Below are 288,358 nucleotides of genomic sequence, written 5' to 3' on the forward strand. Positions count from 1 at the left end.
CGCATGCTGCGGTATGCGGAGACACTAAAAGCACCATAGTAGAACACAGAAGAAGCTTCTAAGTTGAAGTAATAGCCTGTAAGAAGTAGTACAATTCAAGTTTTAATTATAGATTATTCACATTTTAGCCGGCTTTGGTGGCTTGGATATGACCTAGGACCTTAAGAATTTGCATGAAAGGCGGACTAGCAGCCGCGTTGCACGGGAGAATGTGAAAAGTGTTCATATGTAGTAAAAACCTGAGATATCCGTCGGTTTTCGTCATTTGTTATCGAATCGACTTAAATTCAGATCGACACATTGGCCGCTTTTCTCTCTGAGACGGTTACATTAATCGTCTGCAAAGCTATGTCGCATGCTGCGGTATGCGGAGACACTAAAAGCACCATAGTAGAACACAGAAGAAGCTTCTAAGTTGAAGTAATAGCCAGTAAGAAGTAGTACAATTCAAGTTTTAGTTGTCGTTTAATCACTTTTTAGCCGGCTTTGGTGGCTTGGACATGAGGTGGAACCTTAAGATTTTGCATGAAACGAAGACTAGCAGCCGCGTTTTACGGGAGAATGTGAAAAGTGTTCATATGTAGTAAAAACCTGAGAAATCCGTCCGTTTTCGTCATTTGTTATCGAATCGATTTAAAGCCAGATCGTCACAATGGCCGCTCTTCTCTCTGAAACGGTTACATTTATCGTCTCCAAAGCTATGTCGCGTGTTGCGGTATACGGAAACACTAAAAGCACCACAGTAGAACTCAGAAGAAGCTTCTAAGTTGAAGTAATAGCCAGTTAGAAGTAGTACAATTCAAGTTTTAATTATAGATTATTCATATTTTATCCGGCTTTGGTGGCTTGGATATGACCTAGGACCTTACGAATTTGCTTGAAAGGAGGACTAGCAGCCACGTTGCAACGGGAGAATGTGAAAAGTGTTCATACGTAGTAAAAACCTGAGAATCCGTCCGTTTTCGTCATTTGTTATAGCATCGACTTAAATTCAGATCGACACATTGGCCGCTTTTTCCTCTGAGACGGTTACATTTATCGTCTGCAAAGCTATGTCCCGTGCTGCGGTATGCGGAGACACTAAAAGCACCATAGTAGAACACAGAAGAAGCTTCTAAGTTGAAGTAATAGCCAGTAAGAAGTAGTACAATTCATGTTTTAGTTGTCGATTATTCACTTTTTAGCCGGCTTTGGTGGCTTGGACATGACCTAGGACCTTAAGATTTTGCATGAAAGGAAGACTAGCAGCCGCGTTGCACGGGAGAATGTGAAAAGTGTTCATATGTAGTAAAAACCTGAGAAATCCGTCCGTTTTCGTCATTTGTTATCGAATCGATTTAAAGCCAGATCGTCACAATGGCCGCTCTTCTCTCTGAAACGGTTACATTTATCGTCTGCAAAGTTATGTCGCGTGCTGCGGTATACGGAAACACTAAAAGCACCACAGTAGAACTCAGAATAAGCTTCTAAGTTGAAGTAATAGCCAGTAAGAAGTAGTACAATTCAAGTTTTAATTATAGATTATTCACATTTTAGCCGGCTTTGGTGGCTTGGATATGACCTAGTACCTTACGAATTTGCTTGAAAGGAGGAATAGCAACCGCGTTGCACGGGAGAATGTGAAAAGTTTTCATATGTAGTAAAAACCTGAGAAATCCGTGGGTTTTCGTCATTTGTTATCATATCGACTTAAAGCCAGATCGCCACATTGGCCGCTTTTCTCTCTGAGACGGTTACATTTATCGTCTGCAAAGCTATGTCGCGTGCTGCGGTATGCGGAGACACTAAAAGCACCATATTAGAACACAGAAGAAGCTTCTAAGTTGAAGTAATAGCCAGTAAGAAGTAGTACAATTCAAGTTGTAGTTATCGATTATTCACTTTTTAGCCGGCTATGGTGGCTTGGACATGAGGTGGAACCTTAGGATTTTGCATGAAAGGAAGACTAGCAGCCGCGTTGCACGGGAGAATGTGAAAAGTGTTCATATGTAGTAACAACCTGAGAAATCCGTCCGGTTTCGTCATTGTTATCGAATCGACTTAAAGCCAGATCGTCACATTGGCCGCTTTTCTCTCTGAGACGGTTACATTTATCGTCTGCAAAGCTATGTCGCGCGCTGCGGTATGCGGAGACAATAAAACACCATAGTAGAACACAGAAGAAGCTTCTAAGTTGAAGTAATAGCCAGTAAGAAGTAGTACAATTCAAGTTTTAGTTGTCGATTATTCACTTTTTAGCCGGCTTTGGTGGCTTTGACATGACCTAGGACCTTAAGATTTTGCATGAAAGGAGGACTAGCAGCCGCGTTGCACAGGAGAATGTGAAAAGTGTTCATATGTAGTAAAAACCTGAGAAATCTGTCCATTTTCGCCAATTGTTATCGAATCGACTTAAAGCCAGATCGTCACATTGGACGCTTTTCTCTCTGAGACGGTTACATTTTTCGTCTGCAAAGCTATGTCGCGTGCTGCGGTATGCGGAGACACTTAAAGCACCATAGTAGAACATAGAAGGAGCTTTTAAGTTGAAATAATAGCCAGTAAGAAGTAGTACAATTCAAGTTTTAGTTATCGAATATTCACTTTTTTGCCGGCTTTGGTGGCTTGGACATGAGGTGGAACCTTAAGATTTTGCATGAAAGGAGGACTAGCAGCCGCGTTGCACGGGAGAATGTGAAAAGTGTTCATATGTAGTAAAAACCTGAGAAATCCGTGGGTTTTCGTCATTTGTTATCGTATCGACTTAAAGCCAGATAGTCACATTGGCCGCTTTTCTCTCTGAGGCGGTTACATTTATCGTCTGCAAAGCTATGTCGCGTGCTGCGGTATACGGAAACACTAAAAGCACCATTGTAGAACTCAGAATAAGCTTCTAAGTTGAAGTAATAGCCAGTAAGAAGTAGTACAATTCAAGTTTTAATTATAGATTATTCACATTTTAGCCGGCTTTGGTGGCTTGGATATGACCTAGGACCTTAAGAATTTGCATGAAAGGAGGACTGGCAGCCGCGTTGCACGGGAGAATGTGAAAAGTGCTCATATGTAGTAAAAACCTGAGAAATCCGTCGGTTTTCGTCATTTGTTATCGAATCGACTTAAATTCAGATCGACACATTGGCCGCTTTTCTCTCTGAGACGGTTACATTAATCGTCTGCAAAGCTATGTCGCATGCTGCGGTATGCGGAGACACTAAAAGCACCATAGTTGAACACAGAAGAAGCTTCTAAGTTGAAGTAATAGCCAGTAAGAAGTAGTACAATTCAAGTTTTAGTTATCGATTATTCACTTTTTAGCCGGCTTTGGTGGCTTGGACATGAGGTGGAACCTTAAGATTTTGCATGAAAGGAGGACTAGCAGCCGCGTTGCACGGGAGAATGTGAAAAGTGTTCATATGTAGTAAAAACCTGAGAAATCCGTGGGTTTTCGTCATTTGTTATCGTATCGACTTACAGCCAGATCGTCACATTGGCCGCTTTTCTCTCTGAGGCGGTTACATTTATCGTCTGCAAAGGTATGTCGCGTGCTGCGGTATGCGGAAACACTAAAAGCATCATATTAGAACACAGAAGAAGCTTCTAAGTTGAAGTAATAGCCAGTAAGAAGTAGTACTATTTAAGTTTTAGTTGTCGATTAATCACGTTTTAACCGGCTTTGGTGGCTTGGACATGTCCTAGGACATTAAGATTTTGCATGAAATGAAGACTAGCATCCGCGTTGCACGGGAGAATATGAAAAGTGTTCATATGTAGTAAAAACCTGAGAAATCCGTCCGTTTTCGTCATTTGTTATCGAATCGACTTAAAGCCAGATCGTCATATTGGCCGCATTCTCTCTGAGACGGTTACATTAATCGTCTGCAAAGCTATGTCGCGTGCTGCGGTATGCGGAGACACCAAAAGCACCATAGTAGAAAAGAGAAGAAGCTTCTAAGTTGAAGTAATAGCCAGTAATAAGTAGTACTATTTAAGTTTTAGTTGTCGTTTAATCACTTTTTAGCCGGCTTTGGTGGCTTGGACATGAGGTGGAACCTTAAGATTTTGCATGAAACGAAGACTAGCAGCCGCGTTGCACGGGAGAATGTGAAAAGTGTTCATATGTAGTAAAAACCTGAGAAATCCGTCCGTTTTCGTCATTTGTTATCGAATCGATTTAAAGCCAGATCGTCACAATGGCCGCGCTTCCCTCTGAAACGGTTACATTTATCGTCTCCAAAGCTATGTCGCGTGTTGCGGTATACGGAAACACTAAAAGCACCACAGTAGAACTCAGAATAAGCTTCTAAGTTGAAGTAATAGCCAGTTAGAAGTAGTACAATTCAAGTTTTAATTATAGATTATTCATATTTTAGCCGGCTTTGGTGGCTTGGATATGACCTAGGACCTTACGAATTTGCTTGAAAGGAGGACTAGCAGCCACGTTGCAACGGGAGAATGTGAAAAGTGTTCATATGTAGTAAAAACCTGAGAATCCGTCCGTTTTCGTCATTTGTTATAGCATCGACTTAAATTCAGATCGACACATTGGCCGCTTTTTCCTCTGAGACGGTTACATTTATCGTCTGCAAAGCTATGTCCCGTGCTGCGGTATGCGGGGACACTAAAAGCACCATAGTAGAACACAGAAGAAGCTTCTAAGTTGAAGTAATAGCCAGTAAGAAGTAGTACAATTCATGTTTTAGTTGTCGATTATTCACTTTTTAGCCGGCTTTGGTGGCTTGGACATGACCTAGGACCTTAAGATTTTGCATGAAAGGAAGACTAGCAGCCGCGTTGCACGGGAGAATGTGAAAAGTGTTCATATGTAGTAAAAACCTGAGAAATCCGTCCGTTTTCGTCATTTGTTATCGAATCGATTTAAAGCCAGATCGTCACAATGGCCGCTCTTCTCTCTGAACGGTTACATTTATCGTCTGCAAAGCTATGTCGCGTGCTGCGGTATACGGAAACACTAAAAGCACCACAGTAGAACTCAGAATAAGCTTCTAAGTTGAAGTAATAGCCAGTAAGAAGTAGTACAATTCAAGTTTTAATTATAGATTATTCACATTTTAGCCGGCTTTGGTGGCTTGGATATGACCTAGGACCTTACGAATTTGCTTGAAAGGAGGAATAGCAGCCACGTTGCACGGGAGAATGTGAAAAGTGTTCATATGTAGTAAAAACCTGAGAATCCGTCCGTTTTCGTCATTTGTTATCGTATCGACTTAAATTCAGATCGACACATTGGCCGCTTTTCCCTCTGAGACGGTTACATTTATCGTCTGCAAAGCTATGTCGCGTGCTGCGGTATGCGGAGACACTAAAAGCACCATATTAGAACACAGAAGAAGCTAATAAGTTGAAGTAATAGCCAGTAAGAAGTAGTACAATTCAAGTTTTAGTTATCGATTAATCACTTTTTAGCTGGCTTTGGTGGGTTGGACATGACCTAGGACCTTAAGATTTTGCATGAAAGGAAGACTAGCGCCGCGTTGCACGGGAGCATGTGAAAAGTGTTCATATGTAGTAGAAACCTGAGAAATCCGTCCGTTTTCGTCATTTGTTATCGAATCGATTTAAAGCCAGATCGTCACATTGGCCACTATTCTCTCTGAAACGGTTACATTTATCGTCTGCAAAGCTATGTCGCGTGCTGCGGTATGCGGAAACACTAAAAGCACCATAGTAGAACACAGAAGAAGCTTCTAAGTTGAAGTAATAGCCAGTAAGAAGTAGTACAATTCAAGTTTTAGTTGTCGATTTTTCACTTTTTAGCCGGCTTTGGTGGCTTGGACATGACCTAGGACCTTACGATTTTGCATGAAAGGAGGACTAGTAGCCGCGTTGCACGGGAGAATGTGAAAAGTGTTCATATGTAGTAAAAACCTGAGAAATCCGTCCGTTTTCGTCATTTGTTATCGAATCGCCTTAAAGCCAGATCGTCATATTGGCCGATTTTTTCTCTCTGAGACGGTTACATTAATCGTCTGCAAAGCTATGTCGCGTGCTGCGGCATGCTGAGACACTAAATGCACCATAGTAGAACACAGAAGAAGCTTCTAAGTTGAAGTAATAGCCAGTAAGAAGTAGTACTATTTAAGTTTTAGTTGTCGATTAATCACTTTTTAACCGGCTTTGGTGGCTTGGACATGTCCTAGGACATTAAGATTTTGCATGAAAGGAGGACTAGCAGCCGCGTTGCACGGGAGAATGTGAAAAGTGTTCATATGTAGTAAATACCTGAGAAATCCGTCCGTTTTCGTCATTTGTTATCGAATCGACTTAAAGCCAGATCGTCATATTGGCCGCTTTTCTCTCTGAGACTGTTACATTAATCGTCTGCAAAGCTATGTCGCGTGCTGCGGTATGCGGAAACACTAAAAGCACCATAGTAGAACAGAGAAGAAGCTTCTAAGTTGAAGTAATAGCCAGTAAGAAGTAGTACTATTTAAGTTTTAGTTGTCGTTTAATCACTTTTTAACCAGCTTTGGTGGCTTGGACATGTCCTAGGACCTTAAGATTTTGCATGAAAGGAAAACTAGCAGCCGCGTTGCCCGGGAGAATGTGAAAAGTGTTCATATGTAGTAAAAACCTGAGTAATCCGTCCGTTTTCGTCATTTGTTATCGAATCGACTTAAAGCCAGATCGTCATATTGGCCGCTTTTCTCTCTGAGACGGTTACATTAATCGTCTGCAAAGCTATGTCGCGTGCTGCGGTATGCGGAGACACTAAAAGCACCATAGTAGAACAGAGAAGAAGCTTCTAAGTTGAAGTAATAGCCAGTAAGAAGTAGTACAATTCAAGTTTTAGTTATCGATTATTCACTTTTTAGCCGGCTTTGGTGGCTTGGACATGAGGTGGAACCTTAAGATTTTGCATGAAAGGAGGACTAGCAGCCGCGTTGCACGGGAGAATGTGAAAAGTGTTCATATGTAGTAAAAACCTGAGAAATCCGTGGGTTTTCGTCATTTGTTATCGTATCGACTTACAGCCAGATCGTCACATTGGCCGCTTTTCTCTCTGAGGCGGTTACATTTATCGTCTGCAAAGGTATGTCGCGTGCTGCGGTATGCGGAAACACTAAAAGCATCATATTAGAACACAGAAGAAGCTTCTAAGTTGAAGTAATAGCCAGTAAGAAGTAGTACTATTTAAGTTTTAGTTGTCGATTAATCACGTTTTAACCGGCTTTGGTGGCTTGGACATGTCCTAGGACATTAAGATTTTGCATGAAATGAAGACTAGCATCCGCGTTGCACGGGAGAATATGAAAAGTGTTCATATGTAGTAAAAACCTGAGAAATCCGTCCGTTTTCGTCATTTGTTATCGAATCGACTTAAAGCCAGATCGTCATATTGGCCGCATTCTCTCTGAGACGGTTACATTAATCGTCTGCAAAGCTATGTCGCGTGCTGCGGTATGCGGAGACACCAAAAGCACCATAGTAGAAAAGAGAAGAAGCTTCTAAGTTGAAGTAATAGCCAGTAATAAGTAGTACTATTTAAGTTTTAGTTGTCGTTTAATCACTTTTTAGCCGGCTTTGGTGGCTTGGACATGAGGTGGAACCTTAAGATTTTGCATGAAACGAAGACTAGCAGCCGCGTTGCACGGGAGAATGTGAAAAGTGTTCATATGTAGTAAAAACCTGAGAAATCCGTCCGTTTTCGTCATTTGTTATCGAATCGATTTAAAGCCAGATCGTCACAATGGCCGCGCTTCCCTCTGAAACGGTTACATTTATCGTCTCCAAAGCTATGTCGCGTGTTGCGGTATACGGAAACACTAAAAGCACCACAGTAGAACTCAGAATAAGCTTCTAAGTTGAAGTAATAGCCAGTTAGAAGTAGTACAATTCAAGTTTTAATTATAGATTATTCATATTTTAGCCGGCTTTGGTGGCTTGGATATGACCTAGGACCTTACGAATTTGCTTGAAAGGAGGACTAGCAGCCACGTTGCAACGGGAGAATGTGAAAAGTGTTCATATGTAGTAAAAACCTGAGAATCCGTCCGTTTTCGTCATTTGTTATAGCATCGACTTAAATTCAGATCGACACATTGGCCGCTTTTTCCTCTGAGACGGTTACATTTATCGTCTGCAAAGCTATGTCCCGTGCTGCGGTATGCGGGGACACTAAAAGCACCATAGTAGAACACAGAAGAAGCTTCTAAGTTGAAGTAATAGCCAGTAAGAAGTAGTACAATTCATGTTTTAGTTGTCGATTATTCACTTTTTAGCCGGCTTTGGTGGCTTGGACATGACCTAGGACCTTAAGATTTTGCATGAAAGGAAGACTAGCAGCCGCGTTGCACGGGAGAATGTGAAAAGTGTTCATATGTAGTAAAAACCTGAGAAATCCGTCCGTTTTCGTCATTTGTTATCGAATCGATTTAAAGCCAGATCGTCACAATGGCCGCTCTTCTCTCTGAACGGTTACATTTATCGTCTGCAAAGCTATGTCGCGTGCTGCGGTATACGGAAACACTAAAAGCACCACAGTAGAACTCAGAATAAGCTTCTAAGTTGAAGTAATAGCCAGTAAGAAGTAGTACAATTCAAGTTTTAATTATAGATTATTCACATTTTAGCCGGCTTTGGTGGCTTGGATATGACCTAGGACCTTACGAATTTGCTTGAAAGGAGGAATAGCAGCCACGTTGCACGGGAGAATGTGAAAAGTGTTCATATGTAGTAAAAACCTGAGAATCCGTCCGTTTTCGTCATTTGTTATCGCATCGACTTAAATTCAGATCGACACATTGGCCGCTTTTCCCTCTGAGACGGTTACATTTATCGTCTGCAAAGCTATGTCGCGTGCTGCGGTATGCGGAGACACTAAAAGCACCATATTAGAACACAGAAGAAGCTAATAAGTTGAAGTAATAGCCAGTAAGAAGTAGTACAATTCAAGTTTTAGTTATCGATTAATCACTTTTTAGCTGGCTTTGGTGGGTTGGACATGACCTAGGACCTTAAGATTTTGCATGAAAGGAAGACTAGCGCCGCGTTGCACGGGAGCATGTGAAAAGTGTTCATATGTAGTAGAAACCTGAGAAATCCGTCCGTTTTCGTCATTTGTTATCGAATCGATTTAAAGCCAGATCGTCACATTGGCCACTATTCTCTCTGAAACGGTTACATTTATCGTCTGCAAAGCTATGTCGCGTGCTGCGGTATGCGGAAACACTAAAAGCACCATAGTAGAACACAGAAGAAGCTTCTAAGTTGAAGTAATAGCCAGTAAGAAGTAGTACAATTCAAGTTTTAGTTGTCGATTTTTCACTTTTTAGCCGGCTTTGGTGGCTTGGACATGACCTAGGACCTTACGATTTTGCATGAAAGGAGGACTAGTAGCCGCGTTGCACGGGAGAATGTGAAAAGTGTTCATATGTAGTAAAAACCTGAGAAATCCGTCCGTTTTCGTCATTTGTTATCGAATCGCCTTAAAGCCAGATCGTCATATTGGCCGATTTTTTCTCTCTGAGACGGTTACATTAATCGTCTGCAAAGCTATGTCGCGTGCTGCGGCATGCTGAGACACTAAATGCACCATAGTAGAACACAGAAGAAGCTTCTAAGTTGAAGTAATAGCCAGTAAGAAGTAGTACTATTTAAGTTTTAGTTGTCGATTAATCACTTTTTAACCGGCTTTGGTGGCTTGGACATGTCCTAGGACATTAAGATTTTGCATGAAAGGAGGACTAGCAGCCGCGTTGCACGGGAGAATGTGAAAAGTGTTCATATGTAGTAAATACCTGAGAAATCCGTCCGTTTTCGTCATTTGTTATCGAATCGACTTAAAGCCAGATCGTCATATTGGCCGCTTTTCTCTCTGAGACTGTTACATTAATCGTCTGCAAAGCTATGTCGCGTGCTGCGGTATGCGGAAACACTAAAAGCACCATAGTAGAACAGAGAAGAAGCTTCTAAGTTGAAGTAATAGCCAGTAAGAAGTAGTACTATTTAAGTTTTAGTTGTCGTTTAATCACTTTTTAACCAGCTTTGGTGGCTTGGACATGTCCTAGGACCTTAAGATTTTGCATGAAAGGAAAACTAGCAGCCGCGTTGCCCGGGAGAATGTGAAAAGTGTTCATATGTAGTAAAAACCTGAGTAATCCGTCCGTTTTCGTCATTTGTTATCGAATCGACTTAAAGCCAGATCGTCATATTGGCCGCTTTTCTCTCTGAGACGGTTACATTAATCGTCTGCAAAGCTATGTCGCGTGCTGCGGTATGCGGAGACACTAAAAGCACCATAGTAGAACAGAGAAGAAGCTTCTAAGTTGAAGTAATAGCCAGTAAGAAGTAGTAATATTTAAGTTTTAGTTGTCGTTTAATCACTTTTTAACCGGCTTTGGTGGCTTTGACATGTCCTAGGACCTTAAGATTTTGCATGAAAATAAGACTAGCAGCCGCTTTGCACGGGAGAATGTGAAAAGGTTTCATATGTAGTAAAAACCTGAGAAATCCGTCCGTTTTCGTCATTTGTTATCGAATCGACTTAAAGCCAGATCGTCATATTGGCCGCATTCTCTCTGAGACGGTTACATTAATCGTCTGCAAAGCTATGTCGCGTGCTGCGGTATGCGGAGACACCAAAAGCACCATAGTAGAAAAGAGAAGAAGCTTCTAAGTTGAAGTAATAGCCAGTAATAAGTAGTACTATTTAAGTTTTAGTTGTCGTTTAATCACTTTTTAGCCGGCTTTGGTGGCTTGGACATGAGGTGGAACCTTAAGATTTTGCATGAAACGAAGACTAGCAGCCGCGTTGCACGGGAGAATGTGAAAAGTGTTCATATGTAGTAAAAACCTGAGAAATCCGTCCGTTTTCGTCATTTGTTATCGAATCGATTTAAAGCCAGATCGTCACAATGGCCGCGCTTCCCTCTGAAACGGTTACATTTATCGTCTCCAAAGCTATGTCGCGTGTTGCGGTATACGGAAACACTAAAAGCACCACAGTAGAACTCAGAATAAGCTTCTAAGTTGAAGTAATAGCCAGTTAGAAGTAGTACAATTCAAGTTTTAATTATAGATTATTCATATTTTAGCCGGCTTTGGTGGCTTGGATATGACCTAGGACCTTACGAATTTGCTTGAAAGGAGGACTAGCAGCCACGTTGCAACGGGAGAATGTGAAAAGTGTTCATATGTAGTAAAAACCTGAGAATCCGTCCGTTTTCGTCATTTGTTATAGCATCGACTTAAATTCAGATCGACACATTGGCCGCTTTTTCCTCTGAGACGGTTACATTTATCGTCTGCAAAGCTAAGTCCCGTGCTGCGGTATGCGGGGACACTAAAAGCACCATAGTAGAACACAGAAGAAGCTTCTAAGTTGAAGTAATAGCCACTAAGAAGTAGTACAATTCATGTTTTAGTTGTCGATTATTCACTTTTTAGCCGGCTTTGGTGGCTTGGACATGACCTAGGACCTTAAGATTTTGCATGAAAGGAAGACTAGCAGCCGCGTTGCACGGGAGAATGTGAAAAGTGTTCATATGTAGTAAAAACCTGAGAAATCCGTCCGTTTTCGTCATTTGTTATCGAATCGATTTAAAGCCAGATCGTCACAATGGCCGCTCTTCTCTCTGAACGGTTACATTTATCGTCTGCAAAGCTATGTCGCGTGCTGCGGTATACGGAAACACTAAAAGCACCACAGTAGAACTCAGAATAAGCTTCTAAGTTGAAGTAATAGCCAGTAAGAAGTAGTACAATTCAAGTTTTAATTATAGATTATTCACATTTTAGCCGGCTTTGGTGGCTTGGATATGACCTAGGACCTTACGAATTTGCTTGAAAGGAGGAATAGCAGCCACGTTGCACGGGAGAATGTGAAAAGTGTTCATATGTAGTAAAAACCTGAGAATCCGTCCGTTTTCGTCATTTGTTATCGCATCGACTTAAATTCAGATCGACACATTGGCCGCTTTTCCCTCTGAGACGGTTACATTTATCGTCTGCAAAGCTATGTCGCGTGCTGCGGTATGCGGAGACACTAAAAGCACCATATTAGAACACAGAAGAAGCTAATAAGTTGAAGTAATAGCCAGTAAGAAGTAGTACAATTCAAGTTTTAGTTATCGATTAATCACTTTTTAGCTGGCTTTGGTGGGTTGGACATGACCTAGGACCTTAAGATTTTGCATGAAAGGAAGACTAGCGCCGCGTTGCACGGGAGCATGTGAAAAGTGTTCATATGTAGTAAAAACCTGAGAAATCCGTCCGTTTTCGTCATTTGTTATCGAATCGATTTAAAGCCAGATCGTCACATTGGCCGCTATTCTCTCTGAAACGGTTACATTTATCGTCTGCAAAGCTATGTCGCGTGCTGCGGTATGCGGAAACACTAAAAGCACCATAGTAGAACACAGAAGAAGCTTCTAAGTTGAAGTAATAGCCAGTAAGAAGTAGTACAATTCAAGTTTTAGTTGTCGATTTTTCACTTTTTAGCCGGCTTTGGTGGCTTGGACATGACCTAGGACCTTACGATTTTGCATGAAAGGAGGACTAGTAGCCGCGTTGCACGGGAGAATGTGAAAAGTGTTCATATGTAGTAAAAACCTGAGAAATCCGTCCGTTTTCGTCATTTGTTATCGAATCGCCTTAAAGCCAGATCGTCATATTGGCCGATTTTTTCTCTCTGAGACGGTTACATTAATCGTCTGCAAAGCTATGTCGCGTGCTGCGGCATGCTGAGACACTAAATGCACCATAGTAGAACACAGAAGAAGCTTCTAAGTTGAAGTAATAGCCAGTAAGAAGTAGTACTATTTAAGTTTTAGTTGTCGATTAATCACTTTTTAACCGGCTTTGGTGGCTTGGACATGTCCTAGGACATTAAGATTTTGCATGAAAGGAGGACTAGCAGCCGCGTTGCACGGGAGAATGTGAAAAGTGTTCATATGTAGTAAATACCTGAGAAATCCGTCCGTTTTCGTCATTTGTTATCGAATCGACTTAAAGCCAGATCGTCATATTGGCCGCTTTTCTCTCTGAGACTGTTACATTAATCGTCTGCAAAGCTATGTCGCGTGCTGCGGTATGCGGAAACACTAAAAGCACCATAGTAGAACAGAGAAGAAGCTTCTAAGTTGAAGTAATAGCCAGTAAGAAGTAGTACTATTTAAGTTTTAGTTGTCGTTTAATCACTTTTTAACCAGCTTTGGTGGCTTGGACATGTCCTAGGACCTTAAGATTTTGCATGAAAGGAAAACTAGCAGCCGCGTTGCCCGGGAGAATGTGAAAAGTGTTCATATGTAGTAAAAACCTGAGTAATCCGTCCGTTTTCGTCATTTGTTATCGAATCGACTTAAAGCCAGATCGTCATATTGGCCGCTTTTCTCTCTGAGACGGTTACATTAATCGTCTGCAAAGCTATGTCGCGTGCTGCGGTATGCGGAGACACTAAAAGCACCATAGTAGAACAGAGAAGAAGCTTCTAAGTTGAAGTAATAGCCAGTAAGAAGTAGTAATATTTAAGTTTTAGTTGTCGTTTAATCACTTTTTAACCGGCTTTGGTGGCTTTGACATGTCCTAGGACCTTAAGATTTTGCATGAAAATAAGACTAGCAGCCGCTTTGCACGGGAGAATGTGAAAAGTGTTCATATGTAGTAAAAACCTTAGAAATCTGTCCATTTTCGCCATTTGTTATCGAATCGACTTAAAGCCAGATCGTCACATTGGCCGCTTTTCTCTCTGAGACGGTTACATTTTTCGTCTGCAAAGCTATGTCGCGTGCTGCGGTATGCGGAGACACTTAAAGCACCATAGTAGAACACAGAAGGAGCTTTTAAGTTGAAGTAATAGCCAGTAAGACGTAGTACAATTCAAGTTTTAGTTGTCGATTATTCACTTTTTAGCCGTCTTTGGTGGCTTGGACATGACCTAGGCCCTTAAGATTTTGCATGAAAGGAGGACTAGCAGTCGCGTTGCACGGGAGAATGTGAAAAGTGTTCATATGTAGTAAAAACCTGAGAAATCCGTCCGTTTTCGGCATTTGTTATCGAATCGACTTAAAGCCAGATCGTCATATTGGCCGCTTTTCTCTCTGAGACGGTTACATTAATCGTCTGCAAAGCTATGTCGCGTGCTGCGGTATGCGGAGACACTAAAAGCACCATAGCTGAACACACTAGAAGCTTCTAAGTTGAAGTAATAGCCAGTAAGAAGTAGTACAATTCAAGTTTTAGTTATCGATTATTCACTTTTTAGCCGGCTTTGGTGGCTTGGACATGAGGTGGAATCTTAAGATTTGGCATGAAAGGAGGACTAGCAGCCGCGTTGCACGGGAGAATGTGAAAAGTGTTCATATGTAGTAAAAACCTGAGAAATCCGTGGGTTTTCGTCATTTGTTATCGTATCGACTTAAAGCCAGATCGTCACATTGGCCGCTTTACTCTCTGAGACGGTTACGTTTATCGTCTGCAAAGCTATGTCGCGTGCTGCGGTATGCGGAGACACTAAAAGCACCATATTAGAACACAGAAGAAGCTTCTAAGTTGAAGTAATAGCCAGTAAGAAGTAGTACAATTCAAGTTGTAGTTGTCGATTAATCATTTTTTAGCTGGCTTTGGTGGGTTGGACATGACGTAGGACCTTAAGATTTTGCATGAAAGGAAGACTAGCAGCCGCGTTGCACGGGAGAATGTGAAAAGTGTTCATATGTAGTAACAACCTGAGAAATCCGTCCGGTTTCGTCTTTGTTATCGAATCGACTTAAAGCCAGATCGTCACATTGGCCGCTTTTCTCTCTGAGACGGTTACATTTATCGTCTGCAAAGCTATGTCGCGCGCTGCGGTATGCGGAGACAATAAAAGCACCATATTAGAACACAGAAGAAGCTTCTAAGTTGAAGTAATAGCCAGTAAGAAGTAGTACAATTCAAGTTGTAGTTGTCGATTAATCACGTTTTAGCTGGCTTTGGTGGGTTGGACATGACGTAGGACCTTAAGATTTTGCATGAAAGGAAGACTAGCAGCCGTGTTGCACGGGAGAATGTGAAAAGTGTTCATATGTAGTAACAACCTGAGAAATCCGTCCGGTTTCGTCTTTGTTATCGAATCGACTTAAAGCCAGATCGTCACATTGGCCGCTTTTCTCTCTGAGACGGTTACATTTATCGTCTGCAAAGCTATGTCGCGCGCTGCGGTATGCGGAGACAAAAAAACACCATAGCAGAACACAGAAGAAGCTTCTAAGTTGAAGTAATAGCCAGTAAGAAGTAGTACAATTCAAGTTGTAGTTGTCGATTATTCACTTTTTAGCCGGCTTTGTTGGCTTTGACATGACCTAGGACCTTAAGATTTTGCATGAAAGGAGGACTAGCAGCCGCGTTGCACGGGAGAATGTGAAAAGTGTTCATATGTAGTAAAAACCTGAGAAATCTGTCCATTTTCGCCATTTGTTATCGAATCGACTTAAAGCCAGATCGTCACATTGGACGCTTTTCTCTCTGAAACGGTTACATTAATCGTCTACAAAGCTATGTCGCATGCTGCGGTATGCGGAGACACTAAAAGCACCATAGTAGAACGCAGAAGAAGCTTCTAAGTTGAAGTAATAGCCAGTAAGAAGTAGTACAATTCAAGATTTAGTTATCGATTATTCACTTTTTAGCGGGCTTTGGTGGCTTGGACATGAGGTGGAAGCTTAAGATTTTGCATGAAAGGAGGACTAGTAACCGCGTAGCACGGGAGAATGTGAAAAGTGTTCATATGTAGTAAAAACTTGAGAAATCCGTCCGTTTTCGTCATTTGTTATCGAATCGACTTAAAGCCAGATCGTCATATTGGCCGCTTTTCTCTCTGAGACGGTTACATTAATCGTCTGCAAAGCTATGTCGCGTGCTGCGGTATGCGGAGACACTAAAAGCACCATAGTAGAACAGAGAAGAAGCTTCTAAGTTGAAGTAATAGCCAGTAAGAAGTAGTAATATTTAAGTTTTAGTTGTCGTTTAATCACTTTTTAACCGGCTTTGGTGGCTTTGACATGTCCTAGGACCTTAAGATTTTGCATGAAAATAAGACTAGCAGCCGCTTTGCACGGGAGAATGTGAAAAGTTTTCATATGTAGTAAAAACCTGAGAAATCCGTCCGTTTTCGTCATTTGTTATCGAATCGATTTAAAGCCAGATCGTGACAATGGCCGCTCTTCTCTCTGAAACGGTTACATTTATCGTCTGCAAAGCTATGTCGCGTGCTGCGGTATACGGAAACACTAAAAGCACCACAGTAGAACTCAGAATAAGCTTCTAAGTTGAAGTAATAGCCAGTAAGAAGTAGTACAATTCAAGTTTTAATTATAGATTATTCACATTTTAGCCGGGTTTGGTGGCTTGGATATGACCTAGGACCTTAAGAACTTGCATGAAAGGCGGACTAGCAGCCGCGTTGCACGGGATAATGTGAAAAGTGTTCATATGTATTAAAAACCTGAGAAATCCGTCCGTTTTCGTCATTTGTTATCGAATCGACTTAAATTCAGATCGACACATTGGCCGCTTTTCTCTCTGAGACGGTTACATTAATCGTCTGCAAAGCTATGTCGCATGCTGCGGTATGCGGAGACACTAAAAGCACCATAGTAGAACACAGAAGAAGCTTCTAAGTTGAAGTAATAGCCAGTAAGAAGTAGTACAATTCAAGTTTTAGTTATCGATTATTCACTTTTTAGCCGGCTTTGGTGGCTTGAACATGAGGTGGGTCCTTAAGATTTTGCATGAAAGGAGGACTAGCAACCGCGTTGCACGGGAGAATGTGAAAAGTGTTCATATGTAGTAAAAACCTGAGAAATCCGTGGGTTTTCGTCATTTGTTATCGTATCGACTTAAAGCCAGATCGTCACATTGGCCGCTTTTCTCTCTGAGACGGTTACATTTATCGTCTGCAAAGCTATGTCGCGTGCTGCGGTATGCGGAGACACTAAAAGCACCATATTAGAACACAGAAGGAGCTTCTAAGTTGAAGTAATAGCCAGTAAGAAGTAGTACAATTCAAGTTGTAGTTGTCGATTAATCACTTTTTAGCTGGCTTTGGTGGGTTGGACATGACATAGGACCTTAAGATTTTGCATGAAAGGAAGACTAGCAGCCGCGTTGCACGGGAGAATGTGAAAAGTGTTCATATGTAGTAACAACCTGAGAAATCCGTCCGGTTTCGTCTTTGTTATCGAATAGACTTAAAGCCAGATCGTCACATTGGCCGCTTTTCTCTCTGAGACGGATACATTTATCGTCTGCAAAGCTATGTCGCGCGCTGCGGTATGCGGAGACACTAAAAGCACCATAGTAGAACACAGAAGAAGCTTCTAAGTTGAAGTAATAGCCAGTAAGAAGTAGTACAATTCAAGTTTTAGTTGTCGATTATTCACTTTTTAGCCAGCTTTGGTGGCTATGACATGACCTAGGACCTTAAGATTTTGCATGAAAGGAGGACTAGCAGCCGCGTTGCACGGGAGAATGTGAAAAGTGTTCATATGTAGTAAAAACCTTAGAAATCTGTCCATTTTCGCCATTTGTTATCGAATCGACTTAAAGCCAGATCGTCACATTGGCCGCTTTTCTCTCTGAGACGGTTACATTTTTCGTCTGCAAAGCTATGTCGCGTGCTGCGGTATGCGGAGACACTTAAAGCACCATAGTAGAACACAGAAGGAGCTTTTAAGTTGAAGTAATAGCCAGTAAGACGTAGTACAATTCAAGTTTTAGTTGTCGATTATTCACTTTTTAGCCGTCTTTGGTGGCTTGGACATGACCTAGGCCCTTACGATTTTGCATGAAAGGAGGACTAGCAGTCGCGTTGCACGGGAGAATGTGAAAAGTGTTCATATGTAGTAAAAACCTGAGAAATCCGTCCGTTTTCGGCATTTGTTATCGAATCGACTTAAAGCCAGATCGTCATATTGGCCGCTTTTCTCTCTGAGACGGTTACATTAATCGTCTGCAAAGCTATGTCGCGTGCTGCGGTATGCGGAGACACTAAAAGCACCATAGCTGAACACACTAGAAGCTTCTAAGTTGAAGTAATAGCCAGTAAGAAGTAGTACAATTCAAGTTTTAGTTATCGATTATTCACTTTTTAGCCGGCTTTGGTGGCTTGGACATGAGGTGGAATCTTAAGATTTGGCATGAAAGGAGGACTAGCAGCCGCGTTGCACGGGAGAATGTGAAAAGTGTTCATATGTAGTAAAAACCTGAGAAATCCGTGGGTTTTCGTCATTTGTTATCGTATCGACTTAAAGCCAGATCGTCACATTGGCCGCTTTACTCTCTGAGACGGTTACGTTTATCGTCTGCAAAGCTATGTCGCGTGCTGCGGTATGCGGAGACACTAAAAGCACCATATTAGAACACAGAAGAAGCTTCTAAGTTGAAGTAATAGCCAGTAAGAAGTAGTACAATTCAAGTTGTAGTTGTCGATTAATCACTTTTTAGCTGGCTTTGGTGGGTTGGACATGACGTAGGACCTTAAGATTTTGCATGAAAGGAAGACTAGCAGCCGCGTTGCACGGGAGAATGTGAAAAGTGTTCATATGTAGTAACAATCTGAGAAATCCGTCCGGTTTCGTCTTTGTTATCGAATCGACTTAAAGCCAGATCGTCACATTGGCCGCTTTTTTTTCTGAGACTGTTACATTTATCGTCTGCAAAGCTATGTCGCGCGCTGCGGTATGCGGAGACAATAAAAGCACCATATTAGAACACAGAAGAAGCTTCTAAGTTGAAGTAATAGCCAGTAAGAAGTAGTACAATTCAAGTTGTAGTTGTCGATTAATCACGTTTTAGCTGGCTTTGGTGGGTTGGACATGACGTAGGACCTTAAGATTTTGCATGAAAGGAAGACTAGCAGCCGTGTTGCACGGGAGAATGTGAAAAGTGTTCATATGTAGTAACAACCTGAGAAATCCGTCCGGTTTCGTCTTTGTTATCGAATCGACTTAAAGCCAGATCGTCACATTGGCCGCTTTTCTCTCTGAGACGGTTACATTTATCGTCTGCAAAGCTATGTCGCGCGCTGCGGTATGCGGAGACAAAAAAACACCATAGCAGAACACAGAAGAAGCTTCTAAGTTGAAGTAATAGCCAGTAAGAAGTAGTACAATTCAAGTTGTAGTTGTCGATTATTCACTTTTTAGCCGGCTTTGTTGGCTTTGACATGACCTAGGACCTTAAGATTTTGCATGAAAGGAGGACTAGCAGCCGCGTTGCACGGGAGAATGTGAAAAGTGTTCATATGTAGTAAAAACCTGAGAAATCTGTCCATTTTCGCCATTTGTTATCGAATCGACTTAAAGCCAGATCGTCACATTGGCCGCTTTTCTCTCTGAAACGGTTACATTAATCGTCTGCAAAGCTATGTCGCATGCTGCGGTATGCGGAGACACTAAAAGCACCATAGTAGAACGCAGAAGAAGCTTCTAAGTTGAAGTAATAGCCAGTAAGAAGTAGTACAATTCAAGTTGTAGTTGTCGATTAATCACTTTTTAGCTGGCTTTGGTGGGTTGGACATGACGTAGGACCTTAAGATTTTGCATGAAAGGAAGACTAGCAGCCGCGTTGCACGGGAGAATGTGAAAAGTGTTCATATGTAGTAACAACCTGAGAAATCCGTCCGGTTTCGTCTTTGTTATCGAAAAGACTTAAAGCCAGATCGTCACATTGGCCGCTTTTCTCTCTGAGACGGATACATTTATCGTCTGCAAAGCCATGTCGCGCGCTGCGGTATGCGGAGACACTAAAAGCACCATTGTAGAACACAGAAGAAGCTTCTAAGTTGAAGTAATAGCCAGTAAGAAGTAGTACAATTCAAGTTTTAGTTGTCGATTATTCACTTTTTAGCCAGCTTTGGTGGCTATGACATGACCTAGGACCTTAAGATTTTGCATGAAAGGAGGACTAGCAGCCGCGTTGCATGGGAGAATGTGAAAAGTGTTCATATGTAGTAAAAACCTTAGAAATCTGTCCATTTTCGCCATTTGTTATCGAATCGACTTAAAGCCAGATCGTCACATTGGCCGCTTTTCTCTCTGAGACGGTTACATTTTTCGTCTGCAAAGCTATGTCGCGTGCTGCGGTATGCGGAGACACTTAAAGCACCATAGTAGAACACAGAAGGAGCTTTTAAGTTGAAGTAATAGCCAGTAAGACGTAGTACAATTCAAGTTTTAGTTGTCGATTATTCACTTTTTAGCCGTCTTTGGTGGCTTGGATATGACCTAGGCCCTTAAGATTTTGCATGAAAGGAGGACTAGCAGTCGCGTTGCACGGGAGAATGTGAAAAGTGTTCATATGTCGTAAAAACCTGAGAAATCCGTCCGTTTTCGGCATTTGTTATCGAATCGACTTAAAGCCAGATTGTCACATTGGCCGCTCTTCTATCTGAAACGGTTACATTTATCGTCTGCAAAGCTATGTCGCGTGCTGCGGTATGCGGAAACACTAAAAGCACCACAGTAGAACTCAGAATAAGCTTCTAAGTTGAAGTAATAGCCAGTAAGGAGTAGTACAATTCAAGTTTTAATTATAGATTATTCACATTTTAGCCGGGTTTGGTGGCTTGGATATGACCTAGGACCTTAAGAATTTGCATGAAAGGAGGACTAGCAGCCGCGTTGCACGGGAGAATGTGAAAAGTGTTCATATGTAGTAAAAACCTGAGAAATCCGTCCGTTTTCGTCATTTGTTATCGAATCGATTTAAAGTCAGATCGTCACATTGGCCGCTTTTCTCTCTGAAACGGTTACATTTATCGTCTGCAAAGCTACGTCGCGTGCTGCGGTATGCGGAGACACTAAAAGCACCATATTAGAACACAGAAGAAGCTTATATGTTGAAGTAATAGCCAGTAAGAAGTAGTACAATACAAGTTGTAGTTGTCGATTAATCACTTTTTAGCTGGCTTTGGTGGGTTGGACATGACCTAGGACCTTAAGATTTTGCATGAAAGGAAGACTAGTAGCCGCGTTGCACGGGAGAATGTGAAAAGTGTTCATATGTAGTAAAAACTTGAGAAATGCGTCCGTTTTCGTCATTTGTTATCGAATCGACTTAAAGCCAGATCGTCATATTGGCCGCTTTTCTCTCTGAGACGGTTACATTAATCGTCTGCAAAGCTATGTCGCGTGCTGCGGTATGCGGAGACACTAAAAGCACCATAGTAGAACAGAGAAGAAGCTTCTAAGTTGAAGTAATAGCCAGTAAGAAGTAGTAATATTTAAGTTTTAGTTGTCGTTTAATCACTTTTTAACCGGCTTTGGTGGCTTTGACATGTCCTAGGACCTTAAGATTTTGCATGAAAATAAGACTAGCAGCCGCTTTGCACGGGAGAATGTGAAAAGTTTTCATATGTAGTAAAAACCTGAGAAATCCGTCCGTTTTCGTCATTTGTTATCGAATCGATTTAAAGCCAGATCGTGACAATGGCCGCTCTTCTCTCTGAAACGGTTACATTTATCGTCTGCAAAGCTATGTCGCGTGCTGCGGTATACGGAAACACTAAAAGCACCACAGTAGAACTCAGAATAAGCTTCTAAGTTGAAGTAATAGCCAGTAAGAAGTAGTACAATTCAAGTTTTAATTATAGATTATTCACATTTTAGCCGGGTTTGGTGGCTTGGATATGACCTAGGACCTTAAGAACTTGCATGAAAGGCGGACTAGCAGCCGCGTTGCACGGGATAATGTGAAAAGTGTTCATATGTATTAAAAACCTGAGAAATCCGTCCGTTTTCGTCATTTGTTATCGAATCGACTTAAATTCAGATCGACACATTGGCCGCTTTTCTCTCTTAGACGGTTACATTAATCGTCTGCAAAGCTATGTCGCATGCTGCGGTATGCGGAAACACTAAAAGCACCATAGTAGAACACAGAAGAAGCTTCTAAGTTGAAGTAATAGCCAGTAAGAAGTAGTACAATTCAAGTTTTAGTTATCGATTATTTACTTTTTAGCCGGCTTTGGTGGCTTGTACATGAGGTGGGTCCTTAAGATTTTGCATGAAAGGAGGACTAGCAACCGCGTTGCACGGGAGAATGTGAAAAGTGTTCATATGTAGTAAAAACCTGAGAAATCCGTGGGTTTTCGTCATTTCTTATCGTATCGACTTAAAGCCAGATCGTCACATTGGCCGCTTTTCTCTCTGAGACGGTTACATTTATCGTCTGCAAAGCTATGTCGCGCGCTGCGGTATGCGGAGACACTAAAAGCACCATAGTAGAACACAGAAGAAGCTTCTAAGTTGAAGTAATAGCCAGTAAGAAGTAGTACAATTCAAGTTTTAGTTGTCGATTATTCACTTTTTAGCCAGCTTTGGTGGCTATGACATGACCTAGGACCTTAAGATTTTGCATGAAAGGAGGACTAGCAGCCGCGTTGCACGGGAGAATGTGAAAAGTGTTCATATGTAGTAAAAACCTTAGAAATCTGTCCATTTTCGCCATTTGTTATCGAATCGACTTAAAGCCAGATCGTCACATTGGCCGCTTTTCTCTCTGAGACGGTTACATTTATCGTCTGCAAAGCTATGTCGCGCGCTGCGGTATGCGGAGACACTAAAAGCACCATAGTAGAACACAGAAGAAGCTTCTAAGTTGAAGTAATAGCCAGTAAGAAGTAGTACAATTCAAGTTTTAGTTGTCGATTATTCACTTTTTAGCCAGCTTTGGTGGCTATGACATGACCTAGGACCTTAAGATTTTGCATGAAAGGAGGACTAGCAGCCGCGTTGCACGGGAGAATGTGAAAAGTGTTCATATGTAGTAAAAACCTTAGAAATCTGTCCATTTTCGCCATTTGTTATCGAATCGACTTAAAGCCAGATCGTCACATTGGCCGCTTTTCTCTCTGAGACGGTTACATTTTTCGTCTGCAAAGCTATGTCGCGTGCTGCGGTATGCGGAGACACTTAAAGCACCATAGTAGAACACAGAAGGAGCTTTTAAGTTGAAGTAATAGCCAGTAAGACGTAGTACAATTCAAGTTTTAGTTGTCGATTATTCACTTTTTAGCCGTCTTTGGTGGCTTGGACATGACCTAGGCCCTTAAGATTTTGCATGAAAGGAGGACTAGCAGTCGCGTTGCACGGGAGAATGTGAAAAGTGTTCATATGTCGTAAAAACCTGAGAAATCCGTCCGTTTTCGGCATTTGTTATCGAATCGACTTAAAGCCAGATCGTCATATTGGCCGCTTTTCTCTCTGAGACGGTTACATTAATCGTCTGCAAAGCTATGTCGCGTGCTGCGGTATGCGGAGACACTAAAAGCACCATAGCTGAAAACACTAGAAGCTTCTAAGTTGAAGTAATAGCCAGTAAGAAGTAGTACAATTCAAGTTTTAGTTATCGATTATTCACTTTTTAGCCGGCTTTGGTGGCTTGGACATGAGGTGGAATCTTAAGATTTGGCATGAAAGGAGGACTAGCAGTCGCGTTGCACGGGAGAATGTGAAAAGTGTTCATATGTAGTAACAACCTGAGAAATCCGTCCGGTTTCGTCTTTGTTATCGAATCGACTTAAAGCCAGATCGTCACATTGGCCGCTTTTCTCTCTGAGACTGTTACATTTATCGTCTGCAAAGCTATGTCGCGCGCTGCGGTATGCGGAGACAATAAAAGCACCATATTAGAACACAGAAGAAGCTTCTAAGTTGAAGTAATAGCCAGTAAGAAGTAGTACAATTCAAGTTGTAGTTGTCGATTAATCACGGTTTAGCTGGCTTTGGTGGGTTGGACATGACGTAGGACCTTAAGATTTTGCATGAAAGGAAGACTAGCAGCCGCGTTGCACGGGAGAATGTGAAAAGTGTTCATATGTAGTAACAACCTGAGAAATCCGTCCGGTTTCGTCTTTGTTATCGAATCGACTTAAAGCCAGATCGTCACATTGGCCGCTTTTCTCTCTGAGACGGTTACATTTATCGTCTGCAAAGCTATGTCGCGCGCTGCGGTATGCGGAGACAAAAAAACACCATAGCAGAACACAGAAGAAGCTTCTAAGTTGAAGTAATAGCCAGTAAGAAGTAGTACAATTCAAGTTGTAGTTGTCGATTATTCACTTTTTAGCCGGCTTTTGTGGCTTTGACATGACATAGGACCTTAAGATTTTGCATGAAAGGAGGACTAGCAGCCGCGTTGCACGGGAGAATGTGAAAAGTGTTCATATGTAGTAAAAACCTGAGAAATCTGTCCATTTTCGCCATTTGTTATCGAATCGACTTAAAGCCAGATCGTCACATTGGACGCTTTTCTCTCTGAGACGGTTACATTTTTCGTCTGCAAAGCTATGTCGCGTGCTGCGGTATGCGGAGACACTAACAGTACCATATTAGAACACAGAAGAAGCTTCTAAGTTGAAGTAATAGCCAGTATGAAGTAGTACAATTCAAGTTGTAGTTGTCGATTAATCACTTTTTAGCTGGCTTTGGTGGCTTGGACATGAGGTGGAACCTTAAGATTTTGCATGAAAAGAGGACTAGCAGCCGCGTTGCACGGGAGAATGTGAAAAGTGTTCATATGTAGTAAAAACCTGAGAAATCCGTGGGTTTTCGTCATTTGTTATCGTATCGACTTAAAGCCAGATCGTCACATTAGCCGCTTTTCTCTCTGAGGCGGTTACATTTATCGTCTGCAAAGCTATGTCGCGTGCTGCGGTATGCGGAGACACTAAAAGCACCATAGTAGAACACAGAAGAAGCTTCTAAGTTGAAGTAATAGCCAGTAAGAAGTAGTACAATTCAAGTTTTAGTTATCGATTATTCACTTTTTAGCCGGCTATGGTGGCTTGGACATGAGGTGGAACCTTAAGATTTTGCATGAAAGGAGGACTAGCAACCGCGTTGCACGGGAGAATGTGAAAAGTGTTCATATGTAGTAAAAACCTGAGAAATCCGTGGGTATTCGTCATTTGTTATCATATCGACTTAAAGCCAGATCGTCACATTGGCCGCTATTCTCTCTGAGACGGTTACATTTATCGTCTGCAAAGCTATGTCGCGTGCTGCGGTATGCGGAGACACTAAAAGCACCATATTAGAACACAGAAGAAGCTTCTAAGTTGAAGTAATAGCCAGTAAGAAGTAGTACAATTCAAGTTGTAGTTGTCGATTAATCACGTTTTAGCTGGCTTTGGTGGGTTGGACATGACGTAGGACCTTAGGATTTTGCATGAAAGGAAGACTAGCAGCCGCGTTGCACGGGAGAATGTGAAAAGTGTTCATATGTAGTAACAACCTGAGAAATCCGTCCGGTTTCGTCATTGTTATCGAATCGACTTAAAGCCAGATCGTCACATTGGCCGCTTTTCTCTCTGAGACGGTTACATTTATCGTCTGCAAAGCTATGTCGCGCGCTGCGGTATGCGGAGACAATAAAACACCATAGTAGAACACAGAAGAAGCTTCTAAGTTGAAATAATAGCCAGTAAGAAGTAGTACAATTCAAGTTTTAGTTGTCGATTATTCACTTTTTAGCCGGCTTTGGTGGCTTTGACATGACCTAGGACCTTAAGATTTTGCATGAAAGGAGGACTAGCAGCCGCGTTGCACGGGAGAATGTGAAAAGTGTTCATATGTAGTAAAAACCTGAGAAATCTGTCCATTTTCGCCATTTGTTATCGAATCGACTTAAAGCCAGATCGTCACATTGGACGCTTTTCTCTCTGAGACGGTTACATTTTTCGTCTGCAAAGCTATGTCGCGTGCTGCGGCATGCGGAGACACTTAAAGCACCATAGTAGAACACAGAAGGAGCTTTTAAGTTGAAGTAATAGCCAGTAAGAAGTAGTACAATTCAATTTTTAGTTGTCGATTATTCACTTTTTAGCCGTCTTTAGTGGCTTGGACATGACCTAGGACCTTAAGATTTTGCATGAAAGGAGGACTAGCAGCCGCGTTGCACGGGATAATGTGAAAAGTGTTCATATGTAGTAAAAACCTGAGAAATCGTCCATTTTCGGCATTTGTTATCGAATCGACTTAAAGCCAGATCGTCATATTGGCCGCTTTTCTCTCTGAGACGGTTACATTAATCGTCTGCAAAGCTATGTCGCGTGCTGCGGTGTGCGGAGACACTAAAAGCACCATAGTTGAACCCAGAAGAAGCTTCTAAGTTGAAGTAATAGCCAGTAAGAAGTAGTACAATTCAAGTTTTAGTTATCGATTATTCACTTTTTAGCCGTCTTTGGTGGCTTGGACATGAGGTGGAACCTTAAGATTTTGCATGAAAAGAGGACTAGCAGCCGCGTTGCACGGGAGAATGTGAAAAGTGTTCATATGTAGTAAAAACCTGAGAAATCCGTGGGTTTTCGTCATTTGTTATCGTATCGACTTAAAGCCATATCGTCACATTGGCCGCTTTTCTCTCTGAGGCGGTTACATTTATCGTCTGCAAAGGTATGTCGCGTGCTGCGGTATACGGAAACACTAAAAGCACCATTGTAGAACTCAGAATAAGCTTCTAAGTTGAAGTAATAGCCAGTAAGAAGTAGTACAATTCAAGTTTTAATTATAGATTATTCACATTTTAGCCGGCTTTGGTGGCTTGGATATGACCTAGGACCTTAAGAATTTGCATGAAAGGAGGACTAGCAGCCGCGTTGCACGGGAGAATGTGAAAAGTGTTCATATGTAGTAAAAACCTGAGAAATCCGTCGGTTTTCGTCATTTGTTATCAAATCGACTTAAATTCAGATCGACACATTGGCCGCTTTTCTCTCTGAGACGGTTACATTAATCGTCTGCAAAGCTATGTCGCATGCTGCGGTATGCGGAGACACTAAAAGCACCATAGTAGAACACAGAAGAAGCTTCTAAGTTGAAGTAATAGCCTGTAAGAAGTAGTACAATTCAAGTTTTAATTATAGATTATTCACATTTTAGCCGGCTTTGGTGGCTTGGATATGACCTAGGACCTTAAGAATTTGCATGAAAGGCGGACTAGCATCCGCGTTGCACGGGAGAATGTGAAAAGTGTTCATATGTATTAAAAACCTGAGAAATCCGTCCGTTTTCGTCATTTGTTATCGAATCGACTTAAAGCCAGATCGTCACATTGGCCGCTTTTCTCTCTGAGACGGTTACATTTATCGTCTGCAAAGCTATGTCGCGCGCTGCGGTATGCGGAGACAATAAAAGCACCATAGTAGAGCACAGAGGAAGCTTCTAAGTTGAAGTAATAGCCAGTAAGAAGTAGTACAATTCAAGTTTTAGCTGTCGATTATTCACTTTTTAGCCGGCTTTGGTGGCTATGACATGACCTAGGACCTTAAGATGTTGCATGAAAGGAGGACTAGCAGCCGCGTTGCACGGGAGAATGTGAAAAGTGTTCATATGTAGTAAAAACCTGAGAAATCTGTCCATTTTCGCCATTTGTTATCGAATCGATTTAAAGCCAGATCGACACATTGGCCGCTTTTCTCTCTGAGACGGTTACATTTTTTGTCTGCAAAGCTATGTCGCGTGCTGCGGTATGCGGAGACACTAAAAGCACCATAGTTGAACACACAAGAAGCTTCTAAGTTGAAGTAACAGCCAGTAAGAAGTAGTACAATTCAAGTTTTAGTTATCGATTATTCACTTTTTAGCCGGCTTTGGTGGCTTGGACATGAGGTGGAACCTCAAGATTTTGCATGAAAGGAGGACTAGCAGCCGCGTTGCACGGGAGAATGTGAAAAGTGTTCATATGTAGTAAAAACCTGAGAAATCCGTGGGTTTTCGTCATTTGTTATCGTATCGACTTACAGCCAGATCGTCACATTGGCCGCTTTTCTCTCTGAGGCGGTTACATTTATCGTCTGCAAAGGTATGTCGCGTGCTGCGGTATGCGGAAACACTAAAAGCATCATATTAGAACACAGAAGAAGCTTCGAAGTTGAAGTAATAGCCAGTAAGAAGTAGTACTATTTAAGTTTTAGTTGTCGATTAATCACTTTTTAACCGGCTTTGGTGGCTTGGACATGTCCTAGGACATTAAGATTTTGCATGAAATGAAGACTAGCATCCGAGTTGCACGGGAGAATATGAAAAGTGTTCATATGTAGTAAAAACGTGAGAAATCCGTCCGTTTTCGTCATTTGTTATCGAATCGACTTAAAGCCAGATCGTCATACTGGCCGCATTTTCTCTGAGACGGTTACATTAATCGTCTGCAAAGCTATGTCGCGTGCTGCGGTATGCGGAGACACCAAAAGCACCATAGTAGAAAAGAGAAAAAGCTTCTAAGTTGAAGTAATAGCCAGTATGAAGTAGTACTATTTAAGTTTTAGTTGTCGATTAATCACTTTTTAACCTGCTTTTGTGGCTTGAACATGTCCTAGGAAATACGATTTTGCATGAAAGGAAGACTAGCAGCCGCGTTGCACGGGAGAATGTGAAAAGTGTTCATATGTAGTAAAAACCTGAGAAATCTGTCCGTTTTCGTCATTTGTTATCGAATCGATTTAAAGCCAGATCGTCACATTGGCCGCTCTTCTCTCCGAAACGGTTACATTTATCGTCTGCAAAGCTATGTCGCGTGCTGCGGTATGCGGAGACACTAAAAGCACCATAGTAGAACACAGAAGAAGCTTCTAAGTTGAAGTAATAGCCAGTAAGAAGTAGTACAATTCAAGTTTTAGTTGTCGTTTAATCACTTTTTAGCCGGCTTTGGTGGCTTGGACATGAGGTGGAACCTTAAGATTTTGCATGAAACGAAGACTAGCAGCCGCGTTTTACGGGAGAATGTGAAAAGTGTTCATATGTAGTAAAAACCTGAGAATCCGTCCGTTTTCGTCATTTGTTATAGCATCGACTTAAATTCAGATCGACACATTGGCCGCTTTTTCCTCTGAGACGGTTACATTTATCGTCTGCAAAGCTATGTCCCGTGCTGCGGTATGCGGAGACACTAAAAGCACCATAGTAGAACACAGAAGAAGCTTCTAAGTTGAAGTAATAGCCAGTAAGAAGTAGTAAAATTCATGTTTTAGTTGTCGATTATTCACTTTTTAGCCGGCTTTGGTGGCTTGGACATGACCTAGGACCTTAAGATTTTACATGAAAGGAAGACTAGCAGCCGCGTTGCACGGGAGAATGTGAAAAGTGTTCATATGTAGTAAAAACCTGAGAAATCCGTCCGTTTTCGTCATTTGTTATCGAATCGATTTAAAGCCAGATCGTCACAATGGCCGCTCTTCTCTCTGAAACGGTTACATTTATCGTCTGCAAAGCTATGTCGCGTGCTGCGGTATACGGAAACACTAAAACCACCACAGTAGAACTCAGAATAAGCTTCTAAGTTGAAGTAATAGCCAGTAAGAAGTAGTACAATTCAAGTTTTAATTATAGATTATTCACATTTTAGCCGGCTTTGGTGGCTTGGATATGACCTAGGACCTTAAGAATTTGCATGAAAGGAGGACTTGCAGCCGCGTTGCACGGGAGAATGTGAAAAGTGCTCATATGTAGTAAAAACCTGAGAAATCCGTCGGTTTTCGTCATTTGTTATCGAATCGACTTAAATTCAGATCGACACATTGGCCGCTTTTCTCTCTGAGACGGTTACATTAATCGTCTGCAAAGCTATGTCGCATGCTGCGGTATGCGGAGACACTAAAAGCACCATAGCAGAACACAGAAGAAGCTTCTAAGTTGAAGTAATAGCCTGTAAGAAGTAGTACAATTCAAGTTTTAATTATAGATTATTCACATTTTAGCCGGCTTTGGTGGCTTGGATATGACCTAGGACCTTAAGAATTTGCATGAAAGGCGGACTAGCAGCCGCGTTGCACGGGAGAATGTGAAAAGTGTTCATATGTATTAAAAACCTGAGAAATCCGTGGGTTTTCGTCATTTGTGATCATATCGACTTAAAGCCAGATCGCCACATTGGCCGCTTTTCTCTCTGAGACGGTTACATTTATCGTCTGCAAAGCTATGTCGCGCGCTGCGGTATGCGGAGACAATAAAACACCATAGTAGAACACAGAAGAAGCTTCTAAGTTGAAGTAATAGCCAGTAAGAAGTAGTACAATTCAAGTTTTAGTTGTCGATTATTCACTTTTTAGCCGGCTTTGGTGGCTTTGACATGACCTAGGACCTTAAGATTTTGCATGAAAGGAGGACTAGCAGCCGCGTTGCACAGGAGAATGTGAAAAGTGTTCATATGTAGTAAAAACCTGAGAAATCTGTCCATTTTCGCCATTTGTTATCGAATCGACTTAAAGCCAGATCGTCACATTGGACGCTTTTCTCTCTGAGACGGTTACATTTTTCGTCTGCAAAGCTATGTCGCGTGCTGCGGTATGCGGAGACACTTAAAGCACCATAGTAGAACACAGAAGGAGCTTTTAAGTTGAAATAATAGCCAGTAAGAAGTAGTACAATTCAAGTTTTAGTTATCGATTATTCACTTTTTAGCCGGCTTTGGTGGCTTGGACATGAGGTGGAACCTTAAGATTTTGCATGAAAGGAGGACTAGCAGCCGCGTTGCACGGGAGAATGTGAAAAGTGTTCATATGTAGTAAAAACCTGAGAAATCCGTGGGTTTTCGTCATTTGTTATCGTATCGACTTAAAGCCAGATCGTCACATGGGCCGCTTTTCTCTCTGAGGCGGTTACATTTATCGTCTGCAAAGCTATGTCGCGTGCTGCGGTATACGGAAACACTAAAAGCACCATTGTAGAACTCAGAATAAGCTTCTAAGTTGAAGTAATAGCCAGTAAGAAGTAGTACAATTCAAGTTTTAATTATAGATTATTCACATTTTAGCCGGCTTTGGTGGCTTGGATATGACCTAGGACCTTAAGAATTTGCATGAAAGGAGGACTTGCAGCCGCGTTGCACGGGAGAATGTGAAAAGTGCTCATATGTAGTAAAAACCTGAGAAATCCGTCGGTTTTCGTCATTTGTTATCGAATCGACTTAAATTCAGATCGACACATTGGCCGCTTTTCTCTCTGAGACGGTTACATTAATCGTCCGCAAAGCTATGTCGCATGCTGCGGTATGCGGAGACACTAAAAGCACCATAGCAGAACACAGAAGAAGCTTCTAAGTTGAAGTAATAGCCTGTAAGAAGTAGTACAATTCAAGTTTTAATTATAGATTATTCACATTTTAGCCGGCTTTGGTGGCTTGGATATGACCTAGGACCTTAAGAATTTGCATGAAAGGCGGACTAGCAGCCGCGTTGCACGGGAGAATGTGAAAAGTGTTCATTTGTATTAAAAACCTGAGAAATCCGTGGGTTTTCGTCATTTGTTATCATATCGACTTAAAGCCAGATCGCCACATTGGCCGCTTTTCTCTCTGAGACGGTTACATTTATCGTCTGCAAAGCTATGTCGCGTGCTGCGGTATGCGGAGACACTAAAAGCACCATATTAGAACACAGAAGAAGCTTCTAAGTTGAAGTAATAGCCAGTAAGAAGTAGTACAATTCAAGTTGTAGTTATCGATTATTCACTTTTTAGCCGGCTATGGTGGCTTGGACATGAGGTGGAACCTTAGGATTTTGCATGAAAGGAAGACTAGCAGCCGTGTTGCACGGGAGAAGGTGAAAAGTGTTCATATGTAGTAACAACCTGAGAAATCCGTCCGGTTTCGTCATTGTTATCGAATCGACTTAAAGCCAGATCGTCACATTGGCCGCTTTTCTCTCTGAGACGGTTACATTTATCGTCTGCAAAGCTATGTCGCGCGCTGCGGTATGCGGAGACAATAAAACACCATAGTAGAACACAGAAGAAGCTTCTAAGTTGAAGTAATAGCCAGTAAGAAGTAGTACAATTCAAGTTTTAGTTGTCGATTATTCACTTTTTAGCCGGCTTTGGTGGCTTGGACATGAGGTGGAACCTTAAGATTTTGCATGAAAGGAGGACTAGCAGCCGCGTTGCACGGGAGAATGTGAAAAGTGCTCATATGTAGTAAAAACCTGAGAAATCCGTCGGTTTTCGTCATTTGTTATCGAATCGACTTAAATTCAGATCGACACATTGGCCGCTTTTCTCTCTGAGACGGTTACATTAATCGTCTGCAAAGCTATGTCGCATGCTGCGGTATGCGGAGACACTAAAAGCACCATAGTTGAACACAGAAGAAGCTTCTAAGTTGAAGTAATAGCCAGTAAGAAGTAGTACAATTCAAGTTTTAGTTATCGATTATTCACTTTTTAGCCGGCTTTGGTGGCTTGGACATGAGGTGGAACCTTAAGATTTTGCATGAAAGGAGGACTAGCAGCCGCGTTGCACGGGAGAATGTGAAAAGTGTTCATATGTAGTAAAAACCTGAGAAATCCGTGGGTTTTCGTCATTTGTTATCGTATCGACTTACAGCCAGATCGTCACATTGGCCGCTTTTCTCTCTGAGGCGGTTACATTTATCGTCTGCAAAGGTATGTCGCGTGCTGCGGTATGCGGAAACACTAAAAGCATCATATTAGAACACAGAAGAAGCTTCTAAGTTGAAGTAATAGCCAGTAAGAAGTAGTACTATTTAAGTTTTAGTTGTCGATTAATCACGTTTTAACCGGCTTTGGTGGCTTGGACATGTCCTAGGACATTAAGATTTTGCATGAAATGAAGACCAGCATCCGCGTTGCACGGGAGAATATGAAGAGTGTTCATATGTAGTAAAAACCTGAGAAATCCGTCTGTTTTCGTCATTTGTTATCGAATCGACTTAAAGCCAGATCGTCATATTGGCCGCATTCCCTCTGAGACGGTTACATTAATCGTCTGCAAAGCTATGTCGCGTGCTGCGGTATGCGGAGACACCAAAAGCACCATAGTAGAAAAGAGAAGAAGCTTCTAAGTTGAAGTAATAGCCAGTATGAAGTAGTACTATTTAAGTTTTAGTTGTCGATTAATCACTTTTTAACCTGCTTATGTGGCTTGAACATGTCCTAGGAAATACGATTTTGCATGAAAGGAAGACTAGCAGCCGCGTTGCACGGGAGAATGTGAAAAGTGTTCATATGTAGTAAAAACCTGAGAAATACGTCCGTTTTCGTCATTTGTTATCGAATCGATTTAAAGCCAGATCGTCACATTGGCCGCTCTTCTCTCCGAAACGGTTACATTTATCGTCTGCAAAGCTATGTCGCGTGCTGCGGTATGCGGAGACACTAAAAGCACCATAGTTGAACACAGAAGAAGCTTCTAAGTTGAAGTAATAGCCAGTAAGAAGTAGTACTATTTAAGTTTTAGTTGTCGTTTAATCACTTTTTAGCCGGCTTTGGTGGCTTGGACATGAGGTGGAACCTTAAGATTTTGCATGAAACGAAGACTAGCAGCCGCGTTGCACGGGAGAATGTGAAAAGTGTTCATATGTAGTAAAAACCTGAGAAATCCGTCCGTTTTCGTCATTTGTTATCGAATCGATTTAAAGCCAGATCGTCACAATGGCCGCTCTTCTCTCTGAAACGGTTACATTTATCGTCTGCAAAGCTATGTCGCGTGCTGCGGTATACGGAAACACTAAAAGCACCACAGTAGAACTCAGAATAAGCTTCTAAGTTGAAGTAATAGCCAGTAAGAAGTAGTACAATTCAAGTTTTAGTTATCGATTAATCACTTTTTAGCTGGCTTTGGTGGGTTGGACATGACCTAGGACCTCAAGATTTTGCATGAAAGGAAGACTAGCGCTGCGTTGCACGGGAGCATGTGAAAAGTGTTCATATGTAGTAAAAACCTGAGAAATCCGTCCGTTTTCGTCATTTGTTATCGAATCGATTTAAAGCCAGATCGTCACATTGGCCGCTATTCTCTCTGAAACGGTTACATTTGTCGTCTGCAAAGCTATGTCGCGTGCTGCGGTATGCGGAAACACTAAAAGCACCATAGTAGAACACAGAAGAAGCTTCTAAGTTGAAGTAATAGCCAGTAAGAAGTAGTACAATTCAAGTTTTAGTTGTCGATTATTCACTTTTTAGCCGGCTTTGGTGGCTTGGACATGACCTAGGACCTTACGATTTTGCATGAAAGGAGGACTAGTAGCCGCGTTGCACGGGAGAATTTGAAAAGTGTTCATATGTAGTAAAAACCTGAGAAATCCGTCCGTTTTCGTCATTTGTTATCGAATCGCCTTAAAGCCAGATCGTCATATTGGCCGATTTTTTCTCTCTGAGACGGTTACATTAATCGTCTGCAAAGCTATGTCGCGTGCTGCGGTATGCTGAGACACTAAATGCACCATAGTAGAACACAGAAGAAGCTTCTAAGTTGAAGTAATAGCCAGTAAGAAGTAGTACTATTTAAGTTTTAGTTGTCGATTAATCACTTTTTAACCGGCTTTGGTGGCTTGGACATGTCCTAGAACATTAAGATTTTGCATGAAAGGAGGACTAGCAGCCGCGTTGCACGGGAGAATGTGAAAAGTGTTCATATGTAGTAAATACCTGAGAAATCCGTCCGTTTTCGTCATTTGTTATCGAATCGACTTAAAGCCAGATCGTCATATTGGCCGCTTTTCTCTCTGAGACTGTTACATTAATCGTCTGCAAAGCTATGTCGCGTGCTGCGGTATGCGGAAACACTAAAAGCACCATAGTAGAACAGAGAAGAAGCTTCTAAGTTGAAGTAATAGCCAGTAAGAAGTAGTACTATTTAAGTTTTAGTTGTCGTTTAATCACTTTTTAACCAGCTTTGGTGGCTTGGACATGTCCTAGGACCTTAAGATTTTGCATGAAAGGAAAACTAGCAGCCGCGTTGCCCGGGAGAATGTGAAAAGTGTTCATATGTAGTAAAAACCTGAGTAATCCGTCCGTTTTCGTCATTTGTTATCGAATCGATTAAAAGCCAGATCGTCACATTGGCCGCTCTTCTCTCCGAAACGGTTACATTTATCGCCTGCAAAGCTATGTCGCGTGCTGCGGTATGCGGAGACACTAAAAGCACCATAGTAGAACACAGAAGAAGCTTCTAAGTTGAAGTAATAGCCAGTAAGATGTAGTACAATTCAAGTTTTAGTTGTCGATTATTCACTTTGTAGCCGGCTTTGATGGCTTGGAAATGAGGTGGAACCTTAAGATTTTGCATGAAAGGAAGACTAGCAGCCGCGTTGCACGAGAGGGTGTGAAAAGTGTTCATATGTAGTAAAAACCTGAGAAATCCGTCCGTTTTCGTCATTTGTTATCGAATCGATTTAAAGCCAGATCGTCAAAATGGCCGCTCTTCTCTCTGAAACGGTTACATTTATCGTCTGCAAAGCTATGTCGCGTGCTGCGGTATGCGGAGACACTAAAAGCACCATAGTAGAACACAGAAGAAGCTTCTAAGTTGAAGTAATAGCTAGTAAGAAGTAGTACAATTCAAGTTGTAGTTGTCGATTAATCACTTTTTAGCTGGCTTTGGTGGGTTGGACATGACCTAGGACCTTAAGACTTTGCATGAAAGGAAGAGTAGCGCCGCGTTGTTCGGGAGAATGTGACAAGTGTTCATATGTAGTAAAAACCTGAGAAATCCGTCCGTTTTCGTCATTTGTTATCGAATCGATTTAAAGCCAGATCGTCACATTGGCCGCTCTTCTCTCTGAAACGGTTACATTTATCGTCTGCAAAGCAATGTCGCGTGCTGCGGTATGCGGAAACACTAAAAGCACCATAGTAGAACAGAGAAGAAGCTTCTAAGTTGAAGTAATAGCCAGTAAGAAGCAGTAATATTTAAGATTTAGTTGTCGATTAATCACTTTTTAACTGGCTTTGGTGGCTTGGACATGTCCTAGGACCTTAAGATTTTGCATGAAAGGAAGACTAGCAGCCGCGTTGCACGGGAGAATGTGAAAAGTGTTCATATGTAGTAAAAACCTGAGAAATCCGTCCGTTTTCGTCATTTGTTATCGAATCGACTTAAATTCAGATCGACACATTGGCCGCTTTTCTCTCTGAGACTGTTACATTTATCGTCTGCAAAGCTATGTCGCGTGCTGCGGTATGCGGAGACACTAAAAGCACCATATTAGAACACAGAAGAAGCTTCTAAGTTGAAGTAATAGCCAGTAAAATGTAGTACTATTTAAGTTTTAGTTGTCGTTGAATCACTTTTTAACCGGCTTTGGTGGCTTGGACATGTCCTAGGACCTTAAGATTTTGCAAGAAATAAGACTAGCAGCCGCGTTGCACGGGAGAATGTGAAAAGTGTTCATATGTAGTAAAAACCTGAGAAATCCGTCCGTTTTCGTCATTTGTTATCGAATCGATTTAAAGCCAGATCGTCACAATGGCCGCTCTTCTCTCTGAAACGTTACATTTATCGTCTGCAAAGCTATGTCGAATGCTGCGGTATACGGAAACACTAAAAGCACCACAGCAGAACTCAGCATAAGTTTCTAAGTTGAAGTAATAGCCAGTAAGAAGTAGTACAATTCAAGTTTTAATTATAGATTATTCACATTTTAGACGGCTTTGGTGGCTTGGATATGACCTAGGACCTTAAGGATTTGCATGAAAGGAGGACTAGCAGCCGCGTTGCACGGGAGAATGTGAAAAGTGTTCATATGTAGTAAAAACCTGAGAAATCCGTCCGTTTTCGTCATTTGTTATCGAATCGACTTACATTCAGATCGACACATTGGCCGCTTTTCTCTCTGAGACGGTTACATTTATCGTCTGCAAAGCTATGTCGCGTGCTGCGGTATGCGGAGACACTAAAAGCACCATACTAGAACACAGAAGAAGCTTCTAAGTTGAAGTAATAGCCAGTAGGAAGTATAAAAATTCAAGTTTAAGTTGTCGATTATTCACTTTTTAGCCGGCTTTGGTGGCTTGGACATGACCTAGGACATTAAGATTTTGCATGAGAGGAAGACTAGCAGCCGCGTTGCACTGGAGAATGTGAAAAGTGTTCATATGTAGTAAAAACCTGAGAAATCCGTCCGTTTTCGTCATTTGTTATCGAATCGATTTAAAGCCACATCGTCACATTGGCCGCTCTTCTCTCTGAAACGGTTACATTTATCGTCTGCAAAGCTATGTCGCGTGCTGCGGTATGCGGAGACACTAAAAGCACCATAGTAGAAAAGAGAAGAAGCTTCTAAGTTGAAGTAATAGCCAGTATGAAGTAGTACTATTTAAGTGTTAATTGTCGATTAATCACTTTTTAACCTGCTTTTGTGGCTTGAACATGTCCTAGGAAATACGATTTTGCATGAAAGGAAGACTAGCAGCCGCGTTGCACGAGAGAATGTGAAAAGTGTTCATATGTAGTAAAATCCTGAGAAATCCGTCCGTTTTCGTCATTTGTTATCGAATCGATTTAAACCCAGATCGTCACATTGGCCGCTCTTCTCTCCGAAACGGTTACATTTATCGTCTGCAAAGCTATGTCGCGTGCTGCGGTATGCGGAGACACTAAAAGCACCATAGTAGAACACAGAAGAAGCTTCTAAGTTGAAGTAATAGCCAGTAAGATGTAGTACAATTCAAGTTTTAGTTGTCGATTATTCACTTTGTAGCCGGCTTTGATGGCTTGGAAATGAGGTGGAACCTTAAGATTTTGCATGAAAGGAAGACTACCAGCCGCGTTGCACGAGAGGGTGTGAAAAGTGTTCATATGTAGTAAAAACCTGAGAAATCCGTCCGTTTTCGTCATTTGTTATCGAATCGATTTAAAGCCAGATCGTCAAAATGGCCGCTCTTATCTCTGAAACGGTTACATTTATCGTCTGCAAAGCTATGTCGCGTGCTGCGGTATACGGAAACACTAAAAGCACCACAGTAGAACTCAGAATAAGCTTCTAAGTTGAAGTAATAGCCAGTAAGAAGTAGTACAATTCAAGTTTTAATTATAGATTATTCACATATTAGCCGGCTTTGGTGGCTTGGATATGACCTAGGACCTTATGAATTCGCATGAAAGGAGGACTAGCAGCCGCGTTGCACGGGAGAATGTGAAAAGTGTTCATATGTAGTAAAAACCTGAGAATCCGTCCGTTTTCATCATTTGTTATCGAATCGATTTAAAGCCAGATCGTCACATTGGCCGCTATTCTCTCTGAAACGGTTACATTTATCGTCTGCAAAGCAATGTCGCGTGCTGCGGTATGCGGAAACACTAAAAGCACCATAGTAGAACAGAGAAGAAGCTTCTAAGTTGAAGTAATAGCCAGTAAGAAGTAGTAATATTTAAGATTTAGTTGTCGATTAATCACTTTTCAACTGGCTTTGGTGGCTTGGACATGTCCTAGGACCTTAAGATTTTGCATGAAAGGAAGACTAGCAGCCGCGTTGCACGGGAGAATGTGAAAAGTGTTCATATGTAGTAAAAACCTGAGAAATCCGTCCGTTTTCGTCATTTGTTATCGAATCGACTTAAATTCAGATCGACACATTGGCCGCTTTTCTCTCTGAGAGTGTTACATTTATCGTCTGCAAAGCTATGTCGCGTGCTGCGGTATGCGGAGACACTAAAAGCACCATATTAGAACACAGAAGAAGCTTCAAAGTTGAAGTAATAGCCAGTAAAAAGTAGTACTATTTAAGTTTTAGTTGTCGTTGAATCACTTTTTAACCGGCTTTGGTGGCTTGGACATGTCCTAGGACCTTAAGATTTTGCAAGAAAGGAAGACTAGCAGCCGCGTTGCACGGGAGAATGTGAAAAGTGTTCATATGTAGTAAAAACCTGAGAAATCCGTCCGTTTTCGTCATTTGTTATCGAATCGATTTAAAGCCAGATCGTCACAATGGCCGCTCTTCTCTCTGAAACGGTTACATTTATCGTCTGCAAAGCTATGTCGAATGCTGCGGTATACGGAAACACTAAAAGCACCACAGCAGAACTCAGAATAAGTTTCTAAGTTGAAGTAATAGCCAGTAAGAAGTAGTACAATTCAAGTTTTAATTATAGATTATTCACATTTTAGACGGCTTTGGTGGCTTGGATATGACCTAGGACCTTAAGGATTTGCATGAAAGGAGGACTAGCAGCCGCGTTGCACGGGAGAATGTGAAAAGTGTTCATATGTAGTAAAAACCTGAGAAATCCGTCCGTTTTCGTCATTTGTTATCGAATCGACTTACATTCAGATCGACACATTGGCCGCTTTTCTCTCTGAGACGGTTACATTTATCGTCTGCAAAGCTATGTCGCGTGCTGCGGTATGCGGAGACACTAAAAGCACCATAGTAGAACACAGAAGAAGCTTCTAAGTTGAAGTAATAGCCAGTAAGAAGTATAAAAATTCAAGTTTAAGTTGTCGATTATTCACTTTTTAGCCGGCTTTGGTGGCTTGGACATGACCTAGGACCTTAAGATTTTGCATGAGAGGAAGAATAGCAGCCGCGTTGCACGGGAGAATGTGACAAGTGTTCATATGTAGTAAAAACCTGAGAAATCCGTCCGTTTTCGTCATTTGTTATCGAATCGATTTAAAGCCAGATCGTCACATTGGCCACTCTTCTCTCTGAAACGGTTACATTTATCGTCTGCAAAGCTATGTCGCGTGCTGCGGTATGCGGAGACACTAAAAGCACCATAGTAGAAAAGAGTAGAAGCTTCTAAGTTGAAGTAATAGCCAGTATGAAGTAGTACTATTTAAGTGTTAGTTGTCGATTAATCACTTTTTAACCTGCTTTTGCGGCTTGAACATGTCCTAGGAAATACGATTTTGCATGAAAGGAAGACTAGCAGCCGCGTTGCACGAGAGAATGTGAAAAGTGTTCATATGTAGTAAAAACGTGAGAAATCCGTCCGTTTTCGTCATTTGTTATCGAATCGATTTAAAGCCAGATCGTCACATTGGCCGCTCTTCTCTCCGAAACGGTTACATTTATCGTCTGCAAAGCTATGTCGCGTGCTGCGGTATGCGGAGACACTAAAAGCACCATAGTAGAACACAGAAGAAGCTTCTAAGTTGAAGTAATAGCCATTAAGAAGTAGTACTATTTAAGTTTTAGTTGTCGTTTAATCACTTTTTAGCTGGCTTTGGTGGCTTGGACATGAGGTGGAACCTTAAGATTTTGCATGAAACGAAGACTAACAGCCGCGTTGCACGGGAGAATGTGAAAAGTGTTCATATGTAGTAAAAACCTGAGAAATCCGTCCGTTTTCGTCATTTGTTATCGAATCGATTTAAAGCCAGATCGTCACAATGGCCGCTCTTCTCTCTGAAACGGTTACATTTATCGTCTGCAAAGCTATGTCGCGTGTTGCGGTATACGGAAACACTAAAAGCACCACAGTAGAACTCAGAATAAGCTTCTAAGTTGAAGTAATAGCCAGTTAGAAGTAGTACAATTCAAGTTTTAATTATAGATTATTCATATTTTAGCCGGCTTTGGTGGCTTGGATATGACCTAGGACCTTTCGAATTTGCTTGAAAGGAGGACTAGCAGCCACGTTGCAACGGGAGAATGTGAAAAGTGTTCATATGTAGTAAAAACCTGAGAATCCGTCCGTTTTCGTCATTTGTTATAGCATCGACTTAAATTCAGATCGACACATTGGCCGCTTTTTCCTCTGAGACGGTTACATTTATCGTCTGCAAAGCTATGTCCCGTGCTGCGGTATGCGGAGACACTAAAAGCACCATAGTAGAACACAGAAGAAGCTTCTAAGTTGAAGTAATAGCCAGTAAGAAGTAGTACAATTCATGTTTTAGTTGTCGATTATTCACTTTTTAGCCGGCTTTGGTGGCTTGGACATGACCTAGGACCTTAAGATTTTGCATGAAAGGAAGACTAGCAGCCGCGTTGCACGGGAGAATGTGAAAAGTGTTCATATGTAGTAAAAACCTGAGAAATCCGTCCGTTTTCGTCATTTGTTATCGAATCGATTTAAAGCCAGATCGTCACAATGGCCGCTCTTCTCTCTGAAACGGTTACATTTATCGTCTGCAAAGCTATGTCGCGTGCTGCGGTATACGGAAACACTAAAAGCACCACAGTAGAACTCAGAATAAGCTTCTAAGTTGAAGTAATAGCCAGTAAGACGTAGTACAATTCAAGTTTTAATTATAGATTATTCACATTTTAGCCGGCTTTGGTGCCTTGGATATGACCTAAGACATTACGAATTTGCTTGAAAGGAGGAATAGCAGCCACGTTGCACGGGAGAATGTGAAAAGTGTTCATATGTAGTAAAAACCTGAGAATCCGTCCGTTTTTATCATTTGTTATCGCATCGACTTAAATTCAGATCGACACATTGGCCGCTTTTCCCTCTGAGACGGTTACATTTATCGTCTGCAAAGCTATGTCGCGTGCTGCGGTATGCGGAGACACTAAAAGCACCATAGTAGAACACAGAAGAAGCTTCTAAGTTGAAGTAATAGCCAGTAAGAAGTAGTACAATTCAAGTTTTAGTTGTCGATTATTCACTTTTCAGCCGGCTTTGGTGGCTTGGACATGACCTAGGACCTTAATATTTTGCATGAAAGGAAGACTAGCAGCCGCGTTGCACGGGAGAATGTGAAAAGTGTTCATATGTAGTAAAAACCTGAGAAATCCGTCCGTTTCCGTCATTTGTTATCGAATCGATTTAAAGCCAGATCTTCACATTGGCCGCTCTTCTCTCTGAATCGGTTACATTTATCGTCTGCAAACCTATGTAGCGTGCTGCGGTATGCGGAGACACTAAAAGCACCATATTAGAACACAGAAGAAGCTAATAAGTTGAAGTAATGGCCAGTAAGAAGTAGTACAATTCAAGATTTAGTTATCGATTAATCACTTTTTAGCTGTCTTTGGTGGGTTGGACATGACCTAGGACCTTAAGATTTTGCATGAAAGGAAGACTAGCGCCGCGTTGCACGGGAGAATGTGAAAAGTGTTCATATGTAGTAAAAACCTGAGAAATCCGTCCGTTTTCGTCATTTGTTATCGAATCGACTTACATTCAGATCGACACATTGGCCGCTTTTCTCTCTGAGACGGTTACATTTATCGTCTGCAAAGCTATGTCGCGTGCTGCGGTATGCGGAGACACTAAAAGCACCATAGTAGAACACAGAAGAAGCTTCTAAGTTGAAGTAATAGCCAGTAAGAAGTATAAAAATTCAAGTTTAAGTTGTCGATTATTCACTTTTTAGCCGGCTTTGGTGGCTTGGACATGACCTAGGACCTTAAGATTTTGCATGAGAGGAAGACTAGCAGCCGCGTTGCACGGGAGAATGTGACAAGTGTTCATATGTAGTAAAAACCTGAGAAATCCGTCCGTTTTCGTCATTTGTTATCGAATCGATTTAAAGCCAGATCGTCACATTGGCCACTCTTCTCTCTGAAACGGTTACATTTATCGTCTGCAAAGCTATGTCGCGTGCTGCGGTATGCGGAGACACTAAAAGCACCATAGTAGAAAAGAGAAGAAGCTTCTAAGTTGAAGTAATAGCCAGTATGAAGTAGTACTATTTAAGTGTTAGTTGTCGATTAATCACTTTTTAACCTGCTTTTGTGGCTTGAACATGTCCTAGGAAATACGATTTTGCATGAAAGGAAGACTAGCAGCCGCGTTGCACGAGAGAATGTGAAAAGTGTTCATATGTAGTAAAAACCTGAGAAATCCGTCCGTTTTCGTCATTTGTTATCGAATCGATTTAAAGCCAGATCGTCACATTGGCCGCTCTTCTCTCCGAAACGGTTACATTTATCGTCTGCAAAGCTATGTCGCGTGCTGCGGTATGCGGAGACACTAAAAGCACCATAGTAGAACACAGAAGAAGCTTCTAAGTTGAAGTAATAGCCATTAAGAAGTAGTACTATTTAAGTTTTAGTTGTCGTTTAATCACTTTTTAGCCGGCTTTGGTGGCTTGGACATGAGGTGGAACCTTAAGATTTTGCATGAATTGAAGACTAGCAGCCGCGTTGCACGGGAGAATGTGAAAAGTGTTCATATGTAGTAAAAACCTGAGAAATCCGTCCGTTTTCGTCATTTGTTATCGAATCGATTTAAAGCCAGATCGTCACAATGGCCGCTCTTCTCTCTGAAACGGTTACATTTATCGTCTGCAAAGCTATGTCGCGTGTTGCGGTATACGGAAACACTAAAAGCACCACAGTAGAACTCAGAATAAGCTTCTAAGTTGAAGTAATAGCCAGTTAGAAGTAGTACAATTCAAGTTTTAATTATAGATTATTCATATTTTAGCCGGCTTTGGTGGCTTGGATATGACCTAGGACCTTACGAATTTGCTTGAAAGGAGGACTAGCAGCCACGTTGCAACGGGAGAATGTGAAAAGTGTTCATATGTAGTAAAAACCTGAGAATCCGTCCGTTTTCGTCATTTGTTGTAGCATCGACTTAAATTCAGATCGACACATTGGCCGCTTTTTCCTCTGAGACGGTTACATTTATCGTTTGCAAAGCTATGTCCCGTGCTGCGGTATGCGGAGACACTAAAAGCACCATAGTAGAACACAGAAGAAGCTTCTAAGTTGAAGTAATAGCCAGTAAGAAGTAGTACAATTCATGTTTTAGTTGTCGATTATTCACTTTTTAGCCGGCTTTGGTGGCTTGGACATGACCTAGGACCTTAAGATTTTGCATGAAAGGAAGACTAGCAGCCGCGTTGCACGGGAGAATGTGAAAAGTGTTCATATGTAGTAAAAACCTGAGAAATCCGTCCGTTTTCGTCATTTGTTATCGAATCGATTTAAAGCCAGATCGTCACAATGGCCGCTCTTCTCTCTGAAACGGTTACATTTATCGTCTGCAAAGCTATGTCGCGTGCTGCGGTATACGGAAACACTAAAAGCACCACAGTAGAACTCAGAATAAGCTTCTAAGTTGAAGTAATAGCCAGTAAGACGTAGTACAATTCAAGTTTTAATTATAGATTATTCACATTTTAGCCGGCTTTGGTGGCTTGGATATGACCTAAGACCTTACGAATTTGCTTGAAAGGAGGAATAGCAGCCACGTTGCACGGGAGAATGTGAAAAGTGTTCATATGTAGTAAAAACCTGAGAATCCGTCCGTTTTTATCATTTGTTATCGCATCGACTTAAATTCAGATCGACACATTGGCCGCTTTTCCCTCTGAGACGGTTACATTTATCGTCTGCAAAGCTATGTCGCGTGCTGCGGTATGCGGAGACACTAAAAGCACCATAGGAGAACACAGAAGAAGCTTCTAAGTTGAAGTAATAGCCAGTAAGAAATAGTACAATTCAAGTTTTAGTTGTCGATTATTCACTTTTTAGCCGGCTTTGGTGGCTTGGACATGACTTAGGACCTTACGATTTTGCATGAAAGGAGGACTAGTAGCCGCGTTGCATGGGAGAACGTGAAAAGTGTTCATATGTAGTAAAAACCAGAGAAATCCGTCCGTTTTCGTCATTTGTTATCGAATCGCCTTAAAGCCAGATCGTCATATTGGCCGATTTGTTCTCTCTGAGACGGTTACATTAATCGTCTGCAAAGCTATGTCGCGTGCTGCGGTATGCTGAGACACTAAATGCACCATAGTAGAACACAGAAGAAGCTTCTAAGTTGAAGTAATAGCCAATAAGAAGTAGTACTATTTAAGTTTTAGTTGTCGATTAATCACTTTTTAACCGGCTTTGGTGGCTTGGACATGTCCTAGGACATTAAGATTTTGCATGAAAGGAGGACTAGCAGCCGCGTTGCACGGGAGAATGTGAAAAGTGTTCATATGTAGTAAATACCTGAGAAATCCGTGGGTTTTCGTCATTTGTTATCGTATCAAAGCCAGATCGTCATATTGGCCGCTTTTCACTCTGAGACTGTTACATAAATCGTCTGCAAAGCTATGTCGCGTGCTGCGGTATGCGGAAACACTAAAAGCACCATATTAGAACAGAGAAGCTTCTAAGTTGAAGTAATAGCCAGTAAGAAGTAGTACTATTTAAGTTTTAGTTGTCGTTTAATCACTTTTTAACCAGCTTTGGTGGCTTGGACATGTCCTAGGACCTTAAGATTTTGCATGAAAGGAAAACTAGCAGCCGCGTTGCCCGGGAGAATGTGAAAAGTGTTCATATGTAGTAAAAACCTGAGTAATCAGTCCGTTTTCGTCATTTGTTATCGAATCGATTAAAAGCCAGATCGTCACATTGGCCGCTCTTCTCTCCGAAACGGTTACATTTATCGCCTGCAAAGCTATGTCGCGTGCTGCGGTATGCGGAGACACTATAAGCACCATAGTAGAACACAGAAAAAGCTTCTAAGTTGAAGTAATAGCCAGTAAGAAGTAGTACAATTCAAGTTTTAATTATAGATTATTCACATATTAGCCGGCTTTGGTGGCTTGGATATGACCTAGGACCTTATGAATTCGCATGAAAGGAGGACTAGCAGCCGCGTTGCACGGGAGAATGTGAAAAGTGTTCATATGTAGTAAAAACCTGAGAATCCGTCCGTTTTCATCATTTGTTATCGAATCGATTTAAAGCCAGATCGTCACATTGGCCGCTATTCTCTCTGAATCGGTTACATTTATCGTCTGCAAAGCTATGTCGCGTGCTGCGGTATGCGGAGACACTAAAAGCACCATATTAGAACACAGAAGAAGCTTATAAGTTGAAGTAATAGCCAGTAAGAAGTAGTACAATTCAAGTTGTAGTTGTCGATTAATCACTTTTTAGCTGGCTTTGGTGGGTTGGACATGACCTAGGACCTTAAGACTTTGCATGAAAGGAAGAGTAGCGCCGCGTTGCACGGGAGAATGTGAAAAGTGTTCATATGTAGTAAAAACCTGAGAAATCCGTCCGTTTTCGTCATTTGTTATCGAATCGATGTAAAGCCAGATCGTCACATTGGCCGCTCTTCTCTCTGAAACGGTTACATTTATCGTCTGCAAAGCAATGTCGCGTGCTGCGGTATGCGGAGACACTAAAAGCACCATAGTAGAACAGAGAAGAAGCTTCTAAGTTGAAGTAATAGCCAGTAAGAAGTAGTAATATTTAAGATTTAGTTGTCGATTAATCACTTTTTAACTGGCTTTGGTGGCTTGGACATGTCCTAGGACCTTAAGATTTTGCATGAAAGGAAGACTAGCAGCCGCGTTGCACGGGAGAATGTGAAAAGTGTTCATATGTAGTAAAAACCTGAGAAATCCGTCCGTTTTCGTCATTTGTTATCGAATCGACTTAAATTCAGATCGACACATTGGCCGCTTTTCTCTCTGAGACTGTTACATTTATCGTCTGCAAAGCTATGTCGCGTGCTGCGGTATGCGGAGACACTAAAAGCACCATATTAGAACACAGAAGAAGCTTCTAAGTTGAAGTAATAGCCAGTAAAAAGTAGTACTATTTAAGTTTTAGTTGTCGTTGAATCACTTTTTAACCGGCTTTGGTGGCTTGGACATGTCCTAGGACCTTAAGATTTTGCAAGAAATAAGACTAGCAGCCGCGTTGCACGGGAGAATGTGAAAAGTGTTCATATGTAGTAAAAACCTGAGAAATCCGTCCGTTTACGTCATTTGTTATCGAATCGATTTAAAGCCAGATCGTCACAATGGCCGCTCTTCTCTCTGAAACGGTTACATTAATCGTCTGCAAAGCTATGTCGAATGCTGCGGTATACGGAAACACTAAAAGCACCACAGCAGAACTCAGAATAAGTTTCTAAGTTGAAGTAATAGCCAGTAAGAAGTAGTACAATTCAAGTTTTAATTATAGATTATTCACATTTTAGACGGCTTTGGTGGCTTGGATATGACCTATTACCTTAAGGATTTGCATGAAAGGAGGACTAGCAGCCGCGTTGCACGGGAGAATGTGAAAAGTGTTCATATGTAGTAAAAACCTGAGAAATCCGTCCGTTTTCGTCATTTGTTATCGAATCGACTTACATTCAGATCGACACATTGGCCGCTTTTCTCTCTGAGACGGTTACATTTATCGTCTGCAAAGCTATGTCGCGTGCTGCGGTATGCGGAGACACTAAAAGCACCATAGTAGAACACAGAAGAAGCTTCTAAGTTGAAGTAATAGCCAGTAAGAAGTATAAAAATTCAAGTTTAAGTTGTCGATTATTCACTTTTTAGCCGGCTTTGGTGGCTTGGACATGACCTAGGACCTTAAGATTTTGCATGAGAGGAAGACTAGCAGCCGCGTTGCACTGGAGAATGTGAAAAGTGTTCATATGTAGTAAAAACCTGAGAAATCCGTCCGTTTTCGTCATTTGTTATCGAATCGATTTAAAGCCAGATCGTCACATTGGCCGTTCTTCTCTCTGAAACTGTTACATTTATCGTCTGCAAAGCTATGTCGCGTGCTGCGGTATGCGGAGACACTAAAAGCACCATATTAGAACACAGAAGAAGCTTATAAGTTGAAGTAATAGCAAGTAAGAAGTCGTACAATTCAAGTTATAGTTGTCGATTAATCACTTTTTAGCTGGCTTTGGTGGGTTGGACATGACCTAGGACCTTAAGATTTTGCATGAAGGGAAGACTAGCGCCGCGTTGCACGGGAGAATGTGAAAAGTGTTCATATGTAGTAAAAACCTGAGAAATCCGTCCGTTTTCGTCATTTGTTATCGAATCGATTTAAAGCCAGATCGTCACATTGGCCGCTCTTCTCTCTGAAACGGTTTCATTTATCGTCTGCAAAGCTATGTCGCGTGCTGCGTTATGCGGAAACACTAAAAGCACCATAGTAGAACACAGAAGAAACTTCTAAGTTGAAGTATGAGCCAGTAAGAAGTAGTACAATTCAAGTTTTAGTTGTCGATTATTCACTTTTTAGCCGGCTTTGGTGGCTTGGACATGACCTAGGACCTTACGATTTTGCATGAAAGGAGGACTAGTAGCCGCGTTGCACGGGAGAATGTGAAAAGTGTTCATATGTAATAAAAACCTGAGAAATCCGTCCGTTTTCGTCATTTGTTATCGAATCGATTTAAAGCCAGATCGTCACAATGGCCGCTCTTCTCTCTGAAACGGTTACATTTATCGTCTGCAAAGCTATGTCGAATGCTGCGGTATACGGAAACACTAAAAGCACCACAGTAGAACTCAGAATAAGTTTCTAAGTTGAAGTAATAGCCAGTAAGAAGTAGTACAATTCAAGTTTTAATTATAGATTATTCACATTTTAGACGGCTTTGGTGGCTTCGATAAGACCTAGGACCATAAGGATTTGCATGAAAGGAAGACTAGCAGCCGCGTTGCACGGGAGAATGTGAAAAGTGTTCATATGTAGTAAAAACCTGAGAAATCCGTCCGTTTTCGTCATTTGTTATCGAATCGACTTAAATTCAGATCGACACATTGGCCGCTTTTCTCTCTGAGACGGTTACATTAATCGTCTGCAAAGCTATGTCGCGTGCTGCGGTATGCGGAGACACTAAAAGCACCATAGTAGAACACAGAAGAAGCTTCTAAGTTGAAGTAATAGCCAGTAAGAAGTAGAAAAATTCAAGTTTAAGTTGTCGATTATTCACTTTTTAGCCGGCTTTGGTGGCTTGGACATGACCTAGGACCTTAAGATTTTGCATGAGAGGAAGACTAGCAGCCGTGTTGCACGGGAGAATGTGAAAAGTGTTCATATGTAGTAAAAACCTGAGAAATCCGTCCGTTTTCGTCATTTGTTATCGAATCGATTTAAAGCCAGATCGTCACATTGGCCGCTCTTCTCTCTGAAACGGTTACATTTATCGTCTGCAAAGCTATGTCGCGTGCTGCGGTATGCGGAAACACTAAAAGCACCATAGTAGAACACAGAAGAAGCTTATAAGTTGAAGTATGAGCCAGTAAGAAGTAGTACAATTCAAGTTTTAGTTGTCGATTATTCACTTTTTAGCCGGCTTTGGTGGCTTGGACATGACCCAGGACCTTAAGATTTTGCATGAAAGGAGGACTAGCAGCCGCGTTGCACGGGAGAATGTGAAAAGTGTTCATATGTAGTAAAAACCTGAGAAATCCGTCCGTTTTCGTCATTTGTTATCGAATCGATTTAAAGCCAGATCGTCACAATGGCCGCTCTTCTCTCTGAAACGGTTACATTTATCGTCTGCAAAGCTATGTCGAATGCTGCGGTATACGGAAACACTAAAAGCACCACAGTAGAACTCAGAATAAGTTTCTAAGTTGAAGTAATAGCCAGTAAGAGGTAGTACAATTCAAGTTTTAATTATAGATTATTCACATTTTAGACGGCTTTGGTGGCTTGGATATGACCTAGGACCATAACGATTTGCATGAAAGGAGGACTAGCAGCCGCGTTGCACGGGAGAATGTGAAAAGTGTTCATATGTAGTAAAAACCTGAGAAATCCGTCCGTTTTCGTCATTTGTTATCGAATCGACTTAAATTCAGATCGACACATTGGCCGCTTTTCTCTCTGAGACAGTTACATTTATCGTCTGCAAAGCTATGTCGCGTGCTGCGGTATGCGGAGACACTAAAAGCACCATAGTAGAACACAGAAGAAGCTTCTAAGTTGAAGTAATAGCCAGTAAGAAGTAGAAAAATTCAAGTTTAAGTTGTCGATTATTCACTTTTTAGCCGGCTTTGGTGGCTTGGACATGACCTAGGACCTTAAGATTTTGCATGTGAGGAAGACTAGCAGCCGTGTTGCACGGGAGAATGTGAAAAGTGTTCATATGTAGTAAAAACCTGAGTAATCCGTCCGTTTTCGTCATTTGTTATCGAATCGATTTAAAGCCAGATCGTCACATTGGCCGCTCTTCTCTCTGAAACGGTTACATTTATCGTCTGCAAAGCTATGTCGCGTGCTGCGGTATGCGGAAACACTAAAAGCACCATAGTAGAACACAGAAGAAGCTTATAAGTTGAAGTATGAGCCAGTAAGAAGTAGTACAATTCAAGTTTTAGTTGTCGATTATTCACTTTTTAGCCGGCTTTGGTGGCTTGGACATGACCCAGGACCTTAAGATTTTGCATGAAAGGAGGACTAGCAGCCGCGTTGCACGGGAGAATGTGAAAAGTGTTCATATTTAGTAAAAACCTGAGTAATCCGTCCGTTTTCGTCATTTGTTATCGAATCGATTAAAAGCCAGATCGTCACATTGTCCGCTCTTCTCTCCGAAACGGTTACATTTATCGTCTGCAAAGCTATGTCGCGTGCTGCGGTATGCGGAGACACTAAAAGCACCATATTAGAACACAGAAGAAGCTGATAAGTTGAAGTAATAGCCAGTAAGAAGTAGTACAATTCAAGTTGTAGTTGTCGATTAATCACTTTTTAGCTGGCTTTGGTGGGTTGGACATGACCAAGGACCTTAAGACTTTGCACGAAAGGAAGAGTAGCGCCGCGTTGCACGGGAGAATGTGAAAAGTGTTCATATGTAGTAAAAACCTGAGAAATCCGTCCGTTTTCGTCATTTGTTATCGAATCGACTTAAATTCAGATCGACACATTGGCCGCTTTTCTCTCTGAGACTGTTACATTTATCGTCTGCAAAGCAATGTCGCGTGCTGCGGTATGCGGAGACACTAAAAGCACCATATTAGAACACAGAAGAAGCTTATAAGTTGAAGTAATAGCAAGTAAGAAGTAGTACAATTCAAGTTGTAGTTGTCGATTAATCACTTTCTAGCTGGCTTTGGTGGGTTGGACATGACCTAGGACCTTAAAATTTTGCATGAAAGGAAGACTAGCGCCGCGTTGCACGGGACAATGTGAAAAGTGTTCATATGTAGTAAAAACCTGAGAAATCCGTCCGTTTTCGTCATTTGTTATCGAATCGATTTAAAGCCAGAACGTCACATTGGCCGCTCTTAACTCTGAACGGTTACATTTATCGTCTGCAAAGCTATGTCGCGTGCTGCGGTATGCGGAAACACTAAAAGCACCATATTAGAACACATAAGACGGTTATAAGTTGAAGTAATAGCTAGTAAAAAGTAGTACAATTGAAGTTTAGTTGTCGATTAATCACTTTTTAGCCGGCTTTGGTGGCTTGGACATGACCTAGGACCTTAAGATTTTGCATGAATGGAGGACTAGCTGCCGCGTTGCATGGGAGAATGTGAAAAGTGTTCATATGTAGTAAAAACCTGAGAAATCTGTCCATTTTCGTCATTTGTTATCGAATCGACTTAAAGCCAGATCGTCACATTGGCCGCTTTTCTCTCTGAGACGGTTACATTTTTCGTCTGCAAAGCTATGTCGCGTGCTGCGGTATGCGGAAACACTAAAAGCATCATAGTAGAACACAGAAGGAGCTTTTAAGTTGAAGTAATAGCCAGTAAGAAGTAGTACAATTCAAGTTTTAGTTGTCGATTATTCACTTTTTAGCCGGCTTTGGTGGCTTGGACATGACCTAGGACCTTAAGATTTTGCATGAAAGGAGGACTAGCAGCCGCGTTGCACGGGAGAATGTGAAAAGTGTTCATATGTAGTAAAAACCTGAGAAATCCGTCCGTTTTCGTTATTTGTTATCGAATCGATTTAAAGCCAGATCGTCACATTGGCGGCTCTTCTCTCTGAAACGGTTACAATTGTCGTCTGCAAAGCTATGTCGCGTGCTGCGGTATGAGGAAACACTAAAAAGACCATAGTAGAACACAGATGAAGCTTCTAAGTTGAAGTAATAGCCAGTAAGAAGTAGTGCAATTCAAGTTTTAGTTGTCGATTATTCACTTCTTAGCCGGCTTTGGTGGCTTGGACATGACCTAGGACCTTTAGATTTTGCATGAAAGGAGGACTAGCAGCCGCGTTGCACGGTAGAATGTGAAAAGTGTTCATATGTAGTAAAAACCTGAGAAATCCGTCCGTTTTCGTCATTTGTTATCGAATCGACTTAAAGCCCGATCGTCATATTGGCCGCTTTTCTCTCTGAGACGGTTACATTAATCGTCTGCAAAGCTATGTCGCGTGCTGCGGTATGCGGAGACACTAAAAGGACCATAGTAGAACACAGAAGAAGCACTAAGTTGAAGTAATAGCCAGTAAGAAGTAGTACAATTCAAGTTTTAGTTATCGATTATTCACTTTTTAGCCGGCTTTGGTGGATTGGACATGAGGTGGAACCTTACGATTTTACATGAAAGGAGGACTAGGAGCCGCGTTGCACGGGAGAATGTGAAAAGTGTTCATATGTAGTAAAAACCTGAGAAATCCGTCCGTTTTCGTCATTTGTTATCGAATCGATTTAAAGCCAGATCGTCACAATGGCTGCTCTTCTCTCTGAAACGGTTACATTTATCGTCTGCAAAGCTATGTCGCGTGCTGCGGTATACGGAAACACTAAAAGCACCACAGTAGAACTCAGAATAAGTTTCTAAGTTGAAGTAATAGCCAGTAAGAAGTAGTACAATTCAAGTTTTAATTATAGATTATTCACATTTTAGCCGACTTTGGTGGCTTGGACATGACCTAGGACCTTATGATTTTGCATGAAAGGAGGACTAGCAGCCGCGTTGCACGGGAGAATGTGAAGAGTGTTCATATGTAGTAAAAACCTGAGAAATCCGTCCGTTTTCGTCATTTGTTATCGAATCGATTTAAAGCCAGATCGTCACAGTGGGCGCTTTTCTCTCCGAAACGGTTGCACTTATCGTCTGCAAAGCAATGTCGCGTGCTGCGGTATGCGGAAACACTAAAAGCACCATAGTAGAACAGAGAAGAAGCTTCTAAGTTGAAGTAATAGCCAGTAAAAAGTAGTACTATTTAAGTTTTAGTTGTCGTTTAATCACTTTTTAACCGGCTTTGGTGGCTTGGACATGTCCTAGGAGCTCATACTTTTGCAGGAAAGGAAGACTAGCAGCCGCGTTGCACGGGAGAATGTGAAAAGTGTTCATATGTAGTAAAAACCTGAGAAATCCGTCCGTTTTCGTCATTTGTTATCGAATCGATTTAAAGCCAGATCGTCACATTGGCCGCTCTTCTCTCTGAAACGGTTACATTCATCGTCTGCAAAGCTATGTCGCGTGCTGCGGTATGCGGAGACACTAAAAGGACCATATTAGAACACAGAAGAAGCTTATAAGTTGAAGTAATAGCAAGTAAGAAGTAGTACAATTCAAGTTGTAGTTGTCGATTAATCACTTTCTAGCTGGCTTTGGTGGGTTGGACATGACCTAGGACCTTAAAATTTTGCATGAAAGGAAGACTAGCGCCGCGTTGCACGGGACAATGTGAAAAGTGTTCATATGTAGTAAAAACCTGAGAAATCCGTCCGTTTTCGTCATTTGTTATCGAATCGATTTAAAGCCAGAACGTCACATTGGCCGCTCTTAACTCTGAACGGTTACATTTATCGTCTGCAAAGCTATGTCGCGTGCTGCGGTATGCGGAAACACTAAAAGCACCATATTAGAACACATAAGAAGCTTATAAGTTGAAGTAATAGCTAGTAAAAAGTAGTACAATTGAAGTTTAGTTGTCGATTAATCACTTTTTAGCCGGCTTTGGTGGCTTGGACATGACCTAGGACCTTAAGATTTTGCATGAATGGAGGACTAGCTGCCGCGTTGCATGGGAGAATGTGAAAAGTGTTCATATGTAGTAAAAACCTGAGAAATCTGTCCATTTTCGTCATTTGTTATCGAATCGACTTAAAGCCAGATCGTCACATTGGCCGCTTTTCTCTCTGAGACGGTTACATTTTTCGTCTGCAAAGCTATGTCGCGTGCTGCGGTATGCGGAAACACTAAAAGCATCATAGTAGAACACAGAAGGAGCTTTTAAGTTGAAGTAATAGCCAGTAAGAAGTAGTACAATTCAAGTTTTAGTTGTCGATTATTCACTTTTTAGCCGGCTTTGGTGGCTTGGACATGACCTAGGACCTTAAGATTTTGCATGAAAGGAGGACTAGCAGCCGCGTTGCACGGGAGAATGTGAAAAGTGTTCATATGTAGTAAAAACCTGAGAAATCCGTCCGTTTTCGTCATTTGTTATCGAATCGATTTAAAGCCAGATCGTCACATTGGCGGCTCTTCTCTCTGAAACGGTTACAATTGTCGTCTGCAAAGCTATGTCGCGTGCTGCGGTATGAGGAAACACTAAAAAGACCATAGTAGAACACAGATGAAGCTTCTAAGTTGAAGTAATAGCCAGTAAGAAGTAGTGCAATTCAAGTTTTAGTTGTCGATTATTCACTTCTTAGCCGGCTTTGGTGGCTTGGACATGACCTAGGACCTTTAGATTTTGCATGAAAGGAGGACTAGCAGCCGCGTTGCACGGTAGAATGTGAAAAGTGTTCATATGTAGTAAAAACCTGAGAAATCCGTCCGTTTTCGTCATTTGTTATCGAATCGACTTAAAGCCAGATCGTCATATTGGCGCTTTTCTCTCTGAGACGGTTACATTAATCGTCTGCAAAGCTATGTCGCGTGCTGCGGTATGCGGAGACACTAAAAGCACCATAGTAGAACACAGAAAAAACTTCTAAGTTGAAGTAATAGCCATTAAGAAGTAGTACAATTCAAGTTTTAGTTATCGATTATTCACTTTTTAGCCGGCTTTGGTGGCTTGGACATGAGGTGGAACCTTAAGATTTTACATGAAAGGAGGACTAGCAGCCGCGTTGCACGGGAGAATGTGAAAAGTGTTCATATGTAGTGAAAACCTGAGAAATCCGTGGGTTTTCGTCATTTGTTATCGTATCGACTTAAAGCCAGATCGTCACATTGGCCGCTTTTCTCTCTGAGACGATTTATCGTCTGCAATGCTATGTCGCGTGCTGCGGTATACGGAGACACTAAAAGCACCATATTAGAACACAGAAGAAGCTTCTAAGTTGAAGTAATAGCCAGTAAGAAGTAGTACTATTTAAGTTTTAGTTGTCGATTAATCACTTTTTAACCGGCTTTGGTGGCTTGGACATGACCTAGGACCTTAAGATTTTGCATGAAAGGAAGACTAGCAGCCGCGTTGCACGGGAGAATGTGAAAAGTGTTCATATGTAGTAAAAACCTGAGAAATCCATCCGTTTTCGTCATTTGTTATCGAATCGATTTAAAGCAAGATCGTCACATTGGCCGCTCTTCTCTCTGAAACGGTTGTACTTATCGTCTGCAAAGCTATGTCGCGTGCTGCGGTATGTGGTGACCCTAAAAGCACCATAGTAGAACACGGATGAAGTTTCTAAGTTGATGTAATAGCCAGTAAGAAGTAATACAATTCAAGTTTTGGGTATCGATTATTGACTTTTTACCCTTCTTTTGTGCCTTGGACATGAGTTAGGATATTAAGATTTTGCATGAAAGGAGGACTAGCAGCCGCGTGTGCACGGGAGAATGTGAAAAGTGTTCATATGTAGTAAAAACCTGAGAAATCCGTCCGTTTTCGTCATTTGTTATCGAATCGACTTAAAGCCAGATCGTCACATTTGCCGCTGTTCTCTCTGGAACGGTTGTACTTATCGTCTGCAAAGCTATGTCGCGTGCTGCGGTATACGGAGACGCTAAAAGCACCATAGTAAAACACTGATGAAGCTTCCAAGTTGATGTAATAGTCAGTATGAAGTAGTACAATTCAAGTTTTTGTTATCGATTATTGACTTTTTCTCTTCTTTGGTGCCTTGGACATGAGCTAGGACCTTAAGATTCTGCATGAAAGGAGGATTAGCAGCCGAGTTGCACAGGAGAATGTGAAAAGTGTTCATATGTAGTAAAAACCTGAGAATCCGTCCGTTTTCGTCATTTGTTATCGAATCGACTTAAAGCCAGATCGCCACATTGACCGCTCTTCTCTCTGAAACGGTTGTACTTATCGTCTGCAAAGCTATGTCGCGTGCTGCGGTATGTGGAGACCCTAAAAGCACCATAGTAGAACACGGATGAAGTTTCTAAGTTGATGTAATAGCCAGTAAGAAGTAGTACAATTCAAGTTTTAGGTATCGATTATTGACTTTTTACCCTTCTTTGGTGCCTTGGACATGAGTTAGGATATTAAGATTTTGCATGAAAGGAGGACTAGCAGCCACGTGTGCATGGGAGAATGTAAAAAGTGTTCATATGTAGTAAAAACCTGAGAAATCCGTCCGTTTTCGTCATTTGTTATCGAATCGACTTAAAGCCAGATCGTCACATTTGCCGCTCTTCTCTCTGAAACGATTGTACTTATCGTCTGCAAAGCTATGACACATGCTGCGGTATGCGGAGACATTAAAAGCACCATAGTAGAACACAGATGAAGCTTCTAAGTTGATGTAATAGTCAGTAAGAAGTAGTACAATTCAAGTTTTAGTTGTCGATTATTCACTTTTTAGCCGGCTTTGGTGGCTTGGACATGACCTAGGACCTTAAGATTTTGCATGAAAGGAAGACTAGCAGCCGCGTTGCACGGGAGAATGTGAAAAGTGTTCATATGTAGTAAAAACCTGAAAAAATCCGTCCGTTTTCGTCATTTGTTATCGAATCGACTTAAAGCCAGATCGTCACATTTGCCGCTCTTCTCTCTGAAACGGTTGTACTTATCGTCTGCAAAGCTATGTCGCGTGCTGCGGTACGCGGAGACACTAAAAGCACCATAGTAGAACACAGATGAAGCTTCTAAGTTGATATAATAGTTAGTATGAAGTAGTATAATTCAAGTTCTGTTATCGATTGTTGACTTTTTACCCATCTTTGGTGCCTTGGACATGAGCTAGAAACTAAAGATTTTGCATGAAAGGAGGACTAGCAGCCGCGTTGCATGGGACAATGTGAAAAGTGATCATATGTAGTAAAAACCTGAGAAATCCGTCCGTTTTCGTCATTTGTTTTCGAATCGACTTAAAGCCAGATCGTCACATTGGCCGCTCTTCTCTCTGAAACGGTTGTACTTATCATCTGCAAAAGTATGTCGCGTGCTGCGGTATGGGGAGACACTAAAAGCACCATAGTAGAACACAGATGACGTTCTAAGTTGATGTAATAGCCAGTAAGAAGTAGTACAATTCAAGTTTTAGGTATCGATTATTGACTTTTTACCCTTCTTTGGTGCCTTGGACATGAGCTAGGAACTTAAGATTGTGCATGAAAGGAGGACTAGCAGCCGAGTTGCACAGGAGAATGTGAAAAGTGTTCATACGTAGTAAAAACCTGAGAAATCCGTCCGTTATCGTCATTTCTTATCGAATCGACTTAAAGCCAGATCGTCACATTGGCTGCTCTTCTCTCTGAAACGGTTGTACTTATAGTCCGCAAAGCTATGTTGCGTGCTGCGGTATGCGGAGACACTAAAAGCACCATAGTAGAACACAGATGAAGCTTCTAATTTGAAGTAATAGCCATTAAGAAGTAGTACAATTCAAGTTTTAGGTATCGATTATTGACTTTTTAGCTGGCTTTGGTGCCTTGGACATGAGCTAGGACCTTCAGATTCTGCATGAAAGGAGGACTAGCAGCCGAGTTGCACGGGAGCATGTTAAAAGTGTTCATATGTAGTAAAAACCTGAGAAATCCGTCCGATTTCGTCATTTGTTATCGAATCGACTTAAATCCAGATCGTCACATTGGCCGCTCTTCTCTCTGAAACGGTTTTACTTATCGTCTGCAAAGCTATGTCGCGTGCTGCGGTATGCGGAGACACTAAAAGCACCATAGTAGAACACAGATGAAGCTTCTAAGTTGATGTAATAGTAAGTATGAAGTAGTACAATTCAAGTTTTAGTTATCGATTATTGACTTTTTCCCTTCTTTGGTGCCTTGGACATGAGCTAGGACCTTAAGATTCTGCATGAAAGGAGGATTAGTAGCCGAGTTGCACAGGAGAATGTGAAAAGTGTTCATATGTAGTAAAAACCTGAGAATCCGTCCGTTTTCGTCATTTGTTATCGAATCGACTTAAAGCCAGATCGCCACATAGGCCGCTCTTCTCTCTGGAACGGTTGTACTTATCGTCTGCAAAGCTATGTCGCGTGCTGCGGTATGTGGAGACCCTAAAAGCACCATAGTAGAACACGGATGAAGTTTCTAAGTTGATGTAATAGCCAGTAAGAAGTAGTACAATTCAAGTTTTAGGTATCGATTATTGACTTTTTACCCTTCTTTGGTGCCTTGGACATGAGTTAGGATATTAAGATTTTTCATGAAAGGAGGACTAGCAGCCACGTGTGCATGGGAGAATGTAAAAAGTGTTCATATGTAGTAAAAACCTGAGAAATCCGTCCGTTTTCGTCATTTGTTATCGAATCGACTTAAAGCCAGATCGTCACATTTGCCGCTCTTCTCTCTGAAACGATTGTACTTATCGTCTGCAAAGCTATGACACGTGCTGCGGTATGCGGAGACATTAAAAGCACCATAGTAGAACACAGATGAAGCATCTAAGTTGATGTAATAGCTAGTAAGAAATAGTAGAATTCAAGTTTTAGGTATCGATTATTGACTTTTTAGCTGGCTTTGGTGCTTTGGACATGAGCTAGGAACATAAGTTTCTTCATGAAAGGAGGACTAGCAGCCGAGTTGCACGGGAGAATGTGAAAAGTGTTCATATGTAGTACAAACCTGAGAAATCCGTCCGTTTTCGTCATTAGTTATCAAATCAACTTAAAGCCAGATCGTCACATTGGCCACTCTTCTCTCTGAAACGGTTTTACTTATCGTCTGCAAAGCTATGTCGCGTGCTGCGGTATGCGGAGACACTAAAAGCACCATAGTAGAACACAGATGAAGCTTCTAAGTTGATGTAATAGTCAGTAAGAAGTAGTACAATTCAAGTTTTAGTTGTCGATTATTCACTTTTTAGCCGGCTTTGGTGGCTTGGACATGACCTAGGACCCTAAGATTTTGCATGAAAGGAAGACTAGCAGCCGCGTTGCACGGGAGAATGTGAAAAGTGTTCATATGTAGTAAAAACCTGAGAAATCCGTCCGTTTTCGTCATTTGTTATCGAATCAACTTAAAGCCAGATCGTCACATTTGCCGCTCTTCTCTCTGAAACGGTTGTACTTATCGTCTGCAAAGCTATGTCGCGTGCTGCGGTATGCGGAGACACTAAAAGCACCATAGTAGAATACAGATGAAGCTTCTAAGTTGATATAATAGTTAGTATGAAGTAGTATAATTCAAGTTCAGTTATCGATTATTGACTTTTTACCCATCTTTGTTGCCTTGGACATGAGCTAGAAACTAAAGATTTTGCATGAAAGGAGGACTAGCAGCCGCGTTGCATGGGACAATATGAAAAGTGATCATATGTAGTAAAAACCTGAGAAATCCGTCCGTTTTCGTCATTTGTTATCGAATCGACTTAAACCCAGATCGTCACATTGGCCGCTCTTCTGACTGAAACGGTTACATTTATCGTCTGCAAAGCTATGTCGCGTGGTGCGGTACGCGGAGACACCAAAAGCACCATAGTAGAACACAGATGAAGCATCTAAGTTGATGTAATAGCTAGAAAGAAGTAGTAAAATTCAAGTTTTAGGTATCGATTATTGACGTTTTAGCTGGCTTTGGTGCCTTGGACATGAGCTAGGAACTTAAGATTCTGCATGAAAGGAGGACTAGCAAGAGAGTTGCATGGGAGAATGTGAAAAGTGTTCATATGTAGTAAAATCATGAGAAATCCTGTCCGTTTTCGTCATTTGTTATCGAATCGACTTAAAGCCAGATCGTCACATTGGCCGCTCTTCTCTCTGAAACGGTTGTACTTATCGTCCGCAATGCTATGTCGCGTGCTGCGGTTTGCGGAGACACTAAAAGCACCATAGTAGAACACAGATGAAGCTTCTAAGTTGATGTAATAGCCATTAAGTAGTAGTACAATTCAAGTTTTAGGTATCGATTATTGACTTTTTAGATGGCTTTGGTGCCTTGGACATGAGCTAGGGCCTTTAGATTCTGCATCAAAGGAGGACTACAGCCGAGTTGCTCGGGAGAATGTGAAAAGTGTTCATATGTAGTAAAAACCTGAGAAATCCTTCCGTTTTCGTCATTTGTTATGAAATCGACTTAAATTCAGATCGTCACATTGGCTGCTCTTCTCTCTGAAACGGTTGTCCTTATCGTCCGCAAGGCTGTGTCGCGTGCTGCGGAATGCGGAGACACTAAAAGCACCATAGTAGAACACAGATGAAGCTTCTAATTTGAAGTAATAGCCATTAAGAAGTAGTACAATTCAAGTTTTAGGTATCGATTATTGACTTTTTAGCTGGCTTTGGTGCCTTGGCCATGAGCTAGGACCTTAAGATTCTGCATGAAAGGAGGACTAGCAGCCGAGTTGCACGGGAGAATGAGAAAAGTGTTCATATGTAGTAAACACATGAGAAATATGTCCGTTTTCGTAATTTGTTATCGAATCGACTTAAAGCCAGATCGTCACATTCGCCGCTCTTCTCCTGAAACGGTTGTACTTATCGTCCGCAAAGCTATGTCCGTGCTGCGATATGCGGAGACACTAAAAGCACCATAGTAGAACACAGATGAAGCTTCTAAGTTGATGTAATAGCCATTAAGAAGTAGAACAATTCAAGTTATAGGTATCGATTATTGACTTCTTAGCTGGCTTTGGTGCCTTGGACATGAGCTAGGACCTTCAGATTCTGCATCAAAGGAGGACTAGCAGCCGAGTTGCACGGGAGAATGAGAAAAGTGTTCATATGTAGTAAAAACATGAGAAATCCTGTCCGTTTTCGTCATTTGTTATCGAATCGACTTAAAGCCAGATCGTCACATTGGCCGCTCTTCTCTCTGAAACGGTTGTACTTATCGTCCGCATAGCTATGTCGCGTGCTGCGGTTTGCGGAGACACTAAAAGCACCATAGTAGAACACAGATGAAGCTTCTAATTTGAAGTAATAGCCATTAAGAAGTAGTACAATTCAAGTTTTAGGTATCGATTATTGACTTTTTAGGTGGCTTTGGTGCCTTGGACATGAGCTAGGACCTTAAGATTCTGCATGAAAGGAGGACTAGCAGCCGAGTTGCACGGGAGATTGTGAAAAGTGTTCATATGTAGTAAAAACCTGAGAAATTCTTCCGTTTTCGTCATTTGTTATGAAATCGACTTAAATCGAGATCGTCACATTGGCTGCTCTTCTCTCTGAAACGGTTGTCCTTATCGTCCGCAAGGCTATGTCGCGTGCTGCGGTATGCGGAGACACTAAAAGCACCATAGTAGAACACAGATGAAGCTTCTAAGTTGATGTAATAGCCAGTAAGAAGTAGTACAATTCAAGTTTTAGGTATCGATTATTGACTTTTTACCCTTCTTTGGTGCCTTGGACATGAGCTAGGAACTTAAGATTGTGCATGAAAGGAAGACTAGCAGCCGAGTTGCACAGGAGAATGTGAAAAGTGTTCATACGTAGTAAAAACCTGAGAAGTCCGTCCGTTTTCGTCACTTCTTATCGAATCGACCTAAAGCCAGATCGTCACATTGGCCGCTCTTCTGACTGAAACGGTTACATTTATCGTCTGCAAAGCTATGTCGCGTGGTGCGGTACGCGGAGACACCAAAAGCACCATAGTAGAACACAGATGTAGCATCTAAGTTGATGTAATAGCTAGAAAGAAGTAGTAAAATTCAAGTTTTAGGTATCGATTATTGACGTTTTAGCTGGCTTTGGTGACTTGGACATGAGCTAGGAACTTAAAATTCTGCATGAAAGGAGGACTAGCAAGAGAGTTGCATGGGAGAATGTGAAAAGTGTTCATATGTAATAAAAACATGAGAAATCCTGTCCGTTTTCGTCATTTGTTATCGAATCGACTTAAAGCCAGATCGTCACATTGGCCGCTCTTCTCTCTGAAACGGTTGTACTTATCATCCGCAAGGCTATGTCGCGTGCTGCGGTTTGCGGAGACACTAAAAGCACCATAGTAGAACACAGATGAAGCTTCTAAGTTGATGTAATAGCCAGTAAGAAGTAGTAAAATTGAAGTTTTAGCTATCGATTATTGAACTTTTACCCGTTTTTGGTGCCTTGGACATGAGCTAGGAACTTAAGATTCTGCATGAACGGAGGACTAGCAGCCGAGTTGCACGGGAGAATGAGAAAAGTGTTCATATGTAGTAAAAACATGAGAAATCCTGTAAGTTTTCGTCATTTGTTATCGAATCGACTTAAAGCCAGATCGTCACATTGGCCGCTCTTCTCTCAGAAACGGTTGTACTTATCGTCCGCAAAGCTATGTCGCGTGCTGCGGTTTGCGGAGACACTAAAAGCACCATAGTAGAACACAGATGAAGCTTCTAATTTGAAGTAATAGCCATTAAGAAGTAGTACAATTCAAGTTTTAGGTATCGATTATTGACTTTTTAGCTGGCTTTGGTGCCTTGGACATGAGCTAGGACCTTAAGATTCTGCATGAAAGGAGGACTAGCAGCCGAGTTGCACGGGAGAATGTGAAAAGTGTTCATATGTAGTAAAAACATGAGAAATCCTGTCCGTTTTCGTCATTTGTTATCGAATCGACTTAAAGCCAGATCGTCACATTGGCCGCTCTTCTCTCTGAAACGGTTGTACTTATCGTCCGCAAAGCTATGTCGCGTGCTGCGGTTTGCGGAGACACTAAAAGCACCATAGTAGAACACAGATGAAGCTTCTAATTTGAAGTAATAGCCATTAAGAAGTAGTACAATTCAAGTTTTAGGTATCGATTATTGACTTTTTAGGTGGCTTTGGTGCCTTGGACATGAGCTAGGACCTTAAGATTCTGCATGAAAGGAGGACTAGCAGCCGAGTTGCACGGGAGAATGTGAAAAGTGTTCATATGTAGTAAAAACATGAGAAATCCTCTCCGTTTTCGTCATTTGTTATCGAATCGACTTAAAGCCAGATCGTCACATTGGCCGCTCTTCTCTCTGAAACGGTTGTACTTATCGTCCGCAAAGCTATGTCGCGTGCTGCGGTTTGCGGAGACACTAAAAGCATCATAGTAGAACACAGATGAAGCTTCTAATTTGAAGTAATAGCCCTTAAGAAGTAGTACAATTCAAGTTTTAGGTATCGATTATTGACTTTTTAGCTGGCTTTGGTGCCTTGGACATGAGCTAGGACCTTAAGATTCTGCATGAAAGGAGGACTAGCAGCCGAGTTGCACGGGAGAATGAGAAAAGTGTTCATATGTAGTAAAAACCTGAGAAATCTGTCCGTTTTCGTAATTTGTTATCGAATCGACTTAAAGCCAGATCGTCACATTCGCCGCTCTTCTCCTGAAACGGTTGTACTTATCGTCCGCAAACTTATGTCGCGTGCTGCGATGTACGGAGACACTAAAAGCACCATAGTAGAACACAGATGAAGCTTTTAAGTTGATGTAATAGCCAGTAAGAAGTACTACAATTCAACTTTTAGGTATCGATTATTGACTTTTTAGCTGGCTTTGGTGCCTTGGACATGAGCTAGGACCTTCAGATTCTGCATGAAAGGAGGACTAGCAGCCGAGTTGCACGGGAGAATGTGAAAAGTGTTCATATGTAGTAAAAACCTGAGAAATCCGTCCGTTTTCGTCATTTGTTATGAAATCGGCTTAAATCCAGATCGTCACATTGGCCGCTCTTCTTTCTGAAACGGTTGTCCTTATCGTCCGCAAGGCTATGTCGCGTGCTGCGGTATGCGGAGACACTAAAAGCACCATAGTAGAACACAGATGAAGCTTCTAAGTTGATGTAATAGCCAGTAAGAAGTAGTAAAATTGAAGTTTTAGCTATCGATTATTGACTTTTTACCCTTTTTTGGTGCCTTGGACATGAGCTAGGAACTTAAGATTCTGCATGAACGGAGGACTAGCAGCCGCGCTGCACGGGAGAATGTGAAAAGTGTTCATGTGTAGTAAAAACCTGAGAAATCCGTCCGTGTTCGTCATTTGATATCGAATCGACTTAAAGCCCGATCGTCTATTTGGCTACTGTTCTGTCTGAAACGGTTACATTTATCGTCTGCAAACCTAAGTCGCGTGCTGCGGTATGCGGAGACACTAAACGCACCATAGCAGAACACAGATGAAGCATCTAAGTTGATGTAATAGCTAGTAAAAAATAGTACAATTCAAGTTTTAGGTATCGATTATTGACTTTTTAGCTGGCTTTGGTGCCTTGGACATGAGCTAGGAACTTAAGATTCTTCATGAAAGGAGGACTAGCAGCTGTGTTTCACGGGAGAATGTGAAAAGTGTTCATATGTAGTAAAAACCTGAGAAATCCGACCGTTTTCGTCATTTGTTATCGAATCGACTTAAAGCCAGATCGTCACATTTGCCGCTCTTCTCTCTGAAACGATTGTACTTATCGTCTGCAAAGCTATGACACGTGCTGCGGTATGCGGAGACATTAAAAGCACCATAGTAGAACACAGATGAAGCATCTAAGTTGATGTAATAGCCATTAAGTAGTAGTACAATTCAAGTTATAGGTATCGATTAATGACTTTTTAGCTGGCTTTTGTGCCTTGGACATGAGCTAGGACCTTCAGATTCTGCATCAAACGAGGACTACAGCCGAGTTGCTCGGGAGAATGTGAAAAGTGTTCATATGTAGTAAAAACATAGAAATCCTTCCGTTTTCGTCATTTGTTATGAAATCGACTTAAAGCCAGATCGTCACATTGGCCACTCTTCTCTCTGAAACGGTTTTACTTATCGTCTGCAAAGCTATGTCGCGTGCTGCGGTATGCGGAGACACTAAAAGCACCATAGTAGAACACAGATGAAGCTTCTAAGTTGATGTAATAGTCAGTAAGAAGTAGTACAATTCAAGTTTTAGTTGTCGATTATTCACTTTTTAGCCGGCTTTGGTGGCTTGGACATGACCTAGGACCCTAAGATTTTGCATGAAAGGAAGACTAGCAGCCGCGTTGCACGGGAGAATGTGAAAAGTGTTCATATGTAGTAAAAACCTGAGAAATCCGTCCGTTTTCGTCATTTGTTATCGAATCAACTTAAAGCCAGATCGTCACATTTGCCGCTCTTCTCTCTGAAACGGTTGTACTTATCGTCTGCAAAGCTATGTCGCGTGCTGCGGTATGCGGAGACACTAAAAGCACCATAGTAGAATACAGATGAAGCTTCTAAGTTGATATAATAGTTAGTATGAAGTAGTATAATTCAAGTTCTGTTATCGATTATTGACTTTTTACCCATCTTTGTTGCCTTGGACATGAGCTAGAAACTAAAGATTTTGCATGAAAGGAGGACTAGCAGCCGCGTTGCATGGGACAATATGAAAAGTGATCATATGTAGTAAAAACCTGAGAAATCCGTCCGTTTTCGTCATTTGTTATCGAATCGACTTAAACCCAGATCGTCACATTGGCCGCTCTTCTGACTGAAACGGTTACATTTATCGTCTGCAAAGCTATGTCGCGTGGTGCGGTACGCGGAGACACCAAAAGCACCATAGTAGAACACAGATGAAGCATCTAAGTTGATGTAATAGCTAGAAAGAAGTAGTAAAATTCAAGTTTTAGGTATCGATTAAAGACGTTTTAGCTGGCTTTGGTGCCTTGGACATGAGCTAGGAACTTAAGATTCTGCATGAAAGGAGGACTAGCAAGAGAGTTGCATGGGAGAATGTGAAAAGTGTTCATATGTAGTAAAAACATGAGAAATCCTGTCCGTTTTCGTCATTTGTTATCGAATCGACTTAAAGCCAGATCGTCACATTGGCCGCTCTTCTCTCTGAAACGGTTGTACTTATCGTCCGCAATGCTATGTCGCGTGCTGCGGTTTGCGGAGACACTAAAAGCATCATAGTAGAACACAGATGAAGCTTCTAATTTGAAGTAATAGCCCTTAAGAAGTAGTACAATTCAAGTTTTAGGTATCGATTATTGACTTTTTAGCTGGCTTTGGTGCCTTGGACATGAGCTAGGACCTTAAGATTCTGCATGAAAGGAGGACTAGCAGCCGAGTTGCACGGGAGAATGAGAAAAGTGTTCATATGTAGTAAAAACCTGAGAAATCTGTCCGTTTTCGTAATTTGTTATCGAATCGACTTAAAGCCAGATCGTCACATTCGCCGCTCTTCTCCTGAAACGGTTGTACTTATCGTCCGCAAACTTATGTCGCGTGCTGCGATGTACGGAGACACTAAAAGCACCATAGTAGAACACAGATGAAGCTTTTAAGTTGATGTAATAGCCAGTAAGAAGTACTACAATTCAACTTTTAGGTATCGATTATTGACTTTTTAGCTGGCTTTGGTGCCTTGGACATGAGCTAGGACCTTCAGATTCTGCATGAAAGGAGGACTAGCAGCCGAGTTGCACGGGAGAATGTGAAAAGTGTTCATATGTAGTAAAAACCTGAGAAATCCGTCCGTTTTCGTCATTTGTTATGAAATCGGCTTAAATCCAGATCGTCACATTGGCCGCTCTTCTTTCTGAAACGGTTGTCCTTATCGTCCGCAAGGCTATGTCGCGTGCTGCGGTATGCGGAGACACTAAAAGCACCATAGTAGAACACAGATGAAGCTTCTAAGTTGATGTAATAGCCAGTAAGAAGTAGTAAAATTGAAGTTTTAGCTATCGATTATTGACTTTTTACCCTTTTTTGGTGCCTTGGACATGAGCTAGGAACTTAAGATTCTGCATGAACGGAGGACTAGCAGCCGCGCTGCACGGGAGAATGTGAAAAGTGTTCATGTGTAGTAAAAACCTGAGAAATCCGTCCGTGTTCGTCATTTGATATCGAATCGACTTAAAGCCCGATCGTCTATTTGGCTACTGTTCTGTCTGAAACGGTTACATTTATCGTCTGCAAACCTAAGTCGCGTGCTGCGGTATGCGGAGACACTAAACGCACCATAGCAGAACACAGATGAAGCATCTAAGTTGATGTAATAGCTAGTAAAAAATAGTACAATTCAAGTTTTAGGTATCGATTATTGACTTTTTAGCTGGCTTTGGTGCCTTGGACATGAGCTAGGAACTTAAGATTCTTCATGAAAGGAGGACTAGCAGCTGTGTTTCACGGGAGAATGTGAAAAGTGTTCATATGTAGTAAAAACCTGAGAAATCCGACCGTTTTCGTCATTTGTTATCGAATCGACTTAAAGCCAGATCGTCACATTTGCCGCTCTTCTCTCTGAAACGATTGTACTTATCGTCTGCAAAGCTATGACACGTGCTGCGGTATGCGGAGACATTAAAAGCACCATAGTAGAACACAGATGAAGCATCTAAGTTGATGTAATAGCCATTAAGTAGTAGTACAATTCAAGTTATAGGTATCGATTAATGACTTTTTAGCTGGCTTTTGTGCCTTGGACATGAGCTAGGACCTTCAGATTCTGCATCAAACGAGGACTACAGCCGAGTTGCTCGGGAGAATGTGAAAAGTGTTCATATGTAGTAAAAACATAGAAATCCTTCCGTTTTCGTCATTTGTTATGAAATCGACTTAAAGCCAGATCGTCACATTGGCCACTCTTCTCTCTGAAACGGTTTTACTTATCGTCTGCAAAGCTATGTCGCGTGCTGCGGTATGCGGAGACACTAAAAGCACCATAGTAGAACACAGATGAAGCTTCTAAGTTGATGTAATAGTCAGTAAGAAGTAGTACAATTCAAGTTTTAGTTGTCGATTATTCACTTTTTAGCCGGCTTTGGTGGCTTGGACATGACCTAGGACCCTAAGATTTTGCATGAAAGGAAGACTAGCAGCCGCGTTGCACGGGAGAATGTGAAAAGTGTTCATATGTAGTAAAAACCTGAGAAATCCGTCCGTTTTCGTCATTTGTTATCGAATCAACTTAAAGCCAGATCGTCACATTTGCCGCTCTTCTCTCTGAAACGGTTGTACTTATCGTCTGCAAAGCTATGTCGCGTGCTGCGGTATGCGGAGACACTAAAAGCACCATAGTAGAATACAGATGAAGCTTCTAAGTTGATATAATAGTTAGTATGAAGTAGTATAATTCAAGTTCTGTTATCGATTATTGACTTTTTACCCATCTTTGTTGCCTTGGACATGAGCTAGAAACTAAAGATTTTGCATGAAAGGAGGACTAGCAGCCGCGTTGCATGGGACAATATGAAAAGTGATCATATGTAGTAAAAACCTGAGAAATCCGTCCGTTTTCGTCATTTGTTATCGAATCGACTTAAACCCAGATCGTCACATTGGCCGCTCTTCTGACTGAAACGGTTACATTTATCGTCTGCAAAGCTATGTCGCGTGGTGCGGTACGCGGAGACACCAAAAGCACCATAGTAGAACACAGATGAAGCATCTAAGTTGATGTAATAGCTAGAAAGAAGTAGTAAAATTCAAGTTTTAGGTATCGATTAAAGACGTTTTAGCTGGCTTTGGTGCCTTGGACATGAGCTAGGAACTTAAGATTCTGCATGAAAGGAGGACTAGCAAGAGAGTTGCATGGGAGAATGTGAAAAGTGTTCATATGTAGTAAAAACATGAGAAATCCTGTCCGTTTTCGTCATTTGTTATCGAATCGACTTAAAGCCAGATCGTCACATTGGCCGCTCTTCTCTCTGAAACGGTTGTACTTATCGTCCGCAATGCTATGTCGCGTGCTGCGGTTTGCGGAGACACTAAAAGCACCATAGTAGAACACAGATGAAGCTTCTAAGTTGATGTAATAGCCATTAAGTAGTAGTACAATTCAAGTTTTAGGTATCGATTATTGACTTTTTAGCTGGCTTTGGTGCCTTGGACATGAGCTAGGACCTTTAGATTCTGCATCAAAGGAGGACTACAGCCGAGTTGCTCGGGAGAATGTGAAAAGTGTTCATATGTAGTAAAAACCTGAGAAATCCTTCCGTTTTCGTCATTTGTTATGAAATCGACTTAAATTCAGATCGTCACATTGGCTGCTCTTCTCTCTGAAACAGATGTCCTTATCGTCCGCAAGGCTATGTCGCGTGCTGCGGAATGCGGAGACACTAAAAGCACCATAGTAGAACACAGATGAAGCTTCTAATTTGAAGTAATAGCCATTAAGAAGTAGTACAATTCAAGTTTTAGGTATCGATTATTGACTTTTTAGCTGGCTTTGGTGCCTTGGCCATGAGCTAGGACCTTAAGATTCTGCATGAAAGGAGGACTAGCAGCCGAGTTGCACGGGAGAATGAGAAAAGTGTTCATATGTAGTAAAAACCTGAGAAATTCTTCCGTTTTCGTCATTTGTTATGAAATCGACTTAAATCGAGATCGTCACATTGGCTGCTCTTCTCTCTGAAACGGTTGTCCTTATCGTCCGCAAGGCTATGTCGCGTGCTGCGGTATGCGGAGACACTAAAAGTACCATAGTAGAACACAGATGAAGCTTCTAAGTTGATGTAATAGCCAGTAAGAAGTAGTACAATTCAAGTTTTAGGTATCGATTATTGACTTTTTACCCTTCTTTGGTGCCTTGGACATGAGCTAGGAACTTAAGATTGTGCATGAAAGGAAGACTAGCAGCCGAGTTGCACAGGAGAATGTGAAAAGTGTTCATACGTAGTAAAAACCTGAGAAGTCCGTCCGTTTTCGTCACTTCTTATCGAATCGACCTAAAGCCAGATCGTCACATTGGCCGCTCTTCTGACTGAAACGGTTACATTTATCGTCTGCAAAGCTATGTCGCGTGGTGCGGTACGCGGAGACACCAAAATCACCATAGTAGAACACAGATGAAGCATCTAAGTTGATGTAATAGCTAGAAAGAAGTAGTAAAATTCAAGTTTTAGGTATCGATTATTGACTTTTTAGCTGGCTTTGGTGCCTTGGACATGAGCTAGGAACTTAAGATTCTGCATGAAAGGAGGACTAGCAAGAGAGTTGCATGGGAGAATGTGAAAAGTGTTCATATGTAATAAAAACATGAGAAATCCTGTCCGTTTTCGTCATTTGTTATCGAATCGACTTAAAGCCAGATCGTCACATTGGCCGCTCTTCTCTCTGAAACGGTTGTACTTATCGTCCGCAATGCTATGTCGCGTGCTGCGGTTTGCGGAGACACTAAAAGCACCATAGTAGAACACAGATGAAGCTTCTAATTTGAAGTAATAGCCATTAAGAAGTAGTACAATTCAAGTTTTAAGTATCGATTATTGACTATTTAGCTGGCTTTGGTGCCTTGGACATGAGCTAGGACCTTAAGATTCTGCATGAAAGGAGGACTAGCAGCCGAGTTGCACGGGAGAATGAGAAAAGTGTTCATATGTAGTAAAAAAATGAGAAATCTGTTTGTTTTCGTAATTTGTTATCGAATCGACTTAAATCCAGATCGTCACATTGGCCGCTCTTCTTTCTGAAACGGTTGTCCTTATCATCCGCAAGGCTATGTCGCATGCTGCGGTATGCGGAGACACTAAAAGCACCATAGTAGAACACAGATGAAGCTTCTAAGTTGATGTAATAGCCAGTAAGAAGTAGTAAAATTGAAGTTTTAGCTATCGATTATTGAACTTTTACCCTTTTTTGGTGCCTTGGACATGAGCTAGGAACTTAAGATTCTGCATGAACGGAGGACTAGCAGCCGAGTTGCACGGGAGAATGAGAAAAGTGTTCATATGTAGTACAAACCTGAGAAATCCGTCCGTTTTCGTCATTAGTTATCAAATCAACTTAAAGCCAGATCGTCACATTGGCCACTCTTCTCTCTGAAACGGTTTTACTTATCGTCTGCAAAGCTATGTCGCGTGCTGCGGTATGCGGAGACACTAAAAGCACCATAGTAGAACACAGATGAAGCTTCTAAGTTGATGTAATAGTCAGTAAGAAGTAGTACAATTCAAGTTTTAGTTGTCGATTATTTACTTTTTAGCCGGCTTTGGGGGCTTGGACATGACCTAGGACCCTAAGATTTTGCATGAAAGGAAGACTAGCAGCCGCGTTGCACGGGAGAATGTGAAAAGTGTTCATATGTAGTAAAAACCTGAGAAATCCGTCCGTTTTCGTCATTTGTTATCGAATCAACTTAAAGCCAGATCGTCACATTTGCCGCTCTTCTCTCTGACACGGTTGTACTTATCGTCTGCAAAGCTATGTCGCGTGCTGCGGTATGCGGAGACACTAAAAGCACCATAGTAGAATACAGATGAAGCTTCTAAGTTGATATAATAGTTAGTATGAAGTAGTATAATTCAAGTTCTGTTATCGATTATTGACTTTTTATCCATCTTTGTTGCCTTGGACATGAGCTAGAAACTAAAGATTTTGCATGAAAGGAGGACTAGCAGCCGCGTTGCATGGGACAATATGAAAAGTGATCATATGTAGTAAAAACCTGAGAAATCCGTCCGTTTTCGTCATTTGTTATCGAATCGACTTAAACCCAGATCGTCACATTGGCCGCTCTTCTGACTGAAACGGTTACATTTATCGTCTGCAAAGCTATGTCGCGTGGTGCGGTACGCGGAGACACCAAAAGCACCATAGTAGAACACAGATGAAGCATCTAAGTTGATGTAATAGCTAGAAAGAAGTAGTAAAATTCAAGTTTTAGGTATCGATTAAAGACGTTTTAGCTGGCTTTGGTGCCTTGGACATGAGCTAGGAACTTAAGATTCTGCATGAAAGGAGGACTAGCAAGAGAGTTGCATGGGAGAATGTGAAAAGTGTTCATATGTAGTAAAAACATGAGAAATCCTGTCCGTTTTCGTCATTTGTTATCGAATCGACTTAAAGCCAGATCGTCACATTGGCCGCTCTTCTCTCTGAAACGGTTGTACTTATCGTCCGCAATGCTATGTCGCGTGCTGCGGTTTGCGGAGACACTAAAAGCACCATAGTAGAACACAGATGAAGCTTCTAAGTTGATGTAATAGCCATTAAGTAGTAGTACAATTCAAGTTTTAGGTATCGATTATTGACTTTTTAGCTGGCTTTGGTGCCTTGGACATGAGCTAGGACCTTTAGATTCTGCATCAAAGGAGGACTACAGCCGAGTTGCTCGGGAGAATGTGAAAAGTGTTCATATGTAGTAAAAACCTGAGAAATCCTTCCGTTTTCGTCATTTGTTATGAAATCGACTTAAATTCAGATCGTCACATTGGCTGCTCTTCTCTCTGAAACGGTTGTCCTTATCGTCCGCAAGGCTATGTCGCGTGCTGCGGAATGCGGAGACACTAAAAGCACCATAGTAGAACACAGATGAAGCTTCTAATTTGAAGTAATAGCCATTAAGAAGTAGTACAATTCAAGTTTTAGGTATCGATTATTGACTTTTTAGCTGGCTTTGGTGCCTTGGCCATGAGCTAGGACCTTAAGATTCTGCATGAAAGGAGGACTAGCAGCCGAGTTGCACGGGAGAATGAGAAAAGTGTTCATATGTAGTAAACACATGAGAAATATGTCCGTTTTCGTAATTTGTTATCGAATCGACTTAAAGCCAGATCGTCACATTCGCCGCTCTTCTCCTGAAACGGTTGTACTTATCGTCCGCAAAGCTATGTCCGTGCTGCGATATGCGGAGACACTAAAAGCACCATAGTAGAACACAGATGAAGCTTCTAAGTTGATGTAATAGCCATTAAGAAGTAGAACAATTCAAGTTATAGGTATCGATTATTGACTTCTTAGCTGGCTTTGGTGCCTTGGACATGAGCTAGGCCCTTCAGATTCTGCATCAAAGGAGGACTAGCAGCCGAGTTGCTCGGGAGAATGTGAAAAGTGTTCATATGTAGTAAAAACCTGAGAAATTCTTCCGTTTTCGTCATTTGTTATGAAATCGACTTAAATCGAGATCGTCACATTGGCTGCTCTTCTCTCTGAAACGGTTGTCCTTATCGTCCGCAAGGCTATGTCGCGTGCTGCGGTATGCGGAGACACTAAAAGCACCATAGTAGAACACAGATGAAGCTTCTAAGTTGATGTAATAGCCAGTAAGAAGTAGTACAATTCAAGTTTTAGGTATCGATTATTGACTTTTTACCCTTCTTTGGTGCCTTGGACATGAGCTAGGAACTTAAGATTGTGCATGAAAGGAAGACTAGCAGCCGAGTTGCACAGGAGAATGTGAAAAGTGTTCATACGTAGTAAAAACCTGAGAAGTCCGTCCGTTTTCGTCACTTCTTATCGAATCGACCTAAAGCCAGATCGTCACATTGGCCGCTCTTCTGACTGAAACGGTTACATTTATCGTCTGCAAAGCTATGTCGCGTGGTGCGGTACGCGGAGACACCAAAAGCACCATAGTAGAACACAGATGAAGCATCTAAGTTGATGTAATAGCTAGAAAGAAGTAGTAAAATTCAAGTTTTAGGTATCGATTATTGACGTTTTAGCTGGCTTTGGTGCCTTGGACATGAGCTAGGAACTTAAGATTCTGCATGAAAGGAGGACTAGCAAGAGAGTTGCATGGGAGAATGTGAAAAGTGTTCATATGTAATAAAAACATGAGAAATCCTGTCCGTTTTCGTCATTTGTTATCGAATCGACTTAAAGCCAGATCGTCACATTGGCCGCTCTTCTCTCTGAAACGGTTGTACTTATCGTCCGCAATGCTATGTCGCGTGCTGCGGTTTGCGGAGACACTAAAAGCACCATAGTAGAACACAGATGAAGCTTCTAATTTGAAGTAATAGCCATTAAGAAGTAGTACAATTCAAGTTTTAAGTATCGATTATTGACTATTTAGCTGGCTTTGGTGCCTTGGACATGAGCTAGGACCTTAAGATTCTGCATGAAAGGAGGACTAGCAGCCGAGTTGCACGGGAGAATGAGAAAAGTGTTCATATGTAGTAAAAAAATGAGAAATCTGTTTGTTTTCGTAATTTGTTATCGAATCGACTTAAATCCAGATCGTCACATTGGCCGCTCTTCTTTCTGAAACGGTTGTCCTTATCATCCGCAAGGCTATGTCGCGTGCTGCGGTATGCGGAGACACTAAAAGCACCATAGTAGAACACAGATGAAGCTTCTAAGTTGATGTAATAGGCAGTAAGAAGTAGTAAAATTGAAGTTTTAGCTATCGATTATTGAACTTTTACCCTTTTTTGGTGCCTTGGACATGAGCTAGGAACTTAAGATTCTGCATGAACGGAGGACTAGCAGCCGAGTTGCACGGGAGAATGAGAAAAGTGTTCATATGTAGTAAAAACATGAGAAATCCTGTAAGTTTTCGTCATTTGTTATCGAATCGACTTAAAGCCAGATCGTCACATTGGCCGCTCTTCTCTCTGAAACGGTTGTACTTATCGTCCGCAAAGCTATGTCGCGTGCTGCGGTTTGCGGAGACACTAAAAGCACCATAGTAGAACACAGATGAAGCTTCTAATTTGAAGTAATAGCCATTAAGAAGTAGTACAATTCAAGTTTTAGGTATCGATTATTGACTTTTTAGCTGGCTTTGGTGCCTTGGACATGAGCTAGGAACTTAAGATTCTGCATGAAAGGAGGACTAGCAGCTGTGTTTCACGGGAGAATGTGAAAAGTGTTCATATGTAGTAAAAACCTGAGAAATCCTTCCGTTTTCGTCATTTGTTATGAAATCGACTTAAATTCAGATCGTGACATTGGCTGCTCTTCTCTCTGAAACGGTTGTCCTTATCGTCCGCAAGGCTATGTCGCGTGCTGCGGAATGCGGAGACACTAAAAGCACCATAGTAGAACACAGATGAAGCATCTAATTTGAAGTAATAGCCATTAAGAAGTAGTACAATTCAAGTTTTAGGTATCGATTATTGACTTTTTAGCTGGCTTTGGTGCCTTGGCCATGAGCTAGGACCTTAAGATTCTGCATGAAAGGAGGACTAGCAGCCGAGTTGCACGGGAGAATGAGAAAAGTGTTCATATGTAGTAAACACATGAGAAATATGTCCGTTTTCGTAATTTGTTATCGAATCGACTTAAAGCCAGATCGTCACATTCGCCGCTCTTCTCCTGAAACGGTTGTACTTATCGTCCGCAAAGCTATGTCGCGTGCTGCGATATGCGGAGACACTAAAAGCACCATAGTAGAACACAGATGAAGCTTCTAAGTTGATGTAATAGCCATTAAGAAGTAGAACAATTCAACTTTTAGGTATCGATTATTGACTTCTTAGCTGGCTTTGGTGCCTTGGACATGAGCTAGGACCTTCAGATTCTGCATCAAAGGAGGACTAGCAGCCGAGTTGCTCGGGAGAATGTGAAAAGTGTTCATATGTAGTAAAAACCTGAGAAATTCTTCCGTTTTCGTCATTTGTTATGAAATCGACTTAAATCGAGATCGTCACATTGGCTGCTCTTCTCTCTGAAACGGTTGTCCTTATCGTCCGCAAGGCTATGTCGCGTGCTGCGGTATGCGGAGACACTAAAAGCACCATAGTAGAACACAGATGAAGCTTCTAAGTTGATGTAATAGCCAGTAAGAAGTAGTACAATTCAAGTTTTAGGTATCGATTATTGACTTTTTACCCTTCTTTTGTGCCTTGGACATGAGCTAGGAACTTAAGATTGTGCATGAAAGGAAGACTAGCAGCCGAGTTGCACAGGAGAATGTGAAAAGTGTTCATACGTAGTAAAAACCTGAGAAGTCCGTCCGTTTTCGTCACTTCTTATCGAATCGACCTAAAGCCAGATCGTCACATTGGCCGCTCTTCTGACTGAAACGGTTACATTTATCGTCTGCAAAGCTATGTCGTGTGGTGCGGTATGCGGAGACACCAAAAGCACCATAGTAGAACACAGATGAAGCATCTAAGTTGATGTAATAGCTAGAAAGAAGTAGTAAAATTCAAGTTTTAGGTATCGATTATTGACGTTTAAGCTGGCTTTGGTGCCTTGGACATGAGCTAGGAACTTAAGATTCTGCATGAAAGGAGGACTAGCAAGAGAGTTGCATGGGAGAATGTGAAAAGTGTTCATATGTAGTAAAAACATGAGAAATCCTGTCCGTTTTCGTCATTTGTTATCGAATCGACTTAAAGCCAGATCGTCACATTGGCCGCTCTTCTCTCTGAAACGGTTGTACTTATCGTCCGCAATGCTATGTCGCGTGCTGCGGTTTGCGGAGACACTAAAAGCACCAAAGTATAACACAGAAGAAGCTTCTATGTTGATGTAATAGCCAGTAAGAAGTAGTACAATTCAAGTTTTAGTTGGCGATTATTCACTTTTTAGCCGACTTTGGTGGCTTGGACATGACCTAGGACCTTACTATTTTGCATGAAAAGAGGACTAGCAGCCGCGTTGCACGGGAGAGTGTGAAAAGTGTTCATGTGTAGTAAAAACCTGAGAAATCCGTCCGTTTTCGTCATTTGTTATCGAATCGACTTAAAGCCAGATCATCACATTGGCCGCTTTTCTCTCTGAGACGGTTACATTTATCGTCTGCAAAGCTATGTCGCGTGCTACGGTATGCGAAGACACTATAATAGTAGAACACAGAAGAAGCTTCTAAGTTGAAGTAATAGCCAGTAAGAAGTAGTACAATTCTACTTTTAGTTGTCGATTATTCACATTTTAGCCGCCTTTGGTGGCTTGGACATGACATAGGACCTTAAGATTTTGCATGAAAGGAGGACTAGCAGCCGCGTTGCATGGGAGAATGTGACAAGTGCTCATATGTAGTAAAAACCTGAGAAAGCCGTCCGGTATCGTCATTTGTCATCGAATCGACTTAAAGCCAGATTGTCACATTGGCCGCTCTTCTCTCTGAAACAGTTACATTTATCGTCTGCAAAACTATTTCGCGTGGTGCGGTCTGCGGAGAGACTAAAAGCACCATAGTAGAACACAGAATAAGCTTCTAAGTTGAAGTAATAGCCAGTAAGAAGTAGTACAATTCAAGTTTCAGTTGTCGATTATTCACCTTTTAGCCGGCTTTGGTGGCTTGGACATGACCTAGGACCTTAAGATTTTGCATGAAATGAGGACTAGCAGCCGCGTTGCACGGGAGAATGTGAAAAGTGTTCATATGTAGTAAGAACCTTAGAAATCCGTCCGTTTTCGTCATTTGTTATCAAATCGACTTAAAGCCAGATCGTCACATTGGAAGCTCTTCTGTCTGAAACGGTTACATTTATCGTCTGCAAAGCTATGTCGCGTGCTGCGGTATGCGGAGACACTAAAAGCACCATAGTAGAAGACAGATGAAGCTTCTAAGTTGATGTAATAGCCAGTAAGAAGTAGTACAATTCAAGTTTCAGTTGTCGATTATTCACTTTTTAGCCGGCTTTGGTGGCTTGGACATGACCTAGGACCTTAACATTTTGCATGAAAGGAGGACCAGCAGCCGCGTTGTACGGAAGAATGTAAAAAGTGTTCATATGTAGTAAACACCTGAGAAATCCGTCCGTTTTCGTCATTTGATATCGAAACGACTTAAAGCCAGATCGTCACATTGGCCGCACTTCTGTCTGAAACGGTTACATTTATCGTCTGCAAAGCTATGTCGCGTGCTGCGGTATGCGCAGACACTAAAAGCACAAAGTATAACACAGAAGAAGCTTCTAAGTTGAAGTAATAGCCAGTAAGAAGTAGTACAATTCAAGTTTTAGTTGTCGATTATTCACTTTTTAGCCGACTTTGGTGGCTTGGACATGACCTAGGACCTTACGATTTTGCATGAAAAGAGGACTAGCAGCCGCGTTGCACGGGAGAATGTGAAAAGTGTTCATATGTAGTAAAAACCTGAGAAATCCGTCCGTTTTCGTCATTTGTTACCGAATCGACTTAAAGCCAGATCATCACATTGGCTGCTTTTCTCTCTGAGACGGTTACATTTATCGTATGCAAAGCTATGTCGCGTGCTGCGGTATGCGAAGACACTATAAGCACCATAGTAGAACACAGAAGAAGCTTCTAAGTTGAAGTAATAGCCAGTAAGAAGTAGTAAAATTCAAGTTTTAGGTATCGAAACTGGCTATTTAGCTTGCTTTGGTGCCTTGGACATGAGCTAGGACCTTAAGATCCTGCATGAACGGAGGACTAGCAGCCAAGTTGCAAGGGAGAATGTTAAAAGTATTCATATGTAGTAAAAACCTGAGAAATCCGTCCGTTTTCGTCATTTGTTATCGAATCGACCTAAAGCCAATTCGTCACATTGGGCGCACGTCTGTCTGAAACGGTTACATTTATCGTCTGCAAAGCTATGTCGCGTGCTGTGGTATGCGGAGACACTAAAAGCACCATAGTAGAAGACAGATGAAGCTTCTAAGTTGATGTAATAACCAGTAAGAAGTAGTACAATTCAAGTTTTATTTATCAACTATTGACTTTTTAGCTGGTTTTGGTGCCTTGGACATGAGCTGGGACCTTAATATTTTGCATGAAAGGAGGACTAGCAGCCGCGTTGTACGGGAGAATGTGAAAAGTGTTCATATGTAGTAAAAACCTGAGAAATCCATCCGTTTTCGTCATTTGTTACCGAATCGACTTAAAGCCAGATCATCACATTGGCCGCTTTTCTCTCTGAGACGGTTACATTTATCGTCTGCAAAGCTATGTCGCTTGCTGCGGTATGCGAAGACACTATAATAGTAGAACACAGAAGAAGCTGCTAAGTTGAAGTAATAGCCAGTAAGAAGTAGTACAATTCTACTTTTAGTTGTCGATTATTCACTTTTTAGCCGACTTTGGTGGCTTGGACATGACCTAGGACCTTAAGATTTTGCATGAAAGGAGGACTAGCAGCCGCGTTGCACGGGAGAATGTGAAAAGTGTTCATATGTAGTAAAAACCTGAGAAAGCCGTCCGGTATTGTCATTTGTCATCGAATCGACTTAAAGCCAGATTGTCACATTGGCCGCTCTTCTCTCTGAAACAGTTACATTTATCGTCTGCAAAGCTATTTCGCGTGCTGCGGTCTGCGGAGAGACTAAAAGCACCATAGTAGAACACAGAATAAGCTTCTAAGTTGAAGTAATAGCCAGTAAGAAGTAGTACAATTCAAGTTTCAGTTGTCGATTATTCACTTTTTAGCCGGCTTTGGTGGCTTGGACATGACCTAGGACCTTAAGATTTTGCATGAAACGACGACTAGCAGCCGCGTTGCACGGGAGAATGTGAAAAGTGTTCATATGTAGTAAAAACCTGAGAAATCCGTCTGTTTTCGTCATTTGTTATCGAATCGACTTAAAGCCAGATCGTCACATTGGCCATCTCCTCTCTGAAACAGTAGTACTTATCGTCTGCAAAGCTATTTCACGTGCTGCGGTATGCGGAGACAATAAAAGCACCATAGTAGAACACAGATGAAGCTTCTAAGTTGATGTAATAGCCAGTAAGAAGTAGTACAATTCAAGTTTTAGTTATCGATTATTCACTTTTTAGCCGGTTTTGGTGGATTGGACATGAGGTGGAACCTTAAGATTTTACATGAAAGGAGGACTAGCAGCCGCGTTGCACGGGAGAATGTGAAAAGTGTTCATATGTAGTAAAAACCTGAGAAATCCGTCCGTTTTCGTCATTTGTTATCGAATCGATTTAAAGCCAGATCGTCACAATGGCTGCTCTTCTCTCTGAATCGGTTACATTTATCGTCTGCAAAGCTATGTCGCGTGCTGCGGTATACGGAAACACTAAAAGCACCACAGTAGAGTTCAGAATAAGTTTCTAAGTTGAAGTAATAGCCAGTAAGAAGTAGTACAATTCAAGTTTTAATTATAGATTATTCACATTTTAGCCGACTTTGGTGGCTTGGATATGACCTAGGACCTTAAGGATTTGCATGAAAGGAGGACTAGCAGCCGCGTTGCACGGGAGAATGTGAAAAGTGTTCATATGTAGTAAAAACCTGAGAAATCAGTCCGTTTTTGTCATTTGTTATCGTATCGACTTAAAGCCAGATCGTCACATTGGCCGCTTTTCTCTCTGAGACGGTTACATTTATCGTCTGCAAAGCTATGTCGCGTGCTGCGGTATGCGGAGACACTAAAAGCACCATATTAGAACACAGTAGAAGCTTCTATGTTGAAGTAATAGCCAGTAAGAAGTAGTTCAAGTTTTAGTTGTCGATTATTCACTTTTTAGCCGGCTTTGGTGGCTTGGACATGACCTAGGACCTTAAGATTTTGCATGAATGGAGGACTAGCTGCCGCGTTGCATGGGAGAATGTGAAAAGTGTTCATATGTAGTAAAAACCTGAGAAATCTGTCCATTTTCGTCATTTGTTATCGAATCGACTTAAAGCCAGATTGTCACGTTGGCAGCTTTTCTCTCTGAGACGGTTACATTTTTCGTCTGCAAAGCTATGTCGCGTGCTGCGGTATGCGGAGACACTTAAAGCATCATAGTAGAACACAGAAGGAGCTTTTAAGTTGAAGTAATAGCCAGTAAGAAGTAGTAAAATTCAAGTTTTAGTTGTCGATTATTCACTTTTTAGCCGGCTTTGGTGGCTTGGACATGACCTAGGACCTTAAGATTTTGCATGAAAGGAGGACTAGCAGCCGCGTTGCACGGGAGAATGTGAAAAGTGTTCATATGTAGTAAAAACTTGAGTAATCCTTGGGTTTTCATCATAATGTTATCGTATCGACTTAAAGCCAGATAGTCACATAGGCCGCTTTTCTCTCTGATACGGTTACATTTATCGTCTGCAAAGCTATGTCGCGTGCTGCGGTATGCAGAGACACTAAAAGCACCATATTAGAACACAGAAGAAGCTTCTAAGTTGAAGTAATAGCCAGTAAGAAGTAGTACTATTTAAGTTTTAGTTGTCGATTAATCACTTTTTAACCGACTTTGGTGGCTTGTACATGTCGTAGGACCTTAAGATTTTGCATGAAAGGAAGACTAGCAGCCGCGTTGCACGGGAGAATGTGCAGAGTGTTCATATGTAGTAAAAACCTGAGAAATCCGTCCGTTTTCGTCATTTGTTATCGAATCGATTTAAAGCCAGATCGTCACAGTGGCCGCTTTTCTCTCCGAAACGGTTGCACTTATCGTCTGCAAAGCTATGTCGCGTGCTGCGGTATGCGGAAACACTAAAAGCACCATAGTAGAACAGAGAAGAAGCTTCTAAGTTGAAGTAATAGCCAGTAAAAAGTAGTACTATTTAAGTTTTAGTTGTCGTTTAATCACTTTTTTACCGGCTTTGGTGGCTTGGACATGTCCTAGGACCTCATACTTTTGCAGGAAAGGAAGACTAGCAGCCGCGTTGCACGGGAGAATGTGAAAAGTGTTCATATGTAGTAAAAACCTGAGAAATCCGTCCGTTTTCGTCATTTGTTATCGAATCGATTTAAAGCCAGATCGTCACATTGGCCGCTCTTCTCTCTGAAACGGTTACATTTATCGTCTGCAAAGCTATGTCGCGTGCTGCGGTATGCGGAGACACTAAAAGCACCATAATAGAACACAGAAGAAGCTTATAAGTTGAAGTAATAGCAAGTAAGAAGTAGTACAATTCAAGTTGTAGTTGTCGATTAATCACTTTTTAGCTGGCTTTGGTGGGTTGGACATGACCTAGGACCTTAAACTTTTGCATGAAAGGAAGACTAGCGCCGCGTTGCACGGGACAATGTGAAAAGTGTTCATATGTAGTAAAAACCTGAGAAATCCGTCCGTTTTCGTCATTTGTTATCGAATCGATTTAAAGCCAGAACGTCACATTGGCCGCTCTTATCTCTGAACGGTTACATTTATCGTCTGCAAAGCTATGTCGCGTGCTGCGGTATGCGGAAACACTAAAAGCACCATATTAGAACACATAAGAAGCTTATAAGTTGAAGTAATAGCTAGTAAAAAGTAGTACAATTGAAGTTTAGTTGTCGATTAATCACTTTTTAGCCGGCTTTGGTGGCTTGGACATGACCTAGGACCTTAAGATTTTGCATGAATGGAGGACTAGCTGCCGCGTTGCATGGGAGAATGTGAAAAGTGTTCATATATAGTGAAAACCTGAGAAATCTGTCCATTTTCGTCATTTGTTATCGAATCGACTTAAAACCAGATCGTCACATTGGCCGCTTTTCTCTCTGAGACGGTTACATTTTTCGTCTGCAAAGCTATGTCGCGTGCTGCGGTATGCGGAAACACTAAAAGCATCATAGTAGAACACAGAAGGAGCTTTTAAGTTGAAGTAATAGCCAGTAAGAAGTAGTACAATTCAAGTTTTAGTTGTCGATTATTCACTTTTTAGCCGGCTTTGGTGGCTTGGACATGACCTAGGACCTTAAGATTTTGCATGAAAGGAGGACTAGCAGCCGCGTTGCACGGGAGAATGTGAAAAGTGTTCATATGTAGTAAAAACCTGAGAAATCCGTCCGTTTTCGTCATTTGTTATCGAATCGATTTAAAGCCAGATCGTCACATTGGCCGCTCTTCTCTCTGAAACGGTTACAATTGTCGTCTGCAAAGCTATGTCGCGTGCTGCGGTATGCGGAAACACTAAAAAGACCATAGTAGAACACAGATGAAGCTTCTAAGTTGAAGTAATAGCCAGTAAGAAGTAGTACAATTCAAGTTTTAGTTGTCGATTATTCACTTCTTAGCCGGCTTTGGTGGCTTGGACATGACCTAGGACCTTACGATTTTGCATGAAAGGAGGACTAGCAGCCGCGTTGCACGGTAGAATGTGAAAAGTGTTCATATGTAGTAAAAACCTGAGAAATCCGTCCGTTTTCGTCATTTGTTATCGAATCGACTTAAAGCCAGATCGTCATATTGGCGCTTTTCTCTCTGAGACGGTTACATTAATCGGCTGCAAAGCTATGTCGCGTGCTGCGGTATGCGGAGACACTAAAAGCACCATAGTAGAACACAGAAGAAGCTTCTAAGTTGAAGTAATAGCCAGTAAGAAGTAGTACAATTCAAGTTTTAGTTATCGATTATTCACTTTTTAGCCGGCTTTGGTGGCTTGGACATGAGGTGGAACCTTAAGATTTTACATGAAAGGAGGACTAGCAGCCGCGTTGCACGGGAGAATGTGAAAAGTGCTCATATGTAGTAAAAACCTGAGAAATCCGTGGGTTTTCGTCATTTGTTATCGTATCGACTTAAAGCCAGATCGTCACATTGGCCGCTTTTCTCTCTGAGACGATTTATCGTCTGCAAAGCTATGTCGCGTGCTGCGGTATACGGAGACACTAAAAGCACCATATTAGAACACAGAAGAAGCTTCTAAGTTGAAGTAATAGCCAGTAAGAAGTAGTACTATTTAAGTTTTAGTTGTCGATTAATCACTTTTTAACCGGCTTTGCTGGCTTGGACATGTCCTAGGACATTAGGATTTTGCATGAAAGGAAGTCTAGCAGCCGCGTTGCACGGGAGAATGTGAAAAGTGTTCATATGTAGTAAAAACCTGAGAAATCCGTCCGTTTTCGTCATTTTTTGTGGAATCGATTTAAAGCCAGATCGTCACATTGGCCGCTCTTCTCTCTGAAACGGTTACATTTATCGTCTGCAAAGCTATGTCGCGTGCTGCGGTATGCGGAGACACTATAAGCACCATAGTAGAACAGAGAAGAAGCTTCTAAGTTGAAGTAATAGCCAGTAAGAAGTAGTACAATTCAAGTTTTAGTTATCGATTATTCACTTTTTAGCCGGCTTTGGTGGCTTGGACATGAGGTGGAACCTTAAGATTTTACATGAAAGGAGGACTAGCAGCCGCGTTGCACGGGAGAATGTGAAAAGTATTCATATGTAGTAAAAACCTGAGAAATCCGTGGGTTTTCGTCATTTGTTATCGTATCGACATAAAGCCAGATCGTCACATTGGCCGGTTTTCTCTCTGAGACGATTTATCGTCTGCAAAGCTATGTCGCGTGCTGCGGTATGCGGAGACACTAAAAGCACCATATTAGAACACAGAAGAAGCTTCTAAGTTGAAGTAATAGCCAGTAAGAGGTAGTACTATTTAAGTTTTAGTTGTCGATTATCAACTTTTTAGCCGGCTTTGGTGGCTTGGACATGACCTAGGACCTTAAGATTTTGCATGAAAGGAAGACTAGCAGCCGCGTTGCACGGGAGAATGTGAAAAGTGTTCATATGTAGTAAAAACCTGAGAAATCCGTCCGTTTTCGTCATTTGTTATCGAATCGACTTAAAGCCAGATCGTCAAATTTGCCGCTCTTCTCTCTGAAACGGTTTTACTTATCGTCTGCAAAGCTATGTCGCGTGCTGCGGTATGCGGAGACACTAAAAGCACCATAGTAGAACACAGATGAAGCTTCTAAGTTGATATAATAGTTAGTATGAAGTAGTATAATTCAAGTTCTGTTATCGATTGTTGACTTTTTACCCATCTTTGGTGCCTTGGACATGAGCTAGAAACTAAAGATTTTGCATGAAAGGAGGACTAGCAGCCGCGTTGCATGGGACAATGTGAAAAGTGATCATATGTAGTAAAAACCTGAGAAATCCGTCCGTTTTCGTCATTTGTTATCGAATCGACTTAAACCCAGATCGTCACATTGGCCGCTCTTCTGACTGAAACGGTTACATTTATCGTCTGCAAAGCTATGTCGCGTGGTGCGGTACGGGGAGACACTAAAAGCACCATAGTAGAACACAGATGAAGCATCTAAGTTGATGTAATAGCTAGAAAGAAGTAGTAAAATTCAAGTTTTAGGTATTGATTATTGACGTTTTAGCTGGCTTTGGTGTCTTGGACATGAGCTAGGAGCTTAAGATTCTGCATGAAAGGAGGACTAGCAGCAGAGTTGCATGGGAGAATGTGAAAAGTCTTCATATGTAGTAAAATCCTGAGAAATCCGTCCGTTTTCGTTATTTGTTATCGAATCGACTTAAACCCAGATCGTCACATTGGCCGCTCTTCTCTCTGAAACGGTTGTACTTATCGTCCGCAAAGCTATGTCGCGTGCTGCGGTATGCGGAGACACTAAAAGCACCATAGTAGAACACAGATGAAGCTTCTAATTTGAAGTAATAGCCATTAAGAAGTAGTACAATTCAAGTTTTAGGTATCGATTATTGATTTTTTAGCTGGCTTTGGTGCCTTGGATATGAGCTAGGACCTTAAGATTCTGCATGAAAGGAGGACTAGCAGCCGAGTTGCACGGTAGAATGAGAAAAGTGTTCATATGTAGTAAACACCTGAGAAATCTGTCCGTTTTCGTAATTTGTTATCGAATCGACTTAAAGCCAGATCGTCACATTCGCCGCTCTCCTCCTGAAACGGTTGTACTTATCGTCCGCAAAGCTATGTCGCGTGCTGCGATATGCGGAGACACTAAAAGCACCATAGTAGAACACAGATGAAGCTTCTAAGTTGATGTAATAGCCATTAAGTAGTAGTACAATTCAAGTTTTAGGTATCGATTATTGACTTTTTAGCTGGCTTTGGTGCCTTGGACATGAGCTAGGAACTTAAGTTTCTTCATGAAAGGAGGACTAGCAGCCGAGTTGCACGGGAGAATGTGAAGAGTGTTGATATGTAGTAAAAACCTGAGAAATCCGTCAGTTTTCGTCATTTGTTATAGAATCGACTTAAAGCCAGATCGTCACATTTGCCGCTCTTCTCTCTGAAACGGTTGTACTTATCGTCTGCAAAGCTATGTCGCGTGCTGCGGTATGCGGAGACACTAAAAGCACCATAGTAAAACACAGATGAAGCTTCTAAGTTGATGTAATAGTCAGTATGAAGTAGTATAATTCAAGTTATGTTATCGATTATTGACTTTTTACCCATCTTTGTTGCCTTGGACATGAGCTAGAAACTAAAGATTTTGCATGAAAGGAGGACTAGCAGCCGCGTTGCATGGGACAATGTGAAAAGTGATCATATGTGGTAAAAACCTGAGAAATCCGTCCGTTTTCGTCATTTGTTATCGAATCGACTTAAAGCCAGATCGTCACATTGGCCGCTCTTCTCTCTGAAACGATTGTACTTAGCATCTGCAAAAGTATGTCGCGTGCTGCGGTATGGGGAGACACTAAAAGCACCATAGTAGAAAACAGATGAAGTTCTAAGTTGATGTAATAGCCAGTAAGAAGTAGTACAATTCAAGTTTTAGGTATCGATTATTGACTTTTTACCCTTCTTTGGTGCCTTGGACATGAGCTAGGAACTTAAGATTGTGTATGAAAGGAGGACTAGCAGCCGAGTTGCACAGGAGAATGTGAACAGTGTTCATACGTAGTAAAAACCTGAGAAATCCGTCCGTTTTCGTCATTTCTTATCGAATCGACTTAAAGCCAGATCGTCAAATTGGCCGCTCTTCTCTCTGAAACGGTTGTACTTATAGTCCGCAAAGCTATGTTGCGTGCTGCGGTATGCGGAGACACTAAAAGCACCATAGTAGAACACAGATGAAGCTTCTAATTTGAAGTAATAGCCATTAAGAAGTAGTACAATTCAAGTTTTAGGTATCGATTATTCACTTTTTAGCTGGCTTTGGTGCCTTGGACATGAGCTAGGACCTTCAGATTCTGCATGAAAGGAGGAATAGCAGCCGAGTTGCACGGGAGCATGTGAAAAGTGTTCATATGTAGTAAAAACCTGAGAAATCCGAGGGATTTCGTCATTTGTTATCGAATCGACTTAAAGCCAGATCGTCACATTGGCCGCTCTTCTCTCTGAAACGGTTTTACTTATCGTCTGCAATGCTATGTCGCGTGCTGCGGTATGCGGAGACACTAAAAGCACCATAGTAGAACACAGGTGAAGCTTCTAAGTTGATGTAATAGTCAGTATGAAGTAGTACAATTCAAGTTTTAGTTATCGATTATTGACTTTTTCCCTTCTTTGGTGCCTTGGACATGAGCTAGGACCTTAAGATTCTGCATGAAAGGAGGATTAGTAGCCGAGTTGCACAGGAGAATGTGAAAAGTGTTCATATGTAGTAAAAACCTGAGAAATCCGTCCGTTTTCGTCATTTGTTATCGAATCGATTTAAAGCCAGATCGTCACATTGGCCGCTCTTCTCTCTGAAACGGTTACATTTATCGTCTGCAAAGCTATGTCGCGTGCTGCGGTATGCGGAGACACTAAAAGCACCATATTAGAACACAGAAGAAGCTTATAAGTTGAAGTAATAGCAAGTAAGAAGTAGTACAATTCAAGTTGTAGTTGTCGATTAATCACTTTTTAGCTGGCTTTGGTGGGTTGGACATGACCTAGGACCTTAAAATTTTGCATGAAAGGAAGACTAGCGCCGCGTTGCACGGGACAATGTGAAAAGTGTTCATATGTAGTAAAAACCTGAGAAATCCGTCCGTTTTCGTCATTTGTTATCGAATCGATTTAAAGCCAGATCGTCACATTGGCCGCTCTTATCTCTGAACGGTTACATTTATCGTCTGCAAAGCTATGTCGCGTGCTGCGGTATGCGGAAACACTAAAAGCACCATATTAGAACACATAAGAAGCTTATAAGTTGAAGTAATAGCTAGTAAAAAGTAGTACAATTGAAGTTTAGTTGTCGATTAATCACTTTTTAGCCGGCTTTGGTGGCTTGGACATGACCTAGGACCTTAAGATTTTGCATGAAAGGAGGACTAGCAGCCGCGTTGCACGGGAGAATGTGAAAAGTGTTCATATGTAGTAAAAACCTGAGAAATCCGTCCGTTTTCGTCATTTGTTATCGAATCGATTTAAAGCCAGATCGTCACATTGGCCGCTCTTCTCTCTGAAACGGTTACAATTGTCGTCTGCAAAGCTATGTCGCGTGCTGCGGTATGCGGAAACACTAAAAAGACCATAGTAGAACACAGATGAAGCTTCTAAGTTGAAGTAATAGCCAGTAAGAAGTAGTACAATTCAAGTTTTAGTTGTCGATTATTCACTTCTTAGCCGGCTTTGGTGGCTTGGACATGACCTAGGACCTTACGATTTTGCATGAAAGGAGGACTAGCAGCCGCGTTGCACGGTAGAATGTGAAAAGTGTTCATATGTAGTAAAAACCTGAGAAATCCGTCCGTTTTCGTCATTTGTTATCGAATCGACTTAAAGCCAGATCGTCATATTGGCGCTTTTCTCTCTGAGACGGTTACATTAATCGGCTGCAAAGCTATGTCGCGTGCTGCGGTATGCGGAGACACTAAAAGCACCATAGTAGAACACAGAAGAAGCTTCTAAGTTGAAGTAATAGCCAGTAAGAAGTAGTACAATTCAAGTTTTAGTTATCGATTATTCACTTTTTAGCCGGCTTTGGTGGCTTGGATATGAGGTGGAACCTTAAGATTTTACATGAAAGGAGGACTAGCAGCCGCGTTGCACGGGAGAATGTGAAAAGTGTTCATATGTAGTACAAACCTGAGAAATCCGTGGGTTTTCGTCATTTGTTATCGTATCGACTTAAAGCCAGATCGTCACATTGGCCGCTTTTCTCTCTGAGACGATTTATCGTCTGCAAAGCTATGTCGCGTGCTGCGGTATACGGAGACACTAAAAGCACCATATTAGAACACAGAAGAAACTTCTAAGTTGAAGTAATAGCCAGTAAGAAGTAGTACTATTTAAGTTTTAGTTGTCGATTAATCACTTTTTAACCGGCTTTGCTGGCTTGGACATGTCCTAGGACATTAGGATTATGCATGAAAGGAAGTCTAGCAGCCGCGTTGCACGGGAGAATGTGAAAAGTGTTCATATGTAGTAAAAACCTGAGAAATCCGTCCGTTTTCGTCATTTTTTGTGGAATCGATTTAAAGCCAGATCGTCACATTGGCCGCTCTTCTCTCTGAAACGGTTACATTTATCGTCTGCAAAGCTATGTCGCGTGCTGCGGTATGCGGAGACACTAAAAGCACCATAGTAGAACAGAGAAGAAGCTTCTAAGTTGAAGTAATAGCCAGTAAGAAGTAGTACAATTCAAGTTTTAGTTATCGATTATTCACTTTTTAGCCGGCTTTGGTGGCTTGGACATGAGGTGGAACCTTAAGATTTTACATGAAAGGAGGACTAGCAGCCGCGTTGCACGGGAGAATGTGAAAAGTATTCATATGTAGTAAAAACCTGAGAAATCCGTGGGTTTTCGTCATTTGTTATCGTATCGACATAAAGCCAGATCGTCACATTGGCCGCTTTTCTCTCTGAGACGATTTATCGTCTGCAAAGCTATGTCGCGTGCTGCGGTATACGGAGACACTAAAAGCACCATATTAGAACACAGAAGAAACTTCTAAGTTGAAGTAATAGCCAGTAAGAAGTAGTACTATTTAAGTTTTAGTTGTCGATTAATCACTTTTTAACCGGCTTTGGTGGCTTGGACATGGCCTAGGACCTTAAGATTTTGCATGAAAGGAAGACTAGCAGCCGCGTTGCACGGGAGAATGTGAAAAGTGTTCATATGTAGTAAAAACCTGAGAAATCCGTCCGTTTTCGTCATTTGTTATCGAATCGACTTAAAGCCAGATCGTCACATTTGCCGCTCTTCTCTCTGAAACGGTTGTACTTATCGTCTGCAAAGCTATGTCGCGTGCTGCGGTATGCGGAGACACTAAAAGCACCATAGTAGAACATAGATGAAGCTTCTAAGTTGATATAATAGTTAGTATGAAGTAGTATAATTCAAGTTCTGTTATCGATTGTTGACTTTTTACCCATCTTTGGTGCCTTGGACATGAGCTAGAAACTAAAGATTTTGCATGAAAGGAGGACTAGCAGCCGCGTTGCATGGGACAATGTGAAAAGTGATCATATGTAGTAAAAACCTGAGAAATCCGTCCGTTTTCGTCATTTGTTATCGAATCGACTTAAACCCAGATCGTCACATTGGCCGCTCTTCTGACTGAAACGGTTACATTTATCGTCTGCAAAGCTATGTCGCGTGGTGCGGTACGCGGAGACACTAAAAGCACCATAGTAGAACACAGATGAAGCATCTAAGTTGATGTAATAGCTAGAAAGAAGTAGTAAAATTCAAGTTTTAGGTATTGATTATTGACGTTTTAGCTGGCTTTGGTGTCTTGGACATGAGCTAGGAGCTTAAGATTCTGCATGAAAGGAGGACTAGCAGCAGAGTTGCATGGGAGAATGTGAAAAGTGTTCATATGTAGTAAAAACCTGAGAAATCCGTCCGTTTTCGTCATTTTTTGTGGAATCGATTTAAAGCCAGATCGTCACATTGGCCGCTCTTCTCTCTGAAACGGTTACATTTATCGTCTGCAAAGCTATGTCGCGTGCTGCGGTATGCGGAGACACTAAAAGCACCATAGTAGAACAGAGAAGAAGCTTCTAAGTTGAAGTAATAGCCAGTAAGAAGTAGTACAATTCAAGTTTTAGTTATCGATTATTCACTTTTTAGCCGGCTTTGGTGGCTTGGACATGAGGTGGAACCTTAAGATTTTACATGAAAGGAGGACTAGCAGCCGCGTTGCACGGGAGAATGTGAAAAGTATTCATATGTAGTAAAAACCTGAGAAATCCGTGGGTTTTCGTCATTTGTTATCGTATCGACATAAAGCCAGATCGTCACATTTGCCGGTTTTCTCTCTGAGACGATTTATCGTCTGCAAAGCTATGTCGCGTGCTGCGGTATGCGGAGACACTAAAAGCACCATATTAGAACACAGAAGAAGCTTCTAAGTTGAAGTAATAGCCAGTAAGAGGTAGTACTATTTAAGTTTTAGTTGTCGATTATCAACTTTTTAGCCGGCTTTGGTGGCTTGGACATGACCTAGGACCTTAAGATTTTGCATGAAAGGAAGACTAGCAGCCGCGTTGCACGGGAGAATGTGAAAAGTGTTCATATGTAGTAAAAACCTGAGAAATCCGTCCGTTTTCGTCATTTGTTATCGAATCGACTTAAAGCCAGATCGTCACATTTGCCGCTCTTCTCTCTGAAACGGTTGTACTTATCGTCTGCAAAGCTATGTCGCGTGCTGCGGTATGCGGAGACACTAAAAGCACCATAGTAGAACACAGATGAAGCTACTAAGTTGATATAATAGTTAGTATGAAGTAGTATAATTCAAGTTCTGTTATCGATTGTTGACTTTTTACCCATCTTTGGTGCCTTGGACATGAGCTAGAAACTAAAGATTTTGCATGAAAGGAGGACTAGCAGCCGCGTTGCATGGGACAATGTGAAAAGTGATCATATGTAGTAAAAACCTGAGAAATCCGTCCGTTTTCGTCATTTGTTATCGAATCGACTTAAACCCAGATCGTCACATTGGCCGCTCTTCTGACTGAAACGGTTACATTTATCGTCTGCAAAGCTATGTCGCGTGGTGCGGTACGCGGAGACACTAAAAGCACCATAGTAGAACACAGATGAAGCATCTAAGTTGATGTAATAGCTAGAATGAAGTAGTAAAATTCAAGTTTTAGGTATTGATTATTGACGTTTTAGCTGGCTTTGGTGTCTTGGACATGAGCTAGGAGCTTAAGATTCTGCATGAAAGGAGGACTAGCAGCCGAGTTGCATGGGAGAATGTGAAAAGTCTTCATATGTAGTAAAATCCTGAGAAATCCGTCCGTTTTCGTTATTTGTTATCGAATCGACTTAAACCCAGATCGTCACATTGGCCGCTCTTCTCTCTGAAACGGTTGTACTTATCGTCCGCAAAGCTATGTCGCGTGCTGCGGTATGCGGAGACACTAAAAGCACCATAGTAGAACACAGATGAAGCTTCTAATTTGAAGTAATAGCCATTAAGAAGTAGTACAATTCAAGTTTTAGGTATCGATTATTGATTTTTTAGCTGGCTTTGGTGCCTTGGACATGAGCTAGGACCTTAAGATTCTGCATGAAAGGAGGACTAGCAGCCGAGTTGCACGGTAGAATGAGAAAAGTGTTCATATGTAGTAAACACCTGAGAAATCTGTCCGTTTTCGTAATTTGTTATCGAATCGACTTAAAGCCAGATCGTCACATTCGCCGCTCTCCTCCTGAAACGGTTGTACTTATCGTCCGCAAAGCTATGTCGCGTGCTGCGATATGCGGAGACACTAAAAGCACCATAGTAGAACACAGATGAAGCTTCTAAGTTGATGTAATAGCCATTAAGTAGTAGTACATTTCAAGTTTTAGGTATCGATTATTGACTTTTTAGCTGGCTTTGGTGCCTTGGACATGAGCTAGGAACTTAAGTTTCTTCATGAAAGGAGGACTAGCAGCCGAGTTGCACGGGAGAATGTGAAGAGTGTTGATATGTAGTAAAAACCTGAGAAATCCGTCCGTTTTCGTCATTTGTTATAGAATCGACTTAAAGCCAGATCGTCACATTTGCCGCTCTTCTCTCTGAAACGGTTGTACTTATCGTCTGCAAAGCTATGTTGCGTGCTGCGGTATGCGGAGACACTAAAAGCACCATAGTAGAACACAGATGAAGCTTCTAATTTGAAGTAATAGCCATTAAGAAGTAGTACAATTCAAGTTTTAGGTATCGATTATTCACTTTTTAGCTGGCTTTGGTGCCTTGGACATGAGCTATGACCTTCAGATTCTGCATGAAAGGAGGACTAGCAGCCGAGTTGCACGGGAGCATGTGAAAAGTGTTCATATGTAGTAAAAACCTGAGAAATCCGAGGGATTTCGTCATTTGTTATCGAATCGACTTAAAGCCAGATCGTCACATTGGTCGCTCTTCTCTCTGAAACGGTTTTACTTATCGTCTGCAATGCTATGTCGCGTGCTGCGGTATGCGGAGACACTAAAAGCACCATAGTAGAACACAGGTGAAGCTTCTAAGTTGATGTAATAGTCAGTATGAAGTTGTACAATTCAAGTTTTAGTTATCGATTATTGACTTTTTCCCTTCTTTGGTGCCTTGGACATGAGCTAGGACCTTAAGATTCTGCATGAAAGGAGGATTAGTAGCCGAGTTGCACAGGAGAATGTGAAAAGTGTTCATATGTAGCAAAAACCTGAGAATCCGTCCGTTTTCGGCATTTGTTATCGAATCGACTTAAAGCCAGATCGCCACATTGGCCGCTCTTCTCTCTGGAACGGTTGTACTTATCGTCTGCAAAGCTATGTCGCGTGCTGCGGTATGTGGAGACCCTAAAAGCACCATAGTAGAACACGGCTATGTAATAGCCAGTAAGAAGTAGTACAATTCAAGTTTTAGGTATCGATTATTGACTTTTTACCCTTCTTTGGTGCCTTGGACATGAGTTAGGATATTAAGATTTTTCATGAAAGGAGGACTAGCAGCCACGTGTGCATGGGAGAATGTAAAAATTGTTCATATGTAGTAAAAACCTGAGAAATCCGTCCGTTTTCGTCATTTGTGATCGAATCGACTTAAAGCCAGATCGTCACATTTGCCGCTCTTCTCTCTGAAACGATTGTACTTATCGTCTGCAAAACTATGACGCGTGCTGCGGTATGCGGAGACATTAAAAGCAACATAGTAGAACACAGATGAAGCATCTAAGTTGATGTAATAGCTAGTAAGAAATAGTACAATTCAAGTTTTAGGTACCGATTATTGACTTTTTAGCTGGCTTTGGTGCTTTGGACATGAGCTAGGAACTTAAGTTTCTCCATGAAAGGAGGACTAGCAGCCGAGTTGCACGGGAGAATGTGAAAAGTGTTCATATGTAGTACAAACCTGAGAAATCCGTCCGTTTTCGTCATTAGTTATCAAATCAACTTAAAGCCAGATCGTCACATTGGCCACTTTTCTCTCTGAAACGGTTTTACTTATCGTCTGCAAAGCTATGTCGCGTGCTACGGTATGCGGAGACACTAAAAGCACCATAGTAGAACACAGATGAAGCTTCTAAGTTGATGTAATAGTCAGTAAGATGTAGTACAATTCAAGTTTTAGTTGTCGATTATTCACTTTTTAGACGGCTTTGGTGGCTTGGACATGACCTAGGACCTTACGATTTTGCATGAAAGGAAGACTAGCAGCCGCGTTGCACGGGAGAATGTGAAAAGTGTTCATATGTAGTAAAAACCTGAGAAATCCGTCCGTTTTCGTCATTTGTTATCGAATCGACTTAAAGCCAGATCGTCACATTTGCCGCTCTTCTCTCTGAAACGGTTGTACTTATCGTCTGCAAGCTATGTCGCGTGCTGCGGTATGCGGAGACAGTAAAAGCACCGTAGTAGAACACAGATGAAGCTTCTAAGTTGATGTAATAGCCATTAAGTAGTAGTACAATTCAAGTTATAGGTATCGATTAATGACTTTTTAGCTGGCTTTTGCGCCTTGGACATGAGCTAGGACCTTCAGATTCTGCATCAAAGGAGGACTACAGCCGAGTTGCTCGGGAGAATGTGAAAAGTGTTCATATGTAGTAAAAACCTGAGAAATCCTTCCGTTTTCGTCATTTGTTATGAAATCGACTTAAAGCCAGATCGTCACATTGGCCACTCTTCTCTCTGAAACGGTTTTACTTATCGTCTGCAAAGCTATGTCGCGTGCTGCGGTATGCGGAGACACTAAAAGCACCATAGTAGAACACAGATGAAGCTTCTAAGTTGATGTAATAGCCAGTAAGAAGTAGTACAATTCAAGTTTTAGTTGTCGATTATTCACTTTTTATCCGGCTTTGGTGGCTTGGACATGACCTAGGACCCTAAGATTTTGCATGAAAGGAAGACTAGCAGCCGCGTTGCACGGGAGAATGTGAAAAGTGTTCATATGTAGTAAAAACCTGAGAAATTCTTCCGTTTTCGTCATTTGTTATGAAATCGACTTAAATCGAGATCGTCACATTGGCTGCTCTTCTCTCTGAAACGGTTGTCCTTATTGTCCGCAAGGCTATGTCGCGTGCTGCGGTATGCGAAGACACTAAAAGCACCATAGTAGAACACAGATGAAGCTTCTAAGTTGATGTAATAGCCAGTAAGAAGTAGTACAATTCAAGTTTTAGGTATCGATTATTGACTTTTTACCCTTCTTTGGTGCCTTGGACATGAGCTAGGAACTTAAGATTGTGCATGAAAGGAAGACTAGCAGCCGAGTTGCACAGGAGAATGTGAAAAGTGTTCATACGTAGTAAAAACCTGAGAAATCCGTCCGTTTTCGTCACTTCTTATCGAATCGACCTAAAGCCAGATCGTCACATTGGCCGCTCTTCTGACTGAAACGGTTACATTTATCGTCTGCAAAGCTATGTCGCGTGGTGCGGTACGCGGAGACACTAAAAGCACCATAGTAGAACACAGATGAAGCATCTAAGTTGATGTAATAGCTAGAAAGAAGTAGTAAAATTCAAGTTTTAGGAATCGATTATTGACGTTTTAGCTGGCTTTGGTGCCTTGGACATGAGCTAGGAACTTAAGATTCTGCATGAAAGGAGGACTAGCAAGAGAGTTGCATGGGAGAATGTGAAAAGTGTTCATATGTAGTAAAAACATGAGAAATCCTGTCCGTTTTCGTCATTTGTTATCGAATCGACTTAAAGCCAGATCGTCACATTGGCCGCTCTTCTCTCTGAAACGGTTGTACTTATCGTCCGCAATGCTATGTCGCGTGCTGCGGTTTGCGGAGACACTAAAAGCACCATAGTAGAACACAGATGAAGCTTCTTATTTGAAGTAATAGCCATTAAGAAGTAGTACAATTCAAGTTTTAAGTATCGATTATTGACTTTTTAGCTGGCTTTGGTGCCTTGGACATGAGCTAGGACCTTAATATTCTGCATGAAAGGAGGACTAGCAGCCGAGTTGCACGGGAGAATGAGAAAAGTATTCATATGTAGTAAAAAAATGAGAAATCTGTTTGTTTTCGTAATTTGTTATCGAATCGACTTAAATCCAGATCGTCACATTGGCCGCTCTTCTTTCTGAAACGGTTGTCCTTATCATCCACAAGACTATGTCGCGTGCTGCGGTATGCGGAGACACTAAAAGCACCATAGTAGAACACAGATGAAGCTTCTAAGTTGATGTAATAGCCAGTAAGAAGTAGTAAAATTGAAGTTTTAGCTATCGATTATTGAAGTTTTACCCTTTTTTGGTGCCTTGGACATGAGCTAGGAACTTAAGATTCAGCATGAACGGAGGTCTAGCAGCCGAGTTGCACGGGAGAATGAGAAAAGTGTTCATATGTAGTAAAAACATGAGAAATCCTGTATGTTTTCGTCATTTGTTATCGAATCGACTTAAAGCCAGATCGTCACATTGGCCGCTCTTCTCTCTGAAACGGTTGTACTTATCGTCCGCAAAGCTATGTCGCGTGCTGCGGTTTGCGGAGACACTAAAAGCACCATAGTAGAACACAGATGAAGCTTCTAATTTGAAGTAATAGCCATTAAGAAGTAGTACAATTCAAGTTTTAGGTATCGATTATTGACTTTTTAGCTGGCTTTGGTGCCTTGGACATGAGCTAGGAACTTAAGATTCTGCATTAAAGGAGGACTAGCAGCCGAGTTGCACGGGAGAAAGAGAAATGTGTTCATATGTAGTACAAACATGAGAAATCCTGTCCGTTTTCGTCATTTGTTATCGAATCGACTTAAAGCCAGATCGTCACATTGGCCGCTCTTCTCTCTGAAACTGTTGTACTTATCGTCCGCAAAGCTATGTCGCGTGCTGCGGTTTGCGGAGACACTAAAAGCACCATAGTAGAACACAGATGAAGCTTCTAATTTGAAGTAATAGCCATTAAGAAGTAGTACAATTCAAGTTTTAGGTATCGATTATTGACTTTTTAGGTGGCTTTGGTGCCTTGGACATGAGCTAGGACCTTAAGATTCTGCATGAAAGGAGGACTAGCAGCCGAGTTGCACGGGAGAATGTGAAAAGTGTTCATATGTAGTAAAAACATGAGAAATCCTCTCCGTTTTCGTCATTTGTTATCGAATCGACTTAACGCCAGATCGTCACATTGGCCGCTCTTCTCTCTGAAACGGTTGTACTTATCGTCCGCAAAGCTATGTCGCGTGCTGCGGTTTGCGGAGACACTAAAAGCACCATAGTAGAACACCGATGAAGCTTCTAATTTGAAGTAATAGCCTTTAAGAAGTAGTACAATTCAAGTTTTAGGTATCGATTATTGACTTTTTAGCTGGCTTTGGTGCCTTGGACATGAGCTAGGACCTTAAGATTCTGCATAAAAGGAGTACTAGCAGCCGAGTTGCACGGGAGAATGAGAAAAGTGTTCATATGTAGTAAAAACCTGAGAAATCTGTCCGTTTTCGTAATTTGTTATCGAATCGACTTAAAGCCAGATCGTCACATTCGCCGCTCTTCTCCTGAAACGGTTGTACTTATCGTCCGCAAACCTATGTCGCGTGCTGCGATGTACGGAGACACTAAAAGCACCATAGTAGAACACAGATGAAGCTTTTAAGTTGATGTAATAGCCTGTAAGAAGTACTACAATTCAACTTTTAGGTATCGATTATTGACTTTTTAGCTGGCTTTGGTGCCTTGGACATGAGCTAGGACCTTCAGATTCTGCATGAAAGGAGGACTAGCAGCCGCGTTGCACGGGAGAATGTGAAAATGTTCATATGTAGTAAAAACCTGAGAAATCCGTCCGTTTTCGTCATTTGTTATGAAATCGACTTACATCCAGATCGTCACATTGGCCGCTCTTCTTTCTGAAACGGTTGTCCTTATCGTCCGCAAGGCTATGTCGCGTGCTGCGGTATGCGGAGACACTAAAAGCACCATAGTAGAACACAGATGAAGCTTCTAAGTTGATGTAATAGCCAGTAAGAAGTAGTAAAATTTAAGTTTTAGCTATCGATTATTGACTTTTTACCCTTTTTTGGTGCCTTGGACATGAGCTAGGAACTTAAGATTCTGCATGAACGGAGGACTAGCAGCCGCGCTGCACGGGAGAATGTGAAAAGTGTTCATGTGTAGTAAAAACCTGAGAAATCCGTCCGTGTTCGTCATTTGATATCGAATCGACTTAAAGCCCGATCGTCTATTTGGCTACTGTTCTGTCTGAAACGGTTACATTTATCGTCTGCAAACCTAAGTCGCGTGCTGCGGTATGCGGAGACACTAAACGCACCATAGCAGAACACAGATGAAGCATCTAAGTTGATGTAATAGCTAGTAAAAAATAGTACAATTCAAGTTTTAGGTATCGATTATTGACTTTTTGGCTGGCTTTGGTGCCTTGGACATGAGCTAGGAACTTAAGATTCTTCATGAAAGGAGGACTAGCAGCCGAGTTGCACGGGAGAATGTAAAAAGTGTTCATATGTAGTAAAAACCTGAGAAATCCGTCCGTTTTCGTCATTTGTTATCGAATCGACTTAAGGCCAGATCGTCACATTGGCCGCTTTTCTCTCTGAGACGGTTGTACTTATCGTCTGCAAAGCTATGTCGCATGCTGCGGTATCCGGAGACACTAAAAGCCCCATAGTAGAACACAGAAGAAGCTTCTATGTTGAAGTAATAGCCAGTAAGAAGTAGTATAATTGAAGTTTTAGTTGTCGATTATTCACTTTTTAGCCGGCTTTGGTGGCTTGGACATGACCTAGGACCTTAAGATTTTGCATGAAATGAGGACTAGCAGACGCGTTGCACAGGAGAATGTGAAAAGTGTTCATATGTAGTAAGAACCTTAGAAATCCGTCCGTTTTCGTCATTTGTTATCAAATCGACTTAAAGCCAGATCGTCACATTGGAAGCTCTTCCGTCTGAAACGGTTACATTTATCGTCTGCAAAGCTATGTCGCGTGCTGCGGTATGCGGAGACACTAAAAGCACCATAGTAGAAGACAGATGAAGCTTCTAAGTTGATGTAATAGCCAGTAAGAAGTAGTACAATTCAAGTTTCAGTTGTCGATTATTCACTTTTTAGCCGGCTTTGGTGGCTTGGACATGACCTAGGACCTTAACATTTTGCATGAAAGGAGGACTAGCAGCCGCGTTGTACGGGAGAATGTAAAATGTGTTCATATGTAGTAAACACCTGAGAAATCCGTCCGTTTTCGTCATTTGATATCGAAACGACTTAAAGCCAGATCGTCACATTGGCCGCACTTCTGTCTGAAACGGTTACATTTATCGTCTGCAAAGCTATGTCGCGTGCTGCGGTATGCGCAGACACTAAAAGCACAAAGTATAACACAGAAGAAGCTTCTAAGTTGAAGTAATAGCCAGTAAGAAGTAGTACAATTCAAGTTTTAGTTGTCGATTATTCACTTTTTAGCCGACTTTGGTGGCTTGGACATGACCTAGGACCTTACGATTTAGCATGAAAAGAGGACTAGCAGCCGCGTTGCACGGGAGAATGTGAAAAGTGTTCATATGTAGTAAGAACCTGAGAAATCCGTCCGTTTTCGTCATTTGTTACCGAATCGATTTAAAGCCAGATCATCACATTGGCCGCTTTTCTCTCTGAGACGGTTACATTTATCGTCTGCAAAGCTATGTCGCGTGCTGTGGTATGCGAAGACACTATAAGCACCATAGTAGAACACAGATGAAGCTTCTAAGTTGAAGTAATAGCCAGTAAGAAGTAGTACAATTCAAGTTTTAGGTATCGATTATTGGCTATTTAGCTTGCTTTGGTGCCTTGGACATGAGCTAGGACCTTAAGATTTTGCATGAAAGGAAGACTAGCAGCCAAGTTGCAAGGGAGAATGTTAAAAGTATTCATATGTAGTAAAAACGTGAGAAATCCGTCCGTTTTCGTCATTTGTTATCGAATCGACCTAAAGCCAATTCGTCACATTGGGCGCACGTCTGTCTGAAACGGTTACATTTATCGTCTGCAAAGCTATGTCGCGTGCTGCGGTATGCGGAGACACTAAAAGCACCATAGTAGAAGACAGATGAAGCTTCTAAGTTGATGTAATAGCCAGTAAGAAGTAGTACAATTCAAGTTTTAGTTATCAACTATTGACTTTTTAGCTGGTTTTGGTGCCTTGGACATGAGCTGGGACCTTAACATTTTGCATGAAAGGAGGACTAGCAGCCGCGTTGTACGGGAGAATGTGAAAAGTGTTCATATGTAGTAAAAACCTGAGAAATCCATCCGTTTTCGTCATTTGTTACCGAATCGACTTAAAGCCAGATCATCACATTGGCCGCTTTTCTCTCTGAGACGGTTACATTTATCGTCTGCAAAGCTATGTCGCGTGCTGCGGTATGCAAAGACACTATAAGCACCATAGTAGAACACAGAAGAAGCTTCTAAGTTGAAGTAATAGCCAGTAAGAAGTAGTACAATTCAAGTTTTAGGTATCGATTATTGACTTTTTACCCTTTTTTGGTGTCTTGGACATGCGCTAGGAACTTAAGATTTTGCATGGAAGGAGGACTAGCAGCTGCGTTGCACGGGAGAATGTGAAAAGTGTTCATATGTAGTAAACACCTGAGAAATCCGTCCGTTTTCGTCATTTGTTATCGAATCGACTTAAAGCCAGATCGTCACATTGGCCGCTCTTCTCTCTGAGACGGTTACATTTATCGTCTGCAAGGCTATGTCGCGTACTGCGGTATGCGAAGACACTATAAGCACCATAGTAGAACACAGAAGAAGCTTCTAAGTTGATGTAATAGCCAGTAAGAAGTAGTACAATTCAAGTTTCAGTTGTCGATTATTCACTTTTTAGCCGGCTTTGGTGACTTGGACATGACCTAGGACCTTAAGATTTTGCATGGAAGGAGGACTAGCATCCGCGTTGCACGGGAGAATGTGAAAAGTGTTCATATGTAGTAAGAACCTTAGAAATCCGTCCGTTTTCGTCATTTGTTATCAAATCGACTTAAAGCCAGATCGTCACATTGGAAGCTCTTCTGTCTGAAACGGTTACATTTATCGTCTGCAAAGCTATGTCGCGTGCTGCGGTATGCGGAGACACTAAAAGCACCATAGTAGAAGACAGATGAAGCTTCTAAGTTGATGTAATAGCCAGTAAGAAGTAGTACAATTCAAGTTTCAGTTGTCGATTATTCACTTTTTAGCCGGCTTTGGTGGCTTGGATATGACCTAGGACCTTAAGATTTTGCATGAAAGGAGGACTAGCAGCCGCGTTGTACGGGAGAATGTAAAAAGTGTTCACATGTGGTAAACACCTGAGAAATCCGTCCGTTTTCGTCATTTGATATCGAAACGACTTAAAGCCAGATCGTCACATTGGACGCACCTCTGTCTGAAACGGTTTCATTTATCGTCTGCAAAGCTATGTCGCGTGCTGCGGTATGCGAAGACACTATAAGCACCATAGTAGAACACAGAAGAAGCTTCTATGTTGATGTAATAGCCAGTAAGAAGTAGTACAATTCAAGTTTTAGTTGGCGATTATTCACTTTTTAGCCGACTTTGGTGGCTTGGACATGACCTAGGACCTTACGATTTTGCATGAAAAGAGGACTAGCAGCCGCGTTGCACGGGAGAATGTGAAAAGTGTTCATATGTAGTAAAAACCTGAGAAATCCGTCCGTTTTCGTCATTTGATATCGAATCGACATAAAGCCAGATCATCACATTGGCCGCTTTTCTCTCTGAGACGGTTACATTTATCGTCTGCAAAGATATGTCGCGTGCTGCGGTATGCGAAGACACTAAAAGCACCATAGTAGAACACAGAAGAAGCTTCTAAGTTGAAGTAATAGCCAGTAAGAAGTAGTACAATTCAAGTTTTAGTTGTCGATTATTCACTTTTTAGCCGACTTTAGTGGCTTGGACATGACCTAGGACCTTACGATTTTGCATGAAAAGAGGACTAACAATAGCGTTGCACTGGAGAATGTGAAAAGAGTTCATATGTAGTAAAAACCTGAGAAATCCGTCTGTTTTCGTCATTTGTTATCGAATCGACTTAAAGCCAGATCATCATATTGGCCGCTTTTCTCTCTGAGACGGTTACATTTATCGTCTGCAAAGCTATGTCGCCTGCTGCGATATGCGAAGACACTATAATAGTAGAACACAGAAGAAGCTGCTAAGTTGAAGCAATAGCCAGTAAGAAGTAGTACAATTCTACTTTTAGTTGTCGATTATTCACATTTTAGCCGCCTTTGGTGGCTTGGACATGACCTAGGACCTTAAGATTTTGCATGAAAGGAGAACTAGCAGCCGCGTTGCACGGGAGAATGTGAAAAGTGTTCATATGTAGTAAAAACCTGAGAAAGCCGTCCGGTATCGTCATTTGTCATCGAATCGACTTAAAGCCAGATTGTCACATTGGCCGCTCTTCTCTCTGAAACAGTTACATTTATCGTCTGCAAAGCTATGTCGCGTGCTGCGGTATGCGGAGACACTAAAAGCACCATAGTAGAAGACAGATGAAGCTTCTAATTTGATGTAATAGCCAGTAAGAAGTAGTACAATTCAAGTTTTAGTTATCAATTATTGACTTTTCAGCTGGTTTTGATGCCTTGGACATGAGCTAGGACCTTAACATTTTGCATGAAGGGAGGACTAGCAGCCGCGTTGTACGGGAGAATGTAAAAAGTGTTCATATGTAGTAAACACCTGAGAAATCCGTCCGTTTTCGTCATTTGATATCGAAACGACTTAAAGCCAGATTGTCACATTGGCCGCTCTTCTCTCTGAAACAGTTACATTTATCGTCTGCAAAACTATTTCGCGTGCTGCGGTCTGCGGAGAGACTAAAAGCACCATAGTAGAACACAGAATAAGCTTCTAAGTTGAAGTAATGGCCAGTAAGAAGTAGTACAATTCAAGTTTCAGTTGTCGATTATTCACTTTTTAGCCGGTTTTGGTGGCTTGGACATGACCTAGGACCTTAAGATTTTGCATGAAATGAGGACTAGCAGCCGCGTTGCACGGGAGAATGTGAAAAGTGTTCATATGTTGTAAGAACCTTAGAAATCCGTCCGTTTTCGTCTTTTGTTATCAAATCGACTTAAAGCCAGATCGTCACATTGGAAGCTCTTCTGTCTGAAACGGTTACATTTGTCGTCTGCAAAGCTATGTCGCGTGCTGCGGTATGCGGAGACACTAAAAGCACCATAGTAGAAGACAGATGAAGCTTCTAAGTTGATGTAATAGCCAGTAAGAAGTAGTACAATTCAAGTTTTAGTTATCAATTATTGACTTTTCAGCTGGTTTTGGTGCCTTGGACATGAGCTAGGACCTTAACATTTTGCATGAAAGGAGGACTAGCAGCCGCGTTGTACGGGAGAATGTAAAAAGTGTTCATATGTAGTAAACACCTGTGAAATCCGTCCGTTTTCGTCATTTGATATCGAAACGACTTAAAGCCAGATCGTCACATTTGCCGCACTTCTGTCTGAAACGGTTACATTTATCGTCTGCAAAGCTATGTCACGTGCTGCGGTATGCAAAGACACTATAAGCACCATAGTAGAACACAGAAGAAGCTTCTAAGTTGAAGTAATAGCCAGTAAGAAGTAGTACAATTCAAGTTTTAGGTATCGATTATTGACTTTTTACCCTTTTTTGGTGTCTTGGACATGAGCTAGGAACTTAAGATTTTGCATGGAAGGAGGACTAGCAGCTGCGTTGCACGGGAGAATGTGAAAAGTGTTCATATGTAGTAAACACCTGAAAATCCGTCCGTTTTCGTCATTTGTTATCGAATCGACTTAAAGCCAGATCGCCACATTGGCCGCTCTTCTCTCTGAGACGGTTAAATTTATCGTCTGCAAGGCTATGTCGCGTGCTGCGGTATGCGAAGACACTATAAGCACCACAGTAGAACACAGAAGAAGCTTCTAAGTTGATGTAATAGCCAGTAAGAAGTGGTACAATTCAAGTTTCAGTTGTCGATTATTCACTTTTTAGCCGGCTATGGTGGCTTGGACATGACCTAGGACCTTAAGATTTTGCATGAAATGAGGACTAGCATCCGCGTTGCACGGGAGAATGTGAAAAGTGTTCATATGTAGTAAGAACCTTAGAAATCCGTCCGTTTTCGTCATTTGTTATCAAATAGACTTAAAGCCAGATCGTCACATTGGAAGCTCTTCTGTCCGAAACGGTTACATTTATCGTCTGCAACGCTATGTCGCGTGCTGCGGTATGCGAAGACACTATAAGCACCATAGTAGAACACAGAAGAAGCTTCTATGTTGATGTAATAGCCAGTAAGAAGTAGTACAATTCAAGTTTTAGTTGGCGATTATTCACTTTTTAGCCGACTTTGGTGGCTTGGACATGACCTAGGACCTTACGATTTTGCATGAAAAGAGGACTAGCAGCCGCGTTGCACGGGAGAATGTGAAAAGTGTTCATATGTAGTAAAAACCTGAGAAATCCGTCCGTTTTCGTCATTTGTTATCGAACGACTTAAAGCCAGATCATCACATTGGCCGCTTTTCTCTCTAAGACGGTTACATTTATCGTCTGCAAAGATATGTCGCGTGCTGCGGTATGCGAAGACACTAAAAGCACCATAGCAGAACACAGAAGAAGCTTCTAAGTTGAAGTAATAGTCAGTAAGAAGTAGTACAATTCAAGTTTTAGTTGTCGATTATTCACTTTTTAGCCGACTTTGGTGGCTTGGACATGACCTAGGACCTTACGATTTTGCATGAAAAGAGGACTAACAATAGCGTTGCACTTGAGAGTGTGAAAAGAGTTCATATGTAGTAAAAACCTGAGAAATCCGTCTGTTTTCGTCATTTGTTATCGAATCGACTTAAAGCCAGATCATCACATTGGCCGCTTTTCTTTCTGAGACGGTTACATTTATCGTCTGCGAAGCTATGTCGCATTCTGCGGTATGCAAAGACACTATAAGCACCATAGTAGAACACAGAAGAAGCTTCTAAGTTGAAGTAATAGCCAGTAAGAAGTAGTACAATTCTACTTTTAGTTGTCGATTATTCACATTTTAGCCGCCTTTGGTGGCTTGGACATGACCTAGGACCTTAAGATTTTGCATGAAAGGAGGACTAGCAGCCGCGTTGCACGGGAGAATGTGAAAAGTGTTCATATGTAGTAAGAACCTTAGAAATTCGTCCGTTTTCGTCTTTTGTTATCAAATCGGCTTAAAGCCAGATCGTCACATTGGAAGCTCTTCTGTCTGAAACGGTTACATTTATCGTCTGCAAAGCTATGTCGCGTGCTGCGGTATGCGGAGACACTAAAAGCACCATAGTAGAAGATAGATGAAGCTTCTAAGTTGATGTAATAGCCAGTAAGAAGTAGTAAAATTCAAGTTTTAGTTATCAATTATTGACTTTTCAGCGGGTTTTGGTGCCTTGGACATGAGCTAGGACCTTAACACTTTGCATGAAAGGAGGACGAGCAGCCGCGTTGTACGGGAGAATGTAAAAAGTGTTCATATGTAGTAAACACCTGAGAAATCAGTCCGTTTTCGTCATTTGATATCGAAACGACTTAAAGCCAGATCGTCACATTGGCCGCACTTCTGTCTGAAACGGTTACATTTATCGTCTGCAAGGCTATGTCGCGTGCTGCGGTATGCAAAGACACTATAAGCACCATAGTAGAACACAGAAGAAGCTTCTAAGTTGAAGTAATAGCCAGTAAGAAGTAGTACAATTCAAGTTTTAGTTGTCGATTATTCACTTTTTAGCCGACTTTGGTGGCTTGGACATGTACTAGGACCTTACGATTTTGCATGAAAAGAGGACTAACAATAGCGTTGTACTGGAGAATGTGAAAAGAGTTCATATGTAGTAAAAACCTGAGAAATCCGTCTGTTTTCGTCATTTGTTATCGAATCGACTTAAAGCCAGATCATCACATTGGCCGCTTTTCTCTCTAAGACGGTTACATTTATCGTCTGCAAAGCTATGTCGCGTGCTGCGGTATGCGAAGACACAATAAGCACCAGAGTAGAACACAGAAGAAGCTTCTAAGTTGAAGTAATAGCCAGTAAGAAGTAGTACAATTCTACTTTTAGTTGTCGATTATTCACATTTTAGCCGCCTTTGGTGGCTTGGACATGACCTAGGACCTTACGATTTTGCATGAAAAGAGGACTAACAATAGCGTTGTACTGGAGAATGTGAAAAGAGTTCATATGTAGTAAAAACCTGAGAAATCCGTCTGTTTTCGTCATTTGTTACAGAATCGACTTAAAGCCAGATCATCACATTGGTCGCTTTTCTCTCTGAGACGGTTACATTTATCGTCTGCAAAGATATGTCGCGTGCTGCGGTATGCGAAGACACTATAAGCACCATAGTGGAACACAGAAGAAGCTTATAAGTTGAAGTAATAGCCAGTAAGAAGTAGTACAATTCAAGTTTTAGGTATCGATTATTGACTATTTAGCTTCCTTTGGTGAGTTGGACATGAGCTAGGACTTTAAGATTCTGCATGAAAATAGGACTAGCAGCCGAGTTGCAAGGGAGAATCTTAAAAGTATTCATATGTAGTAAAAACCTGAGAAATCCGTACTTTATTGTCATTTGTTATCGAATCGACCTAAAGCCAATTCGTCACATTGGCCGCACGTCTGTCTGAAACGGTTACATTTATCGTCTGCAAAGCTATGTCACGTGCTGCGGTATGCGGAGACACTAAAAGCACCATAGTAGAAGACAGATGAAGCTTCTAAGTTGATGTAATAGCCAGTAAGAAGTAGTACAATTCAAGTTTTAGTTGTCGATTATTCACTTTTTAGCCGCCTTTGTTGGCTTGGACATGACCTAGGACCTTAAGATTTTGCATGTAAGGAGGACTAGCAGCCGCGTTGCACGGGAGAATGTGAAAAGTGTTCATATTTAGAAAAACCTGAGAAATCCGTCCGATTTCGTCATTTGTTATCGAATCGGCTTAAAGCCAGATCGTCACATTGGCCGCTCTTCTCTCTGAAACGGTTTCATTTATCGTCAGCAAAGCTATGTCGCGTGCTGCGGTATGCGGAAACACTAAAATCACCATAGTAGAACACAGAAGAAGCTTCTAAGTTGAAGTAATAGCCAGTAAGATGTAGTACAATTCAAGTTTTAGGTATCGATTATTGACTTTTTACCGTTTTTTGGTGCCTTGGACATGAGCTAGGAACTTAAGATATTGCATGGAAGGAGGACTAGCAGCTGCGTTGCACGCGATTATGTGAAAAGTGTTCATATGTAGTAAACACCTGAGAAATCCGTCCGTTTTCGTCATTTGTTATCGAATCGACTTAAAGCCAGATCGTCACATTGGCCGCTTTTCTCTCTGAGACGGTTGTACTTATCGTCAGCAAAGCTATGTCGCGTGCTGCGGTATCCGGAGACACTAAAAGCTCCATAGTAGAACACAGATGAAACTTCTAAGTTGATGTAATAGCCAGTAAGAAGTAGTACAATTCAAGTTTTAGGTATCAATTATTGACTTTTTACCCTTTTTTGGTGCCTTGGACATAAGCTAGGAACTTAAGATTTTGCATGGAAGGAGGACTAGCAGCTGCGTTCCACGGGAGAATGTGAAAAGTGTTCATATGTAGTAAACACCTGAGAAATCCGTCCGTTTTCGTCATTTGTTATCGAATCGGCTTAAAGCCAGATCGTCACATTGACCGCTTTTCTCTCTGAGACGGTTGTACTTATCGTCTGCAAAGCTATGTCGCGTGCTGCGGTATCCGGAGACACTAAACGCTCCATAGTAGAACATAGATGAAACTTCTAAGTTGATGTAATAGGAAGTAAGAAGTAGTACAATTCAAGTTTTAGGTGTCGATTATTGACTTTTTACCCTTTTTTGGTGCCTTGGACATGAGCTAGGACCTTAACATTTTGCATGAAAGGAGGACTAGCAGCCGCGTTGTACGGGAGAATGTGAAAAGTGTTCATATGTAGTAAAAACCTGAGAAATCCGTCCGTTTTCGTCATTTGTTATCGAATCGACTTAAAGCCAGATCGTCACATTGGCCACTCTTTTCTCTGAAACTGTTACATTTATCGTCCGCAAAGCTATGTCGCGTACTGCGGTATGCGGAGAGAGTAAAAGCACCATAGTAGAACACAGAAGAAGGTTCTAAGTTGAAGTAATAGCCAGTAAGAAGTAGTACAATTCATATTTTAGTTATCAATTATTCACTTTTTAGCCGACTTTGGTGGCTTGGACATGACCTAGGACCTTAAGATTTTGCATGAAAGGAGGACTAGCAGCCGCGTTGCACGGGAGAATGTGAAAAGTGTTCATATGTAGTAAAAACCTGAGAAATCCGTCCGTTTTCGTCATTTGTTATCGAATCGGCTTCAAGCCAGATCGTCACATTGGCCGCTCTTCTCTCTGAATCGGTTACATTTATCGTCAGCAAAGCCATGTCGCGTGCTGCGGTATGCGGAAACACTAAAATCACCATAGTAGAACACAGAAGAAGCTTCTAAGTTGAAGTAATAGCCAGTAAGAAGTAGTACAATTCAAGTTTTAGGTATCGATTATTGACTTTTTACCCTTTTTTGGTGCCTTGGACATGAGCTAGGAACTTAAGATATTGCATGGAAGGAGGACTAGCAGCTGCATTGCACGGGAGAATGTGAAAAGTGTTCATATGTAGTAAACACCTGAGAAATCCGTCCGTTCTCGTCATTTGTTATCGAATCGACTTAAAGCCAGATCGTCACATTGGCCGCTTTTCTCTCTGAGACGGTTGTACTTATCGTCTGCAAAGCTATGTCGCGTGCTGCGGTATCCGGAGACACTAAAAGCTCCATAGTACAACACAGATGAAACTTCTAAGTTGATGTAATAGCCAGTAAGAAGTAGTACAATTCAAGTTTTAGGTATCGATTATTGACTTTTTACCCTTTTTTATTGCCTTGGACATGAGCTAGGAACTTAAGATTTTGCATGGAAGGAGGACTAGCAGCTGCGTTCCACGGGAGAATGTAAAAAGTGTTCATATGTAGTAAACACCTGAGAAATCCGTCCGTTTTCGTCAGTTGTTATCGAATCGGCTTAAATCCAGATCGTCACATTGGCCGCTCTTCTCTCTGAAACGGTTACATTTATCGACTGCAAAGCTATGTCGCGTGCTGCGGTATGCGGAAACACTAAAATCTCCATAGTAGAACACAGAAGAAGCTTCTAAGTTGATGTAATAGCCAGTAAGAACTAGTACAATTCAAGTTTTAGTTGTCGATTATTCACTTTTTAGCCGACTTTGGTGGCTTGGACATGACCTAGGACCTTACGACTTTGCATTAAAAGAGGACTAGCAGCCGCGTTGCACGGGAGAATGTGAAAAGTGTTCGTATGTAGTAAGAACCTTAGAAATCAGTCCGTTTTCGTCATTTGTTATCGAATCGACTTAAAGCCAATTCGTCACATTGGCCGCACTTCTGTCTGAAACGGTTGCATTTATCGTCTGCAAAGCCATGTCGCGTGCTGCTGTATGCGGAGACACTAGAAGCACCATAGTATAACACAGATGAAGCTTCTAAGTTGAAGTAATAGCCAGTAAGAAGTAGTACAATTCAAGTTTTAGTTGCCGATTATTCACTTTTTAGCCGGCTTTGGTGGCTTGGACGTGACATAGGACCTTAAGATTTTGCATGAAAGGAGGACTAGCAGCCGCGTTGCACGGGAGAATGTGAAAATGTTCATATGTAGTAAAAACCTGAGAAATCCGTCCGTTTTCGTCATTTGTTATCAAATCGACTTAAAGCCAGATCGTCACATTGGGCGCTCTTCTGTCTGAAACGATTACATTTATCGTCTGCAAAGCTATGTCGCGTGCTGCGGTATGCGGAGACACTAAAAGCACGATAGTAGAAGACAGATGAAGCTTCTAAGTTGATGTAATAGCCAGTAAGAAGTAGTACTATTCAAGTTTTAGTTATCAATTATTGATTTTTTAGCTGGCTTTGGTGCCTTGGACATGAGCTAGGACCTTAACATATTGCATGAAAGAAGGACTAGCAGCTGCGTTGTACGGGAGAATGTGAAAAGTGTTCATATGTAGTAAAAATCTGAGAAATCCGTCCGTTTTCGTCATTTGTTATCGAATCGACTTAAAGCCAGATCGTCACATTGGCCGCTCTTCTCTCTGAAACGGTTACATTTATCGTCTGCAAAGCTATGTCGCGTACTGCGGTATGCGGAGAGACTAAAAGCACCATAGTAGAACACAGAAGAAGCTTCTAAGTTGAAGTAATAGCCAGTAAGAAGTAGTACAATTCATATTTTAGTTGTCAATTATTCACTTTTTAGCCGACTTTGGTGGCTTGGACATGACCTAGGACCTTAAGATTTTGCATGAAAGCAGGACTAGCAGCCACGTTGCACGGGAGAATGTGAAAAGTGTTCATATGTAGTAAAAACCTGAGAAATCCGTCCGTTTTCGTCATTTGTTATCGAATCGACTTAAAGCCAGATCGTCACATTGGCCGCACTTCTCTCTGAAACGGTTACATTTATCGTCTGCAAAGCTATGTCCCGTGCTGCGGTGTGCGGAGAGAATAAAAGCACCATAGTAGAACACAGAAGTAGCTTCTAAGTTGAAGTAATAGCCAGTAAGAAGTAGTACAATTCAAGTTTTAGCTGTCGATTATTCACTTTTTAGCCGGCTTTGGTGGCTTGGACATGACCTAGGACCTTAAGATTTTGCACGAAAGGAGGACTAGCAGCCGCGTTGCACGGGAGAATGTGAAAAGTGTTCATATGTAGTAAAAACCTGAGAAATTCGTCCGTTTTCGTCATTTGTTATCGAATCGACTTAAAGCCAGATCGTCACATTGGCCGCTCTTCTCTCTGAAACGGTTACATTTATCGTCTGCAAAGCTATGTCGCATGCTGCGGTATGCGGAAACACTAAAATCACCATAGTAGAACACAGAAGAAGTTTCTAAGTTGAAGTAATAGCCAGTAAGAAGTAGTACAATTCAAGTTTTAGTTGTCGATTATTCACTTTTTAGCCGGCTTTGGTGGCTTGGACGTGACCTAGGACCTTAAGATTTTGCATGAAAGGAGGACTAGCAGCCGCGTTGCACGGGAGAATGTGAAAAGTGTTCATATATAGTAAAAACCTGAGAAATCCGTCCGTTTTCGTCATTTGTTATCGAATCGACTTAAAGCCAGATCGTCACATTTCCCGCATTTCTCTCTGAGACGGTTATATTTATCGTCTGCAAAGCTATGTCGCGTGCTGCGGTATGCGGAGACACTAAAAGCACCATAGTAGAACACAGAAGAAGCTTATAAGTTGAAACAATAGCCAGTAAGAAGCAGTACAATTCAAGTTTTGGTTATCGATTATTGATTTTTAGCCGGCTTTGGTGCCTTGGACAAGAGGTGGAACCATAAGATTTTGCATGAAAGGAGGAGTAGCAGCCGCGTTGCACGAGAGAATGTGAAAAGGGTTCATATGTAGTATAAACGTGAGAATTCCGTCCGTTTTCGTCATTTCTTATCCAATCGAGTTAAAGGCAGATCGTCACATTGGCCGCTCTTCTCTATGAAATGGTTGTAAATTATCGTCTGCAAAGCTATATCGCGTGCTGCGGTATGCGGAGACATTAAAAGCACCATAGTTGATCAGAGATGAAGCTTCTAAGTTGATGTAATAGCCAGTAAGTAGTAGTACAATTCAAGTTTTAGGTACCGATTATTGACTTTTTACCCTTTTTTGGTGCCTTGGACATGCGCTAGGAACTTATGATTTAGCATGGAAGGAGGACTAGCAGCTGCGTTGCACGGGAGAATGTGAAAAGTGTTCATATGTAGTAAGAACCTTAGAAATCCGTCCGTTTTCGTCATTTGTTATCAAATCGACTTAAAGCCAGATCGTCACATTGGGCGCTCTTCTGTTTGAAACGGTTACATTTATCGTCTGCAAAGCTATGTCGCGTGCTGCGGTATGCGGAAACACTAAAAGCACCTTAGTAGAAGACAGATGAAGCTTCTAAGTTGATGTAATAGCCAGTAAGAAGTAGTACAATTCAAGTTTTAGTTATCAATTATTGACTTCTTAGCTGGCTTTGGTGCCTTGGACATGAGCTAGGACCTTAACATTTTGCATGAAAGGAGGACTAGTAGCCGCGTTGTACGGGAGAATGTGAAAAGTGTTCATATGTAGTAAAAACCTGAGAAATCAGTCCGTTTTCGTCATTTGTTATCAAATCGACTCAAAGCCAGATCGTCACATTGGCCGCTCTTCTCTCTGAATCGTTTACATTTATAATCTGCAAAGCTATGTCGCGTGCTGCGGTATGCGGAGAGAATAAAAGCAGCATAGTAGAACACAGAAGTAGCTTCTAAGTTGAAGTAATAGCCAGTAAGAAGTAGTACAATTCAAGTTTTAGCTGTTGATTATTCACTTTTAGCCGGCTGTGGTGGCTTGGACATGACCTAGGACCTTAAGATTTTGCATGAAAGGAGGATTAGCAGCCGCGTTGTACGGGAGAATGTGAAAAGTGTTCATATGTAGTAAAAACCTGAGAAAACAGTCCGTTTTCGTCATTTGTTATCGAATCGATTTAAAGCCAGATCGTCACATTGGCCGCTCTTCTCTCTGAAACGGTTACATTTATCGTCTGCAAAGTTATGTCGCGTGCTGCGGTATGCGGAGAGACTAAAAGCACCATAGTAGAACACAGAAGTAGCTTCTAAGTTGAAGTAATAGCCAGTAAGAAGTAGTACAATTCAAGTTTTAGCTGTCGATTATTCACTTTTTAGCCGGCTTTGGTGGCTTGGACATGACCTAGGACCTTAAGATTTTGCATGAAAGGAGGACTAGCAGCCGCGTTGCACGGGAGAATGTGAAAAGTGTTCATATGTAGTAAAAACCTGAGAAATCCGTCCGTTTTCGTCATTTGTTATCGAATCGACTTAAAGCCAGATCGTCACATTTTCCGCATTTCTCTGTGAGACGGTTATATTTATCGTCTGCAAAGCTATGTCGCATGCTGCGGTATGCGGAAACACTAAAATCACCATAGTAGAACACAGAAGAAGCTTCTAAGTTGAAGTAATAGCCAGTAATAAGTAGTACAATTCAAGTTTTAGTTATCAATTATTGACTTCTTAGCTGGCTTTGGTGCCTTGGACATGAGCTAGGACCTTAACATTTTGCATGAAAGGAGGACTAGTAGCCGCGTTGTACGGGAGAATGTGAAAAGTGTTCATATGTAGTAAAAACCTGAGAAATCAGTCCGTTTTCGTCATTTGTTATCAAATCGACTCAAAGCCAGATCGTCACATTGGCCGCTCTTCTCTCTGAATCGTTTACATTTATAATCTGCAAAGCTATGTCGCGTGCTGCGGTATGCGGAGAGAATAAAAGCAGCATAGTAGAACACAGAAGTAGCTTCTAAGTTGAAGTAATAGCCAGTAAGAAGTAGTACAATTCAAGTTTTAGCTGTTGATTATTCACTTTTAGCCGGCTGTGGTGGCTTGGACATGACCTAGGACCTTAAGATTTTGCATGAAAGGAGGATTAGCAGCCGCGTTGTACGGGAGAATGTGAAAAGTGTTCATATGTAGTAAAAACCTGAGAAAACAGTCCGTTTTCGTCATTTGTTATCGAATCGATTTAAAGCCAGATCGTCACATTGGCCGCTCTTCTCTCTGAAACGGTTACATTTATCGTCTGCAAAGTTATGTCGCGTGCTGCGGTATGCGGAGAGACTAAAGGCACCATAGTAGAACACAGAAGTAGCTTCTAAGTTGAAGTAATAGCCAGTAAGAAGTAGTACAATTCAAGTTTTAGCTGTCGATCATTCACTTTTTAGCCGGCTTTGGTGGCTTGGACATGACCTAGGACCTTAAGATTTTGCATGAAAGGAGGACTAGCAGCCGCGTTGCACGGGAGAATGTGAAAAGTGTTCATATGTAGTAAAAACCTGAGAAATCCGTCCGTTTTCGTCATTTGTTATCGAATCGACTTAAAGCCAGATCGTCACATTTTCCGCATTTCTCTGTGAGACGGTTATATTTATCGTCTGCAAAGCTATGTCGCATGCTGCGGTATGCGGAAACACTAAAATCACCATAGTAGAACACAGAAGAAGCTTCTAAGTTGAAGTAATAGCCAGTAATAAGTAGTACAATTCAAGTTTTAGTTGTCGATTATTCACTTTTTAGCCGGCTTTGGTGGCTTGGACCTGACCTAGGACCTTAAGATTTTGCATGAAAGGAGGACTAGCAGCCGCGTTGCACGGGAGAATGTGAAAAGTGTTCATATGTAGTAAAAACCTGAGAAATCCGTCCGTTTCGGTCATTTGTTATCGAATCGACTTAAAGCCAGATCGTCACATTTTCCGCATTTCTCTGTGAGACGGTTATATTTATCGTCTGCAAAGCTATGTCGCGTGCTGCGGTATGCGGAGACACTAAAAGCACCATAGTAGAACACAGAAGAAGCTTATAAGTTGAAACAATAGCCAGTAAGAAGCAGTACAATTCAAGTTTTGGTTATCGATTATTGATTTTTAGCCGGCTTTGGTGCATTGGACAAGAGGTGGAACCATAAGATTTTGCATGAAAGGAGGACTAGCAGCCGCGTTGCACGGGAGAATGTGAAAAGTGTTCATATGTAGTAAAAACCTGAGAAATCCGTCCGTTTTCGTCATTTGTTATCGAATCGACTTAAAGCCAGATCGTCACATTTTCCGCATTTCTCTGTGAGACGGTTATATTTATCGTCTGCAAAGCTATGTCGCGTGCTGCGGTATGCGGAGACACTAAAAGCACCATAGTAGAACACAGAAGAAGCTTATAAGTTGAAACAATAGCCAGTAAGAAGCAGTAAAATTCAAGTTTTGGTTATCGATTATTGATTTTTAGCCGGCTTTGGTGCATTGGACAAGAGGTGGAACCATAAGATTTTGCATGAAAGGAGGAGTGGCAGCCGCGTTGCACGAGAGAATGTGAAAAGGGTTCATATGTAGTATAAACGTAAGAATTCCGTCCGTTTTCGTCATTTCTTATCCAATCGAGTTAAAGGCAGATCGTCACATTGGCCGCTCTTCTCTATGAAATGGTTGTAAATTATCGTCTGCAAAGCTATATCGCGTGCTGCGGTATGCGGAGACATTAAAAGCACCATAGTTGATCAGAGATGAAGCTTCTAAGTTGATGTAATAGCCAGTAAGTAATAGTGAAATTCAAGTTTTAGGTACCGATTATTGACTTTTTACCCTTTTTTGGTGCCTTGGACATGCGCTAGGAACTTATGATTTAGCATGGAAGGAGGACTAGCAGCTGCGTTGCACGGGAGAATGTGAAAAGTGTTCATATGTAGTAAGAACCTTAGAAATCCGTCCGTTTTCGTCATTTGTTATCAAATCGACTTAAAGCCAGATCGTCACATTGGGCGCTCTTCTGTTTGAAACGGTTACATTTATCGTCTGCAAAGCTATGTCGCGTGCTGCGGTATGCGGAAACACTAAAAGCACCATAGTAGAAGACAGATGAAGCTTCTAAGTTGATGTAATAGCCAGTAAGAAGTAGTACAATTCAAGTTTTAGTTATCAATTATTGACTTCTTAGCTGGCTTTGGTGCCTTGGACATGAGCTAGGACCTTAACATTTTGCATGAAAGGAGGACTAGTAGCCGCGTTGTACGGGAGAATGTGAAAAGTGTTCATATGTAGTAAAAACCTGAGAAATCAGTCCGTTTTCGTCATTTGTTATCAAATCGACTCAAAGCCAGATCGTCACATTGGCCGCTCTTCTCTCTGAATCGTTTACATTTATAATCTGCAAAGCTATGTCGCGTGCTGCGGTATGCGGAGAGAATAAAAGCACCATAGTAGAACACAGAAGTAGCTTCTAAGTTGAAGTAATAGCCAGTAAGAAGTAGTACAATTCAAGTTTTAGCTGTCGATTATTCACTTTTAGCCGGCTGTGGTGGCTTGGACATGACCTAGGACCTTAAGATTTTGCATGAAAGGAGGATTAGCAGCCGCGTTGTACGGGAGAATGTGAAAAGTGTTCATATGTAGTAAAAACCTGAGAAAACAGTCCGTTTTCGTCATTTGTTATCGAATCGATTTAAAGCCAGATCGTCACATTGGCCGCTCTTCTCTCTGAAACGGTTACATTTATCGTCTGCAAAGTTATGTCGCGTGCTGCGGTATGCGGAGAGACTAAAAGCACCATAGTAGAACACAGAAGTAGCTTCTAAGTTGAAGTAATAGCCAGTAAGAAGTAGTACAATTCAAGTTTTAGCTGTCGATTATTCACTTTTTAGCCGGCTTTGGTGGCTTGGACATGACCTAGGACCTTAAGATTTTGCATGAAAGGAGGACTAGCATTCGCGTTGCACGGGAGAATGTGAAAAGTGTTCATATGTAGTAAAAACCTGAGAAATCCGTCCGTTTTCGTCATTTGTTATCGAATCGACTTAAAGCCAGATCGTCACATTTTCCGCATTTCTCTGTGAGACGGTTATATTTATCGCCTGCAAAGCTATGTCGCATGCTGCGGTATGCGGAGACATTAAAAGCACCATAGTTGATCAGAGATGAAGCTTCTAAGTTGATGTAATAGCCAGTAAGTAGTAGTACAATTCAAGTTTTAGGTACCGATTATTGACTTTTTACCCTTTTTTGGTGCCTTGGACATGCTCTAGGAACTTATGATTTTTCATGGAAGGAGGACTAGCAGCTGCGTTGCACGGGAGAATGTGAAAAGTGTTCATATGTAGTAAGAACCTTAGAAATCCGTCCGTTTTCGTCATTTGTTATCAAATCGACTTAAAGCCAGATCGTCACATTGGGCGCTCTTCTGTTTGAAACGGTTACATTTATCGTCTGCAAAGCTATGTCGCGTGCTGCGGTATGCGGAAACACTAAAGCACCATAGTAGAAGACAGATGAAGCTTCTAAGTTGATGTAATAGCCAGTAAGAAGTAGTACAATTCAAGTTTTAGTTATCAATTATTGACTTCTTAGCTGGCTTTGGTGTCTTGGACATGAGCTAGGACCTTAACATTTTGCATGAAAGGAGGACTAGTAGCCGCGTTGTACGGGAGAATGTGAAAAGTGTTCATATGTAGTAAAAACCTGAGAAATCAGTCCGTTTTCATCATTTGTTATCAAATCGACTTAAAGCCAGATCGTCACATTGGCCGCTCTTCTCTCTGAATCGTTTACATTTATCGTCTGCAAAGCTATGTCGCGTGCTGCGGTATGCGGAGAGAGTAAAAGCACCATAGTAGAACACAGAAGTAGCTTCTAAGTTGAAGTAATAGCCAGTAAGAAGTAGTACAATTCAAGTTTTAGCTGTCGATTATTCACTTTTTAGCCGGCTGTGGTGGCTTGGACATGACCTAGGACCTTAAGATTTTGCATGAAGGGAGGACTAGCAGCCGCGTTGTATGGGAGAATGTGAAAAGTGTTCATATGTAGTAAAAACCTGAGAAATCCGTCCGTTTTCGTCATTTGTTATCGAATCGATTTAAAGCCAGATCGTCACATTGGCCGCTCTTCTCTCTGAAACGGTTACATTTATCGTCTGCAAAGCTATGTCGCGTGCTGCGGTATGCGGGGACACTAAAAGCACCATAGTAGAACACCGATGAAGCGTCTAAGTTGAGGTAATGGCCAGTAAGAAGTAGTACAATTCAAGTTTTAGGTATCGGTTATTGACTTTTTACCCTTCTGTGGTGCATTGGACATGTGCTAGGAACATAAGATTTTGCATGAAAGGAGGACTAGCAGCCGCGTTGCACGGGAGAATGTGAGAAGTGTTCATATGTAGTAAAAACCTGGGAAATCTGTCCGTTTTCGTCATTTGTTATCGAAGCGACTTAAATCCAGATCGTCATATTGGCCGTTCTTCTCTCTGAAACGGTTGTACTTATCGTCTGCAAAGCTATGTCGCATGCTGCGGTATGCGGAGACACTAAAAGCACCATAGTAGAACACAGATGAAGCTTTTATGTTGATGCAATAGCCAGTAAGAAGTAGTACTATTCAAGTTTTAGCTATCGATTATTGACATTTTTCCCTTCTTTGGTGCCTTAACATGAGCTAGGAACTTAAGATTTTGCATGAAAGGAGGACTAGCAGCCGCTTAGCACGGTAGAATGTGAAAAGTGTTCATATGTAGTAAAAACCTGAGAAATCCGTCCGTTTTCGTCATATGGTTATCAAATCGACTTAAAGCCAGATCGTCACGTTGGCCGCTCTTCTGTCTGAAACGGTTACATTTATCGTCTGCAAAGCTATGTCGCATGCTGCGGTATGCGGAGACACAAAAAGCACCGTAGTAGAACACAGGTGAAGCTTCTAAGTTGATGTAATAACTAGTAAGAAGTAGTACAATTCAAGTTTTAGGTATCGATTGTTGACTTTTTACCCTTCTTTGGTGCCTTGGACATGAGCTAGGAACATAATATTTTGCATGAAAGGAGGACTAGCAGCCGCGTTGCACGGGAGAATGTGGAAAGTGTTCATATGTAGTAAAAACCTGAGAAATATGTCTGTTTTCGTCACTTGTTATCGAATCGACTTAAAGCCAGATCGTCACATTGTCCCCTCTCCTCTCTGAAACGGTTGTACTTATAGTCTGCAAAGCTATGTCGCGTGCTGCGGTATGCAGAGACACTAAAAGCACCATAGTAGAACACAGATGAAGCTTCTATGTTGATGTAATAGAGAGTAAGAAGTAGTACAATTCAAGTATTAGGTATCGATTATTGACTACTTAGTAGCTTTGGTGCCTTGAACATGAGCTAGGAACTTAAGATTTTGCATGAAAGGAGGACTAGCAGCCGCGTTTTATGGGTGAATGTGAAAAGTGTTCATATGTAGTAAAAACCTGAGAAATCCGTCCGTTTTCGTCATATGTTATCGAATCGACTTAAAGCCAGGTCGTCACATTGGCCGCTCTTCTCTCTGAAACGGTTGTACTTACCGTCTGCAAAGCTATGTCGCGTGCTGCGGTATGTGGAGACACTAAAAGCACCATAGTGGATCACAGATGAAGCATCTAAGTTGATGTAATAGCCAGTATGAAGTAGTATAACTCAAGTTTTATCTATCGACTATTGACTTCTAGCTAGCTTTGGTGCCTTGGACATGTGGTAGGATCTTCAGATTCTGCATGAAAGGTGGACTAGCAGCCGCGTTGCACGCGAGAATGTGAAAATGGTTCATATGTAGTAAAAACCTGAGAAATCCGTCCGTTTTCGTAATTTGTTATCGAATCGACTTTAAGCCAGATCGTCACATTGGCCGCTCTTCTCTCTGAAACGGTTGTACTTATCGTTTGCAAAGCTATGTCGCGTGCTGCGGTATGTGGAGACACTAAAACCACCATAGTAGAACACAGATGAAGCTTCTAAGTTGATGTAATAGCCAGTAATAAGTAGTACAATTCAAGTTTTAGGTATCGATTATTGACATTTTAGCTGGCTTTGGTGCCAGTAATAAGTAGTACAATTCAAGTTTTAGGTATCGATTATTGACTTTTTAACTGGCTTTGGTGCCTCGGACATGAGCTAGGACCTTAAGATTCTGCATGAAAGGAGGACTAGCAGCCGAGTTGCACGGGAGAATGTGAAAATTGTTCATATGTAGTAAAAACATGAGAAATCCGTCCGTTTTCGTCATTTGTTATCGAATCGACTTAAAGCCAGATCGTCACATTGGCCGCTCGTCTGTCTGAAACGGTTACATTTATCGTCTGCAAAGCTATGTGGCGTGCTGCGGTATGCGGAGACACAAAAAGCACCATAGTGTAACATAGATGAAGCATCTAAGTTGATGTAATAGCCAGTAAGAAGTAGTATAATACAAGTTTTATCTATCGATTATTGAATTTTTAGCTGGATTTGGTGCCTTGGACACGAGGTAGGATCTTCAGATTCTGCATGAAGGGAGGACTAGCAGCCGCGTTGCATGGGAGAATGTGAAAACTTTTCACATGTAGTAAAAATCTGAGAAATCCGAAAGTTTTCGTCACTTGTTATCAAATCGACTTAAAGCCAGATCGTCACATTGGCCGCCCTACTCTCTGAAACGGTTGTACTTATCGTCTGCAAAGCTATGTCGCGTGCTGCGGTATGCGGAGACACTAAAAGCACCATAGTAGAACACAGATGATGCTTCTAAGTTGATGTAGTACAATTCTAGTTTTAGTTGTGGATTTTTGACTTTTTACCCTTCTTTGGTGCCTTGGACATGAGCTGGGAACTTAAGGTTTTGCATGAAAGGAGGACTAGCAGACGCGTTGCACGGGAGAATGTGAGAAGTGTTCATATGTAGTAAAAACCTGAGAAACCCGTCCGGGTTCGTCATTTGTATTCGAATCGACTTAAAGCCAGATAGTCACATTGGCCGCTCTTCTCCCTGAAACGGTTGTACTTATCGCCTGCAAACTATGTCGCGTGCTGCGGTATGCGGAGACACTAAATGCACCATAGTTGAACACAGATGAAACTTCTAAGGTGATGTAATAGCCAGTAAGAAGTAGTACAATTCAAGTTTTACGTATCGATTATTGACATTTTACCCTTCTTTGGTGCCTTGGACATGAGCTAGGAACTTGAGATTTTGCATGAAAGGAGGACTAGCAGCCGCGTTAAAAGGGAGAGTATGAAAAGTGTTCATATGTAGTAAAAACCTGAGAAATCTGTCCGTTTTCGTCATTTGTTATCGAATCGACTTAAAGCCAGATCGTCACATTGGCCACAGTTCTGTCTGAAAACGTTACATTTATCGTCTGCAAAGCTATGTCGCGTGCTGCGGTATGCGGAGACACTAAATGCACCATTGTAGAACACAGATGAAGCTTCTAAGTTGATGTAATAGCCAGTAAGAAGTAGTACAATTCAAGTTTTACGTATCGATTATTGACTTTTTACCCTTCTTTGGTGCCTTGGACATGAGCTAGGAACATAAGATTCTGCATGATAGGAGGACTAGCAGCCGCTTTGCACGGGAGAATGTGAAAAGTGTTCATATGTAGTAAAAACCTGAGAAATATGTCTGTTTTCGTCATTTGTTATCGAATCGACTTAAAGCCAGATCGTCACATTGCCCCCTCTCCTCTCTGAAACGGTTGTACTTATCGTCTGCAAAGTTATGTCGCGTGCTGCGTTATGCAGAGACACTAAAAGCACCATAGTAGAACACAGATGAAGCTTCTAAGTTGATGTAATAGAGAGTAAGAAGTAGTACAATTCAAGTATTAGGTATCGATCATTGACTTTTTAGTTGGCTTTGGTGCCTTGAACATGAGCTAGGAACTTAATTTTTTGCATGAAAGGGGGACTAGCAGCCGCATTGCACGGGAGAATGTGAAAAGTGTTCATATGTAGTAAAAACCTGCGTAATCCGTCCGTATTCGTCATTTGTTATCGAGTCGACTTAAAGCCAGGTCGTCACATTGGCCGCTCTTCTCTCTGAAACGGTTGTACTTATCGTTTGCAAAGCTATGTCGCGTGCTGCGGTATGCGGAGACACTAAAACCACCATAGTAGAACACAGATGAAGCTTCTAAGTTGATGTAATACCTAGTAAGATGTAGTACAATTCAAGTTTCAGTTATCGATTATTGACTTTTTTGCTGGCTTTGGTGCCTTCGACATGAGCTACGACTTTAAGATTTTGCATGAAAGGAGGACTAGCAGCCGAGTTGCACGGGAGAATGTGAAAAGTGTTCATATGTAGTAAAAACCTGAGAAATCCGTCCGTTTTCGTCATTTGTTATTGAATCGGCTTAAAGCCAAATCGTCACATTCGCCGCTCTTCTCTCTGAAACGGTTGTACTTATCGTTTGCAAAGCTATGTCGCGTGCTGCGGTATGCGGAGACACTAAAACCACCATAGTAGAACACAGATGAAGCTTCTAAGTTGATGTAATAGCCAGTAAGAAGTAGTACAATTCAAGTTTTAGGTATCGATTACTGACTTTTTAGCTGGCTTTGGTGCCTTGGATATGAGCTAGGACCTTAAGATTCTGCATGAAAGGAGGACTAGCAACAGAGTTGCACGGGAGAATGTGAAAATTGTTCATATGTAGTAAAAACATGAGAAATCCGTCCGTTTTCGTCATTTGTTATCGAATGGACTTAAAGCCAGATCGCCACGTTGGCCGCTCTTCTGTCTGAAACGGATACATTTATCGTCTGCAAAACTATGTCTCGTGCTGCGGTATGTGGAGACACTAAAAGCACCATAGTGGAACACAGATGAAGCATCTAAGTTGATGTAATAGCCAGTAAGAAGTAGTATAATTCAAGTTTTATCTATCGATTATTGACTTTTTAGCCGGCTTTGGTGCCTTGGACATGAGGTAGGATCTTCAGATTCTGCATGAAGGGAGGACTAGCAGCCGCGTTGCACGGGAGAATGTGAAAAGTGTTCATATGTAGTAAAAACCTGAGAAATCCGAACGTAGTCGTCATTTTCTATCGAATCGACTTAAAGCGAGATCGTCATATTGGCCGCTCTTCACTCTGAAACGGTTGTACTTATCGTCTGCAAAGCTATGTCGCTTGCCGCGGTATGTGGAGACACTAAAAGCACCATAGAAGAACACAGATGAAGCTTCTAAGTTGATGTAATAGCCAGTAATAAGTAGTACAATTCAAGTTTTAGGTATCGATTATTGACTTTTTAGCTGGCTTTGGTGCCAGTAATAAGTAGTACAATTCAAGTTTTAGGTATCGATTATTGACTTTTTAACTGGCTTTGGTGCCTCGGACATGAGCTAGGACCTTAAGATTCTGCATGAAAGGAGGACTAGCAGCCGAGTTGCACGGGAGAATGTGAAAATTGTTCATATGTAGTAAAAACATGAGAAATCCGTCCGTTTTCGTCATTTGTTATCGAATCGACTTAAAGCCAGATCGTCACATTGGCCGCTCTTCTGTCTGAAACGGTTACATTTATCGTCTGCAAAGCTATGTGGCGTGCTGCGGTATGCGGAGACACAAAAAGCACCATAGTGGAACATAGATGAAGCATCTAAGTTGATGTAATAGCCAGTAAGAAGTAGTATAATACAAGTTTTATCTATCGATTATTGAATTTTTAGCTGGATTTGGTGCCTTGGACACGAGGTAGGATCTTCAGATTCTGCATGAAGGGAGGACTAGCAGCCGCGTTGCATGGGAGAATGTGAAAAGTTTTCATATGTAGTAAAAACCTGAGAAATCCGAACGTTTTCGTCACTTGTTATCAAATCGACTTAAAGCCAGATCGTCACATTGGCCGCCCTACTCTCTGAAACGGTTGTACTTATCGTCTGCAAAGCTATGTCGCGTGCTGCGGTATGCGGAGACACTAAAAGCACCATAGTAGAACACAGATGAAGCTTCTAAGTTGATGTAATACCTAGTAAGATGTAGTACAATTCAAGTTTCAGTTATCGATTATTGACTTTTTTGCTGGCTTTGGTGCCTTCGACATGAGCTACGACTTTAAGATTTTGCATGAAAGGAGGACTAGCACCCGAGTTGCACGGGAGAATGTAAAAAATGTTCATATGTAGTAAAAACCTGAGTTATCCGTCCGTATTCGTCATTTGTTATCGAATCGACTTAAAGCCAGATCGTCACATTGGCCGCTCTTCTCTCTGAAACGGTTGTACTTATCGTCTGCAAAGCTATGTCGCGTGCTGCGGTGTGCGGAGACACTAAAAGCACCATAGTAGAACACAGATAAAGCTTCTAAGTTGTAGTAATAGCCAGTAAGAATCATTACAATACAAGTTTTAGGTATCGATTATTGACTTTTTACCCTTTTTTGGTGCCTTGGACATGAGGTAGGAACTTAAGATTTTGCATGAAAGGAGGACTAGCAGCCGAGTTGCACGGGAGAATGTGAAAAGTGTTCATATGTAGTAAAAACCTGAGAAATCCGTCCGTTTTCGTCATTTGTTATTGAATCGGCTTAAAGCCAAATCGTCACATTCGCCGCTCTTCTCTCTGAAACGGTTGTACTTACCGTTTGCAAAGCTATGTCGCGTGCTGCGGTATGCGGAGACACTAAAAGCACCATAGTAGAACACAGATGAAGCTTCTAAGTTGATGTAGTACAATTCTAGTTTTAGTTGTGGATTTTTGACTTTTTACCCTTCTTTGGTGCCTTGGACATGAGCTGGGAACTTAAGGTTTTGCATGAAAGGAGGACTAGCAGACGCGTTGCACGGGAGAATGTGAGAAGTGTTCATATGTAGTAAAAACCTGAGAAACCCGTCCGGGTTCGTCATTTGTATTCGAATCGACTTAAAGCCAGATAGTCACATTGGCCGCTCTTCTCCCTGAAACGGTTGTACTTATCGCCTGCAAACTATGTCGCGTGCTGCGGTATGCGGAGACACTAAATGCACCATAGTTGAACACAGATGAAACTTCTAATGTGATGTAATAGCCAGTAAGAAGTAGTACAATTCAAGTTTTACGTATCGATTATTGACATTTTACCCTTCTTTGGTGCCTTGGACATGAGCTAGGAACTTAAGATTTTGCATGAAAGGAGGACTAGCAGCCGCGTTAAAAGGGAGAGTATGAAAAGTGTTCATATGTAGTAAAAACCTGAGAAATCTGTCCGTTTTCGTCATTTGTTATCGAATCGACTTAAAGCCAGATCGTCACATTGGCCGCAGTTCTGTCTGAAAACGTTACATTTATCGTCTGCAAAGCTATGTCGCGTGCTGCGGTATGCGGAGACACTAAATGCACCATTGTAGAACACAGATGAAGCTTCTAAGTTGATGTAATAGCCAGTAAGAAGTAGTACAATTCAAGTTTTACGTATCGATTATTGACTTTTTACCCTTCTTTGGTGCCTTGGACATGAGCTAGGAACATAAGATTCTGCATGATAGGAGGACTAGCAGCCGCTTTGCACGGGAGAATGTGAAATGTGTTCATATGTAGTAAAAACCTGAGAAATATGTCTGTTTTCGTCATTTGTTATCGAATCGACTTAAAGCCAGATCGTCACATTGCCCCCTCTCCTCTCTGAAACGGTTGTACTTATCGTCTGCAAAGTTATATCGCGTGCTGCGTTATGCAGAGACACTAAAAGCACCATAGTAGAACACAGATGAAGCTTCTAAGTTGATGTAATAGAGAGTAAGAAGTAGTACAATTCAAGTATTAGGTATCGATTATTGACTTTTAGTTGGCTTTGGTGCCTTGAACATGAGCTAGGAACTTAAGATTTTGCATGAAAGGGGGACTAGCAGCCGCGTTGCACGGGAGAATGTGAAAAGTGTTCATATGTAGTAAAAACCTGCGTAATCCGTCCGTATTCGTCATTTGTTATCGATTCGACTTAAAAACAGGTCGTCACATTGGCCGCTCTTCTCTCTGAAACGGTTGTACTTACCGTCTGCAAAGCTATGTCGCGTGCTGCGGTATGTGGAGACACTAAAAGCACCATAGTGGATCACAGATGAAGCATCTAAGTTGTGTAATAGCCAGTATGAAGCAGTATAACTCAAGTCTTATCTATCGACTATTGACTTTTAGCTGGCCTTGGTGCCTTGGACATGAGGTAGGATCTTCAGATTCTGCATGAAAGGTGGACTAGCAGCCGCGTTGCACGCGAGAATGTGAAAATGGTTCATATGTAGTAAAAACCTGAGAAATCCGTCCGTTTTCGTCATTTGTTATCGAATCGACTTAAAGCCACATCGTCACATTGGCCGCTCTTCTGTCTGAAAACGGTTACATTTATCGTCTGCAAAGCTATGTGGCGTGCTGCGGTATGCGGAGACACTAAAAGCACCATAGTGGAACATAGATGAAGCATCTAAGTTGATGTAATAGCCAGTAAGAAGTAGTATAATACAAGTTTTATCTATCGATTATTGACTTCTTAGCTGGATTTGGTGCCCTTTTACATGAGGTAGGATCTTCAGATTCTGCATGAAGGGTTGACTAGCAGCCGCGTTGCATGGGAGAATGTGAAAAGTTTTCATATGTAGTAAAAACCTGAGAAATCCGAACGTTTTCGTCACTTGTTATCAAATCGACTTAAAGCCAGATCGTCACATTTGCCGCCCTTCTCTCTGAAACGGTTGTACTTATCGTCTGCAAAGCTATGTCGCGTGCTGCGGTATGCGGAGACACTAAAAGCACCATAGTAGAACACAGATGAAGCTTCTAAGTTGATGTAATACCTAGTAAGATGTAGTACAATTCAAGTTTCAGTTATCGATTATTGACCTTTTTGCTGGCTTTGGTGCCTTCGACATGAGCTACGACTTTAAGATTTTGCATGAAAGGAGGACTAGCAGCCGAGTTGCACGGGAGAATGTGAAAAGTGTTCATATGTAGTAAAAACCTGAGAAATCCGTCCGTTTTCGTCATTTGTTATTGAATCGGCTTAAAGCCAAATCGTCACATTCGCCGCTCTTCTCTCTGAAACGGCTGTACTTATCGTTTGCAAAGCTATGTCGCGTGCTGCGGTATGCGGAGACACTAAAACCACCATAGTAGAACACAGATGAAGCTTCTAAGTTGATGTAATAGCCAGTAAGAAGTAGTACAATTCAAGTTTTAGGTATCGATTACTGACTTTTTAGCTGGCTTTGGTGCCTTGGACATGAGCTAGGACCTTAAGATTCTGCATGAAAGGAGGACTAGCAACAGAGTTGCACGGGAGAAAGTGAAAAGTGTTCATATGTAGTAAAAACCTTAGAAATCCGTCCGTTTTCGTCATTTGTTATCGAATGGACTTAAAGCCAGATCGCCACGTTGGCCGCTCTTCTGTCTGAAACGGATACATTTATCGTCTGCAAAACTATGTCTCGTGCTGCGGTATGTGGAGACACTAAAAGCTCCATAGTGGAACACAGATGAAGCATCTAAGTTGATGTAATAGCCAGTAAGAAGTAGTATAATTCAAGTTTTATCTATCGATTATTGACTTTTTAGCCGGCTTTGGTGCCTTGGACATGAGGTAGGATCTTCAGATTCTGCATGAAGGGAGGACTAGCAGCCGCGTTGCACGGGAGAATGTGAAAAGTGTTCATATGTAGTAAAAACCTGAGAAATCCGAACGTTTTCGTCATTTTCTATCGAATCGACTTAAAGCGAGATCGTCATATTGGCCGCTCTTCACTCTGAAACGGTTGTACTTATCGTCTGCAAAGCTATGTCGCTTGCTGCGGTATGTGGAGACACTAAAAGCACCATAGAAGAACACAGATGAAGCTTCTAAGTTGATGTAATAGCCAGTAAGAAGTAGTACAATTCAAGTTTTAGGTATCTATTATTGACTTTGTAGCTGGCTTTGGTGCATTGGACATGAGCTAGGAATTAAGATTTTGCATGAAAGGGGGACTAGCAGCCGCGTTGCACGGGAGAATGTGAAAAGTGTTCATATGTAGTAAAAACCTGAGTAAACCGTAAGTTTTCGTAATTTGTTGTCGAATCGACTTAAAGCCAGATCGTCACATTGGCCGCTCTTCTTTCTGAAACGGTTACATTTATCGTCTGCAAAGCTATGTCGCGTGCTGCGGTATGTGGAGACACTAAAAGTACCATAGTAGAACACAGGTGAAGCTTCTAAGTTGATGTAATAGCTAGTAAGATGTAGTACAATTCAAGTTTCAGTTATCGATTATTAACTTTTTTGCTAGCTTTGGTGCCTTGGACATGAGCTAGGACCTTAAGATTCTGCATGAAAGGAGGACTAGCAGCCGCGTTGCACGGGAGAATGTGAAAAGTGTTCATATGTAGTAAAAACCTGAGAAATCCGTCCGTTTTCGTCATTTGTTATCGAATCGACTTAAAGCCAGATCGTCACATTGGCCGCTCTTCTCCCTGAAACGGTTGTACTTATCGTCTGCAAAGCTATGTCGCGTGCTGCGGTATGTGGAGACACTAAAAGCACCATAGTAGAACACAGATGAAGCTTCTAAGTTGATGTAATAGCCAGTAATAAGTAGTACAATTCAAGTTTTAGGTATCGATTATTGACTTTTTGCTGGCTTTGGCGCCAGTAATAAGTAGTACAATTCAATTTTTAGGTATCGATTATTGACTTTTTATCTGGCTTTGGTGCCTCGGACATGAGCTAGGACCTTAACATTCTGCATGAAAGGAGGACTAGCAGCCGAGTTGCACGGGAGAATGTGAAAATTGTTCATATGTAGTAAAAACATGAGAAATCCGTCCGTTTTCGTCATTTGTTATCGAATCGACTTAAAGCCAGATCGTCACATTGGCCGCTCTTCTCTCTGAAACGGTTGTACTTATCGTCTGCAAAGCTATGTCGCGTGCTGCGGTATGCGGAGACACTAAAAGCACCATAGTAGAACACAGATGTAGCTTCTAAGTTGTTGTAATAGCCAGCAAGAAGTAGTACAATTCAAGTTTGAGGTATCGATTATTGACTTTTTACCCCTCTTTGGTGCCTTGGACATGAGCTAGAAACTTAAGATTTTGCATGAAAGGAGGACTAGCAGCCGAATTGCACGGGAGAATGTGAAAAGTGTTCATATGTAGTAAAACCCTGAGAAATCCGTCCGTTTTCGTCATTTGTTATCAAATCGACTTAAAGCCAGATCGCCACATTGGCCTCTCTTCTGTCTGAAACGGTTACATTTATCGTCTGCAAAGCTATGTGGCGTGCTGCGGTATGCGGAGACACTAAAAGCACCATAGTGGAACATAGATGAAGCATCTAAGTTGATGTAATAGCCAGTAAGAAGTAGTATAATTCAAGTTTTATCTATCGATTATTGACTTTTTAGCTGGCTTTGGTGCCTTGGACATGAGGTAAGATCTTCAGATTCTGCATGAATCGAGGACTAGCAGCCGCGTTGCATGGGAGAATGTGAAAAGTGTACATATGCAGTAAAAACCTGAGAAATCCGAACGTTTTCGTCACTTGTTATCGAATCGACTTAAACCCAGATCGTCACATTGGCCGCCCTTCTCTCTGAAACGGTTGTACTTATCGTCTGCAAAGCTATGTCGTGTGCTGCGGTATGCGGAGACACTAAAAGCACCAAAGTAGAACACAGATGAAGCTTCTAAGTTGATGTAATACCTAGTAAGATGTAGTACAATTCAAGTTTCAGTTATCGATTATTGACTTTTTAGCTGGCTTTGGTGATTTGGACATGAAGTAGGATCTTCAGATTCTGCATGAAGGGAGGACTAGCAGCCGCGTTGCATGGGAGAATGTGAAAAGTGTTCATATGTAGTAAAAACCTGAGAAATCCGAACGTTTTCGTCATTTGTTATCGAATCGACTTAAAGCCAGATCGTCACATTGGCTGCTCTTCTCCCTGAAACGGTTGTACTTATCGTCTGCAAAGGTATGTCGCGGGCTGTGGTATGCGGAGACACTAAAAGCAACATAGTAGAACACAGATGAAGCTTCTAAGTTGAAGTAATAGCCAGTAAGAAGTAGTACAATTCAAGTTTTAGGTATCGATTATTGACTTTTTAGCTGGCTTTGGTGCCTTGGACATGAGCTAGGATCTTAAGATTTTGCATGAAAGGAGGACTAGCAGCCGCGTTGCACGGGAGAATGTGAAAAATGTTCATATGTAGTAAAAACCTGAGTTATCCGTCCGTATTCGTCATTTGTTATCGAATCGACTTAAAGCCAGATCGTCACATTGGCCGCTCTTCTCTCTGAAACGGATGTACTTATCGTCTGCAAAGCTATGTCGCGGGCTGCGGTGTGCGGAGACACTAAAAGCACCATAGTAGAACACAGATGAAGCTTCTAAGTTGATGCAATAGCCAGTAATAAGTAGTACAATTCAAGTTTTAGGCATCGATTATTGACTTTTTAGCTGGCTTTGGTGCCAGTAATAAGTAGTACAATTCAAGTTTTAGGTATCGATTATTGACTTTTTAACTGGCTTTGGTGCCTCGGACATGAGCTAGGACCTAAAGATTCTGCATGAAAGGAGGACTAGCAGCCGAGTTGCACGGGAGAATGTGAAAATTGTTCATATGTAGTAAAAACATGAGAAATCCGTCCGTTTTCGGCATTTGTTATCGAATCGACTTAAAGCCAGATCGTCACATTGGCCGCTCTTCTCTCTGAAACGGTTGTACTTATCGTCTGCAAAGCTATGTCGCGTGCTGCGGTACGCGGAAACACTAAAAGCACCATAGTAGAACACAGATGAAGCTTCTAAGTTGTTGTAATAGCCAGCAAGAAATAGTACAATTCAAGTTCTAGGTATCGATTATTGACTTTTTAGCTGGCTTTGGTGCCTTGGACATGAGCTAGGAACATAAGATTTTGCATGAAAGGAAGACTAGCAGCCGCGTGGCACGGGAGAATGTGAAAAGTGTTCGTATGTAGTAAGAACCTGAGAAATCCGTCCGTTTTCGTCATTTGTTATCGAATCGACTTAAAGCCAGATCGCCACATTGGCCGCTCTTCTGTCTGAAACGGTTACATTTATCGTCTGCAAAGCTATGTGGCGTGCTGCGGTATGCGGATACACTAAACGCACCATAGTGGAACACAGATGAAGCATGTAAGTTGATGTAATAGCCAGTAAGAAATAGTATAATTCAAGTTTTATGTATCGATTATTGACTTTTTAGCTGGCTTTGGTGCCTTGGACATGAGGTAGGATCTTCCGATTTAGCATGAAGGGAGGACTAGCAGCCGCGTTGCACGGGAGAATGTGAAAAGTGTTCATATGTAGTAAAAACCTGAGAAATCCGAACGTTTTCGTCATTTGTTATCGAATCGACTTAAAGCCAGATCGTCACATTGGCCGCTCTTCTCCCTGAAACGGTTGTACTTATCGTCTGCAAAGCAATGTCGCGTGCTGCGGTATACGGAGGCACTAAAACCGCCATAGTAGAACACAGATGAAGCTTCTAAGTTGATGTAACAGCCAGTAAGAAGTAGTACAATTCAAGTTTTAGGTATCGATTATTGACTTTTTTGCTGGCTTTGGTGCCTTGGACATGAGCTAGGATCTTAAGATTTTGCATGAAACTAGGACTAGCAGTCGCGTTGCACGGGAGAATGTGAAAAATGTTCATATGTAGTAAAAACCTGAGTTATCCGTCCGTATTCGTCATTTGTTATCGAATCGACTTAAAGCCAGATCGTCACATTGGCCGCTCTTCTCTCTGAAACGGTTGTACTTATCGTCTGCAAAGCTATGTCGCGTGCTGCGGTGTGCGGAGACACTAAAAGCACCATATTGGAAAACAGATGAAGCATCTAAGTTGATGTAATAGCCAGTAAGAAGTAGTATAATTCAAGTTTTATCTATCGATTATTGACTTTCTGGCTTTGGTGCCTTGGACATGAGCTAGGACCTTAAGTTTCTGCATCAAAGGAGCACTAGCAGCCAAGCTGCACGGGAGAAAGTGTAAAGTGTTCATACGTAGTAAAAACCCTAGAAATCCGTCCGTTTTCGTCATTTGTTATCGAATCGACTTAAAGCCAGATTGTCACATTGGCCGCGCTTCTCTCTGAAACGGTTGTACTTATCGTCTGCAGAGCTATGTCGCGTGCTGCGGTACGCGGAAACACTAAAATCACCATAGTAGAACACAGATGAAGCTTCTAAGTTGTTGTAATAGCCAGCAAGAAATAGTACAATTCAAGTTCTAGGTATCGATTATTGACTTTTTAGCTGGCTTTGGTGCCTTGGACATGAGCTAGGAACTTAAGATTTTGCATGAAAGGGGGACTAGCAGCCGCGTGGCACGGGAGAATGTGAAAAGTGTTCATATGGAGTAAAAACCTGAGTAAACCGTAGGCTTTCGTAATTTGTTGTCGAATCGACTTAAAGCCAGATCGTCACATTGGCCGCTCTTCTTTCTGAAACGGTTACATTTATCGTCTGCAAAGCTATGTCGCGTGCTGCGGTATGTGGAGACACTAAAAGTAATATAGTAGAACACAGATGAAGCTTCTAAGTTGATGTAATAGCTAGTAAGATGTAGTACAATTCAAGTTTCAGTTATCGATTATTGATTTTTTTGCTAGCTTTGGTGCCTTGGACATGAGCTAGGACCTTAAGATACTGCATGAAAGGAGGATTAGCAGCCGCGTTGCAAGGGAGAAAATGAAAAGTGTTCATATGTAGTAAGAACCTGAGAAATCCGTCCGTTTTCGTCATTTGTTATCGAATCGACTTAAAGCCAGATCGCCACATTGGCCGCTCTTCTGTCTGAAACGGTTACATTTATCGTCTGCAAAGCTATGTGGCGTGCTGCGGTATGCGGATACACTAAACGCACCATAGTGGAACACAGATGAAGCATGTAAGTTGATGTAATAGCCAGTAAGAAGTAGTATAATTCAAGTTTTATGTATCGATTATTGACTTTTTAGCTGGCTTTGGTGCCTTGGACATGAGGTAGGATCTTCCGATTTAGCATGAAGGGAGGACTAGCAGCCGCGTTGCACGGGAGAATGTGAAAAGTGTTCATATGTAGTAAAAACCTGAGAAATCCGAACGTTTTCGTCATTTGTTATCGAATCGACCTAAAGCCAGATCGTCACAGTGGCCGCTCTTCTCCCTGAAACGGTTGTACTTATCGTCTGCAAAGCAATGTCGCGTGCTGCGGTATGCGGAGACACTAAAACCGCCATAGTAGAACACAGATGAAGCTTCTAAGTTGATGTAACAGCCAGTAAGAAGTAGTACAATTCAAGTTTTAGGTATCGATTATTGACTTTTTAGCTGGCTTTGGTGCCTTGGACATGAGCTAGGATCTTAAGATTTTGCATGAAACTAGGACTAGCAGCCGCGTTGCACGGGAGAATGTGAAAAATGTTCATATGTAGTAAAAACCTGAGTTATCCGTCCGTATTCGTCATTTGTTATCGAATCGACTTAAAGCCAGATCGTCACATTGGCCGCTCTTCTCTCTGAAACGGTTGTACTTATCGTCTGCAAAGCTATGTCGCGTGCTGCGGTGTGCGGAGACACTAAAAGCACCATAGTAGAACACAGATAAAGCTTCTAAGTTGTTGTAACAGCCAGTAAGGAACAGTACAATACAAGTTTTAGGTATCGATTATTGACTTTTTACCCCTCTTTGGTGCCTTGGACATGAGGTAGGAACTTAAGATTTTGCATGAAAGGAGGACTAGCAGCCGAGTTGCACAGGAGAATGTGAAAAGTGTTCATATGTAGTAAAAACCTGAGAAATACGTCCGTTTTCGTCATTTGTTATTGAATCGGCTTAAAGCCAAATCGTCACATTCGCCGCTCTTCTCTCTGAAACGGATGTACTTATCGTTCGCAAAGCTATGTCGCGTGCTGCGGTATGCGGAGACACTAAAACCACCATAGTAGAACACAGATGAAGCATCTAAGTTGATGTAATAGCCAGTAAGCAGTAGTATAATTCAAGTTTTATCTATCGATTATTGACTTTTTAGCCGGCTTTGGTGCCTTGGACATGAGGTAGGATCTTCAGATTCTACATGAAGGGAGGACTGGCAGTCGCGTTGCACGGGAGAATGTGAAAAGTGTTCATATGTAGTAAAAACCTGAGAAATCCGAACGTTTTCGTCATTTTCTATCGAATCGACTTAAAGCCAGATCGTCATATTGGCCGCTCTTCTCTCTGAAACGGTTGTACTTATCGTCTGCAAAGCTATGTCGCTTGCTGCGGTATGCAAAGACACTATAAGCACCATAGTAGAACACAGAAGAAGCTTCTAAGTTGAAGTAATAGCCAGTAAGAAGTAGTACAATTCAAGTTTTAGTTGTCGATTATTCACTTTTTAGCCGACTTTGGTGGCTTGGACATGTACTAGGACCTTACGATTTTGCATGAAAAGAGGACTAACAATAGCGTTGTACTGGAGAATGTGAAAAGAGTTCATATGTAGTAAAAACCTGAGAAATCCGTCTGTTTTCGTCATTTGTTATCGAATCGACTTAAAGCCAGATCATCACATTGGCCGCTTTTCTCTCTAAGACGGTTACATTTATCGTCTGCAAAGCTATGTCGCGTGCTGCGGTATGCGAAGACACAATAAGCACCAGAGTAGAACACAGAAGAAGCTTCTAAGTTGAAGTAATAGCCAGTAAGAAGTAGTACAATTCTACTTTTAGTTGTCGATTATTCACATTTTAGCCGCCTTTGGTGGCTTGGACATGACCTAGGACCTTACGATTTTGCATGAAAAGAGGACTAACAATAGCGTTGTACTGGAGAATGTGAAAAGAGTTCATATGTAGTAAAAACCTGAGAAATCCGTCTGTTTTCGTCATTTGTTACAGAATCGACTTAAAGCCAGATCATCACATTGGTCGCTTTTCTCTCTGAGACGGTTACATTTATCGTCTGCAAAGATATGTCGCGTGCTGCGGTATGCGAAGACACTATAAGCACCATAGTGGAACACAGAAGAAGCTTATAAGTTGAAGTAATAGCCAGTAAGAAGTAGTACAATTCAAGTTTTAGGTATCGATTATTGACTATTTAGCTTGCTTTGGTGAGTTGGACATGAGCTAGGACTTTAAGATTCTGCATGAAAATAGGACTAGCAGCCGAGTTGCAAGGGAGAATCTTAAAAGTATTCATATGTAGTAAAAACCTGAGAAATCCGTACGTTTTCGTCATTTGTTATCGAATCGACCTAAAGCCAATTCGTCACATTGGCCGCACGTCTGTCTGAAACGGTTACATTTATCGTCTGCAAAGCTATGTCACGTGCTGCGGTATGCGGAGACACTAAAAGCACCATAGTAGAAGACAGATGAAGCTTCTAAGTTGATGTAATAGCCAGTAAGAAGTAGTACAATTCAAGTTTTAGTTGTCGATTATTCACTTTTTAGCCGCCTTTGTTGGCTTGGACATGACCTAGGACCTTAAGATTTTGCATGTAAGGAGGACTAGCAGCCGCGTTGCACGGGAGAATGTGAAAAGTGTTCATATTTAGAAAAACCTGAGAAATCCGTCCGATTTCGTCATTTGTTATCGAATCGGCTTAAAGCCAGATCGTCACATTGGCCGCTCTTCTCTCTGAAACGGTTACATTTATCGTCAGCAAAGCTATGTCGCGTGCTGCGGTATGCGGAAACACTAAAATCACCATAGTAGAACACAGAAGAAGCTTCTAAGTTGAAGTAATAGCCAGTAAGATGTAGTACAATTCAAGTTTTAGGTATCGATTATTGACTTTTTACCGTTTTTTGGTGCCTTGGACATGAGCTAGGAACTTAAGATTTTGCATGAAAGGAGGACTAGCAGCCGAGTTGCACGGGAGAATGTGAAAAGTGTTCATATGTAGTAAACACCTGAGAAATCCGTCCGTTTTCGTCATTTGTTATCGAATCGGCTTAAAGCCAGATCGTCACATTGACCGCTTTTCTCTCTGAGACGGTTGTACTTATCGTCTGCAAAGCTATGTCGCGTGCTGCGGTATCCGGAGACACTAAACGCTCCATAGTAGAACATAGATGAAACTTCTAAGTTGATGTAATAGGAAGTAAGAAGTAGTACAATTCAAGTTTTAGGTGTCGATTATTGACTTTTTACCCTTTTTTGGTGCCTTGGACATGAGCTAGGAACTTAAGATTTTGCATGGAAGGAGGACTAGCAGCTGCGTTCCACGGGAGAATGTGAAAAGTGTTCATATGTAGTAAACACCTGAGAAATCCGTCCGTTTTCGTCATTTGTTATCGAAACGGCTTAAAGCCAGATCGTCACATTGGCCGCTCTTCTCTCTGAAACGGTTACATTTATCGTCTGCAAAGCTATGTCCGTGCTGCGGTATGCGGAAACACTAAAATCACCATAGTAGAACACAGAAGAAGCTTCTAAGTTGATGTAATAGCCAGTAAGAACTAGTACAATTCAAGTTTTGTTGTCGATTATTCACTTTTTAGCCGACTTTGGTGGCTTGGACATGACCTAGGACCTTACGATTTTGCATGAAAAGAGGACTAGCAGTCGCGTTGCACGGGAGAATGTGAAAAGTGTTCATATGTAGTAAGAACCTTTAGAATTCCGTCCGTTTTCGTCATTTGTTATCGAATCGACTTAAAGCGAGATCGTCACATTGGCCGCTTTTCTCTCTGAGACGGTTACATTTATCGTCTGCAATGCTATGTCGCGTGCTGCGGTATGCGGAGACACAAAAAGCACCATATTAGAACACAGAAGAAACTTCTAAGTTGAAGTAATAGCCAGTAAGAAGTAGTACAATTCAAGTTTTAGTTGTCGATTATTCACTTTTTAGCCGGCTTTGGTGGCTTGGACATGACCTAGGACCTTAAGATTTTGCATGAAAGGAGGACTAGCAGCTGCGTTCCACGGGAGAATGTGAAAAGTGTTCATATGTAGTAAACACCTGAGAAATCCGTCCGTTTTCGTCATTTGTTATCGAATCGACTTAAAGCCAGATCGTCACATTGGCCACTCTTTTCTCTGAAACTGTTACATTTATCGTCTGCAAAGCTATGTCGCGTACTGCGGTATGCGGAGAGACTAAAAGCACCATAGTAGAACACAGAAGAAGGTTCTAAGTTGAAGTAATAGCCAGTAAGAAGTAGTACAATTCATATTTTAGTTATCAATTATTCACTTTTTAGCCGACTTTGGTGGCTTGGACATGACCTAGGACCTTAAGATTTTGCATGAAAGGAGGACTAGCAGCCGCGTTGCACGGGAGAATGTGAAAAGTGTTCATATGTAGTAAAAACCTGAGAAATCCGTCCGTTTTCGTCATTTGTTATCGAATCGGCTTCAAGCCAGATCGTCACATTGGCCGCTCTTCTCTCTGAATCGGTTACATTTATCGTCAGCAAAGCCATGTCGCGTGCTGCGGTATGCGGAAACACTAAAATCACCATAGTAGAACACAGAAGAAGCTTCTAAGTTGAAGTAATAGCCAGTAAGAAGTAGTACAATTCAAGTTTTAGGTATCGATTATTGACTTTTTACCCTTTTTTGGTGCCTTGGACATGAGCTAGGAACTTAAGATATTGCATGGAAGGAGGACTAGCAGCTGCATTGCACGGGAGAATGTGAAAAGTGTTCATATGTAGTAAACACCTGAGAAATCCGTCCGTTCTCGTCATTTGTTATCGAATCGACTTAAAGCCAGATCGTCACATTGGCCGCTTTTCTCTCTGAGACGGTTGTACTTATCGTCTGCAAAGCTATGTCGCGTGCTGCGGTATCCGGAGACACTAAAAGCTCCATAGTACAACACAGATGAAACTTCTAAGTTGATGTAATAGCCAGTAAGAAGTAGTACAATTCAAGTTTTAGGTATCGATTATTGACTTTTTACCCTTTTTTGGTGCCTTGGACATAAGCTAGGAACTTAAGATTTTGCATGGAAGGAGGACTAGCAGCTGCGTTCCACGGGAGAATGTGAAAAGTGTTCATATGTAGTAAACACCTGTGAAATCCGTCCGTTTTCGTCATTTGTTATCGAATCGGCTTAAATCCAGATCGTCACATTGGCCGCTCTTCTCTCTGAAACGGTTACATTTATCGACTGCAAAGCTATGTCGCGTGCTGCGGTATGCGGAAACACTAAAATCACCATAGTAGAACACAGAAGAAGCTTCTAAGTTGATGTAATAGCCAGTAAGAACTAGTACAATTCAAGTTTTAGTTGTCGATTATTCACTTTTTAGCCGACTTTGGTGGCTTGGACATGACCTAGGACCTTACGACTTTGCATTAAAAGAGGACTAGCAGCCGCGTTGCACGGGAGAATGTGAAAAGTGTTCGTATGTAGTAAGAACCTTAGAAATCAGTCCGTTTTCGTCATTTGTTATCGAATCGACTTAAAGCCAATTCGTCACATTGGCCGCACTTCTGTCTGAAACGGTTGCATTTATCGTCTGCAAAGCCATGTCGCGTGCTGCTGTATGCGGAGACACTAGAAGCACCATAGTATAACACAGATGAAGCTTCTAAGTTGAAGTAATAGCCAGTAAGAAGTAGTACAATTCAAGTTTTAGTTGCCGATTATTCACTTTTTAGCCGGCTTTGGTGGCTTGGACGTGACCTAGGACCTTAAGATTTTGCATGAAAGGAGGACTAGCAGCCGCGTTGCACGGGAGAATGTGAAAATGTTCATATGTAGTAAAAACCTGAGAAATCCGTCCGTTTTCGTCATTTGTTATCAAATCGACTTAAAGCCAGATCGTCACATTGGGCGCTCTTCTGTCTGAAACGATTACATTTATCGTCTGCAAAGCTATGTCGCGTGCTGCGGTATGCGGAGACACTAAAAGCACGATAGTAGAAGACAGATGAAGCTTCTAAGTTGATGTAATAGCCAGTAAGAAGTAGTACTATTCAAGTTTTAGTTATCAATTATTGATTTTTTAGCTGGCTTTGGTGCCTTGGACATGAGCTAGGACCTTAACATATTGCATGAAAGAAGGACTAGCAGCTGCGTTGTACGGGAGAATGTGAAAAGTGTTCATATGTAGTAAAAATCTGAGAAATCCGTCCGTTTTCGTCATTTGTTATCGAATCGACTTAAAGCCAGATCGTCACATTGGCCGCTCTTCTCTCTGAAACGGTTACATTTATCGTCTGCAAAGCTATGTCGCGTACTGCGGTATGCGGAGAGACTAAAAGCACCATAGTAGAACACAGAAGAAGCTTCTAAGTTGAAGTAATAGCCAGTAAGAAGTAGTACAATTCATATTTTAGTTGTCAATTATTCACTTTTTAGCCGACTTTGGTGGCTTGGACATGACCTAGGACCTTAAGATTTTGCATGAAAGCAGGACTAGCAGCCACGTTGCACGGGAGAATGTGAAAAGTGTTCATATGTAGTAAAAACCTGAGAAATCCGTCCGTTTTCGTCATTTGTTATCGAATCGACTTAAAGCCAGATCGTCACATTGGCCGCACTTCTCTCTGAAACGGTTACATTTATCGTCTGCAAAGCTATGTCCCGTGCTGCGGTGTGCGGAGAGAATAAAAGCACCATAGTAGAACACAGAAGTAGCTTCTAAGTTGAAGTAATAGCCAGTAAGAAGTAGTACAATTCAAGTTTTAGCTGTCGATTATTCACTTTTTAGCCGGCTTTGGTGGCTTGGACATGACCTAGGACCTTAAGATTTTGCACGAAAGGAGGACTAGCAGCCGCGTTGCACGGGAGAATGTGAAAAGTGTTCATATGTAGTAAAAACCTGAGAAATTCGTCCGTTTTCGTCATTTGTTATCGAATCGACTTAAAGCCAGATCGTCTCATTGGCCGCTCTTCTCTCTGAAACGGTTACATTTATCGTCTGCAAAGCTATGTCGCATGCTGCGGTATGCGGAAACACTAAAATCACCATAGTAGAACACAGAAGAAGTTTCTAAGTTGAAGTAATAGCCAGTAAGAAGTAGTACAATTCAAGTTTTAGTTGTCGATTATTCACTTTTTAGCCGGCTTTGGTGGCTTGGACGTGACCTAGGACCTTAAGATTTTGCATGAAAGGAGGACTAGCAGCCGCGTTGCACGGGAGAATGTGAAAAGTGTTCATATGTAGTAAAAACCTGAGAAATCCGTCCGTTTTCGTCATTTGTTATCGAATCGACTTAAAGCCAGATCGTCACATTTCCCGCATTTCTCTCTGAGACGGTTATATTTATCGTCTGCAAAGCTATGTCGCGTGCTGCGGTATGCGGGGACACTAAAAGCACCATAGTAGAACACAGAAGAAGCTTATAAGTTGAAACAATAGCCAGTAAGAAGCAGTACAATTCAAGTTTTGGTTATCGATTATTGATTTTTAGCCGGCTTTGGTGCCTTGGACAAGAGGTGGAACCATAAGATTTTGCATGAAAGGAGGAGTAGCAGCCGCGTTGCACGAGAGAATGTGAAAAGGGTTCATATGTAGTATAAACGTGAGAATTCCGTCCGTTTTCGTCATTTCTTATCCAATCGAGTTAAAGGCAGATCGTCACATTGGCCGCTCTTCTCTATGAAATGGTTGTAAATTATCGTCTGCAAAGCTATATTGCGTGCTGCGGTATGCGGAGACATTAAAAGCACCATAGTTGATCAGAGATGAAGCTTCTAAGTTGATGTAATAGCCAGTAAGTAGTAGTACAATTCAAGTTTTAGGTACCGATTATTGACTTTTTACCCTTTTTTGGTGCCTTGGACATGCGCTAGGAACTTATGATTTAGCATGGAAGGAGGACTAGCAGCTGCGTTGCACGGGAGAATGTGAAAAGTGTTCATATGTAGTAAGAACCTTAGAAATCCGTCCGTTTTCGTCATTTGTTATCAAATCGACTTAAAGCCAGATCGTCACATTGGGCGCTCTTCTGTTTGAAACGGTTACATTTATCGTCTGCAAAGCTATGTCGCGTGCTGCGGTATGCGGAAACACTAAAAGCACCATAGTAGAAGACAGATGAAGCTTCTAAGTTGATGTAATAGCCAGTAAGAAGTAGTACAATTCAAGTTTTAGTTATCAATTATTGACTTCTTAGCTGGCTTTGGTGCCTTGGACATGAGCTAGGACCTTAACATTTTGCATGAAAGGAGGACTAGTAGCCGCGTTGTACGGGAGAATGTGAAAAGTGTTCATATGTAGTAAAAACCTGAGAAATCAGTCCGTTTTCGTCATTTGTTATCAAATCGACTCAAAGCCAGATCGTCACATTGGCCGCTCTTCTCTCTGAATCGTTTACATTTATAATCTGCAAAGCTATGTCGCGTGCTGCGGTATGCGGAGAGAATAAAAGCAGCATAGTAGAACACAGAAGTAGCTTCTAAGTTGAAGTAATAGCCAGTAAGAAGTAGTACAATTCAAGTTTTAGCTGTTGATTATTCACTTTTAGCCGGCTGTGGTGGCTTGGACATGACCTAGGACCTTAAGATTTTGCATGAAAGGAGGATTAGCAGCCGCGTTGTACGGGAGAATGTGAAAAGTGTTCATATGTGGTAAAAACCTGAGAAAACAGTCCGTTTTCGTCATTTGTTATCGAATCGATTTAAAGCCAGATCGTCACATTGGCCGCTCTTCTCTCTGAAACGGTTACATTTATCGTCTGCAAAGTTATGTCGCGTGCTGCGGTATGCGGAGAGACTAAAAGCACCATAGTAGAACACAGAAGTAGCTTCTAAGTTGAAGTAATAGCCAGTAAGAAGTAGTACAATTCAAGTATTAGCTGTCGATTATTCACTTTTTAGCCGGCTTTGGTGGCTTGGACATGACCTAGGACCTTAAGATTTTGCATGAAAGGAGGACTAGCAGCCGCGTTGCACGGGAGAATGTGAAAAGTGTTCATATGTAGTAAAAACCTGAGAAATCCGTCCGTTTTCGTCATTTGTTATCGAATCGACTTAAAGCCAGATCGTCACATTTTCCGCATTTCTCTGTGAGACGGTTATATTTATCGTCTGCAAAGCTATGTCGCATGCTGCGGTATGCGGAAACACTAAAATCACCATAGTAGAACACAGAAGAAGCTTCTAAGTTGAAGTAATAGCCAGTAATAAGTAGTACAATTCAAGTTTTAGTTGTCGATTATTCACTTTTTAGCCGGCTTTGGTGGCTTGGACGTGACCTAGGACCTTAAGATTTTGCATGAAAGGAGGACTAGCAGCCGCGTTGCACGGGAGAATGTGAAAAGTGTTCATATGTAGTAAAAACCTGAGAAATCCGTCGGTTTTCGTCATTTGTTATCGAATCGACTTAAAGCCAGATCGTCACATTTTCCGCATGTCTCTGTGAGACGGTTATATTTATCGTCTGCAAAGCTATGTCGCGTGCTGCGGTATGCGGAGACACTAAAAGCACCATAGTAGAACACAGAAGAAGCTTGTAAGTTGAAACAATAGCCAGTAAGAAGCAGTACAATTCAAGTTTTGGTTATCGATTATTGATTTTTAGCCGGCTTTGGTGCATTGGACAAGAGGTGGAACCATAAGATTTTGCATGAAAGGAGGAGTGGCAGCCGCGTTGCACGAGAGAATGTGAAAAGGGTTCATATGTAGTATAAACGTGAGAATTCCGTCCGTTTTCGTCATTTCTTATCCAATCGAGTTAAAGGCAGATCGTCACATTGGCCGCTCTTCTCTATGAAATGGTTGTAAATTATCGTCTGCAAAGCTATATCGCGTGCTGCGGTATGCGGAGACATTAAAAGCACCATAGTTGATCAGAGATGAAGCTTCTAAGTTGATGTAATAGCCAGTAAGTAGTAGTACAATTCAAGTTTTAGGTACCGATTATTGACTTTTTACCCTTTTTTGGTGCCTTGGACATGCGCTAGGAACTTATGATTTAGCATGGAAGGAGGACTAGCAGCTGCGTTGCACGGGAGAATGTGAAAAGTGTTCATATGTAGTAAGAACCTTAGAAATCCGTCCGTTTTCGTCATTTGTTATCAAATCGACTTAAAGCCAGATCGTCACATTGGGCGCTCTTCTGTTTGAAACGGTTACATTTATCGTCTGCAAAGCTATGTCGCGTGCTGCGGTATGCGGAAACACTAAAAGCACCATAGTAGAAGACAGATGAAGCTTCTAAGTTGATGTAATAGCCAGTAAGAAGTAGTACAATTCAAGTTTTAGTTATCAATTATTGACTTCTTAGCTGGCTTTGGTGCCTTGGACATGAGCTAGGACCATAACATTTTGCATGAAAGGAGGACTAGTAGCCGCGTTGTACGGGAGAATGTGAAAAGTGTTCATATGTAGTAAAAACCTGAGAAATCAGTCCGTTTTCGTCATTTGTTATCAAATCGACTCAAAGCCAGATCGTCACATTGGCCGCTCTTCTCTCTGAATCGTTTACATTTATAATCTGCAAAGCTATGTCGCGTGCTGCGGTATGCGGAGAGAATAAAAGCAGCATAGTAGAACACAGAAGTAGCTTCTAAGTTGAAGTAATAGCCAGTAAGAAGTAGTACAATTCAAGTTTTAGCTGTTGAAAATTCACTTTTAGCCGGCTGTGGTGGCTTGGACATGACCTAGGACCTTAAGATTTTGCATGAAAGGAGGATTAGCAGCCGCGTTGTACGGGAGAATGTGAAAAGTGTTCATATGTAGTAAAAACCTGAGAAAACAGTCCGTTTTCGTCATTTGTTATCGAATCGATTTAAAGCCAGATCGTCACATTGGCCGCTCTTCTCTCTGAAACGGTTACATTTATCGTCTGCAAAGTTATGTCGCGTGCTGCGGTATGCGGAGAGACTAAAAGCACCATAGTAGAACACAGAAGTAGCTTCTAAGTTGAAGTAATAGCCAGTAAGAAGTAGTACAATTCAAGTTTTAGCTGTCGATTATTCACTTTTTAGCCGGCTTTGGTGGCTTGGACATGACCTAGGACCTTAAGATTTTGCATGAAAGGAGGACTAGCAGCCGCGTTGCACGGGAGAATGTGAAAAGTGTTCATATGTAGTAAAAACCTGAGAAATCCGTCCGTTTTCGTCATTTGTTATCGAATCGACTTAAAGCCAGATCGTCACATTTTCCGCATTTCTCTGTGAGACGGTTATATTTATCGCCTGCAAAGCTATGTCGCATGCTGCGGTATGCGGAGACATTAAAAGCACCATAGTTGATCAGAGATGAAGCTTCTAAGTTGATGTAATAGCCAGTAAGTAGTAGTACAATTCAAGTTTTAGGTACCGATTATTGACTTTTTACCCTTTTTTGGTGCCTTGGACATGCGCTAGGAACTTATGATTTTGCATGGAAGGAGGACTAGCAGCTGCGTTGCACGGGAGAATGTGAAAAGTGTTCATATGTAGTAAGAACCTTAGAAATCCGTCCGTTTTCGTCATTTGTTATCAAATCGACTTAAAGCCAGATCGTCACATTGGGCGCACTTCTGTTTGAAACGGTTACATTTATCGTCTGCAAAGCTATGTCGCGTGCTGCGGTATGCGGAAACACTAAAGCACCATAGTAGAAGACAGATGAAGCTTCTAAGTTGATGTAATAGCCAGTAAGAAGTAGTACAATTCAAGTTTTAGTTATCAATTATTGACTTCTTAGCTGGCTTTGGTGTCTTGGACATGAGCTAGGACCTTAACATTTTGCATGAAAGGAGGACTAGTAGCCGCGTTGTACGGGAGAATGTGAAAAGTGTTCATATGTAGTAAAAACCTGAGAAATCAGTCCGTTTTCGTCATTTGTTATCAAATCGACTTAAAGCCAGATCGTCACATTGGCCGCTCTTCTCTCTGAATCGTTTACATTTATCGTCTGCAAAGCTATGTCGCGTGCTGCGGTATGCGGAGAGAGTAAAAGCACCATAGTAGAACACAGAAGTAGCTTCTAAGTTGAAGTAATAGCCAGTAAGAAGTAGTACAATTCAAGTTTTAGCTGTCGATTATTCACTTTTTAGCCGGCTGTGGTGGCTTGGACATGACCTAGGACCTTAAGATTTTGCATGAAGGGAGGACTAGCAGCCGCGTTGTATGGGAGAATGTGAAAAGTGTTCATATGTAGTAAAAACCTGAGAAATCCGTCCGTTTTCGTCATTTGTTATCGAATCGATTTAAAGCCAGATCGTCACATTGGCCGCTCTTCTCTCTGAAACGGTTACATTTATCGTCTGCAAAGCTATGTCGCGTGCTGCGGTATGCGGGGACACTAAAAGCACCATAGTAGAACACCGATGAAGCGTCTAAGTTGAGGTAATGGCCAGTAAGAAGTAGTACAATTCAAGTTTTAGGTATCGGTTATTGACTTTTTACCCTTCTGTGGTGCATTGGACATGTGCTAGGAACATAAGATTTTGCATGAAAGGAGGACTAGCAGCCGCGTTGCACGGGAGAATGTGAGAAGTGTTCATATGTAGTAAAAACCTGGGAAATCTGTCCGTTTTCGTCATTTGTTATCGAAGCGACTTAAATCCAGATCGTCATATTGGCCGTTCTTCTCTCTGAAACGGTTGTACTTATCGTCTGCAAAGCTATGTCGCATGCTGCGGTATGCGGAGACACTAAAAGCACCATAGTAGAACACAGATGAAGCTTTTATGTTGATGCAATAGCCAGTAAGAAGTAGTACTATTCAAGTTTTAGCTATCGATTATTGACATTTTTCCCTTCTTTGGTGCCTTAACATGAGCTAGGAACTTAAGATTTTGCATGAAAGGAGGACTAGCAGCCGCGTTGCACGGGAGAATGTGAAAAGTGTTCATATGTAGTAAAAACCTGAGAAATCCGTCCGTTTTCGTCATTTGTTATCGAATCGGCTTCAAGCCAGATCGTCACATTGGCCGCTCTTCTCTCTGAATCGGTTACATTTATCGTCAGCAAAGCCATGTCGCGTGCTGCGGTATGCGGAAACACTAAAATCACCATAGTAGAACACAGAAGAAGCTTCTAAGTTGAAGTAATAGCCAGTAAGAAGTAGTACAATTCAAGTTTTAGGTATCGATTATTGACTTTTTACCCTTTTTTGGTGCCTTGGACATGAGCTAGGAACTTAAGATATTGCATGGAAGGAGGACTAGCAGCTGCATTGCACGGGAGAATGTGAAAAGTGTTCATATGTAGTAAACACCTGAGAAATCCGTCCGTTCTCGTCATTTGTTATCGAATCGACTTAAAGCCAGATCGTCACATTGGCCGCTTTTCTCTCTGAGACGGTTGTACTTATCGTCTGCAAAGCTATGTCGCGTGCTGCGGTATCCGGAGACACTAAAAGCTCCATAGTACAACACAGATGAAACTTCTAAGTTGATGTAATAGCCAGTAAGAAGTAGTACAATTCAAGTTTTAGGTATCGATTATTGACTTTTTACCCTTTTTTGGTGCCTTGGACATAAGCTAGGAACTTAAGATTTTGCATGGAAGGAGGACTAGCAGCTGCGTTCCACGGGAGAATGTGAAAAGTGTTCATATGTAGTAAACACCTGTGAAATCCGTCCGTTTTCGTCATTTGTTATCGAATCGGCTTAAATCCAGATCGTCACATTGGCCGCTCTTCTCTCTGAAACGGTTACATTTATCGACTGCAAAGCTATGTCGCGTGCTGCGGTATGCGGAAACACTAAAATCACCATAGTAGAACACAGAAGAAGCTTCTAAGTTGATGTAATAGCCAGTAAGAACTAGTACAATTCAAGTTTTAGTTGTCGATTATTCACTTTTTAGCCGACTTTGGTGGCTTGGACATGACCTAGGACCTTACGACTTTGCATTAAAAGAGGACTAGCAGCCGCGTTGCACGGGAGAATGTGAAAAGTGTTCGTATGTAGTAAGAACCTTAGAAATCAGTCCGTTTTCGTCATTTGTTATCGAATCGACTTAAAGCCAATTCGTCACATTGGCCGCACTTCTGTCTGAAACGGTTGCATTTATCGTCTGCAAAGCCATGTCGCGTGCTGCTGTATGCGGAGACACTAGAAGCACCATAGTATAACACAGATGAAGCTTCTAAGTTGAAGTAATAGCCAGTAAGAAGTAGTACAATTCAAGTTTTAGTTGCCGATTATTCACTTTTTAGCCGGCTTTGGTGGCTTGGACGTGACCTAGGACCTTAAGATTTTGCATGAAAGGAGGACTAGCAGCCGCGTTGCACGGGAGAATGTGAAAATGTTCATATGTAGTAAAAACCTGAGAAATCCGTCCGTTTTCGTCATTTGTTATCAAATCGACTTAAAGCCAGATCGTCACATTGGGCGCTCTTCTGTCTGAAACGATTACATTTATCGTCTGCAAAGCTATGTCGCGTGCTGCGGTATGCGGAGACACTAAAAGCACGATAGTAGAAGACAGATGAAGCTTCTAAGTTGATGTAATAGCCAGTAAGAAGTAGTACTATTCAAGTTTTAGTTATCAATTATTGATTTTTTAGCTGGCTTTGGTGCCTTGGACATGAGCTAGGACCTTAACATATTGCATGAAAGAAGGACTAGCAGCTGCGTTGTACGGGAGAATGTGAAAAGTGTTCATATGTAGTAAAAATCTGAGAAATCCGTCCGTTTTCGTCATTTGTTATCGAATCGACTTAAAGCCAGATCGTCACATTGGCCGCTCTTCTCTCTGAAACGGTTACATTTATCGTCTGCAAAGCTATGTCGCGTACTGCGGTATGCGGAGAGACTAAAAGCACCATAGTAGAACACAGAAGAAGCTTCTAAGTTGAAGTAATAGCCAGTAAGAAGTAGTACAATTCATATTTTAGTTGTCAATTATTCACTTTTTAGCCGACTTTGGTGGCTTGGACATGACCTAGGACCTTAAGATTTTGCATGAAAGCAGGACTAGCAGCCACGTTGCACGGGAGAATGTGAAAAGTGTTCATATGTAGTAAAAACCTGAGAAATCCGTCCGTTTTCGTCATTTGTTATCGAATCGACTTAAAGCCAGATCGTCACATTGGCCGCACTTCTCTCTGAAACGGTTACATTTATCGTCTGCAAAGCTATGTCCCGTGCTGCGGTGTGCGGAGAGAATAAAAGCACCATAGTAGAACACAGAAGTAGCTTCTAAGTTGAAGTAATAGCCAGTAAGAAGTAGTACAATTCCAGTTTTAGCTGTCGATTATTCACTTTTTAGCCGGCTTTGGTGGCTTGGACATGACCTAGGACCTTAAGATTTTGCACGAAAGGAGGACTAGCAGCCGCGTTGCACGGGAGAATGTGAAAAGTGTTCATATGTAGTAAAAACCTGAGAAATTCGTCCGTTTTCGTCATTTGTTATCGAATCGACTTAAAGCCAGATCGTCTCATTGGCCGCTCTTCTCTCTGAAACGGTTACATTTATCGTCTGCAAAGCTATGTCGCATGCTGCGGTATGCGGAAACACTAAAATCACCATAGTAGAACACAGAAGAAGTTTCTAAGTTGAAGTAATAGCCAGTAAGAAGTAGTACAATTCAAGTTTTAGTTGTCGATTATTCACTTTTTAGCCGGCTTTGGTGGCTTGGACGTGACCTAGGACCTTAAGATTTTGCATGAAAGGAGGACTAGCAGCCGCGTTGCACGGGAGAATGTGAAAAGTGTTCATATGTAGTAAAAACCTGAGAAATCCGTCCGTTTTCGTCATTTGTTATCGAATCGACTTAAAGCCAGATCGTCACATTTCCCGCATTTCTCTCTGAGACGGTTATATTTATCGTCTGCAAAGCTATGTCGCGTGCTGCGGTATGCGGAGACACTAAAAGCACCATAGTAGAACACAGAAGAAGCTTATAAGTTGAAACAATAGCCAGTAAGAAGCAGTACAATTCAAGTTTTGGTTATCGATTATTGATTTTTAGCCGGCTTTGGTGCCTTGGACAAGAGGTGGAACCATAAGATTTTGCATGAAAGGAGGAGTAGCAGCCGCGTTGCACGAGAGAATGTGAAAAGGGTTCATATGTAGTATAAACGTGAGAATTCCGTCCGTTTTCGTCATTTCTTATCCAATCGAGTTAAAGGCAGATCGTCACATTGGCCGCTCTTCTCTATGAAATGGTTGTAAATTATCGTCTGCAAAGCTATATTGCGTGCTGCGGTATGCGGAGACATTAAAAGCACCATAGTTGATCAGAGATGAAGCTTCTAAGTTGATGTAATAGCCAGTAAGTAGTAGTACAATTCAAGTTTTAGGTACCGATTATTGACTTTTTACCCTTTTTTGGTGCCTTGGACATGCGCTAGGAACTTATGATTTAGCATGGAAGGAGGACTAGCAGCTGCGTTGCACGGGAGAATGTGAAAAGTGTTCATATGTAGTAAGAACCTTAGAAATCCGTCCGTTTTCGTCATTTGTTATCAAATCGACTTAAAGCCAGATCGTCACATTGGGCGCTCTTCTGTTTGAAACGGTTACATTTATCGTCTGCAAAGCTATGTCGCGTGCTGCGGTATGCGGAAACACTAAAAGCACCATAGTAGAAGACAGATGAAGCTTCTAAGTTGATGTAATAGCCAGTAAGAAGTAGTACAATTCAAGTTTTAGTTATCAATTATTGACTTCTTAGCTGGCTTTGGTGCCTTGGACATGAGCTAGGACCTTAACATTTTGCATGAAAGGAGGACTAGTAGCCGCGTTGTACGGGAGAATGTGAAAAGTGTTCATATGTAGTAAAAACCTGAGAAATCAGTCCGTTTTCGTCATTTGTTATCAAATCGACTCAAAGCCAGATCGTCACATTGGCCGCTCTTCTCTCTGAATCGTTTACATTTATAATCTGCAAAGCTATGTCGCGTGCTGCGGTATGCGGAGAGAATAAAAGCAGCATAGTAGAACACAGAAGTAGCTTCTAAGTTGAAGTAATAGCCAGTAAGAAGTAGTACAATTCAAGTTTTAGCTGTTGATTATTCACTTTTAGCCGGCTGTGGTGGCTTGGACATGACCTAGGACCTTAAGATTTTGCATGAAAGGAGGATTAGCAGCCGCGTTGTACGGGAGAATGTGAAAAGTGTTCATATGTAGTAAAAACCTGAGAAAACAGTCCGTTTTCGTCATTTGTTATCGAATCGATTTAAAGCCAGATCGTCACATTGGCCGCTCTTCTCTCTGAAACGGTTACATTTATCGTCTGCAAAGTTATGTCGCGTGCTGCGGTATGCGGAGAGACTAAAAGCACCATAGTAGAACACAGAAGTAGCTTCTAAGTTGAAGTAATAGCCAGTAAGAAGTAGTACAATTCAAGTATTAGCTGTCGATTATTCACTTTTTAGCCGGCTTTGGTGGCTTGGACATGACCTAGGACCTTAAGATTTTGCATGAAAGGAGGACTAGCAGCCGCGTTGCACGGGAGAATGTGAAAAGTGTTCATATGTAGTAAAAACCTGAGAAATCCGTCCGTTTTCGTCATTTGTTATCGAATCGACTTAAAGCCAGATCGTCACATTTTCCGCATTTCTCTGTGAGACGGTTATATTTATCGTCTGCAAAGCTATGTCGCATGCTGCGGTATGCGGAAACACTAAAATCACCATAGTAGAACACAGAAGAAGCTTCTAAGTTGAAGTAATAGCCAGTAATAAGTAGTACAATTCAAGTTTTAGTTGTCGATTATTCACTTTTTAGCCGGCTTTGGTGGCTTGGACGTGACCTAGGACCTTAAGATTTTGCATGAAAGGAGGACTAGCAGCCGCGTTGCACGGGAGAATGTGAAAAGTGTTCATATGTAGTAAAAACCTGAGAAATCCGTCGGTTTTCGTCATTTGTTATCGAATCGACTTAAAGCCAGATCGTCACATTTTCCGCATGTCTCTGTGAGACGGTTATATTTATCGTCTGCAAAGCTATGTCGCGTGCTGCGGTATGCGGAGACACTAAAAGCACCATAGTAGAACACAGAAGAAGCTTGTAAGTTGAAACAATAGCCAGTAAGAAGCAGTACAATTCAAGTTTTGGTTATCGATTATTGATTTTTAGCCGGCTTTGGTGCATTGGACAAGAGGTGGAACCATAAGATTTTGCATGAAAGGAGGAGTGGCAGCCGCGTTGCACGAGAGAATGTGAAAAGGGTTCATATGTAGTATAAACGTGAGAATTCCGTCCGTTTTCGTCATTTCTTATCCAATCGAGTTAAAGGCAGATCGTCACATTGGCCGCTCTTCTCTATGAAATGGTTGTAAATTATCGTCTGCAAAGCTATATCGCGTGCTGCGGTATGCGGAGACATTAAAAGCACCATAGTTGATCAGAGATGAAGCTTCTAAGTTGATGTAATAGCCAGTAAGTAGTAGTACAATTCAAGTTTTAGGTACCGATTATTGACTTTTTACCCTTTTTTGGTGCCTTGGACATGCGCTAGGAACTTATGATTTAGCATGGAAGGAGGACTAGCAGCTGCGTTGCACGGGAGAATGTGAAAAGTGTTCATATGTAGTAAGAACCTTAGAAATCCGTCCGTTTTCGTCATTTGTTATCAAATCGACTTAAAGCCAGATCGTCACATTGGGCGCTCTTCTGTTTGAAACGGTTACATTTATCGTCTGCAAAGCTATGTCGCGTGCTGCGGTATGCGGAAACACTAAAAGCACCATAGTAGAAGACAGATGAAGCTTCTAAGTTGATGTAATAGCCAGTAAGAAGTAGTACAATTCAAGTTTTAGTTATCAATTATTGACTTCTTAGCTGGCTTTGGTGCCTTGGACATGAGCTAGGACCATAACATTTTGCATGAAAGGAGGACTAGTAGCCGCGTTGTACGGGAGAATGTGAAAAGTGTTCATATGTAGTAAAAACCTGAGAAATCAGTCCGTTTTCGTCATTTGTTATCAAATCGACTCAAAGCCAGATCGTCACATTGGCCGCTCTTCTCTCTGAATCGTTTACATTTATAATCTGCAAAGCTATGTCGCGTGCTGCGGTATGCGGAGAGAATAAAAGCAGCATAGTAGAACACAGAAGTAGCTTCTAAGTTGAAGTAATAGCCAGTAAGAAGTAGTACAATTAAAGTTTTAGCTGTTGAAAATTCACTTTTAGCCGGCTGTGGTGGCTTGGACATGACCTAGGACCTTAAGATTTTGCATGAAAGGAGGATTAGCAGCCGCGTTGTACGGGAGAATGTGAAAAGTGTTCATATGTAGTAAAAACCTGAGAAAACAGTCCGTTTTCGTCATTTGTTATCGAATCGATTTAAAGCCAGATCGTCACATTGGCCGCTCTTCTCTCTGAAACGGTTACATTTATCGTCTGCAAAGTTATGTCGCGTGCTGCGGTATGCGGAGAGACTAAAAGCACCATAGTAGAACACAGAAGTAGCTTCTAAGTTGAAGTAATAGCCAGTAAGAAGTAGTACAATTCAAGTTTTAGCTGTCGATTATTCACTTTTTAGCCGGCTTTGGTGGCTTGGACATGACCTAGGACCTTAAGATTTTGCATGAAAGGAGGACTAGCAGCCGCGTTGCACGGGAGAATGTGAAAAGTGTTCATATGTAGTAAAAACCTGAGAAATCCGTTCGTTTTCGTCATTTGTTATCGAATCGACTTAAAGCCAGATCGTCACATTTTCCGCATTTCTCTGTGAGACGGTTATATTTATCGCCTGCAAAGCTATGTCGCATGCTGCGGTATGCGGAGACATTAAAAGCACCATAGTTGATCAGAGATGAAGCTTCTAAGTTGATGTAATAGCCAGTAAGTAGTAGTACAATTCAAGTTTTAGGTACCGATTATTGACTTTTTACCCTTTTTTGGTGCCTTGGACATGCGCTAGGAACTTATGATTTTGCATGGAAGGAGGACTAGCAGCTGCGTTGCACGGGAGAATGTGAAAAGTGTTCATATGTAGTAAGAACCTTAGAAATCCGTCCGTTTTCGTCATTTGTTATCAAATCGACTTAAAGCCAGATCGTCACATTGGGCGCACTTCTGTTTGAAACGGTTACATTTATCGTCTGCAAAGCTATGTCGCGTGCTGCGGTATGCGGAAACACTAAAGCACCATAGTAGAAGACAGATGAAGCTTCTAAGTTGATGTAATAGCCAGTAAGAAGTAGTACAATTCAAGTTTTAGTTATCAATTATTGACTTCTTAGCTGGCTTTGGTGTCTTGGACATGAGCTAGGACCTTAACATTTTGCATGAAAGGAGGACTAGTAGCCGCGTTGTACGGGAGAATGTGAAAAGTGTTCATATGTAGTAAAAACCTGAGAAATCAGTCCGTTTTCGTCATTTGTTATCAAATCGACTTAAAGCCAGATCGTCACATTGGCCGCTCTTCTCTCTGAATCGTTTACATTTATCGTCTGCAAAGCTATGTCGCGTGCTGCGGTATGCGGAGAGAGTAAAAGCACCATAGTAGAACACAGAAGTAGCTTCTAAGTTGAAGTAATAGCCAGTAAGAAGTAGTACAATTCAAGTTTTAGCTGTCGATTATTCACTTTTTAGCCGGCTGTGGTGGCTTGGACATGACCTAGGACCTTAAGATTTTGCATGAAGGGAGGACTAGCAGCCGCGTTGTATGGGAGAATGTGAAAAGTGTTCATATGTAGTAAAAACCTGAGAAATCCGTCCGTTTTCGTCATTTGTTATCGAATCGATTTAAAGCCAGATCGTCACATTGGCCGCTCTTCTCTCTGAAACGGTTACATTTATCGTCTGCAAAGCTATGTCGCGTGCTGCGGTATGCGGGGACACTAAAAGCACCATAGTAGAACACCGATGAAGCGTCTAAGTTGAGGTAATGGCCAGTAAGAAGTAGTACAATTCAAGTTTTAGGTATCGGTTATTGACTTTTTACCCTTCTGTGGTGCATTGGACATGTGCTAGGAACATAAGATTTTGCATGAAAGGAGGACTAGCAGCCGCGTTGCACGGGAGAATGTGAGAAGTGTTCATATGTAGTAAAAACCTGGGAAATCTGTCCGTTTTCGTCATTTGTTATCGAAGCGACTTAAATCCAGATCGTCATATTGGCCGTTCTTCTCTCTGAAACGGTTGTACTTATCGTCTGCAAAGCTATGTCGCATGCTGCGGTATGCGGAGACACTAAAAGCACCATAGTAGAACACAGATGAAGCTTTTATGTTGATGCAATAGCCAGTAAGAAGTAGTACTATTCAAGTTTTAGCTATCGATTATTGACATTTTTCCCTTCTTTGGTGCCTTAACATGAGCTAGGAACTTAAGATTTTGCATGAAAGGAGGACTAGCAGCCGCTTAGCACGGTAGAATGTGAAAAGTGTTCATATGTAGTAAAAACCTGAGAAATCCGTCCGTTTTCGTCATATGGTTATCAAATCGACTTAAAGCCAGATCGTCACGTTGGCCGCTCTTCTGTCTGAAACGGTTACATTTATCGTCTGCAAAGCTATGTCGCATGCTGCGGTATGCGGAGACACAAAAAGCACCGTAGTAGAACACAGGTGAAGCTTCTAAGTTGATGTAATAACTAGTAAGAAGTAGTACAATTCAAGTTTTAGGTATCGATTGTTGACTTTTTACCCTTCTTTGGTGCCTTGGACATGAGCTAGGAACATAATATTTTGCATGAAAGGAGGACTAGCAGCCGCGTTGCACGGGAGAATGTGGAAAGTGTTCATATGTAGTAAAAACCTGAGAAATATGTCTGTTTTCGTCACTTGTTATCGAATCGACTTAAAGCCAGATCGTCACATTGTCCCCTCTCCTCTCTGAAACGGTTGTACTTATAGTCTGCAAAGCTATGTCGCGTGCTGCGGTATGCAGAGACACTAAAAGCACCATAGTAGAACACAGATGAAGCTTCTATGTTGATGTAATAGAGAGTAAGAAGTAGTACAATTCAAGTATTAGGTATCGATTATTGACTACTTAGTAGCTTTGGTGCCTTGAACATGAGCTAGGAACTTAAGATTTTGCATGAAAGGAGGACTAGCAGCCGCGTTTTATGGGTGAATGTGAAAAGTGTTCATATGTAGTAAAAACCTGAGAAATCCGTCCGTTTTCGTCATATGTTATCGAATCGACTTAAAGCCAGGTCGTCACATTGGCCGCTCTTCTCTCTGAAACGGTTGTACTTACCGTCTGCAAAGCTATGTCGCGTGCTGCGGTATGTGGAGACACTAAAAGCACCATAGTGGATCACAGATGAAGCATCTAAGTTGATGTAATAGCCAGCAAGAAGTAGTATAATTCAAGTTTTATCTACGGATTATTGACTTTCTGGATTTGGTGCCTTGGACATGAGCTAGTACCTTAAGTTTCTGCATCAAAGGAGCACTAGCAGCCAAGTTGCACGGGAGAAAGTGAAAAGTGTTCATACGTAGTAAAAACCTGAGAAATCCGTCCGTTTTCGTAATTTGTTATCGAATCGACTTTAAGCCAGATCGTCACATTGGCCGCTCTTCTCTCTGAAACGGTTGTACTTATCGTTTGCAAAGCTATGTCGCGTGCTGCGGTATGTGGAGACACTAAAACCACCATAGTAGAACACAGATGAAGCTTCTAAGTTGATGTAATAGCCAGTAATAAGTAGTACAACTCAAGTTTTAGGTATCGATTATTGACTTTTTAGCTGGCTTTGGTGCCAGTAATAAGTAGCACAATTCAAGTTTTAGGTATCGATTTTTGACTTTTTAGCTGGCTTTGGTGCCTTGGACATGAGCTAGGACCTTAAGATTCTGCATGAAAGGAGGACTAGCAGCCGAGTTGCACGGGAGAAAGTGAAAAGTTTTCATACATAGTAAAAACCTGAGAAATCCGTCCATTTTCGTCATTTGTTATTGAATCGGCTTAAAACCAAATCGTCACATTCGCCGCTCTTCTCACTGAAAGGGTTGTACTTATCGTTTGCAAAGCTATGTCGCGTGCTGCGGTATGTGGAGACACTAAAACCACCATAGTAGAACACAGATGAAGCTTCTAAGTTGATGTAATAGCCAGTAATAAGTAGTACAATTCAAGTTTTAGGTATCGATTATTGACTTTTTAGCTGGCTTTGGTGCCAGTAATAAGTAGTACAATTCAAGTTTTAGGTATCGATTATTGATTTTTTAACTGGCTTTGGTGCCTCGGACATGAGCTAGGACCTTAAGATTCTGCATGAAAGGAGGACTAGCAGCCGAGTTGCACGGGAGAATGTGAAAATTGTTCATATGTAGTAAAAACATGAGAAATCCGTCCGTTTTCGTCATTTGTTATCGAATCGACTTAAAGCCAGATCGTCACATTGGCCGCTCGTCTGTCTGAAACGGTTACATTTATCGTCTGCAAAGCTATGTGGCGTGCTGCGGTATGCGGAGACACAAAAAGCACCATAGTGTAACATAGATGAAGCATCTAAGTTGATGTAATAGCCAGTAAGAAGTAGTATAATACAAGTTTTATCTATCGATTATTGAATTTTTAGCTGGATTTGGTGCCTTGGACACGAGGTAGGATCTTCAGATTCTGCATGAAGGGAGGACTAGCAGCTGCGTTGCATGGGAGAATGTGAAAAGTTTTCACATGTAGTAAAAATCTGAGAAATCCGAAAGTTTTCGTCACTTGTTATCAAATCGACTTAAAGCCAGATCGTCACATTGGCCGCCCTACTCTCTGAAACGGTTGTACTTATCGTCTGCAAAGCTATGTCGCGTGCTGCGGTATGCGGAGACACTAAAAGCACCATAGTAGAACACAGATGAAGCTTCTAAGTTGATGTAATACCTAGTAAGATGTAGTACAATTCAAGTTTCAGTTATCGATTATTGACTTTTTTGCTGGCTTTGGTGCCTTCGACATGAGCTACGACTTTAAGATTTTGCATGAAAGGAGGACTAGCACCCGAGTTGCACGGGAGAATGTAAAAAATGTTCATATGTAGTAAAAACCTGAGTTATCCGTCCGTATTCGTCATTTGTTATCGAATCGACTTAAAGCCAGATCGTCACATTGGCCGCTCTTCTCTCTGAAACGGTTGTACTTATCGTCTGCAAAGCTATGTCGCGTGCTGCGGTGTGCGGAGACACTAAAAGCACCATAGTAGAACACAGATGATGCTTCTAAGTTGATGTAGTACAATTCTAGTTTTAGTTGTGGATTTTTGACTTTTTACCCTTCTTTGGTGCCTTGGACATGAGCTGGGAACTTAAGGTTTTGCATGAAACGAGGACTAGCAGACGCGTTGCACGGGAGAATGTGAGAAGTGTTCATATGTAGTAAAAACCTGAGAAACCCGTCCGGGTTCGTCATTTGTATTCGAATCGACTTAAAGCCAGATAGTCACATTGGCCGCTCTTCTCCCTGAAACGGTTGTACTTATCGCCTGCAAACTATGTCGCGTGCTGCGGTATGCGGAGACACTAAATGCACCATAGTTGAACACAGATGAAACTTCTAAGGTGATGTAATAGCCAGTAAGAAGTAGTACAATTCAAGTTTTACGTATCGATTATTGACATTTTACCCTTCTTTGGTGCCTTGGACATGAGCTAGGAACTTGAGATTTTGCATGAAAGGAGGACTAGCAGCCGCGTTAAAAGGGAGAGTATGAAAAGTGTTCATATGTAGTAAAAACCTGAGAAATCTGTCCGTTTTCGTCATTTGTTATCGAATCGACTTAAAGCCAGATCGTCACATTGGCCACAGTTCTGTCTGAAAACGTTACATTTATCGTCTGCAAAGCTATGTCGCGTGCTGCGGTATGCGGAGACACTAAATGCACCATTGTAGAACACAGATGAAGCTTCTAAGTTGATGTAATAGCCAGTAAGAAGTAGTACAATTCAAGTTTTACGTATCGATTATTGACTTTTTACCCTTCTTTGGTGCCTTGGACATGAGCTAGGAACATAAGATTCTGCATGATAGGAGGACTAGCAGCCGCTTTGCACGGGAGAATGTGAAAAGTGTTCATATGTAGTAAAAACCTGAGAAATATGTCTGTTTTCGTCATTTTTATCGAATCGACTTAAAGCCAGATCGTCACATTGCCCCCTCTCCTCTCTGAAACGGTTGTACTTATCGTCTGCAAAGTTATGTCGCGTGCTGCGTTATGCAGAGACACTAAAAGCACCATAGTTGAACACAGATGAAGCTTCTAAGTTGATGTAATAGAGAGTAAGAAGTAGTACAATTCAAGTATTAGGTATCGATTATTGAATTTTTAGTTGGCTTTGGTGCCTTGAACATGAGCTAGGAACTTAATTTTTTGCATGAAAGGGGGACTAGCAGCCGCATTGCACGGGAGAATGTGAAAAGTGTTCATATGTAGTAAAAACCTGCGTAATCCGTCCGTATTCGTCATTTGTTATCGAGTCGACTTAAAGCCAGATCGTCACATTTGCCGCCCTTCTCTCTGAAACGGTTGTACTTATCGTCTGCAAAGCTATGTCGCGTGCTGCGGTATGCGGAGACACTAAAAGCACCATAGTAGAACACAGATGAAGCTTCTAAGTTGATGTAATACCTAGTAAGATGTAGTACAATTCAAGTTTCAGTTATCGATTATTGACTTTTTTGCTGGCTTTGGTGCCTTGGACATGAGCTACGACTTTAAGATTTTGCATGAAAGGAGGACTAGCAGCCGAGTTGCACGGGAGAATGTGAAAAGTGTTCATATGTAGTAAAAACCTGAGAAATCCGTCCGTTTTCGTCATTTGTTATTGAATCGGCTTAAAGCCAAATCGTCACATTCGCCGCTCTTCTCTCTGAAACGGTTGTACTTATCGTTTGCAAAGCTATGTCGCGTGCTGCGGTATGCGGAGACACTGAAACCACCATAGTAGAACACAGATGAAGCTTCTAAGTTGATGTAATAGCCAGTAAGAAGTAGTACAATTCAAGTTTTAAGTATCGATTACTGACTTTTTAGCTGGCTTTGGTGCCTTGGACATGAGCTAGGACCTTAAGATTCTGCATGAAAGGAGGACTAGCAACAGAGTTGCACGGGAGAAAGTGAAAAGTGTTCATATGTAGTAAAAACCTTAGAAATCCGTCCGTTTTCGTCATTTGTTATCGAATGGACTTAAAGGCAGATCGCCACGTTGGCCGCTCTTCTGTCTGAAACGGATACATTTATCGTCTGCAAAACTATGTCTCGTGCTGCGGTATGTGGAGACACTAAAAGCTCCATAGTGGAACACAGATGAAGCATCTAAGTTGATGTAATAGCCAGTAAGAAGTAGTATAATTCAAGTTTTATCTATCGATTATTGACTTTTTAGCCGGCTTTGGTGCCTTGGACATGAGGTAGGATCTTCAGATTCTGCATGAAGGGAGGACTAGCAGCCGCGTTGCACGGGAGAATGTGAAAAGTGTTCATATGTAGTAAAAACCTGAGAAATCCGAACGTTTTCGTCATTTTCTATCGAATCGACTTAAAGCGAGATCGTCATATTGGCCGCTCTTCACTCTGAAACGTTTGTACTTATCGTCTGCAAAGCTATGTCGCTTGCTGCGGTATGTGGAGACACTAAAAGCACCATAGAAGAACACAGATGAAGCTTCTAAGTTGATGTAATAGCCAGTAAGAAGTAGTGCAATTCAAGTTTTAGGTATCTATTATTGACTTTGTAGCTGGCTTTGGTGCATTGGACATGAGCTAGGAATTAAGATTTTGCATGAAAGGGGGACTAGCAGCCGCGTTGCACGGGAGAATGTGAAAAGTGTTCGTATGTAGTAAGAACCTGAGAAATCCGTCCGTTTTCGTAATTTGTTATCGAATCGACTTAAAGCCAGATCGCCACATTGGCCGCTCTTCTGTCTGAAACGGTTACATTTATCGTCTGCAAAGCTATGTGGCGTGCTGCGGTATGCGGATACACTAAACGCACCATAGTGGAACACAGATGAAGCATGTAAGTTGATGTAATAGCCAGTAAGAAGTAGTATAATTCAAGTTTTATGTATCGATTATTGACTTTTTAGCTGGCTTTGGTGCCTTGGACATGAGGTAGGATCTTCCGATTTAGCATGAAGGGAGGACTAGCAGCCGCGTTGCACGGGAGAATGTGAAAAGTGTTCATATGTAGTAAAAACCTGAGAAATCCGAACGTTTTCGTCATTTGTTATCGAATCGACTTAAAGCCAGATCGTCACATTGGCCGCTCTTCTCCCTGAAACGGTTGTACTTATCGTCTGCAAAGCAATGTCGCGTGCTGCGGTATACGGAGACACTAAAACCGCCATAGTAGAACACAGATGAAGCTTCTAAGATGATGTAACAGCCAGTAAGAAGTAGTACAATTCAAGTTTTAGGTATCGATTATTGACTTTTTAGCTGGCTTTGGTGCCTTGGACATGAGCTAGGATCTTAAGATTTTGCATGAAACTAGGACTAGCAGCCGCGTTGCACGGGAGAATGTGAAAAATGTTCATATGTAGTAAAAACCTGAGTTATCCGTCCGTATTCGTCATTTGTTATCGAATCGACTTAAAGCCAGATCGTCACATTGGCCGCTCTTCTCTCTGAAACGGTTGTACTTATCGTCTGCAAAGCTATGTCGCGTGCTGCGGTGTGCGGAGACACTAAAAGCACCATATTGGAAAACAGATGAAGCATCTAAGTTGATGTAATAGCCAGTAAGAAGTAGTATAATTCAAGTTTTATCTATCGATTATTGACTTTCTGGCTTTGGTGCCTTGGACATGAGCTAGGACCTTAAGTTTCTGCATGAAAGGAGCACTAGCAGCCAAGCTGCACGGGAGAAAGTGTAAAGTGTTCATACGTAGTAAAAACCTGAGAAATCCGTCCGTTTTCGTCATTTGTTATCGAATCGACTTAAAGCCAGATTGTCACATTGGCCGCGCTTCTCTCTGAAACGGTTGTACTTATCGTCTGCAAAGCTATGTCGCGTGCTGCGGTACGCGGAAACACTAAAATCACCATAGTAGAACACAGATGAAGCTTCTAAGTTGTTGTAATAGCCAGCAAGAAATAGTACAATTCAAGTTCTAGGTATCGATTACTGACTTTTTAGCTGGCTTTGGTGCCTTGGACATGAGCTAGGAACTTAAGATTTTGCATGAAAGGGGGACTAGCAGCCGCGTGGCACGGGAGAATGTGAAAAGTGTTCATATGGAGTAAAAACCTGAGTAAACCGTAGGCTTTCGTAATTTGTTGTCGAATCGACTTAAAGCCAGATCGTCACATTGGCCGCTCTTCTTTCTGAAACGGTTACATTTATCGTCTGCAAAGCTATGTCGCGTGCTGCGGTATGTGGAGACACTAAAAGTAATATAGTAGAACACAGATGAAGCTTCTAAGTTGATGTAATAGCTAGTAAGATGTAGTACAATTCAAGTTTCAGTTATCGATTATTGATTTTTTTGCTAGCTTTGGTGCCTTGGACATGAGCTAGGACCTTAAGATACTGCATGAAAGGAGGATTAGCAGCCGCGTTGCAAGGGAGAAAATGAAAAGTGTTCATATGTAGTAAGAACCTGAGAAATCCGTCCGTTTTCGTCATTTGTTATCGAATCGACTTAAAGCCAGATCGCCACATTGGCCGCTCTTCTGTCTGAAACGGTTACATTTATCGTCTGCAAAGCTATGTGGCGTGCTGCGGTATGCGGATACACTAAACGCACCATAGTGGAACACAGATGAAGCATGTAAGTTGATGTAATAGCCAGTAAGAAGTAGTATAATTCAAGTTTTATGTATCGATTATTGACTTTTTAGCTGGCTTTGGTGCCTTGGACATGAGCTAGGAACTTAAGATTTTGCATGAAAGGGGGACTAGCAGCCGCGTTGCACGGGAGAATGTGAAAAGTGTTCATATGTAGTAAAAACCTGAGTAAACCGTAGGTTTTCGTAATTTGTTGTCGAATCGACTTAAAGCCAGATCGTCACATTGGCCGCTCTTCTTTCTGAAACGGTTACATTTATCGTCTGCAAAGCTATGTCACGTGCTGCGGTATGTGGAGACACTAAAAGTACCATAGTAGAATACAGATGAAGCTTCTAAGTTGATGTAATAGCTAGTAAGATGTAGTACAATTCAAGTTTCAGTTATCGATTATTGACTTTTTTGCTAGCTTTGGTGCCTTGGTCATGAGCTAGGACCTTAAGATACTGCATGAAAGGAGGATTAGCAGCCGCGTTGCAAGGGAGAAAATGAAAAGTGTTCATATGTAGTAAAAACCTGAGAAATCCGTCCGTTTTCGTCATTTGTTATCGAATGGACTTAAAGCCAGATCGCCACATTGGCCGCTCTTCTGTCTGAAACGGTTACATTTATCGTCTGCAAAGCTATGTGGCTTGCTGCGGTATGCGGAGCCACTAAAAGCACCATAGTGGAACACAGATGAAGCATCTAAGTTGATGTAATAGCCAGTAAGCAGTAGTATAATTCAAGTTTTATCTATCGATTATTGACTTTTTAGCTGGCTTTCGTGCCTTGGACATGAGGTAGGATCTTCAGATTCTGCATGAAGGGAGGACTAGCAGCCGCGTTGCACGGGAGAATGCGAAAAGTGTTCATATGTAGTAAAAACCTGAGAAATCCGTCCGTTTTCGTCAGTTTCTATCGAATCGACTTAAAGCCAGATCGTCACATTGGCCGCTCTTCTTTCTGAAACAGTTACATTTATCGTCTGTAAAGCTATGTCGCGTGCTGCGGTATGTGGAGACACTAAAAGTACCACAGTAGAACACAGATGAAGCTTCTAAGTTGATGTAATAGCCAGTAAGAAGTACTACAATTCAAGTTTTAGGTATCGATTATTGACTTTTTACCCTTCTCTGGTGCCTTGGACATGGGCTAGGAACTTAGGATTTTGAATGAAAGGAGGACTAGCAGCCGCGTTGCAAGGGAGAATATGAAAAGTGTTCATATGTAGTAAAAACCTGAGAAATCCGTCCGTTTTCGTCATTTGTTACCGAATGGACTTAAAGCCAGATCGCAACATTGGCCGCTCTTCTGTCTGAAACGGTTACATTTATCGTCTGCAAAGCTATGTGGCGTGCTGCGGTATGCGGAGACACTAAAAGCACCATAATGGAACACAGATGAAGCATCTAAGTTGATGTAATAGCCTGTAAGAAGTAGTATAATTCAAGTTTTATCTATCGATTATTGACTTTTTAGCCGGCTTTGGTGCCTTGGACATGAGGTAGGATCTTCAGATTCTACATGAAGGGAGGACTGGCAGTCGCGTTGCACGGGAGAATGTGAAAAGTGTTCATATGTAGTAAAAACCTGAGAAATCCGAACGTTTTCGTCATTTTCTATCGAATCGACTTAAAGCCAGATCGTCATATTGGCCGCTCTTCTCTCTGAAACGGTTGTACTTATCGTCTGCAAAGCTATGTCGCTTGCTGCGGTATGTGGAGACACTAAAAGCACCATAGTAGAACACAGATGAAGCTTCTAAGTTGATGTAATTGCCAGTAAGAAGTAGTACAATTCAAGTTTTAGGTATCGATTATTGACTTTTTAGGTGGCTTTGGTGCCTTGGACATGAGCTAGGAACTTGAGATTTTGCATGAAAGGGGGACTATCAGCCGCGTTGCATGGGAGAATGTGAAAAGTGTTCATATGTAGTAAAAACCTGAGTAAACCGTACGTTTTCGTAATTTGTTGTCGAATCGTCTTAAAGCCAGATCGTCACATTGGCCGCTCTTCTTTCTGAAACGGTTACATTTATCGTCTGCAAAGCTATGTCGCGTGCTGCGGTATGTGGAGACATTAAAAGTACCATAGTAGAACACAGACGAAGCTTCTAAGTTGATGTAATAGCTAGTAAGATGTAGTACAATTCAAGTTTCAGTTATCGATTATTGACTTTTTTGCAAGCTTTGGTGCCTTGGACATGAGCTAGGACCTTAAGATTTTGCATGAAAGGAGGACTAGCAGCCGCGTTGCAAGGGAGAAAATGAAAAGTGTTCATATGTAGTAAAAACCTGAGAAATCCGTCCGTTTTCGTCAGTTGTTATCAAATGGACTTAAAGCCAGATCGCCACATTGGCCGCTCTTCTGTCTGAAACGGTTACATTTATCGTCCGCAAAGCTATGTGGCGTGCTGCGGTATGCGGAGACACTAAAAGCACCATAGTGGAACACAGATGAAGCATCTAAGTTGATGTACTAGCCAGTAAGAAGTAGTATAATTCAAGTTTTATCTAGCGATTATTGACTTTTTAGCTGGCTTTGGTGCCTTGGACATGAGGTAGGATCTTCAGATTCTGCATGAAGGGAGGACTAGCAGCCGCGTTGCACGGGAGAATGTGAAAAGTGTTCATATGTAGTAGAAACCTGAAAAAACCGTCCGTTGAAGTCATTTGTTATCGAATTGACTTGAAGACAGATCGTCACATTGGCCGCACTTCTCTCTGAAACGGTTGTACTTATCGTCTACAAGGCTATGTCACGTGCTGCGGTATGCGGAGACACTAAAAGCACCATAGTAGAACACAGATGAAGCTTCTAAGTTGATGTAATAGCCAGTATGAAGTAGTATAATTCAAGTTTTAGGTATCGATTATTGACTTTTTACCCTTCTTTGGTGCCTTGAGCTAGGAACTTAAGATTTTGCATGAAAGGAAAACTCGCAGCCGCATTGCACGGGGGAATGTGAAAAGTGTTCATATGTAGTAGAAACCTGAGAAAACCGTCCGTTGTCGTCATTTGTTATCGAATTGACTTGAAGACAGATCGTCACATTGGCCGCTCTTCTCTCTGAAACGGTTGTACTTATCGTCTGCAAGGCTATGTCGCGTGCAATGGTATGCGGAGACACTAAAAGCACCATAGTAGAACACAGATGAAGCTACTAAGTTGATGTAATAGCCAGAAGAAGTAGTACAATTCGAGTTTTAGGTATCGATTATTGACCTTTAGCTGGCTTTGGTGCCATGGACATGAGCTAGGACCTTAAGATTCTGCATGAAAGGAAGACAAGCAGCCGAGTTGCACGGGAGAATTGTAAAAAGTGTTCATATGTAGTAAAAACCTGATAAATCCGTCAGTTTTCGTCATTTGTTATCAAATCGACTTAAAACCAGATCCTCACATTGGCCGCTCTTCTCTCTGAAACGGTTGTACTTTTCGTGTGCAAAGCTATGTCGCGTGCTGCGGTATGCGGAGACACTAAAAGCACCATCGTAGAACACAGATGAAGCTTCTAAGTTGTTGTAATAGCCAGTATGAAGTAGTACAATTCAAGTTTTAGGTATCGATTATTGACTTTTTACCCTTCTTTGGTGCCTTGGACATGAGCTAGGAACTTAAGATTTTGCATGAAAGGAGGACTAGCAGCCGAGTTGCACGGGAGAATGTGATAAGTGTTCATATGTAAAAAAAACCCTAAGAAATCCAACCGTTTTCGTCATTTGTTATCGAATCGACATAATGCCAGAACGTCACATTAGCCGCTCTTCTCTCTGAAACGGTTGTATTTATTGTCTGCATTGCTATGTCGCGAGCTGCGGTATGCGGAGACACTAAAAGCACCATAGTAGAACACAGATGAAGCTTCTATGTTGCTGTAATATCCTCTAAGAAGTAGTACAATTCGAGTTTTATATATCGATTATAGACTTTTTAGCTGGCTTTGCTGTCTTGGACATGAGCTAGGACCTTAAGATTCTGCATGAAAGGAAGACTAGCAGCCCAGTTGCATGGGAGAATGTGAATAGTGTTCATATGTAGTAAAAACCTGAGAAATCGGTCCGTTTTCGTCGTTTGTTATCGAATCGACGTAAAGCCAGATCATCATATTTGCTGCTCTTCTCTCTGAAACGGTTGTACTTATCGTGTGCAAAGCTATGTCGCGAGCTGCGGTATGCGGAGACACTAAAAGCACCATAGTAGAACACAGATGAAGCTCATAAGTTGATATAATATCCAGTAAGAAGTAGTACAATTCAAGTTTTATATATCGATTATAGACTTTTTAGCTGGCTTTGGTGCATTGGACATGAGCTAGGACCTTGAGATTCTGCATGAAAGGAGGACTAGCAGCCGCGTTGCACGGGAGAATGTGAAAAGTGTTCATATGTAGTAAAAACCTGAGGAATCCGTCCGTTTTCGTCATTTGTTATCGAATCGACTTAAAGCCAGATCGTCACATTGGCCGCCCTTCTCTCTGAAACAGTTGTACTTATCGTCTGCAAAGCTATGTCGTGTGCTGCGGTTAGCAGAGACACTAAAAGCACCATAGTAGAACACAGATGAAGCTTCCAAGTTGATGTAATAGCCAGTATGAAGTAGTACAGTTCAAGTTTTACTTATCGATTATTGACTTTGTACCCTCCTTTGGTGCCTTGGACATGAACTAGGGACTTAAGATTTTGCATGAAAGGAGGACTAGCAGCCGCGTTGCACGGGAGAATGTGAAAAGTGTCCATGTGTAGCAAAATACTGAGAAATCCGTCCGATTTCGTCATTTGTTATCGAATCGACTTAAAGCCAGATCGTCACATTGGCCGCCCTTCTCTCTGAAACAGTTGTACTTATGGTCTGCAAAGCTATGTCGTGTGCTGCGGTATGCGGAGACACTAAAAGCGTCATAGTAGAACACAGATGAAGATTCTAAGTTGATGTAATAGCCAGGAAGATGTAGTACAATACAAGTTTTGGGTATCAATTATTGACTTTTTACCCTTCTTTGGTGCCTTGGACATGAGCTAGGAACTTAAAATTTTGCATGAAAGGAGGACAATCAGCCGCGTTGCACGTGAGAATGTGAAAAGTGTTCATATGTAGTAAAAACCTGAGCCAGATCGTCACATTGGCCGCACTTCTGTCTGAAACGGTTGTACTAATCGTCTGCAAAGCTATGTCGCGTGCTGCGGTATGCGGAGACACTAAAAGCACCATAGTAGAACACAGATGAAGCTCATAAGTTGATATAATATCCAGTAAGAAGTAGTACAATTCAAGTTTTATATATCGATTATAGACTTTTTAGCTGGCTTTGGTGCCTTGGACATGAGCTAGGACCTTGAGATTCTGCATGAAAGGAGGACTAGCAGCCGCGTTGCACGGGAGAATGTGAAAAGTGTTCATATGTAGTAAAAACCTGAGAAATCCGTCCGTTTTCGTCATTTGTTATCGAATCGACTTAAAGCCAGATCGTCACATTGGCCGCCCTTTTCTCTGAAACAGTTGTACTTATCGTCTGCAAAGCTATGTCGTGTGCTGCGGTATGCGGAGACACTAAAAGCATCATAGTAGAACACAGATGAAGCTTTAAGTTGATGTAATAGCCAGTAAGATGTAGTACAATACAAGTTTTAGGTATCGAATATTGACTTTTTACCCTTCTTTGGTGCCTTGGACATGAGCTAGGAACATAAAATTTTGCATGAAAGGAGGACAAGCAGCCGCGTTGCACGTGAGAATGTAAAAAGTGTTCATATGTAGTAAAAACCTGAGAAATCCGTCCGTTTTCTTCATTTGTTATCGAATCGACTTAAAGCCAGATCGTCACATTGGCTGCACTTCTGTCTGAAACGGTTGTACTAATCGTCTGCAAAGCTATGTCGCGTGCTGCGGTATGCGGAGACACTAAAAGCACCATAGTAGAACACAGATGAAGCTCCTAAGTTGATATAATATCCAGTAAGAAGTAGTACAATTCAAGATTTATATATCGGTTATAGACTTTTTAGCTGGCTTTGGTGTCTTGGACATGAGGTAGGACCATAAGATTCTGCATGAAAGGAGGACTAACAGCCCAGTTGCACGGGAGAATGTGAAAAGTGTTCATATGTAGTAAAAACCTGAGAAATCCGTCCGTTTTCGTCATTTGTTATCGAATCGACTTAAAGCCAGATCGTCAAATTGGCCGCTCTTCTGTCTGAAACGGTTACATTTATTGTCTGCAAAGCTATGTCGCGTGCTGCGGTATGCGGAGACACTAAAAGCACCATAGTAGAACACAGATGAAGCTTCTAAGTTGATGTAATAGCCAGTAAGAAGTAGTACAATTCAAGTTTCAGTTATCGATTATTCACTTTTTAGCTGGCTTTGGTGCCTTGGACATGAGCTAGGACCTTAAGATTCTGCATGAAAGGAGGACTAGCAGCCGCGTTGCACGGGGGAATGTGAAAAATGTTCATATGTAGTAGAAACCTGAGAAAACCGTCCGTTGTCGTCATTTGTTATCGAATTGACTTGAAGACAGATCGTCACATTGGCCGCTCTTCTCTCTGAAACGGTTTTACTTCATCGTCTACAAGGCTATGTCGCGTGCAGCGGTATGCGGAGACACTAAAAGCACCATAGTAGAACACAGATGAAGCTTCTAAGTTGATGTAATAGCCCGTAAGAAGTAGTACAATTCGAGTTTTAGGTATCGATTATTGACTTTTTTGCTGGCTTTGGTGCCTTGGACATGAGCTAGGACCTTAAGATTCTGCATGAAAGGAGGACAAGCAGCCGAGTTGCACGGGAGAATGTAAAAAGTGTTCATATTTAGTAAAAACCTGAGAAATCCGTCAGTTTTCGTCATTTGTTATCAAATCGACTTAAAGCCAGATCCTCACATTGGCCGCTCTTCTCTCTGAAAAAGTTGTACCTATCGTGTGCAAAGCTATGTCGCGTGCTGCGGTATGCGGAGACACTAAAAGCACCATAGTAGAACACAGATCAAGCTTCTAAGTTGATGTAATAGCCAGTATGAAGTAGTACAATTCAAGTTTTAGGTATCGATTATTGACTTTTTACCCTTCTTTGGTGCCTTGGATATGAGCTAGGAACTTAAGATTTTGCATGAAAGGAGGACTAGCAGCCGAGTGGCACGGGAGAATGTGAAAAGTGTTCATATGTAAAAAAAAGTCCTAAGAAATCCGTCCGTTTTCGGCATTTGTTATCGAATCGACATAAAGCAGAAACGTCACATTAGCCGCTCTTCCCTATGAAACGGATGTATTTATCGTCTGCATTGCTATGTCGCGAGCTGCGGTATGCGGAGACACTAAAAGCACCATAGTAGAACACAGATGAAGCTAATAAGTTGATATTATATCCAGTAAGAAGTAGTACAATTCAAGTTTTATATATCGGATATAGACTTTTTAGCTGGCTTTGCTGTCTTGGACATGAGCTAGGATCTTAAGATTCTGCATGAAAGGAGGACAAGCAGCCGAGTTGCACGGGAGAATGTGAAAAGTGTTCATATGTAAAAAAAAACCTAAGAAATCCGTCCGTTATCGTCGTTTGTTATCGAATCGACTTAAAGCCAGATCATCAAATTTGCTGCTCTTCTCTCTGAAACGGTTGTACTTATCGTGTGCAAAGCTATGTCGCGAGCTTCGGTATGCGGAGACACTAAAAGCACCATAGTAGAACACAGATGAAGCTTCCAAGTTGATGTAATAGCCAGTATGAAATAGTACAGTTCAAGTTTTACTTATCGATTATTGACTTTTTACCCTCCTTTCGTGCCTTGGACCTGAGCTAGGAACTTAAGATTTTGCATGAAAGGAGGACTAGCAGCCGCGTTGCACGGGAGAATGTGAAAAGTGTCCATATGTAGTAAAAAACTGAGAAATCCGTCCGATTTCGTCATTTGTTATCGAATCGACTTAAAGCCAGATCGTCACATTGGCCGCACTTCTCTCTGAAACGGTTGTACTTATCGTCTGCATAGTTATGTCGCGTGCTGCGTTATGCGGAGACACTAAAAGCACCATAGTAGAACACAGATGAAGCTTCTATGTTGCTGTAATATCCTCTAAGAAGTAGTACAATTCGAGTTTTATATATCGATTATAGACTTTTTAGCTGGCTTTGGTGCCTTGGACATGAGCTAGGACCTTGAGATTCTGCATGAAAGGAGAACTAGCAGCCGCGTTGCACGGGAGAATGTGAAAAGTGTTCATATGTAGTAAAAACCTGAGAAATCCGTCCGTTTTCGTCATTTGTTATCGAATCGACTTAAAGCCAGATCGTCACATTGGCCGCCCTTTTCTCTGAAACAGTTGTACTTATCGTCTGCAAAGCTATGTCGTGTGCTGCGGTATGCGGAGACACTAAAAGCATCATAGTAGAACACAGATGAAGCTTTAAGTTGATGTAATAGCCAGTAAGATGTAGTACAATACAAGTTTTAGGTATCGAAAATTGACTTTTTACCCTTCTTTGGTGCCTTGGACATGAGCTAGGAACATAAAATTTTGCATGAAAGGAGGACAAGCAGCCGCGTTGCACGTGAGAATGTGAAAAGTGTTCATATGTAGTAAAAACCTGAGAAATCCGTCCGTTTTCGTCATTTGTTATCGAATCGACTTAAAGCCAGATCGTCACATTGGCTGCACTTCTGTCTGAAACGGTTGTACTAATCGTCTGCAAAGCTATGTCGCGTGCTGCGGTATGCGGAGACACTAAAAGCACCATAGTAGAACACAGATGAAGCTCCTAAGTTGATATAATATCCAGTAAGAAGTAGTACAATTCAAGATTTATATATCGGTTATAGACTTTTTAGCTGGCTTTGGTGTCTTGGACATGAGGTAGGACCATAAGATTCTGCATGAAAGGAGGACTAACAGCCCAGTTGCACGGGAGAATGTGAAAAGTGTTCATATGTAGTAAAAACCTGAGAAATCCGTCCGTTTTCGTCATTTGTTATCGAATAGACTTAAAGCCAGTTCGTCACATTGGCCGCTCTTCTGTCTGAAACGGTTACATTTATTGTCTGCAAAGCTATGTCGCGTGCTGCGGTATGCGGAGACACTAAAAGCACCATAGTAGAACACAGATGAAGCTTCTAAGTTGATGTAATAGCCAGTAAGAAGTAGTACAATTCAAGTTTCAGTTATCGATTATTCACTTTTTAGCTGGCTTTGGTGCCTTGGACATGAGCTAGGACCTTAAGATTCTGCATGAAAGGAGGACTAGCAGCCGCGTTGCACGAGGGAATGTGAAAAATGTTCATATGTAGTAGAAACCTGAGAAAACCGTCCGTTGTCGTCTTTTGTTATCGAACTGACTTGAAGACAGATCGTCACATTGGCCGCTCTTCTCTCTGAAACGGTTTTACTTCATCGTCTACAAGGCTATGTCGCGTGCAGCGGTATGCGGAGACACTAAAAGCACCATAGTAGAACACAGATGAAGCTTCTAAGTTGATGTAATAGCCAGTAAGAAGTAGTACAATTCGAGTTTTAGGTATCGATTATTGACTTTTTAGCTGGCTTTGGTGCCTTGGACATGAGCTAGGACCTCAAGATTCTGCATGAAAGGAGGACAAGCAGCCGAGTTGCACGGGAGAATGTAAAAAGTGTTCATATTTAGTAAAAACCTGAGAAATCCGTCAGTTCTCGTCATTTGTTTTCAAATCGACTTAAAGCCAGATCCTCACATTGGCCGCTCTTCTCTCTGAAAAAGTTGTACTTATCGTGTGCAAAGCTATGTCGCGTGCTGCGGTATGCGGAGACACTAAAAGCACCATAGTAGAACACAGATCAAGCTTCTAAGTTGATGTAATAGCCAGTATGAAGTAGTACAATTCAAGTTTTAGGTATCGATTATTGACTTTTTACCATTCTTTGGTGCCTTGGATATGAGCTAGGAACTTAAGATTTTGCATGAAAGGAGGACTAGCAGCCGAGTGGCACGGGAGAATGTGAAAAGTGTTCATATGTAAAAAAAAAATCCTAAGAAATCCGTCTATTTTCGGCATTTGTTGTCGAATCGACATAAAGCAGAAACGTCACATTAGCCGCTCTTCCCTATGAAACGTATGTATTTATCGTCTGCATTGCTATGTCGCGAGCTGCGGTATGCAGAGACACTAAAAGCACCATAGTAGAACACAGATGAAGCTCCTAAGTTGATATAATGTCCAGTAAGACGGAGTACAATTCAAGTTTTATATATCGGTTATAGACTTTTTAGCTGGCTTTGGTGTCTTGGACATGAGCTAGGACCTTAAGATTCTGCATGAAAGGTGGACTAGCAGCCCAGTTGCATGGGAGAATGTGAAAAGTCTTCATAAGTAGTAAAAACCTGAGAAATCCGTCCGTTTTTGTCGTTTGTTATCGAATCGACTTAAAGCCAGATCGTCACATTGGCCGGCCTTCTCTCTGAAACAGTTGTACTTATCGTCTGCAAAGCTATGTCGTGTGCTGCGGTATGCGGAGACACTAAAAGCATCATAGTAGAACACAGATGAAGATTCTAAGTTGATGTAATAGCCAGGAAGATGTGGTACAATTCAAGTTTTAGGTATCGATTATTGATTTCTTACCCTCCTTTCGTGTCTTGGACATGAGCTAGGAACTTAAGATTTTGCATGAAAGGAGGACTAGCAGCCGAGTTGCACAGGAGAATGTGAAAAGTGTCCATATGTAGTAAAAAACTGAGAAATCGGTCCAATTTCGTCATTTGTTATCGAATCGACTTAAGCCAGATCGTCACATTGGCCGCTCTTCTGTCTGAAACGGTTACATTTATCGTCTGCAAAGCTATGTGGCGTGCTACGGTATGCGGAGACACTAAAAGCACCACAGTAGAACACTGATGAAGCGTCTAAGTTGATGCAATAGTCAGTAAGAAGTAGTACAATTCAAGTTTTATATATCGATTATAGACTTTTTAGCTGGCTTTGGTGTCTTGGACTTGAGCTAGGACCTTAAGATTCTGCATGAAAGGAGGACTAGCAGCCGCGTTGCACGGGAGAATGTGAAAAGTGTTCATAAGTAGTAAAAACCTGAGAAATCCGTCCGTTTTCGTCATTTGTTACCGAATCGACTTAAAGCCAGATCGTCATATTTGCTGCTCTTCTCTCTGAAACGGTTGTACTTATCGTCTGCAAAGCTATGTCGTGTGCTGCGGTATGCAGAGACACTAAAAGCATCATAGTAGAACACAGATGAAGCTTCTAAGTTGATATAATAGCCAGTAAGATGTAGTACAATACAAGTTATAGGTACCGATTATTGACTTTTTACCCTTCATTGGTGCCTTGGACATGAGCCAGGAACTTAAAATTTTGCATGAAAGGAGGACTAGCAGCCGCGTTGCACGTGAGAATGTGAAAAGTGTTCATATGTAGTAAAAACCTGAGAAATCCATCCGTTTTCATCATTTGTTATCGAATCGACTTAAAGCCAGATCGTAACATTGGCCGCACTTCTGTCTGAAACGGTTACATTTATCGTGTGCAAAGCTATGTCGAGTGCTGCGGTATGCGGAGACACTAAAAGCACCATATTAGATTTTAGATGAAGCATCTAAGTTGATGTAATAGCTAGTAAGATGTAGTACAGTTCAAGTTTTAGGTATCGATTATTGACTTCTTACCCTCCTTTCGTCACTTGGACATGAGCTAGGAACTTAAGATTTTGCATGAAAGGAGGACTAGCACTCGAGGTGCACGGGAGAATGTGAAAAGTGGCCATATGTAGTAAAAAACTGAGATATCCGTCCGATTTCGACATTTGTTATCGAATCGACTTAAGCCGGATCGTCACATTGGCCGCTCTTCTGTCTGAAACGGTTACATTTATCGTCTGCAAAGCTATGTAGTGTGCTGCGGTATGTGGAGACACTAAAAGCATCATAGTGGAACACAGATGAAGCTTCTAAGTTGATGTAATAGTCAGTAAGATGTAGTACAATACAAGTTTTAGGTATCGATTATTGACTTTTTAGATGGCTTTGGTGCCTTGGACATGAGCTAGGACCTAAACATTCTGCATGAAAGGAAGACTAGCAGCCGAGTTGCACGGGAGAATGTGAAAAGTGTTCATATGTAGTAAAAACCTAAGAAATCCGTCCGTTTTCGGCATTTGTTATCGCATCGACTTAAAGCCAGAACGTCACATTGGCCGCTCTTCTTTCTGAAACGGTTGCACTTATCGTCTGCATAGCTATGTCGCGTGCTGCGGTATGCGGAGACACTAAAACCACAATAATAGAACACAGATAAAGCTTCTAAGTTGATGTAATATCCACTAAGAAGTAGTACAATTCAAGTTTTATATATCGATTATAGACTTTTTAGCTGGCTTTGGTGCCTTGGACATGAGTTAGGACCTTAAGATTCTGCATGAAAGGATGACTAGCACCCGCGTTGCACGGGAGAATGTCAAAAGTGTTCATATGTAGTAAAAACTTAGAAATCCGTCCGTTTTCGTCATTTGTTATCGAATCGACTTAAAACCAGATCGTCACATTGGCCGCCCTTCTCTCTGAAACGGTTGTACTAATCGTCTGCAAAGCTATGTCGCGTGCTGCGGTATGTGGAGACACTAAAAGCATCATAGTGGAACACAGATGAAGCTTCTAAGTTGATGTAATAGTCAGTAACATGTAGTACAATACAAGTTTTAGGTATCGATTATTGACTTTTTAGATGGCTTTGGTGCCTTGGACATGAGCTAGGACCTAAACATTCTGCATGAAAGGAAGACTAGCAGCCGAGTTGCACGGGAGAATGTGAAAAGTGTTCATATGTAGTAAAAACCTAAGAAATCCGTCCGTTTTCGGCATTTGTTATCGCATCGACTTAAAGCCCGATCGTAACATTGGCCGCACTTCTGTCTGAAACGGTTACATTTATCGTGTGCAAAGCTATGTCGAGTGCTGCGGTATGCGGAGACACTAAAAGCACCATATTAGATTTTAGATGAAGCATCTAAGTTGATGTAATAGCTAGTAAGATGTAGTACAATTCAAGTTTTAGGTATCGATTATTGACTTCTTACCCTCCTTTCGTCACTTGGACATGAGCTAGGAACTTAAGATTTTGCATGAAAGGAGGATTAGCAGCCGCGTTGCACGGGAGAATGTGAAAAGTGTCCATATTTATTAAAAAACTGAGAAATCCGTCCGATTTCGTCATTTGTTATCGAATCCACTTAAAGCCAGATCGTCACATTGGCCGCCCTTCTCTCTGAAACGGTTGTACTTGTCGTCTGCAAAGCTATGTCGTGTGCTGCGGTATGTGGAGACACTAAAAGCATCATAGTGGAACACAGATGAAGCTTCTAAGTTGATGTAATAGTCAGTAAGATGTAGTACAATACAAGTTTTAGGTACCGATTATTGACTTTTTACCCTTCTTTGGTGCCTTGGACATGAGCTAGGAACTTAAAATTTTGCATGAAAGGAGGACTAGCAGCCGCGTTGCACGTGAGAATGTGAAAAGTGTTCATATGTAGTAAAAACCTGAGAAATCCGTCCGTTTTCGTCATTTGTTATTGAATCGACTTATAGCCAGATCGTCACATTGGCCGCACTTCTGTCTGAAACGGATACATTTATCGTGTGCAAAGCTGTCGCGGGCTGCGGTATGCGGAGACATTAAAAGCACCATCTTAGAACTTAGATGAAGCATCTAAGTTGATGTAATAGCCAGTAAGATGTAGTACAATACAAGTTTTAGGTATCGATTATTGACTTTTTACCCTTCTTTGGTGCCTTGGACATGAGCTAGGAAATTAAGATATTGCATGAAAGGAGGACTAGCAGCCGCGTTGCACGGGAGAATGTGATAAGTTTTCATATGTAGTAAAAACCTGAGAAATCCGTCCGTTTTCGTCGTTTGTTATCGAATCGACCTAAAGCCAGATCGACATATTGGCCGCTCTTCTCTCTGAAACGGTTGTACTTATCGTCTGCAAAGCTATGTCGTGAGCTGCGGTATGCGGAGACACTAAAAGCACCATAGTGGAACACAGATGAAGCATCCAAGTTGATGTAATAGCCAGTATGAAGTAGTACAGTTCAAGTTTTGGTTATCGATTATTGACTTTTTACCCTTCTTTGGTGCCTTGGACATGAGCTAGGAAATTAAGATATTGCATGAAACGAGGACTAGCAGCCGCGTTGCACGGGAGAATGTGATAAGTTTTCATATGTAGTAAAAACCTGAGAAATCCGTCCGTTTTCGTCATTTGTTATCGAATCGACTTAAAGCCAGATCGTCACATTGGCCGCACTTCTTTCTGAAACGGTTACATTTATCGTCTGCAAAGCTATGTCGCGTGCTGGGTATGCGGAGACACTAAAAGCACCATATTAGATTTTAGATGAAGCATCTAAGTTGATGTAATAGCTAGTAAGATGTTGTACAATTCAAGTTTTAGGTATCGATTATTGACTTCTTACCCTCCTTTCGACACATGGACATGAGCTAGGAACTTAAGATTTTGCATGAAAGGAGGACTAGCACTCGAGGTGCACGGGAGAATGTGAAAAGTGGCCATATGTAGTAAAAAACTGAGATATCCGTCCGATTTCGATATTTGTTATCGAATCGACTTAAGCCAGATCGTCACATTGGCCGCTCTTCTGTCTGAAACGGTTACATTTATCGTCTGCAAAGCTATGTAGTGTGCTGCGGTATGTGGAGACACTAAAAGCATCATAGTGGAACACAGATGAAGCTTCTAAGTTGATGTAATAGTCAGTAAGATGTAGTACAATACAAGTTTTAGGTATCGATTATTGACTTTTTAGATGGCTTTGGTGCCTTGGACATGAGCTAGGACCTAAACATTCTGCATGAAAGGAAGACTAGCAGCCGAGTTTCACGGGAGAATGTGAAAAGTGTTCATATGTAGTAAAAACCTAAGAAATCCGTCCGTTTTCGGCATTTGTTATCGCATCGACTTAAAGCCAGAACGTCACATTGGCCGCTCTTCTTTCTGAAACGGTTGCACTTATCGTCTGCATAGCTATGTCGCGTGCTGCGGTATGCGGAGACACTAAAACCACCATAATAGAACACAGATAAAGCTTCTAAGTTGATGTAATATCCACTAAGAAGTAGTACAATTCAAGTTTTATATATCGATTATAGACTTTTTAGCTGGCTTTGGTGCCTTGGACATGAGTTAGGACCTTCAGATTCTGCATGAAAGGATGACTAGCACCCGCGTTGCACGGGAGAATGTCAAAAGTGTTCATATGTAGTAAAAACTTAGAAATCCGTCCGTTTTCGTCATTTGTTATCGAATCGACTTAAAACCAGATCGTCACATTGGCCGCCCTTCTCTCTGAAACGGTTGTACTAATCGTCTGCAAAGCTATGTCGCGTGCTGCGGTATGCGGAGGCACTAAAAGCATCATAGTGCAACACAGATGAAGCTTCTATGTTGCTGTAATATCCTCTAAGAAGTAGTACAATTCAAGTTTTATATATCGATGATAGACTTTTCAGCTGGCTTTGGTGCCTTGGACATCAGCTAAGACCTTGAGATTCTGCATGAAAGGAGGATTAGCAGCCGCGTTGCACGGGAGAATGTGAAAAGTGTCCATATTTATTAAAAAACTGAGAAATCCGTCCGATTTCGTCATTTGTTATCGAATCCACTTAAAGCCAGATCGTCACATTGGCCGCCCTTCTCTCTGAAACGGTTGTACTTGTCGTCTGCAAAGCTATGTCGTGTGCTGCGGTATGTGGAGACACTAAAAGCATCATAGTGGAACACAGATGAAGCTTCTAAGTTGATGTAATAGTCAGTAAGATGTAGTACAATACAAGTTTTAGGTACCGATTATTGACTTTTTACCCTTCTTTGGTGCCTTGGACATGAGCTAGGAACTTAAAATTTTGCATGAAAGGAGGACTAGCAGCCGCGTTGCACGTGAGAATGTGAAAAGTGTTCATATGTAGTAAAAACCTGAGAAATCCGTCCGTTTTCGTCATTTGTTATTGAATCGACTTAAAGCCAGATCGTCACATTGGCCGCACTTCTGTCTGAAACGGATACATTTATCGTGTGCAAAGCTGTCGCGGGCTGCGGTATGCGGAGACATTAAAAGCACCATCTTAGAACTTAGATGAAGCATCTAAGTTGATGTAATAGCCAGTAAGATGTAGTACAATACAAGTTTTAGGTATCGATTATTGACTTTTTACCCTTCTTTGGTGCCTTGGACATGAGCTAGGAAATTAAGATATTGCATGAAAGGAGGACTAGCAGCCGCGTTGCACGGGAGAATGTGATAAGTTTTCATATGTAGTAAAAACCTGAGAAATCCGTCCGTTTTCGTCGTTTGTTATCGAATCGACCAAAAGCCAGATCGACATATTGGCCGCTCTTCTCTCTGAAACGGTTGTACTTATCGTCTGCAAAGCTATGTCGTGAGCTGCGGTATGCGGAGACACTAAAAGCACCATAGTGGAACACAGATGAAGCATCCAAGTTGATGTAATAGCCAGTATGAAGTAGTACAGTTCAAGTTTTGGTTATCGATTATTGACTTTTTACCCTTCTTTGGTGCCTTGGACATGAGCTAGGAAATTAAGATATTGCATGAAAGGAGGACTAGCAGCCGCGTTGCACGGGAGAATGTGATAAGTTTTCATATGTAGTAAAAACCTGAGAAATCCGTCCGTTTTCGTCATTTGTTATCGAATCGACTTAAAGCCAGATCGTCACATTGGCCGCACTTCTTTCTGAAACGGTTACATTTATCGTCTGCAAAGCTATGTCGCGTGCTGCGGTATGCGGAGACACTAAAAGCACCATATTAGATTTTAGATGAAGCATCTAAGTTGATGTAATAGCTAGTAAGATGTAGTACAATTCAAGTTTTAGGTATCGATTATTGACTTCTTACCCTCCTTTCGTCACATGGACATGAGCTAGGAACTTAAGATTTTGCATGAAAGGAGGACTAGCACTCGAGGTGCACGGGAGAATGTGAAAAGTGGCCATATGTAGTAAAAAACTGAGATATCCGTCCGATTTCGATATTTGTTATCGAATCGACTTAAGCCAGATCGTCACATTGGCCGCTCTTCTGTCTGAAACGGTTACATTTATCGTCTGCAAAGCTATGTGGCGTGCTGCGGTATGCGGAGACACTAAAAGCACCATAGTAGAACACAGATGAAGCTTCTAAGTTGATGTAATATCCACTAAGAAGTAGTACAATTCAAGTTTTATATATCGATTATAGAGTTTTTAGCTGGCTTTGGATCCTTGGACATGAGCTAGGACCTTAAGATTCTGCATGAAAGGAGGACTAGCAGCCGCGTTGCACGGGAGAATGTGAAAAGTGTTCATATGTAGTAAAAACCTGAGAAATCGGTCCGTTTTCGTCATTTGTTATCGAATCGACTTAAAGCCAGATAGTCACATTGGCCGCCCTTCTCTCAGAAACGGTTGTACTAATCGTCTGCAAAGCTATGTCGCGTGCTGCGGCATGCGGAGACACTAAAAGCACCATAGCAGAACACAGATGAAGCTCCTAAGTTAATATAATATCCAGTAAGAAGTTGTACAATTCAAGTTTTATATATCGGTTATAGACTTTTTAGCTGGCTTTGGTGTCTTGTACATGAGCTAGGACCTTAAGATTCTGCATGAAAGGAGGACTAGCAGCCCAGTTGGACGGGAGAATGTGAAAAGTGTCCATATGTAGTAAAAAAATGAGAAATCCGTCCGATTTCGTCATTTGTTATCGAATCGACTTAAAGCCAGATCGTCACATTGGCCGCTATTCTCTCTGAAACGGTTGTACTTATCGTCTGAAAAGCTATGTCGTGTGCTGCGGTATGCGGAGACACTAAAAGCATCATAGTGGAACACAGATGAAGCTTCTAAGTTGATGTAATAGCCAGTAAGATGTAGTACAATGCAAGTTTTAGGTATCGATTATTTTTTTACCCTTCTTTGATGCCTTGGACATGAGCTAGGAACTTAAAATTTTGCATGAAAGGAGGACTAGCAGCCGCGTTGCACGGGAGAATGTGAAAAGTGTTCATATGTAGTAAAAACCTGAGAAATCCGTCCGTTTTCGTCATTTGTTATCGAATCGACTTAAAGCCAGATCGTCACATTGGCCGCACTTCTTTCTGAAACGGTTACATTTATCGTCTGCAAAGCTATGTCGCGTGCTGCGGTATGCGCAGACACTAAAAGCACCATATTAGATTTTAGATGAAGCATCTAAGTTGATGTAATAGCTAGTAAGATGTAGTACAATTCAAGTTTTAGGTATCGATTATTGACTTTTTATCCTTCTTTGGTGCCTTGGACATGAGCTAGGAACTTAAGATTTTGCATGAAAGGAGGACTAGCACTCGAGGTGCACGGGAGAATAAGAAAAGTGTCCATATGTAGTAAAAAACTGAGAAATCCGTCCGATTTCGACATTTGTTATCGAAAGGCTTAAGCCGGATTGTCACATTGGCCGCTCTTCTGTCTGAAACGGTTACATTTATCGTCTGCAAAGCTATGTGGCGTGCTGCGGTATGCGGAGACACTAAATGCACCATATCAGAACACAGATGAAGCTTCTAAGTTGATGTAATATCCACTAAGAAGTAGTACAATTCAAGTTTTATATATCGATTATAGACTTTTTAGCTGGCTTTGGTGCCTTGGACATGAGCTAGGGACTTAAGATTCTGCATGAAAGGAAGACTAGCAGCCGCGTTGCACGGGAGAATGTGAAAAGTGTTCAGATGTAGTAAAAACCTGAGAAATCCGTCCGTTTTCGTCATTTGTTATCGAATCGACTTAAAGCCAGATCGTCACATTGGCCGCACTTCTTTCTGAAACGGTTACATTTATCGTCTGCAAAGCTATGTCGCGTGCTGCGGTATGCGGAGACACTAAAAGCACCATATTAGATTTTAGATGAAGCATCTAAGTTGATGTAATAGCTAGTAAGATGTTGTACAATTCAAGTTTTAGGTATCGATTATTGACTTCTTACCCTCCTTTCGACACATGGACATGAGCTAGGAACTTAAGATTTTGCATGAAAGGAGGACTAGCACTCGAGGTGCACGGGAGAATGTGAAAAGTGGCCATATGTAGTAAAAAACTGAGATATCCGTCCGATTTCGATATTTGTTATCGAATCGACTTAAGCCAGATCGTCACATTGGCCGCTCTTCTGTCTGAAACGGTTACATTTATCGTCTGCAAAGCTATGTAGTGTGCTGCGGTATGTGGAGACACTAAAAGCATCATAGTGGAACACAGATGAAGCTTATAAGTTGATGTAATAGTCAGTAAGATGTAGTACAATACAAGTTTTAGGTATCGATTATTGACTTTTTAGATGGCTTTGGTGCCTTGGACATGAGCTAGGACCTAAACATTCTGCATGAAAGGAAGACTAGCAGCCGAGTTTCACGGGAGAATGTGAAAAGTGTTCATATGTAGTAAAAACCTAAGAAATCCGTCCGTTTTCGGCATTTGTTATCGCATCGACTTAAAGCCAGAACGTCACATTGGCCGCTCTTCTTTCTGAAACGGTTGCACTTATCGTCTGCATAGCTATGTCGCGTGCTGCGGTATGCGGAGACACTAAAACCACCATAATAGAACACAGATAAAGCTTCTAAGTTGATGTAATATCCACTAAGAAGTAGTACAATTCAAGTTTTATATATCGATTATAGACTTTTTAGCTGGCTTTGGTGCCTTGGACATTAGTTAGGACCTTCAGATTCTGCATGAAAGGATGACTAGCACCCGCGTTGCACGGGAGAATGTCAAAAGTGTTCATATGTATTAAAAACTTAGAAATCCGTCCGTTTTCGTCATTTGTTATCGAATCGACTTAAAACCAGATCGTCACATTGGCCGCCCTTCTCTCTGAAACGGTTGTACTAATCGTCTGCAAAGCTATGTCGCGTGCTGCGGTATGCGGAGGCACTAAAAGCATCATAGTGCAACACAGATGAAGCTTCTATGTTGCTGTAATATCCTCTAAGAAGTAGTACAATTCAAGTTTTATATATCGATGATAGACTTTTCAGCTGGCTTTGGTGCCTTGGACATCAGCTAAGACCTTGAGATTCTGCATGAAAGGAGGATTAGCAGCCGCGTTGCACGGGAGAATGTGAAAAGTGTCCATATTTATTAAAAAACTGAGAAATCCGTCCGATTTCGTCATTTGTTATCGAATCCACTTAAAGCCAGATCGTCACATTGGCCGCCCTTCTCTCTGAAACGGTTGTACTTGTCGTCTGCAAAGCTATGTCGTGTGCTGCGGTATGTGGAGACACTAAAAGCATCATAGTGGAACACAGATGAAGCTTCTAAGTTGATGTAATAGTCAGTAAGATGTAGTACAATACAAGTTTTAGGTACCGATTATTGACTTTTTACCCTTCTTTGGTGCCTTGGACATGAGCTAGGAAATTAAGATATTGCATGAAAGGAGGACTAGCAGCCGCGTTGCACGGGAGAATGTGATAAGTTTTCATATGTAGTAAAAACCTGAGAAATCCGTCCGTTTTCGTCGTTTGTTATCGAATCGACCAAACGCCAGATCGACATATTGGCCGCTCTTCTCTCTGAAACGGTTGTACTTATCGTCTGCAAAGCTATGTCGTGAGCTGCGGTATGCGGAGACACTAAAAGCACCATAGTGGAACACAGATGAAGCATCCAAGTTGATGTAATAGCCAGTATGAAGTAGTACAGTTCAAGTTTTGGTTATCGATTATTGACTTTTTACCCTTCTTTGGTGCCTTGGACATGAGCTAGGAAATTAAGATATTGCATGAAAGGAGGACTAGCAGCCGCGTTGCACGGGAGAATGTGATAAGTTTTCATATGTAGTAAAAACCTGAGAAATCCGTCCGTTTTCGTCATTTGTTATCGAATCGACTTAAAGCCAGATCGTCACATTGGCCGCACTTCTTTCTGAAACGGTTACATTTATCGTCTGCAAAGCTATGTCGCGTGCTGCGGTATGCGGAGACACTAAAAGCACCATATTAGATTTTAGATGAAGCATCTAAGTTGATGTAATAGCTAGTAAGATGTAGTACAATTCAAGTTTTAGGTATCGATTATTGACTTCTTACCCTCCTTTCGTCACATGGACATGAGCTAGGAACTTAAGATTTTGCATGAAAGGAGGACTAGCACTCGAGGTGCACGGGAGAATGTGAAAAGTGGCCATATGTAGTAAAAAACTGAGATATCCGTCCGATTTCGATATTTGTTATCGAATCGACTTAAGCCAGATCGTCACATTGGCCGCTCTTCTGTCTGAAACGGTTACATTTATCGTCTGCAAAGCTATGTGGCGTGCTGCGGTATGCGGAGACACTAAAAGCACCATAGTAGAACACAGATGAAGCTTCTAAGTTGATGTAATATCCACTAAGAAGTAGTACAATTCAAGTTTTATATATCGATTATAGAGTTTTTAGCTGGCTTTGGATCCTTGGACATGAGCTAGGACCTTAAGATTCTGCACGAAAGGAGGACTAGCAGCCGCGTTGCACGGGAGAATGTGAAAAGTGTTCATATGTAGTAAAAACCTGAGAAATCGGTCCGTTTTCGTCATTTGTTATCGAATCGACTTAAAGCCAGATAGTCACATTGGCCGCCCTTCTCTCAGAAACGGTTGTACTAATCGTCTGCAAAGCTATGTCGCGTGCTGCGGCATGCGGAGTCACTAAAAGCACCATAGCAGAACACAGATGAAGCTCCTAAGTTAATATAATATCCAGTAAGAAGTTGTACAATTCAAGTTTTATATATCGGTTATAGACTTTTTAGCTGGCTTTGGTGTCTTGTACATGAGCTAGGACCTTAAGATTCTGCATGAAAGGAGGACTAGCAGCCCAGTTGGACGGGAGAATGTGAAAAGTGTCCATATGTAGTAAAAAAATGAGAAATCCGTCCGATTTCGTCATTTGTTATCGAATCGACTTAAAGCCAGATCGTCACATTGGCCGCTATTCTCTCTGAAACGGTTGTACTTATCGTCTGAAAAGCTATGTCGCGTGCTGCGGTATGCGGAGACACTAAAAGCATCATAGTGGAACACAGATGAAGCTTCTAAGTTGATGTAATAGCCAGTAAGATGTAGTACAATGCAAGTTTTAGGTATCGATTATTTTTTTACCCTTCTTTGATGCCTTGGACATGAGCTAGGAACTTAAAATTTTGCATGAAAGGAGGACTAGCAGCCGCGTTGCACGGGAGAATGTGAAAAGTGTTCATATGTAGTAAAAACCTGAGAAATCCGTCCGTTTTCGTCATTTGTTATCGAATCGACTTAAAGCCAGATCGTCACATTGGCCGCACTTCTTTCTGAAACGGTTACATTTATCGTCTGCAAAGCTATGTCGCGTGCTGCGGTATGCGCAGACACTAAAAGCACCATATTAGATTTTAGATGAAGCATCTAAGTTGATGTAATAGCTAGTAAGATGTAGTACAATTCAAGTTTTAGGTATCGATTATTGACTTTTTATCCTTCTTTGGTGCCTTGGACATGAGCTAGGAACTTAAGATTTTGCATGAAAGGAGGACTAGCACTCGAGGTGCACGGGAGAATAAGAAAAGTGTCCATATGTAGTAAAAAACTGAGAAATCCGTCCGATTTCGACATTTGTTATCGAAAGGCTTAAGCCGGATCGTCACATTGGCCGCTCTTCTGTCTGAAACGGTTACATTTATCGTCTGCAAAGCTATGTGGCGTGCTGCGGTATGCGGAGACACTAAATGCACCATATCAGAACACAGATGAAGCTTCTAAGTTGATGTAATATCCACTAAGAAGTAGTACAATTCAAGTTTTATATATCGATTATAGACTTTTTAGCTGGCTTTGGTGCCTTGGACATGAGCTAGGGACTTAAGATTCTGCATGAAAGGAAGACTAGCAGCCGCGTTGCACGGGAGAATGTGAAAAGTGTTCAGATGTAGTAAAAACCTGAGAAATCCGTCCGTTTTCATCATTTGTTATCGAATCGACTTAAAGCCAGATCGTCACATTTTCCGCTCTTCTCTCTGAAACGGTTGTACTTATCGTCTGCATAGGTATGTCGCGTGCTGCGGTATGCGGAGACACTAAAAGCACCATAATAGAACACAGATAAAGCTTCTAAGTTGATGTAATAGCCACTAAGAAGTAGTACAATTCAAGTTTTATATATGGATTATAGACTTTTTAGCTGGCTTTGGTGCCTTGGACATGAGCTAGGAACTTAAGATTTAGCATGAAAGGAGGACTAGCAGCCGCGTTGCACGGGAGAATGTGAAAAGTGTTCCTATGTAGTAAAAACCTGAGAAATCCGTCCGTTTTCGTCATTTGTTATCGAATCGACTTAAAGCCAGATCGTCACATTGGCCGCACTTCTTTCTGAAACGGTTACATTTATCGTCTGCAAAGCTATGTCGCGTGCTGCGGTATGCGGAGACACTAAAAGCACCATATTAGATTTTAGATGAAGCAACTAAGTTGATGTAATAGCTAGTAAGATGTAGTACAATTCAAGTTTTAGGTATCGATTATTGACTTTTTACCCTCCTTTCGTGCCTTGGACATGAGCTAGGAACTTAAGATTTTGCATGAAAGGAGGACTAGCAGACGCGTTGCACGAGAGGATGTAAAAGTGTTCGTATGTAGAAAAAACCTGAGAAATCCGTCCGTTTTCGTCATTTGTTATCGAATCGACTTAAAACCAGATCGTCACATTGGCCGCCCTTCTCTCTGAAACGGTTGTACTAATCGTCTGCAAAGCTATGTCGCGTGCTGCGGTATGCGGCGGCACTAAAAGCATCATAGTGCAACACAGATGAAGCTTCTATGTTGCTGTAATATCCTCTAAGAAGTAGTACAATTCACGTTTTATATATCGATGATAGACTTTTCAGCTGGCTTTGGTGCCTTGGAAATCAGCTAAGACCTTGAGATTCTGCATGAAAGGAGGACTAGCAGCCGCGTTGCACGTGAGAATGTGAAAAGTATTCATATGTAGTAAAAACCTGAGAAATCCGTCCGTTTTCGTCATTTGTTATCGAATCGACTTAAAGCCAGATCGTCACATTGGCCGCACTTCTGTCTGAAACGGTTACATTTATCGTGTGCAAAGCTATGTCGCGTGCTGTGGTATGCGGAGACACTAAAAGCACCATCTTAGAACTTAGATGAAGCATCTAAGTTGATGTAATAGCCAGTAAGATGTAGTACAATACAAGTTTTAGGTATCGATTATTGACTTTTTACCCTTCTTTGGTGCCTTGGACATGAGCTAGGACCTTGAGATTCTGCATGAAAGGAGGACTAGCAGCCGCGTTGCAGGGGAGAATGTGATAAGTTTTCATATGTAGTAAAAACCTGAGAAATCCGTCCGTTTTCGTCGTTTGTTATCGAATCGACTTAAAGCCAGATCGTCATATTGGCCGCTCTTCTCTCTGAAACGGTTGTACTTATCGTCTGCAAAGCTACGTCGCGAGCTGCGGTATGCGGAGACACTAAAAGCACCATAGTAGAACACAGATGAAGCATCCAAGTTGATGTAATAGCCAGTATGAAGTAGTACAGTTCAAGTTTTACTAATCGATTATTGACTTTTTATCCTCCTTTGGTGCCTTGGACATGAGCTAGGAACTTAAGATTTTGCATGAAAGGAGGACTAGCAGCCGAGTTGCACGGGAGAATGTGAAAAGCGTTCCTATGTAGTAAAAACCTGAGAAATCGGTCCGTTTTCGTCATTTGTTATCGAATCGACTTAAAGGCAGATAGTCACATTGGCCGCCCTTCTCTCAGAAACGGTTGTACTAATCGTCTGCAAAGCTATGTCGCGTGCTGCGGTATGCGGAGACACTAAAAGCACCATAGCAGAACACAGATGAAGCTCCTAAGTTAATATAATATCCAGTAAGAAGTTGTACAATTCAAGTTTTATATATCGGTTATAGACTTTTTAGCTGGCTTTGGTGTCTTGTACATGAGCTAGGACCTTAAGATTTTGCATGAAAGGAGGACTAGCAGCCCAGTTAGACGGGAGAATGTGAAAAGTGTCCATATGTAGTAAAAAAATGAGAAATCCGTCCGAATTCGTCATTTGTTATCGAATCGACTTAAAGCCATATCGTCACATTGGCCGTTCTTCTCTCTGAAACGGTTGTACTTATCGTCTGCAAAGCTATGTCGTGTGCTGCGGTATGCGGAGACACTAAAAGCATCATAGTGGAACACAGATGAAGCTTCTAAGTTGATGTAATAGCCAGTAAGATGTAGTACAATACAAGTTTTAGGTATCGATTATTTTTTTACCCTTCTTTGATGCCTTGGACATGAGCTAGGAACTTAAAATTTTGCATGAAAGGAGGACTAGCAGCCGCGTTGCACGGGAGATTGTGAAAAGTGTTCATATGTAGTAAAAACCTTAGAAATCCGTCCGTTTTCGTCATTTGTTATCGAATCGACTTAAAGCCAGATCGTCACATTGGCGCACTTCTTTCTGAAACGGTTACATTTATCGTCTGCAAAGCTATGTCGCGTGCTGCGGTATGCGGAGACACTAAAAGCACCATATTAGATTTTAGATGAAGCATCTAATTTGATGTAATAGCTAGTATGATGTAGTACAATTCAAGTTTTAGGTATCGATTATTGACTTCTTACCCTCGTTTCGTCACTTGGACATGAGCTAGGAACTTAAGATTTTGCATGATAGGAGGACTAGCACTCGAGGTGCACGGGAGAATGTGAAAGGTGTCCATATGTAGTAAAAAACTGAGAAATCCGTCCGACTTCGACATTTGTTATCGAATCGACTTAAGCCGGATCGTCACATTGACCGCTCTTCTGTCTGAAACGGTTACATTTATCGTCTGCAAAGCTATGTGGCGTGCTGCGGTATGCGGAGACACTAAAAGCACCATATTATAACACAGATGAAGCTTCTAATTGATGTAATATCCACTAAGAAGTAGCACAATTCAAGTTTTATATATCGATTATAGAGTTTTTAGCTGGCTTTGGTGCCTTGGACATGAGCTAGGGACTTAAGATTCTGTAAGAAAGGAGGACTAGCAGCCGCGTTGCACGGGAGAATGTGAAAAGTGTTCATATGTAGTAAAAACCTGAGAAATCCGTCCGTTTTCGTCATTTGTTATCGAATCGACTTAAAGCCAGATCGTCATATTGGCCACTCTTCTCTCTGAAACGGTTGCACTTATCGTCTGCAAAGCTATGTCGCGTGCTGCGGTATGCGGAGACACTAAAAGAACCATATTAGATTTTAGATGAAGCATCTAAGTTGATGTAATAGCCAGTAAGATGTAGTACAATTCAAGTTTTAGGTATCGATTATTGACTTCTTACCCTCCTTTCGTGACTTGGACATGAGCTATTCACTTAAAATTTTGCATTAAAGTGGACTAGCAGCCGAGGTGCAAGGGAGAATGTGAAAAGTGTCAATATGTAGTAAAAAACTGAGAAATCCGTCCGATTTCGTCATTTGTTATCGAATCGACTTAAGCCAGATCGTCACATTATCCGCTCTTCTGTCTGAAACGGTTACATTTATCGTCTGCAAAGCTATGTGGCGTGCTGTGGTATGCGGAGACACTAAAAGCACCATAGTAGAACACAGATGAAGCTCCTAGGTTGATATAATATCCAGTAAGAAGTAGTACAATTCAAGTTATATATATCGATTATAGACTTTTTAGGTGGCTTTGGTGTCTTGGACATGAGCTAGGACCTTAAGATTCTGCATGAAAGGAGGACTAGCAGCCCAGTTGCACGGGAGAATGTAAAAAGTGGTCATATGTAGTAAAAACCTGAGAAATCCGTCCGTTTTCGTCATTTGTTGTCGATTCGACTTAAAGCGAGATCGTCACATTGGCCGCACTTTTTTTGAAACGGTTACATTTATCGTCTGCAAAGCTATGTCGCGTGCTGCGGTGTGCGGAGACAGTAAAAGCACCATAGTGGAACACAGATGAAGCATCTAAGTTGTTGTAATAGCCAGTAAGAAGTAGTACAATTCAAGATTTAGGGATCGATTATTGACTTTTTAGCTGGCTTTGGTGCCTTGGACATGAGCTAGGACCTTAAGATTCTGCATGAAAGGAGGACTAGCAGCCGCGTTGCACGGGAGAATGTGAAAAGTGTTCCTATGTAGTAAAAACCTGAGAAATCCGTCCGTTTTCGTCATTTTTTATCGAATCGACTTAAAGCCAGATCGTCACATTGGCCGCACTTCTTTCTGAAACGGTTACATTTATCGTCTGCAAAGCTATGTCGCGTGCTGCGGTATGCGGAGACACTAAAAGCACCATATTAGATTTTAGATGAAGCAACTAAGTTGATGTAATAGCTAGTAAGATGTAGTACAATTCAAGTTTTAGGTATCGATTATTGACTTTTTACCCTCCTTTCGTGCCTTGGACATGAGCTAGGAACTTAAGATTTTGCATGAAAGGAGGACTAGCAGACGCGTTGCACGAGAGGATGTAAAAGTGTTCGTATGTAGAAAAAACCTGAGAAATCCGTCCGTTTTCGTCATTTGTTATCGAATCGACTTAAAACCAGATCGTCACATTGGCCGCCCTTCTCTCTGAAACGGTTGTACTAATCGTCTGCAAAGCTATGTCGCGTGCTGCGGTATGCGGCGGCACTAAAAGCATCATAGTGCAACACAGATGAAGCTTCTATGTTGCTGTAATATCCTCTAAGAAGTAGTACAATTCACGTTTTATATATCGATGATAGACTTTTCAGCTGGCTTTGGTGCCTTGGAAATCAGCTAAGACCTTGAGATTCTGCATGAAAGGAGGACTAGCAGCCGCGTTGCACGTGAGAATGTGAAAAGTATTCATATGTAGTAAAAACCTGAGAAATCCGTCCGTTTTCGTCATTTGTTATCGAATCGACTTAAAGCCAGATCGTCACATTGGCCGCACTTCTGTCTGAAACGGTTACATTTATCGTGTGCAAAGCTATGTCGCGTGCTGTGGTATGCGGAGACACTAAAAGCACCATCTTAGAACTTAGATGAAGCATCTAAGTTGATGTAATAGCCAGTAAGATGTAGTACAATACAAGTTTTAGGTATCGATTATTGACTTTTTACCCTTCTTTGGTGCCTTGGACATGAGCTAGGACCTTGAGATTCTGCATGAAAGGAGGACTAGCAGCCGCGTTGCAGGGGAGAATGTGATAAGTTTTCATATGTAGTAAAAACCTGAGAAATCCGTCCGTTTTCGTCGTTTGTTATCGAATCGACTTAAAGCCAGATCGTCATATTGGCCGCTCTTCTCTCTGAAACGGTTGTACTTATCGTCTGCAAAGCTACGTCGCGAGCTGCGGTATGCGGAGACACTAAAAGCACCATAGTAGAACACAGATGAAGCATCCAAGTTGATGTAATAGCCAGTATGAAGTAGTACAGTTCAAGTTTTACTAATCGATTATTGACTTTTTATCCTCCTTTGGTGCCTTGGACATGAGCTAGGAACTTAAGATTTTGCATGAAAGGAGGACTAGCAGCCGAGTTGCACGGGAGAATGTGAAAAGCGTTCCTATGTAGTAAAAACCTGAGAAATCGGTCCGTTTTCGTCATTTGTTATCGAATCGACTTAAAGGCAGATAGTCACATTGGCCGCCCTTCTCTCAGAAACGGTTGTACTAATCGTCTGCAAAGCTATGTCGCGTGCTGCGGTATGCGGAGACACTAAAAGCACCATAGCAGAACACAGATGAAGCTCCTAAGTTAATATAATATCCAGTAAGAAGTTGTACAATTCAAGTTTTATATATCGGTTATAGACTTTTTAGCTGGCTTTGGTGTCTTGTACATGAGCTAGGACCTTAAGATTTTGCATGAAAGGAGGACTAGCAGCCCAGTTAGACGGGAGAATGTGAAAAGTGTCCATATGTAGTAAAAAAATGAGAAATCCGTCCGAATTCGTCATTTGTTATCGAATCGACTTAAAGCCATATCGTCACATTGGCCGTTCTTCTCTCTGAAACGGTTGTACTTATCGTCTGCAAAGCTATGTCGTGTGCTGCGGTATGCGGAGACACTAAAAGCATCATAGTGGAACACAGATGAAGCTTCTAAGTTGATGTAATAGCCAGTAAGATGTAGTACAATACAAGTTTTAGGTATCGATTATTTTTTTACCCTTCTTTGATGCCTTGGACATGAGCTAGGAACTTAAAATTTTGCATGAAAGGAGGACTAGCAGCCGCGTTGCACGGGAGATTGTGAAAAGTGTTCATATGTAGTAAAAACCTTAGAAATCCGTCCGTTTTCGTCATTTGTTATCGAATCGACTTAAAGCCAGATCGTCACATTGGCGCACTTCTTTCTGAAACGGTTACATTTATCGTCTGCAAAGCTATGTCGCGTGCTGCGGTATGCGGAGACACTAAAAGCACCATATTAGATTTTAGATGAAGCATCTAATTTGATGTAATAGCTAGTATGATGTAGTACAATTCAAGTTTTAGGTATCGATTATTGACTTCTTACCCTCGTTTCGTCACTTGGACATGAGCTAGGAACTTAAGATTTTGCATGATAGGAGGACTAGCACTCGAGGTGCACGGGAGAATGTGAAAGGTGTCCATATGTAGTAAAAAACTGAGAAATCCGTCCGACTTCGACATTTGTTATCGAATCGACTTAAGCCGGATCGTCACATTGACCGCTCTTCTGTCTGAAACGGTTACATTTATCGTCTGCAAAGCTATGTGGCGTGCTGCGGTATGCGGAGACACTAAAAGCACCATATTATAACACAGATGAAGCTTCTAATTGATGTAATATCCACTAAGAAGTAGCACAATTCAAGTTTTATATATCGATTATAGAGTTTTTAGCTGGCTTTGGTGCCTTGGACATGAGCTAGGGACTTAAGATTCTGTAAGAAAGGAGGACTAGCAGCCGCGTTGCACGGGAGAATGTGAAAAGTGTTCATATGTAGTAAAAACCTGAGAAATCCGTCCGTTTTCGTCATTTGTTATCGAATCGACTTAAAGCCAGATCGTCATATTGGCCACTCTTCTCTCTGAAACGGTTGCACTTATCGTCTGCAAAGCTATGTCGCGTGCTGCGGTATGCGGAGACACTAAAAGAACCATATTAGATTTTAGATGAAGCATCTAAGTTGATGTAATAGCCAGTAAGATGTAGTACAATTCAAGTTTTAGGTATCGATTATTGACTTCTTACCCTCCTTTCGTGACTTGGACATGAGCTATTCACTTAAAATTTTGCATTAAAGTGGACTAGCAGCCGAGGTGCAAGGGAGAATGTGAAAAGTGTCAATATGTAGTAAAAAACTGAGAAATCCGTCCGATTTCGTCATTTGTTATCGAATCGACTTAAGCCAGATCGTCACATTATCCGCTCTTCTGTCTGAAACGGTTACATTTATCGTCTGCAAAGCTATGTGGCGTGCTGTGGTATGCGGAGACACTAAAAGCACCATAGTAGAACACAGATGAAGCTCCTAGGTTGATATAATATCCAGTAAGAAGTAGTACAATTCAAGTTATATATATCGATTATAGACTTTTTAGGTGGCTTTGGTGTCTTGGACATGAGCTAGGACCTTAAGATTCTGCATGAAAGGAGGACTAGCAGCCCAGTTGCACGGGAGAATGTAAAAAATGGTCATATGTAGTAAAAACCTGAGAAATCCGTCCGTTTTCGTCATTTGTTGTCGATTCGACTTAAAGCGAGATCGTCACATTGGCCGCACTTTTTTTGAAACGGTTACATTTATCGTCTGCAAAGCTATGTCGCGTGCTGCGGTGTGCGGAGACAGTAAAAGCACCATAGTGGAACACAGATGAAGCATCTAAGTTGTTGTAATAGCCAGTAAGAAGTAGTACAATTCAAGATTTAGGGATCGATTATTGACTTTTTAGCTGGCTTTGGTGCCTTGGACATGAGCTAGGACCTTAAGATTCTGCATGAAAGGAGGACTAGCAGCCGAGTTGCACGGGAGAATGTGAAAAGTGTTCATATGTAGTAAAAACCTAAGAAATCCGTCCGTTTTCGGCATTTGTTATCGAATCGACTTAAAGCCAGAACGTCACATTGGCCGCTCTTCTTTCTGAAACGGTTGTACTTATCGTCTGCATAGCTATGTCGCGTGCTGCGGTATGCGGAGACAATAAAAGCACCATATTAGAACACAGATGAAGCTTCTAAGTTGATGTAATATCCAATAAGAAGTAGTACAATTCAAGTTTTATATATCGATTATAGACTTTTTAGCTGGCTTTGGTGCCTTGGACATGAGCTAGGACCTTAAGATTCTGCATGAAAGGAGAACTAGCAGCCGCGTTGCACAGGAGAATGTGAAAAGTGTTCATATGTAGTAAAAACCTGAGAAATCCGTCCGTTTTCGTCATTTGTTATCGAATCGACTTAAAGCCAGATCGTCAAATTGGCCGCCCTTCTCTCTGAAAGGGTTGTACTAATCGTCTGCAAAGCTATGTCGCGTGCTGCGGTATGTGAAGACACTAAAAGCACCATAGTAGAACACAGATGAAGCTTCTAAGTTGATGTAATATCCACTAAGAAGTAGTACAATTCAGTTTTTATATATCGATTATAGACTTTTTAGCTGGCTTTGGTGCCTTGGACATGAACTAGGACCTTAAGATTCTGCATGAAAGGAGGACTAGCAGCCAAGTTGCACGGGAGAATGTGAAAAGTGTTCATATGTAGTAAAAACCTGAGAAATCCGTCCGTTTTCGTCATTTGTTATCGAATCGACTTAAAGCCAGATCGTCACATTGGCCGCCCTTCTCTCTGAAACGGTTGTACTAATCGTCTGGAAAGCTATGTCGCGTGCTGCGGTATGCGGAGACTCTAAAAGCACCATATTAGAACACAGATGAAGCTTCTAAGTTGATGTAATATCCACTAAGGAGTAGTTCAATTCAAGTTTTATATATCGATTTTAGACTTTTTAGCTGGCTTTGGTGCCTTGGACGTGAGCTAGGACCTTCAGATTCTGCATGAAAGGAGGACTAGCAGCCGCGTTGCACGGGAGAATGTGAAAAGTGTACATATGTAGTAAAAACCTGAGAAATACGTCCGTTTTCGTCGTTTGTTATCGAATCGACTTAAAGCCAGATCGTCATATTGGCCGCTCTTCTCTCTGAAACGGTTGCACTTATCGTCTGCAAAGCTATGTCGCGTGCTGCGGTATGCGGAGACACTAAAAGCACCATATTAGATTTTAGATGAAGCATCTAAGTTGATGTAATAGCCAGTAAGATGTAGTACAATTCAAGTTTTAGGTATCGATTATTGACTTCTTACCCTCCTTTCGTGACTTGGACATGAGCTATTCACTTAAAATTTTGCATGAAAGTGGACTAGCAGCCGAGGCGCATGGGAGAATGTGAAAAGTGTCAATATGTAGTAAAAAACTGAGAAATCCGTCCGATTTCGTCATTTGTTATCGAATCGACTTAAGCCAGATCGTCACATTGGATGCCCTTCTCTGTGAAACGGTTGTACTAATCGTCTGCAAAGCTATGTCGCCTGCTGCGGTATGCGAAGACACTAAAAGCACCATAGTAGAACACAGATGAAGCTTCTAAGTTGATGTAATAGCCGGTAAGATGTAGTACAATTCAAGTTTTAGGTATCGATTATTGAATTCTTACCCTCCTTTCGTGACTTGGACATGAGCTATTCACTTAAAATTTTGCATGAAAGTGGACTAGCAGCCGAGGTGCAAGGGAGAATGTGAAAAGTGTCAATATGTAGTAAAAAACTGAGAAATCCGTCCGATTTTGTCATTTGTTATCGAATCGACTTAAGCCAGATCGTCACATTGGCCGCACTTCTTTCTGAAACGGTTACATTTATCGTCTGCAAAGCTATGTCGCGTGCTGCGGTATACGGAGACAGTAAAAGCACCATAGTAGAACACAGATGAAGCACCTAAGTTGATATAATAGCCAGTAAGAAGTAGTACAATTCAAGATTTAGGGATCGATTATTGACTTTTTAGCTGGCTTTGGTGCCTTGGACATGAGCTAGGACCTTAAGATTCTGCATGAAAGGAGGACTAGCAGCCGAGTTGCACGGGAGAATGTGAAAAGTGTTCATATGTAGTAAAAACCTGAGAAATCCGTCCGTTTTCGTCATTTGTTATCGAATCGACTTAAAGCCAGATCGTCACATTGGTCGCTCTTCAGTCTGGAACGGATACATTTATCATCTGCAAAGCTATGTCGCGTGCTGCGGTATGCGGAGACACAAAAAGCACCATAGTAGAAAACAGATGAAGCTCCTAAGTTGATGTATTAGGTAGTAAGAAGTAGTACAATTCAAGTTTTACGTATCGATAATTGACTTTTTACATTTCTTTGGTGCCTTGGACATGAGCTAGGGACTTATGATTTTGCATGAAAGGAGGACTAGCTCATGTCCAAGACACCAAAGCCAGCTAAAAGTCAATAATCGGTACAAAAAACTTGAATTGTAGTCCTTCTTACTGGCTATTACATCAACTTAGATGCTTCATCTGTGTTCTACTATGGTGTTTTTATTTTTTCCGCATACCGCAGCACGCGACATAGCTTTGCAGACGATAAGTACAACCGTTTCAGAGACAAGAGCTGCCAATGTGACGATCTGGCTTTAAGTCGATTGGATAACAAATGACGAAAACGGACGGATTTCTCAGGTTTTTACTACATATGAACACTTTTCACATTCTCCCGTGCAACGCGGCTGCTAGTCCTCCTTCCATGCTAAATCTTAAGATCCTAGCTCATGACCAAGGCACCAAAGAAGGGTAAAAAGCCAATAATCGATACCTAAAACTTGAATTGTACTAGTTCTTACTGGCAATTACATCAACTTAGAAGCTTCATCTGTGTTCTACTATGGTGCTTTTAGTGTCTCCACATACCGCAGCACGCGACATAGCTTTGCAGACAATAAACGTAACCGTTTCAGACAGAAGAGCGGCCAATGTGACAATCTGGCTTTAAGTCGATTCGATAACAAATGACGAAAACGGACGGATTTCTCAGGTTTTTCCTACATATGAACACTTTTCACATTCTCCCATGCAACGCAGCTGCTAGTCCTCCTTTCATGCAAAATCATAAGTCCCTAGCTCATGTCCAAGGCACCAAAGAAATGTAAAAAGTCAATTATCGATACCTAAAACTTGAATTGTACTACTTCTTACTACCTATTACATCAACTTAGGAGCTTCATCTGTTTTCTACTATGGTGCTTTTTGTGTCTCCGCATACCGCAGCACGCGACATAGCTTTGCAGATGATAAATGTAACCGTTCCAGACAGAAGAGCAACCAATGTGACGATCTGGATATAAGTCGACTCGATAACAAATGACGAAAACGGACGGATTTCTCAGGTTTTTCCTACATATGAACACTTTTCGCATTCTCCCGTGCAACTCGGCTGCTAGTCCACGTTTCATGCAATATCTTAAGTTCCTAGCTGATGTCCAAGGCACCAAAGAAGGGTAAAAAGTCAATAATCGATACCTAAAACTTGAATTCTACTACTTCTTACTGGCTATTACATCAACTTAGAAGCTTCGTCTGTGTTCTACTATGAGCTTTTAGTGTCTCTGCATACCGCAGCAAACGACATAGCTTTGCAGACGATAAATGTATCCGTTTCAGACAGAAGAGCGGCCAATGTGACGATCTGGCTTTAAGTCGATTGGATAACAAATGACGAAAACGGACGGATTTCTAGGGTTTTTACTACATATGAACACTTTTCACATTCTCCCGTGCAACTCGGCTGCTAGTCATCCTTTCATGCAAAATCTTAAGTTCTTAGCTCATGTCCAAGGCACCAAAGAAGGAAAAAAAGTCAATAATCGATACCTAAAACTTAAATTCTACTACTTTTTAATAGCTATTACTTCAACTTAAGAGCTTCATCTGTGTTCTACTATGGAGCTTTTTGTGTCTCAGCTTACCGCAGCAAACGACATAGCTTTGCAGACGATAAGTACAACCGTTTCAGAGCGAAGAGCGGCTAATGTGACGATCTGGCTTTAAGTCGATTCGATAACAAATGAAGAAAATGGACGGATTTCTCAGATTTTTACTACATATGAACACTTTTCACATTCTCCCGTGTAACGCGGCTGCCAGTCCTCCTTCCATGCAATATCTTAAGTTCCTAGCTCATGACCAATGCACCAAAGAACAGTAAAAAGCCAATAATCGATACCTAAAACTTGAATTGTACTACTTCTTACTGGCAATTACATCAACTTAGAAGCTTCATCTGTGTTCTACTATGGTACTTTTATTGTCTCCGCATACCACAGCACCTGACATAGCTTTGCAGACGATAAATGTAACTGTTTCAGACAGAAGAGCGGCCAATGTGACGATCTGGCTTTAAGTCGATTCGATAACAAATGACGAAATCGGACGGATTTCTCAGGTTTTTACTACATATGAACACTTCTCACATTCTCCCGTGCATCTCGGCTGCTAGTCCACGTTTCATGCAATATCGTTAGTTCCTAGCTCATGTCCAAGGCACCAAAGAAGGGTAAAAAGTCAATAATCGGTACCTAAAACTTGAATTGTACTACATCTTACTGGCTATTACATCAACTTAGAAGCTTCGTCTGTGTTCTACTATGGTGCTTTTAGTGTCTCCGCATACCGCAGCACGCGACATAGCTTTGCAGACAATAAACGTAACCGTTTCAGACAGAAGAGCGGCCAATGTGACGATCTGGCTTTAAGTCGATTCGATAACAAATGACGAAAACTGACGGATTTCTCAGGTTTTTCGACTTAAAGCCAGATCGTCACCTTGGCCGCTCTTCACTCTGAAACGGTTACATTTATCGTCTGCAAAGCAATGTGGCGTGCTGCGGTATGCGGAGACACAAAAAGCACCATAATAGACCACAGATGAAGCTCCTAACTTGATGTAATAGCTAGTAAGAAGTAGTACAATTCAAGCTTTAGGTATCGGTTATTGAGTTTTTACCCTTCTTTGGTGCCTTGGATATGAGCTAGGGACTTATGATTTTGCATGAAAGGAGGGCTAGCAGCAGCGTTACACGGGAGAATGTGAAAAGTATTCATATACAAAAAAAATCTGAGTAATCCGTCCGTTTTCTTCATTTGTTATCGAATCGCCTTAAAGCCAGATCGTCACATTGGCCGCTCTTCTGTCTGAAACGGATACATTTATCATCAGCAAAGCTATGTCGCGTGCTGCGGTATGCGGAGACACTAAAAGTAGCATAGAAGAACACAGATGAAGCTTCTAAGTTGATGTAATGGCCAGTAAGAAGTAGTACAATTCAAGTTTTAGGTTTCGATTATTGACTTTTTACCCTTCTTTGGTGCCTTGGACATGAGCTAGGAACTTAAGATATTGCATGAAACGTGGACTAGCAGCCGAGTTGCACGGGAAAATTTGAAAAGTGTTCATAAGTAGTAAAAACCGTAGAAATCCGTCCGTTTTCGTCATAGGTTATCGAATCGACTTAAAGCCAAATAGTCACATTGGCCGTTCTTCTGTTTGAAACGGTTACATTTATCGCCTGCAAAGCTATGTCGCGTGCTGCGGTATGCGGAGACACTAAAAGTACCATAGAAGAACACAGAAAAAGCTTCTAAGTTGATGTAATGGCCAGTAAGAAGTAGTAGAATTCAAGATTTAGGTATAGATTATTTACTTTTTACCCTTCTTTGGTGCCTTGGACATGAGCTAGGAACTTTAGATATTGCATGAAAGGAGTACTAGCAGCCGAGTTGCACGGGAGAATGTGAAAAGTGTTCATATGTAGTAAAAACCTGATAAATCCGTCCGTTTCCGTAATTTGCTATCGAATCGACTTAAAGCCAGATCGTCACATTGGCCGCCCTCCTCTCTAAAACAGTTGTACTTACCGTCTGCAAAGCTATGTCAAGTGCTGCGGTATGCGGAGACACTAAAAGCTCATAGTAGAACGCAGATGAAGCTTCTAAGTTGATGTAATAGCCAGTAAGAAGTAGTAGAATTCAAGTTTTAGGTATCGATTATTGACTTTTTACCCTTCTTTGGTGCCTTGGACATGAGCTAGGAACTTAAGATATTGCATGAAACGTGGACTAGCAGCCGAGTTGCACGGGAGAATGTGAAAAGTGTTCATATGTAGGAAAAACCTGAGAAATCCGTCCGTTTTCGCCATTTGTTATCGAGTCGACTTAAAGCCAGATCGTCACATTGACCGCTCTTCTGTCTGAAACGGTTACATTTATCATCTGCAAAGGTATGTCGCGAGCTGCGGTATGCGCAGACACAAAAAGCACCATGGTAGAAAACAGATGACGCTCCTATGTTGATGTAATAGGTAGAAAGAAGTAGTACTATTCAAGTTTTAGGTATCGATTATTGACTTTTTACATTTCTTTGGTGCCTTGGACATGAGCTAGGGACTTATGATTTTGCATGAAAGGAGGACTAGCAGCCGCGTTGCATGGGAGAATGTGAAAAGTGTTCATATGTAGTAAAAACCTAAGAAATCCGTCCGTTTTCGGCATTTGTTATCGAATCGACTTAAAGCCAGAACGTCACATTGGCCGCTCTTCTTTCTGAAACGGTTGTACTTATCGTCTGCATTGCTATGTCGCGTGCTGCGGTATGCGGAGACAATAAAAGCACCATATTAGAACACAGATGAAGCTTCTAAGTTGATGTAATATCCAATAAGAAGTAGTACAATTCAAGTTTTATATATCGATTATAGACTTTTTAGCTGGCTTTGGTGCCTTGGACATGAGCTAGGACCTTAAGATTCTGCATGAAAGGAGAACTAGCAGCCGCGTTGCACAGGAGAATGTGAAAAGTGTTCATATGTAGTAAAAACCTGAGAAATCCGTCCGTTTTCGTCATTTGTTATCGAATCGACTTAAAGCCAGATCGTCAAATTGGCCGCCCTTCTCTCTGAAAGGGTTGTACTAATCGTCTGCAAAGCTATGTCGCGTGCTGCGGTATGTGAAGACACTAAAAGCACCATAGTAGAACACAGATGAAGCTTCTAAGTTGATGTAATATCCACTAAGAAGTAGTACAATTCAGTTTTTATATATCGATTATAGACTTTTTAGCTGGCTTTGGTGCCTTGGACATGAACTAGGACCTTAAGATTCTGCATGAAAGGAGGACTAGCAGCCAAGTTGCACGGGAGAATGTGAAAAGTGTTCATATGTAGTAAAAACCTGAGAAATCCGTCCGTTTTCGTCATTTGTTATCGAATCGACTTAAAGCCAGATCGTCACATTGGCCGCCCTTCTCTCTGAAACGGTTGTACTAATCGTCTGGAAAGCTATGTCGCGTGCTGCGGTATGCGGAGACTCTAAAAGCACCATATTAGAACACAGATGAAGCTTCTAAGTTGATGTAATATCCACTAAGGAGTAGTACAATTCAAGTTTTATATATCGATTATAGACTTTTTAGCTGGCTTTGGTGCCTTGGACGTGAGCTAGGACCTTCAGATTCTGCATGAAAGGAGGACTAGCAGCCGCGTTGCACGGGAGAATGTGAAAAGTGTACATATGTAGTAAAAACCTGAGAAATACGTCCGTTTTCGTCGTTTGTTATCGAATCGACTTAAAGCCAGATCGTCATATTGGCCGCTCTTCTCTCTGAAACGGTTGCACTTATCGTCTGCAAAGCTATGTCGCGTGCTGCGGTATGCGGAGACACTAAAAGCACCATATTAGATTTTAGATGAAGCATCTAAGTTGATGTAATAGCCAGTAAGATGTAGTACAATTCAAGTTTTAGGTATCGATTATTGACTTCTTACCCTCCTTTCGTGACTTGGACATGAGCTATTCACTTAAAATTTTGCATGAAAGTGGACTAGCAGCCGAGGCGCAAGGGAGAATGTGAAAAGTGTCAATATGTAGTAAAAAACTGAGAAATCCGTCCGATTTCGTCATTTGTTATCGAATCGACTTAAGCCAGATCGTCACATTGGATGCCCTTCTCTGTGAAACGGTTGTACTAATCGTCTGCAAAGCTATGTCGCCTGCTGCGGTATGCGAAGACACTAAAAGCACCATAGTAGAACACAGATGAAGCTTCTAAGTTGATGTAATAGCCGGTAAGATGTAGTACAATTCAAGTTTTAGGTATCGATTATTGAATTCTTACCCTCCTTTCGTGACTTGGACATGAGCTATTCACTTAAAATTTTGCATGAAAGTGGACTAGCAGCCGAGGTGCAAGGGAGAATGTGAAAAGTGTCAATATGTAGTAAAAAACTGAGAAATCCGTCCGATTTTGTCATTTGTTATCGAATCGACTTAAGCCAGATCGTCACATTGGCCGCACTTCTTTCTGAAACGGTTACATTTATCGTCTGCAAAGCTATGTCGCGTGCTGCGGTATACGGAGACAGTAAAAGCACCATAGTAGAACACAGATGAAGCACCTAAGTTGATGTAATAGCCAGTAAGAAGTAGTACAATTCAAGATTTAGGGATCGATTATTGACTTTTTAGCTGGCTTTGGTGCCTTGGACATGAGCTAGGACCTTAAGATTCTGCATGAAAGGAGGACTAGCAGCCGAGTTGCACGGGAGAATGTGAAAAGTGTTCATATGTAGTAAAAACCTGAGAAATCCGTCCGTTTTCGTCATTTGTTATCGAATCGACTTAAAGCCAGATCGTCACATTGGTCGCTCTTCAGTCTGGAACGGATACATTTATCATCTGCAAAGCTATGTCGCGTGCTGCGGTATGCGGAGACACAAAAAGCACCATAGTAGAAAACAGATGAAGCTCCTAAGTTGATGTATTAGGTAGTAAGAAGTAGTACAATTCAAGTTTTACGTATCGATAATTGACTTTTTACATTTCTTTGGTGCCTTGGACATGAGCTAGGGACTTATGATTTTGCATGAAAGGAGGACTAGCTCATGTCCAAGACACCAAAGCCAGCTAAAAGTCAATAATCGGTACAAAAAACTTGAATTGTAGTCCTTCTTACTGGCTATTACATCATCTTAGATGCTTCATCTGTGTTCTACTATGGTGTTTTTATTTTTTCCGCATACCGCAGCACGCGACATAGCTTTGCAGACGATAAGTACAACCGTTTCAGAGACAAGAGCTGCCAATGTGACGATCTGGCTTTAAGTCGATTCGATAACAAATGACGAAAACGGACGGATTTCTCAGGTTTTTACTACATATGAACACTTTTCACATTCTCCCGTGCAACTCGGCTGCTAGTCATCCTTTTATGCAAAATCTTAAGTTCTTAGCTCATGTCCAAGGCACCAAAGAAGGAAAAAAAAGTCAATAATCGATACCTAAAACTTAAATTCTACTACATTTTAATAGCTATTACTTCAACTTAAGAGCTTCATCTGTGTTCTACTATGGAGCTTTTTGTGTCTCAGCTTACCGCAGCACGCGACATAGCTTTGCAGATGATAAATGTAACCGTTTCAGACAGAAGATCGGCCAATGTGACGATATGGCTTTAAGTCGATTCGATAACCTATGACGAAAACGGACGGATTTCTAAGGTTTTTACTACATATGAACACTTTTCACATTCTCCCGTGCAACGTGGCTAATAGTCCTAATTTCATGCAAAATCTTAAGTTCTTAGCTCATGTCCAACGCACCAAAGAAGGGTAAAAAGTCAATAATCTATACCTAAATCTTGAATTCTACTACTTCTTACTGGCCATTACATCAACTTAGAAGCTTTTTCTGTGTTCTTCTATGGTACTTTTAGTGTCTCCGCATACCACAGCACCTGACATAGCTTTGCAGACGATAAATGTAACTGTTTCAGACAGAAGAGCGGCCAATGTGACGATCTGGCTTTAAGTCGATTCGATAACAAATGACGAAATCGGACGGATTTCTCAGGTTTTTACTACATATGAACACTTCTCACATTCTCCCGTGCATCTCGGCTGCTAGTCCACGTTTCATGCAATATCGTTAGTTCCTAGCTCATGTCCAAGGCACCAAAGAAGGGTAAAAAGTCAATAATCGGTACCTAAAACTTGAATTGTACTACATCTTACTAGCTATTACATCAACTTAGAAGCTTCGTCTGTGTTCTACTATGGTGCTTTTAGTGTCTCCGCATACCGCAGCACGCGACATAGCTTTGCAGACAATAAACGTAACCGTTTCAGACAGAAGAGCGGCCAATGTGACGATCTGGCTTTAAGTCGATTCGATAACAAATGACGAAAACTGACGGATTTCTCAGGTTTTTCGACTTAAAGCCAGATCGTCACCTTGGCCGCTCTTCACTCTGAAACGGTTACATTTATCGTCTGCAAAGCAATGTCGCGTGCTGCGGTATGCGGAGACACAAAAAGCACCATAATAGACCACAGATGAAGCTCCTAACTTGAGGTAATAGCTAGTAAGAAGTAGTACAATTCAAGCTTTAGGTATCGGTTATTGAGTTTTTACCCTTCTTTGGTGCCTTGGATATGAGCTAGGGACTTATGATTTTGCATGAAAGGAGGGCTAGCAGCAGCGTTACACGGGAGAATGTGAAAAGTATTCATATACAGTAAAAATCTGAGTAATCCGTCCGTTTTCTTCATTTGTTATCGAATCGCCTTAAAGCCAGATCGTCACATTGGCCGCTCTTCTGTCTGAAACGGATACATTTATCATCAGCAAAGCTATGTCGCGTGCTGCGGTATGCGGAGACACTAAAAGTAGCATAGAAGAACACAGATGAAGCTTCTAAGTTGATGTAATGGCCAGTAAGAAGTAGTACAATTCAAGTTTTAGGTTTCGATTATTGACTTTTTACCCTTCTTTGGTGCCTTGGACATGAGCTAGGAACTTAAGATATTGCATGAAACGTGGACTAGCAGCCGAGTTGCACGGGAAAATGTGAAAAGTGTTCATAAGTAGTAAAAACCGTAGAAATCCGTCCGTTTTCGTCATAGGTTATCGAATCGACTTAAAGCCAAATAGTCACATTGGCCGTTCTTCTGTCTGAAACGGTTACATTTATCGCCTGCAAAGCTATGTCGCGTGCTGCGGTATGCGGAGACACTAAAAGTACCATAGAAGAACACAGAAAAAGCTTCTAAGTTGATGTAATGGCCAGTAAGAAGTAGTAGAATTCAAGATTTAGGTATAGATTATTTACTTTTTACCCTTCTTTGGTGCCTTGGACATGAGCTAGGAACTTTAGATATTGCATGAAAGGAGTACTAGCAGCCGAGTTGCACGGGAGAATGTGAAAAGTGTTCATATGTAGTAAAAACCTGATAAATCCGTCCGTTTCCGTAATTTGCTATCGAATCGACTTAAAGCCAGATCGTCACATTGGCCGCCCTCCTCTCTAAAACAGTTGTACTTACCGTCTGCAAAGCTATGTCAAGTGCTGCGGTATGCGGAGACACTAAAAGCTCATAGTAGAACGCAGATGAAGCTTCTAAGTTGATGTAATAGCCAGTAAGAAGTAGTAGAATTCAAGTTTTAGGTATCGATTATTGACTTTTTACCCTTCTTTGGTGCCTTGGACATGAGCTAGGAACTTAAGATATTGCATGAAACGTGGACTAGCAGCCAAGTTGCACGGGAGAATGTGAAAAGTGTTCATATGTAGGAAAAACCTGAGAAATCCGTCCGTTTTCGCCATTTGTTATCGAGTCGACTTAAAGCCAGATTGTCACATTGACCGCTCTTCTGTCTGAAACGGTTACATTTATCATCTGCAAAGGTATGTCGCGAGCTGCGGTATGCGCAGACACAAAAAGCACCATGGTAGAAAACAGATGACGCTCCTATGTTGATGTAATAGGTAGAAAGAAGTAGTACTATTCAAGTTTTAGGTATCGATTATTGACTTTTTACATTTCTTTGGTGCCTTGGACATGAGCTAGGGACTTATGATTTTGCATGAAAGGAGGACTAGCAGCCGCGTTGCATGGGAGAATGTGAAAAGTGTTCATATGTAGTAAAAACCTCAGAAATCAGTCCGTTTTCGTCATAGGTTATCGAATCGACTTAAAGCCAGATCGTCACATTGGCCGCTCTTCTGTCTGAAACGGTTACATTTATCGTCTGCAAAGCTATGTCGCGTGCTGCGGTATTCGGAGACACAAAAATGCACCATAATAGAACACAGATGAAGCTCCGAAGTTGATGTAATAGCTAGTAAGAAGTAGTACAATTCAAGTTTTAGGTATCGATTATTGACTTTTTACATTTCTTTAGTGCCTTGGACATGAGCTAGGGCCTTATGATTTTGCATGAAAGGAGGACTAGCAGCCGCGTTGCGTGGGAGAATGTGAAAAGTGTTCATATGAGGAAAAACCTGAGAAATCCGTCCGTTTTCGTCATTTGTTATCGAGTCGACTTAAAGCCAGATCGTCACCTTGGCCGCTCTTCACTCTGAAACGGTTACATTTATCGTCTGCAAAGCTATGTCGCGTGCTGCGGTATGCGGAGACACAAAAAGCACCATAGTAGACCACAGATGAAGCTCCTAACTTGATGTAATAGCTAGTAAGAAGTAATACAATTCAAGTTTTAGGTATCGGTTATTGACTTTTTACCCTTCTTTGGTGCCTTGGATATGAGCTAGGGACTTATGATTTTGCATGAAAGGAGGACTAGCAGACGCGTTGCATGGGAGAATGTGAATAGTGTTCATATGTAGGAAAAACCTGAAAAATCCGTCAGTTTTCGTCATTTGTTATCGAATCGACTTAAAGCCAGATCGTCACACTGGCCGCTCTTCTGTCTGAAACGGTTACGATTATAGTCTGCAAAGCTATGTCGCCTGCTGCGGTATGCGGAGACACTAAAAGCACCATAGTAGAACACAGATGAAGCTTCTAAGTTGATGTAATAGCCAGTAAGAAGTACTACAACACAGGTTTTAGGTATCGATTATTGAATTTTTTGGTGGCTTTGGTGCCTTGGTCATGAGCTAGGACCTTAAGATTCTGCATGAAAGGAGGACTAGCAGCCGAGTTGCACGGGAGACTGTCAAAAGTGTTCATATGTAGTAAAAACCTGAGAAATCCGTCAGTTTTCGTCATTTGTTATCGAATCGACTTAAAGCCAGATCGTCACATTGGCCGCTCTTCTGTCTGAAACGGTTACGTTTATTGTCTGCAAAGGTATGTCGCGTGCTGCGGAATGCGAAGACACAAAAAGCACCATAGCAGAAAACAGATGAAGCTCCTAAGTTGATGAAATAGGTAGTAAGAAGTAGTACAATTCAAGTTTTAGGTATCGATTATTGACTTTTTACATTTCTTTGGTGCCTTTTTACATGAGCTAGGGACTTATGATTTTGCATGAAAGGAGGACTAGCAGCCGCGTTGCATGGGAGAATGTGAAAAGTGTTAATATGTAGTAAAAATCTGAGTAATCCGTCCGTTTTCTTCATTTGTTATCGAATCGACTTAAAGCCAGATCGTCACATTAGCCGCTCTTCGCTCTGAAACAGTTGTACTTATCGTCTGCAAAGCTATGTCGCGTGCTGCGGTATGTGGAAACACTAAAAGAACCATAGTAGAACACAGATGATGCGTCTAAGTTGATGTAATAGACAGTAAGAAGTAGTACAATTCAAGTTTTAGGTATCGATTATTGACTTTTTAGCCTTCTTTAATGCCTTGGACATGAGCTAGGGATTATGATTTTGCATGAAAGGAGGAATAGCAGCCGCGTTGCATGGGAGAATGTGAAAAGTGTTCATATGTAGGAAAAACCTGAGCAATCCGTCCGTTTTCGTCATTAGTTGTCGAGTCGACTTAGAGCCAGATCGTTACACTGGCCGCTCTCCTCTCTGAAACGGTTGTACTTATCATCTGCAAAGCACCGTCGCGTGCTGCGGTATGCGGAGACACAAAAAGCGCCATAGTAGAACACAGATGAGGATTCTAAGTTGATGTAATAGCCAGTACGAAGTAGTACAATTCAAGTTTTAGGTATCGATAATTGACTTTTTACCCTAGTTTGGTGCCTTGGACATGAGCTAAGAACTTAAGATTTTGCATGAAAGGAGGGCTAGCAGCCGCGTTACACGGGAGAATGTGAAAAGTATTAATATGTAGTAAAAATCTGAGTAATCCGTCCGTTTTCTTCATTTCTTATCGAATCGACTTAAAGCCAGATCGTCACATTAGCTGCTTTTCGCTCTGAAACTCTTGTACTTATAGTCTGCAAAGCTATGTCGCGTGCTGCGGTATGTGGAGACACTAAAAGAACCATAGTAGAACATAGATGAAGCTTCTAAGTTGATGTAATAGACAGTAAGAAGTAGTACAACTCAAGTTTTAGGTATCGATTATTGACTTTTTAGCAGGCTTTGGTGCCTTGGACATGAGCTAGTACCTTAAGATTCTGCATGAATGGAGGACTAGCAGCCGAGTTGCATGGGAGAATGTGAAAAGTGTTCATATGTAGTAAAGACCTGAGAAATCCGTCCGTTTTCGTCATTTGTTATCGAATCGACTTAAAGCCAGATCGTCACATTGGCCGCTCTTCTGTCTGAAACGGATACATTTATCGTCTGCAAAGCTATGTCACGTGCTGTGGTATGCGGAGACACTAAAAGCACCATAGTAGGACACAGATGAAGCTTCTAAGTTGATGTAATAGCCAGTAAGACGTAGTAGAATTCAAGTTTTAGGTATCGATTAATGACATTTTACCCTTCTTTGGTGCCTTGGTCTTGAGCTATTATCTTGAGATATTGCATGAACGGAGAACTAGCTCCCGAGTTGCACGGGAGAATGTGAAAAGTATTCATATGTAGTAAAAACCTGAGATATCCGTCCGTTTTCGTCATTTGTTATCGAATCGCCTTAGAGCCAGATCGTCACATTGGCCGCTCTACTGTCTGAAACGGATACATTTATCGTCTGCAAAGCTATGTCGCGTGCTGCGGTATGCGGAGACACTAAAAGTACCATAGAAGAACACAGATGAAGCTTCTAAGTTGATGTAATGGCCAGTAAGAAGTAATAGAATTCAAGTTTTTGGTATAGATTATTGACTTTTTACCCTTCTTTGGTGCCTTGGACATGAGCTAGGAACTTAAGATATTGCATGAAAGGAGGAATAGCAGCCGAGTTGCACGGGAGAATGTGAAAAGTGTTCATATGTAGGAAAAACCTAAGAAATCCATCCGTTTTCGTCATTTGTTATCGAGTCGACTTAAAGCCAGATCGTCACATTGGCCGCTCTCCTCTCTGAAACGGTTGTACTTATCATCTGCAAAGCAATGTCGCGTGCTGCGGTATGCGGAGACACTAAAAGCACCATAGTAGAACACAGATGAAGCTACTAAGTTGATGTAATAGCCAGTAAGAAGTAGTACAATTCAAGTTTCAGTTATCGATTATTGACTTTTTAGCTGGCTTTGGTGCCTGGGACATGAGCTAGGACCTTAAGATTCAGTTTGAAAGGAAGACTAGCAGCCGAGTTGCACCGGAGAATGTGAAAAGTGTTCATATGTTGTAAAAGCCTGAGAAATCCGTCCGTTTTCGTCATTTGTTATCGAATCGACTTAAAGCCAGATCGTCACATTGGCCGCTCTTCTCTCTGAAACGGTTGAACTTATCGTCTGCAAAGCTATGTCACGTGCTGTGGTATGCGGAGACACTAAAAGCACCATAGTAGGACACAGATGAAGCTTCTAAGTTGATGTAATAGCCAGTAAGACGTAGTGGAATTCAAGTTTTAGGTATCGATTAATGACATTTTACCCTTCTTTGGTGCCTTGGACTTGAGCTATTAACTTGAGATATTGCATGAACGGAGAACTAGCTCCCGAGTTGCACGGGAGAATGTGAAAAGTGTTCATATGTAGGAAAAACTTGAGATATCCGTCCGTTTTCGTCATTTGTTATCGAATCGCCTTAGAGCCAGATCGTCACATTGGCCGCTCTTCTGTCTGAAACGGATACATTTATCGTCTGCAAAGCTATGTCGCGTGCTGCGGTATGCGGAGACACTAAAAGTACCATAGAAGAACACAGATGAAGCTTCTAAGTTGAAGTAATGGCCAGTAAGAAGTAGTAGAATTCAAGTTTTTGGTATAGATTATTGACTTTTTACACTTCTTTGGTGCCTTGGACATGAGCTAGGAACTTAAGGTATTGCATGAAATGAGGAATAGCAGCCGAGTTGCACGGGAGAATGTGAAAAGTGTTCATATGTAGGAAAAACCTAAGAAATCCGTCCGTTTTCGTCATTTGTTATCGAGTCGACTTAAAGCCAGATCGTCACATTGGCCGCTCTCCTCTCTGAAACGGTTGTACTTATCATCTCCAAAGCTATGTCGTGTGCTGCGGTATGCGGAGACACTAAAAGCACCATAGTAGAACACAGATGAAGCTTCTAAGTTGATGTAATAGCCAGTAACAAGTAGTACAATTCAAGTTTCAGTTATCGATTAATGACTTTTTAGCTGGCTTTGGTGCCTTGGACATGAGCTAGAACCTTAAGATTCTGCATGAAGGGAGGACTAGCAGCCGTGTTGCACGGGAGAATGTGAAAAGTGTTCATATGTAGTATAAACCTGATAAATCTGTCCGTTTTCGTAATTTGTTATCGAATCGACTTAAAGCCAGATCGTTACATTGGCTGACCTCCTCTATGAAACAGTTGTACTTATCGTATGCAAAGCTATGTCACGTGCTGCGGTATGCGGAGACAATATAAGCACCATAGTAGAACACAGATGAAGCTTCTAAGTTGATGTAATAGCCAGTAAGAAGTAGTACAATTCAAGTTTTAAGTATCGATTATTGACTTTTTACCCTTCTTTGGTGCATTGGACATGTGCTAGGAACTTCAGATTTTGCATGGAAGGAGGACTAGCAGCCGCGTTGCACGGGAGAATGTGAAAAGTGTTCATATGTAGTAAAAACCTGAGAAATCCGTCAGTTTTCGTCATTTGTTATCGAATCGACTTAAAGCCAGATCGTCACATTGGCCGCTCTTCTGTCTAAAACGATTACATTTATCGTTGCAAAGATATGTCGCGTGCTGCGGTATGCGGAGACACTAAAAGCACCATAGTAGAACACAGATGAAGCTTCTAAGATGATGTAATATCCAGTAAGAAGTAGTACAATTCAAGTTTTAACTATCGATTAATGACTTTTTAGCTGGCTTTGGTGCCTTGGACATGACCTAGGACCTTAAGATTCTGCATGAAAGGAGGACTAGAAGCCGCGTTGCATGGGAGAATGTGAAAAGTGCTCATATGTAGTAAAAACCTGAGAAATCCGTCCGTTTTCGTCATTTGTTATCGAGTCGACTTAAAGCCAGATCGTCACATTGGCCGCTCTTCTGTCTGAAACGGTTACATTTATCATCTGCAAAGCTATGTCGCGTGCTGCGGTATGCGGAGACACAAAAAGCACCATAGTAGAAAACAGATGAAGCTCCTAAGTTGATGTAATAGGTAGTAAGAAGTAGTACAATTCAAGTTTCAGGTATCGATTATTGACTTTTTTGCTGGCTTTGGAGCCTTGGACATGAGCTAGAACCTTAAGATTCTGCATGAAGGGAGGACTAGCAGCCGTGTTGCACGGGAGAATGTGAAAAGTGTTCATATGTAGTATAAACCTGATAAATCTGTCCGTTTTCGTAATTTGTTATCGAATCGACTTAAAGCCAGATCGTTACATTGGCTGACCTCCTCTATGAAACAGTTGTACTTATCGTATGCAAAGCTATGTCACGTGCTGCGGTATGCGGAAAATTTAAAAGCACCATAGTAGAACACAGATGAAGCTTCTAAGTTGATGTAATAGCCAGTAAGAAGTAGTACAATTCAAGTTTTAGGTATCGATAATTGACTTTTACCCTTCTTTGGTTCCTTGGACATGAGCTAAGACCTTAAGATTTTTCATGAAAGTAGGATTAGCAGCCGCGTTGCACGGGAGAATGTGAAAAGTTTTCATATGTAGTAAAAGCCTGAGAAATCCGTCAGTGTTCGTCATTTGTTATCGAATCGACTTAAAGCCAGATCGTCAAATTGGCCGCTCTTCTTTCTGAAACGGTTACGTTTATTGTCTGCAAAGCTATGTCGCGTGCTGCGATATGCGGAGACACTAAAAGCACCATAGTAGAACACAGATGAAGCTTCTAAGTTGATGTAATAGCCAGTAAGAAGTAGTAGAATTCAAGTTTTAGGTATCGATTATTGACTTCTTACCCTTCTTTGATGCCTTGGACATGAGCTAGTACCTTAAGATTTTGCATGAAAGGAGGGCTAGCAGCCGCGTTACACGGGTGAATGTGAAAAGTATTTATATGTAGTAAAAATCTGAGGAATCCATCCGTTTTCTTCATTTGTTATCGAATCGACTTAAAGCCAGATCGTCACATTAGCCGCTCTTCGCTCTGAAACAATTGTACTTATCGTCTGCAAAGCTATGTCGCGTGCTGCGGTATGTGGAGACACTAAAAGAACCATAGTAGAACACAGATGAAGCTTCTAAGTTGATGTAATAGACAGTAAGAAGTAGTACAATTCAAGTTTTAGGTATCGATAATTGACTTTTTAGCTGGCTTTGGTGCCTTGGACATGAGCTAGTACCTTAAGATTGTGCATGAATGGAGGACTAGCAGCCGAGTTGCATGGGAGAATGTGAAAAGTGTTCATATGTAGTAAAGACCTGATAAATCCGTCCGTTTTCTTCATTCGTTATCGAATCGACTTAAAGCCAGATCGTCACATTGGCCGCTCTTCTGTCTGAAACGGTTACATTTATCGTCTGCAAAGCTATGTCGCGTGCTGCGGTATGCGGAGACACTAAAAACACCATAGTAGAACACAGATGAAGCATCTAAGTTGATGTAATAGCCAGTAAGAAGTACTACAATTCAAGTATTACGTACCGATAATTGACTTTTAGCTGGCTTTGGTGCCTTGGACATGAGCTAGGACCTTAAGATTTTGCATGAAAGTAGCACTAGCAGCCGCGTTGCACGCGAGAATGTGAAAAGTGTTCATATGTAGTAAAAACCTGAGAAATCCGTCAGTTTGCGTCTTTTGTTATCGAATCGACTTAAAGCCAGATCGTCACATTGGCCGCTCTTTTGTCTGAAACGCTTACGTTTATTGTCTGCAAAGCTATGTCGCGTGCTGCGGTATGCGGAGACACTAAAAGCACCATATTACAACACAGATGAAGCTTCTAAGTTGATGTAATAGCCGGTAAGAAGTAGTACAACTCAGGTTTTAGGTATTCATTATTGACTTTTTTGCTGGCTTTGGTGCCTTGGACATGAGCTAGGACCTTAAGATTCTGCATGAAAGGAGGACTAGCAGCCGAGTTGCACGGGAGAATGTGAAAAGTGTTCTAATGTAGTAAAAACGTGATAAATCCGTCAGTTTTCGTAATTTGTTATCGAATCGACTTAAAGCCAGACGTCACATTGGCCACTCTTCTGTTTGAAACGGTTACGTTTATTGTCTGCAAAGCTACGTCGCGTGCTGCGGTATGCGTAGACACAAAAAGCTCATAGTAGAACACAGATGAAGCTTCTAAGTTGATGTAATAGCCAGTAAGAAATAGTAGAATTCAAGTTTTAGGTATCGATTATTGACTTTTTACCCTTCTTTGGTGCCTTGGACATGAGCTAGGAACATATGATATTGCATGAAACGTGGACTAGCAGCCGAGTTGCACGGGAGAATGTGAAAAGTGTTCATATGTAGGAAAAACCTGAGAAATCCGTCCGTTTACGTCATTTGTTATCGAGTCGACTTAAAGCCAGATCGTCACATTGGCCGCTCTTCTGTCTGAAACGGTTACATTTATCATCTGCAAAGCTATGTCGCGTGCTGCGGTATGCGGAGACACAAAAAGCACCATAGTAGAAAACAGAAGAAGCTCATAAGTTGATGTAATAGGTAGTAAGAAGTAGTAGAATTCAACTTTTAGGTATCGATTATTGACTTTTTACATTTCTTTGGTGCCTTGGACATGACCTAGGGACTAATGATTTTGCATGAAAGGAGGACAAGCAGCCGCGTTGCATGGGAGAATGTGAAATGTTTTCATATGTAGGAAAAACCTGAGAAATCCGTCCGTTTTCGTCATTTGTTATAGAGTCGACTTAAAGCCAGATCGTCACATTGGCCGCTCTCCTCTCTGAAACGGTTGTACTTATCATATCCAAAGCTATGTCGCATCCTGCGGTATGCGGAGACAATAAAAGCACCATAGTAGAACACAGATGAAGCTTCTAAGTTGATGTAATAGCCAGTAAGGTGTAGTACAATTCATGTTTTATTTATCGATTATTGAATTTTTAGCTGGCTTTGGAGCCTTGGACATGAGCTAGGACCTTAAGATTCTGCTTGAAAGGAAGACTAGCAGCCGATTTGCACGGGAGAATGTGGAAAGTGTTCATATGTTGTAAAAGCCTGAGAAATCCGTCCGTTTTCGTCATTTGTTATCGAATCGACTTAAAGCCAGATCGTCACATTGGCCGCTCTTCTGTCTGAAACGGTTACGTTTATCGTCCTCAAAGCTATGTCGCGTGCTGCGTTACGCGGAGACACAAAATGCACCATAGTAGAACACAGATGAAACTCCTAAGTTGATGTAATAGCTAGTAAGAAGTAGTACAATTTAAGTTGTAGGTATCGATTATTGACTTTTTACCCTTCTTTGGTGCCTTGGACATGAGCTAGGGATTTATGATTTTGCATGAAAGGAGGACTAGCAGCCGCGTTGCCTGGGAGAATGTGAAAATGTTCATATGTAGGAAATACCTGAGAAATCCGTCCGTTTTCGTCATTTGTTGTCGAGTCGACTTAGAGCCAGATCGTCACATTGGCCGTTCTCCTCTGTGAAACGGTTGTACTTATCATCTGCAAAGCTATGTCGCGTGCTGCGGTATGCGGAGAAATTAAAAGCACCATAGTAGAACACAGATGAAGTTTCTAAGTTGATGTAATAGCCAGTAAGAAGTAGTACAACTCAGGTTTTAGGTATCGATTATTGACTTTTTACATTTCTTTGGTGCCTTGGACATGAGCTAAGAACTTAAGATTTTGCATGGAAGGAGGACTAGCAGCCGCGTTACAAGGGAGAATGTGAAAAGTGTTCATATGTAGTAAAAATCTGAGAAATCCGTATATTTTCTTAATTTGTTATCGAATCGACTTAAAGCCAGATCGTCATATTAGCCGCTCTTCGCTCTGAAACGGCTGTACTTATCGTCTGCAAAGCTATGTCGCGTGCTGCGGTATGCGGAGACACTAAAAGCACCATAGTAGAACACAGATGAAGCTTCTAAGTTAATGTAATAGCCAGTAAGAAGAAGTACAACTCAGGTTTTAGGTATCGATTATTGACTTTTTTGCTGGCTTTGGTGCCTTGGACATGAGCTAGGACCTTAAGATTTTGCATGAAAGGAGCACTAGCAGCCGCGTTGCACGCGAGAATGTGAAAAGTGTTCATATGTAGTAAAAACCTGAGAAATCCGTCCGTTTTCGTCAATTGTTATCCAATCGACTTAAAGCCAGATCGTCACATTGGCCGCTCTTCTGTCTGAAACGGATACATTTATCGTCTGAAAAGCTATGTCGCGTGCTGCGGTATGCGGAGACACAAAAAGCACCATAGTAGAAAACAGATGAAGCTCCTAAGTTGATGTAATAGGTAGTAAGAAGTAGTACAATTCAAGTTTTACGTATCGATTATTGACTTTTTACATTTCTTTGGTGCCTTGGACATGAGCTAGGGATTATGATTTTGCATGAAAGGAGGACTAGCAGCCGCGTTGCACGCGAGAATGTGAAAAGTGTTCATATGTAGTAAAATACTGAGAAATCCGTCCGTATTCTTCATTTGTTATCGAATCGACTTAAAGCCAGATCGTCACATTAGCCGCTCTTCGCTCTGAAACAGTTGTACTCATCGTCTGCAAAGCTATGTCGCGTGCTGCGGTATGCGGAGACACTAAAAGCACCATAGTAGAACACAGATGAAGTTTTTAAGTTGATGTAATAGCCAGTAAGAAGTAGTACAACTTAGGTTTTAGGTATCGATTATTGAGTTTTTTGCTGTCTTTGGTGCCTTGGACACGAGCTAGGACCTTAAGACATTGCATGAAAGGAGGACTAGCAGCCGAGTTGCACGGGAGAATGTGAAAAGTGTTCTTATGTAGTAAAAGCGTGATAAATCCGTCCGTATTCTTCATTTGTTATCGAATCGACTTAAAGCCAGATCGTCACATTAGCCGCTCTTCGCTCTAAAACAGTTGTACTCATCGTCTGCAAAGCTATGTCGCGTACTGCGGTATGCGGAGACAATAAAAGCACAATAGTAGAACACAGATGAAGCTTCTAAGTTGATGTAATAGCCAGTAAGAAGTAGTAGAATTGAAGTTTTAGATATCGATTATTGATTTTTACACTTCTTTCTTGCCTTGGACATGAGCTAGGAACTTAAGATATTGCATGAAACGTGGACTAGCAGCCGAGTTGCACGGGAGAATGTGCTAAGTGTTCATATGTAGGAAAAACCTGAGAAATCCGTCCGTTTTCGTCATTTGTTATCGTGTCGACTTAAAGCCAGATCGTCACACTGGCCGCTCTTCTGTCTGAAACGGTTACATTTATCATCTGCAAAGCTATGTCGCGTGCTGCAGTATGCGGAGACACAAAAAGCACCATAGTAGAAAACAGATGAAGCTCCTAAGTTGATGTAATAGGTAGTAAGAAGTAGTACAATTCAAGTTTTAGGTATCGATTATTGACTTTTTACATTTCTTTGGTGCCTTGGACATGAGCTAAGAAGTTAAGATTTTTCATGAAAGGAGGACTAGCAGCCGCGTTGTACGAGAGAATGTGAAAAGTTTTCATATGTAGTAAAAGCCTGAGAAATCCGTCCGTGTTCGTCATTTGTTATCGATTCGACATCAAGCCAGATCGTCAAATTGGCCGCTCTTCTTTCTGAAACGATTACGTTTATTGTCTGCAAAGCTATGTCGCGTGCTGCGGTATGCGGAGACACTAAAAGCACCATAGTAGAACACAGATGAAGCTTCTAAGTTGATGTAATAGCAAGTAAGAAGTAGTACAATTCAAGTTTTAAGTATCGATTATTGACTTCTTACCCTTCTTTGGTGCCTTGGACATGAGCTAGCAACTTAAGATTTTGCATGAAAGGAGGGCTAGCAGCCGCGTTGCACGGGAGAATGTGAAAAGTGTTCATATGTAGTAAAAATCTGAGAAATCCGTCAGTTTTCATCGTTTGTTATCGAATCGTTTTAAAGCCAGATCGACGCATTGGCCGCTCTTCTGTCTGAAACGGTTACGTTTATTGTCTGCAATGCTATGTCGCGTGCTGCGGTATACCGAGACACTAAAAGCTCATAGTAGAACACAGATGAAGCTTCTAAGTTGATGTAATAGCTAGTAAGAAGTAGTACAATTCAAGTTTTAGGTATCGATTATTGACTTTTTACCCTTCTTTAATGCCTTGGACATGAGCTAGGGATTATGATTTTGCATGAAAGGAGGACTAGCAGCCGCGTTGCACGGGAGAATGTGAAAAGTGTTCATATGTAGGAAAAACCCTGAGAAATCCGTCCGTTTTCGTCGTTTGTTATCGAGTCGACTTAAAGCCAGATCGTCACATTGGCCGCTTTTCTGTCTGAAACGGTTACATTTATCATCTGCAAAGCTATTTCGCGTGCTGCGGTATGCGGAGACACAAAAAGCACCATAGTAGAAAACAGATGAAGCTCCTAAGTTGATGTAATAGGTAGTAAGAAGTAGAAAAATTCAAGTTTTAGGTATCGATTATTGACTTTTTACATTTCTTTGGTGCCTTAGACATGAGCTAGGGACTTATGATTTTGCATGAAAGGAGGACTAGCAGAGGCGTTCCATGGGAGAATGTGAAAAGTGTTCATATGTAGGAAGAACCTGAGAAATCCGTCAGTTTTCGTCATTCGTTATCGAATCGACTTAAAGCCAGATCGTCACATTGGCCGCTCTTCTGTCTGAAACGGTTACGTTTATCGTCTGCAAAGCTATGTCGCGTGCTGCGGTATGCGGAGACACTAAAAGCACCATAGTAGAACACAGATGAAGTTTCTAAGTTGATGTAATAGCCAGTAAGAAGTAGTACAACTCAGGTTTTAGGTATCGATTATTGACTTTTTACATTTCTTTGGTGCCTTGGACATGAGCTAAGAACTTAAGATTTTGCATGGAAGGAGGACTAGCAGCCGCGTTACAAGGGAGAATGTGAAAAGTGTTCATATGTAGTAAAAATCTGAGAAATCCGTATATTTTCTTAATTTGTTATCGAATCGACTTAAAGCCAGATCGTCATATTAGCCGCTCTTCGCTCTGAAACGGCTGTACTTATCGTCTGCAAAGCTATGTCGCGTGCTGCGGTATGCGGAGACACAAAAAGCACCATAGTAGAAAACAGATGAAGCTCCTAAGTTGATGTAATAGGTAGTAAGAAGTAGTACAATTCAAGTTTTACGTATCGATTATTGACTTTTTACATTTCTTTGGTGCCTTGGACATGAGCTAGGGATTATGATTTTGCATGAAAGGAGGACTAGCAGCCGCGTTACACGCTAGAATGCGAAAAGTGTTCATTTGTAGTAAAATACTGAGAAATCCGTCCGTATTCTTCATTTGTTATCGAATCGACTTAAAGCCAGATCGTCACATTAGCCGCTCTTCGCTCTGAAACAGTTGTACTCATTGTCTGCAAAGCTATGTCGCGTGCTGCGGTATGCGGAGACACTAAAAGCACCATAGTAGAACACAGATGAAGTTTTTAAGTTGATGTAATAGCCAGTAAGAAGTAGTACAACTTAGGTTTTAGATATCGATTATTGAGTTTTTTGCTGTCTTTGGTGCCTTGGACACGAGCTAGGACCTTAAGACACTGCATGAAAGGAGGACTAGCAGCCGAGTTGCACGGGAGAATGTGAAAAGTGTTCTTATGTAGTAAAAGCGTGATAAATCCGTCCGTATTCTTCATTTGTTATCGAATCGACTTAAAGCCAGATCGTCACATTAGCCGCTCTTCGCTCTAAAACAGTTGTACTCATCGTCTGCAAAGCTATGTCGCGTGCTGCGGTATGCGGAGACAATAAAAGCACAATAGTAGAACACAGATGAAGCTTCTAAGTTGATGTAATAGCCAGTAAGAAGTAGTAGAATTGAAGTTTTAGATATCGATTATTGATTTTTACACTTCTTTCTTGCCTTGGACATGAGCTAGGAACTTAAGATATTGCATGAAACGTGGACTAGCAGCCGAGTTGCACGGGAGAATGTGCTAAGTGTTCATATGTAGGAAAAACCTGAGAAATCCGTCCGTTTTCGTCATTTGTTATCGTGTCGACTTAAAGCCAGATCGTCACACTGGCCGCTCTTCTGTCTGAAACGGTTACATTTATCATCTGCAAAGCTATGTCGCGTGCTGCAGTATGCGGAGACACAAAAAGCACCATAGTAGAAAACAGATGAAGCTCCTAAGTTGATGTAATAGGTAGTAAGAAGTAGTACAATTCAAGTTTTAGGTATCGATTATTGACTTTTTACATTTCTTTGGTGCCTTGGACATGAGCTAAGAAGTTAAGATTTTTCATGAAAGGAGGACTAGCAGCCGCGTTGTACGAGAGAATGTGAAAAGTTTTCATATGTAGTAAAAGCCTGAGAAATCCGTCCGTGTTCGTCATTTGTTATCGATTCGACATCAAGCCAGATCGTCAAATTGGCCGCTCTTCTTTCTGAAACGATTACGTTTATTGTCTGCAAAGCTATGTCGCGTGCTGCGGTATGCGGAGACACTAAAAGCACCATAGTAGAACACAGATGAAGCTTCTAAGTTGATGTAATAGCAAGTAAGAAGTAGTACAATTCAAGTTTTAAGTATCGATTATTGACTTCTTACCCTTCTTTGGTGCCTTGGACATGAGCTAGCAACTTAAGATTTTGCATGAAAGGAGGGCTAGCAGCCGCGTTGCACGGGAGAATGTGAAAAGTGTTCATATGTAGTAAAAATCTGAGAAATCCGTCAGTTTTCATCGTTTGTTATCGAATCGTTTTAAAGCCAGATCGACGCATTGGCCGCTCTTCTGTCTGAAACGGTTACGTTTATTGTCTGCAATTCTATGTCGCGTGCTGCGGTATACCGAGACACTAAAAGCTCATAGTAGAACACAGATGAAGCTTCTAAGTTGATGTAATAGCCAGTAAGAAGTAGTACAATTCAAGTTTTAGGTATCGATTATTGACTTTTTACCCTTCTTTAATGCCTTGGACATGAGCTAGGGATTATGATTTTGCATGAAAGGAGGACTAGCAGCCGCGTTGCACGGGAGAATGTGAAAAGTGTTCATATGTAGGAAAAACCCTGAGAAATCCGTCCGTTTTCGTCGTTTGTTATCGAGTCGACTTAAAGCCAGATCGTCACATTGGCCGCTTTTCTGTCTGAAACGGTTACATTTATCATCTGCAAAGCTATTTCGCGTGCTGCGGTATGCGGAGACGCAAAAAGCACCATAGTAGAAAACAGATGAAGCTCCTAAGTTGATGTAATAGGTAGTAAGAAGTAGAAAAATTCAAGTTTTAGGTATCGATTATTGACTTTTTACATTTCTTTGGTGCCTTAGACATGAGCTAGGGACTTATGATTTTGCATGAAAGGAGGACTAGCAGAGGCGTTCCATGGGAGAATGTGAAAAGTGTTCATATGTAGGAAGAACCTGAGAAATCCGTCAGTTTTCGTCATTCGTTATCGAATCGACTTAAAGCCAGATCGTCACATTGGCCGCTCTTCTGTCTGAAACGGTTACGTTTATCGTCTGCAAAGCTATGTCGCGTGCTGCGGTATGCGGAGACACTAAAAGCACCATAGTAGAACACAGATGAAGTGTCTAAGTTGATGTAATAGCCAGTAAGAAGTAGTACAACTCAGGTTTTAGGTATCGATTATTGACTTTTTACATTTCTTTGGTGCCTTGGACATGAGCTAAGAACTTAAGATTTTGCATGGAAGGAGGACTAGCAGCCGCGTTACAAGGGAGAATGTGAAAAGTGTTCATATGTAGTAAAAATCTGAGAAATCCGTATATTTTCTTAATTTGTTATCGAATCGACTTAAAGCCAGATCGTCATATTAGCCGCTCTTCGCTCTGAAACGGCTGTACTTATCGTCTGCAAAGCTATGTCGCGTGCTGCGGTATGCGGAGACACTAAAAGCACCATAGTAGAACACAGATGAAGCTTCTAAGTTAATGTAATAGCCAGTAAGAAGAAGTACAACTCAGGTTTTAGGTATCGATTATTGACTTTTTTGCTGGCTTTGGTGCCTTGGACATGAGCTAGGACCTTAAGATTTTGCATGAAAGGAGCACTAGCAGCCGCGTTGCACGCGAGAATGTGAAAAGTGTTCATATGTAGTAAAAACCTGAGAAATCCGTCCGTTTTCGTCAATTGTTATCCAATCGACTTAAAGCCAGATCGTCACATTGGCCGCTCTTCTGTCTGAAACGGATACATTTATCGTCTGAAAAGCTATGTCGCGTGCTGCGGTATGCGGAGACACAAAAAGCACCATAGTAGAAAACAGATGAAGCTCCTAAGTTGATGTAATAGGTAGTAAGAAGTAGTACAATTCAAGTTTTACGTATCGATTATTGACTTTTTACATTTCTTTGGTACCTTGGACATGAGCTAGGGATTATGATTTTGCATGAAAGGAGGACTAGCAGCCGCGTTGCACGCGAGAATGTGAAAAGTGTTCATATGTAGTAAAATACTGAGAAATCCGTCCGTATTCTTCATTTGTTATCGAATCGACTTAAAGCCAGATCGTCACATTAGCCGCTCTTCGCTCTGAAACAGTTGTACTCATCGTCTGCAAAGCTATGTCGCGTGCTGCGGTATGCGGAGACACTAAAAGCACCATAGTAGAACACAGATGAAGTTTTTAAGTTGATGTAATAGCCAGTAAGAAGTAGTACAACTTAGGTTTTAGGTATCGATTATTGAGTTTTTTGCTGTCTTTGGTGCCTTGGACACGAGCTAGGACCTTAAGACACTGCATGAAAGGAGGACTAGCAGCCGAGTTGCACGGGAGAATGTGAAAAGTGTTCTTATGTAGTAAAAGCGTGATAAATCCGTCCGTATTCTTCATTTGTTATCGAATCGACTTAAAGCCAGATCGTCACATTAGCCGCTCTTCGCTCTAAAACAGTTGTACTCATCGTCTGCAAAGCTATGTCGCGTGCTGCGGTATGCGGAGACAATAAAAGCACAATAGTAGAACACAGATGAAGCTTCTAAGTTGATGTAATAGCCAGTAAGAAGTAGTAGAATTGAAGTTTTAGATATCGATTATTGATTTTTACACTTCTTTCTTGCCTTGGACATGAGCTAGGAACTTAAGATATTGCATGAAACGTGGACTAGCAGCCGAGTTGCACGGGAGAATGTGCTAAGTGTTCATATGTAGGAAAAACCTGAGAAATCCGTCCGTTTTCGTCATTTGTTATCGTGTCGACTTAAAGCCAGATCGTCACACTGGCCGCTCTTCTGTCTGAAACGGTTACATTTATCATCTGCAAAGCTATGTCGCGTGCTGCAGTATGCGGAGACACAAAAAGCACCATAGTAGAAAACAGATGAAGCTCCTAAGTTGATGTAATAGGTAGTAAGAAGTAGTACAATTCAAGTTTTAGGTATCGATTATTGACTTTTTACATTTCTTTGGTGCCTTGGACATGAGCTAAGAAGTTAAGATTTTTCATGAAAGGAGGACTAGCAGCCGCGTTGTACGAGAGAATGTGAAAAGTTTTCATATGTAGTAAAAGCCTGAGAAATCCGTCCGTGTTCGTCATTTGTTATCGATTCGACATCAAGCCAGATCGTCAAATTGGCCGCTCTTCTTTCTGAAACGATTACGTTTATTGTCTGCAAAGCTATGTCGCGTGCTGCGGTATGCGGAGACACTAAAAGCACCATAGTAGAAAACAGATGAAGCTTCTAAGTTGATGTAATAGCCAGTAAGAAGTAGTAGAACTCAAGTTTTAGGTATCGATTATTGACATTTAACCCTTCTTTGGTGCCTTGGACTTGAGCTATTAACTTAAGATATTGCATGAACGGAGGACTAGCAGCCTAGTTGCACGGGAGAATGTGAAAAGTGTTCAAATGTAGTAAAAATCTGAGATATCCGTCCGTTTTCGTCATTTGTTATCGAATCGCCTTAAAGCCAGATCGTCACATTGGCCGCTCTTCTGTCTGAAACGGATACATTTATCGTCTGCAAAGCTATGTCGCGTGCTGCGGTATGCGGAGACACTAAAAGTACCATAGAAGAACACAGATGAAGCTTCTAAGTTGATGTAATGGCCAGTAAGAAGTAGTAGAATTCAAGTTTTAGGTATAGATTATTGACTTTTTACCCTTCTTTGGTGCCTTGGACATGAGCTAGGAACTTAAGATATTTCATGAAAGGAGGAATAGCAGCCTAGTTGCACGGGAAAATGTGAAAAGTGTTCAAATGTAGTAAAAACCTGAGATATCCGTCCGTTTTCGTCATTTGTTATCGAATCGCCTTAAAGCCAGATCGTCACATTGGCCGCTCTTCTGTCTGAAACGGATACATTTATCGTCTGCAAAGCTATGTCGCGTGCTGCGGTATGCGGAGACACTAAAAGTACCATAGAAGAACACAGATGAAGCTTCTAAGTTGATGTAATGGCCAGTAAGAAGTAGTAGAATTCAAGTTTTAGGTATAGATTATTGACTTTTTACCCTTCTTTGGTGCCTTGGCCATGAGCTAGGAACTTAAGATATTTCATGACAGGAGGAATAGCAGCCGAGTTGCACGGGAGAATGTGAAAAGTGTTCATATGTAGGAAAAACCTGAGAAATCCGTCAGTTTTCGTCATTTGTTATCGAATCGACTTAAAGCCAGATCGTCACATTACCGCGCTATTCGCTCTGAAACAGTTGTACTTATCGTCTGCAAAGCTATGTCGCGTGCTGCGGTATGCGGAGACACTAAAAGCACCATAGTAGAACACAGATCAAGCTTCTAAGTTGATGTAATAGCAAGGAAGAGGTAGTACAATTCAAGTTTTACGTATCGATTATTGACTTTCAACCCTTCTTTGGTGCCTTGGACATGAGCTAAGAACTTAAGATTTTGCATGAAATTAGGACTAGCAGCCACGTTTCACGGGAGAATGTGAAAAGTGTTCATATGTAGTAAAAACCTTAGAAATCCGTCCGTTTTCGTCATATGTTATCGAATCGACTTAAAGCCGTATCGTCACATTGGCCGCTCTTCTGTCTGAAACGGTTACATTTATCGTCTGCAAAGCTGTGCCGCGTGCTGTGGTATGCGGAGACACTAAAAGTACCATAGAAGAACACAGATGAAGCTTCTAAGTTGATGTAATAGCCAATAAGATGTAGTACAATTCAAGTTTTAGGTGTCGATTATTGACTTTTTACCCTTCTTTGGTGCCTTCGACATGAGCTAGGAACTTAAGATATTGCATGAAACGTGGACTAGCAGCCGAGTTGCACGGGAGAATGTGAAAAGTGTTCATATGTAGTAAAAACCTGAGAAAACCGTCCGTTTCGTCATTTGTTATCGAATCGACTTAAAGCCAGATCGTCACATTGGCCGCTCTTCTGTCTGAAACGGTTACATTTATCGTCTGCAAAGCTATGTCGCGTGCTGCGGTATGCGGAGACACAAAAATGCACCATAGTAGAACACAGATGAAGCTCCTAAATTCATGTAATAGCTAGTAAGAAGTAGTACAATTCAAGTTTTAGGTATCGATTATTGACTTTTTACATTTCTTTGGTGCCTTAGACATGAGCTAGGGACTTATGATTTTGCATGAAAGGAGGACTAGCAGAGGCGTTCCATGGGAGAATGTGAAAAGTGTTCATATGTAGGAAGAACCTGAGAAATCCGTCAGTTTTCGTCATTCGTTATCGAATCGACTTAAAGCCAGATCGTCACATTGGCCGCTCTTCTGTCTGAAACGGTTACGTTTATCATCTGCAAAGCTATGTCGCGTGCTGCGTTATACGGAGACACTAAATGCACCATAGTAGAACACAGATGAAGCTTCTAAGTTGATGTAATAGCCAGTAAGAAGTAGTAGAACTCAAGTTTTAGGTATCGATTATTGACATTTAACCCTTCTTTGGTGCCTTGGACTTGAGCTATTAACTTAAGATATTGCATGAACGGAGGACTAGCAGCCGAGTTGCACGGGAGAATGTGAAAAGTGTTCAAATGTAGTAAAAATCTGAGATATCCGTCCGTTTTCGTCATTTGTTATCGAATCGCCTTAAAGCCAGATCGTCACATTGGCCGCTCTTCTGTCTGAAACGGATACATTTATCGTCTGCAAAGCTATGTCGCGTGCTGCGGTATGCGGAGACACTAAAAGTACCATAGAAGAACACAGATGAAGCTTCTAAGTTGATGTAATGGCCAGTAAGAAGTAGTAGAATTCAAGTTTTAGGTATAGATTATTGACTTTTTACCCTTCTTTGGTGCCTTGGACATGAGCTAGGAACTTAAGATATTTCATGAAAGGAGGAATAGCAGCCTAGTTGCACGGGAAAATGTGAAAAGTGTTCAAATGTAGTAAAAACCTGAGATATCCGTCCGTTTTCGTCATTTGTTATCGAATCGCCTTAAAGCCAGATCGTCACATTGGCCGCTCTTCTGTCTGAAACGGATACATTTATCGTCTGCAAAGCTATGTCGCGTGCTGCGGTATGCGGAGACACTAAAAGTACCATAGAAGAACACAGATGAAGCTTCTAAGTTGATGTAATGGCCAGTAAGAAGTAGTAGAATTCAAGTTTTAGGTATAGATTATTGACTTTTTACCCTTCTTTGGTGCCTTGGCCATGAGCTAGGAACTTAAGATATTTCATGAAAGGAGGAATAGCAGCCGAGTTGCACGGGAGAATGTGAAAAGTGTTCATATGTAGGAAAAACCTGAGAAATCCGTCAGTTTTCGTCATTTGTTATCGAATCGACTTAAAGCCAGATCGTCACATTACCCCGCTATTCGCTCTGAAACCATTGTACTTATCGTCTGCAAAGCTATGTCGCGTGCTGCGGTATGCGGAGACACTAAAAGCACCATAGTAGAACACAGATCAAGCTTCTAAGTTGATGTAATAGCAAGGAAGAGGTAGTACAATTCAAGTTTTACGTATCGATTATTGACTTTCAACCCTTCTTTGGTGCCTTGGACATGAGCTAAGAACTTAAGATTTTGCATGAAATTATTACTAGCAGCCACGTTTCACGGGAGAATGTGAAAAGTGTTCATATGTAGTAAAAACCTTAGAAATCCGTCCGTTTTCGTCATATGTTATCGAATCGACTTAAAGCCGTATCGTCACATTGGCCGCTCTTCTGTCTGAAACGGTTACATTTATCGTCTGCAAAGCTATGCCGCGTGCTGTGGTATGCGGAGACACTAAAAGTACCATAGAAGAACACAGATGAAGCTTCTAAGTTGATGTAATAGCCAATAAGATGTAGTACAATTCAAGTTTTAGGTGTCGATTATTGACTTTTTACCCTTCTTTGGTGCCTTCGACATGAGCTAGGAACTTAAGATATTGCATGAAACGTGGACTAGCAGCCGAGTTGCACGGGAGAATGTGAAAAGTGTTCATATGTAGTAAAAACCTGAGAAAACCGTCCGTTTCGTCATTTGTTATCGAGTTGACTTAAAGCCAGATCGTCACCTTGGCCGCTCTGCTGTCTGAAACGGTTACACTTATCGTCTGCAAAGCAATGTCGCGTGCTGCGGTATGCGGAGACACAAAAATGCACCATAGTAGAACACAGATGAAGCTCCTAAATTCATGTAATAGCTAGTAAGAAGTAGTACAATTCAAGTTTTAGGTATCGATTATTGACTTTTTACCCTTCTTTGGTGCCTTGGACATGAGCTAGGGATTTTTGATTTTGCATGAAAGGAGGACTAGCAGCCGCGTTGCATGGGAGAATGTGAAAAGTGTTCATATGTAGTAAAAGCCTGAGAAATCCGTCCGTTTTCGTCATTTGTTATCGAGTTGACTTAAAGCCAGATCGTCACCTTGGCCGCTCTGCTGTCTGAAACGGTTACACTTATCGTCTGCAAAGCAATGTCGCGTGCTGTGGTATGCGGAGACACAAAAAGCACCATAGTAGAACACAGATGAAGCTCCTAAGTTGATGTAATAGCTAGGAAGAAGTAGTAAAATTCAAGTTTTAGGTATCGGTTATTGACTTTTTACCCTTCTTTGGTGCCTTGGACATGAGCTAGGGACTTATGATTTTGCATGAAAGGAGGACTAGCAGACGCGTTGCATGGGAGAATGTGAAAAGTTTCATATGTAGTAAAAACCTGAGAAATCAGTCAGTTTTCGTCATTTGTTATCGAATCGACTTAAAGCCAGATCGTCACATTGGCAATCTCCTCTCTGAAACAGTTGTACTTATCGTCTGCAAAGCTATGTCATGTGCTGCGGTATGGGGAAACAATAAAAGCACCATAGTAGAACACAGATGAAGTTTCTATGTTGATGTAATAGCCAGTAAGAAGTAGTGCAACTCAGGTTTTAGGTATCGATTATTGACTTTTTTGCTGGCTTTGGTGCCTTGGACATGAGCTAGAACCTTAAGATTCTGCATGAAAGGAAGACTACCAGCCCCGTTGCATGGGAGAATGTGAAAAGTGTTCATATGTAGTTAAAACCTGAGAAATCCGACCGTTTTCGTCATTTGTTAACGGATCGACTTTAAACCAGATCGTCACATTGGCCACTCTTCTCTCTGAAACGATTACATTTATCGTCTGCAAAGCTATGTCGCGTGCTGCATTATGCGGAGACACTAAACGCACCATAGTAGAACACATATGAAGCTTCTACGTTGATGTAATAGCCAATAAGAAGTAGTGCAATGCAATTTTTAGTTACCGATTATTGACATTTTAGACGGCTTTGGTGCCTTGGACATAAGCTAGGACCTTAAGATTTTGCATGAAAGGAGGACTAGCAGCCCCGTTGCATGGGAGAATGTGAAAAGTGTTCATATGTAGTAAAAACCTGAGAAATCCGTCAGTTTTCGTCATTTGTTATCGAATCGACTTAAAGCCAGATCGTCACATTGGCCGCTCTTATGTCTGAAACGGTTACATTTATCGTCTGCAAAGCTATGTCGCGTGCTGCGTTATGCGGAGACACTAAATGCACCATAGTAGAACACAGATGAAACTCCTAAGTTGATGTAATAGCCAGTAAGAAGTAGTACAATTCAAGTTTTAGATATCGATTATTGACTTTTTACCCTTCTTTAATGCCTTATGCATGAGCTAGGGATTATGATTTTGCATGAAAGGAGGACTAGCAGCCGAGTTGCACGGGAGAATGTGAAAAGTGTTCATATGTAAGAAAAACCTGAGAAATCCGTCCGTTTTCGTAATTTGTTATCGAATCGACTTAAAGCCAGATCGTCACATTGGCCATCTCCTCTCTGAAACAGTAGTACTTATCGTCTGCAAAGCTATTTCACGTGCTGCGGTATGCGGAGACAATAAAAGCACCATAGTAGAACACAGATGAAGCTTCTAAGTTGATGTAATAGCCAGTAAGAAGTAGTACAATTCAAGTTTTAAGTATCGATTATTGACTTTTTACCCTTCTTTGGTGCATTGGACATGAGCTAGGAACTTCAGATTTTGCATGGAAGGAGGACTAACAGCCGCGTTGCACGGGAGAATATGAAAAGTGTTCATATGTAGTAAAAACCTGAGAAATCCGTCCGTTTTCGTCATTTGTTATCGAGTCGACTTAAAGCCAGATCGTTACATTGGCCGCTCTTCTGTCTGAAACGGTTACATTTATCATCTGCAAAGCTATGTCGCGTGCTGCGGTATGCGGAGACACGAAAATGCACCATCGTAGAACACAGATGAGGCTCCTAAGTTCATGTAATAGCTAGTAAGAAGTAGTACAATTCAAGTTTTAGGTGTCGATTATTGACTTTTTACCCTTCTTTGGTGCCTTCGACATGAGCTAGGAACTTAAGATATTGCATGAAACGTGGACTAGCAGCCGAGTTGCACGGGAGAATGTGAAAAGTGTTCATATGTAGTAAAAACCTGAGAAAACCGTCCGTTTCGTCATTTGTTATCGAGTTGACTTAAAGCCAGATCGTCACCTTGGCCGCTCTGCTGTCTGAAACGGTTACACTTATCGTCTGCAAAGCAATGTCGCGTGCTGCGGTATGCGGAGACACAAAAATGCACCATAGTAGAACACAGATGAAGCTCCTAAATTCATGTAATAGCTAGTAAGAAGTAGTACAATTCAAGTTTTAGGTATCGATTATTGACTTTTTACCCTTCTTTGGTGCCTTGGACATGAGCTAGGGATTTTTGATTTTGCATGAAAGGAGGACTAGCAGCCGCGTTGCATGGGAGAATGTGAAAAGTGTTCATATGTAGTAAAAGCCTGAGAAATCCGTCCGTTTTCGTCATTTGTTATCGAGTTGACTTAAAGCCAGATCGTCACCTTGGCCGCTCTGCTGTCTGAAACGGTTACACTTATCGTCTGCAAAGCAATGTCGCGTGCTGTGGTATGCGGAGACACAAAAAGCACCATAGTAGAACACAGATGAAGCTCCTAAGTTGATGTAATAGCTAGGAAGAAGTAGTAAAATTCAAGTTTTAGGTATCGGTTATTGACTTTTTACCCTTCTTTGGTGCCTTGGACATGAGCTAGGGACTTATGATTTTGCATGAAAGGAGGACTAGCAGACGCGTTGCATGGGAGAATGTGAAAAGTTTCATATGTAGTAAAAACCTGAGAAATCAGTCAGTTTTCGTCATTTGTTATCGAATCGACTTAAAGCCAGATCGTCACATTGGCAATCTCCTCTCTGAAACAGTTGTACTTATCGTCTGCAAAGCTATGTCATGTTCTGCGGTATGGGGAAACAATAAAAGCACCATAGTAGAACACAGATGAAGTTTCTATGTTGATGTAATAGCCAGTAAGAAGTAGTGCAACTCAGGTTTTAGGTATCGATTATTGACTTTTTTGCTGGCTTTGGTGCCTTGGACATGAGCTAGAACCTTAAGATTCTGCATGAAAGGAAGACTACCAGCCCCGTTGCATGGGAGAATGTGAAAAGTGTTCATATGTAGTTAAAACCTGAGAAATCCGACCGTTTTCGTCATTTGTTAACGGATCGACTTTAAACCAGATCGTCACATTGGCCACTCTTCTCTCTGAAACGATTACATTTATCGTCTGCAAAGCTATGTCGCGTGCTGCATTATGCGGAGACACTAAACGCACCATAGTAGAACACATATGAAGCTTCTACGTTGATGTAATAGCCAATAAGAAGTAGTGCAATGCAATTTTTAGTTACCGATTATTGACATTTTAGACGGCTTTGGTGCCTTGGACATAAGCTAGGACCTTAAGATTTTGCATGAAAGGAGGACTAGCAGCCCCGTTGCATGGGAGAATGTGAAAAGTGTTCATATGTAGTAAAAACCTGAGAAATCCGTCAGTTTTCGTCATTTGTTATCGAATCGACTTAAAGCCAGATCGTCACATTGGCCGCTCTTATGTCTGAAACGGTTACATTTATCGTCTGCAAAGCTATGTCGCGTGCTGCGTTATGCGGAGACACTAAATGCACCATAGTAGAACACAGATGAAACTCCTAAGTTGATGTAATAGCCAGTAAGAAGTAGTACAATTCAAGTTTTAGATATCGATTATTGACTTTTTACCCTTCTTTAATGCCTTATGCATGAGCTAGGGATTATGATTTTGCATGAAAGGAGGACTAGCAGCCGAGTTGCACGGGAGAATGTGAAAAGTGTTCATATGTAAGAAAAACCTGAGAAATCCGTCCGTTTTCGTAATTTGTTATCGAATCGACTTAAAGCCAGATCGTCACATTGGCCATCTCCTCTCTGAAACAGTAGTACTTATCGTCTGCAAAGCTATTTCACGTGCTGCGGTATGCGGAGACAATAAAAGCACCATAGTAGAACACAGATGAAGCTTCTAAGTTGATGTAATAGCCAGTAAGAAGTAGTACAATTCAAGTTTTAAGTATCGATTATTGACTTTTTACCCTTCTTTGGTGCATTGGACATGAGCTAGGAACTTCAGATTTTGCATGGAAGGAGGACTAACAGCCGCGTTGCACGGGAGAATATGAAAAGTGTTCATATGTAGTAAAAACCTGAGAAATCCGTCCGTTTTCGTCATTTGTTATCGAGTCGACTTAAAGCCAGATCGTTACATTGGCCGCTCTTCTGTCTGAAACGGTTACATTTATCATCTGCAAAGCTATGTCGCGTGCTGCGGTATGCGGAGACACGAAAATGCACCATCGTAGAACACAGATGAGGCTCCTAAGTTCATGTAATAGCTAGTAAGAAGTAGTACAATTCAAGTTTTAGGTATCGATTATTGACTTTTTACCCTTCTTTGGTGCCTTGGACATGAGCTATGGACTTTTGATATCGCATGAAAGGAGGACTAGCAGCCGCGTTGCATGGGAGAACGTGAAAAGTGTTCACATGTAGGAAAAAAATGAGAAATCCGTCCGTTTTCGTAATTTGTTATCGAGTCGACTTAAAGCCAGGTCGTCACCTTGGCCGCTCTGCTGTCTGAAACGGGTACTTTTATCGTCTGCAAAGCAATGTCAAGTGCTGCGGTAAGCGGAGACGCAAAAAGCACCATAGTAGAACACAGATGAAGCTCCTAAGTTGATGTAATAGCTAGGAAGAAGTAGAAAAATTCAAGTTTTAGGTATCGATTATTGACTTTTTACCCTTCTTTGGTGCCGTGGACATGAGCTAGGGACTTATGATTTTGCATGAAAGGAGGACTAGCAGACGCGTTGCATGGGAGAATGTGAAAAGTTTCATATGTAGTAAAAACCTGAGAAATCCGTCAGTTTTCGTCATTTGTTATCGAATCGACTTCAAGCCAGATCGCCACATTGGCCGCTCTTCTGTCTGAAACGGTTACGTTTATTGTCTGCAAAGCTATGTCGCGTGCTGCGGTATGCGTAGACACTAAAAGCACCATAGTAGAACACAGATGAAGTTTCTAAGTTGATGTAATAGCCAGTAAGAAGTAGTACAACTCAGGTTTTAGGTATCGATTATTGACTTTTTTGCTGGCTTTGGTGCCTTGGACATGATCTAGGACCTTAAGATTCTGCATAAAAGGAGGACTAGCAGCCGAGTTGCACGGGAGAATGTGAAAAGTGTTCTTATGTAGTAAAAACGTGAGAAATCCGTCGTTTTCGTAATTTGTTATCGAATCGACTTAAAGCCAGATCGACACATTGGCCATCTCCTCTCTGAAACAGTTTACTTATCGTCTGCAAAGCAATGTCACGTGCTGCGGTATGCGGAGATACTAAAAGAACCATAGTAGAACACAGATGAAGCTTCTAAGTTGATGTAATAGCCAGTAAGAAGTAGTACAATTCTAGTTTTAGATATCCATTATTGACTTTTTACCCTTCTTTAATGCCTTGGACATGAGCTAGGGATTATGATTTTGCATGAAAGGAGGACTAGCAGCCGCGTTGCATGGGAGAATATGAAAAGTGTTCATATGTAGGAAAAACCTGAGAAATCCGTCCGTTTTCGTCATTTGTTGTTGAGCGACTTAGAGCCAGATCGTCACATTGGCCATCTCCTCTCTGAAACAGTAGTACTTATCGTCTGCAAAGCTATTTCACGTGCTGCGGTATGCGGAGACAATAAAAGCACCATAGTATAACACAGATGAAGCTTCTAAGTTGATGTAATAGCCAGTAAGAAGTAGTACAATTCAAGTTTTAAGTATCGATTATTGACTTTTTACACTTCTTCGGTGCATTGGACATGAGCTAGGAACTTCACATTTTGCATGAAAGGAGGACTAGCAGCCGAGTTGCACGGGAGAATATGAAAAGTTTTCATATGTAGTAAAAACCTGAGAAATCCGTCAGTTTTCGTCATTTGTTATCGAATCGACTTAAAGCCAGATCGTCACATTGGCCGCTCTTCTGTCTGAAACGGTTACGTTTAATGTCTGCAAAGCTATGTCGAGTGCTGCTGTATGGGGAGACACTAAAAGCTCATAGTAGAACTCAGATGAAGCTTCTAAATTGATGTAATAGCCAGTAAGAAGTAGTAGAATTCAAGTTTTAGGTATCGATTATTGACTTTTTACCCTTCTTTGGTGCCTTGGACATGAGCTAGGAACTTTAGATATTGCATGAAACGTGGACTAGCAGCCGAGTTGCACGGGAGAATGTGAAAAGTGTTCATATGTAGGAAAAACCTGAGAAATCCGTCCGTTTTCGTCATTTGTTATCGAGTCGACTTAAAGCCAGATCGTCACATTGGCCGCTCTTCTGTCTGAAACGGTTACATTTATCATCTCCAAAGCTATGTCGCGTGCTGCGGTATGCGGAGACACGAAAATGCACCATCGTAGAACACAGATGAAGCTCCTAAGTTCATGTAATAGCTAGTAAGAAGTAGTACAATTCAAGTTTTAGGTATCGATTATTGACTTTTTACCCTTCTTTGGTGCCTTAGACATGAGCTATGGACTTTTGATATCGCATGAAAGGAGGACTAGCAGCCGCGTTGCATGGGAGAACGTGAAAAGTGTTCATATGTAAAAAAAATGAGAAATCCGTCCGTTTTCGTAATTTGTTATCGAGTCGACTTAAAGCCAGATCGTCACCTTGGCCGCTCTGCTGTCTGAAACGGGTACATCTATCGTCTGCAAAGCAATGTCAAGTGCTGCGGTATGCGGAGACGCAAAAAGCACCATAGCAGAACACAGATGAAGCTCCTAAGTTGATGTAATAGCTAGGAAGAAGTAGGAAAATTCAAGTTTTAGGTATCGATTATTGACTTTTTACCCGTCTTTGGTGCCGTGGACATGAGCTAGGGACTTATGATTTTGCATGAAAGGAGGACTAGCAGACGCGTTGCATGGGAGAATGTGAAAAGTTTCATATGTAGTTAAAACCTGAGAAATCCGTCAGTTTTCGTCATTTGTTATCGAATCGACTTCAAGCCAGATCGCCACATTGGCCGCTCTTCTGTCTGTAACGGTTACGTTTATTGTCTGCAAAGCTATGTCGCGTGCTGCGGTATGCGTAGACACTAAAAGCACCATAGTAGAACACAGATGAAGTTTCTAAGTTGATGTAATAGCCAGTAAGAAGTAGTACAACTCAGGTTTTAGGTATCGATTATTGACTTTTTTGCTGGCTTTGGTGCCTTTGACATGAGCTAGGACCTTAAGATTCTGCATGAAAGGAGGACTAGCAGCCGAGTTGCACGGGAGAATGTGAAAAGTGTTCTTATGTAGTAAAAACGTAATAAATCCGTCCGTTTTCGTAATTTGTTATCGAATCGACTTAAAGCCAAATCGTCACATTGGCCATCTCCTCTCTGAAACAGTAGTACTTATCGTCTGCAAAGCTATTTCACGTGCTGCGGTATGCGGAGACAAAAAAAGCACCATAGTAGAAAACAGATGAAGCTCCTAAGTTGATGTAATAGCCAGTAAGAAGTAGTACAATTCAAGTTTTAGGTATCGATTATTGACTTTTTACATTTCTTTGGTGCCTTCGACATGAGCTACGGACTTATGAATTTGCATGAAAGGAGGATTAGCAGCCGCGTTGAGCGTGAGAATGTGAAAAGTGTTCATATGTAGTAAAAACCTGAGAAATCCTTCCGTTTTCGTCATATGTTATCAAATCGACTTAAAGAAAGATCGTCACATTGGCCGCTCTTCTGTCTGAAACGGTTACGTTTATCGTCTGCAAAGCTATGTCGCGTGCTGCGTTATGCGGAGACACAAAATGCACCATAGTAGAACACAGATGAAACTACTAAGTTGATGTAATAGCTAGTAAGAAGTAGTACAATTCAAGTTGTAGGTATCGATTATTGACTTTTTACCCTTCTTTGGTGCCTTGGACATGAGCTAGGGACTTATGATTTAGCATGAGAGGAGGACTAGCAGCCGCGTTGCAAGGGAGAATGTGAAATTGTTAATATGTAGGAAAAACCTAAAAAAAATCCGACAGTTTTCGTCATTTGTTGTCGAGTCGACTTAGAGCCAGATCGTCACATTGGCCGTTCTCCTCTCTGAAACGGTTGTACTTATCATCTGCAAAGCTATGTCGCGTGCTGCGGTATGCGGAGTCAATAAAAGCACCATAGTAGAGCACAGATGAAGCTTCTAAGTTGATGTAATAGCCAGTAAGAAGTAGTACAATTCAAGTTTTAGGTATCGATTATTGACTTTTTACCCTTCTTTGGTGGCTTGGACATGAGCTAAGAACTTAAGATTTTACATGAACGGAGGACTAGCAGCCGCGTTGCACGGGAGAATGTGAAAAGTTTTCAAATGTAGTAAAAACCTGAGAAATCCGTCCGTATTCTTCATTTGTTATCGAATCGACTTAAAGCCAGATCGTCACATTAGCCGCTCTTCTCTTTGAAACAGTTGTACTCATCGTCTGCAAAGCTATGTCGCGTGCTGCGGTATGTGGAGACACTAAACGCAGCATAGTAGAACACAGATGAAGCTTCTAAGTTGAATTAATAGCCAGTAAGAAGTAGTAAAATTCACGTTTTTGATATCGATTATTGACTTTTTACCCTTCTTTGGTGCCTTGGACATGAGCTAGGGAGTTATGATTTTGCATGAAAGAAGGACTAGCAGACGCGTTGCATGGGAGAATGTGAAAAGTTTCATATGTAGTAAAAACCTGAGAAATCCGTCAGTTTTCATCATTTGTTATCGAATCGACTTCAAGCCAGATCGTCACATTGGCCGTTCTTCTGTCTGAAACGGTTACGTTTATTGTCTGCAAAGCTATGTCGCGTGCTGCGGTATGCGGAGACACTAAAAGCACCATAGTAGAACACAGATGAAGCTTCTAAGTTGATGTAATAGCCAGTAAGAAGTAGTAGAATTCAAGTTTTAGGTATCGATTATTGACTTTTTACCCTTCTTTGCTGATTTGGACTTGAGCTAGGAACTTAAGATATTGCATGAAAGGAGGACTAGCAGCCGAGTTGCACGGGAGAATGTGAAAAGTGTTCATATGTAGTAAAAACCTGATAAATCCGTCCGTTTCCGTAATTTGTTGTCGAATCGACTTAAAGCCAGATCGTCACATTGGCCGCCCTCCACTCTGAAACAGTTGTACTTATCGTCTGCAAAGCTATGTCGCGTGCTGCGGTATGCGGAGACACTAAAAGCACCATAGTAGAGCACAGATGAAGCTTCTAAGTTGATGTAATAGCCAATAAGAAGTAGTACAACTCAGGTTTTAGGTATCGATTATTGACTTTTTTGCTGGCTTTGGTGCCTTGGACATGAGCTAGGACCTTAAGATTCTGCATAAAGGGAGGACTAGCAGCCGCGTTACACGGGAGAATGTGAAAAGTGTTCATATATAGAAAAAATCTGAGAAATCCGTCCATTTTCTTCATTTGTAATCGAATCGACTTAAAGCCAGATCGTCACATTAGCCGCTCGTCGCTCTGAAACGGTTGTACTTATCGTCTGCAAAGCTATGTCGCGTGCTGCGGCATGCGGAGACACTAAAAGCACCATAGTAGAACACAGATGAAGGTTCTAAGTTAATGTAATAGCCAGTAAGAAGTAGTACAATTCAAGTTTTAGTTATCGATTATTGACTTTTTACCCTTCTTTGATGCCTTGGACATGAGCTAGGAACTTAAGATTTTGCATGGAAGGAGGACTAGCAGCCGCGTTGCACAGGAGAATGTGAAAAGTGTTCATATGTAGTAAAAACCTGAGAAATCCGTCAGTTTTCGTCATTTTAATCGAATCGACTTAAAGCCAGATCGTCGCATTGGCCGCTCTTCTGTCTGAAACGGTTACGTTTATTGTCTGCAAAGCTATGTCGCGTGCTGCGGTATGCGGAGACACTAAAAGTACCATAGTAGAACACAGATGAAAGTTCTAAGTTGATGTAATAGCCAGGAAGAAGTAGTACAATTCAAGTTTTAGGTATCGATTATTGACTTTTTACACTTCTTCGGTGCCTTGGACATGAGCTAAGAACTTAGGATTATGCATGAAAGGAAGAATAGCAGCCACGTAGCACGGGAGAATGTGAAAAGTGTTCATATGTAGTAAAACCCTGAGAAATCCTTCCGTTTTCGTCATATGTTATCGAATCGACTTAAAGAAAGATCGTCACATTGGCCGCTCTTCTGTCTCAAACGATTACGTTTATCGTCTGCAAAGCTATGTCGCGTGCTGCGTTATGCGGAGACACAAAATGCACCATAGTAGAACACAGATGAAACTCCTAAGTTGATGTAATAGCTAGTAAGAAGTAGTACAATTCAAGTTGTAGGTGTCGATTATTGACTTTTTACCCTTCTTTGGTGCCTTGGACATGAGCTAGGGACTTATGATTTTGCATGAAAGGAGAACTTGCAGCCGCGTTGCATGGGAGAATGTGAAATTGTTCATATGTAGGAAAAACCTGAAAAAATCCGTCCGTTTTCCTCATTTGTTGTCGAGTCGACTTAGAGCCAGATCGTCACATTGGCCGTTCTCCTCTCTGAAACGGTTGTACTTATCATCTGCAAAGCTATGTTGCGTGCTGCGGTATGCGGAGTCAATAAAAGCACCGTAGTAGAGCACAGATGAAGCTTCTAAGTTGATGTAATAGCCAGTAAGAAGTAGTACAATTCAAGTTTTAGGTATCGATTATTGACTTTTTACCCTTCTTTGGTGCCTTGGACATGAGCTAAGAACTTAAGATTTTTCATGAAAGGAGGACTAGCTGCCGAGTTGCACGGGTGAAAGTGAAAAGTGTTCATATGTAGTAAAAACCTGATAAATCCGTCCGTTTCCGTAATTTGTTATCGAATCGACTTAAAGCCAGATCGTCGCATTGGCCGCTCTTCTGTCTGAAACGGTTACGTTTATTGTCTGCAAAGCTATGTCGCGTGCTGCGGTATGCGGAGACACTAAAAGCTCCATAGTAGAGCACATATGAAGCTTCTAAGTTGATGAAATAGCCAATAAGAAGTAGTACAACTCAGGTTTTAGGTATCGATTATTGACTTTTTTGCTGGCTTTGGTGCCTTGGACATGAGCTAGGACCTTAAGATATTGCATGGAAGGAGGACTAGCAGCCGCGTTACACGGGAGAATGTGAAAAGTGTTCATATGTAGTAAAAATCTGAGAAATCCGTCCATTTTCTTCATTTGTTATCGAATCGACTTAAAGCCAGATCGTCACATTAGCCGCCCTTCGCTCTGATACGGTTGTACTTATCGTCTGCAAAGCTATGTCGCGTGCTGCGGCATGCGGAGACACTAAAAGCATCATAGTAGAACACAGATGAAGGTTCTAAGTTGATGTAATAGCCAGGAAGAAGTAGTACAATTCAAGTTTTAGGTATCGATTATTGACTTTATACCCTTCTTTGGTGCGTTGGACATGAGCTAAGAACTTAAGATTTAGCATGAAATTAGGACTATTAGCCACGTTGCACGGGAGAATGTGAAAAGTGTTCATATGTAGTAAAAACCCTAGAATTCCGTCCGTTTTCGTCATAGGTTATCGAATCGAATTAAAGCCAGACCGTCACATTGGCCGCTCTTCTGTCTGAAACGGTTACATTTATCGTCTGCAAAGCTATGTCGCGTGCTGCAGTATGCGGAGACACAAAAAGCACCATTGTAGAACACAGATGAATCTCCTAAGTTGATGTAATAGCTAGTAAGAAGTAGTACAATTCAAGTTTTAGGTATCGATTATTGACTTTTTACACTTCTTTGGTGCCTTGGACATGAGCTAGGGACTTATGATTTTGCATGAAAGGAGGACTAGCAGACGTGTTGCATGGGAGAATGTGAAAAGTGTTCATATGTAGGAAAAACCTGAGAAATCCGTCAGTTTTCGTAATTTGTTATCGAATCGACTTAAAGCCAGATCGTCACATTGGCCGCTCTTCTGTCTGATACGGTTACGTTTATTGTCTGCAAAGCTATGTCGCGTGCTGCGGTATGCGGAGACACTAGAAGCACCATAGTAGAACACAGACGAAGCTTCTAAGTTGATGTAATAGCCAGTAAGAAGTAGTACAACTCAGGTTTTAGGTATCGATTATTGACTTTTTTGCTGGCTTTGGTGCCTTGGACATGAGCTAGGACCTTAAGATTTTGCATGAAAGGATGACTAACCGCCACGTTGCACGTGAGAATGTGAAAAGGTCTCATATGTAGTAAAAACCTGAGAAATCCGTCCGTTTTCGTCATTTGTTATCAAATCGACTTAAAGCCAGATCGTCACATTGGCCGCTCTTGTCTCTGAAACGGTTGTACTTATCGTCTGCAAAGCTATGTCGCGTGCTGCGGTATGCGGAGACACTAAAAACACCATAGTAGAACACAGATGAAGCATCTAAGTTGATGTAATAGCCAGTAAGATGTACTACAATTCAAGTTTTACGTACCGATTATTGACTTTTAGCTGGCTTTGGTGCCTTGGACATGAGCTATTACCTTAAGATTTTGCATGAAAGGAGCACTAGCAGCCGCGTTGCAAGCAAGAATGTGAAAAGTGGTCATATGTAGCAAAAACCTGAGAGATCCGTCCGTTTTCGTCATTTGTTATCCAATCGACTTAAAGCCAGATCGTCACATTGGCCGCTCTTCTGTCTGAAACGGATACATTTATCGTCTGCAAAGCTATGTCGCGTGCTGCGGTATGCGGAGACAATAAAAGTACCATAGAAGAACACAGATGAAACTTCTAAGTTGATGTAATAGCCAGTAAGATGTAGTACAATTCAAGTTTTAGGTACCGATTATTGACTTTTTACCCTTCTTTGGTGCCTTGGACATGAGCTAGGAACTAAAGATATTGCATGAAACGTGGACTAGCAGCCGAGTTGCACGGGAGAATGTGAGAAGTGTTCATATGTAATAAAAATCTGAGAAATCCGTCCATTTTCTTCATTTGTTATCGAATCGACTTAAAGCCAGATCGTCACATTAGCCGCTCTTCGCTCTGAAACGGTTGTAGTTATCGTCTGCAAAGCTGTGTCGCGTGCTGCGGCATGCGGAGACACTAAAAGCACCATAGTAGAACACAGATGAAGGTTCTAAGTTGATGTAATAGCCAGTAAGATGTAGTACAATTCAAGTTTTAGGTATCGATTATTGACTTTTAGCTGGCTTTGGTGCCTTGGACATGAGCTAGGACCTTAAGATTTTGCATGAAAGGAGCACTAGCAGCCGCGTTGCACGCGAGAATGTGAAAAGCGTTCATATGTAGTAAAAACCTGAGAAATCCGTCCGTTTTCGTCATGTGTTATCCAATCGACTTAAAGCCAGATCGTCACATTGGCCGCTCTTCTGTCTGAAACGGATACATTTATCGTCTGCAAAGCTATGTCGCGTGCTGCGGTATGCGGAGACATTAAAAGTACCATATAAGAACACAGATGAAGCTTCTAAGTTGATGTAATAGCCAGTAAGATGTAGTACAATTCAAGTTTTAGGTACCGATTATTGACTTTTTACCCTTCTTTGGTGCCTTGGACATGAGCTAGGAACTTAAGATATTGCATGAAACGTGGACTAGCAGCCGAGTTGCACGAGAGAATGTGAAAAGTGTTCATATGTAGTAAAAACCCTAGAAATCCGTCCGTTTTCGTCATAGGTTATCGAATCGAATTAAAGCCAGACCGTCACATTGGCCGCTCTTCTGTCTGAAACGGTTACATTTATCGTCTGCAAAGCTATGTCGCGTGCTGCAGTATGCGGAGACACAAAAAGCACCACTGTAGAACACAGATGAATCTCCTAAGTTGATGTAATAGCTAGTAAGAAGTAGTACAATTCAAGTTTTAGGTATCGATTATTGACTTTTTACACTTCTTTGGTGCCTTGGACATGAGCTAGGGACTTATGATTTTGCATGAAAGGAGGACTAGCAGACGCGTTGCATGGGAGAATGTGAAAAGTGTTCATATGTAGGAAACACCTGAGAAATCCGTCAGTTTTCGTCATTTGTTATCGAATCGACTTAAAGCCAGATCGTCACATTGGCCGCTCTTGTGTCTGAAACGGTTACGTTTATTGTCTGCAAAGCTATGTCGCGTGCTGCGGTATGCGGAGACACTAAAAGCACCATAGTAGAACACAGACGAAGCTTCTAAGTTGATTTAATAGCCAGTAAGAAGTAGTACAACTCAGGTTTTAGGTATCGATTATTGACTTTTTTGCTGGCTTTGGTGCCTTGGACATGAGCTAGGACCTTAAGATTTTGCATGAAAGGATGACTAGCAGCCACGTTGCACGTGAGAATGTGAAAAGGTCTCATATGTAGTAAAAACCTGAGAAATCCGTCCGTTTTCGTCATTTGTTATCGAATCGACTTAAAGCCAGATCGTCACATTGGCCGCTCTTGTCTCTGAAACGGTTGTACTTATCGTCTGCAAAGCTATGTCGCGTGCTGCGGTATGCGGAGACACTAAAAACGCCATAGTAGAACACAGATGAAGCATCTAAGTTGATGTAATAGCCAGTAAGAAGTACTACAATTCAAGTTTTACGTACCGATTATTGACTTTTAGCTGGCTTTGGTGCCTTGGACATGAGCTAGTACCTTAAGATTTTGCATGAAAGGAGCACTAGCAGCCGCGTTGCAAGCAAGAATGTGAAAGGTGGTCATATGTAGCAAAAACCTGAGAAATCCGTCCGTTTTCGTCATTTGTTATCCAATCGACTTAAAGCCAGATCGTCACATTAGCCGCTCTTCGCTCTGAAACGGTTGTACTTATCGTCTGCAAAGCTATGTCGCGTGCTGCGGCATGCGGAGACACTAAAAGCACCATAGTAGAACACAGATGAAGGTTCTAAGTTGATGTAATAGCCAGGAAGAAGTAGTACAATTCAAGTTTTAGGTATCGATTATTGACTTTTTACCCTTCTTTGGTGCGTTGGACATGAGCTAAGAACTTAAGATTTTTCATGAAATTAGGACTATTAGCCACGTTGCACGGGAGAATGTGAAAAGTGTTCATATGTAGTAAAAACGTTAGAAATCCGTCCGTTTTCGTCATAGGTTATCGAATCGACTTAAAGCCATATCGTCACATTGGCCGATCTTCTGTCTGAAACGGATACATTTATCGTCTGCAAAGCTATGTCGCGTGCTGCGGTATGCGGAGACATTAAAAGTACCATAGAAGAACAAGATGAAGCTTCTAAGTTGATGTAATAGCCAGTAAGATGTAGTACAATTCAAGTTTTAGGTACCGATTATTGACTTTTTACCCTTCTTTGGTGCCTTGGACATGAGCTAGGAACTTAAGATATTGCATGAAACGTGGACTAGCAGCCGAGTTGCACGGGAGAATGTGAAAAGTGTTCATATGTAGTAAAAACCCTAGAAATCCGTCCGTTTTCGTCATAGGTTATCGAATCGACTTAAAGCCAGATCGTCACATTGGCCGCTCTTCTGTCTGAAACGGTTACATTTATCGTCTGCAAAGCTATGTCGCGTGCTGCGGTATGCGGAGACACAAAAATGCACCATAGTAGAACACAGATGAAGCTCCTAAGTTGATGTTATAGCTGGTAAGAAGTAGTACTATTCAAGTTTTAGGTATCGATTATTGACTTTTTACCCTTCTTTAGTGCCTTGGACATGAGCAAGGGACTTGTGATTTTGCATGAAAGGAGGACTAGCAGACGCGTTGCATGGGAGAAAGTGAAAAGTGTTCATATGTAGGAAACACCTGAGAAATCCGTCAGTTTTCGTCATTTGTTATCGAATCGACTTAAAGCCAGATCGTCACATTGGCCGCTCTTGTGTCTGAAACGGTTACGTTTATTGTCTGCAAAGCTATGTCGCGTGCTGCGGTATGCGGAGACACTAAAAGCACCATAGTAGAACACAGACGAAGCTTCTAAGTTGATGTAATAGCCAGTAAGAAGTAGTACAACTCAGGTTTTAGGTATCGATTATTGACTTTTTTGCTGGCTTTGGTGCCTTGGACATGAGCTAGGACCTTAAGATTTTGCATGAAAGGATGACTAGCAGCCACGTTGCACGTGAGAATGTGAAAAGGTCTCATATGTAGTAAAAACCTGAGAAATCCGTCCGTTTTCGTCATTTGTTATCGAATCGACTTAAAGCCAGATCGTCACATTGGCCGCTCTTGTCTCTGAAACGGTTGTACTTATCGTCTGAAAAGCTATGTCGCGTGCTGCGGTATGCGGAGACACTAAAAACGCCATAGTAGAACACAGATGAAGCATCTAAGTTGATGTAATAGCCAGTAAGAAGTACTACAATTCAAGTTTTACGTACCGATTATTGACTTTTAGCTGGCTTTGGTGCCTTGGACATGAGGTAGTACCTTAAGATTTTGCATGAAAGGAGCACTAGCAGCCGCGTTGCAAGCAAGAATGTGAAAGGTGGTCATATGTAGCAAAAACCTGAGAAATCCGTCCGTTTTCGTCATTTGTTATCCAATCGACTTAAAGCCAGATCGTCACATTAGCCGCTCTTCGCTCTGAAACGGTTGTACTTATCGTCTGCAAAGCTATGTCGCGTGCTGCGGCATGCGGAGACACTAAAAGCACCATAGTAGAACACAGATGAAGGTTCTAAGTTGATGTAATAGCCAGGAAGAAGTAGTACAATTCAAGTTTTAGGTATCGATTATTGACTTTTTACCCTTCTTTGGTGCGTTGGACATGAGCTAAGAACTTAAGATTTTTCATGAAATTAGGACTATTAGCCACGTTGCACGGGAGAATGTGAAAAGTGTTCATATGTAGTAAAAACCTTAGAAATCCGTCCGTTTTCGTCATAGGTTATCGAATCGACTTAAAGCCATATCGTCACATTGGCCGATCTTCTGTCTGAAACGGATACATTTATCGTCTGCAAAGCTATGTCGCGTGCTGCGGTATGCGGAGACATTAAAAGTACCATAGAAGAACAAGATGAAGCTTCTAAGTTGATGTAATAGCCAGTAAGATGTAGTACAATTCAAGTTTTAGGTACCGATTATTGACTTTTTACCCTTCTTTGGTGCCTTGGACATGAGCTAGGAACTTAAGATATTGCATGAAACGTGGACTAGCAGCCGAGTTGCACGGGAGAATGTGAAAAGTGTTCATATGTAGTAAAAACCCTAGAAATCCGTCCGTTTTCGTCATAGGTTATCGAATCGACTTAAAGCCAGATCGTCACATTGGCCGCTCTTCTGTCTGAAACGGTTACATTTATCGTCTGCAAAGCTATGTCGCGTGCTGCGGTATGCGGAGACACAAAAATGCACCATAGTAGAACACAGATGAAGCTCCTAAGTTGATGTTATAGCTGGTAAGAAGTAGTACAATTCAAGTTTTAGGTATCGATTATTGACTTTTTACCCTTCTTTAGTGCCTTGGACATGACCAAGGGACTTGTGATTTTGCATGAAAGGAGGACTAGCAGCCGCGTTGCATGGGAGAATGTGAAAAGTGTTCATATGTAGGAAAAACGTGAGAAATCCGTTCGTTTTCGTCATTTGTTATCGAGTCGACTTAAAGCCAGATCGTCACCTTGGCCGTTCTTCTGTCTGAAACGGTTACATTTATCGTCTGCAAAGCTATGTCGAGTGCTGCAGTATGCGGAGACACAAAAAGCACCATAGTAGAACACAGATGAATCTCCTAAGTTGATGTAATAGCTAGTAAGAAGTAGTACAATTCAAGTTTTAGGTATCGATTATTGACTTTTTACCCTTCTTTGGTGCCTTGGACATGAGCTAAGGACTTATGATTTTGCATGAAAGGAGGCTAGCAGACGCGTTGCATGGGAGAATGTGAAAAGTGTTCATATGTAGTAAAAACCTGAGAAATCCGTCAGTTTTCGTCATTTGTTATCGAATCGACTTAAAGCCAGATCGTCACATTGGCCGCTCTTCTGTCTGAAACGGTTACGTTTATTGTCTGCAAAGCTATTTCGCGTGCTGCGGTATGCGGAGACACTAAAAGCACCATAGTAGAACACAGATGAAGCTTCTAAGTTGATGTAATAGCCAGTAAGAAGTAGTAAAACTCAGGTTTTAGGTATCGATTATTGACTTTTTTTGTTGGCTTTGGTGCCTTGGACATGAGCTAGGACCTTACGATATTGCATGAAAGGATGACTAGCAGCCACGTTGCACGTGAGAATGTGAAAAGGTCTCATATGTAGTAAAAACCTGAGAAATCCGTCCGTTTTCGTCATTTGTTATCGAATCGACTTAAAGCCAGATCGTCACATTGGCCGCTCTTGTCTCTGAAACGGTTGTACTTATCGTCTGCAAAGCTATGTCGCGTGCTGCGGTATGCGGAGACACTAAAAACACCATAGTAGAACACAGATGAAGCATCTAAGTTGATGTAATAGCCAGTAAGAAGTACTACAATTCAAGTTTTACGTACCGATTATTGACTTTTAGCTGGCTTTGGTGCCTTGGACATGAGCTAGGAACTAAAGGTATTGCATGAAACGTGGACTAACAGCCGAGTTGCACGCAAGAATGTGAAAAGTGTTCATATGTAGCAAAAACCTGAGAAATCCGTCCGTTTTCGTCATTTGTTATCGAATCGACTTAAAGCCAGATCGTCACATTGGCCGCTCTTCTGTCTGAAACGGATACATTTATCGTCTGCAAAGCTATGTCGTTTGCTGCGGTATGCGGAGACAATAAAAGTACCATAGAAGAACACAGATGAAGCTTCTAAGTTGATGTAATAGCCAGTAATATGTCGTACAGTTCAAGTTTTAGGTACCGATTATTGACTTTTTACCCTTCTTTGGCGCCTTGGACATGAGCTAGGAACTAAAGGTATTGCATGAAACGTGGACTAGCAGCCGGGTTGCACGGGAGAATGTGAAAAGTGTTCATATGTAGGAAAAACCTGAGAAATCCGTCAGTTTTCGTCATTTGTTATCGAATCGACTTAAAGCCAGATCGTCACATTGGCCGCTCTTCTGTCTGAAACGGTTACGTTTATTGTCTGCAAAGCTATGTCGCGTGCTGCGGTATGCGGAGAAACTAAAAGCTCATAGTTGAACACAGATGAAGCTTCTAAGTTGATGTAATAGCCAGTAAGAAGTAGTAGAATTCAAGTTTTAGGTATCGATTATTGACTTTTTACCCTTCTTTGGTGCCTTGGACATGAGCTAGGAACTTAAGATATTGCATGAATTGAGGACTAGCAGCCGAGTTGCACGGGAGAATGTGAAAAGTGTTCATATGTAGGAAAAACCTGAGAAATCCGTCCGTTTTCGTCATTTGTTATCGAGTCGACTTAAAGCCAGATCGTCACATTGGTCGCTCTTCTGTCTGGAACGGTTACATTTATCATCTGCAAAGCTATGGCGCGTGCTGCGGTATGCGGAGACACAAAAAGCACCATAGTAGAAAACAGATGAAGCTCCTAAGTTGATGTAATAGGTAGTAAGAAGTAGTACAATTCAAGTTTTAGGTATCGATAATTGACTTTTTACATTTCTTTGGTGCCTTGGTCATGAGCTAGGATCTTAAGATTTAGCATGGAAGGAGGACTAGCAGCCGCGTTGCACGGGAGAATGTGAAAAGTGTTCATATGTAGTAAAAACCTGAGAAATCCTTCCGTTTTCGTCATTTGTTATCCAATCGACTTAAAGCCAGATCGTCACATTGGCCGCTCTTGTCTCTGAAACCGTTGTACTCATCGTCTGCAAAGCTATGTCGCGTGCTGCGGTATGCGGAGACACTAAAAGCACCATAGTAGAACACAGATGAAGCTTCTAAGTTGATGTAATAGCCAGTAAGAAGTAGTAAAACTCAGGTTTTAGGTATCGATTATTGACTTTTTTGCTGGCTTTGGTGCCTTGGACATGAGCTAGGACCTTAAGATTTTGCATGAAAGGATGACTAGCAGCCACGTTGCACGTGAGAATGTGAAAAGGTCTCATATGTAGTAAAAACCTGAGAAATCCGTCCTTTTACGTCATTTGTTATCGAATCGACTTAAAGCCAGATCGTCACATTGGCAGCTCTTGTCTCTGAAACGGTTGTACTTATCGTCTGCAAAGCTATGTCGCGTGCTGCGGTATGCGGAAAAAATAAAAACACCATAGTAGAACACAGATGAAGCATCTAAGTTGATGTAATAGCTAGTAAGAAGTACTACAATTCAAGTTTTATGTACCGATTATTGACTTTTAGCTGGCTTTGGTGTCTTGGACATGAGCTAGGACCTTAAGATTTTGCATGAAAGGAGCACTAGCAGCCGCGTTGCACGCGAGAATGTGAAAAGTGTTCATATGTAGTAAAAACCTGAGAAATCCGTCAGTTTTCGTCATTTGTTATCGAATCGACTTAAAGCCAGATCGTAACATTGGCCGCTCTTCTGTCTGAAACGGTTACGTTTATTGTCTGCAAAGCTATATCGCGTGCTGCGGTATGCGGAGACACTAAAAGCTCATAGTAGAACACAGATGAAGCTTCTAAGTTGATGTAATAGCCAGTAAGAAGTAGTAGAATTCAAGATTTAGGTATCGATTATTGACTTTTTACCCTTCTTTGGTGCATTGGACATGAGCTAGGAACTTAAGATATTGCATGAAACGTGGACTAGCAGCCGAGTTGCACGGGAGAATGTGAAAAGTGTTCCTATGTAGGAAAAACCTGAGAAATCCGTCCTTTTTCGTCATTTGTTATCTAGTTGACTTAAAGCTAGATCGTCACATTGGCCGCCCTTCTGTCTGGAACGGTTACATTTATCGTCTGCAAAGCTATGTCGCGTGCTGCGGTATGCGGAGACACAAAAAGCACCATAGTAGAAAACAGATGAAGCTCCTAAGTTGATGTAATAGGTAGTAAGAAGTAGTACAATTCAAGTTCTAGGTATCGATTATTGACTTTTTACATTTCTTTGGTGCCTTGGACATGAGCTAGGGACCTATGATTTTGCATGAAAGGAGGACTAGCAGCCGCGTTGCATGGGAGAATGTGAAAAGTGTTCATATGTAGGAAAAACCTGAGAAATCCGTCCGTTTTCGTCATTTGTTATCGAATCGACTTAAAGCCAGATCGTCACATTGGCCGCTCTTCTGTCTGAAACGGTTACGTTTATTGTCTGCAAAGCTATGTCGCGTGCTGCGGTATGTGGAGACACTAAAAGCACCATAGTAGAGCACAGATGAAGCTTCTAAGTTGATGTAATAGCCAGTAAGAAGTAGTACAACTCAGGTTTTAGGTATCGATTATTGACTTTTTTGCTGGCTTTGGTGCCTTGGACATGAGCTAGGACCTTAAGATTCAGCATGAAGGGAGGACTAGCAGCCGAGTTGCACGGGGGAATGTGAAAAGTGTTCATATGTAGTATAAACCTGATAAATCCGTCCGTTTTCGTCATAGGTTATCCAATCGACTTAAAGCCAGATCGTCACATTGGCCGCTATTGTCTCTGAAACGGTTGTACTTATCGTCTGCAAAGCTATGTCGCGTGCTGCGGTATGCGGAGACACAAAAATGCACCATAGTAGAACACAGATGAAGTTCCTAAGTTGATGTTATAGCTAGTAAGAAGTAGAACAATTCAAGTTTTAGGTATCGATTAATGACTTTTTACCCTTCTTTAGTGCCTTGGACATGAGCTAGGGACTTATGATTTTGCATGAAATGAGGACTAGCAGCCGCGTTGCATGGGAGAATGTGAAAAGTGTTCGTATGTAGGAAAAACCTGAGAAATCCGTCCGTTTTCGTCATTTGTTATCGAGCCGACTTAAAGCCAGATCGTCACCTTGGCCGCTCTTCTGTCTGAAACGGTTACATTTATCGTCTGCAAAGCTATGTCGCGTGCTGCGGTATGCGGAGACACTAAAAGCACCATAGTAGAACACAGATGAAGCTTCTAAGTTGATGTAATAGCCAGTAAGAAGTAGTAAAACTCAGGTTTTAGGTATCGATTATTGACTTTTTTGCTGGCTTTGGTGCCTTGGACATGAGCTAGGACCTTAAGATTTTGCATGAAAGGATGACTAGCAGCCACGTTGCACGTGAGAATGTGAAAAGGTCTCATATGTAGTAAAAACCTGAGAAATCCGTCCTTTTTCGTCATTTGTTATCGAATCGACTTAAAGCCAGATCGTCACATTGGCAGCTCTTGTCTCTGAAACGGTTGTACTTATCGTCTGCAAAGCTATGTCGCGTGCTGCGGTATGCGGAAAAAATAAAAACACCATAGTAGAACACAGATGAAGCATCTAAGTTGATGTAATAACCAGTAAGAAGTACTACAATTCAAGTTTTATGTACCGATTATTGACATTTAGCTGGCTTTGGTGTCTTGGACATGAGCTAGGACCTTAAGATTTTGCATGAAAGGAGCACTAGCAGCCGCGTTGCACGCGAGAATGTGAAAAGTGTTCATATGTAGTAAAAACCTGAGAAATCCGTCAGTTTTCGTCATTTGTTATCGAATCGACTTAAGCCAGATCGTCACATTGGCCGCTCTTCTGTCTGAAACGGTTACGTTTATTGTCTGCAAAGCTATGTCGCGTGCTGCGGTATGCCGAGACACTAAAAACACCATAGTAGAACACAGATGAAGCTTCTAAGTTGATGTAATAGGCAGTAAGAAGTACTACAATTCAAGTTTTACGTATCGATTATTGACTTTTTAGCTGGCTTTGGTGCCTTGGACATGAGCTAGGACCTTAAGATTTTGAATGAAAGGAGCACTAGCAGCCGTGTTGCACGCGAGAATGTGAAAAGTATTCATATGTAGTAAAAACCTGAGAAATCCGTCCGTTTTCGTCATTTGTTATCCAATCGACTTAAAGCCAGATCGTCACATTGGCCGCTCTTCTGTCTGAAAAGGGATACATTTATCGTCTGAAAAGCTATGTCGCTTGCTGCGGTATGCGGAGACACTAAAAGTACCATAGAACAGCACAGATGAAGCTTCTAAGTTGATGTAATAGCCAGTACGATGTAGTACAATTCAAGTTTTAGGTGTCGATTATTGACTTTTTTCCCTTCTTTGGTGCCTTGGACATGAGCTAGGAACGTAAGATATTGCATGAAACGTGGACTAGCAGCCGAGTTGCACGGGAGAATGTGAAAGGTGTTCATGTGTAGTAAAAACCTGAGAAATCCGTACGTTTTCGTCATTTGTTATCGAATCGACTTAAGGCCAGATCGTAACATTTGCCGCTCTTCTGTCTGAAACGGTTACGTTTATTGTCTGCAAAGCTATGTCGCGTGCTACGGTATGCGGAGGCACTAAAAGCACCATAGTAGAACACAGATGAAGCTTCTAAGTGGATGTAATAGCCAGTAAGAAGTAGTACAATTCAAGTTTTAAGTATCAATTATTCACTTTTTACCCTTCTTTGGTGCATTGGACATGAGCTAGGAACTTCAGTTTTTGCATGGAAGGAGGACTAGCAGCCGCGTTGCACGGGAGTATGTGAAAAGTGTTCATATGTAGTAAAAACCTGAGTAATCCGTCCGTTTTCGTCATTTGTTATCGAATCGACTTAAAGCCAGATCGTCACCTTGGCCGTTCTTCTGTCTGAAACGGTTACATTTATCGTCTGCAAAGCTATGTCGAGTGCTGCAGTATGCGGAGACACAAAAAGCACCATAGTAGAACACAGATGAATCTCCTAAGTTGATGTAATAGCTAGTAAGAAGTAGTACAATTCAAGTTTTAGGTATCGATTATTGACTTTTTACCCTTCTTTGGTGCCTTGGACATGAGCTAAGGACTTATGATTTTGCATGAAAGGAGGCTAGCAGACGCGTTGCATGGGAGAATGTGAAAAGTGTTCATATGTAGTAAAAACCTGAGAAATCCGTCAGTTTTCGTCATTTGTTATCGAATCGACTTAAAGCCAGATCGTCACATTGGCCGCTCTTCTGTCTGAAACGGTTACGTTTATTGTCTGCAAAGCTATTTCGCGTGCTGCGGTATGCGGAGACACTAAAAGCACCATAGTAGAACACAGATGAAGCTTCTAAGTTGATGTAATAGCCAGTAAGAAGTAGTAAAACTCAGGTTTTAGGTATCGATTATTGACTTTTTTGTTGGCTTTGGTGCCTTGGACATGAGCTAGGACCTTACGATATTGCATGAAAGGATGACTAGCAGCCACGTTGCACGTGAGAATGTGAAAAGGTCTCATATGTAGTAAAAACCTGAGAAATCCGTCCGTTTTCGTCATTTGTTATCGAATCGACTTAAAGCCAGATCGTCACATTGGCCGCTCTTGTCTCTGAAACGGTTGTACTTATCGTCTGCAAAGCTATGTCGCGTGCTGCGGTATGCGGAGACACTAAAAACACCATAGTAGAACACAGATGAAGCATCTAAGTTGATGTAATAGCCAGTAAGAAGTACTACAATTCAAGTTTTACGTACCGATTATTGACTTTTAGCTGGCTTTGGTGCCTTGGACATGAGCTAGGAACTAAAGGTATTGCATGAAACGAGGACTAACAGCCGAGTTGCACGCAAGAATGTGAAACGTGTTCATATGTAGCAAAAAACTGAGAAATCCGTCCGTTTTCGTCATTTGTTATCGAATCGACTTAAAGCCAGATCGTCACATTGGCCGCTCTTCTGTCTGAAACGGATACATTTATCGTCTGCAAAGCTATGTCGTTTGCTGCGGTATGCGGAGACAATAAAAGTACCATAGAAGAACACAGATGAAGCTTCTAAGTTGATGTAATAGCCAGTAATATGTCGTACAGTTCAAGTTTTAGGTACCGATTATTGACTTTTTACCCTTCTTTGGCGCCTTGGACATGAGCTAGGAACTAAAGGTATTGCATGAAACGTGGACTAGCAGCCGGGTTGCACGGGAGAATGTGAAAAGTGTTCATATGTAGGAAAAACCTGAGAAATCCGTCAGTTTTCGTCATTTGTTATCGAATCGACTTAAAGCCAGATCGTCACATTGGCCGCTCTTCTGTCTGAAACGGTTACGTTTATTGTCTGCAAAGCTATGTCGCGTGCTGCGGTATGCGGAGAAACTAAAAGCTCATAGTTGAACACAGATGAAGCTTCTAAGTTGATGTAATAGCCAGTAAGAAGTAGTAGAATTCAAGTATTAGGTATCGATTATTGACTTTTTACCCTTCTTTGGTGCCTTGGACATGAGCTAGGAACTTAAGATATTGCATGAATTGAGGACTAGCAGCCGAGTTGCACGGGAGAATGTGAAAAGTGTTCATATGTAGGAAAAACCTGAGAAATCCGTCCGTTTTCGTCATTTGTTATCGAGTCGACTTAAAGCCAGATCGTCACATTGGTCGCTCTTCTGTCTGGAACGGTTACATTTATCATCTGCAAAGCTATGGCGCGTGCTGCGGTATGCGGAGACACAAAAAGCACCATAGTAGAAAACAGATGAAGCTCCTAAGTTGATGTAATAGGTAGTAAGAAGTAGTACAATTCAAGTTTTAGGTATCGATAATTGACTTTTTACATTTCTTTGGTGCCTTGGTCATGAGCTAGGATCTTAAGATTTAGCATGGAAGGAGGACTAGCAGCCGCGTTGCACGGGAGAATGTAAAAAGTGTTCATATGTAGTAAAAACCTGAGAAATCCTTCCGTTTTCGTCATTTGTTATCCAATCGACTTAAAGCCAGATCGTCACATTGGCCGCTCTTGTCTCTGAAACCGTTGTACTCATCGTCTGCAAAGCTATGTCGCGTGCTGCTGTATGCGGAGACACTAAAAGCACCATAGTAGAACACAGATGAAGCTTCTAAGTTGATGTAATAGCCAGTAAGAAGTAGTAAAACTCAGGTTTTAGGTATCGATTATTGACTTTTTTGCTGGCTTTGGTGCCTTGGACATGAGCTAGGAACTTAAGATTTTGCATGAAAGGATGACTAGCAGCCACGTTGCACGTGAGAATGTGAAAAGGTCTCATATGTAGTAAAAACCTGAGAAATCCGTCCTTTTACGTCATTTGTTATCGAATCGACTTAAAGCCAGATCGTCACATTGGCAGCTCTTGTCTCTGAAACGGTTGTACTTATCGTCTGCAAAGCTATGTCGCGTGCTGCGGTATGCGGAAAAAATAAAAACACCATAGTAGAACACAGATGAAGCATCTAAGTTGATGTAATAGCTAGTAAGAAGTACTACAATTCAAGTTTTATGTACCGATTACTGACTTTTAGCTGGCTTTGGTGTCTTGGACATGAGCTAGGACCTTAAGATTTTGCATGAAAGGAGCACTAGCAGCCGCGTTGCACGCGAGAATGTGAAAAGTGTTCATATGTAGTAAAAACCTGAGAAATCCGTCAGTTTTCGTCATTTGTTATCGAATCGACTTAAAGCCAGATCGTCACATTGGCCGCTCTTCTGTCTGAAACGGTTACGTTTATTGTCTGCAAAGCTATATCGCGTGCTGCGGTATGCGGAGACACTAAAAGCTCATAGTAGAACACAGATGAAGCTTCTAAGTTGATGTAATAGCCAGTAAGAAGTAGTAGAATTCAAGTTTTAGGTATCGATTATTGACTTTTTACCCTTCTTTGGTGCCTTGGACATGAGCTAGGAACTTAAGATATTGCATGAAACGTGGACTAGCAGCCGAGTTGCACGGGAGAATGTGAAAAGTGTTCCTATGTAGGAAAAACCTGAGAAATCCGTCCTTTTTCGTCATTTGTTATCTAGTTGACTTAAAGCTAGATCGTCACATTGGCCGCCCTTCTGTCTGGAACGGTTACATTTATCGTCTGCAAAGCTATGTCGCGTGCTGCGGTATGCGGAGACACAAAAAGCACCATAGTAGAAAACAGATGAAGCTCCTAAGTTGATGTAATAGGTAGTAAGAAGTAGTACAATTCAAGTTCTAGGTATCGATTATTGACTTTTTACATTTCTTTGGTGCCTTGGACATGAGCTAGGGACCTATGATTTTGCATGAAAGGAGGACTAGCAGCCGCGTTGCATGGGAGAATGTGAAAAGTGTTCATATGTAGGAAAAACCTGAGAAATCCGTCCGTTTTCGTCATTTGTTATCGAATCGACTTAAAGCCAGATCGTCACATTGGCCGCTCTTCTGTCTGAAACGGTTACGTTTATTGTCTGCAAAGCTATGTCGCGTGCTGCGGTATGTGGAGACACTAAAAGCACCATAGTAGAGCACAGATGAAGCTTCTAAGTTGATGTAATAGCCAGTAAGAAGTAGTACAACTAAGGTTTTAGGTAACGATTATTGACTTTTTTGCTGGCTTTGGTGCCTTGGACATGAGCTAGGACCTTAAGATTCAGCATGAAGGGAGGACTAGCAGCCGAGTTGCACGGGGGAATGTGAAAAGTGTTCATATGTAGTATAAACCTGATAAATCCGTCCGTTTTCGTCATAGGTTATCCAATCGACTTAAAGCCAGATCGTCACATTGGCCGCTATTGTCTCTGAAACGGTTGTACTTATCGTCTGCAAAGCTATGTCGCGTGCTGCGGTATGCGGAGACACAAAAATGCACCATAGTAGAACACAGATGAAGTTCCTAAGTTGATGTTATAGCTAGTAAGAAGTAGAACAATTCAAGTTTTAGGTATCGATTAATGACTTTTTACCCTTCTTTAGTGCCTTGGACATGAGCTAGGGACTTATGATTTTGCATGAAAGGAGGACTAGCAGCCGCGTTGCATGGGAGAATGTGAAAAGTGTTCGTATGTAGGAAAAACCTGAGAAATCCGTCCGTTTTCGTCATTTGTTATCGAGCCGACTTAAAGCCAGATCGTCACCTTGGCCGCTCTTCTGTCTGAAACGGTTACATTTATCGTCTGCAAAGCTATGTCGCGTGCTGCGGTATGCGGAGACACTAAAAGCACCATAGTAGAACACAGATGAAGCTTCTAAGTTGATGTAATAGCCAGTAAGAAGTAGTAAAACTCAGGTTTTAGGTATCGATTATTGACTTTTTTGCTGGCTTTGGTGCCTTGGACATGAGCTAGGACCTTAAGATTTTGCATGAAAGGATGACTAGCAGCCACGTTGCACGTGAGAATGTGAAAAGGTCTCATATGTAGTAAAAACCTGAGAAATCCGTCCTTTTTCGTCATTTGTTATCGAATCGACTTAAAGCCAGATCGTCACATTGGCAGCTCTTGTCTCTGAAACGGTTGTACTTATCGTCTGCAAAGCTATGTCGCGTGCTGCGGTATGCGGAAAAAATAAAAACACCATAGTAGAACACAGATGAAGCATCTAAGTTGATGTAATAACCAGTAAGAAGTACTACAATTCAAGTTTTATGTACCGATTATTGACATTTAGCTGGCTTTGGTGTCTTGGACATGAGCTAGGACCTTAAGATTTTGCATGAAAGGAGCACTAGCAGCCGCGTTGCACGCGAGAATGTGAAAAGTGTTCATAAGTAGTAAAAACCTGAGAAATCCGTCAGTTTTCGTCATTTGTTATCGAATCGACTTAAGCCAGATCGTCACATTGGCCGCTCTTCTGTCTGAAACGGTTACGTTTATTGTCTGCAAAGCTATGTCGCGTGCTGCGGTATGCCGAGACACTAAAAACACCATAGTAGAACACAGATGAAGCTTCTAAGTTGATGTAATAGGCAGTAAGATGTACTACAATTCAAGTTTTACGTATCGATTATTGACTTTTTAGCTGGCTTTGGTGCCTTGGACATGAGCTAGGACCTTAAGATTTTGAATGAAAGGAGCACTAGCAGCCGTGTTGCACGCGAGAATGTGAAAAGTATTCATATGTAGTAAAAACCTGAGAAATCCGTCCGTTTTCGTCATTTGTTATCCAATCGACTTAAAGCCAGATCGTCACATTGGCCGCTCTTCTGTCTGAAAAGGGATACATTTATCGTCTGAAAAGCTATGTCGCTTGCTGCGGTATGCGGAGACACTAAAAGTACCATAGAACAGCACAGATGAAGCTTCTAAGTTGATGTAATAGCCAGTACGATGTAGTACAATTCAAGTTTTAGGTGTCGATTATTGACTTTTTTCCCTTCTTTGGTGCCTTGGACATGAGCTAGGAACGTAAGATATTGCATGAAACGTGGACTAGCAGCCGAGTTGCACGGGAGAATGGGAAAGGAGTTCATGTGTAGTAAAAACCTGAGAAATCCGTACGTTTTCGTCATTTGTTATCGAATCGACTTAAGGCCAGATCGTAACATTTGCCGCTCTTCTGTCTGAAACGGTTACGTTTATTGTCTGCAAAGCTATGTCGCGTGCTGCGGTATGCGGAGGCACTAAAAGCACCATAGTAGAACACAGATGAAGCTTCTAAGTGGATGTAATAGCCAGTAAGAAGTAGTACAATTCAAGTTTTAAGTATCAATTATTCACTTTTTACCCTTCTTTGGTGCATTGGACATGAGCTAGGAACTTCAGTTTTTGCATGGAAGGAGGACTAGCAGCCGCGTTGCACGGGAGTATGTGAAATGTGTTCATATGTAGTAAAAACCTGAGTAATCCGTCCGTTTTCGTTATTTGTTATCGAATCGACTTAAAGCCAGATCGTCACATTGGCCGCTCTTCTGTCTGAAACGGTTAAATTTATCGTCTGCAAAGCTATGTCGCGTGCTGCGGTATGCGGAGACACTAAAAGCACCATAGTAGAACACAGATGAAGCTTCTAAGTTGATGTAATAGCCAGTAAGAAGTAGTAGAATTCAAGTTTTAGGTATCGATTATTGACTTTTTACCCTTCTTTGGTGCCTTGGACATGAGCTATGAACTTATGATTTTGCATGAAAGGAGCACTAGCAGCCGCGTTGAACGGGAGAATGTGAAAAGTGTTCATATGCACAAAAAACCTGAGAAATCCGTCCGCTTTCGTCCTTTGTTATCGAATCGACTTAAAGACAGATCGTTACATTGGCCGCTCTTGTGTCTGAAACGGTTACAATTATAGTCTGCAAAGCTATGTCGCGTGCTGCGGTATGCGGATACACAAAAATGCACCATAGTAGAACACAGATGAAGCTCCTAAGTTGATGTAATAGCTAATAAGAAGTAGTACAATTCAAGTTTAGGGTATCGATTATTGACTTTTTACCCTTCTTTGGTGCCTTGGACATGAGCTATATACTTATGACTTTGCAAGAAAGGAGGACTAGCAGCCGCGTTGCATGGGAGAATGTGAAAAGTGTTCATATGTAGTAAATACCTGAGAAATCCGTCCTTTTTCGGCTTTTGTTATCGAATCGACTTAAAGCCAGATCGTCACATTTTCCGCTCTTCTGTCTCAAACGGATACATCTATCGTCTGCAAAGCTATGTCGCGTGCTGTGGTTTGCGTAGACACTAAAAGTACCATAGAAGAACTCAGATGAAGCTTCTAAGATGATGTAGTAGCCAGTAAGGAGTAGTACAATTGAAGTTTTAGGTATCGATTATTGAATTTTTACCCTTCTTTGGTGCCTTGGATATGAGCTAGGAACTTAAGATATTGCATGAAAGGAGGACTAGCAGCCGAGTTGCACGGGAGAATGTGAAAAGTGTTCATATTTAATAAAAACCTGAGAAATCCGTCCTTTTTCGTCATTTGTTATCGAATCGACTTAAAGCCAGATCGTCACATTGGCCATCTCCTCTCTGAAACAGTAGTACTTATCGTCTGCAAAGCTATTTCACGAGCTGCGGTATGCGGAGACACTAAAAGCACCATAGTAGAACACAGACGAAGCTTCTAAGTTGATGTAATAGCCAGTAAGAAGTAGTACAACTCAGGTTTTAGGTATCGATTATTGGCTTTTTTTGCTGGCTTTGGTGCCTTGGACATGACCTAGGACCTTAAGATTCTTTATGACAGGAGGACTAGCAGCCGAGTTGCACGGGAGAATGTGAAAAGTGTTCATATTTAATAAAAACCTGAGAAATCCGTCCTTTTTCGTCATTTGTTATCGAATCGACTTAAAGCCAGATCGTCACATTGGCCATCTCCTCTCTGAAACAGTAGTACTTATCGTCTGCAAAGCTATTTCACGAGCTGCGGTATGCGGAGACACTAAAAGCACCATAGTAGAACACAGATGAAGCTTCTAAGTTGATGTAATAGCCAGTAAGAAGTAGTACCACTCAGGTTTTAGGTATCGATTATTGACTTTTTTGCTGGCTTTGGTGCCTTGGACATGACCTAGGACCTTAAGATTCTTTATGAAAGGAGGACTAGCAGCAGAGTTGCACGGGAGAATGTGAAAAGTGTTCTTATGTAGTAAAAACGTGATAAATCCGTCCGTATTCGTAATTTGTTATCGAATCGACTTAAAGCCAGATCGTCACATTGGCCATCTCCTCTCTGAAACAGTTGTACTTATCGTCTGCAAAGCTATGTCACGAGCTGCGGTAATCGGAGACAATAAAAGCACCATAGTAGTACACAGATGAAGCTTCTAAGTTGATGTAATAGCCATTAAGAAGTAGTACATTTCAAGTTTTAATTATCGATTGTTGACTTTTTACCCTTCTTTGGTGCATTGGATATGAGCTAGGAACTTCAGATTTTGCATGGAAGGAGGGCTAGCAGCCGCGTTGCACGAGAGAATGTGGAAAGTGTTCATATGTAGTTAAAACCTGAGAAATCCGTCCGTTTTCGTCATTTGTTATCGAATCGACTTAAAGCCAGATCGTCACATTGGCCGCTCTTCTGTCTGAAACGGTTACGTTTATCGACTGCAAAGCTATGTCGCGTGCTGCGGAATGCGGAGACACTAAAAGCATTTAAGTAGAACACAGATTAAGCTTCTAAGTTGATGTAATAGCCAGTAAGAAGTACTACAATTCAAGTTTTAGTTATCGATTATTGACTTTTTACCCTTCTTTGATCCCTTGGACATGAGCTACGACCTTAAGATTTTGCATGAAAGAGCACTAGCAGCCGCGTTGCATGGGAGAATGTGAAAAGTGTTCATATGTAGTAAAAACCTGAGAAATCCGTCCGTTTTCGTCATTTGTTATCGAATCGACTTAAATCCAGATCGTCACATTGGCCGCTATTCTGTCTGAAACGGTTACGTTTATAGACTGCAAAGCTATGTCGCGTGCTGCGGAATGCGGAGACACTAAAAGTACCATAGAAGAACACAGATGAAGCTTCTAAGATGATGTAATAGACAGTAAGGAGTAGTACAATTGAAGTTTTAGGTATCGATTATTGACTTTTTACCCTTCTTTGGTGCCTTGGACATGAGCTAGGAACTTAAGATATTGCATGAAAGGAGGACTAGCAGCCGAGTTGCACGGGAGAATGTGAAAAGTGTTCATATTTAGTAAAAACCTGAGAAATCCATCCTTTTTCGTCATTTGTTATCGAATCGACTTAAAGCCAGATCGTCACATTGGCCGCTCTTCTGTCTGAAACGGATACATTTATCGTCTGCAAAGCTATGTCGCGTGCTGCGGTATGCGGAGACACAAAAGCACTTTAGGAGAACACAGATTAAGCTTCTAAGTTGATGTAATAGCCAGTAAGAAGTACTACAATTCAAGTCTTAGTTATCGATTATTGACTTTTTACCCTTCTTTGATCCCTTGGACATGAGCTACGAACTTAAGATTTTGCATGAAAGGAGCACTAGCAGCCGCGTTGCACGGGAGAATGTGAAAAGTGTTCATATGTAGTAAAAACCTGAGAAATCCGTCCTTTTTCGGCATTTGTTATCGAATCGACTTAAAGCCAGATCATCACATTGGCCGCTCTTCTGTCTGAAACGGATACATTTATCGTCTGCAAAGCTATGTCGCGTGCTGCGGTATGCGGAGACACTAAAAGCACCATAGGTGAACACAGATGAAGCTTCTAAGTTGATGTAATAGCCAGTAAGAAGTAGTAGAATTCAAGTTTTAGGTATCGATTATTGACTTTTTACCCTTCTTTGGTGCCTTAGACTTGAGCGAGGAACTTAAGATATTGCATGAAAGGAGGACTAGCAGCCGAGTTGCGCGGGAGAATGTGAAAAGTGTTCATATGTAGTAAAAACCTGAGAAATCCGTCCGTTTTCGACATTTGTTATCGAATCGACTTAAAGCCAGATCGTCACATTGGCCGCTCTTCTGTCTGAAACGGTTACGTTTATCGACTGCAAAGCTATGTCGTGTGCTGCGGTATGCGGAGACACTAAAAGCACTTTAGTAGAACACAGATTAAGCTTCTAAGTTGATGTAATAGCCAGTTAGAAGTACTACAATTCAAGTTTTAGTTATCGATTATTGACTTTTTACCCTTCTTTGATCCCTTGGACATGAGCTACGAACTTAAGATTTTGCATGAACGGAGCTCTAGCAGCCGCGTTGCACGGGAGAATGTGAAAAGTTTTCATATGTAGTAAAAACCTGAGAAATCCGTCCGTTTTCGGCATTTGTTATCGAATCGACTTAAAGCCAGATCGCCACATTGGCCGCTCTTCTGTCTGAAACGGATACATCTATCGTCTGCAAAGCTATGTCGCGTGCTGTGGTTTGCGTAGACACTAAAAGTACCATAGAAGAACTCAGATGAAGCTTCTAAGATGATTTAGTAGCCAATAAGGAGTAGTACAATTGAAATTTTAGGTATCGATTATTGACTTTTTACCCTTCTTTGGTGCCTTGGACATGAGGTAGCAACTGAAGATATTGCATGAAAGGAGGACTAGCAGCCGAGTTGCACGGTAGAATGTGAAAAGTGTTCATATTTAATAAAAACCTGAGAAATCCGTCCTTTTTCGTCATTTGTTATCGAATCGACTTAAAGCCAGATCGTCACATTGGCCATCTCCTCTCTGAAACAGTAGTGCTTATCGTCTGCAAAGCTATTTCACGAGCTGCGGTATGCGGAGACACCAAAAGCACCATAGTAGAACACAGATGAAGCTTCTAAGTTGATGTAATAGCCAGTAAGAAGTAGTACAACTCAGGTTTTAGGTATCGATTATTGACTTTTTTGCTGGCTTTGGTGCCTTGGACATGACCTAGGACCTTAAGATTCTTTATGAAAGGAGGACTAGCAGCCGAGTTGCACGGGAGAATGTGAAAAGTGTTCTTATGTAGTAAAAACGTGATAAATCCGTCCGTTTTCGTAATTTGTTATCGAATCGACTTAAAGGCAGATCATCACATTGGCCATCTCCTCTCTGAAACAGTTGTACTTATCGTCTGCAAAGCTATGTCAGGAGCTGCGGTATGCGGAGACAATAAAAGCACTATAGTAGTACACAGATGAAGCTTCTAAGTTGATGTAATAGCCATTAAGAAGTAGTACATTTCAAGTTTTAATTATAGATTGTTGACTTTTTACCCTTCTTTGGTGCATTGGACATGAGCTAGGAACTACAGATTTTGAATGGAAGGAGGGCTAGCAGCCGCGTTGCACGGGAGAATGTGGAAAGTGTTCATATGTAGTTAAAACTTGAGAAATCCGTCCGTTTTCGTCATTTGTTATCGAATCGACTTAAAGCCAGATCGTCACATTGGCCGCTCTTCTGTCTGAAACGGTTACGTTTATCGACTGCAAAGCTATGTCGCGTGCTGCGGAATGCGGAGACACTAAAAGCATTTTAGTAGAACACAGATTAAGCTTCTAAGTTGATGTAATAGCCAGTAAGAAGTACTACAATTCAAGTTTTAGTTATCGATTATTGACTTTTTACCCTTCTTTGATCCCTTGGAAATGAGCTACGAACTTAAGATTTTGCATGAAAGGAGCACTAGCAGCCGCGTTGCACGGGAGAATGTGAAAAGTGTTCATATGTAGTAAAAACCTGAGAAATCCGTCCGTTTTCGGCATTTGTTATCGAATCGACTTAAAGCCAGATCGTCACATTGGCCGCTCTTCTGTCTCAAACGGATACATTTATTGTCTGCAAAGCTATGTCGCGTGTTGTGGTTTGCGTAGACACTAAAAGTACCATAGAAGAACACAGATGAAGCTTCTAAGATGATGTAATAGCCAGTAAGGAGTAGTACAATTGAAGTTTCAGGTATCGATTATTGACTTTTTACCCTTCTTTGGTGCCTTGGACATGAGCTAGGAACTTAAGATATTGCATGAATTGAGGACTAGCAGCCGAGTTGCACGGGAGAATGTGAAAAGTGTTCATATTTAGTAAAAACCTGAGAAATCCGTCCTTTTTCGTCATTTGTTATCGAATCGACTTAAAGCCAGATCGTCACATTGGCCGCTCTTCTGTCTGAAACGGATACATTTATCGTCTGCAAAGCTATGTCGCGTGCTGCGGTATGCGGAGACACTAAAAGCACTTTAGTAGAACACAGATTAAGCTTCTAAGTTGATGTAATAGCCAGTAAGAAGTACTAGAATTCAAGTTTTAGTTATCGATTATTGACTTTTTACCCTTCTTTGATCCCTTGGACATGAGCTACGAACTTAAGATTTTGCATGAAAGGAGCACTAGCAGCCGCGTTGCATGGGAGAATGTGAAAAGTGTTCATATGTAGTAAAAACCTGAGAAATCCGTCCATTTTGTCATTTGTTATCGAATCGACTTAAAGCCAGATCGTCACATTGGCCATCTCCTCTCTGAAACAGTTGTACTTATCTTCTGCAAAGCTATGTCACGAGCTGCGGTAGGCGGAGACAATAAAAGCACCATAGTAGTACACAGATGAAGCATCTAAGTTGATGTAATAGCCATTAAGAAGTAGTACAATTCAAGTATTAAGTATCGATTATTGACTTTGTACCCTTCTTTGGTGCATTGGACATGAGCTAGGAACATCAGATTATGCATGGAAGGAGGACTAGCAGCCGCGTTGCGCGGGAGAATGTGAAAAGTGTTCATATGTAGTAAAAACCTGAGAAATCCGTCAGTTTTCGTCATTTGTTATCGAATCGACTTAAAGCCAGATCGTCACATTGGCCGCTCTTCTCTCTGAAACGGTTGTACTTATCGTCTGCAAACCTATGTCGCGCGCAGCGGTATGCGGAGACTCTACATGCACCATAGTAAAACACAGATGAAACTTCTAAGTTGATGTAATAGCCAATAAGAAGTAGTACAATTCAAGTTCTAGGTATCGATTATTGACTTTTTACCCTTCTTTGATGCCTTGGACATGAGCTAAGAACTTAAGATTTTGCATGAAAGGAGGACTAGCAGCCACGATGCACGTGAGAATGTGAAAAGTGTTCATATGTAGTAAAAACCTGAGAAATCCGTCAGTTTTCGTCATTTGTTATCGAATCGACTGAAAGCCAGATCGTCACATTGGCCGCTCTTCTGTCTGAAACGGTTACGTTTATCCACTGCAAAGCTATGTCGCGTGCTGCGGTATGCGGAGACACTAAAAGAACTTTAGTAGAACACAGATTAAGCTTCTAAGTTGATGTAATAGCCAGTAAGAAGTACTACAATTCAAGTTTTAGTTATCGATTATTGACTTTTTACCCTTCTTTGATCCCTTGGACATGAGCTTCCAACTTAAGATAATGCATGAAAGGAGCACTAGCAGCCGCGTTGCACGGGAGAATGTGAAAAGCGTTCATATGTAGTAAAAACCTGAAAAATCCGTCCGTTTTCGGCATTTGTTATCGAATCGACTTAAAGCCAGATCGTCACATTGGCCGCTCTTCTGTCTCAAACGGATACATTTATCGTCTGCAAAGCTAAGTCGCGTGCTGTGGTTTGCGTAGACACTAAAAGTACCATAGAAGAACACAGATGATGCTTCTAAGATGATGTAATACCCAGTAAGGAGTAGTACAATTGAAGTTTATGTATCGATTATTGACTTTTTACCCTTCTTTGGTGCCTTGGACATGAGCTAGGAACTTAAGATATTGCATGAAAGGAGGACTAGCAGCCGAGTTGCACGGGAGAATGTGAAAAGTGTTCATATTTAGTAAAAACCTGAGAAATCCGTCCTTTTTCGTCATTTTTTATCGAATCGACTTAAAGCCCGATCGTCACATTGGCCGCTCTTCTGTCTGAAGCGGATACATTTATCGTCTGCAAAGCTATGTCGCGTGCTGCGGTATGCGGAGACACAAAAGCACTTTAGGAGAACACAGATTAAGCTTCTAAGTTGATGTAATAGCCAGTAAGAAGTACTACAATTCAAGTTTTAGTTATCGATTATTGACTTTTTACCCTTCTTTGATCCCTTGGACATGAGCTACGAACTTAAGATTTTGCATGAAAGGAGCACTAGCAGCCGCGTTGCACGGGAGAATGTGAAAAGTGTTCATATGTAGTAAAAACCTGAGAAATCCGTCCTTTTTCGGCATTTGTTATCGAATCGACTTAAAGCCAGATCATCACATTGGCCGCTCTTCTGTCTGAAACGGATACATTTATCGTCTGCAAAGCTATGTCGCGTGCTGCGGTATGCGGAGACACTAAAAGCACCATAGGTGAACACAGATGAAGCTTCTAAGTTGATGTAATAGCCAGTAAGAAGTAGTAGAATTCAAGTTTTAGGTATCGATTATTGACTTTTTACCCTTCTTTGGTGCCTTAGACTTGAGCTAGGAACTTAAGATATTGCATGAAAGGAGGACTAGCAGCCGAGTTGCGCGGGAGAATGTGAAAAGTGTTCATATGTAGTAAAAACCTGAGAAATCCGTCCGTTTTCGACATTTGTTATCGAATCGACTTAAAGCCAGATCGTCACATTGGCCGCTCTTCTGTCTGAAACGGTTACGTTTATCGACTGCAAAGCTATGTCGTGTGCTGCGGTATGCGGAGACACTAAAAGCACTTTAGTAGAACACAGATTAAGCTTCTAAGTTGATGTAATAGCCAGTTAGAAGTACTACAATTCAAGTTTTAGTTATCGATTATTGACTTTTTACCCTTCTTTGATCCCTTGGACATGAGCTACGAACTTAAGATTTTGCATGAACGGAGCTCTAGCAGCCGCGTTGCACGGGAGAATGTGAAAAGTTTTCATATGTAGTAAAAACCTGAGAAATCCGTCCGTTTTCGGCATTTGTTATCGAATCGACTTAAAGCCAGATCGCCACATTGGCCGCTCTTCTGTCTGAAACGGATACATCTATCGTCTGCAAAGCTATGTCGCGTGCTGTGGTTTGCGTAGACACTAAAAGTACCATAGAAGAACTCAGATGAAGCTTCTAAGATGATTTAGTAGCCAATAAGGAGTAGTACAATTGAAATTTTAGGTATCGATTATTGACTTTTTACCCTTCTTTGGTGCCTTGGACATGAGGTAGCAACTGAAGATATTGCATGAAAGGAGGACTAGCAGCCGAGTTGCACGGTAGAATGTGAAAAGTGTTCATATTTAATAAAAACCTGAGAAATCCGTCCTTTTTCGTCATTTGTTATCGAATCGACTTAAAGCCAGATCGTCACATTGGCCATCTCCTCTCTGAAACAGTAGTGCTTATCGTCTGCAAAGCTATTTCACGAGCTGCGGTATGCGGAGACACCAAAAGCACCATAGTAGAACACAGATGAAGCTTCTAAGTTGATGTAATAGCCAGTAAGAAGTAGTACAACTCAGGTTTTAGGTATCGATTATTGACTTTTTTGCTGGCTTTGGTGCCTTGGACATGACCTAGGACCTTAAGATTCTTTATGAAAGGAGGACTAGCAGCCGAGTTGCACGGGAGAATGTGAAAAGTGTTCTTATGTAGTAAAAACGTGATAAATCCGTCCGTTTTCGTAATTTGTTATCGAATCGACTTAAAGGCAGATCATCACATTGGCCATCTCCTCTCTGAAACAGTTGTACTTATCGTCTGCAAAGCTATGTCAGGAGCTGCGGTATGCGGAGACAATAAAAGCACCATAGTAGTACACAGATGAAGCTTCTAAGTTGATGTAATAGCCATTAAGAAGTAGTACATTTCAAGTTTTAATTATAGATTGTTGACTTTTTACCCTTCTTTGGTGCATTGGACATGAGCTAGGAACTACAGATTTTGAATGGAAGGAGGGCTAGCAGCCGCGTTGCACGGGAGAATGTGGAAAGTGTTCATATGTAGTTAAAACTTGAGAAATCCGTCCGTTTTCATCATTTGTTATCGAATCGACTTAAAGCCAGATCGTCACATTGGCCGCTCTTCTGTCTGAAACGGTTACGTTTATCGACTGCAAAGCTATGTCGCGTGCTGCGGAATGCGGAGACACTAAAAGCATTTTAGTAGAACACAGATTAAGCTTCTAAGTTGATGTAATAGCCAGTAAGAAGTACTACAATTCAAGTTTTAGTTATCGATTATTGACTTTTTACCCTTCTTTGATCCCTTGGAAATGAGCTACGAACTTAAGATTTTGCATGAAAGGAGCACTAGCAGCCGCGTTGCACGGGAGAATGTGAAAAGTGTTCATATGTAGTAAAAACCTGAGAAATCCGTCCGTTTTCGGCATTTGTTATCGAATCGACTTAAAGCCAGATCGTCACATTGGCCGCTCTTCTGTCTCAAACGGATACATTTATTGTCTGCAAAGCTATGTCGCGTGTTGTGGTTTGCGTAGACACTAAAAGTACCATAGAAGAACACAGATGAAGCTTCTAAGATGATGTAATAGCCAGTAAGGAGTAGTACAATTGAAGTTTCAGGTATCGATTATTGACTTTTTACCCTTCTTTGGTGCCTTGGACATGAGCTAGGAACTTAAGATATTGCATGAATTGAGGACTAGCAGCCGAGTTGCACGGGAGAATGTGAAAAGTGTTCATATTTAGTAAAAACCTGAGAAATCCGTCCTTTTTCGTCATTTGTTATCGAATCGACTTAAAGCCAGATCGTCACATTGGCCGCTCTTCTGTCTGAAACGGATACATTTATCGTCTGCAAAGCTATGTCGCGTGCTGCGGTATGCGGAGACACTAAAAGCACTTTAGTAGAACACAGATTAAGCTTCTAAGTTGATGTAATAGCCAGTAAGAAGTACTAGAATTCAAGTTTTAGTTATCGATTATTGACTTTTTACCCTTCTTTGATCCCTTGGACATGAGCTACGAACTTAAGATTTTGCATGAAAGGAGCACTAGCAGCCGCGTTGCATGGGAGAATGTGAAAAGTGTTCATATGTAGTAAAAACCTGAGAAATCCGTCCATTTTGTCATTTGTTATCGAATCGACTTAAAGCCAGATCGTCACATTGGCCATCTCCTCTCTGAAACAGTTGTACTTATCTTCTGCAAAGCTATGTCACGAGCTGCGGTAGGCGGAGACAATAAAAGCACCATAGTAGTACACAGATGAAGCATCTAAGTTGATGTAATAGCCATTAAGAAGTAGTACAATTCAAGTATTAAGTATCGATTATTGACTTTGTACCCTTCTTTGGTGCATTGGACATGAGCTAGGAACATCAGATTATGCATGGAAGGAGGACTAGCAGCCGCGTTGCGCGGGAGAATGTGAAAAGTGTTCATATGTAGTAAAAACCTGAGAAATCCGTCAGTTTTCGTCATTTGTTATCGAATCGACTTAAAGCCAGATCGTCACATTGGCCGCTCTTCTCTCTGAAACGGTTGTACTTATCGTCTGCAAACCTATGTCGCGCGCAGCGGTATGCGGAGACTCTACATGCACCATAGTAAAACACAGATGAAACTTCTAAGTTGATGTAATAGCCAATAAGAAGTAGTACAATTCAAGTTCTAGGTATCGATTATTGACTTTTTACCCTTCTTTGATGCCTTGGACATGAGCTAAGAACTTAAGATTTTGCATGAAAGGAGGACTAGCAGCCACGATGCACGTGAGAATGTGAAAAGTGTTCATATGTAGTAAAAACCTGAGAAATCCGTCAGTTTTCGTCATTTGTTATCGAATCGACTGAAAGCCAGATCGTCACATTGGCCGCTCTTCTGTCTGAAACGGTTACGTTTATCCACTGCAAAGCTATGTCGCGTGCTGCGGTATGCGGAGACACTAAAAGAACTTTAGTAGAACACAGATTAAGCTTCTAAGTTGATGTAATAGCCAGTAAGAAGTACTACAATTCAAGTTTTAGTTATCGATTATTGACTTTTTGCCCTTCTTTGATCCCTTGGACATGAGCTTCCAACTTAAGATAATGCATGAAAGGAGCACTAGCAGCCGCGTTGCACGGGAGAATGTGAAATGCGTTCATATGTAGTAAAAACCTGAAAAATCCGTCCGTTTTCGGCATTTGTTATCGAATCGACTTAAAGCCAGATCGTCACATTGGCCGCTCTTCTGTCTCAAACGGATACATTTATCGTCTGCAAAGCTAAGTCGCGTGCTGTGGTTTGCGTAGACACTAAAAGTACCATAGAAGAACACAGATGATGCTTCTAAGATGATGTAATACCCAGTAAGGAGTAGTACAATTGAAGTTTATGTATCGATTATTGACTTTTTACCCTTCTTTGGTGCCTTGGACATGAGCTAGGAACTTAAGATATTGCATGAAAGGAGGACTAGCAGCCGAGTTGCACGGGAGAATGTGAAAAGTGTTCATATTTAGTAAAAACCTGAGAAATCCGTCCTTTTTCGTCATTTTTTATCGAATCGACTTAAAGCCCGATCGTCACATTGGCCGCTCTTCTGTCTGAAGCGGATACATTTATCGTCTGCAAAGCTATGTCGCGTGCTGCGGTATGCGGAGACACAAAAGCACTTTAGGAGAACACAGATTAAGCTTCTAAGTTGATGTAATAGCCAGTAAGAAGTACTACAATTCAAGTTTTAGTTATCGATTATTGACTTTTTACCCTTCTTTGATCCCTTGGACATGAGCTACGAACTTAAGATTTTGCATGAAAGGAGCACTAGCAGCCGCGTTGCACGGGAGAATGTGAAAAGTGTTCATATGTAGTAAAAACCTGAGAAATCCGTCCTTTTTCGGCATTTGTTATCGAATCGACTTAAAGCCAGATCATCACATTGGCCGCTCTTCTGTCTGAAACGGATACATTTATCGTCTGCAAAGCTATGTCGCGTGCTGCGGTATGCGGAGACACTAAAAGCACCATAGGTGAACACAGATGAAGCTTCTAAGTTGATGTAATAGCCAGTAAGAAGTAGTAGAATTCAAGTTTTAGGTATCGATTATTGACTTTTTACCCTTCTTTGGTGCCTTAGACTTGAGCTAGGAACTTAAGATATTGCATGAAAGGAGGACTAGCAGCCGAGTTGCGCGGGAGAATGTGAAAAGTGTTCATATGTAGTAAAAACCTGAGAAATCCGTCCGTTTTCGACATTTGTTATCGAATCGACTTAAAGCCAGATCGTCACATTGGCCGCTCTTCTGTCTGAAACGGTTACGTTTATCGACTGCAAAGCTATGTCGTGTGCTGCGGTATGCGGAGACACTAAAAGCACTTTAGTAGAACACAGATTAAGCTTCTAAGTTGATGTAATAGCCAGTTAGAAGTACTACAATTCAAGTTTTAGTTATCGATTATTGACTTTTTACCCTTCTTTGATCCCTTGGACATGAGCTACGAACTTAAGATTTTGCATGAACGGAGCTCTAGCAGCCGCGTTGCACGGGAGAATGTGAAAAGTTTTCATATGTAGTAAAAACCTGAGAAATCCGTCCGTTTTCGGCATTTGTTATCGAATCGACTTAAAGCCAGATCGCCACATTGGCCGCTCTTCTGTCTGAAACGGATACATCTATCGTCTGCAAAGCTATGTCGCGTGCTGTGGTTTGCGTAGACACTAAAAGTACCATAGAAGAACTCAGATGAAGCTTCTAAGATGATTTAGTAGCCAATAAGGAGTAGTACAATTGAAATTTTAGGTATCGATTATTGACTTTTTACCCTTCTTTGGTGCCTTGGACATGAGGTAGCAACTGAAGATATTGCATGAAAGGAGGACTAGCAGCCGAGTTGCACGGTAGAATGTGAAAAGTGTTCATATTTAATAAAAACCTGAGAAATCCGTCCTTTTTCGTCATTTGTTATCGAATCGACTTAAAGCCAGATCGTCACATTGGCCATCTCCTCTCTGAAACAGTAGTGCTTATCGTCTGCAAAGCTATTTCACGAGCTGCGGTATGCGGAGACACCAAAAGCACCATAGTAGAACACAGATGAAGCTTCTAAGTTGATGTAATAGCCAGTAAGAAGTAGTACAACTCAGGTTTTAGGTATCGATTATTGACTTTTTTGCTGGCTTTGGTGCCTTGGACATGACCTAGGACCTTAAGATTCTTTATGAAAGGAGGACTAGCAGCCGAGTTGCACGGGAGAATGTGAAAAGTGTTCTTATGTAGTAAAAACGTGATAAATCCGTCCGTTTTCGTAATTTGTTATCGAATCGACTTAAAGGCAGATCATCACATTGGCCATCTCCTCTCTGAAACAGTTGTACTTATCGTCTGCAAAGCTATGTCAGGAGCTGCGGTATGCGGAGACAATAAAAGCACCATAGTAGTACACAGATGAAGCTTCTAAGTTGATGTAATAGCCATTAAGAAGTAGTACATTTCAAGTTTTAATTATAGATTGTTGACTTTTTACCCTTCTTTGGTGCATTGGACATGAGCTAGGAACTACAGATTTTGAATGGAAGGAGGGCTAGCAGCCGCGTTGCACGGGAGAATGTGGAAAGTGTTCATATGTAGTTAAAACTTGAGAAATCCGTCCGTTTTCGTCATTTGTTATCGAATCGACTTAAAGCCAGATCGTCACATTGGCCGCTCTTCTGTCTGAAACGGTTACGTTTATCGACTGCAAAGCTATGTCGCGTGCTGCGGAATGCGGAGACACTAAAAGCATTTTAGTAGAACACAGATTAAGCTTCTAAGTTGATGTAATAGCCAGTAAGAAGTACTACAATTCAAGTTTTAGTTATCGATTATTGACTTTTTACCCTTCTTTGATCCCTTGGAAATGAGCTACGAACTTAAGATTTTGCATGAAAGGAGCACTAGCAGCCGCGTTGCACGGGAGAATGTGAAAAGTGTTCATATGTAGTAAAAACCTGAGAAATCCGTCCGTTTTCGGCATTTGTTATCGAATCGACTTAAAGCCAGATCGTCACATTGGCCGCTCTTCTGTCTCAAACGGATACATTTATTGTCTGCAAAGCTATGTCGCGTGTTGTGGTTTGCGTAGACACTAAAAGTACCATAGAAGAACACAGATGAAGCTTCTAAGATGATGTAATAGCCAGTAAGGAGTAGTACAATTGAAGTTTCAGGTATCGATTATTGACTTTTTACCCTTCTTTGGTGCCTTGGACATGAGCTAGGAACTTAAGATATTGCATGAATTGAGGACTAGCAGCCGAGTTGCACGGGAGAATGTGAAAAGTGTTCATATTTAGTAAAAACCTGAGAAATCCGTCCTTTTTCGTCATTTGTTATCGAATCGACTTAAAGCCAGATCGTCACATTGGCCGCTCTTCTGTCTGAAACGGATACATTTATCGTCTGCAAAGCTATGTCGCGTGCTGCGGTATGCGGAGACACTAAAAGCACTTTAGTAGAACACAGATTAAGCTTCTAAGTTGATGTAATAGCCAGTAAGAAGTACTAGAATTCAAGTTTTAGTTATCGATTATTGACTTTTTACCCTTCTTTGATCCCTTGGACATGAGCTACGAACTTAAGATTTTGCGTGAAAGGAGCACTAGCAGCCGCGTTGCATGGGAGAATGTGAAAAGTGTTCATATGTAGTAAAAACCTGAGAAATCCGTCCATTTTGTCATTTGTTATCGAATCGACTTAAAGCCAGATCGTCACATTGGCCATCTCCTCTCTGAAACAGTTGTACTTATCTTCTGCAAAGCTATGTCACGAGCTGCGGTAGGCGGAGACAATAAAAGCACCATAGTAGTACACAGATGAAGCATCTAAGTTGATGTAATAGCCATTAAGAAGTAGTACAATTCAAGTATTAAGTATCGATTATTGACTTTGTACCCTTCTTTGGTGCATTGGACATGAGCTAGGAACATCAGATTATGCATGGAAGGAGGACTAGCAGCCGCGTTGCGCGGGAGAATGTGAAAAGTGTTCATATGTAGTAAAAACCTGAGAAATCCGTCAGTTTTCGTCATTTGTTATCGAATCGACTTAAAGCCAGATCGTCACATTGGCCGCTCTTCTCTCTGAAACGGTTGTACTTATCGTCTGCAAACCTATGTCGCGCGCAGCGGTATGCGGAGACTCTACATGCACCATAGTAAAACACAGATGAAACTTCTAAGTTGATGTAATAGCCAATAAGAAGTAGTACAATTCAAGTTCTAGGTATCGATTATTGACTTTTTACCCTTCTTTGATGCCTTGGACATGAGCTAAGAACTTAAGATTTTGCATGAAAGGAGGACTAGCAGCCACGATGCACGTGAGAATGTGAAAAGTGTTCATATGTAGTAAAAACCTGAGAAATCCGTCAGTTTTCGTCATTTGTTATCGAATCGACTGAAAGCCAGATCGTCACATTGGCCGCTCTTCTGTCTGAAACGGTTACGTTTATCCACTGCAAAGCTATGTCGCGTGCTGCGGTATGCGGAGACACTAAAAGAACTTTAGTAGAACACAGATTAAGCTTCTAAGTTGATGTAATAGCCAGTAAGAAGTACTACAATTCAAGTTTTAGTTATCGATTATTGACTTTTTACCCTTCTTTGATCCCTTGGACATGAGCTTCCAACTTAAGATAATGCATGAAAGGAGCACTAGCAGCCGCGTTGCACGGGAGAATGTGAAATGCGTTCATATGTAGTAAAAACCTGAAAAATCCGTCCGTTTTCGGCATTTGTTATCGAATCGACTTAAAGCCAGATCGTCACATTGGCCGCTCTTCTGTCTCAAACGGATACATTTATCGTCTGCAAAGCTAAGTCGCGTGCTGTGGTTTGCGTAGACACTAAAAGTACCATAGAAGAACACAGATGATGCTTCTAAGATGATGTAATACCCAGTAAGGAGTAGTACAATTGAAGTTTATGTATCGATTATTGACTTTTTACCCTTCTTTGGTGCCTTGGACATGAGCTAGGAACTTAAGATATTGCATGAAAGGAGGACTAGCAGCCGAGTTGCACGGGAGAATGTGAAAAGTGTTCATATTTAGTAAAAACCTGAGAAATCCGTCCTTTTTCGTCATTTTTTATCGAATCGACTTAAAGCCCGATCGTCACATTGGCCGCTCTTCTGTCTGAAGCGGATACATTTATCGTCTGCAAAGCTATGTCGCGTGCTGCGGTATGCGGAGACAGTAAAAGCACCATAGTAGAACACAGATGAACCTTCTAAATTGATGTAATAGCCAGTAAGAAGTAGTAGAATTCAAGTTTTAAGTATCGATTATTGGCTTTTTACCCTCCTTTGGTGCCTTGGACATGAGCTAGGAACTTAAGATTTTGCATGAAAGGAGGACTAGCAGCCGCATTGCACGGGAGAATGTGAAAAGTGTTCATATGTAGTAAAAACCTAAGAAATCTGTCCGTTTCGTCATTTGTTATCGAAATGACTTAAAGCCAGATTCTCACATTGGCCGCTCTTCTGTCTGAAACGGTTACATTTATCGTCTGCAAAGCTACGTCGCGTGCTGCGGTATGCGGAGACACTGAAAGAACCATAGTAGAACACAGATGAAGCACCTGAGTCGATGTAATAGCCAGTGAGAGGTAGTACAATTCAAGTTTTAGATATGGATTATTGAATTTTTAACCTTGTTTGGCGCCTTGGACATGAGCTAGGAACTTAACATTTTGCATTAAAAGAGGACTAGCAGCTGCGTTGCACAGGCGAATGTGAAAAGTGTTCATATGTAGTAAAAACCTGAGAAATCCGTCCGTGTTCGTAATTTGTTATCGAATCGACTTAAAGCCAGATCGTCACATTGGCCGTTCTTCTCTCTGAAACGGTTGTACTTATCGTCTGCAAAGCTATGTCGCGTGCTGCGGTATGCGGGGACACTAAAAGCACCATAGTAGAACACAGATGAATCTGCTTAGTTGATTGCAATAGCCAGTAAGAAATAGTACTATTCAAGTATTAGGTATCGATTATTGACTTTTTAGCTGGCTTTGGTGCCTTGGACATTACCTAGGACTTTAAGATTCTGCATGAAAGGAGGACTAGCAGCCGAGTTGCTCGAGAGAATGTGAAAAGTGTTCATATGTAGTAAAAACCTGAGAAATCCGTCCGTTTTCGTCATTTGTTATAGAATCGACTTAAAGCCAGATGGTCACATTAGCCGCTCTTCTGTCTGAAACGGTTCCATTTATCGTCTGCAAAGCTATGTCGCGTGCTGCGGTATGCGGAGACACTAAAAGCACCATAGTAGAACACAGATGAAGCTTCTAAGTTGATGTAATAGCCAGTAAGAAGTAGTACAATTCAAGTTTTAGTTATCGATTATTGACTTTTTAGCCGGCTTTGGTGACTTGGACATTACCTAGGACTTTAAGATTCTGCATGAAAGGAGGACTAGCAGCCGAGTTGCACGAGAGAATGTGAAAAGTGTTCATATGTAGTAAAAACCTGAGAAATCCGTCCGTTTTCGTCATTTGTTATCGAAACGACTTAAGCCAGATCGTCACAATGACCGCTCTTCTCTCTGAAACAGTTGTACTTATCGTCTGCAAAGCTATGTCGCGCGCTGCGGTATGCGAAGACACTAAAAGCACCAAAGTAGAACACAGATGAAGCTTCTAAGTTGATGTAATAGCCAGTAAGAAGTAGCACAATTCTAGTTTTATGTATCGATTATTGACTTTTTAGCTGGCTTTTTTGCCTTGGACATGAGCTAGGACCGAAAGATTCTGCTTGAAAGGAGGACTAGCAGCCGAGTTGCATGGGGGAATCTGAAAAGTGTTCATATGTAGTAAAAATCTGAGAAATCTGTCCGCTTTCGTCATTTGTTATCGAATCGACTTAAAGACAGATCGCCACATTAGCCGCTCTTCTGTCTGAAACGGTTACATTTATCATCTGCAAAGCTATGTCGCGTGCTGCGGTATGCGGAGACACTAAAAGCACCATAGTAGACCACAGATGAAGCTTCCAAGTTGATGTAATAGCCAGTAAGGTGTAGTAGAATTCAAGTTTTAGGTATCGATTATTGACTTGTTAGCTGGCTTTGGTGCCTTGGACATGAGCTAGGACCTTAAGATTCTGCATGAAAGGAGGATTAGCAGCCGAGTTGCATGGGAGAATGTGAAAAGTGTTCATATGTAGTAAAAACTTGAGAAATCCGTCAGTTTTCGTCATTTGTTATCGAATCGACTTAAAGCCAGATCATCACATTGGCCGCTATTCTGTCTGAAACGGTTACATTTATCGTCTGCAAAGCTATGTCGCGTGCTGCGGTATGCGGAGACACTAGAAGCACCACAGTAGACCACAGATGACGCTTCTGGGTTGTTGTAATAGCCAGTAAGATGTAGTAGAATTCAAGTTTTAGGTATCGATTATTGACTTGTTAGCTGGCTTTGGTGCCTTGGACATGAGCTAGGACCTTAAGATTCTGCATGAAAGGAGGATTAGCAGCCGAGTTGCATGGGAGAATGTGAAAAGTGTTCATATGTAGTAAAAACTTGAGAAATCCGTCAGTTTTCGTCATTTGTTATCGAATCGACTTAAAGCCAGATCGTCACATTGGCCGCTCTTCTGTCTGAAACGATTACATTTATCGTCTGCAAAGCTAAGTCGCGTGCTGCGGTATGCGGAGACACTAAAAGCACCGTAGTAGAACACAGATGACGCTTCTAAGTTGATGTAATAGCTAGTAAGAAGTGGTACAATTCAAGTTTTAGGTATCGATTACTGACCTTTTACCCTTCTTTGGTGCCTTGGACAAGAGCTAGGATCTTAAGATTTTGCATGAAAGGAGGACTAGCAGCCGCGTGGCACGGGAGAATGTGAAAAGAGTTCATATGTAGTAAAAACCTGAGAAATACGTCCGTTTTCGTCATTTGTTATGGAATCGACTTAAAGCCAGATCGACACATTGACCGCTCTTGTCTCTATAAAGGTTGTAATTATCGTCTGCAAAGCTACGTCGCGTGCTGCGGCATGCGGAGACACTAAAAGCACCATAGTAGAAGACAGATGAAGCTTCTAAGTTGATATAATAGCCAGTAAGCAGTAGTACAATTCAAGTTTTAAGTATCGATTATTGGATTTGTACCCTTCTTTGGTGCCTTGGACATGAGCTAGGAACTTAAGATTTTGCATGAAATGAGGACTAGCCGCCGCGTTGCACGGGAGAATGTGAAAAGTGTTCATATGTAGTAAAAACCTAAGAAATCCGTCCGTTTCGTCATTTGTTATCGAAATGACTTAAAGCCAGATTGTCACATTGGCCGCTCTTCTGTCTGAAACGGTTACATTTATCGTCTGCAAAGCTATGTCGCGTGTTGCGGTATGCGGAGACACTAAAAGAACCATAGTAGAACACAGATGAAGCTCCTGAGTCGATGTAATAGCCAGTCAGAGGTAGTACAATTCAAGTTTTAAATATGGATTATTGACTTTTTACCCTTGTTTGGTGCCTTGGACATGAGCTAGGAACTTAACATTTTGCATGAAAGGAGGACTAGCGGCCGCGTTGCACAGGCGAATGTGAATAGTGTTCATATGTAGTAAAAACCTGAGAAATCCGTCCGTGTTCGTCATTTGTTATCGAATCGACTTAAAGCCAGATCGTCACATTGGCCGTTCTTCTCTCTGAAACGGTTGTACTTATCGTCTGCAAAGCTATGACGCGTGCTGCGGTATGCGGGGACACTAAAAGCACCATAGTAGAACGCAGATGAATCTGCTTAGTTGATTGCAATAGCCAGTAAGAAATAGTACTATTCAAGTATTAGGTATCGATTATTGACTTTTTAGCTGGCTTTGGTGCCTTGGACATTACCTAGGACTTTAAGATTCTGCATGAAAGGAGGACTAGCAGCAGAGTTGCACGAGAGAATGTGAAAAGTGTTCATATGTAGTAAAAACCTGAGAAATCCGTCCGTTTTCGTCATTTGTTATAGAATCGACTTAAAGCCAGATGGTCACATTAGCCGCTCTTCTGTCCGAAACGGTTCCATTTATCGTCTGCAAAGCTATGTCGCGTGCTGCGGTATGCGGAGACACTAAAAGCACCATAGTAGAACACAGATGAAGCTTCTAAGTTGATGTAATAGCCAGTAAGAAGTAGTACAATTCAAGTTTTAGTTACCGATTATTGACTTTTTATCCGGCTTTGGTGACTTGGACATTACCTAGGACTTTAAGATTCTGCATGAAAGGAGGACTAGCAGCCGAGTTGCACGAGAGAATGTGAAAAGTGTTCAAATGTAGTAAAAACCTGAGAAATCCGTCCGTTTTCGTCATTTGTTATCGAAACGACTTAAGCCAGATCGTCACAATGACCGCTCTTCTCTCTGAAACAGTTGTACTTATCGTCTGCAAAGCTATGTCGCGCGCTGCGGTATGCGAAGACACTAAAAGCACCAAAGTAGAACACAGATGAAGCTTCTAAGTTGATGTAATAGCCAGTAAGAAGTAGCACAATTCTAGTTTTAGGTATCGATTATTGACTTTTTAGCTGGCTTTTTTGCCTTGGACATGAGCTAGGACCGAAAGATTCTGCTTGAAAGGAGGACTAGCACCCGAGTTGCATGGGGGAATCTGAAAAGTGTTCACATGTAGTAAAAACCAGAGAAATCTGTCCGCTTTCGTCATTTGTTATCGAATCGACTTAAAGACGGATCGTCACATTAGCCGCTCTTCTGTCTGAAACGGTTACATTTATCATCTGCAAAGCTATGTCGCGTGCTGCGGTATGCGGAGACACTAAAAGCACCATAGTAGACCACAGATGAAGCTTCTAAGTTGATGTAATAGCTAGTAAGAAGTAGTACAATTCAAGTTTTAGGTATCGATTACTGACCTTTTACCCTTCTTTGGTGCCTTGGACAAAAGCTAGGATCTTAAGATTTTGCATGAAAGGAGGACTAGCAGCCGCGTGGCACGGGAGAATGTGAAAAGAGTTCATATGTAGTAAAAACCTGAGAAATACGTCCGTTTTCGTCATTTGTTATGGAATCGACTTAAAGCCAGATCGACACATTGGCCGCTCTTCTCTCTATAAAGGTTGTAATTATCGGCTGCAAAGCTACGTCACGTGCTGCGGCATGCGGAAACACTAAAAGCACCATAGTAGAACACAGATGAAGCTTCTAAGTTGATATAATAGCCAGTAAGAAGTAGTACAATTCAAGTTTTATGTATCGATTATTGGCTTTGTACCCTTCTTTGGTGCCTTGGACATGAGCTAGGAACTTAAGATTTTGCATGAAAGGAGGACTAGCCGCCGCGTTGCACGGGAGAATGTGAAAAGTGTTCATATGTAGTAAAAACCTAAGAAATCCGTCCGTTTCGTCATTTGTTATCGAAATGATTTAAAGCCGGATTGTCACATTGGCCGCTCTTCTGTCTGTAACGGTTACATTTATCGTCTGCAAAGCTATGTCGCGTGCTGCGGTATGCGGAGACACTAAAAGAACCTTAGTAGAACACAGATGAAGCTCCTGAGTCGATGTAATAGCCAGTGAGAGGTAGTACAATTCAAGTTTTAAATATGGATTATTGACTTTTTACCCTTGTTTGGTGCCTTGGACATGAGCTAGGAACTTAACATTTTGCACGAAAGGAGGACTAGCGGCTGCGTTGCACAGGCGAATGTGAATAGTGTTCATATGTAGTAAAAACCTGAGAAATCCGTCCGTGTTCGTCATTTGTTATCGAATCGACTTAAAGATAGATCGTCACATTGGCCGCTCTTCTCTCTGAAACGGTTGTACTTATCGTCTGCAAAGCTATGTCGCGTGCTGCGGTGTGCGGGGACACTAGAAGCACCATAGTAGAACACAGATGAATCTTCTTAGTTGATGCAATTGCCAGTAAGAAGTAGTACTATTCAAGTATTGGGTATCGATTATTGACTTTTTAGCTGGCTTTGGTGCCTTGGACATTACCTAGGACCTTAAGATTCTGCATGAGAGGAGGACTAGCAGCCGAGTTGCACGAGAGAATGTGAAAAGTGTTCATATGTAGTAAAAACCTGAGAAATCCGTCCGTTTTCGTCATTTGTTATTGAACCGACTTAAAGCCAGATGGTCACATTAGCCGCTCTTCTGTCTGAAACGGTTACATTTATCGTCTGCAAAGCTATGTCGCGTGCTGCGGTATGCGGAGACACTAAAAGCACCATAGTAGAACACAGATGAAGCTTCTAAGTTGATGTAATAGCCAGTAAGAAGTAGTAGAATTCAAGTTTTAGGTATCGATTATTGACGTTTTAGCTGGCTTTGGTGCCTTGGACATGAGCTAGGACATTAAGATTCTGCATGAAAGGAAGATTAGCAGCCGCGTTGCACGGGAGAATGTGAAAAGTGTTCATATGTAGTAAAAACTTGAGATATCCATCCGTTTTCGTCATTTGTTATCGAATCAACTTAAAGCCAGATCGTCACATTGGCCGCTCTTCTGTCTGAAACGGTTACATTTATCATCTGCAAAGCTATGTCGCGTGCTGCGGTATGCGGAGACACTAAAAGCACCATAGTAGACCACAGAAGAAGCTTCTAAGTTGATGTAATAGCTAGTAAGAAGTAGTACAATTCAAGTTTTAGGTATCGATTACTGACCTTTTACCCTTCTTTGGTGCCTTGGACAAGAGCTAGGATCTTAAGATTTTGCATGAAAGGAGGACTAGCAGCCGCGTGGCACGGGAGAATGTGAAAAGAGTTCATATGTAGTAAAAACCTGAGCAATACGTCCGTTTTCGTCATTTGTTATGGAATCGACTTAAAGCCAGATCGACACATTTGCCGCTCTTCTCTCTATAAAGGTTGTAATTATCGTCTGCAAAGCTACGTCGCGTGCTGCGGCATGCGGAGACACTAAAAGCACCATAGTAGAACACAGATGAAGCTTCTAAGTTGATATAATAGCCAGTAAGAAGTAGTACAATTCAAGTTTTATGTATCGATTATCGGCTTTGTACCCTTCTTTGGTGCCTTGGACATGAGCTAGGAACTTAAGATTTTGCATGAAAGGAGGACTAGCCGCCGCGTTGCACGGGAGAATGTGAAAAGTGTTCATATGTAGTAAAAACCTAAGAAATCCGTCCGTTTCGTCATTTGTTATCGAAATGATTTAAAGCCGGATTGTCACATTGGCCGCTCTTCTGTCTGTAACGGTTACATTTATCGTCTGCAAAGCTATGTCGCGTGCTGCGGTATGCGGAGACACTAAAAGAACCTTAGTAGAACACAGATGAAGCTCCTGAGTCGATGTAATAGCCAGTGAGAGGTAGTACAATTCAAGTTTTAAATATGGATTATTGACTTTTTACCCTTGTTTGGTGCCTTGGACATGAGCTAGGAACTTAACATTTTGCATGAAAGGAGGACTAGCGGCTGCGTTGCACAGGCGAATGTGAATAGTGTTCATATGTAGTAAAAACCTGAGAAATCCGTCCGTGTTCGTCATTTGTTATCGAATCGACTTAAAGATAGATCGTCACATTGGCCGCTCTTCTCTCTGAAACGGTTGTACTTATCGTCTGCAAAGCTATGTCGCGTGCTGCGGTGTGCGGGGACACTAGAAGCACCATAGTAGAACACAGATGAATCATCTTAGTTGATGCAATTGCCAGTAAGAAGTAGTACTATTCAAGTATTGGGTATCGATTATTGACTTTTTAGCTGGCTTTGGTGCCTTGGACATTACCTAGGACCTTAAGATTCTGCATGAGAGGAGGACTAGCAGCCGAGTTGCACGAGAGAATGTGAAAAGTGTTCATATGTAGTAAAAACCTGAGAAATCCGTCCGTTTTCGTCATTTGTTATTGAACCGACTTAAAGCCAGATGGTCACATTAGCCGCTCTTCTGTCTGAAACGGTTACATTTATCGTCTGCAAAGCTATGTCGCGTGCTGCGGTATGCGGAGACACTAAAAGCACCATAGTAGAACACAGATGAAGCTTCTAAGTTGATGTAATAGCCAGTAAGAAGTAGTAGAATTCAAGTTTTAGGTATCGATTATTGACGTTTTAGCTGGCTTTGGTGCCTTGGACATGAGCTAGGACATTAGGGTCCGCATGAAAGGAGGATTAGCAGCCGCGTTGCACGGGAGAATGTGAAAAGTGTTCATATGTAGTAAAAACTTGAGATATCCATCCGTTTTCGTCATTTGTTATCGAATCAACTTAAAGCCAGATCGTCACATTGGCCGCTCTTCTGTCTGAAACGATTACATTTATCGTCTGCAAAGCTATGTCGCGTGCTGCGGTATGCGGAGACACTAAAAGCACCATAGTAGACCACAGATGAAGCTTCTAAGTTGATGTAATAGCCAGTAAGAAGTAGTACAATTCAAGTTTTAGTTATCGATTATTGACTTTTTAGCTGGCTTTGGTGCCTTGGACATTACCTAGGACTTTAAGATTCTGCATGAAAGGAGGACTAGCAGCCGAGTTGCACGAGAGAATGTGAAAAGTGTTCATATGTAGTAAAAACCTGAGAAATCCGTCCGTTTTCGTCATTTGTTATCGAAACGACTTAAGCCAGATCGTCACAATGACCGCTCTTCTCTCTGAAACAGTTGTACTTATCGTCTGCAAAGCTATGTCGCGCGCTGCGGTATGCAAAGACACTAAAAGCACCAAAGTAGAACACAGATGAAGCTTCTAAGTTGATGTAATAGCCAGTAAGAAGTAGCACAATTCTAGTTTTAGGTATCGATTATTGACTTTTTAGCTGGCTTTGGTGCCTTGGACATGAGCTAGGACATTAAGATTGTGCATGAAAGGAGGATTAGCAGCCGCGTTGCACGGGAGAATGTGAAAAGTGTTCATATGTAGGAAAAACTTGAGAAATCCATCCGTTTACGTCATTTGTTATCGAATCGACTTAAAGCCAGATCGTCACATTGGCCGCTCTTCTGTCTGAAACGATTACATTTATCGTCTGCAAAGCTATGTCGCGTGCTGCGGCATGCGGAGACACTAAAAGCACCATAGTAGATCACAGATGAAGCTTCTAAGTTGATGTAATAGCCAGTAAGAAGTAGTACAATTCAAGTTTTAAGTATCGATTATTGGCTTTGTACCCTTCTTTGGTGCCTTGGACATGAGCTAGGAACTTAAGACTTTGCATGAAAGGAGGACTAGCCGCCGCGTTGCACGGAAGAATGTGAAAAGTGTTCATATGTAGTAAAAACCTAAGAAATCCGTCCGTTTCGTCATTTGTTATCGAAATGACTTAAAGCCAGATTGTCACATTGGCCGCTCTTCTGTCTGAAACGGTTACATTTATCGTCTGCAAAGCTATGTCGCGTGCTGCGGTATGCGGAGACACTAAAAGAACCATAGTAGAACACAGATGAAGCTCGTGAGTCGATGTAATAGCCAGTGAGAGGTAGTACAATTCAAGTTTTAGATATGGATTATTGACTTTTTACCCTTGTATGGTGCCTTGGACATGAGCTACGAACTTAACATTTTGCATGAAAGGAGGACTAGCGGCTGCGTTGCACAGGAGAATGTGAAAAGTGTTCATATGTAGTAAAAACCTGAGAAATCCGTCCGTGTTCGTCATTTGTTATCGAATCGACTTAAAGCCAGATCGTCACATTGGCCGCTCTTCTCTCTGAAACGGTTGTACTTATCGTCTGCAAAGCTATGTCGCGTGCTGCGGTGTGCGGGGACACTAAAAGCACCATAGTAGAACACAGATGAATCTTCTTAGTTGATGCAATAGCCAGTAAGAAGTAGTACTATTCAAGTAATGGGTATCGATTATTGACTTTTTAGCTGGCTTTGGTGCCTTGGACATGAGCTAGGACATTAAGATTCTGCATGAAAGGAGGATTAGCAGCCGCGTTGCACGGGAGAATGTGAAAAGTGTTCATATGTACTAAAAACTTGAGAAATCCATCCGTTTTCGTCATTTGTTATCGAATCGACTTAAAGCCAGATCGTCACATTGGCCGCTCTTCTGTCTGAAACGATTACATTTATCGTCTGCAAAGCTATGTCGCGTGCTGCGGTATGCGGAGACACTAAAAGCACCATAGTAGAACACAGATGACGCTTCTAAGTTAATGTAATAGCCAGTAAGAAGTAGTACAATTTAAGTTTTAGGTATCGATTATTGACTTTTTACCCTTCTTTGCTGCCTTGGACATGAGCTAGGAACTTCAGATTTTGCATGAAAGGAGGACTAGCAGCCGCGTTGCACGAGAGATTGTGAAAAGTGTTCATATGTAGTAAAAACCTGAGAAATCCGTCCGTTTTCGTCATTTGTTATCGAATCGGCTTAAAGCCAGATCTACACATTGGCCGCCCTTCTCTCTGAAACGGTTGTACTTATCGTCTGCAAACCTATGTCGCGTGTTGCGGTATGCGCAGACACTGACCGCACCATAGTAGAACTCAGATGAAGCTTCTAAGTTGATGTAACAGCCAGTAAGAAGTAGTTCAAATCAAGTTTTAGGTATCGATTATAAACTTTTTACCCTTCTTCGGTGCCTTGGAAATGAGCTAGGAACTTAAGATTTTGCATGAAAGGAGTACTAGCAGTCGCATTGCACGGGAGAATGTGAAAAGTGTTCATATGTAGTAAAAACCTAAGAAATTCGACCGTTTCGTCATTTGTTATCGAATCGCCTTAAAGCCAGATCGTTACATTGGCCGCTCTTCTGTCTGAAACGATTACATTTATCGTCTGCAAAGCTATGTCGCGTGCTGCGGTATGTCGAGACACTAAAAGCACCATAGTAGAAAACAGATGAAGCTTCTAAGATGATGCAATAGCCAGTAAGAAGTAGTACAATTCAAGTTTAATGTACCGATTATTGACTTTTTACATTTCTTTGGTGCCTTGGACATGTTCTAGGAACTTAAGATTAGCAGGAAAGGAGGACTAGCAGCCGCGTTGCATGGGAGAATGTGAAAAGTGTTCATATGTAGTAAAAAGCTGAGAAATCCGTCCGTTTTCGTCATTTGTTATCGAATCGTCTTAAAGCCAGATCGTCACATTGGCCGCACTTCTGTCTGAAACGGTTACATTTATCGTCTGCAAAGCTATGTCGTGTGCTGCTGTATGCGGAGACACTAAAAGCACCATAGTAGAACACAGATGAAGCTCCTAAGTCGCTGTAATAGCCAGTGAGAAGTAGTACAATTCAAGTTTTAGTTACGGATTATTGACTTTTTACCCTTCTTTGGTGCCTTGGACATGAGCTAGGAACTTAACATTTTGCATGAAAGGAGGACTAGCGGCCGCGTTGCACGGGCGAATTTGAAAAGTGTTCATATGTAGTAAGAACCAGAGAAAACCTTCCGTGATCGTCATTTGTTATCGATTCGACTTAAAACCAGATCGTCACATTGGCCGCTCTTCTCTCTGAAACGGTTGTACTTATCGTCTGCAAAGCTATGTCGCGTGCTGCGGTATGTGGAGACACTAAAAGCACCATAGTAGAACAAAGATGACGCTTCTAAGTTGATGTAATATCCAGTAAGAAGTAGTACAATTGAAGTTTTAGGTACCGATTATTGCGTTGTTAGCTGGCTTTGGTGTCTTGGACATGAGCAAGGACTTTAAGATTCGGCATGAAAGGAGGACTAGCAGCCGAGTTGCACGGGAGAATGTGAAAAGTGTTCATATGTAGTAAAAACCTGAGAAATCCGTCCGTTTTCGTCATTTGTTATTGAACCGACTTAAAGCCAGATGGTCACATTGGCCGCTATTCTGTCTGAAACGGTTACATTTATCGTCTGCAAAGCTATGTCGCGTGCTGCGGTATGCGGAGACACTAAAAGCACCATAGTAGACCACAGATGAAGCTTCTAAGTTGATGTAATAGCCAGTAAGATGTAGTAGAATTCAAGTTTTAGGTATCGATTATTGACTTGTTAGCTGGCTTTGGTGCCTTGGACATGAGCTAGGACCTTAAGATTCTGCATGAAAGGAGGACTAGCAGCCGAGTTGCACGGGAGAATGTGAAAAGTGTTCATATGTAGTAAAAACTTGAGAAATCCGTCAGTTTTCGTCATTTGTTATCGAATCGACTTAAAGCCAGATCGTCACATTGGCCGCTCTTCTGTCTGAAACGATTACATTTATCGTCTGCAAAGCTAAGTCGCGTGCTGCGGTATGCGGAGACTCTAAAAGCACCATAGTAGAACACAGATGACGCTTCTAAGTTGATGTAATAGCTAGTAAGAAGTAGTACAATTCAAGTTTTAGGTATCGATTACTGACCTTTTACCCTTCTTTGGTGCCTTGGACAAGAGCTAGGATCTTAAGATTTTGCATGAAAGGAGGACTAGCAGCCGCGTGGCACGGGAGAAAGTGAAAAGAGTTCATCTGTAGTAAAAACCTGAGAAATACGTCCGTTTTCGTCATTTGTTATGGAATCGACTTAAAGCCAGATCGACACATTGGCCGCTCTTCTCTCTATAAAGGTTGTAACTATCGTCTGCAAAACTACGTCGCGTGCTGCGGCATGCGGAGACACTAAAAGCACCATAGTAGAACACAGATGAAGCTTCTAAGTTGATGTAATAGCCAGTAAGAAGTAGTGCAATTCAAATTTTAAGTATCGATTATTTGCTTTGTACCCTTCTTTGGTGCCTTGGACATGAGCTAGGAACTTAAGATTTTGCATGAAAGGAGGACTAGCCGCCGCGTTGCACGGGAGAATGTGAAAAGTGTTCATATGTAGTAAAAACCTAAGAAATCCGTCCGTTTCGTCATTTGTTATCGAAATGACTTAAAGCCACATTGTCACATTGGCCGCTCTTCTGTCTGAAACGCTTACATTTATCGTCTGCAAAGCTATGTCGCGTGCTGCGGTATGCGGAGACAGTAAAAGAACCATAGTAGAACACAGATGAAGCTCCTGAGTCGATGTAATAACCAGTGAGAGGTAGTACAATTCAAGTTTTAGATATGGATTATTGACTTTTTACCCTTGTTTGGTGCCTTGGACATGAGCTAGGAACTTAACATTTTGCATGAAAGTAGGACTAGCGGCTGCGTTGCACAGGCGAATGTGAAAAGTGTTCATATGTAGTAAAAACCTGAGAAAACCGTCCGTGTTCGTCATTTGTTATCGAATCGACTTAAAGCCAGATCGTCACATTGGCCGCTGTTCTCTCTGAAACGGTTGTACTTATCGTCTGCAAAGCTATGTCGCGTGCTGCGGTGTGCGGGGACACTAAAAGCACCATAGTAGAACACAGATGAATCTTCTTAGTTGATGCAATAGCCAGTAAGAAGTAGTACTATTCAAGTATTGGGTATCGATTATTGACTTTTTAGCTGGCTTTGGTGCCTTGGACATGACCTAGGACCTTAAGATTCTGCATGAAAGGAGGACTAGCAGCCGAGTTGCACGAGAGAATGTGAAAAGTGTTCATATGTAGTAAAAACCTGAGAAATCCGTCCGTTTTCGTCATTTGTTATTGAACCGACTTGAAGCCAGATGGTCACATTAGCCGCTCTTCTGTCTGAAACGGTTGTACTTATCGTCTGCAAAGCTATGTCGCGTGCTGCGGTGTGCGGGGACACTAAAAGCACCATAGTAGAACACAGATGAATCTTCTTAGTTGATGCAATAGCCAGTAAGAAGTAGTACTATTCAAGTAATGGGTATCGATTATTGACTTTTTAGCTGGCTTTGGTGCCTTGGACATGAGCTAGGACATTAAGATTCTGCATGAAAGGAGGATTAGCAGCCGCGTTGCACGGGAGAATGTGAAAAGTGTTCATATGTACTAAAAACTTGAGAAATCCATCCGTTTTCGTCATTTGTTATCGAATCGACTTAAAGCCAGATCGTCACATTGGCCGCTCTTCTGTCTGAAACGATTACATTTATCGTCTGCAAAGCTATGTCGCGTGCTGCGGTATGCGGAGACACTAAAAGCACCATAGTAGAACACAGATGACGCTTCTAAGTTAATGTAATAGCCAGTAAGAAGTAGTACAATTTAAGTTTTAGGTATCGATTATTGACTTTTTACCCTTCTTTGCTGCCTTGGACATGAGCTAGGAACTTCAGATTTTGCATGAAAGGAGGACTAGCAGCCGCGTTGCACGAGAGATTGTGAAAAGTGTTCATATGTAGTAAAAACCTGAGAAATCCGTCCGTTTTCGTCATTTGTTATCGAATCGGCTTAAAGCCAGATCTACACATTGGCCGCCCTTCTCTCTGAAACGGTTGTACTTATCGTCTGCAAACCTATGTCGCGTGTTGCGGTATGCGCAGACACTGACCGCACCATAGTAGAACTCAGATGAAGCTTCTAAGTTGATGTAACAGCCAGTAAGAAGTAGTTCAAATCAAGTTTTAGGTATCGATTATAAACTTTTTACCCTTCTTCGGTGCCTTGGAAATGAGCTAGGAACTTAAGATTTTGCATGAAAGGAGTACTAGCAGTCGCATTGCACGGGAGAATGTGAAAAGTGTTCATATGTAGTAAAAACCTAAGAAATTCGACCGTTTCGTCATTTGTTATCGAATCGCCTTAAAGCCAGATCGTTACATTGGCCGCTCTTCTGTCTGAAACGATTACATTTATCGTCTGCAAAGCTATGTCGCGTGCTGCGGTATGTCGAGACACTAAAAGCACCATAGTAGAAAACAGATGAAGCTTCTAAGATGATGCAATAGCCAGTAAGAAGTAGTACAATTCAAGTTTAATGTACCGATTATTGACTTTTTACATTTCTTTGGTGCCTTGGACATGTTCTAGGAACTTAAGATTAGCAGGAAAGGAGGACTAGCAGCCGCGTTGCATGGGAGAATGTGAAAAGTGTTCATATGTAGTAAAAAGCTGAGAAATCCGTCCGTTTTCGTCATTTGTTATCGAATCGTCTTAAAGCCAGATCGTCACATTGGCCGCACTTCTGTCTGAAACGGTTACATTTATCGTCTGCAAAGCTATGTCGTGTGCTGCTGTATGCGGAGACACTAAAAGCACCATAGTAGAACACAGATGAAGCTCCTAAGTCGCTGTAATAGCCAGTGAGAAGTAGTACAATTCAAGTTTTAGTTACGGATTATTGACTTTTTACCCTTCTTTGGTGCCTTGGACATGAGCTAGGAACTTAACATTTTGCATGAAAGGAGGACTAGCGGCCGCGTTGCACGGGCGAATTTGAAAAGTGTTCATATGTAGTAAGAACCAGAGAAAACCTTCCGTGATCGTCATTTGTTATCGATTCGACTTAAAACCAGATCGTCACATTGGCCGCTCTTCTCTCTGAAACGGTTGTACTTATCGTCTGCAAAGCTATGTCGCGTGCTGCGGTATGTGGAGACACTAAAAGCACCATAGTAGAACAAAGATGACGCTTCTAAGTTGATGTAATATCCAGTAAGAAGTAGTACAATTGAAGTTTTAGGTACCGATTATTGCGTTGTTAGCTGGCTTTGGTGTCTTGGACATGAGCAAGGACTTTAAGATTCGGCATGAAAGGAGGACTAGCAGCCGAGTTGCACGGGAGAATGTGAAAAGTGTTCATATGTAGTAAAAACCTGAGAAATCCGTCCGTTTTCGTCATTTGTTATTGAACCGACTTAAAGCCAGATGGTCACATTGGCCGCTATTCTGTCTGAAACGGTTACATTTATCGTCTGCAAAGCTATGTCGCGTGCTGCGGTATGCGGAGACACTAAAAGCACCATAGTAGACCACAGATGAAGCTTCTAAGTTGATGTAATAGCCAGTAAGATGTAGTAGAATTCAAGTTTTAGGTATCGATTATTGACTTGTTAGCTGGCTTTGGTGCCTTGGACATGAGCTAGGACCTTAAGATTCTGCATGAAAGGAGGACTAGCAGCCGAGTTGCACGGGAGAATGTGAAAAGTGTTCATATGTAGTAAAAACTTGAGAAATCCGTCAGTTTTCGTCATTTGTTATCGAATCGACTTAAAGCCAGATCGTCACATTGGCCGCTCTTCTGTCTGAAACGATTACATTTATCGTCTGCAAAGCTAAGTCGCGTGCTGCGGTATGCGGAGACTCTAAAAGCACCATAGTAGAACACAGATGACGCTTCTAAGTTGATGTAATAGCTAGTAAGAAGTAGTACAATTCAAGTTTTAGGTATCGATTACTGACCTTTTACCCTTCTTTGGTGCCTTGGACAAGAGCTAGGATCTTAAGATTTTGCATGAAAGGAGGACTAGCAGCCGCGTGGCACGGGAGAAAGTGAAAAGAGTTCATCTGTAGTAAAAACCTGAGAAATACGTCCGTTTTCGTCATTTGTTATGGAATCGACTTAAAGCCAGATCGACACATTGGCCGCTCTTCTCTCTATAAAGGTTGTAACTATCGTCTGCAAAACTACGTCGCGTGCTGCGGCATGCGGAGACACTAAAAGCACCATAGTAGAACACAGATGAAGCTTCTAAGTTGATGTAATAGCCAGTAAGAAGTAGTGCAATTCAAATTTTAAGTATCGATTATTTGCTTTGTACCCTTCTTTGGTGCCTTGGACATGAGCTAGGAACTTAAGATTTTGCATGAAAGGAGGACTAGCCGCCGCGTTGCACGGGAGAATGTGAAAAGTGTTCATATGTAGTAAAAACCTAAGAAATCCGTCCGTTTCGTCATTTGTTATCGAAATGACTTAAAGCCACATTGTCACATTGGCCGCTCTTCTGTCTGAAACGCTTACATTTATCGTCTGCAAAGCTATGTCGCGTGCTGCGGTATGCGGAGACAGTAAAAGAACCATAGTAGAACACAGATGAAGCTCCTGAGTCGATGTAATAACCAGTGAGAGGTAGTACAATTCAAGTTTTAGATATGGATTATTGACTTTTTACCCTTGTTTGGTGCCTTGGACATGAGCTAGGAACTTAACATTTTGCATGAAAGTAGGACTAGCGGCTGCGTTGCACAGGCGAATGTGAAAAGTGTTCATATGTAGTAAAAACCTGAGAAAACCGTCCGTGTTCGTCATTTGTTATCGAATCGACTTAAAGCCAGATCGTCACATTGGCCGCTGTTCTCTCTGAAACGGTTGTACTTATCGTCTGCAAAGCTATGTCGCGTGCTGCGGTGTGCGGGGACACTAAAAGCACCATAGTAGAACACAGATGAATCTTCTTAGTTGATGCAATAGCCAGTAAGAAGTAGTACTATTCAAGTATTGGGTATCGATTATTGACTTTTTAGCTGGCTTTGGTGCCTTGGACATGACCTAGGACCTTAAGATTCTGCATGAAAGGAGGACTAGCAGCCGAGTTGCACGAGAGAATGTGAAAAGTGTTCATATGTAGTAAAAACCTGAGAAATCCGTCCGTTTTCGTCATTTGTTATTGAACCGACTTGAAGCCAGATGGTCACATTAGCCGCTCTTCTGTCTGAAACGGTTACATTAATCGTCTGCAAAGCTATGTCACGTGCTGCGGTATGCGGAGACACTAAACGCACCATAGCAGAACACAGATGAAGCTTCTAAGTTGATGTAATAGCCAATAAGAGGTAGTAGAATTCAAGTTTTAGGTATCGATTATTGACGTTTTAGCTGGCTTTGGTGCCTTGGACATGAGCTAGGACATTAAGATTCTGCATGAAATAAGGATTAGCAGCCGCGTTGCACGGGAGATTGTGAAAAGTGTTCATATGTAGTAAAAACTTGAGAAATCCGTCCGTTTTCGTCATTTGTTATCCAATCGGCTTCAAGCCAGATTGTCACATTGGCCGCCCTTCTCTCTGAAACGGTTGTACTTATCGTCTGCAAAGCTATGTCGCGTGTTGCGGTATGCGGAGGCACTAAAAGCACCATAGTAGAACACAGATGAAGCTTCTAAGTTGATGTAATATCCAGTAAGAAGTAGTACAATTGAAGTTTTAGGTATCGATCATTGCCTTGTTAGCTGGCTTTGGTGTCTTGGACAAGAGCAAGGACTTTAAGATTCGGCATGAAAGGAAGACTAGCAGCCGAGTAGCACGGGAGAATGTGAAAAGTGTTCATATGTAGTAAAAACCTGAGAAACAAGTCCGTTTTCGTCATTTGTTATCGAATCGACTAAAAAACCCAGATCGTCACATTGGCCGCACTTCTGTCTGAAACGGTTAGATTTATCGTTTGCAGAGCTATGCCGCGTGCTGCGATAAGCGGATACACTAAAAGCTCCATAGTAGATCACAGATGAAGCTTCTAAGTTGATGTAATAGCCAGTAAGA

This window comes from Schistocerca gregaria, unplaced genomic scaffold (assembly GCF_023897955.1).
Source record: "Schistocerca gregaria isolate iqSchGreg1 unplaced genomic scaffold, iqSchGreg1.2 ptg000229l, whole genome shotgun sequence".
Lineage (NCBI taxonomy): Eukaryota > Metazoa > Arthropoda > Insecta > Orthoptera > Acrididae > Schistocerca > Schistocerca gregaria.